At 54.0% G+C, this 282,074-nt stretch overlaps 5 protein-coding genes and 1 pseudogene across 14 annotated transcripts; 2 read left to right on the forward strand and 4 right to left on the reverse strand.

Annotated features, from left to right (window-relative positions):
• The first annotated feature begins 12,852 nt into the window (after positions 1–12,852).
• Positions 12,853–149,655, forward strand: DLGAP3 (DLG associated protein 3). 2 transcript variants are annotated; one of them, XM_037881956.2, is made up of 11 exons: positions 12,853–13,499; positions 121,845–122,913; positions 134,700–134,905; positions 136,864–136,978; positions 138,945–139,179; positions 140,396–140,736; positions 141,324–141,409; positions 143,378–143,805; positions 144,083–144,174; positions 144,718–144,861; positions 147,734–149,655. In XM_037881956.2, exons 2-11 carry the CDS (start codon positions 121,903–121,905, stop codon positions 147,950–147,952), a joined length of 2,877 nt encoding a protein of 958 aa, XP_037737884.1. In that variant the 5' UTR covers positions 12,853–13,499; positions 121,845–121,902; the 3' UTR covers positions 147,953–149,655. The 2 variants fall into 2 exon arrangements, with proteins under 2 accessions (XP_037737884.1, XP_037737885.1); XM_037881957.2 differs by having other exon boundaries at positions 13,171–13,499; positions 136,912–136,978.
• Positions 149,656–154,345: 4,690 nt separating this feature from the next.
• Positions 154,346–157,633, forward strand: SMIM12 (small integral membrane protein 12). 3 transcript variants are annotated; one of them, XM_037881961.2, is made up of 2 exons: positions 154,346–154,501; positions 156,388–157,633. In XM_037881961.2, exon 2 carries the CDS (start codon positions 156,419–156,421, stop codon positions 156,695–156,697), a length of 279 nt encoding a protein of 92 aa, XP_037737889.1. In that variant the 5' UTR covers positions 154,346–154,501; positions 156,388–156,418; the 3' UTR covers positions 156,698–157,633. The 3 variants fall into 3 exon arrangements, with proteins under 3 accessions (XP_037737889.1, XP_043388216.1, XP_027678934.1); XM_043532281.1 differs by lacking the exon at positions 154,346–154,501 and adding an exon at positions 155,339–155,359; XM_027823133.3 differs by lacking the exon at positions 154,346–154,501 and adding an exon at positions 155,525–156,058.
• Positions 157,634–176,931: 19,298 nt separating this feature from the next.
• GJA4 (gap junction protein alpha 4) lies at positions 176,932–190,718 on the reverse strand. Of its 5 annotated transcripts, XM_043532209.1 has the most exons (3): positions 190,708–190,718; positions 182,370–182,488; positions 176,932–180,240 (listed from the first exon to the last, which is right to left on the reverse strand). In XM_043532209.1, exon 3 carries the CDS (start codon positions 180,220–180,222, stop codon positions 179,218–179,220), a length of 1,005 nt encoding a protein of 334 aa, XP_043388144.1. In that variant the 5' UTR covers positions 180,223–180,240; positions 182,370–182,488; positions 190,708–190,718; the 3' UTR covers positions 176,932–179,217. The 5 variants fall into 5 exon arrangements, with proteins under 5 accessions (XP_043388144.1, XP_027678985.2, XP_043388143.1 ...); XM_027823184.3 differs by lacking the exons at positions 182,370–182,488; positions 190,708–190,718 and adding an exon at positions 182,996–183,205; XM_043532208.1 differs by lacking the exons at positions 182,370–182,488; positions 190,708–190,718 and adding an exon at positions 182,513–182,659.
• On the reverse strand, positions 190,168–220,620 carry GJB3 (gap junction protein beta 3). Of its 2 annotated transcripts, XM_043532214.1 has the most exons (3): positions 220,036–220,620; positions 201,991–202,093; positions 190,168–194,614 (listed from the first exon to the last, which is right to left on the reverse strand). In XM_043532214.1, the coding sequence occupies exon 3, from the start codon at positions 194,581–194,583 to the stop codon at positions 193,777–193,779; it is 807 nt and encodes a 268-aa protein (XP_043388149.1). In that variant the 5' UTR covers positions 194,584–194,614; positions 201,991–202,093; positions 220,036–220,620; the 3' UTR covers positions 190,168–193,776. The 2 variants fall into 2 exon arrangements, with proteins under 2 accessions (XP_043388149.1, XP_007060766.1); XM_007060704.4 differs by lacking the exon at positions 220,036–220,620 and having other exon boundaries at positions 201,991–202,220.
• Positions 220,621–220,640: 20 nt separating this feature from the next.
• On the reverse strand, positions 220,641–222,143 carry LOC102941209 (annotated as a pseudogene).
• Positions 222,144–226,251: 4,108 nt separating this feature from the next.
• LOC102935533 (gap junction beta-5 protein) lies at positions 226,252–235,721 on the reverse strand. Of its 2 annotated transcripts, none has more exons than XM_043532213.1 (2): positions 235,365–235,721; positions 226,252–228,831 (listed from the first exon to the last, which is right to left on the reverse strand). In XM_043532213.1, exon 2 carries the CDS (start codon positions 228,804–228,806, stop codon positions 227,961–227,963), a length of 846 nt encoding a protein of 281 aa, XP_043388148.1. In that variant the 5' UTR covers positions 228,807–228,831; positions 235,365–235,721; the 3' UTR covers positions 226,252–227,960. The 2 variants fall into 2 exon arrangements, with proteins under 2 accessions (XP_043388148.1, XP_007060819.2); XM_007060757.4 differs by lacking the exon at positions 235,365–235,721 and adding an exon at positions 231,304–231,615.
• Between the last annotated feature and the right edge of the window lie 46,353 nt (positions 235,722–282,074).

Raw genomic sequence — 282,074 nt, forward strand, 5'->3', positions numbered from 1 at the left:
GGATGAATTACTCTCACTCCTCCCTGGATCTAGCTCTGTGCTGGGGGTGGGGAGCCAGGCACTGGGGCCAGGGGGAGGGTCTCTGGGAAAGGCTGAAGCGAGGGCAGTTCCCTTGTCCTATCTGAGTCCCAGGCCCTACCCCATGGCTGAGGGAAGCCCTGTTGTGTCTGGGTTTGGCCCTTAAAGGGATAGGACATTCATTCTCCTGCCGTACAGTGGAGCCCACCAATAGGGATTTCAACCCGCTCAGGCTAGCAGAATCCTCTCCTGCTGTGCTCCCCCAGATCAGGCCCCGGGCTCCCCTCCCCAGCATCCCTCTGGCCTTTCCTGTGGGCCCTGGGTTGCACCCATGAAGGGCTTTTTTTGTGCAAATGATGCACGTTGAGGGGGCCAAGCCACGCGGGCCCCTCTTGGCCAGCACGGCACCCTGCAGGCAGGGACCGGAGAGGGGTGGGGGAGAAGAGACACCGCAGACCAAACCTCCCTCCTTCGCCCCCGTGGGATGGCTAACCTGGGAGATGTAGCTCGAGGGACACAGGGCCAGGGGACGCTCCGTGGGACACAGACACTGACCGGACGCTGCAGCGGCACCTTCCCAGTGTGTGACGGTGAGTGTCCTGGCAATGCCCATAGGGTACGTGACTGTGATTTACCTCCTGTTATGGCTGGAGGTACTGGGGGAAAGTCTGGTTCTCACCCTATTCACGCTGGCTTTAGCCCAGTTTAATTCCATGGGGCGTGAGGCTACGATACTCCAATCCTCAATGTGGGGCTGGGATGGTGTGTGAGGGTTAAGGTGACTTGAAGTCGTCTTTATGTCTCCGGTGCTCTGGGCTATGCCAGGGGGAGGGCCCTGCCTGGCCCAGTGTCAAGCAGCCTCAGAGTTGCTCTAGCTTATGCTCTGCTCCCCATGGGTCCTGGAAAGCAGAGGGTAACTGTAATGCAATGCAATCCAGACCCATCCCTACACCAGGGGCTGGGAGCAGAGCTGACGCACAACCCATCAGCTTGGGAGCCCCTGGGGGTTGCTTCCACCCCACTTTGAGGCCCCTTTATGCAGCCAGGGTAGGTGAAATGGGACTGAGAGTGGTTGACTTCAGCAGTCACCTGGCTCTGTACCAGTGGGAGGGGAGCCGGGCCCAAGGAGCTGGGTGTGTTGCAGGCTGAGGTCTCGGGGCGATCTGGCTCTGGGTGTTGCAGTGGGAGCTGCTGAAAGGCTGAGCCTTAGTTTGGTGCCTAAACGGGAGGTGGGCTCGCTGAAAAATCTGGCCCTAAGAGCCTTGCCCAGAGCTGCCCAGGTCGGTGCCAGAGCTGGGACTAGACCTGCAGGGCTGGCGAGCTGTCAGCTCGAGTGCTGCAAACGTGCAAGAATTCCAGCAAAGTCAGTGGCGTGATCCAGGGTTTACCCCATAGTAACAGGGCTCCGGGTCTGGCCCCTGGGCAGGCTGACCTTTGACCTCCCCGTGCTCCCACCGTTGGATCGCGTCGCCTTCTCTGACAACCCCCGTCCTCCCGATCCCACAGCCGGCTCCGTTCCATGGCTCGCCGAGCATGGAGAGTCCCCACCTGGCACCCTCTCCCTGCCAGCCACGCCCAGGGCTTAATGCCTGTAACACGCCATGGCCCCTAGGATGCACCATCCATTGGTAATGAGGTTTGAACAGAGCTGCCCGGAAGCAGCTCACGTAGCTGACTTGATAGTGTATTAATTTTTAAATGCACACATGAAAATTGAATTCTAATGTATGTAACTTCTCGAGGATGCTCTGGTCCCCTCCTTGGTAACCGGGACTCCTCCAGTGACAGTTGCTATGCTGGGAAGCAGTGGAGATAGGAAAGCAGCTAGGGGGTTGTAATCTGGTTCCTGCCCAAACCTTCATGCAGGCGCACTCCAGCACTGCTCACCTCAAGTACCCAAAAACCACGCGTCCCCCCAACCCCCACCCCGCCCAAATCAGGAGATCAGTTTAAAAATCAGGAGGTTTTACAAACCGAGAGCTTTTCTGGATTATTTTTAAATTCACCTTTAAAAGAAACAAACCAACCAACCAACATTCCAGGACCACATTTTCCTGCTCTTCTCTCCCCCCCTGAGGACTAGAAAATGAAAGCTGAGATTCTCATGAAATCCCATGACTCCAGGAGCTGGGGCTTTTGGGAAAATGCCCAATAACTAGAGAGTCACCAAAAAACCTCCAGAGTTGGCAGTGCTGTGGGTATAATATAAATCATGAGCTAAATAAAGGTGCAGCCCTGCATGGTGGCTCCAGTGTCTGGTGCTCAGTAAAGCAAACCGCTATGTTGCTAAGCTTTGTCTGGGACACACCCGGTTCTCCCTCCTCGCCTTCCATCCCTTCTCTTCAGCAGAAGCAGACCTTCCTAATTCTGAGATGTATGTCAGGCAGGGGTTGAAGCGACACTGGCCTTTTCAGCTCACCCCTTTGTCTCAGAGCTAAGCTCCCCCCCCAACCAAACTGTGCCCACTAATGGTGCTATAACAAAATGCTGCTCGCAGCCATTGGTGCAAATCTCTGCAATGTGATCATCCCTCTTCTTCGTCATGTGCTTGGATTAGCAGAAAAACAGCTCACATTCAAATAGACATCATTAGGTTTCAGAGTTATCATCTGGTTGAGTAAAAAAAGCGGGGGGGAGTTAATCATTGTTTCAGGCTTCCTGCTGTGAGGCAGATGTCACTGTGTTTCAGGCTGCCTGCTGTCTTTACACCAGGGCATAGTTTGAAGGTTCTTGGCCACCGTCATATCATGAGATAGGGAGCAGCTCAGGACTGGCCCTTCAGCTGTGGTGATTCTATGCCCCTGCAAAGTCCCAGGGGGCAACGATACAAGTGAGGGCTGCTCTGGCTGGTGCCAAGATGCTACACTAGCCCCCTGCATCCCACTGTCCCTGCCTCTGCCCCTCCAGCTCTTTCCTGCTTCCCTTGTATAGAGATGATGCAGGGGAGAGGCAGGTGTGGCCCAGGAGGCGTGGCTGGGGGGGTATATTTTTCTGGGTGTCATTCTGGCTGGTTCCCTAGCGGAGAAGCTGGCTGGTGACTCTGCATTTGGCTGTGTGTGGGTTGCCTGTTGGCTGGCTGCACTGCCTCCCCGGGAAAGGAGCCCCCAGCCATGGCCCATGGGCACTCTGCACAGTTGTGCTGAGCCCAATAAACCTCCCTGACCCCTTGGCAGCTCGCCTTCCAATCCGGCACAGGATTCATGCTAGGAGTCTTGCTATCCACCCCAGTGATGTGCCCTTGGTTAAGCAGCTCAGGTGGGCTAGCCAGGGAACCAGTCCTAGGGTGGGAGGGGATACTGAGGCAGGGGGAGGGGAAGTGACTTGCCTGGGTCACAGAGCAGGTTGGCATCAGCGCAGGAAATAAAACCCAGGTCTCCTGAGTCCCAGCCCAGTGCCCTATCCCTGGGGCCACGCTGCCTTGAATAGGAGCTGCAGCTTCTTTCCCTCAGTGCCTGTGAGCTCATCCCCTTGCTCCACCGTATCCGTGACTCTTGCCTCTGGGTAATGAGTTCAGCTCCCAGCCCAAGGCTTTGGCTCTGCTGCGGTGAGCTCAGTGCAGAGCAGGGTGTCGACCCGTCTCTTGGATGTTAGGGGGTGTGTTCTGGGTGCCAGGACTCCTGGGTTCCATTCCTGACTCAGACACTGACTTGCTGGCTAAGCTGGGCAAGGTCACTTAATCTCCGTGCCTCGGTTTCCCTGCCTTTAAAACAGGAAGAAAATGTACCAGCATCTCTGTAATAATCACTGATGTCTGTAAAAGTGCTTTGTGATGGAAACCGGAGGAAGGACAGGGAAGACTATTGTTTAAATGACACATCTGCACCACACACTCCATGGGCCTGATTCCCTGTTGCCCTGACCCTTGTGCCTCATTTAAACCGGTGGTGACGGGACGTGAATGGACTTTGCCCCATTGTAACTGGCTGTGCAGAACACAGGGCAGTGGGGAATCCAGCTCCAGACTGCGTGCATTGTGTTATGGGCAGGGAGGTCTGCGCCCAGGGCCAGGCTCTGGCTGGCACCAGGATGACAAGGTTACCTGGCAGCGTGTGGTCAGAAGGCACACGCCCGCCCTGATGAGCTAGAAGGGTTGGATGCAGCTTTCCAGCCGCCCACACTCCTTTGCCAAGGCAGCCCCAGGTCTCCGCGGGGACCTGGTTCTGCCAGGCGGCTCGTGTGTAAAGATTTATTTAACAGGTTTAAATATTTAGCAGTAAATAAATATTAAAGGCCGAGGCATGTTATCAGAGAGTGCTGCATGCAGGCTGGGAGGAGGGTGAGGGGGAATCTCTTCCTCAGTGAGTCTTTCTCCTGGCAGACTGGGCAAGGTGGGCAGTGGGGGGCACTGAGCCTTTAAAATAACCCAGGGGTGGAGTTGGGGTGTGTGGGAGGGGGAAAGCTTGCATGGGGAGGGGAGGGGAGAGAAGACAGAGCCAGGGAAGGAAGAGGAGGGATGGGGGAGGCAGAGCACCCTTGGGGTTATGAGGCCTGATCGAATGACAAAACTCCCAGTGACTTCATGGGACATGTCGGGCAGCTATTGCTACAGGAGGAGCTGCCAGCTCTGCCTCGATCGGGACAGTGCCCCCCAGCCTCCTCCCTGGGAAGCAACATGGAGAGTGAAAATTAAAGCCCAGTCGCTGAATGGTAGCAAACTTCAGGGTTGGTTGGTCTGTCGGTCCGTCTGTCCTCCCAGAGTCCAGGGGCATCCAGCGCATCACACAGCCAACAGGGGAGAGGGGAGCGAACGCCCCCGGAAATAGACAGGGGATGTGTGGGGTGAGGCCTGGCTTCCCCCACTGACTCACTCGGGCAAGTCCCTGCTCCTTTGTGCCTCGGTTTCCCTGTCTGTCAAGATGGGGATAATGACCCGTTCCCTTTGTGAAGTGCACTGCGGGCTCCGGGCAATGAGTGCTACGCCAAGCTGCCAACACAGAGCAGTCGGTGATTGGTCCCGACTCTGCCATTGTCCGGTCTCTGGGTGAGAAACCACTGGAGACGCTCCCAGCGCTGGCTGGAGTGTCATCTCCCTGCAAAGAATTGCAGCTCGTGGCTTGGCAGGGAGAACAGCCCCGAGCCGGTAAGAAATCACCGCGCTGGTGAGCTGTGTTTGCTTGGAGAGCCGCGTGGGTGTATATCTCCTGGCCTCTTGTGCAGCCATTGCTGTAAATTACCTGCTGCTGTCCTGTGGTTAATAATGCATGAAAACGCAGGGATACGTTTTCTTAAAAACAAGCTCCAGGAAGCCTGTCCAGGCTCTGTGCTCCCCGCTCCTTGCCAGCCAGGGGCCCTTGTGCTGTGCTGCGGGCTCTCTCCCTTCAGCTGGGCTTTGCATGGGATGTCAGGAAACGAACCCCCTGGTGTGGGTAGACTCCTTCCTCACCCCTGCATAGATCAGGCAGCACTCAAGCGGAACTGTCCCTATCGCAGATTAGCAGGAGGGTCTGAACCTGGGACTTTCCGCCCCACAGCACAGACCTCTGCCATTGGAGCTAAAGAAGTAACCCTCTTAGCAGCAGTAGTAGGTTATTATCCTCTAATGGACCAGCTTCTAGATGCGGATGCAACACACATTTTGCCCCTGTATCACACACCCACCCACACACACTTGGGCCGGGGTCACACACTGAGGCATAGAGATGGGAAGTAACTCATACAGCAGGTGGGGATCAGAGCCAGAAATAGAACCCAGGTGTCCTGACTCATAGCCACCCCCGCTCTAACCACTAGACCCCCACTGCTTCTCTCCTGTGAACTTCCTCCACCCTGATGATTCCCTGGGATTACCGGGTAGGGGTACAGCTGGGCACAAAACATGATACAATAGCTGTGGGCTTCTCATTCTCGTTGGGGGAGCCTAGAGGAAGGAGAGACAGGGAGCAGGGCAGCATGGGGGGCTGTCACCTGGACTCTGAAGCACACATTTCCCTGTCATTTATTTGCTTGCTGAGATTAGCAGGTGGTGGTTAGACGCTCGGGGCAGACTCTCATCACAGACCCTGATAGGCTGGCTTTCATCTCTGCTGCTGGAGGGTCCAGCCGGCTCCTTGTCTCTGGCTTCTCTGCCTGTTCCCAAGCAGCCGATATTTCCCTTCACTTCTGAAAGCAAGTCTCCTTTCTGATAAAACCAGGCGGCACGGCCAACAGCCAGGAGACAGGTCACCCTGCTGCACTACGGCAAAGACTCGGCAATTGCCTGCCCTTTCCCCTTCTTGTACAGATGGGGAAACTGAGGCCCCGGGCAGGAAAGCTGCTTGCTCAGCGCTGTGTCAGAACTGGGGTTGTAAGTCAGGAATTCCTGACTCCCAGGCCTTTGCTCAGACTGCATCACCCTCTCTGTCTGTCTCCTTTGTGGCTAGCAGAGGTCAGCATGCCCATGGACCTCCGGCTTCTACCCCATCTTGCTGTAGGGCTGCAAATGAGTCACTTCCCCCTCTGTGCCTCAGTGTCCCCAGCTGTGAAATGGGGACAGGAAAATGTATTTACCTACTCCACCCCCAGGGGGCAGGGGACTGGGGCTGGCTGGTTGGCTGAACTCCCCTTCTTAATGCGCTTTGAGATCCCCAATCAAAGCTGCCCTGGATGTGCCTGGTGCTGGTGAGAGTGTTTTGTTTTGCTTTAGGGGGCAGCGTGAAAGAGATCGGGGTGTGTGTGTGTGTGTGAGATACCGGGCGTGGGGGCTGTTCCCAGCACAGATGGGTGCTCTTGGGCAGGAGGGGGCTGGCTCCAGCCTTTTGCCTGTCTGTAAGGGCGAGAGCCCACGGAGCACACAGCAGCATTGGAAAGGGGCAGTGGGGGGCTCAGCCTTTGGGGGGGGCGTGGAGGTGGCTGGGTCAGAGCAGAGAGGCTGGGCTGAATTTGCTGGCCCTGCTGGGTCATGGCAGGCGTATCGCAGTTGGAATCTGATTTCTCATTTCAAGCTCTGCTGCCCGGGGAAGGTCAGGCAGCCACATGGCAGCGCCAGCCGCTGGGCCCTGCCTGTCTGCTCTGCACTGGGCTTGGCACTTGGCATGTGGGCACACGGAGAGAGAGGGCACTGCCAGGCACCTGCCCTGCCTGCCACTGCTGTGGCTCTGAAGTGGGAGGGATGCCAAGGCAGGTGGGCAAAGGCAAGGGGTTCCACATGCCCTGGGCTTGTGGGCTAGCACAGACTATGCAGGGTATGCCCATGAGCCACGACCCTGCCCTCTGGGCACCATCCCCCCGTGCCTGGCGCGGCTCCCCGAAGAAGTGGATTGGGGGAGATTTCAAAAGGACTTCTGGGAGAAAGTCCTTTTGAAGAGGCCAAGCTCCCATAATTCCTCGGGGAACCCCCATCACGCCTTGGTCCCTGCAGCAGCTCGTGGCAAGGGAGGGGGCGCGGGTGATCCAGGGGCTGTGAAGGTCGGGATGCCCTGTGGAGAGGTAGCTCAGTACGGACCTGCAGGATGATGGTCGCTGGCCCTGGGTGGAGCCTGGGCCAGGATCACCATGTGCTGGGGCTGAGGTATCCCCGAGCCTGGGGACAAGCAGCTGGGGCTCAGCCTGAGGGAGGACACTGCCCGCTACCATGGCCAGAGCTGGCTCTGTGGTGATCAGAGCTGTGAAGGGGCATTTCCCTTTGGAAGCCAGCTACTCTGCTGGTTCCCATCGGGCTGGGGGGCCATGTGGGAGGCTTGGGGGGCAGTTCCACTGGGTGTTGCAGGGGCACATGAGGAAGTTGGCCATGATGCCAAGGGGTCATTGAGGGATTTGAACAGCTGGAGCCGTTGCTGGGTGCTCCAGCCAGGCCCCCTCCCTTCCCTGGTGCTGAGAGCCCCATGGGGGATGAGCTTGGACCCGGTTCTGGCCTGGCTGCTGGATCCGTCTTAGCCCATCTGGCTGTAGCGAGCTGCGGACCAGTCCCAGGAACGGCTCCAGCTGACCCAGCATGGCCTGGGGCTGGGATCCCAGCTGGGACACGGGCTCCCTCCATGGCCTTGCCCAAGTCACCCGTAGGCCAGGCCAGACTTCCCAAATCCCCCAGCGTGTTGGGTGTTGAGCTCTCTGCCCCAGGAAGAGGGGGTGACTCTCCACCCCGGCGGGGAGGGGGATGATCTAATCGCTGGGAGGGCTCTGAAGGCGGAAGTGCCCAGCACAATAAGTCTCCACAGGGCAGTTCTGGGAGCCCCCTTGCTGGATTCATTTGAACCCCACCAGGGCAGGGCCCTGGAGAACCACATGGAGGAGGCAGCCCCGCCCTGCGCTGCTGGGGGAGGTGGACAAGAGGAGGCCTAGCAGGTCTCTTCCGTTGTTAATTTCTGTGAGTGTCTCCGGGGGAGAACATGTCCCAGTGCCAGCCCAGGGGGCCGGGGAATTTATCTTCATCCGACGGGCGACCTCATCAGTCTTCTGGGATAATGGATGAGGAGCCAGGGGGCCCCTGGACTGCACCAGGCTGTAGGTTTCAGTTAGCACAAGAGCTGACGATTCAGGACTATGTCGGTGTAATTTCCACATGCCCAGGCTGTGCGCAGGGTGCAGGAGTGGGCCAGGCAGAACCCCAGGGCGTTTCCGCTCGGCATCCTGCCCATCCCTCTTTGCAGAAAGCATCTGGCAGGAGCTCCATTGCCTTGCCCTCCTACTGACCCACTCAGAGGGTCATGATGGTGGATTCTTGCGGCCCCCCTAGGCCCCAGTGGTCCAGCTCCTTAGCTGCTATGAGCAGGGCTGGAGCGGGGGGGGGAAGGGGCTCAGTCTTCTGGCCTTTCACCTCCGCAGATGTAAATTCCAAGCTTAAATTAGGTAAACGGAGAAGAGGAGTTTTCTGAGCTCAGCCTAATGCGCGCTGAATGTTTCTCCCAACTCCCTCCCCAGTGCACCAGAGACTCCCCAGGCTGGAGCCCGGAGCCCTTGGCGTAGCTTGGAGAGGGGCAGTGCTGGAGAACTACACGGGCTGGCTGAGTGAGCAAGGGGCACCCCCGTGCTGCAGACCAAGCGAGGAGTGCTGGAGTCTGCGCTTCCGGCCCTCCCTCGCTGTCTGCGGCCCCAGCCTCCGCCCAGAGGGGGGCTGCTTCTCTTTCTCTATTACAGCATTGACCTCCGCAGCCAAGAGAAATCATTCCAGGAACTGCAGCCAGCCTCCTTCCTCCCTCGCCCTGGCCTCTGCGTGCACAGGGCTCCTGCAATTAGCCAGGTGCCTCGAGGTGGACCTTTCCCCCTCCCCCCAAGTGCAGGCAGAGGAGAGCCACCCGCCCCTGCTCATCACCTCACCCCAGCACCGGGGATCCAGCCTTCAGCCCAGGAAGTTCTTGTCAGTGCCGGTTACGAGCACCCAGGTGAGATCAGGCCCCGCTGTGCCACACAGCCGCAAGGTGCGGGCGGTCCAAGGATGATCATTGATGGGGAACTGAGGCCCCAGCTTGCACAGGAAGTCTGTGGCAGAGCTGGGATTTGAACCCCGATCTCCTGATCCCAGGCTGGTGACCACAAGGCCACCCCTTGTCTCTACGGGCCTTAGAGCCTTTAAAGCTTCCAGTGGCCAAATACGGGAGAGGAAGCCTGGTCTAGCGGTTAAGGACTCCGGACTCCTGCATTTTAGCTCTGGTGACTGGTTGTGTGACCTGGGGCAAGCCCCCAACCTCCCTGATCTCAGTGGAGCAGCACCAGCCCCGGTGTTTGCCATGGAGGCCCAGCCCAGCAGTGAAAGAGTTAAGACCCAAGAGGCAGTGACCCTGCCCTAGGGCAGTGGATCAGGCCCAAGGCAGCGGGATGTGCCCTGGCTTGGGTATTAGGGAAGGGGCTGTCGCTGCTCGGGGTGCAGTTTGTGCACTGGGCACTGCCGAGTGGTGGGAGGTCTCAGGCCACTCTGTGAATTACAGGAGCAATCCAGATCGATAGAACAGGGGAAATGTGAGAGTGCAGGGCCTCACGTGCCGCTCTCCGGCCTGCTCCACGTCCCTGGGTGACTGCCAGGGCCATGTGCGCTGAGCTGGAAGTGGCAGATGGAGGGAAAACGAATAGGCCAGGACCCAGCCACCTCCCGCCATGGAAGCTAACCGGAGGCTGGAACGGCCCCACGGCGGCCCTGCCTGTTTTTCCTTTTGATCAGTTTGCAAAGTCCGCATCATCTTGTCTCTGTGTTAATGCTTCCTCCAAACCAATGGCAACCCTACAATAACACGCCAGCCTTCACAGCATCCCTACACTAACATACCTGCGCTCTCAGGCAAGCCTACAATAACCAGCTTGCCCAGTATTTATAAGTGGCCCTAAAGTAACAAACCAGTATACACAGCACTCATGCAGTGACCCTACAATAACAGCCTGTGTGCAAAGCAACCTCTACACGAACACACCAACGTATGCAGCCCTCACCAGTGACCCTATGACAACAAACCAACAAAACCCAAGGCAAAGGCAGCCTCTTACAGCATTAATCTTCCACATGGTTTATTCTAAACGCCAGCAAATGAAAGGAGAAATGATGTGAACCGTTCCTGGCCGAGCCCCTGTTAAAGTCATCTGGCCACCACTGCATAGAGAGGGATTTTCTTTGGCTTACCCTGGGGGAACAGAGTCTGCACAATTCGCCCTACTATTATAACAGCAATAGGGCTTCAGTGCTCTGAGAGCAACCCAAGAAGCCAGCAAAAACCCAGGCGAAGGGCAGGCACTGATCCCTGTGCGTTTCCTCCACTGGGCCCACAGGGAGGCGTGAACCAGTTTATTATTTTATTGCACTTCTAACTGGTGCTTGCCGTAATTATGATGATTAGTGAATTAGGCTGCATATGGTGCGGGGCTTTGACGTGTGAAGGGCAGAAAGGAATCTCCTTGCTGTGTCACGGGCTCTGCAATGATCTGGGAGAAGGCAGACTGAGTCGTTATTGCAGAACCCGATGGCAGGGCCAGTTACACTGCTCGCTCCTGGGCTAGTCCCAGATCGTTTTCTCAAACGCTAGGAGAGCCCGGAGTTACAGGTTAGACTCCGAAGGCTGGAGATATGTCCCAGACATGGAGTCGTTATTGCTCCCCTGCTAGCATGAGCCAGGAGCAGAGTGACATAGCGAACCACAGCTGCTTTACCAGGGACAGTGCCTAGAGAACCCGCAGGCTCCATAACGCTTAACACAGCGAGCTCCAGAGGTAACGCTGGCAGGTGGCAGTACGTGGCCTGCTGTTACGGTCGCCTCTTGAGGGAGGTAGGCTCCAGCTCCCCATGCCAGCGTCTCTTGACTCGTTTTAGCCACGCAGGGAAATAATCCATGACGGTGTTGCAGCTAAGGTCACCAACCCTCCAGGATGGTCCAGGAGTTAAAGAGGAACCTTTAATTAAAGATTATGTCATGTGAGGAAACCTCCAGGAATACGTCCAGCCCAAGCTGGCAGCTTTAGTTACAGTTTTACTGTGAAAATGCAGTGAAAGCGCACCATGCAGCATCACCCCGCGCTGACAAGGGGTGGGGGGTGTCAGCAAGGGGAGATAGGAGACCACCTCTCTCCGCTGCCTTGGGGGGATGGCTCCGAAATGCCTGAATGGAGCGGTGACAGTGGGACGGGGTGAGCCAGGAGCAGGGTCCAGGGGAAGGTGGCTCATTGGGGTGAGGGTGAGGTGTCACAGGTACCCATGTGAAATTCCCCTCTCAAATACAGAGACAATTACACACATCCTCATACAAGCACTCACTCATTCACACGTACACGTGCGCACGCACACGCACACACTCAGACACAGTCACGCCTACACGAGCGTGCATTCACACACACTTGCATAAACGGCACCGGCACGTTCCCCCATACACTTGTGCACGCACACACAGCCCGGCACATGTGGATAGTGGTGTGAGCGCTCGCCCCCCGCCCCTGCCCCCTCACACGTGCAAACACTCAGGTACAGCCACACACGTGTGCACACGCATGCTGCTTTCCACGCTGTCCTGTGGGAAGGTCTCCCCCCGCAAAGGGTGCCCGGTGAGCAGAATGCAGCAGACAGCACAGGCCCCAGTGCACCCATCAGCTGGCTCCTGCAGGGCTGGAGGGAATCTCTTTGTGGGGCAGATTCAGCCCTGCTGGGGCCATGCTCCCAAAGGAAGAACCCAGCAACTGGCACCTTGCTGGCTCATGGCTGCTTCATTCCAATGCGGGTAAGGCCAACTCCTCCCTCCCTGCCTCCCCCACTTTAAGCACTGTTGCCTTTGCTGTCCTGGGCCCATAACCACAGCCCCAGAGAGGCCTCCTATGCACCAGACCGTCCCCCTAGAGGCTGCCTGCCACAGCCAGATTTCAGTGATTGGTGAGATGAGTTTGGGAGCCTCAGCCTTGTTCCTGGCAGAACATTTTCCAGCTCACAAAACCCCCCCTCAGCTGGGGATGATGGATGGGTAGCAGGAGTGGGATACGGGGAGGGGAGATCAGAAGAGCTGTGTGTGCCTGTGCAGGGGAAGGGGGCAGGGCTGTGGGTCAGGAGGAAGGGGCACTGGGGGAGAGACACGGATAGCCAGGGGTTGTGGGTCAGGTCTGCGCTAATTAAAAATTGGCAAAACTTTAGAAACCTCCGGGAAGGCCAGGAGCGCATTCCGGCTTCCCTGCAGTGGAAGGAGACCTGGCAAACTCAGGACAGCCGTGAGCTGCGCGGGCCTGGTGACGCCTGGCGCTGCCATCGCTCCTTCGCTGCGGGGGGGAGCCAGCGTCTCCCCCGCGGCGCCCCCCGGCCCCTGGCGCGCTCGGGCAGCTGGCCCTGCCCGGCCGGAGCCGGGGGCGTGGGGCTCGCCGCAGCTCGCCCGGGGCTCGCCCCTCTCTCGCGCTCCGCGCTGGCGTTTCCCCGGCTATTGTGTCACGGCGCGGAAAGGGGCTGGGTCCCCGCACGCCCCGAGCTGGGGTCCCCGGGGCGCGCCTTGGCCTCGCGCATGGGAGGGGGCCCCCCCCTTGCCTGGCCTAGCCGGGCTGGAGGGAGAGCGAGCGAGCCGCCTGGATTGGGGCGGCTGGGGTGGGGGGGGGCACCGAAAAGCCCCATGTGCTGAGACCATCTTGCATCCTCCCTGCAAAGCCCCAAGGAGCCCGGGCTGCCCGGGCGGGGGGCGGGGAGGGGGGAGACTTTTGTGTCTGCGCGAGGCTGCAAACTCCCCCCCCCCCCGCAGGTTCCTGGGGAAATCCACCTCCACATCTTCCCCCGCGCCGCTCCCCGGGTGTCCGTGAGTAAAGGAGACACCGGCGTGTCCGTCTTATCAGCCCCCCTAGATCTGCAGTGCGGGGCTGGGGAGGAAGCCGCTGGCCCTCGGACCCCTCCCGCATCCCCTTCCCCAGCCCAGCCGGGCTCCGGCGCCGGCTCGCTGGGGAGATCGCGGCTGATTTAGTCTCCGGGGCGGGGGTGTGCAGGAGGAGGAGGAGGAGGAGGAGGGGGGGGGGCGGGATCCTCAGCAGGAAGCAAAAAAAATCCGGAGGAGGAGAAGGAGGAGACGCAAAAGCGCTGGAGGAAGCTGGAGCTAAGGATGTAGCCCCGCGAGGAGCGGCTCCCCGGCAAGGTAAGAGGACCGGGGCTATTGCTGGCTGCTGGGGGGGGGCGGCTGGCTGCGTTGCCATCCGCCCGTGCGGTGGAGGGGGGGGGGCACACAAGGCTGCAGCTGGATCCTGGCGAGCGAGCCCAGCCTGGCGGCTAGTGCGCGCCATCGAGCAACAGTTAGTCGCCCGCTTTGCAAGGGCTCGTCCCTGCCTGGGCGTGGGCTGGGGGCGGACTTTGCGCGGCCCCCCCCCCCGCTTTCCCGGGGGGCGTCCGGGCCCCGCCGGGGACCTGGCTCAGCGGCTCGCTCTCGGTTCGCTGCTGCCGGGGCGGAATCTCGCCGGGCTCCTGGCGGAGGTCGCTGGTGGCTCCTTCCCCCCCCCCCCCCCCGGCCCGTGGGGGCTACGGGGGCTGCAAACGGGCCGGCTGGGGGCGAGCGGAGCCCGGGCAGGTTCGAGGTGCAGACGCCCCGCAAGCGGGGGGAGGGGGAAGTTGCTGTAGGGGGGAGCGAGCGACTTGGGGGCGTCCTGTGGGGGGCGTGTGTCTCCCCGAGCCGCAGAAACTTGCTGGGCTCAGTCATCTGCCTGCTGGGGAGGGAAGTGAGAACCCCCCCCCCCCCAGCCCCTGGAGATTTAAACCGAGGGAGCAGGGCAACGCCCCCCCCCCAAGTTTGCAGGGCTTTCTGGTGTGGGAGTGACTCTCCCTCGCAGACACGCCCGGGGAGTTAGCGCTGGGCTGGGGGGGTCCCGGCCCGGTCCGCTGGGAGTTCCCCCCAGGCAGCCACCGGCCGCTCCTGCTGCCCGAGCGATTGTAAATAGTTACATCGGGTCCCGATTCTCCTCATTGCCAGCCAGGGGTTTCTGGATGTTGAGCCACTCAGCATTTCCCCCAGGTGACTGCCCGATCCTGGGGTCGCTGAGCCCCTGTTGGACTGTCTTGGAGCTAGGGGTGCCCTAGCGGGGGTGCCCTGCAGAGTATCTCCAGACTTGGAGCATGCAGAATGAGAGGCCCTTGCGGAAAACGTGGGTCCGTGCCTCGGTTTCCCCACCTGTAAAACGGGGGTGGTGCTACTGCTCTGCCCCGTGGGCGGCGAGGCGAAATGAGTACATCTGTGCAGTGCTAGGAGTCCCTCTGACGGAGGGTGACACAGAAGCACTGAGGAGCCTGAGCTTGGACCCCAGCAATTCCTGGAGGAGGTCCCCAAAGTAAGGCCCAGATCCTGTGAGCTGCTGTGCCCCGCTGTGCAGAGCAACGGGCAGGATCGGGCTCTCCGATTGCTCAGGGCAGGCTGCTGTGACCAGAGGGTGAGGGCAGGAACTCCGAGCTCCTGGGTTTTATGGGCTGGATTTGGTCCTTCATTGGCTTTAATTTTTTGGTGGCTACTTTGATTGATAGTAAATGCTGCTGCTTGGAGAGGCCTTCCCCCTGCTCAGCAATCCGCTTGTGGAGTCACAGAAACAGTGTCCGTCCCAATCCTGAAGAGAACGATGAACCGGATAGGGGTTGCATGGTAAAGAGCGGCCGCTGTGGGTCTGATTTCCTCTCCCTTTGCAGCGGGGTAGCTCTGCTGAGTCACACCAGTGCAATGGAGAGCAGAATCGGGCCCTGGGCTTCCAGCTGTTGTTTGAAAGTAGGGAGGGTTGGGTTTGAGCCTCATTCTCCTCCTGAAATCCAACAGCAATCTCTCCTCCAGGAGCCTGGTGATGGGCAGTAGCATAGCTCGGTCTCCGATCCCAGCCGCGGTGGATGTGGCTTCTTCCTTTGTTGACTTAAATTGGAGCAGGATCAGGCCCTAAATGTAGATTCAGCTAAAGAGGTAGTGTGATGTAATGACCAGCAGCCTGGGCCATCCACTGGGTTTGAATCAGGGACTTCTGGCACTGCAGTGCAGACCTCCTTTAGGTGAGCTCTAGGAGTAACTCCATTAGCTACCAGCAGAAGGAGGGCTATTATCCCAGAGTTGGCAGGCCAGCTGGAAGGGGGATGGGACACAAGTACACACCATAGGCAGGCATGGAGATTTGGCAGAAGGTGAAACCTTCCTCCCTTCAGAATGTGATGATGAGGGTTAGACGTGTTCTCATGGCGGTGTCCTGTGGGCATCCATGCCTCGACAGCTCCCTGGCATCTGTTTGTTGATGGCTCTCTGGTGGGCAGTGCTGTTCCTTGTTGAGAATTCTGTGGGACAGGGGTTGACAGACCTTGCAAAGCGGCTTGGGGCATTTTGCTGGCGCTAATGTGTTTAGCCAATTGTGGGAAGATTTAATTCCCATGTTGGGCTCACTCTTGGAATCAGCTGCAGGCTGTCCGGCATGGAGTGATCTGGAGGGACATCCATTCCCAGCATGCCTGCTTGTGCTGTCACTGGCCCTGTGAAAGTCTGGGTTTGCCGTGTCCCAAGCACTATTCTCACTGGCTGCAAAACCCCAAGGTTGCAGGGGACTGGTCTTTCTTAGCAACAGCATTGGAGACCCCAGCGTGGTGGGGGTGAGGTTGTCACTTATTGTAGGTCCTGGGTCTCTGTACGTTACTAGAGCCTAGTTTCTGTAGTGTATAGGAATTCGGTAGTACACCTTTAAATAGTTTGGGAGTTGTCTAGTGGGCCTCCCTGTCTTCTGTTAGTCTTGCCTGGAATCTCGCATGAAGACTGCAAGGATCGGGGATATGTATAACCTGGGTATGATATGTACCGCACCTGGAGTGGTGGGGGTGAGGAGGGACCCTGCTGGTGACAGACCCACCTGGGGACATCTGCTGCCCCCAATAGGTCCCTCCAGGGTGGGTTTCAGAGCCTGAGTGCAAATGGCTGCAGGCTGTGCTAGGCCTGCGAACCTGAGCCTGTAGACCCGGCTCTGAGACTTGCTCCCTGCAGGTGTTTTTTGCAGTGTAGATGTAGAGTCTCAGGGGTTACATCCATTGGCGGGTTTACGCCTGTCATCTAGTCTCTGAGCATGAGGCTCAGAACTGGTGGGATGAAAACACAGCTGGGCGGATGGTCATTTATAATGCCAAGCCCACATATGATGGTCCTGGAACCCAAAAGAGGGCTGGATTCTGCTGGTGTGAATCTGGAGTGATTCCAGAACAGTTACTATCGTGTAAATGAGAGCAGGAGCTTGCTGGTAAAGTTTAGATTCCCTTAGGAAAGAGATGTCATTTCCTGACTCTCCTGCTCTCCTTTTCATCCCACCCAAATGCTTTTAAGTGCGCTCCTGTAAACATTTCTGTGTGTTCCCCAGCTGCCGGAGTCCTCGAGGACGCTCCTCCGTAGGCGGCTGAGGAATCTTTCCTTTGACTGAGGGAGGGGATCTCGCCGTGAGGAGCAGCACACGATAGCATCACTGATGCACTTAGAGGAGGGGTTGGCAGAGGATCAGCCCTTTCAATGCATTTATCAAAGTGCCCGCGGCTCCCGTTTCAGCAGGAGTGTCAACACGAGAAATAAACAACCACCAACATAGCCACAGAGCCATTTGAGTACCTGGAATGGGAAGCTGGCATGGGGCTGGCACCGTCAGGGCTTGTACCCGTGGCAAGATGGCACAGAGCGGGTCAGCGCATCAGGGTAGAGCTCAGTTGGGTAGACTCTTCGTGAACTGCGTCTTGTAATACTTAATGCCCTTGGTTAGCATCTTCAGGCCTTAGCCCCAGCTTGGAGCTTTCCGTACAGACAAGTTCTGGGCTTTGAGCAGGGCCACAATGAAGCATGACCATCTCATGGCTGCTTGGTGACCTGTGTGTAGCTTAGTCCACACCCTAGAAATATTAGATCATTTAATTGGTCTTCCTGTATATCAAAGGCCGTAAGCTTTCATCCACTAGAGCCCAATAATTTGCATTTGACTAAAGCATTTCAGTCTTTGGGAGGCCAAATGGGGGTGTGCGTCAGGCAGAGAACGGGAGAGACCCAGGTGCCGGGTAGATCGGGGTGGGCAAACTACAGCCCGCGTCTGGCCTGTCAGAGCCTTGCATCTGGCCCGTCAGAGCCTTTAATCTGGCCCTCGAGTTCCATTGCCTTGCTCCGGCCAGGGGCGGGGTTGGGGACTTGCGCTGCTCCGGCGCCCTGACCTTGCTCCCCGGCTGGAGCACCGGGTGGTGGAGTGGGGCAAGTGATGGGGTGGGCCTGCGCTGGAGGATAAGTGAGTGGGCCATGGCCACCCGTGGCTACGCCCCGGCACAGTGTGTCTTGTCTGATTTAAAAAACCACATTGCTGTCACAGCTCTTCACTCATGGCCCGCCATACAATTTCCATACCCAGACGTGGGCCTCAGGCCAAAAAGTTTGCCCACCCTTGATCTAGATCATCCCTAGAGGGCAGCCATCCCTTTGATTCCAGCGTGGCAATAAGGCAGCTGCCATAGGCTGCCCAGCGTCCACAGAAAGAGTGGGTCCCCACTGGGGCGGTGCTGGACTGGAGTTAGGAGGGGAGTTTGCGTTGCCGAAGGTGGTCTCAAGTCTAGCGTTAGTGGGCCGCTGTCCAGCTGGTAAAACCACCACTACAACCCGTTCCCTTGTTGCTGAGAGAGGCCAAGGTCTTGATGGACCATGGGGACCCTACCCCAGCTTTACAGGGAGGCTCTTTCCAGCCAGGGGCTGAGGCTCATTGTTGGGACAGTGGCGTGTGGGAAGCTTGCCCTGCTGCTGCACCGACTCTGCGGATAATCAAAGGACTTAAATCACCACTTACGATCTTTCATCAGCACTAAACTCCTAGATGCACTGCTCTGCAGGTAGATAAGGCATGGCCATTAGCCAGCATGTGGGTCATTGCCAGGGCTGTGAATGCAAGTGATCCAGTGTCCTGGGATGTTAACTGATACTTGCTATTGGGGGTGGGGGGAATATTGGGGCGCGGGAAGGTTGTGCTATAAAAGGAGTGCAAGTTTTGGAACCGTGGTACCCATGCTGGGAACATGAGTCTCATACCACAAGATACATCTGTGATGGAAGGGGGTCATTATGAGTAACGCCCTTCCCCTCCACGCCATGAGTTTTATTATGGTCTAGTCTCATGATCTGAAGGGTAGAAGTGGAGAATCTTAGACCTAAGGCTGAGTCTAAAAGTCCTACTCTTTCTGATGGTATGGCCGTGCTCTCCTGCAGCAGCGAGCCAGAGCCCCCTCCCTCCTCCAAATACAAATTCCTAAAGTTTAACTAATCTGCATTTCGCACAGGTTTTGTCGGGGGCTAAACTTTTCCCAGTGCCTGCGTCCAGAATTTTTATTTGGGCCCATCAAGAGTTTTGTGGGGGGGAGATATGGGATGGAATATCACTGGCACAGAATAACATCCAGTTTCAAGTATTTCGGGTCCAAATATTGCACTTACAGCTAAGATCTGTAATGAGCTGCACTGAACCCTGGATCTGAACAGCCAGGAAGTTTGGATCCAGATCTAAATTTTGCACTTGGCTTTGATTTCCATCATAAGCCTGAGCAGCTGGCCATTTTGGATCCAGATCCAGGTTTTGCACATGGCCCTTAGCTCTCTAATAATAAGCTGAACGAAAAACCTGGATCCAGCCTACCCTGATTTATTTATTTATTTTTGTGTGTGTGGATCTGGAGCCAAATGTTGCTCTTGGCCCTTATTACCGTAATAGGCGGAACCAAAGCCCTGGAGCCAAACAAAGTGAGGAATTTAGACACAGATCCAGATCGGGTGACTTAAGCCCATCACTCTCCACACAACAACAGGATTCCCCCCAAAAGCTCTCAAAGGGCCAAACCAAATAAAGGACTGAATATTAGGCCAGAAAGGTTATTGACTGAACACAGAGAGCATGGAGATTCCCATTGCAGTCCTGGATGCTTGCTCCAGGACTTTGGCAATGAATGAATAAATCAAGTTACGTTGCCTGGAAGGATACAGAGTGCTAAGAATACACTCCTGATTTCTCTTTCAAAATGCTGAGAGGCCAGAGTGAGCTTGCATTAAGGCCCTATGCTGTTTGGGTCAGATCCCCCATTGGTATAAATTGGCATAGCTCCATTGAAATCACGAATAGTCGGCTGGTTTCTCTTCCTCATAACCTGTCTCACCATCATATAGTGGTTTCTTCCTTCCTGCAATGTGCAGCTGGGTTAATCGTCAAATGGTGGGCTGCTGCACTGTGAAAAGGCCATAGAATTGCTCCTTGAAAGGCAGATTAGGGAGCTTGCATACAGGTGGAGCAATTCCCTTCTGCAAGCTGCATGGCAAATAGGAATGAATCTCAAGAGGATCAATCTTATCAGGAGTGGCTGGGGAAGGTTTTCCCAGTTACACCAGGGAGGAGTATAAATAGATCACCTTGCCCCCATCCATCCTGATGGTGGCTCAAGGAGAACTTTCCCTGGGTGGCTCTTGACAAGCCGTGTGGTGCAGTGGGCACCTGTGCAGAGTGGAAAGGATGCAGTGGCCTCTTGGATGCAGGCTTGTCGGTCTGTTTCCAGGGTGAAGTAACTCGGTTTTAAAAATACCTTCACTATTAAAAAGAAAAGGAGTACTTGTGGCACCTTAGAGACTAACCAATTTATTTGAGCATAAGCTTTCGTGAGCTACAGCTCACTTCATCGGATGCATACTGTGGAAAGTATAGAAGATCTTTTTATACACACAAAGCATGAAAAAATTGGTGTTTACCACTACAAAAGGTTTTCTCTCCCCCCACCCCACTCTCCTGCTGGTAATAGCTTATGTAAAGTGATCACTCTCCTTACAATGTGTATGATAATCAAGTTGGGCCATTTCCAGCACAAATCCAGGTTTTCTCCCCCCACCTTGATTATCATACACATTGTAAGGAGAGTGATCACTTTAGATAAGCTATTACCAGCAGGAGAGTGGGGTGGGGGGAGAGAAAACCTTTTGTAGTGGTAAACACCCATTTTTTCATGCTTTGTGTTATAAAAAGATCTTCTATACTTTCCACAGTATGCATCCGATGAAGTGAGCCGTAGCTCACGAAAGCTTATGCTCAAATAAATTGGTTAGTCTCTAAGGTGCCACAAGTCCTCCTTTTCTTTTTGCGAATACAGACTAACACGGCTGTTACTCTGAAACCTTTCACTATTAAAATGGCAAATGCCCCATCCCCCACAAGGGAAAGGACCCCAGAGCCCGGGCTGTTTCATTGAGCAAAATATGAATTAAACGGTAATGAAGCTGGAACCAAAACCCAGCTGAGGGGTGTGAGACTTACACACTCACCTGGATGAGGAATGGCCTTGACCCAGCTGGAGGATTAAGTTGCTGCCCACGTCTGGATGGGCTGCCTTAAAAAGTTTGTATTTCGTGGTGAAGGCAATGGTTGGGTCTCTGTCCCTGGTCTCTCGCTGGGCATGTGCGTAAAGCACTGGATAGCTAGGTTCAGTTCCCAGCTCTGCCAGACTCCCTGGGGGCCCGGGGCCAAGTCGCTTCTCCTCGCTGTGCTCATCTCCTCGCCTGTGAATTGTTTCCCAATGCGTGGCGCTCAGGCCGGGTTTCCTCATCACTTCCTAGCCCCCTGGGAACAACATGACCATCCGAAGCTTGTACGAATGCAACCTTGCTACCACCCTGCCTCATTTGGCCTATTCATAGAATATGCAAAATTCTCTGGCTAGCGAGGGCTTCGTGGCTGTGTCTCTGCTGTTCCCTGTGGGCTCCCGAGGGTGTCACGGAGTGCGGGGGAGTCAGGACCCTCACCCCTCTTCCTGGGATTCACCGTGACTCTCAGCCAGCCAGTAAAATGGAAGGTTTATTGGATGACAGAAATACTTGTAGGTACAACCAGGACCCCTCAGTCAAGTCCTTCTGGGGGGCAGAGAACGTAGACCCCAGCCTTGGGGTTCCCTGCGTTTCACCACACTGCTCCAAACTGAAACCAAAAACCTCTCCAGCAGGCTCTCTCCCCCTTCCCCCAGCTCCTCCTCTAGCCTTTGTCCAGTTTCCCAGGCAAAGGTGTCAGCTTTCCCAACCCCGCTCCTGGCTCATGTTACAGCCTCAGGTATCTTCCTTCAGGGGAAGTCTCCCATCGCCAAGGCAGACCATCCCAGTGAACCTCCCCGGCAACGCTCCCAGGTCAAATCCGCCCCACTCCCTGCTGCGTCACAGAGGGGCACTGGGGTTTGGCTGGACTGGGGCTCAGGAGATCTGAGTGTTCTTCCTGACTCTGCTACTGACCTGGGTGTGACCTTGGGCAAGTCACTTCACCTCTCAGTGCATCAGTTTCCTCTCCCATATTTTTTAGCTCATTGGTAAACTCTTTGAGGCAAGGACTGTCCCACAAGGTGGGTCTGCAGCACCTAGCACAGTGCGGCCCTGATCCCAGTTGGGGCCCTTAGGGCACATCTGTGCTGCACACTAAGTCCGGGCTCTGAGTCAGGTTTGAGCCCAAGTCCCCCTACTATCCACGCACAAATCAGTCTGACGGGGGTCAGCCAGCTCTCCGGAGCCAGGTCCTCAGACCTTGCTAGGGGGTGGGTCAGAGCCCGAGTCCCACTGTGACTCGCATCCAAGCCCTGTCACTTTGCAGTGTGGTTGCAGGTCACGCTGCAGACCCGACTCAGAAGGTCTGTGCAGTGCAGTATGGGCTTGTTAGCAAGGCTGCGAGAGCCAGGTTTACAATGCAGTGTGGACGCTCAAACGTGGGCTTGGCAACAATGAACTGTCAGCAAGCCCAGGCCCCACAGACCCGGGCTTTGCGTGTAATATAGACCTACCCTCAGGCACAACCTTAATACAAACAATAAATAGAGTGAATCTTCCTTCTGCAGAAGCACTTGCCCCTCCCACTTGAACGAATAGAAAATCCCCATTAGCTCTGAGCCGTGTAGGGCCTATGGGACACAGCTGGGTACTAATGCCATCCATCAGAGGGCAGTGGTGTCTGTGTGTCTCTCTCTCTCTCTCTCTTTAACACCAAGGCTGAGAGATTTGACAATACAGATGAGTCACCTTATTTGAAAGGCTACCTGGCTGCTTTGCTTGGCAATCCTAGAGGAATACTTGAGATCCACATTGTAAAATCCGTGTGACTGAAACAGACATAAGTGTCTAGTTCGTGGCCTCCTCCCACGGCTTCCTAGGGATTTCTCTGCTGCCGGGGTCCCTTAGGACAGCTCAGGCTGAGTGCTGGCAGCCAGGACCAGGACCTGAGGCAGGCCTAGGGCCCTGTTGCAGGCCGGTACTGCTGCCATAAAGCATTGGCCATGGCGAGCTTGTAGGTAGTCCTGCTTAAGTAGGGCTGGGCTAGCCTCAGAGGGACAGGTGCAGCCCTGGGGTGACCTGTCCTTTGCAAGGTGGGATGGAATGCTGCACCTCCATGTCACCTCTGTCCTCCCCCTGCTCCTGGCACTCCTCCTTTCCCCCTGCGTTCTCTCCTGCCCCCTCTCGCACGTCACACGGTCTTCCCCCTCCCCTGTTCACCTGCTCTGCAATCTGTCCCATCTGCACCTCCTCCCAGAAGATGAGCTCTCCTCCAGAGTGCAATACAATGGAGAAGAAAGAACTTGCTTGCAGAAGGTGCTGGCTCTGAGCTGAGCTCGTAGCTCGCCTGGATCTAGGCTCCCACTCAGGCTCTGCACACCCCCTTCCACTCAGAGCGAGCCAAGAAGCAACGAGCGAGAGAGCGCACAGGGCAGGAAATCTGTGCTTTCTCCCATCTTCTTTCCCAGCTGCTCCCCTTCTGTCAGGGACACTAGCTCCTGGGGATCTCTGCTTTCACCAGCCTCCTTTGAAGCAGAATGCAACTGATGGATTGTTTCGCTGCATTTTGGTGTATGGATTGCTGTTCCGGTTAGGGTGACCTGGCACTTGGAGGGAGATACTACTGCGAGGGGAAAGAAATGACTTAACCATTCCCAGGCCGGTACTGTCTGTGTGCGTGTGCAGGGTCTGATCAAACTACCTGTTCTGGCAGATATGTCAGCTCAGTGGGGTACATGGAGAGGCATGTGATGGGAGAGCAAATGCACTTGGGCCTAAGGAGAATTAATTGGTACAATTATACATTTTTATAAAGACAGGCAAGATCTGTGTGTCTCTCCCACACCAGGGATAAAGGGCGGAGTATCTGCGGATGAACTTTGACATCTTTCTATTTAAACTCCCCTAAAACCTTCTATAAATCCTAATCAGACTTATCCCATTTTTACTCCCACCCCCCCCAAAGACTGGAATTGGAACAAGTAATGACGTGATTTCTCATCAGCTGCAGAATTCCTATTTCCCTCAGCTCTGGTACAGTTCAGAGAGACGCGTCTCAGGGCCTTTTCGGCTGGTGCTGCCCAAGCAAAGAGCGCTCTCTTTGTAACTCTCCCTTTTCAAACCTTGCTTACCGCACGCGTACACTTCACGGCTCCCTGCACCTCCAGCAATAATCCTGGGGGAGTCCTACAGTAACAAAGCAGTGGGAGGCAGCCGAGCACTCCTGAGCAATGCTACAGTGGGGGGTGGGGGGGGGGAGTCAGACCTTTGGGGGTCTCTTCCTGGCAGTCACTGACTTACTCTGGGACCCTGGTGAGTTTTATAGGAGTGTGATATTAAGAGGCACTGAAGCCAGTGGGAGCTGCCGCTGCTCGGGAGGGCTGGAAATCAGGCCACTTGACCTTCTGAGCCTCCGTTTATCCCTCTTGACAAGGCTTGAAGGATACCAGGGGCGAGGCGAGGTGCAACTGATGCTTGTCAGCCTCTTTGAGTAGCTCCACTGAGGGCTGCCGTAGAGGTACAAAGCTTTGTCGGTAGCGTGTGATTTATGTATCATTCACAGCTGTTGAGTTGCACTTGAAAAAGCATTTACAGGTGGGTGCCCAGGGTCATCCGGCATGCAGGTCGATGCACACGCCCGGACAGATACACTGACAAACGGCCTCAGTGGTGGATGGCCTCTTTTTCCTGACACAACCCCGAAATGTGTGACTTGGCACCAAGGGGACTGGTGCAGCATTTCAGAGGGGTCGCCTGTAATTGCAATCAAGGAAGCCTGTGTTTGAGGTAACATTAATACTGCTGGCACGGCTTTGTGTGGGCAGCCATATGAACTGCCTGAGCTTTGTGAAGGTGCCTGGTTGAGCGTGTTGAGGGAGGGCCGACCTGTCGGGGCTACCGCAGGATAAATGTTAAAGGACAATAATGATAAAAGTCCCACTTAAGCCCTCTGCACAGGAAGGAATTTAACTCTGTCAGTGCAAATCCACTTTAGCTGGGGTGATCCGTGGCGCATTGTCAGCAGTGGGGATTGAGCTTGGGGAGCTCTGGATTGAAAGACACGAGACTTTTCTGCCTGAGCTTAAAGATCTGGCTCCGTCAGCCAAAGACTGTAGAAGCTCATCAGCCTCTATGTTGGCTGTGTCACAGTTCTGGGCAACTGCACCTGTATTTCCCCTCTGTGATCTGGCAAGGGGACCCACCCTAGGCTCCTCGGCCGCCACCTTTCTTGCCCAGACTCCTGTCGCTCTCCCTCCTTACCAGGGTGTTTTTCCAGGCTGCATGGTTCCCTGCCAACACTGGCCACGTGGAATAAGAGACAGTCCCTGTCCCAAACAGCTTGCAAAGCACCTGTGTTTTGCTTTCTCTTTGAAGGCGTAGGAGCAGCATAACTGCCGGCAGTTATGTTACTGCACAACTCTTTCTAAGCAAGCACATTTATTCTCAAGGCAAAAGCATTACAGAGAAAACAATAAAAGAACCTACACCCATGTCAGTTATCTCACCAGGTATTACCTCTAGCAGGGGTTCTGGTAGGAGTCAGTTCTTCAAACCCCACCGAGAGGCTTTCTTGTGATTACACCTTTATAACAGCCTTAGGTCTGAACGTGTAATCAGCTGATAATGTGTCTCTGCTTAGGGCATAGCTTCAAAAGGGTGGGTTTTTGAATAACCAGAGGAGGAATTTGCATTCATCCCTAGAAATTTCCCAAGAAATACTGTCCTAAAAGATGATTTGTGTCTGCTGCATTGTTCAATACAATCCTTTGATCATCCAGACCCACAACAATACAGAACCAGTGCATTTAATACTGTGGACTCCAAAGAGACTTAAACTTCATTCAGTAAGGTTTTTTCAAGGGTATTGCAGGAAATTGCCCTCTGTGTCCCAGACTGCTCACCACTAGCGGGGGACAGTGTGCTAACAGAGTGGGTGTGGCTTACACAAGCGCTTGAACAGTTTGGGCCAATAAGAAAGCAAGTTTTGCTAGCTGTATCTTTGCTCTAAGCAGGCACTTCTGTACATGTCACGGTGACGTTTTATTTTTTCTCTGGGACCGAAACCTCTTCAGGTGGCAGCTGTGGCCAGTGCTGGTGGATGCCAACATTTCTGAATGCTGACCACCTGTGAGTCAGGACATCAGTAGAATAGCAAATGTTTGTGGTGTTGCCCACTCTTGCAATTTTATTGCGAGCCTCTTGATATTTGATGCTTTTTCTTAAAACTCCTGCGGCTTTCTTAAAACTACTGCAGACAGGTGATTACGTGAAAGTCTCCAGTGTCTTTTTTTTTTTAAAAGCAAGTCTCTACTCCTCGTCGTTGTCGAAAGAAGCTTGCAAAGTTGACTGTGTGTCTGGTGTGCAAAGTGTGACTGGTATGCAACTTAATGGTTCGAAAAGCAGGAAGTGAAGAACAGTCCCCGCCATTTTTATTATTTAAATAAATCTCATGGTTTTAAAGCCAGTCTCATTGTTTTTGAGCACTATGCTTTGCAGTCTGTGTTAAGATACATCAACTGACAGTGGAATACCATGTGGGTGCGCGCGCACATAAACGAATTAAAACCCGTGGCAGCATGTTGAGTTTTAGCATACAGCTACGAATTGGCGGCTGTTTTAACACCAGGTTTCAGAGTAGCAGCCGTGTTAGTCTGTATTCGCAAAAAGAAAAGGAGGACTTGTGGCACCTTAGAGACTAACCAATTTATTTGAGCATAAGCTTTCGTGAGCTACAGCTCACTTCATCGGATGCATACTGTGGAAAATACAGAAGATGTTTTTATACACACAGACCATGAAAAAATGGGTGTTTATCACAACAAAAGGTTTTCTCTCCCCCCACCCCACTCTCCTCGCGGGGGACATTTAGATATTTATTTAGATAAGCTATTACCAACAGGAGAGTGGGGTTGGGGGGTGGGGAAAAAACCTGGATTTGTGCTGGAAATGGCCCAACTTGATTATCATACACATTGTAAGGAGAGTGATCACTTTAGATAAGCTATTACCAGCAGGAGAGTGGGGTGGGGGGAGAGAAAACCTTTTGTAGTGATAAACACCCATTTTTTCATGATCTGTGTGTATAAAAACATCTTCTGTATTTTCCACAGTATGCATCCGATGAAGTGAGCTGTAGCTCACGAAAGCTTATGCTCAAATAACTTGGTTAGTCTCTAAGGTGCAACAAATCCTCCTTTTCTTTTTAACACCATGGCTTTAAGAAACTGCTCTTTCCCTACTTCTATCCTCTGGGGTTTTGGCTGACCTTGTCTGACTTTTCTCATGGGAAGGGTCCTGTATTCACTGTGAAGGGAAAGTACTGTTTTTAAATGAGACATAGTTAACCTGTGGAACTTGCTGCAGCAGGAAATCATGGACTGAACCTGCGAGGCAGGCTATTTGAAATTACTGGTAGTATTTGTAGGGCAGTAGCACCCTGTTGTGCTAGGTGCTGCACAAATGTATAACAAAGAGAGAGTCCCTGCCCTGAAGAGCTTACAGTCTAAGTATCCATTCACTTTAGGAGTGTGAATTCAGTTTTACAACAGATCAAGTTCACAAAGACCCAAAGAGGGGGAAAATAAAGCTTATACTTCAGAGTGAGATTGTTGCCTATTGGTTAGAGAAAGGGGCAGGCAGTCATTCAGGACTCCTGTGTTGTATTCCTAGCTCTGCCAATGGGTGATGTGGTGGGGGGAGGGGGGGGCGGCAAGGCCATGCCTCAGTTTCCCCACTTGTACAAAGGGAGTGTTAGGACTGACCTGGCTTGTGAAGGGGTTTTGCAGGGCCTAATTAATAAAGGTGATAACCCATTTTGTGGCCCTTGGGGCCTAAACTCGAAGTGCAGTTTCTGGTCTGGTCTGTACAGGGAGTACCGCTGTTGGGTCAGCGTTCTGCAGGATTTGTCTCATTGCTGTACTGGAAGCATTGGCATAAACCTGAGCTGACCTTCAAGACGTCAATCTGGATCCAACCTCCAGCTCTGTCTAAAAGGCTGCTCCAGTCCCCCAGCTGAGGGTCTGAAATCCAGATCCAAATCCGAACTTCTCGGCACTTCAGAGTGTCTGGCAAACGCACCAGCTGTCACTGACACCCTGCTGCTCTGCTCACGTCCATGGAGGGGCGTAAGGGGGCGCAGAATACAACCTTCATAGACAGAGGACTTGGCACTGGACTCGGGTCAAGACCTGGGGTTTCGATTGGCGTCATTGCTGTTAGCATTATGGTAGCATTTTTTGGGGGGGGAAGGGGCGGCCCTGACTGAGACACCCCTGGAATAAGAGGCAGTCCCTGTGCCAAACAGCTCACAAGCTAAACAGCCAAGGCAGAGTGGAGGGGAAACTGAGACACAGAGAGTGAAATGACTTGCCCAAGATCACACAGAAGCTCAGTGCCAGGGCTAGGAATAGATCTTGGGTCTTCTGAGTCTCAGGCCACAACTCAGTCCACTAGCCTATGCTGCCTCTCCCACCTGGAAGTGGAGGCCAGTTTTTCCCCCCAACCTAAAGCCAGGCTCCTAGAGTGTTGTTTAGGCACCTAAAATAAGTGGCCTTGTGGTCCGTCCCCCCCCCCCGCAACTGCTGAGTGCCTGATTTTCCCACTGGCTCCCGTGGAATCGGTGGCGAGCACGTCCCCTTTTCCAGAGGCGCCAAGGTCGGGAATTGGGGCTCTACTGTCAGGCAGCCAGCTGTGAACAGCGCCGGGTTCCTTTTGCTGCAGCAGAAGTGCTTGTCGCTTAGCAGGTCTGTCTCCCTTGCAGCCAGCCGGCTAAGTGGGCTTCTGTGTACGGTAATCACCAAACACCCGCCACCCACAGCGGTTCAGGGAGATTAGTGTGGATCCCTCTGATGGGGCAGCAGCCAATGCGAGCGCTGCCCGGCTTCTGGCTGTTAACTAATGCCCAGTGCGCCACTGAAGGGAGCGGCTGGGTAAGTGGCAGGGCTGAGGCATTCGGGAAATCAGGGCTATCGTGCTTAATGAATTCGTCTGAGAGCGCTCGCGGGCCCTGCGCATGGAAAGCGGCTGCAGAGTCCGCTTCGTCCTCTGCCTCTGAGCCGCTGTGAACAAAGAAATGGGCAGTTTGGTGGTGGTATCCCTCTGTATATGTGTGTGTGTGTGTGTGTGTGTGGGGCTCTGCAGTCCCCCCCTTGCCCTGCGGTCCCCACCGTTGCCCTGCAGGGATGTGAGCTGTGTCTCTTTCTGATGCTGGGATTTGTGGCTTTGTCAGCTCCAAAGGTTCAGAGATCAGGAGCTGGGCCCCCAGAATCGTGAGCTTTTTAAAGCAAGGCATAATATTGGGGCTCTCTTTGTTTGCCTTCTGGGGTGGTAGCCAGAACCGGGAGAGACAGAAACACACTTAAGCTGGGATTCTCATAGCACCGTGGGACTCCAGCAGCTGGGGCTTTAGGAAACGCATCAAAGATGGCAAGTTTAACAAGAGACGCCTGAGAGCTGGCAGCCCTGGGTTAGTGTACAGCCCTCGCTGTAATTTTTTGACCAGTCACATCCAGGAATGGATGGTATTAACCTTGTTCGCTCAGGACTGTCACCTGCCCATCTTTGTGGTGCCAGACCAGGGGTCTACCTGGTCTGGTGTCCTGCCTCCGATGCAGTTGATGCTTCCAAGCCGTGCAACCCCCCTGTGCTCCCAAAGGTGCAACGCATCCCCACGAGAGCAGGTGGGAATAACGGCTGGCGATCAGTCTGTGCCATGCAGCAGGAGGACGGGGAGCCTGGTTTAATGACAGAGGCTCTGCTTAGCCCCGTGGAAGAGGTGGTTTGTGAGACTGCAGCGTGGAGGAAGTCAGGGGTTGGGAATGGATGGGAACTCTGCCAAGCGCCCCCGCTCCCTTTCCAGCCACCTGGTTTGTTCAGGGAAGGCGGTGGCACCCTGGCAGAGGGGTAAAGCCTATAGCTCCAGCTGCGAGGTTGGACTGTAGGAGAAAACAAAGCTAAGCAAGGAGTTGCTGAGAAGGGGCTCCTGGAGCATCACGTGATAAAGAGGGCAGACATTTGGAGCAAGACCTGTAGGAGATAGAGTGCCGAGAACTCATGTGTGGGCCCATTTGGGCATCACTGCCCTCTGCTGGATGGAATCAGAACTGCTCCACTGTGCATCATGGGCCCTGTACTGCTCAGAGATTCTCCTTCAGCTCAAGAGGCGGGGCGAATGCTTTTGGAGCAGGAGGAGCTGAGTTCTGGTCTCACTGCGCACGGATGCTGGCTGTGCTCTGATTCCAGAGAAGGGTAGAAGCCGGGTAGCAATGGAAGAAGCTGTGTGGCTGAATGGCTCACTGCCTGCTTACGGCGGCTATGAGTGCTGTGGAATAAAGCCTTTAGAATCATGATGCAGACCCCAGTTTGTCAGGGAGTTGCGGGGTGGTGGGAGGTGCCCAGGACTGTGATGCCATAAAGGACTCTGGCTTGGAGTCCCCAGCCCATAAAAAAGAGGGTAGCTTTTAACAAAGTGGCAGCTGGGTCTCCCATCTACAAAGGATCTTAAAATAACTCCCCTCCCCTGGGCTGCTCCCTGCGCGGCGCCGGAGGCGAACCCTTAGCTAGCTAATGAAATTCCAAATGTCAGGAGGGAGCCTGTGGGGCCGGAGCTGATGCATTGCCAGTGAGCCACTGACCTAATTCATGGGCCGGGGGGAAGGGGGGCCCGAGGATCTGCTGTGTTGTAGCACAAATTTCAATGTTCCACTGTCACATATTTAAAATATACAGTCTTGTAAATTACAGCTCCCTGGGAAACTTTTCCAGCTGTGCCATGCTGGGCATGTGTCCGTCCATCTGTCTAACAATACATGTGGGTATAAAATCTGGGCAGTGTGCTGTAGGGAACTCATCCGAACTGGGTGGCAATTGGCTCTGAGTGTCTCCATTTGGAAGTTGCTGTGTATATGTATACTTGTGAATATAGCTGTGAATAGAGATTTCTCCATCTGGGAGCGGCTCTTACTGGCTCTTGACTGAAAGTTCTTGTAAGAGCAGGAGTCTGTGGTATCCTACACTTATGGGGCTCCCAACCCCTGGTGCTTTGAGGTGTTGGGGGTTGGTTCTCTAAGCCCCCTCCCCCCACAAAGGGAGGTTGTTTTGTATCCCCACCCCATGCCATAGAACAGGCTGGGGTATAGCGCTTGAAAACCATGGCTCTTTGGGCATTGATGGAAGGCAGGAGCACTGGCAAGGGAAAGGGTTGTTTTGTGGATAAGGCATTGGACTGGGACCCAGGAGATCTGGGTTCAGTGCCCAGTTCTGCCACAGACACGCTCTATGACCCTGGGCAAGTCATTCAGTCTCTGGGCCTCCTTCCCCACCTATGCAGTGGAGATAATATTCCTTCCCTTGCCTGTCAGGTCTGGGCAGATTATAAACTCTGTCTGCACAGCAACCAGCACACGGGGACCCTGATATCTGCTGGGGCCGGGAAGTGCTTCTGTGATACCAACAATACATAACTAGCCCTGCATGTGCAGCGAGCAGGAGTGAAGTCACAAAGGGGGTCCTTATTTTGTGCTTCCAGATCCAACTTATTTATTTTTTTAAAATGTGAAAGGTGATTGGGCATTTCCAGGTAAGCTGACAAGCAAGTCAAAACCCAGTAGTCTGAAGGTGTTAACGTCGTCTCTCTGTCTTTGTTCTGGGGGAAAATCTGGCATGTCTCGGAGCTAGCAATCCCGAACTCTGTGCTCCAGAGGTGCATGCCAGGACCTCCCTAGTTTGCCTTATTAAAAGGTTTGACAAGTGCCATGGTGACACACAGAAAACGATCGCCTTGAGGCTGTGATCTGGGGTCTGTTTCCAATTAAGTCTCTTCACCCCTGGGGACTGGCAGATGAAGTCCCTGGAACCGCCTCAGAGCCTGCACTTGGAGCGTTTGCCTCCTTGGTGGCACAGCCCTGAATTACTTAAGGAGATTTACGGCTCTCCCTTGTAATGGTGCTTCATTGACTCACCTCCGTGGCGTTATTGAGCTTATGTGAGATCATCAGATTTCTTTGGGACGGGGGCTGTGGATTTCAGTGTGGATGGACGGGGGCATGGGGGTATTCTCCATGCTCTGTGGTGGTCTGGGCACCTGGGTGCCAGGTAGATGCTGATGTATTGTGAATGTCATCAGGAAAGAGCAGCGCGGCATGGTGAAAAGGGGCTGGAGGAGGAGAGATGCAGGGGGCTGAGACTAAGGAGGGCCATGAGAAGCAGTTGCGGCCGCAGTCAAGGAGGGAAAGGATGGGGCGCTGAGGGGCTTGCTAGAGGTAAGTGGGACAGGATCGTGCGGCTCTGGGAAAGGCGGGAGCCCCATCACTACAGTCACTGAGAGCGAGATCCTGGGGAGAGCAGCCCCTGGGGCCCAGCCGTTGTGCAGCCTCCAGCAGCGGGAGCATCCCGTGGGGTTGAGCAAGGTGTGAGGATGTAGACGGATGGGCAGACCCTACCCCTGGGAGGGGAATGGGCTAGCTGTTCCACTAGATCTCTCTCCGCTCTGAGCGTTACGATTGCAGGAGGGGCAGTGGGTTTCTTGGCCCCCAAATTCAAGGCCACCTGCTTTTTGCTGGCTTTGGGCTTGGGGGCCAGAGAAGAATTAGTGTGAAGAGAGCTCCCCACTCAGCCCCCTTCCTCTCCAGGCTGAAGGGGAAGGGGTGCGCTTCTGCAGCCAACCGCTCCGTACGAGCGACATGATGACGGGCCGTTTCTGTGCGGGGATAGAGGCAGGGCGGTAGGCACACCCCATGCGGGGGAGCCACGGCAACCGCCCCAGCAGAGGGCCAACACTTGTCCTGCATCGGTAACTTTAGGGTGGTCCCCCCAGAGCGCCAGCCCCAGCTCAGGTGGCCTGGCCTGCTCCGTGGTGAGGGTGGGGCCAGGTCATTTGCTCTCTAGCAGCCCCTGCTGCTGCCTCTGCGGGAGGCTTCTGACATCTCTGCGTCAGTTGCGTTCAGGGCCCGCCCCCTCTCTGAGCAGCTGTTTCAGGCTCTCAGCCCCTGCAGACTCAGGCAGAGTCCCCTTTTGCTTGGGTCACGCTTTCAGACTTTTCTAACCCTCACCGTCGCAAAGAAACATCTATTTTTAAAAACGATAGTTGAGGTCCTGATACCAGCAGGGGACTCTGGGACCTGGGCCTATTCGTGCGGGCCTGTGCCTTCATTTGACTTTGCTTTTTGGGTGTATAGGTTGGCTTGCGGGGTGGGAGGGTAGGATCCAATCTCTAAAGTTGCCACAGCTGCAGCTCTTCCTTTGCATGCTCTGCGCTGCGAGTGCTTCCCCGCCTCTCCTGTTACACGTTCCTCAGAGCTTCCCTTTTGTTGAATCCTTCTCTGTGCTTGCTGGGAAGGATAGGAGGCGTGTCTGTGCAGCGTGGGGCCAGGACACTGACTCTGATGGCTGCTGAGGGGGAGCTGGCGGGCTCAGTGCTGGGGATGCAGTCTCGCCTGGTAAATCATTAGACTGCTGCCACTCGCCCCTCCCTCTGGAAGGCAAGGTGGCTACGGAGAGAGAGGCTGGCATGGTCACAGCTCAGCGATGGAACTGGGGCTGCCTGCAGCTGTGACTGTCACCCCATGTATTCAGAGGAGGGTGTGGTGTTAGATGGTCTTGTGGTAAAAGTACAGGGCTGGAAGTTTAGGATATCAGGGGTCCATTCCTGGCTCTGCTGCTGTGCTCTGGGGCAAGTCACTTACCTAACCTTTGTGCCTCAGTTTACCCAATGATGATTGCCTACTGGCAACGCTCTTCTGGGGTTTAACTTGGTGTGGCCAAACCATGCTTCTTATCCTGGGCTAAATGGGGACACAATTTGGTCCTAAACGTTTTGTAAATCTCTCTAGAAGTGCCACGTATGTTTAGACCCACACAGATGCACAAGCAAACAAATCTGCAGACGCACATGTGCACGCCTGCCGAGACCTGTCCGACTGTACTGGGACCACTCACTAGTAGACCCAGAGTATGAAGAGCCAAGCGAGATGCAGTCCAGGTGGTGCCGATAAGCCACCAAGGAGTCTTGTGATGTTAATTCCATCCGCCCCTCTGCTGTTCTCCTACTCTCCCTTTGCCTGGGTTAAATTATTTAACAGACCCCGCTCTGGCAGAAAGGGCTGCAGGCAGACCTAGACACAAAAAGAGAATTAAATTAAAAAGAACTCCCGCTCCTTCTCCTCTCTTCTGCACCTCTCTACACCAAGTCCCCTCCAGCCAGGGGACGTGCCAGGTAACCTGGGAATTCGGCACACGAGTGGGTTTAGTTTGGGGTCATTTCCTGTTTCTCAGATTTATTGCAGCTGTTGCACGGGGCCATGTAAATGAGTACATCTTGGGGAGTGGGGACTCTGAAAAAGACTGGGGAGTCCTGATGGATAATCAGCTGAACATGCGCTCCCCGGGTGATGCAGTGGCTCAAGGGTCTGCTGCGATGGTTGGGTGTATAAACCGGACTCTCGAGTCGGGGTGGAGAGGTTCTTTTGACCGCTTCTGGAATGCTGCGAACCGTTTGGTGCCCACAGTTCAAGAAGGACGTAAATAGATTGGAGAGGGGTCAGACGAGTTTCGAGAATGATTGAAGGGTTTGAAAAACCTGCCTTACAGCGATAGACTCAGAGCTCAACAGGGCGGGTTGAGGAGTGGCTTGATTAGTCTTTAAGCACCTAAATGGGGAATAAATACTTAATAACGGGCTCTTCAGTCTGGCAGCGAAAGGTCTAACACCATCCAATGGCCGGAGGTTGAAGCTAGATGAATTCAGACTGGAAATAAGGTGTCAATTTTTAACGCCAAGAGTAATCAACCATTGGAACAATTCACCCAGGGATGGGGTGGAGTCTCCATCACTGCCAGCTGTTAAATCAGAGCCCGGTGTTTTTGTAAAAGCTCGGCTTTTTTGGGCCTGTGCGACGCGGAAGGTCAGACGAGAAGATCTTGGAATCTATGCATTTCCCCCCCTTTAAAGGCCAGGCTGTCAGTGATCAATTTAGGCTCCCAGGATCCTATGGTAGGCTGGGTTTAGGGCCCCGTGACCCGCCAGGGCATAAGCCAGCCTGAAATTGATTTTGGGGGTAGGTGGTGGGGTGTTAGGAAGAAACAGCTCCTCTGTGCAGGCTGTTGTCCATGCAGGGTGTCAAGCACCTTCCTCTGAAGCAGCTGGCACTGGGCTCCCTTCTGGCTCGTCTGCTCCGTAGCCCTGGGAGTCCTTGCTTCTGCAAGGGGATCTGTAGTTCCCAGCAGGATTCATAACAGCCCTACTGGGTCAGACCAAAGGTCCATCTAGCCCAGTATCCTCTCTTCTGACAGTGGCCAATGCCAGGTGCCCCAGAGGGAATGAACAGAACAGGTCATCATCAAGTGATCCATCCCCTGTTGCCCATTCCAAGCTTCTGGCAAACAGAGGCTAGGGACACCATCCCTGCCCATCCTGGCTAATAGCCATTGATGGACCTATTCTCCATGAACTTATCTAGTTCTTTTTTGAATCTAGTTTGGGCCTTCACAACATCCTCTGGCAAGGAGTTCCACAGGTTGACTGTGCATTGTGTGAAGAAATACTTCCTTTTATTTGTTTTAAACCTGCTGCCTATTAATTTCATTTGGTGACCCCTAGTTCGTGTGTTACAAGAAGGAGTAAATAACGCTTCCTTATTCACTTTCTTCACACCAGTCGTGATTTTATATTCTTGTGTTCTTACATTCGTATGTGCTCTTGGTCATGGAAAGCGTGACTGGCAGTTCAGGCTGCCATCACCTCCCCACCTGGCGGGGCTGCACAGGCTTTATTACTGCAGATTAAAAGGAAAGGTCTTGGCATTTCTTAACAAAATACGCTTTTTTTCAGTGCTCCCGGTTCTTCATTTCCCCTGGGCTGGTGAGAATATTAACACGGGCTGGGCTCCCTGGGTTAGGGAAAGCAAGCAACATCTGCCTTGGCATGGCACTGTGATGGGTGTACCTGTGTGATCAGCATGTTTGTGTGTGTGTCTGTGAGCGTGTGTGCCTGTCTCCATTTCTCTCTGTGTGTGCGTGCATGGAATTGTGTGTGGCCGTGAGTGTGTGCACACACACACGTGCCTGCTGTGTTTGTGTTGTATGTGTGTGAGTCTGAGTGGGATTGTGTGTGTGACTGTGTGCACACGTCCATTTGTGTGTGTGTGTGTGTGTGTGTGCGTGCGCTCCTGGGATGGTGTATGTCTGTGTGTGTGTGCGTGTCCCTGTCTGCGTGTGCTCCAGTATACACAGGGCTATGTGTGAATTTCCCTGCAGTGATGGGTGAAGGTTTGATTGTGTGAGTTCTGACTATGTGGGGGTGTGAAGATGTGTGTGATTCCACGTGAGTGTCTGTGCGTGTGCTAGTGTGTAGGTGTGACAGTCCTGAGAGTGGGTGTGATCCAGTGTGTGGGTGTGATTCTGTGTGAAGATCTGTCTGTTTGGGTGGGTGTGTCAGCGAGGTGGTGTGGAGAAGTATCTGGTCGAGCTGGGTGATGAAGATCTCGGACTGGGTATGCGGGAACCGTTCAGGTAGCTTGTTCCCTTTGATCCTGTCTCGTGTTCTGCATTAGGCCCTGCGGGATTCCCCTCCCCCCACGCAGCCCGAGGTCTGTCCTCCCCCTGCCGCTGTCCAGCGGATAAATTGGCGGTGCCTGCCGTTTGCATCGCTCAGCTTCGCTCTCGGCATGGAAAGCCCAGGGGGGTTCCACAGGAAGAAAGCTAATTCTCTCTCCTCGCTGCTTCCGCCCTCCTCCTTCTCCTGCCGAGCGGAGACGATCAACTTTATGGCTCGGTGGCAAATTCAGAGTGAGTTGAGACCCGCCGGCATGCTGGCGTAGGGGGCCTGGAGCTCCGCATGTGGGCCTGGGCGAGCAATCTACCACAGGGCTCTGTGGATGGGAGGGTGTGGCATTGGGTAGCTGCAGAGCACACTCCGTGCCCCTCGCCAGCAGGCCTCAAGCCAGACCCCCCTTCCCAGGGGCATCCTGTCTCCGTGGCGCAGGCAGTCGTCGGCCCCACTGCCCCCTGGATTGTCTTTTATGCGCCGTGGACACCTGGCCGACAGGCCGTTGACTTATTCCAGCGAGTCCACTACATGCAGGGGACCCCCGGTCGCTGCCGACCTGGGCTGGATTTGAACCAGTGACTCGACTGTGCAGGACTTCACTGCCCTGTACGACTCCCCGAGCCAGCCAGCCTCTACGGCAGGATTTGGTCTTAACCCTTTCATGCCCAGCCCCTGAGAGTGAAGAGCACCCTTTCCCAGCAGCTGCTCCGTCTTCTCTTGTAGCCCTGGGGACACCCCGGGCTGCTGCTGCTGGCCAGTGCTCACGTGCACAAGCTCAGATGCTTGCCCCTCGCTGTGCCAGGGCCAGACCCCAGCTGGCCGCTCCAAACGGAAGGGTCCTCCTGTGACCATGTACGTTGTGCCAGGGCACGGATGCAGCCTGGGACCTCTGGCGAAGCGATGCGCCTGGTGAATACCCTGGGTGAGGGGGAGGACGGGGATCCCATTGCTCATTCAACCCACAGCACGTCCCCTTGGTAGGACTTTGACCCAGAGAAGGCTCCAAACCTGAGTCTCGGGCCAGGCTGGCTGATGAGCTGAGCAGGAGGCAAGGGTAAGAGGACAGCGACGAAGCATCAGGGAGGGGCTGATGGGCAGCTGTGAGGTTTCCTTCCAGAATCAACGTCTGACCCCAAAGTAAGCTGCGGGCAGCAGTGTCCAGTTCACGCACTGTGTCTACAAGCGTAATCTTGGGCGTGCGAGAGAAGGAAATGGCTTTGGAGAGAAACACGCCCAAACGGGAGCGGGCACAAGCAAGGGGGTGTGTGTGGGGGGGAAGAAAATGGCTATTTTTAGAAACACAGCCAGTTTTTTGGGTGTGCACAATTGTAAGTGACAGGAAATGTCTATGGTGCGCAGCACCGTCAATGGTGCACGAGTGTGAGCTGGCGTGTGCTTGTGTGTGTGTATGAGGAGGAGGGGAATGGCTCACGCTGGGAACACGTTCTGGGGTGCGTGCGGCCTTCGTGGGTCTGCCTGTTGCCTTGGCCAATGGCTCCTGGTGCAATGCCTCTGTGCAGTGAGCAGATTTTGCTGCTTTGCCCTTGGAGGCCTGGGGCAGATGGGCCGTGCTTCTCTCAGCAGCACGGCGAGCTAACGAGGGGTGCACGGATGCACACCCCGGTCGGGGGAGGGGGGCCTTGTTTTTCAACTCTCTCTCTCGAGGCCTGATGGGGCTCCTGAAACAGCAAAGCAGGGCCCTCATGTGACCTACTGGTCAGCACCTGTCACTGGTCCCCAGTCCAAGTAGGCGATCGGTCTGTTATCACACCAGCTGTGAAGCTTGGATCCTAAGCTCAAAGTGTAGAGACTCATGCTGCCAGCTCTGGAGGTCTCCGGTTTGATCCCCAGTGTTGACCAAGATGGCAGCCATCATGCTTGCAGTCTATAGGGTTTAGTTATAGCCTATTTGGTGCCCCCTGATTCCCATCACTCATATCTGACTGGCTCACCTGCATGAATGGACTTGCCCTCACAACCTCTCCCCTTCATGAGGCAAGTCAGTATCCTCGATTTTGCAGATGGGGACACTGAGGCACAGGGATGGAAGCAACTGCCCAAGGTCACCCTGCTTCTGGCAGTGCTGGGAATTGAACCCAGGTGTCCAGAGAACCAGGCAGTGCCTCAGCCCCAAGGCAGCCCTTCCTATTGTAAAATGAGAGTGACCCACACGTTGTGCCCCACTTCCGCTAAGAAGCATCCGTGTGCCTGCCTCTGAGGAAAGCCATCCTAGGGTAAGGCTAAGCTCCTAGCAGAGGCTTTGAAGCCATGGTTCTTCATCGCACCTTCGCGGGGACTTTCAAGCTGTGCACACCTCCCCCTGGAATAGAATGGGCACCTTTGCGCCTTCACCAGCAAGGGACGTATGGGTTGCATTGCTGTGGGGAGTGGTGTACGGGGCTGGGGCCAGGGGTTGGGGGGTGAGACATGCAGATGAGCATGGGGACTTTGGACTGTGCTTTTAGAGATCAGCCTACCCCCATGACTATGGCCGCTGGGAGCTGTCCAGGGTGCGGAATGGAGGGACCTGCTTGCAGGTCTCTCTTCCTGTTGGAGAGACAAGGTGGGTGAGGCAATATCTCTTACTGGTCAGTTTCTCCTTGGCTGCAGCAAGTGATCCAAAGCCCACTGAAGTCAATTGCAAGACTGCCCCAGGCTTTAGCTCCTGGTGCTCGGCCTTTCTCTGAGCACCTTCCATCTGTGGCTCTCAAAGCACTTTGCAGCCATTCATTAAGCATCTTTCCATGGTGCAGATGATTATTGTCCCCCTTTTACAGCTAGGTAGACTGAGGTACTAAGAGGTTGAGATCTGTCCGAGATCTCACAGGGGAATCATTGGCCAAACCAGGGGAAGAACCCAGGAGTCCTGACTCCCCGTCTCCTGCTCCAGTCCCGTTTCAGATGTTTCCCCAGCAGGCTACACCTGAGAGAGGGCAGCGAGGACCCAAGGAGAGCTAGGGATGCTTAGCCTTACTCCTCCTTGCACACCCTTAGCTGGAGGTCCCTTCGTGGCTGCAGGGGGCAGCACGAGAGTTTCAGTTGCTCAGGGCCCTGCCAGCTGTGTGCAGTGAGCAATGTACCCCACTCCTCCAATTGCCACCTCACGGCAGCTTAAGCCCGTGGATGTGCTGCAGCTCCAGGCCTGGTTGACAGGGAGGGCAGCTAACCTTTAAAACAGGCTAAGATCAAACAGCCTGCCTGCCTGCCTGGCCATATGTATTAGTGTGTCTGGCTCAGGTCTGTGCTGTTAATTACCTGATTCAATGGGTCTGACAGGGAGAAGGAGCAACACAGCGTGACTCACCACAGAGTGTGAGCCGAATAAGTGTGAGAGGCAGCGCAGAGACACGGTCAGCAGGAGACAAAAGTATTGATGGACGGGTGGAGAAGCTGCCGGTCTGCAAGACCCTCAGGAGCCTTCATGGGGGCCCATTACCAGGAAAGCCTTCTCCACTTACGGGATGGTTCAATGCCCAGAGCAGAGGGGCAGCTGAGGAAGAAGACGGGCTCAGGTGCATGCGTGAAGAGGAGCAGAGCAGTGGACAGACAGACTAGGGAGCAGAGGTTCTGTAGGGTGCTGTGGAAGAAGACAGGCTCAGATGCATGGGTGAAGAGTTTGGGGTTGTCCAGAGGTGGGCGAGAGTCTCGGTTCTGCTTTGTGTGTTGGTGCCGCGGTTCCGTCTCTGGTCTGAAGGTGTTGGTCCGTCTACGCTAGGGGTTGGCATTGGTGTAGCCACATCACCGCGACTTCGCCCAGTGCAGAGAGGATTTGAAGAACGTGAGGGATGGCACAGGCCCGAGAAGGGAGACTGGAGAGATGGGTGGGTGGGTGAATCTGCTTCCCAGAGGTGCTAAAAACTTCATGGCCAAGAGGGATCCCAGCTCTTTCCCTCCCCCACCCCATTTTGCTAGTGTTGGTCTTGGACTCTGTGGCAGGCTCAGACAATGTGAACCCCCTGGAAAGTTACCCGCTCACCTACCTCCACTCCCAACACTTGCCCCCTCCCTGGGAGAGCCATGTTGACTTCACATTTTCTTGTTTTATCTTTGCACTTTTGCAGGGTTCCTGGCAATGAAGTGCCAACCATGCAAACGAGGCTGCAGGAGAGTGTCAGATTATAGGGCCACGCTCCTCCTTGGAGTGCAATCAAATATGCAAATGGGATCCTGGGGAGGCTTGCGGGCTATTAATAGTTGTGAACATGGCTGCGTGAACTCAAGTCGCTTTCTTTGAAAGTGGGGCTAAGGTGGGGAGGTGGAAAGTCAGTGAAGAGATATGGACGTTGCTTTGTGCACGCCGTGTGTCTATGGGACACCAGCATGGCATATATGTCGTGTGTCCCATTACTGCTGCCGTGCAGTGACTGCATGCAGACTGTAGACATCCAAGGGCCATCTGTTTGGGGATCAATTGGTCTCTGACCTTTCAACCCCCAGGTTTGTTCTCTAGAGCCAGAGTTGGGGGTCACCCCAGGGTGCTGGAGCCATGATTCTAGCATCCTGAATCTGGAAGTAGTGCTGATGGGTATTTCATTGGCATTGCATCTTCTTTCCTTGGTGAAGCACCAGCTTTATAGCAAGTGTCAGCAGCAGTCACGGGAGCAGAACTTCTCAGCCCCGGGCTGCTGTTTAGCCTGCGCGGGGAGCTAAAACATGTTGTTTGTGTATCCTACAAAAAAGGTGGGTGTAGAAATTGAAAAAACAGAGACCCCACCCCCGTAAGAGCCAGATTTTCCAAAATTTAAGGGCTGAGATTGTAACCTGAGGGATTTGCATTTAAAATGAATAGGGATTAGGGTTCCAAATTGCATTTTACTTACGCAATTGCATGCCTACGCTCTTTGAAAATGTGGCCTTATCATTTGATATTAACTATTCCCCCCCGCCCCAGACTGTAACTATTTAAAATGACGGTTGGTTAGAATCCACGAGCTCTGTTACATCTCTGTTTGAGCCTTTGGGCACGCTGGGCGTCTAAAGTGGGCTCTTGGGCTCCACTGTGGCCTGGAGATGGAAACTGGGCCCCCAGTCACAGCAGAAAGCACAAGCGCCGAGTGGCCCAGCGCTCATCCTTGTGCTTCAGCCTTTTACTCTGCGCTGCGAATGCGTGTGGCACGGGGGAAGGGAGGAACGGAGCCTCGCCGTGCGGCGTTGTGGTGGCCCATGACTGCAGCCCTGCTAATGAAGGTCAAAAGCTTAATGCTCCCATTGCCTTTGTTTTTTAATAGGAATCTGTTAACCAGTTATCACTGCACAAAAATGTGTGTGTGGGGGAACACTGGCTCTTTGCTGGAGAGCGATAACCTGGTGGCACATGGATTGCACAGACTTGCCTTCCCATCGCTCCGCTTTGCCGTGCTGCTTGTAGCCTGCTCTAATCTGACAGACCCCAACAATTCATTTGGAGAAAGGGGCTGAGGGGGGCGTGTGCCTTCCCTCTGATCTCTCCCTCGCGCTCGTGACTGTCTTCTCCTCCCCTCCCTCCTCCTGTCCTGGTTTCCTTCCATCTCTTTCACTGCCTCTCCAATGAGCTTTCCTAGAAACAGGAGGTCGGTTACCAGTGAGAGAATTAAACCCACCCCCGACTTGGCTGGCATTCAGCAGAAGGAGGGAGGCATGGAGCCCATTGGGCTGTTGAGTGGCCCTTTAGCGTTGCCATGTGGGGCCTCTCCAAGCCCTTTATCCCCTTCTACCCCAAGGGCTACAGCCCTGGGAGTTCTCAAACAGCCGTGAACAATGGGCCAAATTCTGCTCACCCTGAGGTCCGGACCCAGCTGTGATTTCACCCCAGAGTCTTTTGCGCTGTTTGTATGTTTTTTTTCTGGACAAGATGTATGAGGAGAGAAGCCAGCTGGGCCCTGACCCTGAGAAACAGGCTGAAGACCTGGACCAAAGCTCATTGAAGTCAGTGGGAAACACGCTCATTGATTGTGGATCAGGCCCCATGGGAAGCTCTGAAAGCGAACTGCACTATGCTCCTGCTATAGAAAGGCTTTCCCTAGGGGTAAGGAGCTAATGTCACCATCCCTCCAAGTTCTTGTATGCGGTGCCCTCCCTGGGCTCCTGGGCTAACAGCTCCCCATGGCTCTGGTTCTCTCTTGCTTACACCAGGGTGTAAATCAGGAGTTGCACTGGTGTCCATAACAGAAGCATCAGGCTCTTGCATTTTCTTTCTGTGGATGTCAAAGGGTAACCTTCCGCCACCCCCCGGTAGCTTGTCTGAGGGTATCCGATCCAGAGGTCTCCAGTTTGAAACAAGAAGTGGTTCTGAAAGACCAGCTGCAGGAGCTCACGCTCTGTGACAGATGCAGAAGCCCCCATGTCTGGTCCTGCTTCAGCCTTTGCAGACTGGCACATTTTGATTTTTCATTTGGAAATGACTTTTCCAAATGAAAGGAATTGTTTTTAGATTCAAAACATCTTTAAAAAGTTTTTTAAAAAGGTCAAAATTGGAACAAAATGTCAATTTTAGTGAAACAGAATGTTCTGAGAAGAGAAATTTCTCAGAGGTTTGTTTTGCAGGAGATTTTTGATTTTCTTTTTGTTCCATTTCAGAACAGAAAATTTTTGAAATCGTGGCATTTTCTCTGAAATGGAATAACTGGTCCACGGCCAGATGTATAAACAGAATCCTTCTGCCTGCAGGTTTCTAGGTCTCGCTTATTTTACAAGCATTAAAATTACTTGACTTTTTTTAAGGTTAGGATAAGGCTGGAGACAACAGTAACTAATTATTCAAACTCTGAAACTGGAATAATTAGCCTAATTACCAGTCTCAGGTGATGTCTTATTCCGTCTGATAACAGACCGAGGAAGGCAAAAATTAATGAACCCATCAGCTTGACTTTTGTAGATTGACCCTGGCTTTACACAAAGTTTGGGATGCTACCACGGTATATTTAGCATGTGTCAGTTCCACTTAAGTTATTCTTTATGGGTGAAATTCACCAAAAGTATTATGCAACATGTGATCACTCAAAATCAGACTTCAGTGAGAGTAAAACGAAGCCTGGATTTTGTGCTGGCTCCTCCGTTTCACCCTATAAAGTATTTTGGGTCCAGATTTTTTAAAGGGCTTCCTGTGCTGATGAGCATGCGTGTGCAAAACAACTGCATCCGTGCGTGAAAACTGTGTAAGTGACGTGCACAGTGGCCGCATGATTGGCTGACTGGCATGTGCCAGCACCTTTTTTGGCTTCTGATGTAGGGATTGACACGATTCAGAGAGACAGGCTTGCACATGCCGAGGGCACAAATTAAGAACTAAGACAAATGCATCCATTAAAACTAAAGGCAAAGGTGCTGTCCAAGGCACAATGGGAATTCAGCGTTCAACTGCCACCCCTTCCAAAGGGCTCCTAACTGTCCTTCGTGCCTGTGAAAATCTTCCCCGAGCCTCCCCCCTCATCCCTAGGGCAGGCGCAGAGATCTGGGCCACGGCTGGAGCGTACGGTAGTGATTTTAAACATGGCTCAGGGTTTCAGTTGTGCTGAGCTGCCCGGGTCAGATGGAAGGGAGAACTGACTAGGGGGAGGAGGGAGGCTGTGAACGGGGCAGGAAGGGGCTTTGCATTAAATAAAACACCGGGGCAGTACGAGCATGTTGCAGTCAAGGTGAGCAGCTGCTCCTTTAAGGTTACTATGGCAATGGTGGCATTCAGCATGCTGAGAAGAACTTTCCAGCTGGCAGGCAGGGTGTCCCCCCCCCCACTATTGTGTGTTTGCTGTTTAGTGATGGGGGCGCCCCACTGAGACCAGAGCAGAGGGGATAGGGCGGTGCCGCTAGGGGCCAATGTGCCACGTGCTGGATGGCCGGGTTCCATGGAGGGCCCGTGCCCTCAGCCCTGGGGAGCAGGATCAGGGCCAGGCAAGGAGCTGGGCCCTTGGAAAGCCCCTGGCTCCAGGAGCTGGCACTTGGCCTGGGTCCAGATGCTGCACCTGTGGGGCCACTCCAGTCCCCTCCACGTGCAAGGTGGGAGGCTGGAGACATTGCGAAGGAGGCTGTAAGAGGGAGCGGAGTTATTCCAGGGTGGTTGGTGTAGGGGGGTAGAAATAGGAGGGACATGTCATGCAGAACAGTTCGGAGAGTGCCAGGCTCCTAAGGGAAGGGCTGGGGTAGTTGGCACTTCATAAGTCTGAACCCTATGCTGGCGGGCCCAGTGAGCTCAAATTGTCACCCTCCTTTCCCCCCCTCCCCAACTGATCCAAATGCGGCTTGATCCACCAGCCCTGCCAAAACCCCTTGTGAGGCTCTCCGTGGATCTCTGCGCTCTCGGGCTGGTGTGTCTCTTGGATCACCAAGCCGGAGCCCCCGCATGGGCCGCAGCGCAGCGTGCTCGGTGTGACGCTGTCTTTGCCAGCGAGCGAGCCCCATTGTTACAGCTGTATGGTCAGGAGGTATAAAACACCGGGTTCAGGCTATACGCTCAGGGCTGACTTTCAGGCAGGCTGTGTGGCCCAGTGGTTAGGGCTCTACACTGGGACTTAGGAGACCTGGCTTCTCTGCTGCTGTGTGACCTTGGGCAAGTTACTTCCCGTCTCTATGCTTCAGCTGTCCTCCTGACCCATATCTATTTAGACTGTAAGCCGTTCAGGGTAGCAGCTGTCTTTTGTGCAGCACCTAACACCATGGGGCCGGGGCGTCCCTTAGAGACTTCAGGTGCTGCAGATAACAAGCTGAGCTCCATGCAGCAGGCTCGTGGACCACGGCTCCTGTATTTTGCCTTCCCATTATCAGTTGCTCCCCAGCCACTGTTTTGAAGTGCTCCAGCTCCTCCGGGCCTTGCAGCAGGGACTCCGAATTTGTCAGGGGCAGAGCCCTGGGGTCAGGGAGGTGCCTTTTGTTCTCTCCAGGAAAATCCATTCAGATTTGGCCTAGCTGTGAGACACTGTAAATCCCCATTTGCAGCCTGCATTTGGCTTGTTTCCATCTTCTCCCGAGAGGCGATGATGCTGGGAGTGAAGTGGGCTGTGTCCCCTCCCCCTTTGGTTTTTCCTCTCCCATCCCTTTCCCTGTGTCGTAGCCGGCTTGTTCCTCCAGGTTCTGTCACTGGTGCACGTGGCCCAGGATATCTGGCACCGGGGGTTGGAGAGCGGATTACAAGCAGCTTGGGTTATTTCAATAGGAAGAATATACAAGAACACACCCACGCTGGCTGCCCCCTGCCCGCGCAGCACTCCGTGTACCCCCACCTTCCCACCCGCTGCAGACATGTGCATGCCACACACTGCACTTGTATTCTCTCGCACACACAGTCTCACACATACCGTATCCTGTGTGCATGGATACTTGGACACTGCACTTATATGCCCATTGCTGCTTTCACTCACATGTGTGCAGCCTGCATTCTTACATAGGCCCTCTGTGTGTGCACACACCATATGTTCGCTGCTCCATGTACACACCACAAGGCTTGACTCCCAGTTATACAAATACACACACGTTGTGCACGATTGCTCTCACTTGTACACGCTCCATATACATGCCACATATACAACACACGTGTGTACATGCCTGCGCACATGCTCCCTGTTTGAGCACATAGATACACCACGCAATTGTACACACGTGCGCACTATCATCTTACGCCCATGCATGTAACAGTCTCACGTGTAAACAGATGTCCACGCACATACACAACCTATGCACAAGCATGTACACGTCATACACACATGCACACCCCCTACAAGCATGCACTTATAACACACACGTTGCACTCCTACCCCCCTACCTGACACCTAGCTACGTGCACTGTAACACACTTACACATATGCTCACTGATGACCTCCCAGGCCGGCTGCGTCGACCGGGCCCCATGTTGCGGGACTCGCAGACACAGTGAAACCTTTATCTGCAGGTAGGCTTGGCGCGGCCTAAATGTTTTAGAGACTTCATCTGAGCTTTTTGAGTTTTAATGAGGTAAATCCTATAAAAAGCCGCGTTTGTCCTAAATGCCTAATGCTGCATGAACACCTTTCCAACAAGGGCAAGTCCCCATCTTTTAGAGGAACAACTCTCGTCTCAATATTGAATGGCCTCGCCCGTTTGCTGGTCCCACCTTGGCTATGTGGCTTCGAAAGCCTGGGAGAAGCAGTTAAGAATTTCATCTCACTGCATGTAGCTGCAGCCACAGGATACATTAGCCTGCCTGGAAGGGGGAGCGTTCAGCAGAGCCAGGATGAAGGCGGGTGGTGGGAAGGAAGGGCAGGAGAAGGCTTTAGATAAATTTTAATGCATTTGCAATCATTTCCCCAATTTTTGCAGCTTACCTCAGCAGCTTATCAACCTCCAATCTCATTAAATCAGGCAAATTGAAGCATCTGTTATTTTATGGAGATTAAGGCGCGCGCACAGACTCTGTAATTATCAGGAAGGCTGTATTTACAGTACCTTGTTGCTAGTAAACAAAAATAACTTCGGATCAGAGCATTTGTACAGGGGAATAAATCTGCCTCCGGAGGTCTGGCGAGATCGGCGAAGGGGATAAGCAGCAGTGTCGATCAAACCTGGGTGCACGGGGGAGCGCTGGATAGAAGTTTGTGTTCCCTGCTGGGCGGATGGGCATTTAGAAAGCAAAGGGACGGGAGATTTCAGGGTGGGGGCAATTCCACGTTGTGCACCAGTTTGCAGAGCCCAGATCCAAGGGGTCAGGGGGGATGCAGGCAGACGGTCTGTGGGCAGCAAATATTTCACTGTGAAGCTGCAGCCTACTGGTCCCATCGTGCCATGCTGCATCTTGGTCCAAGCAGAGGTGAGGCCCATGGAAACTACTGATCTCAGCAGGCAGTGCTCCATCTTGATCCAGCTGTACCGTCTCCTGGCATTTCCATGTTGGTTTACGGACAGAAGGGCCACCCAGCCCACTGCAGGTCAGGGCGCTGGTATGGGTGACATTCCCAGGCTCCCTGTGCCCCGGGTGGGTGCTGAGCTTGCTACAGTTCTGTGTATCCAGGTCGGGAGTACCGCACGTCGGGGAGGAAAATGATGGACGTTAACCTCCTTGGCCAAGTGAGAACTGGCCATTGTGTTTGACCTATGGCCGAGCTTTCCTAGTTGGCGGCACCTGCTTTCAGGATCTCCCCCTCCGTGCATGCCCTCTGGCTCCTGAGGGCCGGATCCTCTGCAGGTGTAATCAGGGTAGTTCCATTGAAGTCATAGAGCTATGCTGATTTACACCAGATGAAGATCAGGCCCCAGTCTCCATTGACAGAAGACTGGTATTTATTCATGCAAACATTTGACAGTTATTTTATTTTCCCTACCTGGGTATTTTCTCCCAAAGTTGAAAGCTCTGCAATTTACAATTAACCTTGTTTTATGGCTGGTTCAAGTTGTTACAGTGAGTTTATGGCAATGATAGGGGCCAAATCCTTACACTGATTTACACCAGCTCTCTCCATTCCAGTTAATGGAGCTCTCATTTACATCAACTGAGGATCAGGCCCTAGGTATTTCATAGACTATAAATTGATATTTGGGGCCAGATCCTGAGCTCGTATAAATCAGCCTAGCTGCTTTGATCTCAGGAGAACGATGTCAGATGAATTTTGGCCCTTCATGTAACTGATGTGTTTGCCATACTGTATAGTTAAAGGAACTTGGTACAATCTTTTTTTGTTCTGAGTTTTTACTGCTGTGAATTTGTGGGTCACAGGTTTGATTTTTTTTCCCCCCAGCAGTTCCTTGCAGTTTTACACCCACAAATTTGCCCCTGGAACGAATTGCGGAGGCAGGTCTTGGTAGTTAGGTGCCCGACCTCCTGGTAATGCCAACAAATCACCTGTCAGTTAGACATCTGAGTCCTGGCTGGGGTCATGAGTTATCGTGGGCACAGAAATGCAAGAAAAATGATTTATAAATGTACAAAATAGCACCTCGAGAAGCAGAGGCTGCACTGGGGAGGGGAGGCAGTGTGGCCCTAGTGGCTGGATCCGGACTGGGCCTCAGGAAATCTGGATTCTATTCCCAGCTCTGCTACTGGTTTCCTGGGTGATGTTGGGCAAATCACGGCCCTGCTCCGTGCCTCAGTTTCCCTATCTGTTCAAAAAATGGGGCTAACGATTCTGACCTCCTTTATAAAGTGCTTTACGATCTATGGGTGAAAACTGCTAAAATAAGAGCTGGGTGTTATCAGTAACTGCAAGTCTGGCCTTTGGTTCATGTAATATAAATAACCAGGAGTAATTACCATTATCATATGTAGCGGTCTTTTCATCCACAGATCTCAGATCAAAGGCATAGCTGTATCATTAGCCTCACTTTACCAATGGGGAGTGACTTGCCCACGGTCACACAATGAGTCGGGGCAGTGCTAGGACTAGGTCTCAAAAGTTCTGGTCACCCTCTGCTATCGGAGTGTCCAGCTGCCACAGCCGTTGGGGTGATGGAAATGACATTGTCTTGCTCGCACTGTGGGTCAGACCCTCAGCTGATGCAAATCAGCGTGGCTGCATTGACTCTAGTGGGGCTATGGCATTTTACACCCGGTGAGGAGCTAGTGCTGTGTCTGTGGGTTCCCAGGCTGGATTTCTGCCACGTACGCTGTATTCCTCTAACGTCGGATATCTGCTGTATTACGGGCAATGCGCTCCGTTTGGGGTGGCATTGTCCTCTGCCCTGTAATGTAATCCGCATGCATGACTCAGCTCACACAATGCATGGCTATTGTCGAGCAGCTGCAGCGTTCAGAATAATGGGCTGCGTGCCTTTCCCCTGCTCATTATTATTGCCTCCTGTATCTACCAAATCCACAAGGTGAAATGCTGGAGGAAACACTCAGTGCAAAGTGTTTTAATCCCATTTGCAGCTTCCCTACCCTGGCAGGCAGCTGCCTAGAACCTAGGGGTGGGAAGGACCCCTTGGGGTAGATGTTGTCCAGTTCCAGTTTACTCAGGGCACCAGTAACCATGAAGCTGGCACTAGCTCCCCCTGCTGGTGTGGGAGTGGGAACGTGGGAGCCTAGACGTGATGGAGAGAGGAATATTTTGCATTTTTGTGGTACTGCGGCATAGCTGCTTGTGTGCACATGGGCCCATGCATACACACATAACAGGACATATATGTATGCCCACAAATGCACATGCTCCTGGTACACATACACACAATGGGGCATTGATGCAGTCTCACCCTTGTGCGTGTGCACACGAGGAATAAGTGTGCACATGCATGCACGCCCACACAGGCATGCTTGTGTGTGCCCACACACAGAACATTGGTGTCATAACAGCACGTGGCCCTTTTCTGTTGCCCTCCGTCTGATAGTGCTTTGCAAACATCCCCACCCTGAGCTGCCCAGCTCTCTACAGAAGCAGGGAAGTAGCAATATCTGCCCTTTACAGGTGAGGAGAGAGATGCACAGATGCAGTATCCCTCACCCCAAATATTCCAGATGAAAGAGTCCGATCCACCCAAAATCACACGATTGGCTTAAGAAAAGCAGGAGATTTTACAAAGTAATAAACCTGGGGCTCATTTTCTTTGCCTTCTGCCTCGTGAACTTTTAGGGCACCCTCGTTTCATGTTTCCAAGCTTTTGTGCACAGCCAGCAGGGCTAGAAGCTTTGGGTGTTCAAAGAAATGAAAGCTGAGATTTTCCTGTAGTCACTTGATGCCCACACACACACACACACACACGTGTGTGTGTGTGTGTAAGAATAACACCCAGTACTGAGAGACTTGTGATACAATTGTGAGAGCCGGCAACGCTACCTGAGCGTGCAACCCCTTGCGTTCCTGCAGGCAGGCTGGCCTAGCTCCCTCTCCATGTGTGTCTTTATTTAACGTGCCGTGCAGGGGTGCTGTGGGTGGCAGTCGTGCCTGCAGGGGGATGTGAGATGGAGTGGGGCAGTTGTGTGCATATGGAGTGGTTGACCTTTGCTCCCTCTCCTCCTTTAATCTGTTGACCCATTATTCCCTGTAATGGCTCAGACGGTGTCAGAGAGGGGAGGGTGGTGAGGTGGCCGGGTAGGAGATGCAATGAAGTAGTACGTGGTTATGGTAGCACTCAGCTGAGGTCAGGGCCCCACTGGGAGGGGGTGGTCTGCACACATGCAGAGTAAAAGACAGACTCTCCAGGCAGACAAGTGGTGTGGGTGGGGGTGTGTGTGTGTAAACTGAGGCACACAAAGGCAAGGTGACTTGCCCAAGTGTCATGCAGGACAGCTGGGAATAGAACATAGATCTTCTGCGTCCCAGTCCTTGGCTCTACCCACTAGACCCCATTGCCTCTCAATTGAAATTGAATCAGCAAGTTTAAAGCTGATGGGCCAAACCCCTCGCTAGTGTAAATCAGCCCCATTGATGTCAGTGGAGCTCGGCTGCTTTACGCCAGCTGAGAAGCTGGCCCACTGTATTATTTGTAACTGGCCACCTTTTCACCAGCTGTGAGGCTGAAATGGCAGCAGCTGCTGCATCTCTCCACTCCCCTCCTTCCCAGGAGCTATTGTTCAGTGCATGGGTTCAGAAAGCCAGTGATGGAGAGCAGGGGTAGGTCTTGATGGGCCTCCCCCTCCTCCTTTTCCTGGAACAAGAAGGCAGCTGGGGGCTCGCTCGTCTGTGGCTATGGCAAAGAGCGATATCTGGGCGGGGGGAAGGAAAAAAATCCATCTCCAGCAAAAATTGGCTCGGGCTGGGTTCGCTGGGCTGATTCCTCAGCTCTTATGAGAAGCAGTAAAATGTAAATGACGGGAACTGGAGCTTGTTCCCGTGAACAGTGCCGGCGCTTGCTTCGAGGAGCCTCCTGCGGCTGCCAGCAAATCGTATGCTGCAGCCCAAGGGCTGTGGGAGTGGCTCTGTGAAGGAGGGGGGTGTCTGCAGGGGGGAAGGCACCAGAGGGACCCCTTTGCCCCTGGGTCTCTCCCCTGCTCTTTCGGCCTGGCTTTGTGGCTCAGGGGATAGGCTATAGATTGGAGGGTTTGGGTCTAAGCAGCTGGGCGTGGCAGGCAGAGAACTGCCACCATGGGCCTATAATGGCAACATCAGGGAGCCAGAATAGGAGAGAAAAGAAACAGCCGAGGTTGGGGTGACAGTCTGGGCCTGGGGTCAGTTACCGGCTCTGCTGCAGCTCCCCTGTGTGACCTTGGACAGATCACTGAGGCCTGGTTGACATTAAACATCTGGGTGGGCTTCGCTCTGCTGCTCGCATCCCGAGGGCGGTGGTTAAAATGACCTAATCCCCTGTGTGGATGCTGGCATAGCTGGAATGCTCCTGCTCCCATTGAAGTCAGGTTTTTTTGTTTTGTTTTGTTTTTGCCTGAGCAGGGTCATTCATGCAAACCCCACTCCCCAAATATTTCCTCCACCTTCTCCTGCCGTCCCCACCCCCCACGTCATCCAGGCCCCCTACGGTTAGACCCGTGAGACTCAAACTGAGGCTCAGGAACCGCAAGTGGCTCTTCACTGTGTCTTCTGCGGCTCTTTGCACAGTACATGGTATTACAACAGCGTGTGATTTAATTATTAACCAATCAGGATCTTTACTAGGTTATGAACCAGTTCTAGAATACTTGGTCAGTCACTTTGCTGTGAGAATATCGATAAGAAACGCAACAATGAATCGGCAGGACCATGGCTCTTTTGGGGACTGTTGATCGCCGCTTGGCTCCAGAACCACTGAGGTCTGAGTATTGCTGAGTTAGATGATGCCCGCGTGGCCCTGGGTCCCCAGGCTGGCTCCTGCCAAAGGCAGTGAAAGAGTTGCAGGCTCAGGGCTCCCAGACTGTGGCCCAAACCAGCTGCCACTTCATTGCTGGGCTCCCCAGTCAAGGGGCCCGGGGCCAGGCTGCGACTGGCTCGGTTCCAGCGGCGTGTGTGTCTGCCATATGGCTCTGTAGGTGTGTGCTGTGATTCCTTTCCAGTGGAGCTTCCTGGGCTGCCGTGGGTGGCCTGCATGTGTGTGTTGGAGGAGAAAAGGCTCCCAGCTGAAGTCACTCAAATGATGGACTTACAAGGAACCATGTTTGAAAAACGCTACATCCAGCTCCACCGAGTCCCTGTGTCTAGGTTAAAGCGCCTGCTTGGAGCGGGCGAGCAATTAGGTTCACATCCAGAGAGCAGTCTGGGTGCACTTCTTTGTCTCTGCCTCTCCGTCCATCTCCTTCTCCTCTCCTTGTCGTGGGCAGCTTCAGAGTAACTCGGTCAATGAGACCACGACGTGCCCCACGGCTCCCCAAGCCCGAGGACTGCTAAGGCCGGCTCCACTGGGCCCAGAGCAGTGCGATGGCAACACAGCTGCCGATGTGGATTAAGATGCAGGGAGGGATGAGGCAGCGTGAGGAAGAGGGTTTCCCCCCCCTCCCTTTGTGCTGCCTCCATGCAGAGCGGTGGGTGGCTGGGGGTCGGGATTGGGGGGATTCAGTGTGGATGTGTGTTGGGAGCCCAGGGTTGGGTGTGGGTTTATGGGGGGAGCCCAGGACTGGAATAACAGGGGAGGAGGGTATGTGGGTCAGGATTTGGGGGCATCAGAGAAACTGTGCACGGGGGGGCTCACAATTGGGATAATGGGGGCTGGGCTGCAGGTTAGGACTGAGGTGCGTTGGCAGAGCTAGGGGGTTCAGGGTCTGAGGCTGCAATAACAGGGATGTGTGCCGAGGGTCCGTATGGAGGTGCCTCAGCAGAACCGTGTCCTGGCGGAGCTTGTGTTTGCATATAATCCCTGCAAGCAACCACTCCACAGCGTAATGACACAAACGCAGATTGCTGGGGAAATAGGAAGGTACAGGAGACTCCATGTCACGTATCTGGGCAGGGACTGAGAGAGACACCACTCGGGGTTGGGAAATATCTCATTGCTGCCTCTCCAGGAGATAGAGGGACACCACTCGAAATGAAAGTGAGAAGAAATAGACCCACATGCCTGAGAAAATGAAACCTGCCAGGGCAGAGCAGGAGCAGACACTGCCAGCAGGGGCTCAGTGGCTGGGAAATAAAGGGGATCTGACCCACTCTGAGGCCAATCCGGGTCTAATCCTGGGGCAAACGGAGCCTGTGTCAGTTTGTCATTGGATCTGCTAAGGCCGGCGGGGGCTGCAGAGATGAAAGGCTGGATGGAGCCAGGCATTTGGCCAGGAGCTGGTACCATCTCATACATTGACCCATGCTCAGGCTATGGTAGGGAGGTGCTCCAGGGTGCCAGCTGAAGGACAGGGGTGGCACTGGGGAGGTGGGCACAGCAGGAGAGGGGGCACATCTGTTTGGCATGTTTATGGCCCAGGGAAGCCAGTGAGTAGCCGATAGTCCAGGATTTCTGGGGGTGGGGGGAGGCATCGGGGGCAGGACAGCATGGGGCAGGGGGTTGTAGCTGGCATCTGTCTGATTTTTTCCCCCTCTCCCTCCCCACCAATGTGATGTGCTCAACTGCTCGCCCTCCCCGCTGTGGGTGGGCTGGTGCAGGGGCGGAGCCGTGGCTGTCCCCCGGAAGTTCCCTGCTAGCTCCAGCAGTGGGGACCCGTTGGCAGGCCCACACTACCCGGTCAGAGCCATTCCTGGGGCTCAAGGCCTGATCTGGGGAGGGCAGAGAGCGGCCGCAGGGCGCTGTCCAGGGTGCTGATCGGAGACACCTGCTTGGAGCGTGACTCTCCCTCGCTCTCTGGAGGGAGTGGGTGATTTCTTGGTACTAAGCTAACCCGAGGATTTCAGAGCCCAGGCATGGGCTAGTTAGGCCTTCAGGCTTTGGCTGGGCAGTGCTGTCTGGGGGCACTAGCCCGGCTCAGCCGCATTCCAGGCTCGGTTTGTTTTAGCGGCCGCATAGGGGGTTCTTTGGAAGCGTGAATCGCCTACCTTGTAGCAAGTCAGGAACTCAGCAAAGGCTAGAACCCGGGAGTCCTGATTCCCAGTGCCTTGCTGTAACTGTTAGACCACGTGCCCTCCCAGAGCTGGGGCCGGGGTCCTCTGCTCTAACCACTAGCCCGCAGAGTCGCCTTTTAAATGACTCAACGCACCCAGGATAGTTTCCCTAACCCCCAACTTTCAACTGTAACATTAAACTCCCAACCACAGCGAGATGCAAAGTGACTCTTCTTGCTTTCAGCCTTTGCACCCGGAGCCTTCGGTTTGAGGGGTGTCATTCCCCTTCAGAGCAAACTGCCTTACACGGGCATCTGGCTACTTCCCCATCAGAGCTGAGGGCTCATCTCCCATCCCCTGCATCGTCAGCCCGCCCATTCATTTTCTCTTTCTTCGCTCCCTCGGGGCTTCCTCAAGTTGAGCCTCGCTGCCCCGTACAGGGGTGCTGAATCCCTGCTCAGCCATGCCTCCATCCAGCCCTGCTCCACTCCCAGAATGCCTCTGGCACCCAGGGCTGCTGCAGAAGTGGTCCAGAGCTGGCTGTGTGCCCAGGCATAGGGATAGTGACCAGAGGGAGCTTGTGCCAGCCCTGTGGCACCTTTGTGCCCACCTCACTGGTACAAAGGGGCTGCAGCAGGTGGTGAATGAGGCCCCATCCCTCTGGAAAGAGGAGAGCCTGGAATCCAAAAGGATCAAGCAACCTGGTGGCTGTGGGGCAGGCCCAGGTTGGTGAGGGTGTCTGCTGGAGTGGAAGAAGGTGTCTTCTCTAGTGCTTGCGCCATACATTGCTCTGAGCCCCTCACCTCCCGCCTCTTGCTTTAGTCATGAGAAAACCATGCATCGGGGAGTGGAGCAGAGTTTCTACCAGGTGAGATCTAGTATTATTTCCTTAGAGCTGGTGGGTTGTGCTACCCCTGCGGGGGCCATGCCAGGGAATATTACCTATTGGCAAAGGTCACGACTCACCACCATCCATCACACGGTCTCCACAAAGCCACTAGCCTCATCAGCAGGAGAGCCAGTGTCGCTCCCCGCTCGGTCACAAGTACCGTGCACGTGTCCTTTCAAACGCAGGGAGGGTGTGCAGCGTGGAGAACCCAAGGGTGCTGCAGACCTGGGCGCTGCAGGCTGGGTGAGTTGAGTTGGTCCAGGGTGGCATTTCTCTGCGTCAACGTAATGCCTGCCCATGTTTTAGTTGACTGGCACTCAGTGCGAAAGAGAGGGCCAGGTCTGGAATGGCAGGACAGGACAACCCTGAGGTGCCCCAGGAGAACTGGGGAAGGGGAGGCTAGCCCAAGGCTGGAACTAGCCAGGGGGGTGGGGAGGGAGGCTAACCCTAGTCTGGTTGCAGGCTGTGACGGAGGGGCACCCGCAGAGCTGTATGTGGGGATCCCAGGACTGGAATAGCAAGGGCGGCTGTGGGTCAGACCTGAGAGGCATCCGCAGCGCTCAGTGCATGGGGAGCCAAGGCCTGGGCTGGTGGGTGCGTGTGCGGGGGACGGGTGTGAAGACCTGGCCTGAGACGTTGGAATGTGCGTTTGGGGTAATAATTCCTGTGTCCTGGCCTGTTCCTGCTAGGGCTGCGGGGGACGAGCCTTGATATAAATATCTCTTTGCTCGGCACACGACCTACTTTCCAGACAAGAACGCGAGCCTCTCCCTCCCCCATTCATCTTGCTCCTTCCTCCCCCGCCCCCTCCCTGTGCAGGGAGCCCTTGTCCTGTGGGATGCAGCAGCCTCGCTGCCCAGCTTTAAACCGCAGCCTCCTCCCTTTCCCCTTCAACCAGCTGTTATGGACCCCTGGCGCTAGCTGCTCCTGGGGTCTCCGGCCTCCTGCTCCTGGGCTGCCGCCCGCAGCAGGGGCCGGCATGGAGTGACCTGGCCCCACGAGCCATCTGCCTCTGCATGGGGACACCTGGCTGAGCGGGAGCCGGGCTGGTGTCTGCACAAGGCACATGCTCTTACTTAGCGCCGGGGGGAGTGTTCCAAACAGGTCCCTAGTTCTAGTCCTGGTGCAGGCAACATCTTCTATGGGTCTGGCTGTGGGGCCCCCTGATTGGTGCTATGGGGCTGCTGGTGACCTTTCCCTACCATCTGGGGATGGACCAATTCCTCCCCTCCGCATCCTCCTGGGGCAGGGAGGGATGAGAGTTCTGGAGGGGATCTGGACCAGCCAGAGCTTGGGACCAGCCAGACCTCAGCTTTGGTGGAGGCCTCGCTAGAGCTTCCCCTGTCCGGGGGCAGGGGATGCGGAGGGCCGTGAAGCTGCCTTTCCCAGAGGGGGATGTATTGGCACCTGCCCTGTGCTGCCCACCAATCCCACTGTAGAGCCTGCGAAGGAGCAGAGCCGGCTGCAGACTCTGTCCGCGTGTCTCCGGGGGCATGGAGTGGGGAACGGGAGACAGTACAGGGTGCAGACGGGGAGGTGTGCAAAGGGAAGGGGGCCACTGGGCGCAGACAAAAGGAAGCAGAGAAGTTTGAACCGGGGGAGCGGGTTCGTCTCTGCAGGGGCCCTGCATGTCTGCTCCCTGAGCCTCCCCCTGGAAGCTGGGCCACTGCCCCTAGCCATGAGGGTGCTCTCCCGCAGTCTGCAATGTGTATGGGTCCCCTCCTCCGATGGAGGCCGGTCAGCTACATGAAGGGACCATGCCCTCCTGCCCGGTCCCGGTGGGCATCCTCACTCCACCTCCCTCTTCAAAGCCCACTCGTGTGGTCGTATCAGGAAGGGCGGCTGGGTCCGCGGGGCCAGGCCATTCGTGGTGCAGCCCAGTGCACTGAAGAGGTTAATTAACAAATAACGGGGAGAAGTTGCTAGTGGAAGAGAAATGGAGCTCCTCCCCCATATCCAGCCCTGGCATCGGTGCCAGCTGGCTGCGTTTCCCACTGGCTCAGCCGTTCAGTCTTTGCTCAGAGCCAGCAACCGATTTGGACAAACGAGCTTCATAAATAAAAACACTCGGAAAGACCTGTCTAGGAACGAAAGTGGCAGGCACCTTCCTCAAGGGCTGGCTGGAAAGTGAGGGCCACGTGGGAGCAGGCAAGGCCTGGCCAAGGGGCGGTGAATGATGGCGGTTGTAATGCTTGTCCAGATGTCAATCAGCAGTGTCTCTGCCGGGCCAATGGGGTGATGCTGGGGTAGGTGAGAGGAGAATCAGGCCTTGTGGGTGCTTAGAAGGGGGTGGGCCCAAGGGGGCTGGGGCAGGGTTTCGGAGCGGAGGGATTGTTAAGAGAAGGGAAGAGGTGGATGGCCCTTGGTGTGGGACATTTCAAACGAGATGGGACAAAGGCCTGTCCTGGCCAGGGGGCTGTACTCTTAGGGGACTGCTTCTTCTCTAAGCTCTGAGGCAATAACTTCCCCACTCAAACAAGCACGCGGCCCTTGGAGAACACAAGCCCCTTGGAGACTGTCCGGTCCAGGAAAGATGCTCTTGCAAGTTTTTTGGCTCAGTCTTTGAGCCGGGAGCTCAGACAAGTCTGGGCTCAGGGTGGCTGACAGCTGATCCTAGCTCAGCCTCCATGCATTGGCACCTCTCCTGGCCAAATTCACCCAGGGGCTGTCTTCTCTGGCTTTCTTGTGTTACACCAGCGGGGGACCTTTGCCTGATGACCTGATCCCAGAAGGACAAAGCCCAAAGGGGGGACAATAAGCCAAGAACTGGAGCGAATGTCCAGGCTTAGGAGCTGCTGGAATCCATCACTCCAGTTCCCAAAACCAGGATGGGTGCAGCTATGGAGAGATGAGGAGCCCCAGGAGCATGAGTCTGGTTGCAAGAGGTCACTTGAGACCTGAGATTTCTTTGTGCCCCACCTCTCAAACGCTGTCCTGCTCACTCAGCACAGAGGAGCAGTTGCCTAGACGCTCAGTGTTTTTCCATCTCCCTGGAAGCTGCTTGCCTTCAGCCCACCCTGAAATCACCCCATCTCTCGCCTATTGTCCACCCACCTCACCGCAGCCTCCCCCTCCCTGGGATCGTGATGGCTCTGGGAAATAAATCCTTTCACGGGGAAGGAGATGAAAACTGAGAAGAGAAGGAAGCAAGATATTTGCTTCCATCTCATTAGGCGGATTCCTGTCCCCGAGACCCAGCCGAGTGTATTCACGAGCCTTCTGATGTGTAATGAACGAGAGATGTGTCAGAGGAGAGTCAGGGAGGGGAACCTCCAGCAATTGTAATTAGCCGGCTCTGCTTAGCCGGGCTCCACTAATGGTGTTCGTGCCCCAAAATAAAAAGGCATTGAGGCTTTGAGTTGTGGGGCTCACGCTTTATATTTAAGTGGGGTGATGACCCCAAGGGAAGCCCTGGGTTGCAATACAGATTGGGGTGATCTGAGGGGTAGGGGGAAGGTGAGTGTCGGAGTTTGTGGGGTGACATCCCCCCATTTTAATTGGAACACACACTTCTCAGCCCACCCTCCCCCAATGCCATGTATTTCAGACAAGATTGATGAATAATGGGGGCGGGGGGAAGGGGAGTGAGGAACAGGGCATAGCCTGCTGCCTTTCATACCCCAATCCTGCCAGGTGCTGAGCACCCCTCTGAGCCCCCGGATTGCTGAGGGCACTCACCTTCTGGCCTGTCATAGTGGAGCTAAAATTAAATATTCAATTTGTATTGTCAGTCTGTAAATCCTATAACCCTCTTTCTCTCTAAGCTGTTGTAGCGGGAATATCACTTGTGTAAACTCTGCCGAGGGCTTCCCCCCTACCCCCGTTCTGTGATTAGTGTTTCCTACCTTGCATCCACACCTCCTCCCGACTCCTCGCTTGCTGGCTTTGCAGCTGCCATCCGACTGGGAAGGGTTGGGAGCATTAGGCACAGGCCTGGGGACAGGAGCTCAGATCCCAGGGTGCAGGATGGGGTATCAGGAGCCCTGCTGCCTCTCCTTAGAAGGGCCCAGCGATGGATCCCGCCTGGCGGTGAGAGGGGTTCTGATGGCTTTTTGGTGGAACGAGTTTGTTGGATCTCAGTGCGCTTTCCTGGAGGACAGGTGTTTGCATTGGAGAAAACCACTGCCCCGCTAGCCTCCTAGCTAGCAATCCCAGCAGACAGGCCTAGGGCCGACTAGATGGCGGGGTGAGGAGGGCAGTATAACACCAGCATAGCAGGAGCCTTCCCTTCCCCCATGCTCTCAGAGGTGGGCTGTCCAGGGCAGAGGTGAGGACAGTGAGAGGAAGGCACCGAACTGGGACTCGGGAGAGCTGGGTTCAAATCCTGCTGCTGCCCAGACTCCCCATGTGACCTTGGGCCAAGCCACTTACCCTCTTCATGCTTCAGTTCCCCACCGGTAAAATAGGGGTAATAACCCTCCCTTTGCCTTGTAAACTCTCTGGGGCAGGGACCGTCTCTCACTATGGGGACGGGCCGAGGTCTCCACTATGGCCTTGCGGTGCTGTTCTGATAATGGTAGTGGCAGAAGCTTGCTCTGGGCTGTGCCCGTTCTGTGGATCTGCAGGGCTCAGTCCAGCACCTTTCCAGCACTGCCTTCATGAGGATTAAAGGAATAATCCCAGCTGCCTTTAACTGAGATGAGGCGGAGAGCCAGGGCAGCAGCAGAGCGGGTGGCTGGAAAGGCCAGGATCTGTCCCCACCTTTGCTACGTGCTCACTCTAAAGAGGTTCTCTTGAGCAGGTTTCCAAAGGCCAGAGAGGTGGGAGTGGTTCCCTCCCCTGTGGAAAAGTACAAGGCTTCGGTCTCCTTCCTGTTTCAAAGCACCTGAAAACAGGACTGAGTCATCTGCCTTCAAACTCACGGGTAAATGCTGTGTTCTTGCTAGCCCACCCCACTGTACCCAGCCGGGCTATTGCAACGTGCGATACTGTCCTGCAGCAGAGGCTTCGGGAACTGGATTCAATCCTCCAGAACATATGGGCTGCGATACCTAGAGACAAGAGGGTGAGCGACAACCAGGCTTCCAGTGCTGGCTCTGAGCTATCTGGTGCTGGAGGGCAACTCTGAGCCTTAAAGAAACAGCCTCCCCTCCTGTTATTGGCTGGCCTTCGGTGCAATGGTAACATCAGAACCTTGCAAACCCTCCCTTGCTCCATGCCCGCTGATGGCGAGGGCTACATTAACAGATCTAGACAGGTGCTGGACCTGCGCTTTGGAAGCACTAGATACGATGAGCCAGATCCTCAGCTGGTGTCAATTGGCTTCAACATACACACGCATGGAGCAACTGAGGAATCGCCAGGCTGGATCTGTCTAGTGCAGTCTCCTGTCCCTGGGGCGCAGTGGCCAGTATCATCGGCTTCAGACGAAGGTCCAAGCCCCAGGTAATGGACAGTTGCACAATAACGTGTACGGAGGAAATTTCTTCCTGACCACAAGTAGTTAGTGGTTGGCTGGTGCCTTGAAGCATGAGAGTTTATCGCCTTTAGAAAATGTATAGTCCTTCTAAAGCTTGCCTGCCTTCTGGCCCTGCAGGTCCCCTGATCCTCAGATGTCACCATGACCTCAAACCCATTGCGAGCCCCAAACTGGAAATGGCAGGTGTGGGGGTAGAGGCTGGGAGACTTACAGCAGGGATTGTTCGTTGGCTGTGACTCATTCCGCTCATGGTGCTTTTCAGAGCCACTTGGGAAAGTGGCAAATTAGAGAGCAAAAGCCGAGGGACATTTAATGACTCTTATCAGTGAAACTATTGAGACTGGCTCGCAGGGCGAATGCGCGTTGGCCTGCGATGGCGCAGGAAGGGAAAGGAGAGGTGGTGCTGCAGGGCCAGTAGGTGAGTGAAAATGGACGTTTGCGGTGCTTGTTTAAGCCTCAGTCGGCAAGCGGACCCCTCTGACGGGCTGCTTGGGAAGAGGGCTCATGGAACACGTGCGAGGGCATTTCTCACTTGTCTGCCTGCTCCCCGCTCGCTCGCTGAACATGCCACATCACTAATATGGCCTCGGCTCCACATCTGGCAAGCTCTTTAATGCCTTCCTCTCTAAAGACGACTCTGTGTGCTGGTAGTGACATTACTTCGCATTCCTCGAAGGACTTTGCAAACTTCTTCTCTGGCCCCCCAGGATGGAGGCAAGTGTTTTAATATGGGCATCCGATGAAGTGAGCTGTAGCTCACGAAAGCTCATGCTCAAATAAACTGGTTAGTCTCTAAGGTGCCACAAGTACTCCTTTTCTTAATATGGGTAGAAATCCCAAGTGAGTCAGGGGTAGAACTGGGACTAGAACCCAGGCGTCCTGACTCCCCCTTGGCTTTAATAACTAGACTCTTCTCTGACCTGACTGGTAGGAAAAAGCTGCAAAAATCACAAGTTATTTTCTTCTGACACAATAAAGTTAGCACTGGCTGAAAGACCAGGGTTTTTTTTGTTTTTGTTTTTCTCTCTCTCTCTCCTATTCTGTTCTTATCTAATCTTAATTATATACTCAATTGAAGCTCAGATTAGATTATTTGAGATAATCATAAAGTTGGGCTCCTGAATTAGGGAACTCAGTTGCCTTAAGCAGGTGTTTAGGGGCTCAAGTGTCAATTGCCGAGATCAAATCTGGAAGGGAGAGTGGTGATTTAGGGAACTATAAGACAGAAAATGGAGCCTTGAGGGCGTTTGTGTGTCTGAGCGAGAAGAGAGAAATCCATAGGACCAGCTCCTTAGTTGGTGTAAATTAGCACAGCTTCACTAGCTTCAATGGGGGTTACACTGCTTTACACCACTGCTGAGGATCTGGACCCTATATTGAATTAGTCTCATAGACTTTAGGCCAGAAGGGCCCTTCATGATCAATTAGTGTAACCGACTACACATGGCAAGCCACAGAACCTCGCCCTCCCACTGCTGCAATAGGCCCGGAACCTCTGGCTGAGCTACTGAAGGCCTCAGATATTGATTTAAAGATTTCAAATTACAGAGCATCCACCATTTACTCTAGTTCAAACCAGCAAGTGACCCATGCCCCACGCCCAGGGCCTTTGCCAATCTGATTGGGGGAAAATTCCTTCTTAACCTCAAATATGGCAATCAGTTAGACTCTGACCATGTGGGCAAGGCCCAGAGCCAGACACCAAGGAAAGAATTCAGTCTAATTACTCAAACCCCTCCCCATCTAGTGTCCGGTCTCTGGCCCTTGGAGATATTTGCAAATAGCAGTTGCAGATGCACTGTATGCCATTGTAGGCAATCTCGTTGTATCATTTCCTCCATACATTTCTCAGACTCGGTCTTGAAAGGAAGATAGGTTTTTTTCCCCCCTCCGCTCCCCTTGGAAGGCTGTTCCAGGACTTCACCCCTCTGATGGGTAGAAACCTTCCTTGAATTTCAAGCCTAAATTTGTTGATGGCCAGTTTACATAATTGGTTCCTGTGCCAACGTTGGCCCTTCATTTCAATAACTTCTCTCTCTGCCTGGTGGTTATCCCTCTGGTGTATTTATAGAGAGCGATCATATCTCCCCTTGCTCTTTGTTTGGTTAGGCTGAACAAGCCAATCTCCATAAGTGTCCTCTGATCATCCTAGTAGCCTTTCTCGGCACCTGTTGAATTTGAATTCATCTGGATCAGAACCGCACACAGGATTCCAGATGAGGTCTCACCAGTGCCTTGTTCAATGGTAAAACCACTTCCCTATCTCTACTGGAAATACCTCCCCTCATTTCTCTTGGTTCCCAGGTGCTGCTTGTCTGATTATTGTATCCATGATGCAGAAACTGCTTTTTATGTAATATTTTAAACCCCGCCCCACCTGAGCACAACTTTTGAGCCACAAAATGGCCTAGAATCAAATGAATTCAGAGCCAGATTTTCAGAAATACTGAGCTCTGACTGCTCCCATGGACCTTAGCTGGAGCTGGGAGCGCTAGGGATTTCTGAACGTCAGGCCCTTCCAAATGAGATTGCTGTGATAAGAAGTAACATCACAAGCCAGAAGGGACCGCTCTGATCCTCCAGACCGACCTGCTTCCGAAGACAGGCTGGAGAATTTCCAGCCTCACATCCAACAACTGGAGGGAGGCAGTGTGTATCTTTTAGCAAAATAGCCCAGTTTTCGTCTAAATCCTCCATGGGATGGAGAATCCACCCTGCCCCTCGGCCGGTGGTTCCAGTGGTTAATTACCCTTGCCGGTAAAAACCACCATGAGCTGCCCCCTGTGATGGGGTGGGGAAGGGGTTGAGGGGAAGTCACCTGCTCTGCTCACGGCCTTGGGGGTCTTTTGGGAGGTTCCCTCCCCCTATTGGCACGGCTCAGTTTTGTTCCAGTTATTGGCGTTTAGTTGGTGCCATGTTGCCATGCTGATTAGAGACACTAAGGGAAATCCCTGTGGGCAGATGCTCCAGCTCTCAGCCCTCCTGTAAAACCTCCACTCGCTGAGCCAGTAATGCAGCTCTGGTGGTATTTAGGTGGCCAGTGAATGAAGAGAGGAGGATGACAGCCACTCTTGGTACCCTAAGCCCTGCCAGGAGCTTGGTGGCTCTGCCTACAGCAGCTCAGAAAATGCATGAAAACAGATGGGCCAAGAGTCTTCCCAGCTGAGGTTCTTTTGGGCCAAGGACTCCTTGACACTGGCAGAGTCCCTGGTGGGCATGACCACCTCCTTCTCTCTGCTGGCTGCAGATGAAAAGCAAAGGGCCAGCATGGGTGCAAGGCAGCTGGGGAGCAGTCCGGAGGGGAAGGGGAGAAACTGTCGGATTGGAGGAGAGCTCATCCAGAGGGCAAGGGCGGGGGGGTTGGGGATAGGGGAGCCATTTAGAAGGTAACAGGTTATTTGTAGGTGGGGAAATAAGCAGGAGGACTGTGCAGAGAATGGGAGTTTGGGAGGGGCATGCTCCGGGGCACCTGTGATCTAGTGGCCGGAGTGAAGGGCTGGGAGTCTGGACACTTGAGTTCTATTCCTGCCACTGAGTCATGGCATGATCTTGTGTGACCTGCTGTCCGGTGTGTGTTACTCTTCTCCCTGTAGTGAGTGGTCCCTGGAGGATGCGAGTCAACCACCTTAACTGCCAGCTGTGGTAACCCCTCTAGTTCAAATGGCTGATGTTCATGCATTTAGTGCTGGAAGTCCTGGGTGCACCGTCTAGTAACAACCCACGAGGTCTCAGATCTGAGCCAGTCACTTCCCCTCTCTTTGCCACACATGACTGGTGTGGAGAAAGTGACTAGGGAGTGTTATTTACCCCACCACATAACGCAAGAACAAGGGGTCACCTGGTGAAAGTAACAGGCAGTGGGTTTAACACAACGTACGTCTTCACTGTTAGCCTGTGGAACTCCTTGCCAGGGGATGTTATGAAGGCCAAAACTATAACAGGGTTCAAAAAGGAATTAGATAAGTTCCTGGAGCATAGGTCCATCAATGGCTATTAGCCAAGCTGGTCAGGGACGCAACCTCATGCTCAGATGTCTCTAAGCCTCTGTCTGCCAGAAGCTGGAATTGGACAATAAGGGATGGATCACACAATAATTGCCCTGTTCTGTTCATTCCCTCCCAAGTACCTGACATCAGCCACTGTCAGAAGACCAGATACTGGTCTAGATGAGCCATTGGTCTGACCCAGTAGGGCCGCGCGTATGTTCTTGTCCCTCAGTTTCCCCATTGCTAAAAATGGGAACTGATGTACTGACCTCCTTTGCAGGCTTCCTGGGTGTCTATGGCTGGAGAGCCCTGGACAATTGCAAAGCCTTGCTATTCTGCAGAGGAGGGAGCACGCTCGCCTATTGCCCATTCTATTCGATGCAGCCTTCCTCCTCCCCAAAGCAAGAGGCCAAGATCTTCCTCAGAGGCAGGGCTAGCTCTCCACTTCCCTGAAGTCCTCCTGCAGGGCGCCCCAGCTGGGCGGTGGTCAGTGGGGTAGTTTCACTGGCCCAGGCAGCGGGTGAGCCGGCGCGGCTGCTGGATTCCAGAAGGGACTTGTGGAGTTAACCGCTCAGCAAAGTGAAGCCAATGTGAAAAGGCAATCACACCTCTTGTGTAACTGACGGGGAGGGAGGGGCCGCATGAGAGCCTGCAGGGAAGCTGCTGCTGCTGCTCTGTCTGTGGTCATTTACTTAGAGAAGACAGAACCTGGAGGGAAGTGGGTCCCGCATCCTGAGATGGCTTCATGAAAGCCAGGCTGTCCTGTAACATCCTTCAGAGCTCAGAGAAGGGAGGTGGGGTGGCAGGAAGGGAGGGGCTGCCCCTCCTTTTTTGCTTAATGCATTTTTGGAAATGATTTTCAGTTCTGATCCTCTGGAGCCCTGATCCCCAGTGCACCCTAGATCCCATCTCTGAAGTTCCTCTTTACGCATACGTGTGTGTGAGACACACCCACACCTGAGTATGCCGGGCTTCCAGCGTGCACACACAGCGGAGGTGATCGGAAAATGGATTTTCCATCCTCTGGAAAATTGCCGAGATTTGGAAAATAAAAACTGGTCCCAAATTGGGATGAAAATTTCAAACATTTTTGCAAAAAAATGGAAAAAATGGTAATGTCAGGTCAGTTGAAATGTTTTGATAAATTCAAAAGGTTTGACTGTGACCGTTTTAAATTTTGTTTATATAAAACATTTTGAAACAAAAAGTTAAAACTTCCCCTCTGAAAATGTTTCCGCGTTTTTGACTTTTTTTTTTAAACAAAATTTTGTCGAAATCGATACAAGTTTGCATAAATTTCAGTTTGGTCGAAGTGGCTTTTTTTTTTTCCTGACAGAAAAACTGTTTTGGTGCAAATTTGCCAGCCAGCGCCGGCGTCCGTGCGTGCGCACGCCCAGAGCCCTGTGAAATCTCCTGGTGACTGTCGTTTAGAGAAGGGTTTGTTGGTGAGGAAGCGATAAAAGCACCAGCTATTACTGGCCACTCAAGCTGTGATTTATTTGACGAATTATCTCCTTTTCCACCCTGACCATGTCTTGCTCTCAAACCCACCATGACCCTACCAGCTTTGTTTGGTGGTTGAAATGTTTTGCCAGTGTTTTTTCCCCAAACACGTCTGAGCCAGTGGCTGCTTCTCAGTCTGTGACTCGTCAATTGGCTGGCACTTGGGATTTGCCTATTGAGCTTTGTAACTGGTTAGCTAAAGTCACACGGCTTTCCTGCTATTCTCTGATTGGGTGGCCTAAACTTTATAAACTGCTTCCTTGTGGATTCTTTGTATTTTACTTCCTTGATTTAGATGAGTCTTAGTGGCAGGGTTGAAATTGGCCATTCACAGTCATGCAGACAAAATAAACATGAATAAAATTAGGCTGGAAATGTGAAGAAGGTTTCTAAATATGGGAGGAGGGAGGTTCTGGAATGCCCTCCCTGTAGGAGGAGTAGGCAACACCCAGCTAGCTTTGAGGAGGAGCTTGGTAAGTTTACGGATAAGTTTATGAATGGAATTGTATGACAGAGTTGTCTCCAAGAGCAGGGGACTGGACTCAGTGACCCAAGAGGTCCCTATGTCCCGTGTTCCCGGCATTGGGTCGTACGAAGGCTCTTGAAGAGTGAATGATAATGAGGTGGGCACCGGTTGAATCCGTCACCAGCTTCTGAGCAGGTTTTGATGCTGTTCGACCAGCTGTGCTCAGCATATGGGGTGAAATCCTGGCCCAGCTCCCATTGGCTGCAGTGAAGCTGGCATTTCACCTTTGGAGCTCGGCAAAGTGACAACTAATGCAGAGGGAATTGAGGGACAGGAGTAGGGTCTTTGGGGAACCCCAAGGAGGGAGAGGAATTTGAGGGGTACAATGTGATGTGATGGGATGCAATGAAGGAAAGGCATGAAGTCCATTTGGCTGTGGAAGAGGCCCCAGCCGTGAAGGCCTTTCAAGGCAGTCTTGGCAAGTAGCAGGAGAATTTTCTGTAGGGGGCTGGTCCGGTGTCAGCCAGGAGAGATGGGCTGCTTGGGGCCTACCGGGGTCTTTTCCTTTGTTAAGAGGCCACAAGCTTCTGCCCTTCCCCTTCTATCTTATCTGTAAGTACTAGCTGGCGCCCATTACTGGTAGCATTTGAGTGCCTCACCGTCTTTAACGAACTTCCCCTACAGCAGGGATGTGCTATTGTTCCTCATTCTACAACGGACACCAAAGCCGTAAGGCACGCCTGCACCACAAGTTAAGGTGTCAGGGTCACGCAGGAGGGTGTACCCCAGTAGCTTTAATTGAGTTAGTGCAGGTAACTGAAGACCCAGCGGCAGGGACCCCAGCATGGGCCAGCCACCCGTGTACACGCCCAGGGTCCCCTGCAGGCTTGTGCTGGGGTGACTCGCCCATGCGGCCACATCACCACCTCCGAGCTAGGACTCACGTGTGCTACAGTCAAGCCTGCGTGTGTGGCATAGACATACCCTAAGCAAGTGGCCCAAGATCAGACAGGGAGCAGGGACTTGAGCCCAGGTCTCCCAAGCCCTGCTGAGTAAGTGTCCGAACCACTGGACCATCCTCTCTTCATGGTTGACTCTCAGGACAGACATTAACTGAGGCTCAGCTAATGCACCAGACAGGCCTGTTCTCTGGAGCCGGCGGGAAGAACCAAGGTGAGAGAATCCTGTGCGGCAAACGGGGCCGTAACAGCAAAGCCCCGGCTCAAACCATCTCTTCCCTTTTCCCGCAGTCAGTGAGTTCCTCAATGGGATCGCAGCTCCGCCTTCCCCGCTGCAGTGTGTGCTGCTCCGGGCATCCCCACGTGTGCCCAGCTGCTCCTGAGCTCAGGGTTTCCGCCTTCTCGTGCTGCCCCTCTGGGGAAGAGAATCTGAGCTCACTCCCGAGCAGCCAGGGGTCGAATTCCTGACGGCTCCTTGCTCCTTCGCTGCAGGAGATGTTGAAAAGCAGCGGAGCAGGCTTCGTGCTATCGTAATTCTGCCGATCTTCTTCTCCAGGCGTAATTCTTTCCCTCTTCCGTGCCCTCCTTTCCCTTTACTGGACTCGTGCTAAGAGCCGTCGGGCATTGACATATTTAGATTTTCACCAGCATTGCAAATTAAACCTAACTTTTTTTTTTTAAAGTCCCGCTCTTTGCATTGTGCTTATCTTTTGCAAGCTCAGTTGAAATGCAATCTTCTGTGCCCCCCCAGCACTGCCAGTGCCCCTCCCCCATCTCACAAAGAAACCCCGCCTCCCACCCACATTGTGTAGCCTCTTGGAACCGATACAGTCGGGTTTGTCGCTGAGCGTCTCTGCCACGGGTGGGAAGAGCCTTGATGGACTAAAGGATAAGTGCTGTTTGTATCCACCCCTTATCCCAGTTCATGCTCGTTGGGAAGCCACGCCCCCTTCCAGTAACATCCTACGATTCTCCTTCAGGCTTGTAGTTTAGACCCAAACTTTCGTGATTAGCCATTCAATAGAAAAGCCACTGGTACTGGCGGAGATGGGATACTGCTCCAGTCTGGCAATTCCTGTGCAGTGCTGACATCTGACCTCCATGGTAAAGCCCTTCAGCATGTGGAAGTATATCAAGGGTCTTAGCGAAGGGCACACGCCCCTGAAAATGCAGCGTCAAGGGAACCTGACATCAAGTATTTCTTTAAGCAATGAGTTGGTTCAGGTTCCCCAGCCGCTGGGGTGCTGGAAAATGCTGAAGGAGCTGGCGGGTGGAACGCCAGGGATCCCCACAACCACTTGGCATTGCGGCTTACGCTCAGTGTCAGTGGGTAGCACACAATAGGAGCTTTAAAGTGACATGAGTCTGAAGTCATTACACCGTGTGGCTGGGGAGATATCTGGCTTCTTAAGCCTTTTTTTATTGTACGAAGTGGGAAGTTGAGCTGCAGACCCGGAGGGCGAGATCTAAAAGCCGGCATGAGGGAGCAGGGGCAGAGATACCGAGTCTAACACCCTGCTTCTGCTGAAATCAAGGGATGCTTTACCCTGGAGTCCAGCACCAGTGGGCTCAGGTCCACGGGCTGGAAACAGCCGTCCTTGTGCCGGGCATTTACCAAGCAAAGGCTCTATCAGCCAGAGAGGTAAGTGCTTGGATTTTTGTTTTTGTTTTTCCTATAAACTGATAAAAATGGAGTGGATGTTTTTATGGATACTGAGAAGATTGAGTTAGAATCGTAAGGATGAAAAACCCTCCAGAGTTTTGGATGGGCTATAAACTTTGCTGCTCCAGGATATAAACCAACCTCCAGCACGTGGGGGTCAGGAAGAAGCTCTCCCTAGGAGCTGATTATTCCATAACTGCAGCATTTCTTACATCTTCCCCTGAGGCAGCTGGTGCTGGCCACAGTCAAAGGCAGGGCACTGGGCTGGATGGACCTCAGGTCTGATCCCTGTGTTCCTAAAGTTCATCTGTAAATATAGTCCTTTAACAGTAATGGAGGGGTAGTCGACAGGCGGACTATGAGCCAAATCCGGGCTGCCGGATGCTTTTGAATGGACCGTGAAATCTTTTTATTTACTTATAATTCTCATTATTGTTGTTGGTTTTGTATTATTTTCTCTGGAGTCTGGCCCTTGACTATACCTTGACCAAGAAATCTGGCCCTTGACAAAAAATAATTTATTGCCCCGCAAGCAACTAGGTCTTAGCTTTTCTGGAGCAGTTTGCATTGCAGGATCTCAAAGTGCTTTGCAAAGGATGGAAAACTCCAGGCAAAACCCCACAGGGCACAAACCCTCCAGGAACCAAAAGCAAAGGCAGGTTGGTGTGAACCCGTGCAAACCATACCCAGGAGGGGCTGAGGAAACAGTCCTGTCCCTCGCTTCGCTTCTGTCTAACCTGCTGTGCTGTGAAATTACGAAATGGCTGATAGGACTGATTGTCAGGTATCGGGGCCTGTGCTTCACACCTGAGCTATCTAGGTAGTAAGCAGGGTCAGCAAAGAGAATGGGCCAGATCCCATGGCTCGGGGGTGTGCCCGCTGGGCCCCATTCTCCAGTGACGGACCCCTGGTGCAGTCATCGGCACCAGGGCAAAGAGGGCGTGAAATGCTACCGAGTTAGAACAGCTTTCGTGCAGCGTGGATGAAGCCCATTGGTGTCCAGAGCGGAGCTGGTTTCAGCAGCCGTGGGGCATGCTGAGTAATGTCTGTTGATCCTGGCAGCTGCACAAGGCCAGGGTGAGAGACCTCAGAGCTGTAGGTTTCTCTCTGCCCTGCTCCACCCTCCTCCCCAGCGAGATCAGGGAGCAATGCCTCATCCCCGCCTGTCATGCTCCCAGCTTTGCTAGCGGCCAGGATGATGGATGCGTCCCTGTGGGGCTGGCCGGAGAGGAGATGTTTGTCAGCCCTGCCGGTGGAGCTGACATCGGTGAAGATCTATTAAAAAGGAAGCTGCAGGGGGTGTCTCCAGAGAGATGGGAATGCACCCTTTTCTCATGGCCGCCCCAGGCCAGATGGCGGCGTGGCTCACAGGGGCTGGGGTGTGTGTGTGTCTGTGTGTGTGTGTGTGTGTGTCTGAGAGTGGACCGTTGTCTCCAAGCCCTGGGGCAGATGGGGGCTGCAGCCAGGGCAGAGGATGTGCTGAGTTTAAGGAAGCATCGGGCCTCAGCCCAGAGGTTGGGAGGCCCAGGGGTCAAATGGACCATAGGAGCCACTGTACGGGACAATCCTGAGTCAGCCAGATGCTGGAGTGGGCTGGATGGAGCCCGACCGGCTTGTGCTTTTCCACCTCTGACTGTTTCTATTGCTGTTGTGCCTTGGAACCCAGTCAGTGCCCCAGAGTGCTAGGTGCTGTACAGACACATAACATGGCTGCCAGTCCCTGCCCCAGAGCTAATGATGCGAGGCAGGGCACATTAAATTTGGTCACCCAGGCCTGCTCAGAGAGGGGACCTGCAGCTCCATGACGGTCTCGTTTCCCATCTCCGCCGGTGTCCAGTGCTGGAGGCTGCAGGGGAAGGTGCAACCCCCCCGCCCTTGTTGTTAATGCATCTAACTAGGCAATACTCCATCTCTTCTTGATCCTCGGGGCTGGGGCCAGCTTGTGCCCAGAAGCATGAGGCTGTAGCTGTTAGCCCGGCCAGATGCCGTTCCTGCCCAGAGAAACGGCTGATCGCTCCCCAAGTGAGCGGCCTACAGCTCATGAGTTCTTCACAGCAAAAACCCAACCCTGCCTCGATTTCCTGCCAGCCCCTGTAGCTTCTGCCTGGTCCCCCCGCAGATGGGCAGGGGTGAGGACTGACCCTGCATGGGCTGCGTCCTGACCTGAATCACACCCATCTCAGCTCCCCCCAGGGTGTGTGTGTAAATGAGGGCAGGACACAACCTTATCTCCTCTGCTACCGCGTCTCGCTTAGCCCCTGCTGCTTTCCCTCCCCTCATCCTCCCTCTCCAGTCTTGCCAGGGCTTTGCTTGCTAAATCAATCTCCATCCCGCTCCCCACACCTCCAGCGGCTCTGAACGGCCATTTCCTCTCTTGCCCTGGGCAGGCGTGAGATGCTCCCAAGGAGAATGGTCTTTCTCTCCGGCATTAGCTGCTGGCCCCGAGTCCTCAGATGCTGTGGGGGGGTCACTGCAGCAGAGCTGAAAGCAGCTGGGGAGGGTCTGAGTTGCTGCTTCTGACAGGGGCGCTGAGTCTCCCCAAGCTTTAACCATCATAATGAGCATTTGGAGGAGGCCTGGCTGGTGCACAAGGCATGTGCCTCGAGGTTCCCTGCTTGACTTCCCAGCTGAGAACGAAACTTCAGTGACTCTACTAGTCTCAGCAGTAAAACTCAGGCAGACCTTGGTGCAATGGAAGATAGCAAGGGGGAGCTGTGGATGAGGAGGGGGGGCTGTTGGCAGAGCTTCATAGCGACCCAGGATTGGACTAGTGCGGGGAGTTGGGAGGGACCTGTGCAAGGAGCCTCGGGGTAGGGTAGCAGGGGTCTGTGGGTTGGGAGTGGGGGGAGTTGGTTGGGCCGTGTGTGAGGAGCCCGGGGGTAGGGTAGCAGGGGTCTGTGGGTCGGGAGTGCGGGGGGGAACAGCAGAGCTGTGAGCCCGGTCGCCAGAGGGCTCCATCTCTCCTGTTCTTTACAGTGGTTCAGGCTCTTACCATTTAAAAGGCCGTTGTGAAACTGTGTGTGGGTGTGTGTGTGTAGCTGGGTCTTAGTGAGCTGGAAGTCAGCACTGGGGGAGGTTCTCTTTTTGACACTGCTCCTGCTTCACCTGGGGGATGATGGGCGAGTCAAGTCCCTGCTCCGTGCCTCAGTTTCCCATTTGTACAATGGAGATGATGCTGTCAAACTGTCTCTGTCATGTGCTTTGGGATCCTCAGGGCTGGCCAGAATTATTTCCACCCTATCTATGATGCCACGGGGCATGGCGTCTTCCCCCCCCCCTTTCAGATTTTCTGTCTCTTGTATCCTGTTCATTGTCTTTCATCCTTGTCTCGTTCTCTCGGATTTCCCCTGACCTAGTCTGGAGTTGGCAGATGCTTGGCTGAGAACTCTGAGCTCCATTATCGCAGAGGAACGAAGGAGAGGCTAAAACGCAGAGGAATTTGAATTTGGCTCCTCCACTCCGGCTGGCTGTCAGCAGGATCCTCGTCGTCTTGGCCTGAGCTAAACAGCAGGCAGTGAAAGAGGTGGGGGCACAGGAGAGCTTGCTTTGGCTGGGGAGGGGGGGATGCACGTCTGGGGGCTGCTGGCACAATATGCACGAGGCTAATAGCAATAAGGCCGGGTCCTGCCATTGTGCAGCCCGTCTCTGCCCGAGTGCTTGGCCCAAATTTCTGGCTTGGCCAATCCCTGCTCGGATCTCTGGGATGCTGACTGACCCCCCCTTCCCCGGAGGAAAGGAAAGGAGTTGTCTGTTGCTCTGCAGCTAAACCTGGATTAAGGATCTTGCCCAGTAGCCAGGCCGCTCCAGGAAGAGCATGCTTTAAAGTGCCCCCCAAATCTCAAATCTATGTGTGAGAGAGCACAGACCTTTAGATCAGGTTTTTATTCCTGACTCTTCCACTGACCTTCTGTGAGACCTTGGGCAAGTCACTTAGGTCCATAGAAATTAAAAGTCTTTGAGGATCTGGACCTTACTCTTTGTATGCCTCAGTTTCCCATCTGTACAATGGGGACAGCGGCACTGCCTTAGAGCGGTGTTGTGAGGCTCACCACATTAAGCCTGGGAGGTGCTCAGGCAGCACGGTGAGGTGGGTCAGGGGAGCACCTAGATGGATAGGTTGGGGCACTTGTTGCATTTGGGTAGCGTCAGGTGCTGAAGAATGTAATTTACGCGTCATGTCAGAATGTTCAATGTGCGTTGACACGTGGGCGTTTGTGTTGCTCTGTGTGGGTCTCTGTATGCCTGTGTCCGTGCCAGCGTGTGTCTGTGCCCGTGTGGTGTGCGTGGCTTAGCCCAACCACCTTGCTGTCGGGGGCTGCATTGCCTGAGCGCACGTTTCAAACCAGCCTGGCGGGCCGCTTGGCCCATGGGGGCTCCTGTCTCTCTCCCGTCTCCCCCTCTCTCTGCAGCTGGGCATGTGTTGGCAGAGGGTCCGGCGAGAGGACCTGGCATGACCCACGCCAGGGGTGATTTGGGGAGGAGCTCGCTGCCCTGCAGCTCCCGTGGAGATTGGTGGGTGGAGGGGAAGGGGTTCAGCCCCTTGTGAGGTCAGGATGCAATAAACCCCGGCCTGGTCAGTCTCTAGTGAGAAAGGCCAGGGGGCAACAGGGCATGGGAGCTTCCTGGAGATCTGCTGACCTGGGGCTGGGGTCTGCCGCCCCTGCACCCTCCATGTCTCTCTGCGAGGAACCCTAGCCTTGGGGCTCCATCCTGGCTCATATCCCTGGGGTTCTCTGGGGCCGGCCAATGGGACCCAGTTCTGGGAGTGGCACAGGGGCAGGGAAGGGGATTCTGGACCCGGAGTGATGCCGAATGCTCCCAGCTCCCGTCAAAGCCAATATGATGGACGGGGGCCTGGATCTGAGTCTGGATTCAGGGGTTGGCCCAATAAGTTTTGGGAACTTCAGTCTGGAGCAGAGGCCCCTGCCACAAGAGCAGAAGGAGAGGGAATCTCCATGGGATGTGAGCACTGTAGAGCCTATGACCCACAGCAGAGCAATTCAGGTTCCGTCCAGCAGTGGCTCACTCGCTCAGTATGCAGAGAGTTTGTGACTGCAATGTGTTGCGTCTCTGCGAGGGGTGTGTGGGTGGTGTGAAGTGGATCTTTGTCTCTCTGTGCTGTGTCTTCCCGTCACCATGGGGGCGGTACCTACCAGGAGTGGGGTAAGTGACCGCTTGGCTGCTGGCTGTGTGTGGAGTATAACAACTAGTGTCCGTTTCACACACAGGCTGGGCACCCTAACGAGGCTGCACTGCAGTTCTTGAGCCATGTGCATTTTGGTTTAACGGCCACCCGTGCTGCTCAGAGGGGCTCTCCGGCAGATCTGTGCGCACCCCAGGCTGGGGCCCCGGCTGGTGTGGAGGAAGTCAGCAGCCCTACGCGCTGCTCTGGGGTGCCCAGGGGATTGCGCTTCCCAGCCACTAACACAGAACCCTGGGAATCCAGTTCAGGAACCTGAACTCTGGGTCACCCCCCTGCTTGGCAGTGCAGTCGCTAGCCCTGGGCTGGCCCAGAATCTGGCTCTGGGCTTTCCTGAGCGCTGGCTGTTTCAATGCTTTGGTATGACTTAGTCTCCCCACAGCTGACTCTGCTCCCCGAGTCAGTTAGTTCCTCATGGGGCTGGAATCTCCTGTTCAGACAAATTCAGACTCCCCCGATGCACCCTCTGCTCTGTGTTGGACCCAACCTGTTAGCAGAGGGGTGTCAGGAGCTGAGAAAGCTTTTATTAAAGATGGGATGAAACCCCTTGACAAACCCGGATGAGACGATCTCCTGCTGACCTTGCTGCTAAACAAATGCCACCAGGAAATGGCCGCAAACTCAGGAGAGGTGGGAGCCGGACACACGGCAGCTGTGCCAGGCATTGGGCTCAGAGGTGTGGCTGGGAGAACCAGTGGGTACCAGCTGAGCCCCATTTGTAACGAGCAAATAGTTCCCGTGTTTCCCGTGGGCCTGTTCACTATTTGGCCATAGCGTTTGGAGGAATAATTTTCAGATGGCGGGGCCCGATTCTCTTCTGTTACACCGGTATGTAAATCAGGAGCGACTCCATGATGTCAGTGAGCCTGATTCACCTTTCATTTACACTGACGTGGAAATCGGGAGTAACGCCACGGAAGCCCTATCGCTACCCGGGTGTGTAACGAGGGTGTGAGGAGGATCAGGCCTATGGGTTGGCCAGGAATTGTTTCCTTTGAGTTTTCATCCCTTTGCTGTTGAACTCTTTGTGTTGTGTGTTAATGTGGGATGTCGGTGATTCCTCAGACTTGTTATACCCCCCTGCCCCACCCCTGGGTGTGTGTGTGAATATTGCCCATAGCGGATTATGGCCCCGCTGGTCAGACCGACCTGAATGAGGCACTTGCGTTCACAGAACGTTTAGTGAACCATGGGCAGGGTCCTCGACTGTTGGACCGATTCACACCAGTCAGGCATGTCAATGGAGTTACACCACTTTACGCCAGCTAAGGATCTGGCCTCCAGTATTTATTTTGAGCTGTAGGAATAACTCTGCCTAGGAGTCCTATATCCATGTCCCCTACATCCCTTCCTGCTCATTAGCCTGTGGGACATGATTGCTGTTCTCCGGTACAGTGAGCAGGTGGAACAGATGTTTAGAGCATCCATCGGAAGGAATCCGTCCATGGAAATAACCTGCGACGTGATGCTCGTAATTCGTCCTGGTACGTGCAATTCGCTTTGCTCCAGCTGGCACCCAGGGTCAAGGTGGAGAGATGTGTTTGGCTGAAGGCTGAGTACACATGGGCAGGGCATCTGGCTAACTCTCCTGCATCTCCTGCGTGAGCCAGGAAACCTCGGAGAGGTTTGCATACCACCCCAGGGCTTCAGCGGCTGCAGATGGGTGTCACGTGCTGGCTATAACGGACCCGCTTCCATTTGCACCAGCTGAGGGTTGGGGCCCAAGTCCGCAGAGCAGATGTCAAGGCTCTGTAGGAAACCTCCATCCTTTGCAACCCTGCCAGCCAGCCAGCCCGGGGGTGGAGTCCCCAGAATTTGTCCCCTAGTAGCCAGTGATGGCAAAGGCCTGTAACATCCTGTCTCCGGCCAGCGGCGGGTGTTTTATTGCAGGGTGCGCCGTCCCCTGAGGGACAGTTCAGCTCGGGCTGGAGCTCAGACTCTCAAGTCTAGGGGGTTGGGTGGGCCTGAGCCCCAGCCCGAGCCGCACTGTCCACACGGAGAGAGCTTTATATTGGGCCAGATCCCCCGCTAGTGTAAATGGGCATCACTCCATTGGAACGAAGGGGGCTACACTGATTTACGCTAGCTGAGGACCTGGCCCGTGGGTACCTATCCTGGCCGTCACCGGGATGCGTCGCCGGCACTCGGTGTCAGTCGCACAAGACGTCGGCTCAGGCTCTTGACTCGGTGTAATTGTGGCGTCGATAGCACAATTTGCAAGTGGCTTTAATGGGGCTGCTAATTAGACCCTCGCCTCCCTCCCTCCTCTTGCTAGGCCGCGTCTCCGAGCTGTGATGAGTCCTGATTAATCCGTGCCTCTCTGGGTAATCAGACCGCGGCGCTCCGACTCAGCCGCACCTGGCTGGCATTTCTTCTCGCTCCCATGGCACTGTTTTCACGGGGGTGCAGAGAATCCCTCCCCAGCAGCAGCCATTGGACCAGTTTTATCCTGGCTGGGGCGGTTTGGACCTCACCCTGTTTGAGGCTGATATCACTCACACTAGCTCCGTGAGGGGCTTTGATGCCCCTTAGTGGCTAGTCCATGGCACAGATTGATGGGGCTGCCACAGACCCATCACCTAATGAGCTACGTCCTTTAGGTCCAGTGGTGGAAGCTCATGCCTTTGGTGCTGAGGGGCCAGGGTTCAAATCCTCCCGTTGGGCCAAGGAGGAAGAGGGTTGCTTTGGGCAAATTCTGCATGGTGCTGAGAGGCCCATTGAAGTCAGAGGGTGCTCAGCACCCTGCAGCATTGGGCTTTTGGTGCTGGTTTTACTGCCTTGACAGAGACCTGCAAAGAATATTCCCCGCCTGTCAGCCTCCCTGGGAAAACCCTATGCCACCCACGTCTCCCCAGGCTCCAGCCACAATTGCAAACAGGCTCCAGCCCTCGTTCATCAGAAAAGATGCTGAACGCCCACGGGCCTCTCCTGGGAGCTCAGACCCCATCCCAGCTACACTCTGGGGCAGGGGTGCTGGGCCACGTTTTATAGTGGGGGGTGCTGAAAGCCAGCTAAGGAAACTGCAAAGCAGTGTTCCCCAAACTTTTTACCTCGCGCCTTACCCCTGTCCGGGGCCAGCAGCCAGGGCCTGGAGCAGAGCCCTGGGTGTGGGCTGGGGGTTCTGCTGCCCCCCTAGTTCCTGTGCCTATGCACTGGGGCTAGCCAATGAGTTTGCATGGCAAGCATGAAGGGTTCCTGGGTTTTGATCCAAACCCGGGCACCGGGCAGGACGTGTTTGGAACTGAGTTGGGTCTATTTGAACCTGAAGTTAAAGTGACATTTTGGGGGGGAGGAAATAGAAACAAGCCACAGGAGTGTCAGGACAAAACGAAAAGACCAAGGCTGCAAATCAGATCCACCTAGTTATTTATTATATTACCGTGGAGGCATTGTGCCAGCTTCTGCATGGGCACACAGCGAGAGACCGCTCCTGTCCCAAAGAGCTTCCAGTCTGCATAGACCAAACAGGCAGAGGGGGGAACAGAGCAATTCAGAGACTTGCCCCCTGGGTGGGGTGGGGTCTGTGCCAGAGAGCGGAACTGAGCCCCAAGTCGTGACCACACGACCCTCCTCCTTCTCGGTGGCGTTGCCCAGCTGATTGTGCGGATCTCTAGTGCCCAGGGAGAGGGGCAGCCGCTGCAGGTCTCTGCTCCTGTTTGTGGTCAGTCGGTGGCACGTTGTGGCTCTTTTCCCGGGACCTTGGCAGCTGCTTTGGAACCGTTCCTAAAACTCTACCTCTGTATTCACTCTCGGTTCTTTCCCCGTTAGAAGCTTTAATATTCCATTTGTTTCCTGACCAATGTTTGTCCTTTTCTGCCTGGCAAATGTTAATTCTCTCTTTTCCCCTCCTGTGTGTTTAATGGAGCTGAAAGTGAGGGCGAAAAGCAGACCTCCTCTGTGTCTTGCTCTCTGCTGACCACAGTTTGCCGGGGGCTCAGCTCCCAGTGCTCCTATTGTTCTCAAGGGGGGTAAAGTTGCGGGGAGGGGGAGAGGTGTTTCTCCATTGTTCTTAAGGGGCGGGATTGGGGGGAATCGCCATTGTTCTTAGTGGGAACTGAGCTCTTTGGAAAATCTGGCCCTGTGTGTGTCCGGATCAGATTCGATCTCTGTTACATGGGTGTGAATCTGGAGTAACCATCTGGAAGTTCCTGGTGTCACTCTGGATTTATGCTGGTGTGACTGGGATTGAAATGAGGCTGTTTGCCTCTCTGTGTCTCTTCATATCTCTGTCTCCACCTCTCTGTTTGTGGGCCAGGTTCTCTCTTCACTAGCGTGTTTCACACTGTAACGCCTTTGCCTTGCATGGGGTGACTCCTGATTTACACCAGTGTGAGTGCAGCGTCATGCCGACCGTCTTTCCCTTCCCTCCCCAGCAGCAGAATCGCCCCTGTTGTCACACACATCTCTCCACCCTACCCTTTACGTCCTATATGCCGTACCCGGTCCCAGACAGGAACTCCAACAGCTCTGCCTAGATTGTTCCCAGCCTCCGCCCTGGCTTTGTGTGGTGACTTGACAATGCTGCTCACTCCCCCCTCCCTCCTCCCCCTCGCATTGGTGTTTGGTTTTGTGGTTCTCCTGGATCTCCCGGTATGGGCTGCCCTCAGCCCAGCCCCCCCGCTGCCTGGAAGCAGCAGGGCCTGATCCTGCTTTCTCTTGCGCCCATGGCGTTTCTCCCGATTTGCACCAAGAGGAGACTCGCATGCAGAGACTGGGAGGATCTGAACACACTGAAGGGGATGAGGGTATAATTTACAGTGTAGCTTGGCGAGCTGCTTCTCCCCAATGCGACAGCCCTGTTTTATTGCAGTCATGAATTCTCCGCACCGTAATGACTGTCCAGCATGATAGGGGCCCATCGATTTCCTCTTCTTTGCACCCACTTCTTTTTGTTACCTAAGCAATAATGGTGATGATATTAGATGGTCCTTCACTGATAAAAGCTTCAATCAGAGGGAAGGCAGGGTACAGAACATAACTCTGAGTTTTGCATCCGAGAGGGACTCGGGCTCATCTTACATTGAAAGGCAAAACTCCCTTTGATTTCAATGGAAGCAGCACCAAGCCCCAGATAAGGACCCGATTGTGCAGGAAGGGGTTCAGTACAGTTTGGATAACGTTTTTTTGCAGCTCTGCGTCTGCACGTCCTAGATCTGTCCAGGAGGAGAACTGCTGGGATAGAAGACAGCCCATCCTTGCTGTATTTCCAGCCCAGCTCAAGTGAGACCTCCACCAGCCAGGCTCTGTTCTCCAGCAGTTCCTGACTCAATTCTGCAGCCCCAAGAAGCTGTGATAACGGGGAGGAGCAGCCCAGACCCAGGTGTACTGACTCTCTGAAGTTTCCAAAGTTCCTCCATTGCTCAGGGCGGGTGGGACAGGACGCAGGGCTGTCACTGTAACTAACCGTGGCTCATCAGGGAGAGGCGTGTGGGTCTCTGATTTGTTGTCTCGCTGCGTCCGGCCCACTGCCCCTCATCTTGAGCCCAGTGCTGCATGCGTGCAATGGAAGCCCAGCGCCAGGAATGTCCGCAGCACTTCCAGTGGCATGAACACACTGAGGCTGCTCTCCTGTCAGTAATGGAAACGCTCCTGCCCCTGGCAGCTGAGAGCCCCAGAAGCACCTGTTGCTTTGGCAACTCGCAGGGTTGCTAGTTAAATGTTTGCTGGTGATTTGGACGCTTGCAAGCGGGAGGAGGGAGGATTGATGGGCTGTGATGGGAGCTGTAGGGAATGTTTACAAGGAAACAGGACAGCATGACACTCTCCTGATTTCACATTTCTTGATGAACTGGGACTTTAAAGCAGCCTCCGGTTTGTTTGCACTTCCCAGCTTTGGAAAACGTTCAGAGTCCGATCAGGAGCCACACCAGACTTTGCAGCTTGGCCCATTTTTACTGGTGATCAAACATGGTGTCAAGAAACCCTGGGGTTGAGATTGCATCAAAACCATACAAACCTCCTGCTGACTTGCATCAGACCCCTGAACAATTCGTGCAAACCTTGCTCTGAGGCCACGCAAATCTAACACCAAAACCAGGCAAAACTTGTACAAACTTTGCAACAAACCCACGTGCAACGTTGTGTCGACATTGTGCAAAACGTGAGCAGACCTTGCGTCAGACGCATGCAAAACTCGTGCAACCTTTGCAGCAAAACTCGGGCAAACCCTGTGTCAAAACTGTGCAAACTTTGAATCAAAGGCGTGTAAACGAGGCTCCTCAGTGGATGCTCCGAGCTTCCCTTTGAGTTTTTAGTTAGAAACAGAGAGAAGGGGAATGTCAGGTTTGGCCAACACGGACTTGAAGGGACGAAAATGGGTCTGATCTGCAGCAGGTATAGCTGAAGTCACTGTTGCTGTGCGGGTTTGCACCAGCTGGGGGGTCTGGCCCCATTCAGTCCAGTGGAGCTGTGGCAGATTTGCCCCAGCTGGGGAGCAGAGCAGAAAGAAAGAGTGAGCGAGAATCAGAGCAAATAGCAGCCCCCTCTGTCTTGCTGAGATGTGCCAGGTGCTGGATGAATTGTGTGGTCCCAAACCCCACTGCCTTTTCCTGGGTCGTTCCCAGGCCAGAGGGGATGGGTGGGTTAATTAGCCTGGGCTGGAGTCTGCATTCTGCCTGACAGGCCAGCAATGACTTGGAGGCTCTTTGGTCTCCATCCAGCACTGAGCAATGACACAGGGTGTGTGCTTCTCTCCTCTCTCTCGCGCGTGCGCTCCTGGCAGGGGGTAAGGCCGGGACACTTCCCTGCAGCTCTGGGCTCCTCTCCCTTCTGCACTGTGTGTCTTCTGAACCCTCTTCTTTTAAAGGCCTCCCCAGGACTGACCGTGCGAGGCCCCTTTCCAAAAGCCCAGCCCTTGGGGTGGGTGATGGGCCAGGCAGTTTGGTGCAGAGTTGTCTGTGGGTCAGGGAGGAGGGTGGTGTTAGCGGAGGGGGATTTGTGTGCAAGAGGCACGGGGTTGAAGGGGGAGAATGTGGTTCTGTGGGTGATGGAGGAAAAGGGTGTCCTGGGCTAGGCATAGGTAGGGGAGCGGCTGAGGGTGGCCTGGCTTGGAGGGACACCCAAAGGTCTCAGAGTCAGGTGGTCTGAGTTCTGATCTCGGTTCGGCCACATGCCTTGGGCAAGTTACTTCACCTTCTGCCTCAGTTTCCCCATCTGTAACCTGGGGCTGATAATGCTGCCTCCCTTACTTGACAGACGTGTTGTCGGGCCTTGTCTACAGCAGAAAATGATCCTGATTTATCTAAAGGCTGGGAACTTCACAGAGCTGCAGTGGCTTAATTTAAGGATATGATTTTAAGCCAATTTAGTTAAATCAGCCCAATTTCCTCCTGTAGACAAGGGCTCAGCTGATGATTGTGGGGCGTATTGGTCTCGTAACCTATGTAGCACTGCGAAGGGAGGGAGTGTGTGTGGGGGCTGGAGGGGTGTTGCTGAGGGAGAGGAGGGTGGGATAGAAGGTGGGTGGGTTGCTAAGGAGAGGGCTGTGAAAACGTTACATCTGCGTACAGACACATTTACTCCCTGCAAGCTAATGTGCCCTAATTGGTCACTCGTCTTGATACCCGAAGGACACCTGTGCTGTTGAACCATCCCACTGAGGTTCCAATCCTTGAGATTTCTGAACCGTATCCTACCTCACCTGCCCTGGGGGTGGGGTGACAATGGAACCAGGAGCCAGCCCCAAGGCCCAGTCCACCCCTTAACAGCCCTAGGGATTCCCCAGCATCAAACGAAGATGCCCCTGCTTGGCTGTTGTGTGCTTGGCACCGGATACTAGCACAAAGAGTTAACTAGCAGAAGTGCAGCAGGATGTCCGTTTGCAAGCTGCAGGGGCACTATGGGCTGCAGCCACAACCCCTCGGGCTGTGCCCGGGCCAGATCTTATAGCCTAAGCAGGACAGGGGCGTGGGGTTGGTTTGGGATTGGGAGACCTCCAAGAAGGGTCCAGGTGGATGGATGGACAGATTGAAGGGCGTGTCTGGGGATGGGTGGATGGACGGAGGGATAGAGGGGCGTGTCTGGGGATGGACGGAGGGATAGAGGGGCGTGTCTGGGGATGGACGGACGGATGGATAGAAGGGCGTGTCTGGGGATGGACGGACGGATGGATAGAAGGGCGTGTCTGGGGACGGACGGGCGGACGGACGGATAGAAGGGCGTGTCTGGGGATGGACGGACGGACGGATAGAAGGGCGTGTCTGGGGATGGACGGACGGATGGATAGAAGGGCGTGTCTGGGGACGGACGGGCGGACGGACGGATAGAAGGGCGTGTCTGGGGATGAGTGGATGGACGGGCGGACGGACGGATAGAAGGGCGTGTCTGGGGATGGGTGGACGGACGGGCGGACGGACGGATAGAAGGGCGTGTCTGGGGATGGACGGACGGACGGATTGAAGGGCATGTCTGCGGATCGGTGGATGGATGGACGGATTGAACGGCGTGTCTGGGGACGGACGGATTGAACGGCGTGTCTGGGGACGGACGGATTGAATGGCGTGTCTGGGGAGGGTGGATGGATGGACGAATTGAAGGGCATGTCTGGGGATGGGTGGATGGATGGACGGATTGAAGGGCGTGTCTGGGGATGGACGGATTGAAGGGCGTGTCTGGGGATGGGTGGATGGATGGACGGATTGAAGGGCATGTCTGGGGATGGACGGAGGGATAGAGGGGCGTGTCTGGGGATGGACGGACGGATAGAAGGGCGTGTCTGGGGATGGACGGACGGATAGAAGGGCGTGTCTGGGGATGGACGGACGGATAGAGGGGCGTGTCTGGGGATGGACGGACGGACGGATAGAGGGGCGTGTCTGGGGATGGACGGACGGACGGGCGGGCGGACGGACGGATAGAAGGGCGTGTCTGGGGATGGATGGATGGACGGGCGGACGGACGGATAGAAGGGCGTGTCTGGGGAAGGGGGGAAGGATGCTGTTGATAACACTGAGCTCAGCATGAGGCCTGTAAGATGCCTGCTCTGTCTAGACACTGGCATTTTTATGCATTTCTTCTCTGGGTGTTACAGACCTTCTCTAGCGAAACACCTCCCTATAGAAGAGCCCAAGAAGGGTTTGATCCCTCTCATGTTAGGAATGAACTGTCTACTGTCCCCTCAGGCAAAGTGGTGTCCTTTTCTCCTTATTGTGGGGTTACAGCTTTGAGCAAAGGGGTCAGGTGGCCATCGCTGTGGGGTATAAAAGGCAGCTGCTCCCTGATCTTTGGGCTCAGCTGTCGACTGGGGAGTGCTGAATGAGGAGAGCTGGAGCCAGGGCTGTGGGAATGTGCTGCCCTCTCCTTAGGGCAGGGAAGCTGGCTGTGTCTCTGTTGCTCTGGTATGTTTGCGGGGTGAGCTGGTATCGCCCTGGTGAGGAATGGGGTGAGGCTGCCCCTGGCTGGAGTGGGGTGGGGTGCAAAGCAACGAGCCTGCTTGTGTCTTGCCGTCACCAGCGTGTCTCTTGCAGGCTTCACAAGTGCTGTGGCCTGGCCTCCGGCTTCAGACCCTTGCAATCCCTGCGATCCGCTCCGCCTTGCTGAGAGAAGGGGTGTCCTTGCCACTGGAGCGACTCTGGCTCTTGTGGCCGGGAGTGCTGGAGTTCAGGCTGTATCCCCAGAGCGTGGCATGTGAGTGCCTGTCGTCGGGCAGGCGCCCCGGGTGCCGTCTCGCCCCCCCGGTGTCTCCAGCTCCATTCGGGAGGCGTGATCGGGGAGTTTGGGCTCCAGGCCCACGGGCTTCACAACGATCCCACGATTAAAGACGCGGCTGGACGGCAGCCTTTGTCCCTCTCCTGTCTGCTGAGGTGGCCACCGTGGGAGTTCGCGGTGGTGGCAGAGGCACTAGGGACTTAAACTGTGAGCGCTCTGGGCAGGGGACTCTACAGCTCCTAGCGCGCTGGGGTCCCGGTCCATGACTGGAGATCCATGGGGGCTACCATAGTACCAATAGGAACTGGAGTGGGACCCGGCAGGTGGCAGCAACAGCTTTTGAACTGGGCTGGATTTACCAGCCTAGAGGCGAGGGGCTCCCTCTGCCAGAGCTAGTTCCTAGATCATCCTGCCGTACTTCTTTCCCCCCTTCTACGTCTCTGGCTTCTGGCTCTCCCCTGCTGCCTCCTGCTTGAATTTCATGGGGCATGCAGATCCGTGTGCGTACGAGCTAAAGACACTTCAAAGCCCATAATGAGCTCTTCTTTATCTTCCTGAGCCTGTTAGGCTGAGCTCAGCCGCCTTCCCGTTGCCTGCGAGGCTGTACGTGATCAGTGTGTGTGCACGCGCCTTGATCTCTCTGTTCGTCCTTATGACGAAGCATTTCCCCTTTACTGCTCCCTGTCCCTTTGTCTGCCTGCCTTTTGCTTCCAAGCCCACTTCTTTGTGGACTCCCGAACTGGCAGCTCGGTCCTTTTTTCCCTTGTGAAGAACGGGGCTATTGAGACGCTCTCCAGGCTGGCAGCTGAGCCAAGTGAAAGCCTGTCCGAGCCTTGTTAAAATGAGGAATATTCAACCACTTCATCAGTCCCAGCCCGGATTCCTCATTGAACTCGAACCCCGAGCCATAGATCTGGGTCAGATCCCCTCTCCCGGGCTGCTCTGTGATTTCCAGGGGGGAGAAAAATTCCTCTTCTGGGGGAGGTTGCAGTGGCTGGGTGTAGGGTGGGTTTGGCCACAGGGCACCCCCTTCCCACGTGGTACTGTTGTTTTTCCTCCCTGTCACTGCAGCTTTCCCTCCACCTGGGACGGGATGGACGTGTCGTGGCCCTGTCTGGAGCCCGTCGCACGAGCTGCAGGAGGCGCGGAGTGGAAGAAGACGGACTTTCTTCCCTCACGGCCTCTGAGCAGGACTCTGCCTGCGCCGGGGTCTCTGGCCCATGGAGCTGAGCGCCCCGTCTTGACTCCTCCCCTCCCCTCCCCGCTTTGTCTCTAGATGGCTGGGCTTTCCTCCACTGTTGGAAGGGGGTGACGAAGGGCCTGTGTTGGATCTGACCCCCGTTGTGGCAGGGGGGATTAAAGGCCTCTCCAAACCAAGCCCCAAAGAGGGGCTGCATGGCTCTTCCAGGCAGACAGCTGAGGGAATGGGTACAGGGCAGGCCGCTGGGCGCCTGCTAGCCGGAGCTGTGCACTCCTCTTTCAAAGCGGCTGGGGAAGGCCCATTCCCGATGGCGCTCCCCGGCTTGGAGGACAGGCTGACTGTTCAGAATCAGGCTGGGAGAAGCAGCCTCCGGGCTGGCTTCCCCAGCCCCAAGCCTGGCTTCACAGTGAGGGGCCGTGAGCGGCAGCTGCTTCCCCTCCCCTTGCCGGGAGGATTCTCTTTGGGGCACCTCTGCAAGCAGCAGACCTGCTCGCTGAGCCATGCGGGGACAGGAAGGGGATGCTGCCTGTCATCCCGTCCCTTACTGCCGGGCTGGCTCGTCTCCTCCATGCTACGGCCCAGCATCTGGCTGTCATTGGGGCTGCCAAGAGACGACTTCTTCCACGGGCCACCGAGCCGCAGGCCCCGTCCAGCCAATCATGCTAATTGACACGGACAGTGGCTCCTGGCTGGACAATTAAGATAATCCTAACATGGCCCATGTAAGCCTGCTGTTCCTTGTGCACTGGGACGCCCTGGAGGGGGTTGGGAAATTTCTTACCCTGCCTGCATGAGGGCTTCCCTGCCAACTGGCTGGGGGATTCTGCTTCATGGCGCTGGGGAAACCTGGGTCCCCCGTGTTCCCATGCATGTGGCACACAGGCCATTGCCAGGCCACCCATGTGGGACCTGGGGCGGGGGTGAAGCTGCGGCCGCCCACTGGGTGTCAGAACCTCGAGCAGCTCCGATAACCAATCACCCAGCACTCTGCCTACAGTCGGAGGAATGCAAGGGCCCATCCGGCCCATTTTCTGGGTGGCCTGCAGAAGTCTCAATGCCCAGCTGCTTCGAAGGATCTGCTCCCCTTGATGTTCCCACCCTTCAGGAGAATAAAGTCTCCTGGTTCCTGAAGCCCCTGGCTGCTTTCTCTGGAGTAGCACATGGCAGTGCCCGCACTAGCATCCCATGGCCACACCAGGAGGAGACTAGCTTTGGGGTTGCATCAGTCTCTCTCCATCCTCTGTCAGAGAATGGCTCCTCTCTTATCTGATTGCTTGATGCCTGCCAGACCCTCGCCCCACAATGTCCCTTCCCCTCCCGCGTCACCATGCGGCCGTCTCTCTTCTCTCTCTCTCTGGAGTCTTCTCTGTTCTGAACTGGCTGCATGATCACACTGGTCAGGCTGCATCTTTCTCGAAGGGGCAACAATCCCACCTCTGTCACTTCTCAAGCCGGCTTCAGAACCTCCGTTTTGTGTTCTCCCTTCCTTTTCATTTTTGCTCCTGCCGTTTTCTTTTTTCTTAGCACGTTAATTGGAAAAGCAAAAAAAAAACCCAACCCCTGCCTGGCTGTTGCGGCAGCCCTGGCTCTTGTGGGCCAGATGCTCAGCCGGTGTAATTCAGCCTTGCGCCCTTGACTTCAGCGGAGGTATGCCGCTTTATGCAAGCTGCGGAACTGGCCCTGTGGCTGTAATCGCTGTGAAATCCTCGGCAGAATCTCTTCCTCGCCGCGTTCCTGAGCTGACGTCTTCAAACGGAGCCTGGCAATCTTTGAGAGCTGAGCTCCCCGTTGAGTGGCACCTGTCAGTTGGCTAGACGGGGTGCTGCAGGTGTCCGGGGACAGCTTGCTGTCTCTGAGCTTCCAATTCTGCATCATGGGATCTGATGCCTTTCAAGATCCACCCTCTTCTATCTCCTTAATTCATGATCCATAGTAATAAAGCCATGATCTGATGCTGGCTCCTCTGCCTGGCTCTTGGGGTGACTGACCTTCTTGGACGCTCTAGTGACTGGGCGTTCTGTTCATGGGGGACATGCTGCTTTGAGATCTTGTACAGGAAGCTGTTCACAAATGCTGATGCTAGTGGGGGCTTTGGCTCCCAGGGGCTGCTTCAGGAGTTGATCGTGCTCTGTCCTGGTGAAAATGAAGCCCTAAACGTACGCCATGGAAGGTAAAGAAGTGTCGTCTCTGTGGGGCGGGCTGAGACTCAGCAAGCAACATGCCCAAGGTCACACAGTGAATCAGTTGCAGAGCTGGGAATAGAGCTCAGTGCGGTGTCTTAACCAAAAGTCTCGTTGCTTGGGGATTTTGCTTGTATTTTCTGCACCTTGGGGTGCTGCCAGTTAGCGCCGTTGCCTAACTTAAAGCGGGAGCTCTGAATTCCATCCTTCAGGGTAAGATGGGGTCCTGCAGAGTCTCTGGAGTGGTCCCAAAGCACTTTACAGCCTCCGGAAGGGCTGGATTCTGATTTTGTTTAGGTGATGTCAAAGAGACAAGATGGGACCTAACCAGTATTGTGCGTGTGTGTGTGCGCGCACGCACCAGGAGTTACTGAGGATTTGCACTGGTATGTCCAGGATTAGACTCAATTCTTTATCTAGAGGAATCGCTGGAGCTTTAGGGCCTGATTCTGTTGCTCTGCACTTCATATTGTTGCTTACACCAGTGCGGAGTGCTGCCCTTCTGGTGAATGCTCCGTGCCTGCTTTGCACTAGTGTAAATGGTGCAGGGGGGATGGTGAATGCAGCTGGGCCTGTTGCACGGCTCTAGCATAGTGCAGCGCAAGGCCTGAGAGTAGCAAGGTGACGGAGGAGTAGTATCCCATTTACAGGCGCACGGCTCTAAGGTGGAGGGTCCCGCCTGATTCTCCATGACGCCCAGGGATTCCTAGAGGCTCGAGTGTGTGTCACTGTCACGCCAGTATTTCCTCGCTCTGCTCTAGGAATAGTTGCTCAGATGGGCACGTGGGGCAACTCCCATCCCTCCCCTGGAATGTTAATGAGTCAAGAAGACTCAGACAAATGGCTCGTTAAGAAGCAGTGCTGCATTGCAGGATTTTTCATCCCACCGACCGACCGCTGCATCAGCAGAGATCGCACCTCTCTCCCCCCAATCCCTGGCGAAGGATCTGTCAGGGAGCCCAGGGTCTGTGCCAGAATTAACCATGTGCTTAATTAACTACCCCTCATGCCCAACAGCCCATCCGCAGAGTCCTCTGGGGGAGAAGTGAGCGAGGTGCAGTGGGCGTCATAGAGCAACCCTCAGATCTCGTCTCCTCCCCAGAATTAGGTCCTTCACTTTCCCTGGCCCAATAGGATAGAATTGGAGATGGGGTTCTGACTCCCTCCGTCCCCCCACTTGCTGACGGGAGGCTCCGGAGCCAAACTCCACAGCCTGGGTCCAATCCAACGCAAACGTCTGATCCTTTCGGGGGCGGACGCCTGGCTAAGAATTTACGAGCCAGAAAGGCCAATTCTCGAGTAGCGGAGCTGGATCGTGGCTCTTGGAACGAAGGGCACAATGCAAATACGAACGATTCAGATGCTGCAGCCCTACACTGTAGCTGTGCCTGTCTAGGGATGGAACCTCCCGAATCCATCAAGTCTGGCACCTGGGCCTGGCTGCCTGCAGCCTGTGCAGTCACTTACCCCAGAATTATTGGGCTCAGTCCAGGGGTGATGGGGTGCAATTCTCTGGTGTGTGTCATGCAGGAGGCCAGGCTAGATGATGGAATGGTCCCTTCTGGCATTAACGCCTAGGAATCAATGTAAAGGAAGCTGCCGTTCTGCTCTGCACCCTGGGTGACTAGCTGCACAGGGGCAGGGGGATGGAGGGCGAGTCGTGCCCAATGCTTCAGGCTGGGTCTCCCTTCTGGGTAGGAGAGACCTGCTAGCCACATCTCTTGTGAGCATGTGGGAACTTTTCCAGGGTGCACGGGGCGGTTAGGAGCCCAGCTCTTCTTGAAGGTGGAAGGGACTTGGGGGTGCAGCCTCCCCCCTGTTTGCGCCTTTGAAGAATGTCCTGCTGTAGGCTGTTGAGTTTCAGAAGTGGCTGCTGAGTTGGGGTCTCTGGATGCCCACTCTGGCCTTCATGTTCTTTTCCAGAGGGGCTGGCCACGTGTAGCGCTCACTGCATTCAGTGGGACCGGAGAGCAGCAGGCACCTCTTGAGGCCTGATTTTCAGGTGCCTCAAATTGGACACCCAGCAAGGGAGACTCCTGGAACTAGAGGCTGATGTCTGAACGGGTTGGCCTCGTCGTTCCCTACAGCGTCGGGGCTGGGCGGGCTGAGAAATTGTCCATCAAACCCTCCCTCCTCAATGGCGGTCCCCGGCAGCTGACGGGAGCTGGGTGGCAGTGCTCGGGAAGGAGTGTTTAATACTAACCAGGGCAGCTATTGCTGTCAGGCTGTTCCAATTGCTGTGGAACGACCTCGTCAGTTTGGGGGCGTTTGGGCAGTGTGGACCCAGCCCGCAGGCCGTACGGAGCCAGAGATGGCTCTGGGGAAGGAGGCACAAAGAGTGGGGCTGAACGCTGGGTTACTCCAAAGTTGGGGGCATTCCTGGGTGGCTGCAAGTCCCCTACATCTGTGGAGACCTTGCATGTTCCAACCCCGCAACTCCAGGGCTGGAAGTAGAAATGGTATGAGTGCTCTCCGAGGCCGTTCTTGCGGCACCCCCGGGGAGCAGGGTGTGGTCTGAGCAGGGCTGTTGCTTGGGAGACCTCCCGCCTGGGTTTGCCGACTTGGGAAAGCTGGAGAGTTGAACTCCGCCCTCCTCCCGCAGGGTTGCTCAGGCTAAGGGAAGGCTGTGTGACTTAGATCCAAATCCAAGGCCGGCAAGCCACTGACGTGCCCCTGCGTGGACTGGATGGGCTGAGGTTACAACTGGCCCGTCTCTTGATTGGAGTTTGGGGATGGTACAATAGTCATGTCTGAAACTTTTTTTTTTTAATCCAAACCCTTCCTCAGCGGGTGGCAGGGGAGAGCGGGACCTGCACCTGTCAATTTTGAATGGATTCCAAATGCTTCCTTCTATTCTGACAAAATCAGAATTGTGCATGCGGAAGACTTCAGGGTGGTTGTTTTGTTTTTTTAAAGCAAACTTGATTCTTTTAAATTTTTTTTCATGGCAAATAGTTTATCTTCTTTTAGTCAGCCCTGGCTGAAGCCTCTCCCAGCCACTGGGATCCTAACATCCTGCAAACTGTCCTGGAAAGACTGCAGGTCAGAGGGTAGCATGGGAAGTCACCACCTAAGTGCCCTTGCTTGTGGGTACAGAAGTTTCCACTCCCATCCCTGAGAGAACCTCTTCTAATCCAAAGTCTCCCATCGCTGTTGTTCTCTGTGCACCAGTCACTCGTGGGCTATGCTGGTTTGATACTTCTCCCTCCACATGGCTGCCCCGTGGAGCTGTGAGTACATCACCCTGTGCTGTGGCATGATAGATCAGTGTTTTATGCGCCAACTGCAGAGCGGGGGACAGGGCAGGCGGAATGATAAATAGCCAGGCTCAGACATTTGTGAAAACAGATTGAATTAGCTGCCTTGATGGACGATATGGCACCTTTAGGGTGAGACTCAGCCAGTGAATTGCAATGAACTCCTCAGCCTGTCTGGGCAGGGTGGGTGCCCTGGGAAGTGGCTTTAGGCTCAAGGGAGAGGGACTCATGAGGGGGAGGGGGAAGCGATGTCATTGCTGATCCAACAGAAGTGCGACCTCCAGCCAGGTAATAGAGGCGAGAACGCCCTTAATTAGTGGTGGAGAATCTCTCCTGTGCTCTCATGCATCGGGAACCCAGTGAGGCTGCACGCGTGTGGCTGTCCTGGCTCGTTAGAAGGCAGATCTCAGTCACTTCCAAGAGGCTTCCTGACGGGGCATGAATAACCGGCCCAGCCTGGGGGTCGTGCCGGTGTCTGAGTGCTGCGGGCAGCAAGCCTGGGGGTAGGCGGGTGGGAGAGCCTCGCGTGGCCTTGCCACTGGAAATGATTGGCTGGCTCAGAAGGCGCGGTGCTGCGTCCGGCAGCCCTGCTGTGGGCAGCGTGGTCCTGGAGGGGCCGGTGCGGGGCTGAGCCTCGGGGATTCCATTCCTGGCTCTGTCACTGGCCTGCGGGGTGTCCCTGGGCACGTCACCTCTCTTTGTGCCTCTGTTTCCCTTCTCCCCTTTGTCTCTTGTCCATTCAGCCTGTAAGCCCTTCCTGGCAGAGACTGTCTCGCTGTGTGTCCTTGCAACACCTAGCGCAATAGGGCCCTGATCTCCTGATCTTGTTCGCTCCTCTAATACAAATATACCCCCCCCGCCCCCCCCGCAACTGATGGCCTCTGTCTTTTAGCATGTCCTCGCTCTCACTCCCTATTCGAGCACCTGCCTCCCTGTCTCACTTTCGAGCCCTTTTCCTTTTCACCTCTCTCTCGTCGCCAGGCTCTTGGAGGGCCCCTTTGCCAGCACAGCCCCCTCTCCTCACTATAAATTACTACTGGTTTAGCTTGCATTTGCAATTCCTTGGTTGATATTTGTCCTTCATGACTTTCAAAATCTTGCCTCATCCTTTATTTATAGCTGCCTTGTGGTTTGTTTCTGCCCCTCTCCCGAGCAGTGGCCTGTCTGAAGTCCTGTCATTTTTGTTTAGTGAATGGTAGCTGGTTCTGATTTCCTGGTTACATCAAAGGTGTTTGCAGTGATCTTTGTGCCCTGCTAACTTAGTGTGGCCCCAGTTTTCTTTCTCTCTAGATTTTTATCTGCTTTGGGTCAGAGTTAACCCTTGACACCCAGCTGGGTTGCCTGGGGCTAAATCAATGGGGATTTGGCCGTTGACTTCAGAGGACCCCAGGGGAGTTGCCATCAGTCCGTTCAGCAGCGACTGCTTCAGAGGAAGGTGTAAGGAGCAGGCATAGGCAGATGCAGGAGAATCTGCCCACCTATTAGATCTCATCCTAGTGGCATCTACATAGAGGTTGGCTTTAACTCAGGAGCGTGAAGCATAGAATCATATCATAGAATATCAGGGTGAGAAGAGACCTCAGGAGGTCATCTAGTCCAACCCCCTGCTCAAAGCAGGACCAATCCCCAATTTTTGGCCCAGATCCCTAAGTGGCCCCCTCAAGGATTGAACTCACAATCCTGGGTTTAGCAGGCCAATGCTCAAACCACTGAGCTATCCCTTCCCCCCCAAACCCAGCACACAGGACTGGAAGGGACCACCTAGGTCATAGAGTCCAGGCCCCTGCTATTGCAGGCAACTCCGTCCCATAACCCTGTCCCAAATTCGTTAATATCCCTTCCAAATGTTTGTTAGTAACTCTCATAACTCTGATCTTATCTGTGTAAAATTTAGATTTTTATTCAGAATCTCGCTGATTTCTTGGTCTTAATGACATCCTGTGACCAAGAGTTCCACAGTCTAATGATATGTTATCCTTCAATCAGTTCTGAATTTGCCACCTTTTTAGTTGCATTGAATGTCCTCTTGCTCTTTTGAGACAGGGAGAACAGAAGCTCCTGATCTCCCTCCTCTAGACCATTAATCACATCGTCTCAGTCCATTATTACTACATATGTGCTACCAGATTATAAATATTTAACAAAAATAAGATCTCGGAACATTCCCACCCATGTATGTGCATGTTACTGCTGCACAGCTCCATCTGCCTTCTTAATAAAACTTGGCACTTTACACATTCGAAACCCTGTGCAAACTTTAACTAACTAAGCCTCACAGCATCCCTTTGAGGTATTTGGTATCCTCCCCCACTTTACAGATGGGAGAAACTCAGGCACAGAGCGGGGAAGTGAATGTTTAGGTTGTTTCTTTCATCCGAATGGAAATTCCAGTGAAACGGCCCTGCTTTGGGAATGTAACTCCACAAGAGCTGCAGAGAATACCAGCGGTGAAGGAGTTAATTTGTACAGCTTGAAACCCAGCTGGGTTTCTATAGAGGGAGAAGATGGTCTTGTGGTTAGGACTCCTGGGTTCTAGTCCTGACTCTGCCACTGTCTTGCAATGCGATACTGCGAATAAGCCACTTCAGGCCTTGTGCCTCAGTTTCCCCATCTTTAAAAAGGGGATAATTCATTGCCCACCTCTTAGGCATGATGTGGGGGTTTCTGCATTGTTTGTAGGGGGTTTGGGACCATCTGAGGGAAGGAGGCTGTGACGAAGTGGGACTGTTCTTAATGTTTCCTCTGAATATTGTGGGGGTGCCTCAGTTTCCCCTATGCAGTTCTTAAGTCTCTAGGTGGTGGGTAAGGGTGTATAATCACTGCAGAGCCCTAGAGGGCATGTGTGTGCAGGAGTCTGGACACAGAGGATGGCCGACACCCTGTTTCCTGGCAACTGATGGCCTGGGCCCTTCCCCCCTGCAAGGTGAGAGCTATAGGATTGGAGAACAAAGGAATCAAGTGACCTCCTGGCCCGGGAAAGGAACAAAGCCCGGAGGAGGAGGGGCTGGAGGGAGTTTCAGTTTGGGGCTGGCTGGGACATGGAGTGAAGGGCAGACGTGGTTGTCTGGCTCACTGCCCCCCAAAATGGACCCAGCTGTGGGGTCCCGTTCTCTGCACCTACAAGCTCTGTTTTAGACCATGTTCCTGTCGTCTAATAAACCTCTGTTTTACTGGCTGGCTGAGAGTCACGTCTGACTGCGACGTTGCGGGGCAGGACCCTCTGGCTTCCCCAGGACCCCGCCTGGGCAGACTGGCTGTGGGAAGCACACGGAGGGGCAGAGGATGCTGAATGCTCCGAGATCAGGCCCAGGAAGGTGGAAGCTGTGTGAGCTGTGTGTCCTGAAGACAGGCTGCTCACAGAAAGGCGACTGCCCCAGAGTCCTGCCTGGCTTCATGGGGAGCAGTTCCAGAGCATCGCCCAGGGACTCCGTGACAGAGGCTAACTGGCCGTTGATTTAACAGCTTTATTCCTGATCTATAGCAGTGTGAGAGGGAAATCAGGCCAGATGTGCATCGAGGACCAGTATAAAATGCTCAGTCAGTAGCTAAAGAAGATGTAGGCAGCACAGCTGTGCAGGTCATTTTGCCCTGGAGTTTTGATACAGCACCTCTGGCTTCAGAGAGGCTGCAGACCTGCAGGATATCCGCCTGTCTGCTTCACTTGGAGGCTTGGAGATAGACATGTCTCTTGTTCTATCAGTGATAGGTTCTGAGTTGGCTCTGGGCCTCTGTGACATTTTATGTGATTCAGTAATACCAGCCGCAGCAAAACATCTGTCAGGGAAACAGGGAGGGAAAAAGAAATCAGCAAACAGGAATGAGCCATTATGTAGGTCAATGTACCAAGCAATAAGATAACAGTGGGTGTGTGTTTAAAACCTTCAAGGAGCAATGCTAAGCAAATTTCCAGGCCACTTTATCCTACTGAAGGGAGATTTAGAGGAAAGTGCTTTATATTAAAGTACCCAAGAATCCCTCCTGCTTCGCGCTCTGAGGAGCTGAGGGCGAGGCCAGGGAAATGCAGTGCAGAGAGGGCTCGTTGCTTAACTCGACCCCACCCCCTGCTGTTGGCTTCTTGGAGCTCCATACTGCATGGGGGGCCTTTTGGAACAATGAGCCGTGTTCCACGGTGAGGGCCAGATCCTCAGCTGGGCTAAATCGGTGTTGCCCCCTCGCTGATTTACACCATCTGAAGATCTGAGCACAGCACAGGCGTTGGGAAATCCCAGATTCTCATCCTGGCTCTGCTGACTCGCTGGGCGACCTTGGGCAAGGCCCTTCACCGCCACGTGCCTCGGTTTCCCCATCTCTAAAACTGGGATAATGCTACTTGATGGAGGTGAGATTTAAAATCTGGCAGCAGCTTCTGCATTGATCACATACTGGATAGAAAACAGACCAGTGGGGAAAACCCTGCTTGGGAGCCAATGGCAAAACTCCCCCTGGTCTAGCTAGGTGTTAACCATCCCAGGAATGGCCAGGCAGACTGGGGATGATCCTTCAGTGGCAAAGGGCCCATGCAGGGCTCTTACATCCCACTGCTGGTGCTGCAGGGGGAAGGGGTGCAGTCAGGATGCCCCCTTGTCATGCCAGTCCTCAGCTGGCTTTTCAGCCCTTCGTGGCCTTTGCAGTTCTCCGTCCATTGGAGCTGCCCTAGCCCAGCACAGGCCTGTGGGCCATGCACCAAGCATCAGCCCTGGGGTCAGAAGGGGCTTGAAGCCAGCTTAGCAAATGCCCCCACCTCAGCCACTGACTTTTGGCTACAGCTGAGGATCTTGCCCATTGTTCCCTTGCAGGCTCTTCCCAGCCACTTCTGTACTCCCCCTTCCCCCGCTCACTCTGGGCTGTCCCGGCCTGCTTGGTGGGCGATTTGAAAGCACAATCCCAGCCTGTTCGGCCTGGCAAATCTCGACCACGCTGCAATGGGCAGCAGCAGCAGCGATGGGCAATTCTCCGTGCAGAGGACGTGCCGCCCGCACGAGGGCTGGCCCAGGGGTGCGACTTCGCTCTGCAAGAGCGTTGAGGTGGCAGCACCGAGGGGCTAATCCCCCGTGCGGGGCTCTGCCTCCGCCAGTGGAAAAACGACACAGCAGCTACGGCGGGCACCCAAGGGGCCCTGACCTCACCTGTTCCTTGGCGTGACCCTTCTCTGTCACACCAGAGCCGGCCCCAGGTTTTATGGACCCTGCATGATGCAAGACCCATGTGAGATGCACAGGGCAGGTGGCGCTGCGAGGCTGGGGGGGAACCAAATATGATTTGGATAAATGACTTTTTTGGTCAAACAAAACATTCAGTTTCTTCTCTGACCAGCTCTAATGGGAAGTCTCTCCCCTCAGGTGGAGGATGGGAGGGTCTGTCCCAGCATGGAGGGGGATCAGAGCCCATCAGTGGGGCGGGAGCAGGGAGGGCTACAGCCACTGTTGGGGCCTGGATTAAGCTGTTGACCATACCCACCCCCACCCCACCCCCATGTCATATTCAGGGGCCTGATCCACTGGGCAGTGTGGGGTGCTCTAGCCTGGGAAACGCTGAGGGGTGGGGGCAGATGGGGAACCAAAAACTGCTTTATCTAGGTCAAGCCCTCCCCACCTTGTCGCTGTACTGTGGCTTCTAGCTGGCTGCAGGCCCCACTGGAGGGCTGTGCCCGCGGGGAGATGCTGGCAGCATGTGGGCTCAAACAAGCCTAAGACTTAGCCAGAGGGGCAGAGATTCATCCCCCCCCGCCCCGGTGTGTGCCCCATCCCATTGCCTTAGGCCACTTGCAGTCCCACTGCTCACCCCGCTTCTCCATCCCTCCCCAGACCCTGTTCCAACCGCCCCTCACTGTCCCTTTCCACTAGATGCTTTCTTGGTGTGCATTGAGGCACCTGCTGGGGCACCAGTGCTCTTGGGAGAGGAGGGGGCCGAGCCCTACTGGAGACGCCAGGATCGAGGGAGGAAATTGTCTCACGGCAGGAGTGGCTCCAAGGGCCGGGGTAGCCATTCCCTGAGCCTTGCTGGGAGACCTGTGCCATGGGGGACACTGCTGGCTAATCTCCATGTTTCCATCGAGGCTTTAGGGCAGGCTGGGCTTTCCTCCCCCAGCAGCCTGAGGCCAGGATGGTTCAGCGTGCAATGTCCCTGAATAACTCACCCTAGCAGCATCCCTCAGCCAGCCGGGTCTGGCCCGGGCCTCCTGGTGCTCAGACACAAGCAGCTTCCACAGGCTCCTTCTCCAGAAGCAACGCGGTCCTTGTGCCAGATAAAGCTAACCCCTGCCTGGGCTGGTTGTAGCTTTGAGGCGGGGCAGGGGGACTCGCAGTACTGGAGATGGAGGTTAAAATATGGTGTTTGGAAGGGACCCAAGGGCAAACTGCTGGGCTTTCCAAAGAGGCAGCACTTGAATTAGGGAGCAGTCCTCCTCCGTAAGGTTTTTCTGCCACTGTGGCCTAGTGGTTAGAGTAGGAGACCCGGGTTCTTATTCTAGCTGTCATACTCTGCTGTCAAAGGTTCCGGGTTCAAGTCCCAGTGGAGTCGCCAAATTGTCGAGGACTCGAACCCCAGACGGCACGGTTCGTTGTCTGACTGGAGAGAGACAGGCAACACCAGCAAGGTCCGAACTCAAAGCTCTTTATTGAAGAGTGCACACAACAACAGAGAACAGCCCGTCTCCAAAGAGAACCAGCCAGCCTCTAAGTAAAACTCATAGATTTTTATAGACAGTCCTGTCGCGTCACAGAGTTATTCATAAAGCAGCCCACCCCTCCCCTATCTTAGTTAAAATCCTCTTACTCTATATGCATGCACATCTACCCCCCTTATTGTAGATAACTTTTAGCAAATCGTAGTGCTTCACTAACTTTCTTATCGGTATGGGTGTCAACCAGGAAACGAGGAGTTAAAACAGACATAACACAAGAGCAGGGAGGGGAAAACGGCGCCTCTGTATCTCAAGGACTGTTCCCAGCACATCTGGTACAAAAATGCAGGAATGCAGGCCTCCCCTTTTTTCTCACTCTCTGTTACTTAAACAAATATTCCTTCATTCTACTTTCAGAGACTTTCCCAGCAGCCTCTCTTAGCCTGACTTTGGTTCAGTTGGCATAACTGCGTCCTATTTAGCTTTTCTCACCTAACAAAGTCAGGGGCTCATGTGCCTCAGTTTCCCCATCTGTCGCATGGTGATGATACTTCTCTAGTCCTCTGGAGTGCAGTAGGGAGAGTGTTACTGCTTTGGGAGCTCCAGATGGAAGGCAGCATGGCAATCCAAGTACCATCAGCCACAGTGGAAAATCAGTTCACAGACTGTCCTGAATATGGGCACAAGGGAAAACCCCATGGCATTGAACTTCTACTCTCCCCCCCTCTTTCTGTGTTCCGTTTTCTTCACCTTCTCCAGTGTAAGCGTCCTTTGTGAAGCCCTAAGGCCTCTCTCAGAGCTGGGGCCATACAGCACCCCCATTGTTCTCAGGAATCGTGGTGACCCTTCTCTCTCGTCTCAAGGGAACTGGCGTTTCAAGGTCTTCTGAGGCTAGGCCAGCCTTCCCTGTGTTCTCACAGAGGAGCGAGAGGCAGCCCCTGGCTCTCTTGGGGTGTCCTTGGACGGCTTCCTTCACCCATGTTAAAGGGCTCCATTCATCTGAGGAGAAACAAGGTTTAGGATCATTTCCTTGCAGTGCAGTAAGCGCACAAATAATCTTCTTCAATGAGCTAGAAAATGTTCATCTGTCAGAGGAGCTGCAACTGAATGCCGTGGTGCCAGTCCTTGCATCACTTAGTGTGTCAGCGGGCATGCAGCGGGGGGCTCCGCTTGCCACGGGCCACGTTCCCCAAGCCTGGGGGCTGGGCAGCGGAGCCAGTCATGCACCCCCTCAGGCTCGCCCACCCTAGAGGAGCCAGTGGATGTGAAAGACGCTTGGCGGGGGTTTAAATGGGAGCGTTTGATAGCCGTGGACAAACCTTGGACCCAGTTTTCCAAAGTGCATGTGACACTTGTTCTGCAAGATGCACCCGGCCGCAGATCTGAGTGTGCAAAACGGTCACTTACATGTACAGAGGGGGTTAGTTGCACGCCCTTGTGTGGCGTGTGGTGCATGCTGTGCAACGGGGGCAGTCATGCATTTTTGTGTGCAGAGGGGGTTGGGTGGGCACTCCTCCATTTATGGTTGGATCTCCTAGTTCATCCTCAAGGCCCCCGACCCTGAGCACTTTGCAGTTCTGAAGTCTCTTGTTCTTCCACTTCTCAGGGCTCTCTTAGACTGAGAGCACCTCTGAGGCAAATCTTCCCTGGGCAGTGGAGAGGAAGGATGGCCCAGTGGTTGGGGGACCTCCATTGGTACTTGGGAGACCTGTGTTCAATGCCTTGTTCTGCCAGAGGCTTTCTGTGCAACCTTGGGCAAGTCACTTAAGCTCTCTGGGGCTTGGTACCACCCCTGTAAGATGGGGGTAATAGAACTTCCATCTCCCACAGGGGTGAGGAGGATAAACCCATTAAAGGTTGGGAGATGCTCAGTTACTACACTAATAGAGGGCTAGATATGAAATCTACTCTGTATTGAGAAGGTGCCCGTCACATCCTGGGCATGTCTAGCACCAGGATGGGGGTGCGGTGGGTGGTGCTGCTCTATTTTGTGAGTGCAACATTTATTTCCCTGCTCTGAAAACTTGGCCTTAAAAGAAAAAAAATATCTTCCTCCTCCACCCCGGTGTCCTTAGGGTTTCCGCAGTCAGGAGAAAAAAAGGAAGCCAAGAGACTCACATGCAAACCAGGGCTGAGGCTTGATTGGCCAAAGGACCCAGGCGCTTGCTGGCCGTTCTCCTAGCCAGAGTGAAATGCAACATGCCCCTGACTGTGAAGTGAATCACTCAGTCTGCATGTAGACAAAATCTCCCCCTGTGTATGTTATATAATGTCAGTGGTGCCTTTCACAGGGATCTCTGACCCTGAATGAACAGAACATCGTTCACTGCCCCCCGCACCGGATGCTAGTGCCTGCCCAAATACGCCTGTCTTTCCTGAGGAGTAAAATGAAGGAGAGCAGAAGGGGCCATGAGGTAAACTGAAGGGCAGCGAGTTACCCGCGGTGGCAGAGGAACCCTGGCACCTGCCTCCTAACCCTGTTCTCGGAGGTTGACTGGCACGTGCCTTATTCAAACGTCCGACTATAAAGAAGTGATGCACCATATCAGCGATTTGCAGGAATAGCTGGGGAAGAGGAGGATTCTGGCCCTTTCCTTCCACTGCAAGCAAATTTATTTGGGGGGGAAATCCCCTACATGAGAGCCTGATCCACAGCCCACTGAAACCAGTGGGGCTGTTTCCATTGACTTCAGTGGGCTTTGAATCAGGCCCTTTGTTTCTCTTGTAATTACCCCTCCTCCACAGTAATACATTGGTGCAGTATTTTACACATTTGTTTGTAAAGTAATTACTTACAGGAATGACAGATTTCTAACTAATTACACGATCACTTTCCTGTGCGAAAGGACTAATGAAATATCCATGACCTTCTTTCAGCTAATTCAAGTTTTAAGAAAATAATTACACTATATAAAATTATGTGCTAAATTAGGTGATTCTTTACTAAACTCAGGGTTTTTTTTAGATTGAGTAAATTTTACCAATACACAGTCTAATAACATACTACTGTAACTGGTTATAATTTAAAATATTTGCTTCCTATAATTCTTTTCACTTATGACTCATTATATATATAAAAAAAAGTAAATAGATTAAAAGTGCAGTGAGAATGACCTGGTGGGATTCCATATTTATTTTCTTCTGATGATTGTAGATCAAATTTGCTCAGTTCATGAGTGGAAAGACCATTTTTCTACCTGCTGCTGCTATAGCGTTAACCCAGTATTGGGAATTGAAGCTGTGAGCTTGTTCTGTCTCTTTCATCGCCAGCCATAAAGATCCCACAATGGGAACTCCTTTGGCGTTCGCAAGACAGAATGGACCCTGGCATGGTCTCCCATAGCTGTGTATTGTCTCTTCAGGGCCCAGGGCTGTGAAAGCTCACTTTTGTTGCTATGGTAAGCAGAGATGACTTGAAGAATGGGCAGGGAGCATAGGGCCCGATCCAAAGCAAGTTGCAGTAGCTAGAAAGATTTGCACGGGTCTTGATCCAACATCCATTGAAGGCACATTGAGTGAGATGGGGCCTTTCTCACATCCATGTCACTTGGATCCTGATCCAGCAAAGCACTGAAGCACGTGCTGAGGTTGAACCATGTGAATAGTTCCATGGACTCAACTAGGAGCTTGCGTGCTTACCATCAACTGCCTGGAGGATCAGGGCCAATGTGCTTGGCACTGTTAGACTCCAGAAGTCTGCTGCCCCTTGAAGTCAATGGAAAGCCTCACCTTGCCATCAGTGGGTTTTGGAATATAGCCCACTACCGCTTTGAGCATAACGCGTCTCACACTGCACTGGCACCCTTCCGCCTGCCATCAGCATCCGTTCCTTTATAAAAAATCCGGCCATAACCGCCCCAGGTCCTGAAATCACTCCCTTGTTAGGTGATGTGTGCTCTTGGTGAGGCGGGCTTGTCTAATGGTTATAGCACTAGACTAAGACTTGGGAGAGCCAGGGCCAATTGCCTGCTCTACCACGGGCTTCCTCTGTGACCTTGAGACAGTCTCTTAGCCTCTCCATGCCTCAGTTTCCCCATGTGTAAAATGGGAATAACGCTGTTTCCCTCCCTCACAGGGATGTGCAGAAGGAAAAACATTGAAGATTGTGAAGCACTTTGAGAGCTACAGATGAAAAGTGCTCTATAACAGCTGGGTATTATTTTTAATAGAATTTTTTTCAAAAACTCTCTCCCCTCACAAGTAAAGTTTGATCTGTGTTTAAAACGGCTTTTTAAAAACCCTGTTAGGCACTGCCTTAAAATATACAAAAGCAAGCATAGCCAACTTCCCTGGGCCTGTTCTCAGCTGCTGGAAGTCAGGGTAGCTGCACTCCAGCTGAAAATCTGGTCCCTCTGACTCTGAAATTAATTTTCTATCCAGCTGCAACAGATCGTTCCTTCTGTAATGGGCAGAAATGTATCCGTCCAATAAACTTCAACTTGTTTATACATTGCAGAAGTGCTAGGGGGAAAAGAGCCACAGCAGCAAACAGCATCAGCTGTTAAATTATAATGGGTTAAAAATAATCCCCCAGGCTGCATCCTCCACTAGTGTCAATCAGTGTAGCCCCTTGGAAATCAATGGAACGGGGCGGATTTCCGCCAGCTTAGAATGAGGCTCCAAATGTTGGAATTCTTCACACTAATACTTAGTTTTTTTAATCCCAGAGCACCTCATTAAAAACTGGCTACTCTCCATAACAGGCCCTTCGAGCCAAATCAGCCGCATTAGCCATGTCTTGCAGGTGAGGAAGTCAAGGCACAGTTACTTGTCCAAGGAACATGTGGTAGACCCAGGACTGGAACCCAGAGGTTTCTGGTGCCTAGCTGGGCCTGCAGACAACGAGGCCACGCTGCCTTCTACCTGTTAAAGGGGACAGAGGAGATCTGAGCCGATGGCCTCACGGATAATGTCTGTGGCGTGGCTGGAGTATCGTGCTAGGTTCAGCACCAAGGACAGATCCTCAGGGAAGCCAGGCCCCTTAGGGGAGACCAAGAAGGAAAGCCAGGATGCTGTAGAGAAGGCCGCTCTGCTAAGGTTTCGGGTCGCTGTTGATTGGCAGGTCAGCCTGGCGCAGCGCGATTACCGAGTGGGAGAGGGGCAGGTGAGCAGAGCGGCAGGGCTGCAGCCAGGGGAGGCTGAGGGCAGCTCAGGTTAGCGCTGAGGAGAAGGGCGTCTGCGGCTCAGCAACTGAGGGGCTGATTTGCCGTTTGGGGTGTGTAAAGTCCCCGCGAGCTCTGTGTTGGCATTCGAGGGTGGTACGTGCCTGCAGGGTGGGGTGGCGGGATCCCGAGGGGGGAAATGGCGGTGCGTGCCCATGGAAGGAAACCTCTGCCTGTCATGATCCGCTAGGCCCCAGCACCAATAGGCCGTATACGTATAGAAAAACCCCATGAGGCTCTATAGGGGCTTCCCACCGTGCGACCTTTTGGATAGGGCTCTGTATGACTTGGATTCAGACAGCTGGGGCAGAGGGCCCCCCACCCTCCAGGGTTTCAAAATAGCCTGTCGCCCCCCGCAAGCTCAGCACGGGGGCAGTTCTCTCCCCCAGCAAACTCAGCAGGACGCGCCGTGGCCTTGTCCCTCCTTCCCCATGAGGACGCCTGCCTAGGTTCCAAGCCCAGCTGTCAGCCCCGGCCAGCTAACTCTGCGTCGCTTGCCTGCCGGGGAGGAGGGGTGGCTTTCCCCCTTCCTCTCATGTGTGTCGGCGCACGTGGGCTTGCACCTGTCTTTGCTACGTGGAGCCCGGTTGCTTTGGGCTCTGTGACAAGACCTTCCTGAGGAGAGCGTCCCCACTCCATTCCCTGCAGTTCTCATGCTCTCTCTGCCCTCCGTCCCTCCAGAACGGTGGCACCTTGTCGCCCGAGGGAGGAAACTCCCTGGAAGTGAGTGATCGAGACGCCTGGGACCATGAGGCTACGAGCAGTCTAAGAGCTGGGAGCCGTTTTCCTTCTCTGCAACTCTTCTCCTTGGGCCCGCTTGGGGCCTCACCCGCTGGAGAGGGGCCCGGAGCCGACAGTTCGGGCGAGTTCATTGAAAACGATCCGGCCAAATGACAGGGCTGAGAAGTGGCTCATGCGAGATTATTGTGGAGCGCCAAGTGTGGTAATGAGCCCTGAGGTCAGAAATGCTCTCGGATAGAAGTGCCAACGCATAGCAGAGAACAGACAGCAGGATACGTTTTAGGGGCTGCGTGGGCATGTGTGTGAGTGGAGATCACCAGCAGGGGATTTTGCTGATAAAGGTTGGGGAGGGGAGGGAATGAAAAGGCAACTGAGAACACAGATGTGGCATAAATCAGTAAAAGCACTTGTATTGATCCTCTGTACATGCCTATCTCCCCTGGCACCCTAGGGCTCTGCACTTTGCCAGCATTAGCTCACAAAGCCTCACTGCTCTCTGAGGTAGGTCAGGTGTTTGTATAAGGGACTCTCTTCCCCATCTCTGAAATGCATCTGTCTCTGGGGTGGAACTTGGCAGATGTTTAACGGTGCATTTCAGCACAACTGGCTTCCTGCGTAACTTGTAACAACGAAGCGTCTCCTAGTGGGTTAGGATGGGAAGTGAAGGAGGGTACTCTATTCCTAGGGAACGGAGGAGGAAGTTGCTGATCAGCTGAGTTGCAGTCTGTCCAGGACACGGGGTGGACACTCAACTCTTGCTAATGCTGCTTTGGGACCTTTAGTGGGGCCAGAACCTGAATGGTGTCATCTGGGTTTACAGCGCTCCCATCCGGCCACTGAGCGGTGATTTTATGCCGTGCTGGCCTATGGGCAGGGGGTTAGTGCAGCGACGCCAAAGGTGAAGCAGAGTGGCAATCCCCTGAACTCCGGGGTGTGACAGGCTGGGATCGGCCGATGAAAAGCGCTATGTAAGAGCTAGGTGTCATTACCCTGCCCTCATCCGCAGTGAACTCAGCCCTCGGCCTCTGCGGCCAAGGAGACTGTGGCAGGAAACCAGCAAGGTTGGAGACTGATGGGAAGAGAAACGCGGGCGCTTTGGAAAATCTGGCCTCTGGCTTTGGTGCCGGGTTGGGGAAGTTCTGGGGGGACCAGGGCTGCAATGGTAAAAAGTCCCCACAGACCTGATCAAAAGGCCAGCGACGCTGCCGCGTTCTCACAGATGGGCCAGCTTTTCGCTCGTCTCCACCACTGGCCATTGCTGGAGGCTCTGCGAAAGGGACCCAGATCCTTTCCAGCTCAGGGAGCCATCGAGACGAGAGGCCAAGGGGAAGAAGATGGCAGTGCAAGCTCCCCACGCTCACAATGTACGTGGCCCCCCCCTTCCACGACGAGTCTCTAATGGAGTTTGACACTGTTTTTTCTCTCACCTCACCGAGCCCTGCTGGCGTTTCATGGCTGTATTGGTTACTCGGGGGTAGGAGAGGATGGGTGTGCCAGGGGAGGGATGGAGCTTCACGGGCCGGGCACGAAGTGGAAGCATTTCCTGGGCGTTTGCTGAAGATGGGCTGGTGGAGATGGGAAGAATCTTGTGCTGCCGCTGGTGAGGGAAACCCCTGCAGGCCCTGGGGCCAGTTTTCCCTGCCCTTGTTTCTCCTCGACATGGTGAAACTGAGGCACAGAGCAGGGATGTGGCTCGCCCAGGGAGACAGTGGCAGAGCCAGGAACCGAACCCAGGAGTCCTGCCTTCCCAGCACCCCCTCTCAGCAGCAAATTCTCTTAGAGCTTCCTTGTTGATTCGCTCTGATACTTAAGGCCTGGGTCATAAATCCTCCACTGAGCTCTCTGTTAGTTGATTTGGCTGCTGAGTCCGAGATAGCAGTGCGGTGACTGGGTCCCCTGTGTTTGGGAAGGACAGCTGGGAGCGAAGGGGCTATGGACAACTGAGGGTCGGGCTAGGGCCATGTGGAAACCTTCCCTGGAAGATACGAGGAGGCAGCCCTGCATTGCCCATCTCTGAGATGGGGGCCTGTGATGATGAGACGCCAGCCACTCAGGCTGGGGTGGCTTAGGGTCAGCTTGGCCTAGACTCTGAGTTTCTGGGTCACACAGACCGTGTCAGAGCTGGGAAGAAATCCAGGAGTCTTGGCTCCTAGCACTGTGTTCTCATTTCTGGACCAAACCCCTGCCACAGCTGAAAATAGAACCCAGATGTCCTGGCTAGGCTGTGTTTAAACACTTTAATCAAAGGCGAATCACAGCTGTGTTGCAATTTAAGGCCTCTCAAACTGGTTCAGATAAAATAACCCCGGGGTCGGGTTTGAAACTGAACCCATGACGGCTGTCTGCTCGTGGGGGAATCCGGTCCTCTTTGGGCTGGACAGGGGTCTGCACCACACAACCACCCCTGGGCCCGGCACTAGCTGGGAACCTCGGTAGAGGGGCCTAGGACTGAATGGGCTGTGGAAACAGAGCTGGGCAGGGCTGAGTCCCATTGCCGAGGCTTTGCGGGGAAGTTTGCACCTGTCCTGTCTCCAAAGAGAGGCGCTGAATTCCCCTAGCAACCTGGACGGACCGACTGCAATAAACCTGCCTCTGCAGCAGCTTGGCCTTAGCCGCACCTGCATGCTTTGGTGCCTGCTGCGTGCATGGAATTATTAGCCACCTCATTTGAGGTGCCGCAGCCAATGCACAGACAATGCAGCGAGGAGCCACGGGCCAGCAGCTAGGCTGTAGCTCTCGAGAGACAGCCCAGGAAGCTGTCTTTGTGCCTCGCAGCTGCTGATCTGCTCCAGGGCTGGAGGGGCGTAAATCAGGGCAGTCTGGGAGACTGCTATCATTTACCAGACTTACCAGAGTGCTCCAGACCCACCACCTCGTCCTGGCATGCTCCTGCACTGAGGGCTGCGCAGAAGGGGGGATAGGGCTACGTATGCTGACCCCAGCTCATGTGCCAAGGGAACCCTCCCAGGACCATTGCACCCATGACTGGAATCTAGCGCTCAGAAGACATGGCCTGGGAGGGGGATAAGGCCATTGTGTGTCTGCCCTGCAGCTGGGATTGACAAATCATCTTGCGCTGTCCTTTCCCCCCAGTCAGACAACGGAGTATATTTCTATTCAAAGGGATGGACTGGCGTCTAGTGGTTAGAGCAGGAAACTGGGAGCCAGGACTCCTGGGTGGTTTTGCCAGCTCTGCCACTGACTCGGTGTCTGTCGCTGGGCCAGTCACACCGCCCCCGGGTCTCCGTTTCTCCCATCTGTAGAAATGGGGGACAATGATCCTGCTTGTCTCTGAAGTATGTTCTGCAGAGCCACTGGAGTTAGTCAGGGCCCCCCTCTGCTCCCAGAGCAACCGCTTCTCCAGCCCTCCTGCTCGGAGGGCAGTAAATCTATGGGAAGCTTCTGCAGGTGAAAGCTGGAAGCAGCTCGTCCCCATTACTCACCCAACTGACCACTCTACGCTTCCTGCTAACGGTAGTAACGGGACATGCAAAAAAGCCGTGTATGGTTCTTCGGAGGCTGGGCCTTGCTGCCTCTTGCACTGGCTTCTCAGACCCCTGCTGCCCGTGTAATAAGGGTAAGCAGGTGCGATTGAGCCTGGAGCCTCCAGCTCTTGAGTTAAAGGAGTAATGTCACTAGCTGGTAGCAGTAGTCGGTTGCTACCCTCCAATGGAACAGCTACTGTCAGTGAGACACAGCACATGCTTTGCCAACACGTTACCCCAGTGCAGAGCTGTGCATCCTTTTGCGCTGTTCCCCGGAGCTGATGCCTCTGCTGCTTTGATCTCCAACCCACATAGACTCTATGGGGAAGCAGGAGCGTGGCAACCAAGCACTGCTGAGACAAACCCTGATCCCAGCTGTAACCAGGGAGGGAATTTAGCCATGTACCAAACTTTCCAGAGTGTGAATCTGGGCTGGAAATTTGATTTTTCTGATAGTTCTGGGTGGACCAGAACTCCACCCTCAAAGGCGTCGGGAGCTCTGCCCCAGTGTCTGGCTCGTCCGGTCCCAGAGAGAGATGGTGTAAATGAAAAGCAGTGGAGGAAAACAAGTTAACCAAACTTTTCCGTGAGTCCTGATTCCAAGTCCGTTATCCACTTGAAATCTGTGCTGTTGCTCATTGCTTTGTTTCCCTGTCCTTGCCCCACTGCATCCCGTGGTAGACGCCCCATTGAACACCAGGCGGTCGCTGTCACGGGGCACAGCGCTAGACAGAGCAATTTAGCCAAGTCACTCGTAAAGAACAGAATCCCCCTCTGCATAGCGCCATAAGGTCTGTGGCCCCCCAGGGAAATTAAAGTTGTCCGCTCTTGGCATATGGGCCATATATTTGCCTGCCCAAGTCCCAGTGCCCTGTGGTTACGAATCCCAGTTTGCATTCTGCCTTACCCTCTCCAATGGGGAAAGATGCAGCAGAAGCAAAAGTATGCAACTAACTTGGTGGTGGGGGAATTGCTGATGGGAGCTTCTCCTGGCGTAAGATGCAATAAAGGCAAGAAGTGAGTTATTTGTAATGGTAATTACGCTCTTCCAGTTTATCCTAGCACATAATTGTGTGGGCGTCAGGTTCCCACTGGTGGTAATTACCCTGGTGCGAAATGGCACAATATTAAGACGTATTTTTTTCTTTCTTCTTCTTTGTAACAAATTCCATCCTTATCAACAGCTGACAAGCCAAGATCCTGCTTTAGTAACCCCCATTTCCAGTCTGTTGGGGGGAACCATTTACTGAGGAGTGAATTTCAGCCTGGTCCCCACTCCTCCTTTCCATTCTGCCTTGGGAATCTTTGTACTATCCTTCTGCAGCCTCTGCTTCCCTCCGCCCCCATCTGCTCTCCTTAGTTTTGAGATTTGGACCTTTTCCTCAGCTAGGAAGGTTAGAATCGCTTGACCAACCCAGCCCATTGCTTCTTCTAATCCACTCGCCTGTCTCTGACAATGGCCAGACATTTACATCCTCCTATAACGTCTAGAGAAATGAGCATTAAGCAGGCCTAACCCAGCAGCCCTTCACCTCATACTCCTGGGGCCAACCCTCCTCCCTTCTGCTTGATTCCCTTTCAGGTGGGCTGAGCAGGGTTGTAATTTGCCCGCAACCCACTGCACTTTCCTGGAGGCTGTCGGCAAAGGCGTCGTCCTTGCTGTCTTCCACCCCTCTGGATTCATGGATTCTGAGGCAAGAAGGATCATTGTGGTCATCCAGTCTGATCTGTATAGCACAGGCCCGAGACCTGCCCTGAACTGATTCCTGCTTGAACCAGAGAATTTCTTTTAGAAAAACTTCCCATCTTGAGTTAATAGGTGCCAGTGAGGGAGAGCCCACCCCAGCCCATGAGGAGCTGTTCCACTGGCTGTTTACCCTCACTGCACCGTATTTCCACTCTGAAATTGTCAAGCTTCAACTTCCAGCCGTTGGCTCTTGTTAGACCGTGGGCTCTTCAGGCTAGCAGACAATTATCAAATTGTTGTTCCCTGTGGTAGCTACTTATAACCTGTGATCAAGTCACCCCTTACCCTTATCTTTCCGTTAAATAGATTGAGCTCCTTGAGTCGATCACTCTCAGGCAGGGTTTCTAATCCTTGAATCATTCTCCTGGCTCTTCTCTGAACCTGCTCCAGTTTATCAACATCCTTCCTGAGTGGTGGGCGCCAGAACTGGATGCAGGATTCCTGCCGCAGTCGAGATACAGAGGTAAAATAACCTCCCGACTCCTACTCAGTATTCCCCTGTTTATGAATCCCAGGATCGTGTTAGCCCATTTGGCCACTGGCAACTCATGTTCAGCTGATTGTACGCCACGACCCCCACGTCCTTTCAGAGTCACTGCTTCCCAGGATAGAGTCCCCTGTCCTGTAGATCGGGCCTGCATTCTCTGACCCTAGGCGTACACGTTTTACATTCAGCCACCGCGAAATGCATGTTGTTTGCTTGCGCCCAGCTTACCCAGCAATCTGGGTCAGTGGGGCTGGCTTGTGTGTGGATGTCCTTCCCTCATGATCTCTGTGCGGAGGCAGCCCTTCTCGCTACCTTTTCAAAACCTTTCAAGTGAACTGACCTAGATCTGCTCCGTGATGAGTTGGAGGACAAGGTTACAAGACCTGACAGCTGGAGTTGTGCTCACACCTAGTTCCCCCCGGCATGGCACGGGGAAACAAACCCAGATGCTGCCTGTCAAGCAAGTTCTCAGCTGGTGACCTGAGCGGGGGCCTCTTCAGAATCAAGAAAATGCCGATTGAGCATGTCATCAGCACTTAGCCAGAGTGAGTCAGCGCGGTGTAAGGCACAGGTGAGAGGAGACCTAGTTTGCTCAGTGAACCATAGGCAGGCACTGGCAATGTTTCTGGGTTCCCGAGGGTGAAGCAATTGGCCGGGACCTTTCTCCAACCTTTTGAGCTTCAGAAAATCTTGTTTAGCTTCCTCATTTCTTCCCCTTGCCTCTGGAACAAATCTGGTTAGCACTCAATAGCCAAGCCTCATAACAGCCCTCGTGTGGGTGGGGATGGGGAGGGGGAAGAAACAAGGGGTCCCCCTCTTTTAGACATCACAAAACTAGGGTACGTAAGTGATCTACCTAACAATGGGGGCTAGCGGCAGAGCTGGGATTAGAACCGACGCCCTCCTGGGTCATGGGCTGTGCTGCTCTGGAAATGCCACATGCAGAATAATCAGGTGTCTGTGATGAGCTGACCTCGTGGGGCCTCTCGGCCTGCATTGCATATGTGAAGGGGTTCAGAAAAGCATTTCAGTTTGCAGGGCTGATCCCAGACTCTTGAGGTTCCTTCCAGCCCTACGTTTCTAGGACTCAGGTGAAGTACCCAACTTCCAGTTACTAGCCCAGGAGGGCTGGTTGTGTCACTGGGGTCCACTCCTCACTTCTTTTTTTAGCTCTGCCTTCATGGATCTCCCAGCCACTCTCATATCATCCATCAAAGTTGCTCCTCTGTCCCAGAGAAGCTCAATGAGACATCCCCGCGCCCCTGGCAGATTTGGATGCAGCTCTCCACGGCGCTCAGCTCAGGGTGGGTCTCTCCTTGGCTTATGCACCGCCACCGTCCTGCTTGGAGCTGGGTTTCTTATTCCCTGCTAGGCTGCATGAATGCAGCTGCTCTCCATCCCCACCAGCGGCAGGCTCCATGTGGCACCCGTGCCTGGGAGGGATGTGTGTGGTGTTGAGAGGCAGGGCTGGGCTTGACATGCCTGGCTGGGGAGCGGGGGCAGGAAAGCTTGTCACTGAAGGCCGTGGCTGCACTGCCGGGGGGGCACCCGATCCTCACCTTACCAGCGCCTGCGTGCGCTCCTCAGCGACTTCCCATGTGCAGGGCCGGGCTCTGCTCAAAGCCCTAGTGACCCTCATCTCCCCCTCCCAGGAAGGTGCAGCACAGGGGGGCTGATTCTCTAGCTTCACCCTGGCACGGCCCCGCTCGCTCCGCTCTGGATACCCAGGCAGGCAGGCGGGAGGGAAACGGCTTGTTATCTGGGCCCTGTGACTGTCCCTGAGCAGGGCCTGTCTGAAAACAGGGGTTGGATCAAAGTTTGTATCCAAACCCCAAACTCGCCCAGTGTGCACACGCCGGGGCCCGCCAGGCTCTGCTGGCATCGGACCCTGCCCGCTGCAGCTGCGCCCCTTTCCCCATCCCCAGCAGGGCTCCAGCCTGAAAAGGGGCACAGTAAAGTAACCCAGCCAGTTCCGAAACAACCAGCTCACACTCAAATGCTCAAACATCCCCCCGTTGACCACTGAACGCACCAGCCGTTTCCGCACTCCCTCGGAGGTGCGGGCGTCGGGGGTTAAAAAGGGATTCTGCCCCATGGGTGGGGGGTGCGGCCCTGGGGCCTGTGGCAGGGCTGTAAGGGGGCGAGTTCAGGGTTAACCCCCACGCTGCTCCGGTGAACCATGGGGTCCGGATCTGAGCTGGTTGGGGGTCGGAGGCAGCGTTTCAAGCTGCGGGGCGAAGAGCAGGAGCCCGGAGTGGAATCCACACAGGAGCAGTACTGGCCTCCCACTGGGGACGCAGCCACCTGAGCTCCCTACCCGCTTCCACCGGTTTTCCGGGGGTGGTGCAAGGCGCAGGCGCCCGTCTGAGCCCCCTGCCGCGACCTGGGGGGGCTCAGAGCATGTCTCCGGCCGGTGGGAATTGGGGCATCTCGGGGCAGTGCATCAGGGTGCTCCGCTCCCAGCAATCCAGCTGAGGGCACTGGGCAAAGGGACACACGGGAGACCCAGGGCGTGGGAGCTGGAAGCCTGGCGCACGAGATGCCAGGAGGGTGGGCCGGGAGCAGGATTACATGGAGGGTGATTCTGGTCTCCCTCCCCAGGGAGTGGGTTCCCCTGGCTTTGCGCTGGAGCGAGGGAGATTCGATGGGGGGCTGGGGTGTGTAGGGAGCTGCAAGGGGGCATAGCGAGCTATAATCGGCCTTGCAAAGCCTCCCCAGCCTGCCTCATTTCTGGGGGAATGAAAGACCGTGGCCATCAGGGTCAGGGCACTGAGGAATCGGCCCCATCCTGCCAAGCCCCTGCCTTTGGCCAGTCTGCTCTCCAGGCCTTTGTCCCCTCAAGTCCCAAAGCTGCCCTGTCCACTGGAGCAGTCGAACACCATGGCCCCTTCCAACTGTGGCAGAGTCGGGGGGGGACGGGGGGACCTCTCCTCCCGCAGTCCCCATGAGGGTGAAGGTGCAGGACGCCCCCCGCAACCTGGATTCATTACAGGCTGGGGCGAATGTTCTTGCTCAGGGCTCCTCTTCCCTGCTGCCGGCAGCTCTTTACGAGAAAATTACAGAGCTGTCTCACAAAGGCCAGGCCTTGCTTTGCTTCATTCAGCTAATTCCCCGGCATGAAAGCCCGCACGGCGCATAATAACTGGGGCTCCTCTGCTATTTTGACTCCGATTTAAATATTGCAAACATGTCGGTAAGACAATTTGCTCGCTTCCTTTAGCGGTAGGAGATGATGCTTCTGCTCCCCCCTGCCTCGGCTTCCTCCTGCCCCAGCCCCCCAGCTCAGCCAGGGCACTGCAGGAGATCACAATAAATCCTTGGCCTGATTCTTCAGTGGGCATGAGGGGAGCACAGCTTTCTATTCTCAGTCATCATCCGGATTGCAAGAGCACCTAGGAAGCCCAGCTATGGAGCAGGGCCCCACTGTGCAAGGCCCTGTACAAACACGGAACAGAATGACGGTGCCTTTGCTAAAAGCAGAGAGGAGCTCCCCTTCCTTGCTCTGGTTTGGAGGACCCCCTGCACCCCACCAGCTCTCCTCCTCCTCCGTGAGCGCTCCCCCTCCTGTCTCAATCGCCTTTTCACCTCCAAGTTGATCAGTGCCCCGAAGACCTAACCACTGCCCCTGTGCGGCACACATTGGCTATCTACTCTGCTCCAGACCCTGACTACTTGAACTCACAGAGAATCTCCATTAGTTGTCGGCAGTGCAGGGCTTATGATGCACGCGGGAACAGCTGTGATTCCATCCAGAAGAGGGCAGCAGTTTGTTTTAATGGAAACCTCATGTTTTGTGATAAACTTTGGCTATAGGAGTCTCCCCTGCTGACGGACCCTTAAATTCCAACATTTCCCACCTGAGTTCAGTACTCGGGAAAGGCGCTGGGTTGGCTGATTGATATTGTCCTCATTCTACAAGTCACCAAACTGGAGTGAGTCCGTGGCTTTCCTCGTACAGAGAAAGAACTAGAAGAACGCAGGTATCCTGGCTTCCAGTTTCCTGCTCTAACTACTAGGCTGGGATGCTTCACTGCCCCTCTTCCCTAACTCTGGACAGCGTCGTCGATCCGTACGGAAGGGACATAAGTGGTCCGAGAGGACAGCCCCAGCGATCGGAGGCTTCTTCCTGTTTACAGAACAGGCCCAGCCCCGGCCTGGAGGAGTGCGAGGAATTCCATCTGCAGAGCCCATCTGGTTCTTCTGGGCTGAAAGCCCCGAGGTGGAGGAGGTCAGACTGGGGCAGTCAGGAAACCATGGCCCCAGAGCCCTGGTGGCCTTTGGACGCTGTGGCTCATGTTTCCGCTGACTGGGCTGTTCAACATGCAGCTCTGAAGCTAGCGCCGCTGGGGAGGGGGCTCCGGTGCTCGGAGCAGAGTCCCCATCTGGAAGCTGCGTTGGAGGCCCTTATTCCAGGGGCTGCATCCGGGAGTCCCTCTGAGCCCCATCCAGGCAGGAGCCGTTCATTCTCTGGGTGCGTCTTCCTGCCAGTGGGGAGTGGGCATTCCAGGGGGGCGAGCTGGGAGGCTTAGACGTCCCCTCTGAGGGTCTCACGGCAGCAGCAGTGAAATCCATCCTGTGCTCTCCTGTCGGCTAGCCACTCGGCTCAGCTGTCCCTAATGAAGACACCACGCCCTCCCCTGCCTAGGCCAGGGACCCTTGTGCCCCTCCACACTCACTGCGGCTCTCCAAATGGGAGAACTTGGATTTTCATCTCAGTCTTTTTCCCCATTGGTTTTTAGCCTGGGTTCAGAGACACTGGAGTCCCCTGGGCTGGGATAACCATATGCCATAGCCAGCTGGACTACTGGTCCCTCATCCTGCCTTTGGCTGATGCCTTTGAGGTGGGCACAGTCCTCTGTGCTGTGGCGGGTTCCTTCCTGACCCTTGCAGGGATCAGCCTATGCCCTGGAGCATGAGATTTCACTGCCCCTATTGGCCACCTATAATTGCCGGTGCTGTTAAGTAGTCAGAGAATGACCACGCTATGGAATCTCCTCTGGGTTTTTTGCTTTGAAGTGGAGATGAAGCTGAGCCTCGAAATCTGGACCCAAATGTCCTAGGAGTCTGGGGAATGAACCACAGCTCCATGCAAACCATGCTAGTTAGTGAGGATCTTTGGAGGCCCCAGTGTGCTAGGTGCTGTACAGAAGCACGATGGGAGACAAACCCTGCCCTGAACCAGGTTACCCAGCAGGTCACTGGCAGAGTCTCCGGAGCCCTAACCGCGCTGCGTCCCTGCGGGCCGAGCTAACGGAGTAACCCCTGTGTCTCTGAGTAGCCGGCTCCTGGCACTGCTGGGAGCTGCTGCTAGGGGAGACACGGATCACATGCACTAAGCCGCTCTATTACACTTGCACCCAGGCGATCGAGGCCAGCTGCTGCAGCTGAGGGCAGATCTGAGCTCCCCCCAGATCTGGGGGCGGTTCTGGGCCGGAGCCTCTCCTGTAAACGTAGCCGAGCAGGGCAGCCGCGTCGGCCTGCGGCTCGAAGCCTTGCTGCGTAGCGCTCTGCTTCTCACGGCATGCTCCTTCCCTGCGGCACGGCACGCCCTCGCTGCTCGCTCACGCCGGGTGGGGGGTGTTGGAAGCAGCAGCCGTTTTAATAAATAAAGAACGAGGATTCATTAAGGCAAGAGGATGGGCCTGATCCTCCTCTCGCTTTACACCACGCTCACGTCTGTGGGAGTCCTCCAGGCCCGATCCTCCTCTCGGAACCCCTGGCGACCTCCGTGGGGCAACTTGGGAATGGATGTGCCAGGAGGCCTGCCATGCGACATCTCCCTGGGAGGACAGCTGCCTTTTCTTTTAACAGGCTGCAGCTAGGGAGCTTCAGATGGAGCAATTAGGGAGCCTCATTAGTGCAGGAGTCGGACTGGGAGGGAGGGAAGCGGGACCGAGTGATCCAGCCGTGAGGATGGCGGAAAGGCAAGTGGAAAAGCTTATTAGAGGAGCTGTGTTCCAAGGCGGTTTCATTCTCAGCCCCCTGTGCTTCTTGTGGTCCTGTCCCTCTGGAGGCCTGTTCCATCACCCTCTGTCATCAAGAGACCTCACTCCCAGGGGCCAGGAGTCAGAGAGATCCCAGGGGAGCCTGGAGCCATGAGCGTCCCTCTCCTGGCATTGCACCCGCAGCCCTCCCGTTGTTCTGCCAGCCCCCCTCGTGGCAAGTGGCAGTTTCTCCCAGAGCCCGAAGGCGGAGCTGAGTCCCTGTAGTGAATCCCTGGCCTGAGAAGTCGTGTGAACTGGGAAGTCGTTCAAAGAGAAAGTTCAGCACTTGGGAAAGTGAGAGAAGTAGCTTTGGCTAGAGCTTGGCATAGCCTGGGCACATGGGCACACAGCTCTGCCAAGGCACCTCGCTCCTGATCTGCAGCTCTCCCTGCAAACCCAGCCCGGGGCCGCCTAGGTGCAGCTCTGCTGATGCACCTCAGTCCCACCCCGTGTTGGGCCAGCCCCTCAGCGGGTGTAAATAGCAGTGGAGGTAGTGGACCTGGGCCGATTTGCATCAGCTGAGGATCCCTCCTCCTGGATTTTGCCTGAAGATTAGGAATCAATTTTCTGATCCCATTTGCCCACCCCTAGTGTCAAGCCATGCTTGGCTCAGAAGCCACAGTGTGGCTCTGTGATGAAGTGGGACTGTTCTTAACGTTTCCTCTGAATACTGTAGGGGTGCCTCAGTTTCCCCTGTGCATTTCTTAAGTCTCTAGGGGGTGGGATAAGGGGGTGTAATTGTTGCAGAGCAAAGGGCCAGTGTACATAAGTGGCCGACACTGTGTCTCCTGGCAGCTGATGGCCTGGGCCCTTCCCCCGTGCAAGGTGAGAGCTAAAGGGTTGGAGAACAAAGGAATCTGGTGACTTCCTGGCCCGGGAAAGGGACTAAGCCTAGAGGAGGAGGGGGTGGAGAGTGAGTCAGTTGGGGGCTGGCTGGGGACGTGGAGTGAAGTGCAGACGTGGTTGTCTGGCTCACTGCCCCCCAAAATGGACCCGGCTGAGGGGTTCTGTTCTCTGTACCTACAAACTCTGTTTTAGACCATGTTCCTGTCATCTAATAAACCTGTTTTACTGGCTGGCTAAGAGTCACGTCTGACTGTGAAGTTGGGGGGCAGGACCCTCTGGCTTCCCCAAGACCCCGCCTGTGCGGACTCGCTGTGGGAAGCGCACGGAGGGGCAGAGGATGCTGAATGCTCCAAGGTCAGACTCAGGAAGGTGGAAGCTGTGTGAGCTTCTTGCCCTGAAGACAGTCTGCTCACAAAGAGGAGACTTCACCAGAGTCCTGATTGGCTTCGTAGGGAGCAGTTCCAGAGCATCGCCCGGGGACTTCGTGACAGGCTCTGAATCTCTGTAAACAACTGCAGTGTGAACGGGCTCCTCCCTTCGTGTTACGCCCTTGATCTGCATCAGACTCAAGTCCCTCCACAAGTTACCGCAAATGAGATCTAAGCGGCTGAGGAAGGTGGCTGCAGCTAACAAGGGAAGACGCCGGCTTCCAATCCTCCCCTTCGCTCTCTAGGAAAAGCCACCTCTTTTGCAATTACCTTTGTCTCAAGTACAGTCTACCTTTCCTAACGTATGATTTGAAGACAGGTTGCCCTAGGCGCCCTCGCTAAATATGCTAACAAGAGCGCTAATGACGCCTGTTAATTAGCCAAGCTACGCTGGAGAATAAGTAATTTCCTCATTTATAGTCATAACAAAGCCAGCCCTCTGACGGGTTCTAATGAGGTAAAAAATACACACGCAATCCCCCATGCAGACCCCATTGTGCGTTCTCAGTGTCTGGGATGCAGGCTGTTGCCTTGTGATCGAAGGAGGCCACGTGAATCTCACGCTCTCCAATGCAGAGCTGCTCTCTCAGCACCTTCAAGGGGAGAAGCTGGACCCAAAACAGTGGGGCTGGCAGATATTCTGGGTTCGCCTCGCTCCCCCATCATCGCTGCTTAGTTTTGAAACGCCTCCTTCTGCATTTTCCTTGTTGTTAGCTGTTTTAAGCGTCTTCCCTGTGCTGTCTCCCGGCAGCTCCAGTTCGTGGAGGTACAGATTTTCAAGCCAGAAGGGATCGTTATGAGCACTTAGGCTTATCTCCTCTCTGACCCAAGCCATGGACCCTCCCCCAGTAATTCCTGCATCGAGTCTGCAGCGTTGGCGGAGCTACAGCATATCGCTGGATTTGAAGACTTCAAGTGACGGAGGCTCCACCGCATCCCTCAGGAAGTTGGCCCAATGGCTAATTAGCCCTCACCGTTAGAAAACTCGGTCTTATTTCTCTGGCTTCTGCTTTTGGCCACGGGGTGTCATTCTGCCTTTTGCTGCTAAATTAAAGAGCCAGCTGCTATCCGAGATCGAGGAACTTGTAGGCTGTGATCAAGTCACCTCTTAACCCTTCTCTTGGACACGCTAAAGAGAGGGCGCTTCTCACGTCTCTCACAGGGAGGCAGGGTTTCTCTTAGCTCTTTTCTGAACCCTCTCTGATTTGTCAGTATCCTTTCAGAAGCGTGAATGTCTGGCCTCCGAGCCAGCCGAGCTGGTGATGGTCCCAGGGTCCGGGTTTCAACCTTGGATGCCCCGAGACCTCTTTGGCTCCTCAGCTCAGCAACTAGGCTCATAGGCGGAGCTCGTCCCCTTTGGAATTAATGGCTTTTAAAATCTCACTCAGAAACTCTTCATATTAACAAGTCAGCTGAGTGGCCAGGTGTACTGGTCAGACGGGGCCTGTCCTGCTTGCTCCCTGTAGCTTTCAGTCTCTGGTTAGCTGCTGTTAGGACAGGGAGCGGATCGAGCCGATAGAGAGCGGGACTTTGCAGGATTGAAGGGTATTGGCAGAGCTGTATGGGGAGGCCAAGGCTGGAATAGCAAGAGGAGTTGCAGGGCAGGTGAAGGGGCATTGGCAGAGAGTGTGTGGGAGAGTGTGTGGGAGTCCATGGCTGAAACGGCAGGGGCTGAAGTGGGTCAGGAGGGAGGGGCATTGGCACAGCTGTGTGTGGGGAGCGCTGGACTGGAACAACAGGTGGGGTTGTGGGTCAGCGCTGAAGGCCATCAGCAGACCTGGGTATGGGGCACTTTGCATTTGACTTTTATAGCCACGCAAAACAGCTGAGTCAAGACACTTCCGGCAGCTTTCAAAAGCCATTGTAAAAAAAATGTTCTTTTGGCATCTGAATGGATTCGTCCAACTCGTGCTTTATGGCGCTCCTAGCTGTCGAGAGGCGTATCCGTAAGCTATTGCCGCTGCAGTCCAGCTGTCCAGCCCATTCCGGGTGAGGCTGGTGTCCGTCTGTCTGTCTGCCGAGAAGATGTGTTGCCATGTGGCTTTTCTTCTCCTTTAATATGGGTGGCTTAATATTTATTAATAATTAATATTAATTATTATGATTTGTGTTCTGTAGGCTCCCACCCGAACCAAGCCCTGAAAGATCTGCTAGGGGAATAAGGTGACCTTGTTTCTTCTGGAGATGGTGCTTTTATTTTTTCATGAGCGGCTCGAACTAATCATTAAAAAAGGGTGAAGGGGAGAAAAGAAGCAATGAGGTTGACAAGATTTACTAAGCCAGTTCCCCTCCCTCAATTGCTACTGGGAAATATTTCAGGGTGAGGAAAAATACCCCTCCCCATGGGTGAAATTCACAAGACCCATGAGCGCAGAGAGATGATGTGACTTGTCCAAGGAGCCTGTAGCAGAGCTGAGGACTGAAGCCCAGTTCAGGGACTGAGCCATAAGACCATATTTCCTCACTGTTTTCCTGCTTTGGGAAATTTCTGCCTTCCCTTCTACTTTGCTGGCAGTACCTAGCCCCACTACTCGATCTTGCACCGTGCTTCCCTTCTGATCTGGTTGAGTAACTACTGGCTGAGTGGTTTCAGGCTGGGTTGGTGTTTGGATAGGAGGCCTCCAAGCCCTGCTGGATCAGCAGGATCCATTTGAGCACATTAGTTTGGTATAAGAAGGGAATGGGACGCAAAAGCAAACTCTCCCTGCTTGTGGTCATTAAAGAGCCCATGCAGTGATAGGGTTAACGTAATCTTATGCCCTGCCCAGATTCCAATGGGGGTAATTGCATTCTGCTTCCTTAAATGCCCTTTGTAAGGGGTATTCTCCACCTGTACTCCTAATGATACTTAGCATATAGAGCACTGTCTACTTCAAAGCATTAGACCTCCATTAACTCCTGCGAAGGAGCATCACTGTTCTCAAGATGAGATGGGGGAAACTGAGGCAGAAAGGTGGTGAGTCTTGCCCAAGACCAGCATTAGAACAGAGGGCCTGTGGATTTCTAACCCTCCAGACCACACTGGCTCTCAAGAAACTGCACATGCCTAAACTCCTGTGTACTATAGGGAGGCGGTATTGCCTAGTGACTAGAGCGCTGCCTTGGCATTCAGGCCTGAGTTGTATCCCTGTCTCTGCCACTGGCCTGCTGGGTCACTTTGCATAAATTACTCCCCCCTCCCCCATGCCTCAGTTTCCTCATTTGCACAATGGGGATCATGATACTTTGGGGATCAACTGCTTTGAGATCTATTGATGAAAATTGCTATATGAAAGCTGGGTATTATTATTATTATTAAGCAGATGCTGTGTCCTGTTTAACAAACTGTTGTGAGTGATTTGAAAAGTGCTTTGGGATCCTTCAGGTCGAGAGGCAGGGTATAAAAATACAGACACACAACACCTTTCATCCCAAACGCTTTACAAGATATCCCTAGGGGTCCTGCCTTTCACCCCATGGAAATGCAGCCACCTCTAGGATGGAGCGTGGTGGCTGTTTAACAGCACTCTGCAACATTACTCATCGGTTTAGGACAGGAAGTGAAGAAAGATCCCAAATCCACTTGGAACTGCAAGGAGAATGGCAGGAATTAGACTATAGTGATTCCGTTTGTCCAGGACATTGGGGTCAACGCCCTCTGCTGCTGGGAAAAGTGCCCTGGGATCCTTAGTGGCAACATGGGGTCAAGAGCTTGGTTTTACATCTCAGCCAAAACCCAACCCGAATGAAAGAGTTACCCAAAGCACCACTACGTCTTCCAGGAGTGCTACTGCAGGAGGGCAGTGGTTTGGGCAGTATGCTGGAGTATTATTGTTAGCAGGACTGCTGGGGCATGGGAATCAATATGGATTCAAGAGGGTACAGCGTCCCCTAGTGACTCATCATCATGCCCTATAACACCATGGCTTTTCCATCAGGGTCTCCCATACACGTACTGGTCTGGCCCACCCCGGGTAAGCGTGGGAGAGATGGAAACATCACAGCTTAAAGCCGCATCGCTGTAGGCTGCATAGATTGCTGTTAGGACTCCCATTGCTTCTGAGCGTTCGCATTGGTAACCACTGGGTGTGGCATGGAGCAGCTGTTCCCTGCAGCCGTGGGTGTGTCTGAGAACTGGACGCAATGCTGGGGTAACAGCTTTGAGTCAGGTGAGCACGTTGCCTGCCCCAGCCAGTGCCGACTCATGCCCGTCCCTCACCAATGTCTAAGGAAATAATAATAATAAAAGCAATGTGAGAGAAATGCCAGGGCCTCCTCAATCCCCGGGAGACTGTTCAGTTCATGGCTCAGAGCCCATGAGACAGCCTGTTAGAGGAGCCAGGCCGTTTGGTTTGAGCCTCGTGTTGAATAAAATGCCCTGGGTACAGTTTAACTTTCTTTGCTCAGTTTCTTTCTTCTTATTGTTTGCCTGCTTTGAATGGGGAACTGCAGGCACTTTGATAAATGGACTGATAGGTTCCTGAGGTTTCAAGGTAGCTTCTATAAATACCTCTGTAACCTCCACTGGAACACGGCAGAAGTGCCATTTGGACGGCTTGATTGAAGATCTGCAGGTAGAATGAGGATGGATTGAGATTTCATATCACAGTGGGCCCTCTCTCTCTGACTCCTTATTTCAGCACATTATATGCCACGTGAGTAGAGCTGGTTGGAAAAATGCAGAACCATTTTCCACCGGCCAGTGCAGTTGTGATTACATCAAAACGCTTAGGATTAAAATTTCATCTCGGAGGAAAACCAGGGAGGGAGGGAGGGTGTGGGGGTGTGTGTGTGTGTGTGTGTGTGGAAAATGTTCTGACAATGTTGAAATGTCCCGTTTTGACATGTTGAACTGAAATCTTTAGATTTTTCATTTTGAAATGACTTTTCATTTTGATCGTTTTTTATTCTGTGTTCTAGTATGTATTATAGTAGAACACTGACCAAAATCACAATGAAATGTTTCAATTGATCCAAAACACATTTGTTTTTTAAAAACAATTTCTTTTGTGGAGATCTTTGAAATTTTGGGGGTTTGTTCTGATTGGGAGTGAAGCTAGATTTTGAAATCTCAAAATCCTTTCGATTATAAGAACCGCCATACTGGGTCAGACCTATTCCATCTAGACCAGTGTCCTGTCTTCCAGTGCTTCAGTGGGAATGAACAGAACAGGACAATTTATCGAGTGATCCATCCCACTGTTGTCCCGTCCCAGCTTCTAGCAGTCAGAGGCATAGGGACACCCAGGGTTGTGTCTCTGACTATCTTGACCTGTCCTCTGTGAATTTATCTAATTCTTCTTTGAGCCCGGTTAGACTTTTGGCCTCCACAACGTCACCTGGCAAGGAGTTCCACAGGTTGACTGTGCGTTGTGTGAAGAAATACTTCCTTTTGTTTGTTTTCAACCTGCTGCCTGTTAATTTCATTGGGTGACCTCTGGTTCGTGTGTTACGGGAAGGAGTAAATAGCTCTTTTTCTGCACACCATTCCTGATTTTATAGGCCTCTCTCATATCCCCCTCGGTCGTCCCTTTCAAGCTGAGCAGTCCCTGTCTTTTTAATCTCTCCTCATATCGAAGCTGTTCCATCCCTTCTCTGCACCTTTTCCAATTCTAATATCTCTTTTCTGTGTGAAATGGAACGTCTGTCCTGTGCTGGCTCTGCACGGGAGCACAACTTTGGGCTGGGCTCACAGACCTGCCTTACTTGGAGCTCACTTTTCAGCACCCATAACTTCGCCGTCCTTTCAGATGTGACTGGCGGGTGCGGTCGGGTTTTTAGACTCGGTGGGCCAGGCCTTTGGCTGGTGTAGCTGGGTGCAGCTCCATAAAGTCAGAGGAGCCGTGCTGACTTACACCAGCTGACGGGCGGGCTCATACATTCTGCCCACATAGAAAGGTGGGTACAGAGACGCCACCGACCCTTCTCCACGTGGGCAGGGTGAAGGTGGAAAGAGACGCGGGGCTCGGAAAGCTGCCCAGGTGCCAGAGGGATGGGAGATGGCTAATGTGTCTGTCCTCTCTCCGCAGGGGACCCCGCAGGGATCATCCGGCAGAATGAGGACGTTCCACGCAAGGTTCTGACACCATGAAGGGCTACCATGGGGAGCGCAGCCAATCACAGAGCTCCACAGGGCGCCCGTGTCCCTGCATCCCAGAGGACTGTGACCAGCCCATGGACTACATCCGCCGCGGCCAGGAATCCAGGCAGTCGTACCTCTTCAGCCCCAGTGAGCCTTGTTCTTTGGATCACCGCTACTGCCCCTCTCGGAGCCCGGGGATCCCCGCCGAGTGCCCAGCCGGGCCCATGAGCCTGGCCGAGCCGCTTTCTGCCAGCAGCAGCACCTTCCCCAGGATGCACCATACCCAGCAGCAGTACGACTCCTGCGACGAGTGCATGGCGGCCACCCACCCCTCCAGCAAGATCAACCGCCTGCCCCCCACCCTGCTGGACCAGTTCGAGAAGCAGCTGCCGCTGCACCATGACGGCTTCCACACGCTGCAGTACCAGCGGGCCAGCACCACGGAGCAGCGCAGCGAGAGCCCCAGCCGCATTCGCCACCTGGTCCACTCCGTCCAGAAGCTCTTCGCCAAGTCCCACTCCCTGGAGGCCCCGGCCAAGCGGGAGTACAACGGCACCAAGATGGAGGGCCGGGGGGATGGGTACCACCATCACCACCAGCACCACCAGTCCCGGCACGGTAAGCGGAGCAAGAGCAAAGACCGCAAGCTGGACTCCCGGCACCGGCCCAAGATGATGGGCTGGTGGAGCTCTGACGACAACCTGGACAGCGACAGCAGCTACCTGGTGTCCGGCCGGCACGCCGTGGACCAGGGCACCCAGTACTGCGTGGATGCTCCCGAAAGTGCCTTCAGAGACTTGACCTTGAAGAGTCTAAAGAGTGGGGGGGAGGGCAAGTGCCTGGCCTGCGCCGGCATGTCCATGTCACTGGACGGCCAGACACTGAAGAGGAGCGCCTGGCACACCATGACAGTCAGCCAAGCCCGGGAGGCATATCCCAGCTCGGGAGGCAGCCAGGAGAAAGCTTTGGTACTGCAGGAGGCAAAAGCCAAAGACAGAGGCTACCATTACCTTCAGGTGAGGTGTGCGCTGGGGGGAAGGGCTGGCTTGGTTGGCGGGGCGGGGCGGGAGGGGAGGGCGGTCAAGCCTGCAGGAGTCGATTGCTGGTTCCCATCCAGCCTGGTTGCAGTGTCTGGAAGTCACTCAGCCCTAGCGCAGAGGGCGGTCATCGTCAGCGCTGCGTCTCCCAGCCCTGCAGAGAGCTAGCCAGACGCAGCGCTGAGAGCAGGTGTCCCTTCTACACTAGGGCTTGCAGCAATGGGAACGCCTGGTAAAAACACCCCAGCGCAGACAAGTCGCTGGATGCTCCTTGACCTTCGTCAGGGGCCTTCCCTGCTCTGCTGGGCCAACCAATGGGCTCTTCTTTTTGGGCTGGAGATCTGGGGATGAACTTCTTACGAATCCAGTTCCTTTGGCCTGGATGCCCCTCCGCACACGTCTCTCCCCTCCAGGCACACGACCCCCCATGCACACAGGCAGCTTTCGGCAATGGTGAATTGCAACCTCCGCTAGGAGCCTGCAGCCATGGGCTGGGCTGCCGGCTGGGCAGGCTGCTGTGGCCCTAACCCAGGAGTTGTCTCTGAAGCGCCGTGCGCTGTTGCACAGAAGCACGATGCCCCCGGGCCGTGGTCAGTGGCTGCTGTGCCAGCCTGTGATGCTCTGATGGGATGCCCAGGGGCAAGCTCCCTGCCCTGCATTGTGGCAGCAGGGGAGCTGTGTGGCAGGGCGTGCGGACAGGGCTGGACTCACTGCGCTAGGCTGCGGTGAACCGTGGAAAGCTGGAGAATGTCCCTGTGTGGCTGACACCCAGGACTCAGGGCTCCCGGAGCTGCAGGTCCAGTGGGCTGCTGCCACCTATGGGCTAGAGTCCGTGGTAGCACGTAGAGCCCGGGAGTGAACGGGGCGGGAGGCCGGGATGGGATGCAGAGAAGCTTGGGGTTGTGGGTCCAAACGGGATGGTCCTGGCCTCCAGCTCCCTCCTGGGCTGGAACAAGGAAGCCCCAGCTGAGGGTCACCCGCTTCCCAGCGACATAACCGGTGAGACTGGAGCCAGGTCCTGAGCCAAACTCCAAACAATGGCCTGAACTATCCGTCCCCCATCCCTATGCAGGGCTGGACCCAACCCCACTCCCACTGCCTTCCACACCCCCATATCCCACCCTTGCCAACCCCCTGCCCCGCATACACCCAGTGCCCCACACACACACTTTGGAAGACTTTGCTCTGGGTGCCAGTCCCGCTGCTCAGTCTTGGTTTTGGTGTGGCCCCACTTACAGCCATGTGGGCAGCGGGCAGTCTCTTTCCTGCCTGCTCTCCAGAATCCAACACCCCCCCCCCCACGCCCTGCTTTGACCCACTTGGCTGGGGCTTTGGTTTGCCTGGGGGTGGGGTGCTTCTGTCAGGGAAAGGACCACACCCAGCCAGTGCCAGCCTTCTCTGCTTCTCCTCCCCCAGCCTCAGGGCCTGCAGGGCTCTCAGTGGTGGGGTGATGCCTCCCCCGCATTTCCTCTGCATTGGGCCTGTGGATTGTTCCACACGTGACCATGTGGTGCAAAGGGCAAACAGTCTGGACCTAGCACTGACTTAGGGTCATCAGTCTTGGCTCCTCCCAGTTTCAGTGGGGGGATCTCCCTGTTCTAGACTGTAGGGTATTTAAGGGGCCTGAGATGACTGGGTCCCTCCAGGTATCATGTGGTGATGAGATTAGTGTGAGGGCACTGCAAGGTGATACCATGTGCAAATCCTGGCATTGTTTCATCCCAGGATGCCAGGGCACCATGCGACTCCTCACACCTGGTATGCTTTGGTAGGTGCTGCTGGACCCTGGGAAACTGAGGCACAGAGCGGGAAAGGGACTTTTCCAAGGTCACTCAGAGAGACCTGAGGAAGAGCTGTGTGTAGCTCAAAAGCTTCTCTCTCTCACCCACAGAAGCTGGTCCAAGGAAAGACATTACCTCACCCACCTTCTCTCTCTCATATCTGTGACCAACCCGGCTACAACAGTACGGCCTACAGAGAGCCAGCGGCAGGAATAGAACCCAGGAGTCCTGACTCCTGTTCTCCTGGTCTGAAGACCAGGCTTCACTGCTCCCGCTGCAAAGCACGCGTTTGTCCAGCGCCGTTCCCCGGTGAAACGGGTCTGACTTTGGGAAGGTCACTGCCAAGCAGGCACGTCCCACCACCGCTCCCGTGGCTTATCACACTTCCAGAGGTGTCTTGCCTGCCTCTCCCGCTAACCGCAAGCGCAGCTCGCTTCTGTCCCCCGCCCCCCTGCTGAATTATTGTTATTTATTGATCTGGACTGGGCCTGTGGTGAGCTCCAGAGCGCTTAGCAGATTCCCAGCCTCTTGCCAGTCTGGTGTCCGTGTCCCCGGCTCCCTCCCGGGCTGTCCCTGCAGCTGCAGTTCTCGGGGTAGCAGGTGGCTGGGGGAAGTGGGGGGTGGGCTTGTGCTTCAGGGCTTGAGCTGGGGTCAGAAAATGGGAGTTCAACTCCCTCCTCTGCCCTAGGCATCCAGAGTGACCGTGGTCATGTCGCTTAGCCTCTCTGTGCCTCCGTTCCCCTGGTGTGAAAGGGGGGTGATACTGCCTCCACTCTCCCACCCCTGGTCTATTCAGATTGTAGGGCAGGGACTGTCTCTCTCTATGGGTCTGTACAGCACCTGGCACGCTGGGGCCCTGAGCTTGGTTGCAGCCTCTAAGTACAAAATTGAACATCCTACCCCACCCCTTCCCTGAGGCCCCGCCCCCTGCTCAGTACATTCCCCCTCCGTTGGTGACTCGCTCTCCCCCACCCTCACTCACTTTCACAGGGCTGGGGTAGGGGGTTGGGGTGTGGGAGGGGGTGAGGGCTCTAACTGGGGGTTCAGGCTCTGGTGTGGGTCCAGAAATGAGGGGTTCAGGGTGCGGGAGGGGGCTCCGGCTGGGGGTGCGGACTCTGGGGTGGGGCTGGGGATGAGGGATTTGGGGTGCAGGAGGGTGCTCTGGGTTTGTGGGGCTCAGAGCTGGGGCAGGGGGTTGGGGCTCGGGGTTGGGGCTCAGGCTTGGGGTGTGGGCTTACCTCGAGCTACTCCTGGTCAGCGGTGCAGCGTGGGGGGGCTAAGGCAGGCTGCCTGCCTGCCTTCCTGGCACTGCGCTGCGTATGCCCTGGAAGCAGCCAGCAGGTCCGGGTCCTAGGCAGGGGTGTGGGGGGCAGGAGGCTCCATGCGCTGCTCTTGCCCGCAGGCATCGCCCCCCCAGCTCCCATTGGCCGGTTCCCAGCCAATGGGAGTGCGGAGCTGATGCTCGGGGCGGGGCAGCGCACGGAGCCCCATGGCTCCCCCGCCTAGGAGCCAGACCCGCTGGCCGCTTCCGAAGCGCAGTGCGGTGCCAGGGCAGGTGGGGACTAGCCTGCCTTAGTATCGCAGCACCGCTGACTGGACTTCTAACAGCCCAATTGGCGGTGCTGACCGGAGTCGCCAGGGTCCCTTTTCAACTGGGTGTTCTGGCCCAAAACGAGACACCCGGTCACCCTCCCTCTAAGCAGTACTGCCATACTGATAGCACGTAGCAATGTCACTGCCGTTGGAGGGTAGGGCAGGAAGCGAGGAATATGGCATCCCACTAACGCCAGCAGGGGAGATTTTAGGACTGTGAAAGGGGATTGCACGGGACGGCCCAGTGCTGGGGGAAAAAGGGTGATGGGGCCGACCCTCAGTGACCACAAGTGGCCAGCGGCACAGCGCCCCCTAGTGCCGGGGGGCTTGCAGAGACCAGGTGGGAGGCGGAGAGGGTGGGGACAGGGGGTGATTGAATGAGCTGGCTGAGAAGGGCACAGAGGTTTTCCGCCCTTCTTCTTAGTGGTGGGATCAACGCTCATCATCACCCACGCACCCTGACAGCTGGCCGGCGTTGGCTGCTTTTAATGAGCGCTCGCCTTTCCAAAGAAAGCTCCCCTCCTCCTAACGTGTCTTCCCGAGAGCTTGTCTCTGCCAAACCACCTCTCCCTCCGGCTCTGGCAGTGGAGCGGGAGGTCCGGATCAGGTCGTGCTGCTTTCAAAGGACGCCTTTGCTATGGCTGGTTCAGAGAGTCACCCCCCCCGGCTTCCTTTAAATGTGAGTCTAGAACCAGGGCAGAGCAAGGGCAGATACAGCATGTGGATAGGCATGTGTCTGCCCACAGAAGGGCAGTCGGTCGGTCTGTCTGTCTAGCTAGATATAGCTCTATGGGAGGGGGCGGGGGCATAGATAGCTTGGTGATGGGCCAGGGCTAGCCCTCACCCCGCCTGTGTGATGGGTGGTGAGAACTGGGCATGTAGCTCCATGGCTGTCTACCATCCCCTGGGACTGAGCTCCTCTCCCCGGGGTTTGGGTTGAGTGGGATGGGATCCAGGACCTGGCTTGGTTCCCAGCTACCTGCTCCTCCTAGCCTGCCCCCCGTTTCCCTCTCCATGGTGGCAGAATCGGGTCCAGTGTGTTACAAATGTGCATAGGGTCCTGTCCCAGCTCCCTTACGGAAGCTCCGCTCTTCAGTGCTTCTGCCTCATGCTCCTCTGAGTGATCCCCCAGCCCGCCCCAGTTCCTGAGAGCTGCTCAGCAGCAAGGCACAGAGGGGCAGGGTGGAGCTGCTTGCTCTGCTCTGTGCTATGGGGGCCCCAAGACCAGGGTGATGGGCTGGCAACTCGGCGTTTGGGACCTTTCAGCGGCTACAAGGAGTTACTAGTGGCAGCTTGGTGACAGGGCCACGCCTCGTGCCATGTGTTTAAAAGGTTGAGGTGGCTGGTCTGGTAAAGCCCTGGGAGGATCACAGGTTCAGTTCCTGCACATGGCCTTGCGCTCCCGTGGACCTCCCCGGAGCAGGATCTGGGTGTGCACCTTTCAGCCCCTGCTGGGGGGAGGAGATGCTCAGCATTGCGTCCCCTCCCCTCGTTGCTTGTAGGAGGGGGGCATAGAGAAGGGGACTTGAGGACATCGCCAGACGATGCCCTTGGGGATGGGAGTTAAATACTGAGGACAGAAGTTGAAGCCCTGGGTTTCCCATGACCTGCTGATGGCGCGAAGGCTGGTGGCATAGCGCCCCCTAGTGCCACGCTGGGGAGCTGGCTCCGTGCAGCGACAGAGGGAAGCCCCTCCTCTTGCTGAACCCCCAGCAACTCTTTCTGCATCTGCCTGAGTCTTCCCTGCAGCAGGGGCTCGGAGCAGCGCTATCAGTCGCTGGCTGGGTGCTGGGAATCACCCAGCCTGCTCTCCTGCTTCAGCCGGGGCTCTGGTCGGCACCATCCACCCATGGGTTAACTCATGGGAGGTGTGGCGCTGGGGGTCGCTGTGCTTCTGGGAACAGGACTGGCTCTTTGATGGCAGCTCCCCTGTGGCTGGGGAAGGGCAAGCAGTGAGCTTTGTAGGCCCCTGAGGGTATGTCTGCCCTGCACACTGAGCCCGGGCTCTGACTCAGGTTTGAGCCACAGCCCCCCTTCCGTCCACACACAAATCAGTCTGACCTGGGTTAGCCAGCACTCGGGACCTGGGTCCTAGGATCCTGCTAGGGGGTGAGTCTGAGTCTAAAGCTTGCTGAGACTGGTCCAACTGTCGTTTTGCAGTATGGACGCAGCTCAAGCCACAGCCGAGTCAGAAGGTCTGGGCAGTGCAGTATGGACGCGTCAGCAGGTCTGAGACCCAGGTCCTGCAATTGTAAAACCAGGTTCACAATGCAGTGTGGACGCTCCGAGTCCCCAGGCCGGGTCCCACAGACCCAGGTTCACAATGCAGTGTGGATGCTCTGAGTCCCCAGGCTGGGACCCACAGACCCAGGTTCACAATGCAGTGTGGACGCTCTGAGTCCCCAGGCTGGGACCCACAGACCCAGGTTCACAATGCAGTGTGGACGCTCTGAGTCCCCAGGCTGGGACCCACGGACCCAGGTTCACAATGCAGTGTGGATGCACCCTCAGAGGGGGCCATTGTCAGGCACGAGGACTCAGCCGAGAGCAAGGCCAGCTGGAAGCTACATGTTACTCTTCTCTGGGCCAGCGCAAGGCTGAAGTGGCTCTTTCCTGCAGCTTTGTTTCCCGTTGGCTTTGCTCTCCCCAGTGTTCCCACAGTGCCTGGCGGTCCAGCACCTTGATGTTTGTGATTAGAGGAGAGTCGGGCTGTAATAGCCTTGTCCTCCAAAGGCACAAAGCAAAAGGCTTTTATTTAAAAAGGGGACAGGATTATGCCAGCTCATGCAGCCGGCTCCCGCGGCGCCGGGGCCCCCAGCTCTGCACATCCCAGCCCTGGTGCTCCTGCTAATCACAGCCTAACAAACAATGAGAAGAAGCCGTGGTCCTTAGCTCTCCGAGGCAGACAAAGCCCCAAAGTCCCGATCAATGAGCTCCCAGCTCTAACGAGGAGAAAACAGAGCAACGGGGGTGGCCAGGAGAGAGGCGGTTTGTGAAAATGCATCTTAATCCTTCTTCACAGCGTCCTTTGCTGGACCTCTCTGTCTCCGTACAGGGCCCAGCACCTCACCCACGTTCATGGGCCCCTTTGGGGGAGGGTCGGGTCACCATTCTCTCCCTATGGAACAGGGGTGCAGAGAGACTCACCCAAGGGCATACACACAGCTTGTGGCGTCCCAATCACCTGCTTCCCAGTTTGGTGCCTTGGCCACAGAGCCATGCTTCTTCTGAGAGCCCTGGAGCATGTGCTCGCGCTCAGCGGGACCTATACATCTAAGGCATAGGGAGCAGCAGCTCAAGATTTCCACCTGACACCCCACCTCTCCCTGCTAATGTCCTGCAGCCCCTGACTAGAGAGTGCCCAAACTGGGGACAGATTCTGTTCTCCTACTGGTGTAAATCTGGAGTAACTACAATGGAGTGGCACCGGGGCAAGGGGGGGATTGGGTCCACATGGACCATTGAAACCCTGCTGCTGTTGGCACCATGATCCATCTAACCTGCTTTGCAGATACACAGGTTCTGAAGAGGCTCCCGATCTGGTTCCCTGCAGGCCTATGTGGGACTCAGTGGCGTTGCCTGGCATGAGACCGGGATGACTCTGTACAGAATCAGGCCCTGGGTTTCTTTATTTAGAAATAGGTGTTTACCACGTGTATGTACAGCGCCTAGCACAATGGAGCTCCGATCTCCCTTGGGCTCTATGACAGTGGTTCTCAAACTTATTCGATCAGGCTCCTCTTCTTTGTGTCTGTAGTCATTTAGGCCCCCACCTATAAGTCCATATATCGCCACCCAGCTCTGAGGGCAGAGCGGAGAGCAGCGGCTGCTGGCCAGGGCAACCAGCTCTGAAGGCAGCACCATACCAGCAGCTGCACAGAAGTAAGGGTGGCAAAGTGAAAAGTGACATTTGTCAATATCACGTTTCACAGCCGACTTAGTGCCCCATTGCCACCCTTACTTCTGTGCCATAGCTGCCACCCTGGGGCTGACGGCTGGAGCCCCGCCGCATCCGGATGAGGGATTGGGGGAGGCCGAAGGATAGTCCGAGCCTGGGTGGCGGGGCTCTGGCTGTCAGCCCTGGAGCGGTGGGGTTCCAGCTGTCCCCTTAATCCCCGCCTCCTGGGTGTGCACAGCCCTTCTGCACGAGCCCCAGCCACCCGGAGCTCTTCAAAAAAAAGCACACGGCTTGGGCCTCCTTTGACACATTCACCCGCCCCCCTGGGGAGGCCTGCCCCATAGTTTGAGAACTGCTGCTCTACGGTAATGCCAGGAATAATCAGAGCCACTGAAAACCATCCACTCAGTAACTAAACCTTGCTCCCGTCTGAGGGCAGCTGGGCGAAGGGAGGTTTGTGGCCTCACTCCAGTGACCCTGTTCTGTGGGTGACTAGGACCCCATGCTGCCTGGCAGCTGAGAAATAGCAGGGAGAGCGCAGAGTGGAGTGGAGATGGAGTCATCTCTACCATTGAAACCTTACTGCTGTAGCTGCAGGACCACAAAGGAGGCCCGTGGGAGCATTTACACTGGTAACCGCTTCCTCCCCAGGGTCTCGGAGTGGCTGGGCATGGAGGGGATTTGCCAGTCAGGGTTCTCCATGGAATAGGCTGGATTTCGCTGCGTGGTTTTCCCATGCCGTGATCCACGGGGAGCTGGCAGGGCAGGCAGACCCCCTCCCTTCCACTCCAGGTGGGCTCAGTCTCTGTTTTCTTCCTCACCATGCTTATGTTTCTGGGTGGGTTGGGCAGGCGGCAGAGGGAACTGACTAGGAGCCTGGCATGCCACGGGCAGGGATTGAGTGTTGGCTTCCTGCAGGCAGCCTTGACCCTCAATCCTGGCCTGCCGCGTGTCCTGCCTCTCCAGCGCCAGGACCCCACCCCACATCTTTCATTGTCCAGCTGTGCCAAGGACCGGGATAGAGAGGAGGTGGCGGGTAAGGATTGAGGGGCATCGGCAGAGCTGGGTGGGAGATGGGCTGTGGGTCAGGATTGAGATGCAGCGGCAGAGCTGAAGGGAAACTTGCCTAGCGCCGGCCCGTGCTCTCCCTGGCTCTATCAATCGCTCACCGTCAGATGGCCAGGCAGGTCTTTGAGGCCATGGCTCCTGTCCCATCCCGTGTGCAGAGAGCACATGGGGAGTGAGCTGGCTCTGCTCCCAGGCCCCAGTGGCGTGCTGCAGGCATGCAGCTTAACAGGGCAGGGGCTCTCCGAACCCCAAAGCACCCACCTCACCCGTGCGCCCCACCTTGCCTGGGCCTGCAGCATTTGACATGACCTGGCCAGGGCTTACAGCTCCGTCCAGGCCCTGGGCTACCTCCAGCCTTGGAGTCCCAGTGCAGCCCGTCAGGAGTCCTCCCCAGGCCTGCGCTGTAGCGTGTACCTCACAGGCCCTCACAGAGCTCCCTGGCTCCCAAAGTGCAACCCCCAGGGCCTGCGTTCCCCAGCTCCAGCCCTGCCACCGCACCCCCTCCGCCGTCTCCTGCCCTGCCCACATGTGCCTGTTGGACAGCCAGCGTTGCCGTCCCAGAGGCAGAGCAGAAGTTGCCCTGGTCTGAGGCCTCCCAGTCTGAAGGGGAAACTGAGGCTCTGCCCTCAGCTCACACATGGCTCCTGGGCCAGATCCAGGAGTCTTCACCTGCTGCGGCCTGAGGAACTGTGATTGAAAAATCAGGCCTACGGGTGTGCGTGTCCCGCACCCCTCGCGGGGCCTGGCTTCCCGGCTCTTAGCTGAGCAACGCTGCTGTTTGTTCCGCACCACTTAGCACAGATTGGAAAAATGTAAATGATCTGCCTTCCTAACCAGCCCATCAGCGCCGGGCCTCTGCTCCTGCCGTGGGCCCAGCTCCAGCCTCTCCATGGTAGAGGCGCCTGGCCCACGCTGCCAGGGGGGTAGGGAGGGGGGAGAGGGTGGGAGTGGGCCTGTGCACGTTGGCACCTGTGCGTGTGAGATCTCTGGGGCCAGACCCTGTCCGCGTGCTGGTCCCTTTCTGCTGTTCTGAGTCTGAGAGGAAGCCGGTCAGGAGCCTGCCCTGCGCTCTGGGGAATCCCAGCAGGGTTGCCCCACCCTAGTGTCATTCCAAGGGACAGGAGATACTTCGGGCCAAATCTTGCCCCCAGTTATGCTGGCGTAAATCCGTAGCAACTCCACTGGCTTTAGCTGAGCTACACTGGATTTACACCCATGAGTTAGCCTGTGCGCACCACTCCATGCTGCGGTGTGGGAAACGGACGCCCTGGCTGATCTGTGGGGCCGGGAAGGGCCACGTTCGGCTCTCGTGCTGCTGTAAATCCGGGGCGTCTCCACTGGGCTTCAGTGGGGCCACTCCAGTTTCAGGCTGGTGTAGGAGGGTGCAGAGCTGCTCTCCCACGATGCAATGGGGCAGTGGGTCTCACTCTTCCAGGCCCCAGCCCCAGTGGCTGCATTTCAGCAGCGCCTGGCAGCCTTGGGGATGAGGGGTGCTATAGCCGCCTCCGAGGTTGTGCTCAGCTCGGGTTCGTTGACGGTGCGTTTTGCTCGCGGGCACATATGTGACCGGGGTGGTCCGGGCATGCCGGGCACGAAAGTTCCCGCCTTCCTGTTGGGGCATGGCTCTGTCACAATCAGTATCGAAGGCTTCTGGCGGCTGGAGCTGCCCCCTCTTCCTGTGGTGGTGGCCAGCTGGGTTCCAGGCAGGGGAGGCAGCAGAGAGGACTGTGGGAAAATGAAATTCCCAGCGCCTCCTTGGCCCTGCCTCAGGTTCGATCTCATTGGGCTGAGCCGCTCTGGCCGGGGATTCCCCTGGCTCTGCCGTGGCCCCCAGGAACGGGGAGTCACATGGCTGGTGCTGGAGCCTATGCAGGGCTGCTGGCCGGTTTCCATGCTGGTTAGCTCAGCTGTCACTCCCTGTCTCCGGCCCATCTGCATGACCCGCAGCTCACTCGATGGCTGGACCAAGAGGAACGAAGGGATTCTCCAACATTGACTCATCAGCTCTTCCCTGGCCCAGCCTTGAGCAATTGATTGCGGCCTGTCTCAGCTGGCTGACGCACCCCTTGGGCTGTCTGCTTCCCGAACGCTGTCTGGGCACCTGTCCCTACGGCTCTGACCGGAGGAGCCCTCTCCTGGACTGCTCTGCTCTGCAGAAGAAGCCCCCTCCCCAGGAGCACTGGAGGCTCTGAGGTTTCGGCTAAGAAGCCCCAGCAGCATGAGGCAGAATTGTGCTTCTTGGAAACAAACAAAGCCAACAGTAGGGCCAGTCGCCCCAGGACAGCCCCAGAGCCGCCCTCTGCTCATCCCCTGCCAGAAGGTCTCCGTGGATGCATTGACACGCCTCCCCCCCCAAATGTCCATATTCCCACATATCTCCAGAACCCAGACTGGCCCAGCACAAAGAAATCTCCAGCGCCGGAAACAGCCCCACAATGGAACTGCTCCTGTGCAATGGGACATCCCAAACTGCTCCACACTTGCACACAGATACACTCACGCTCAGATACATGCACACTCAGATACACCTACATTCGTGCTCAGGTACACACACATTCAAGTACACACACACTCGCACGCAGATACACTCATGCTCAGATACATGCGCACTCAGGTACACCTACATTCGTGCTCAGGTACACTTGCACGCAGACACACACAAACATGCATGCTTAGGTACATACACACTCAGGTACACACACTCGGGTGCACTCACACTCACTTGCCTATGCACAGTCTCACCCACCCACCGAAGAATTAACTAAGCAGAGATGGGCTAAACCCAGCCCCATTTATCCAAAGCCCTCCCGGCGCCAATCGTTGGGCTCTGGTCATCACGGCACCTGGCTCCAGGCCAGCCCAGTCTAGAAGTTTTGCACCACTCCCAGCCTCACCCATCTCCCATCATCCCCCCTGGATTTTGGGTCAAACCCGCTGCCAGCCCCGATTCTAGTTCCTTGACGTGTGCGCAATACAAGATTGCGCCAGGCTCCCACCCCCTCTGGCTGGGAGGGTGCAAACACCCCTCTCTCCCCGACCCACAGGCTTTTGCCAGCTCCCTTCCCAAGTGGCGGCCATGGGTGTTTAACCGTTTAATGCCTGGATTAGCACCGGCAGCCAGCCCCACTGCCTGGGTTCGGGCTCTCTAGCGTCTCTGTCCTAGTGTCACGTCTCCCCAGTGTCCCCATGGGGTGGATGGCTGAGTCTGCTCCACCACCACGGAGAGACGACGCGTGGGTGGGTTACGTGGGGTCACCCCCCCACACCAGATTTCTACCAGGAACCCCCACTGCACACCACCAGAACCTTTAAATTGTGCCCCCCCACCGCTATCAGCCGTTACGTCTTGTCTCTGCCCCCATGCACGCTCCACGGCCCTGGGCTCCCTGACCTGACCCCTCTCCATGGGGCTGTCCTCGCTGCAGGTGCCGCAGGACGAGTGGAGCAGCTACCCAGCGGTGGGGAAGGATGGCGAGATCCCCTGCCGGCGGATGCGGAGCGGCAGCTACATCAAGGCCATGGGGGACGATGACAGCGGTGACTCGGAGGCCAGCGCCAAGGTGTCTCCCAAGGGCTTGTCCCGGCGAGATGGCTACCGCCGCTCCTCCAGTGTAGACCAGGCCAGGACCAAGTAAGAGAGGGCCTGAGGGGCCAGGCCTGCTATGAACCTCCTTTGGGGATGCAGGCTTGGAGAGGGGCAGGGGGCAGGGAGGTGGGTGGGGCTTGGGGAGAGGATGCTGGGGCGGTGGATGCAGGGTTGGGGAGGGACGGTCGGAGAAGGATGTTGGGACGGTGGGTGCAGGGACTTGGGGGTTGCTTTACTTAGGCTTTAGTGAGAGAAGGGTTCTCTGGCAGGGAATCCAGGCTAAAATACAGAGCTTATTTTTTAAAAAGTGAAACTCCATAGAACCGTGGATTTCAGCAACCTTCCCACGCATCCCACCCCCCTGCAGATTGGCAACTTCAACATCCTAGGCTCAGGTTAGTGCTGGGACATTTGAGTATGAAACTGAAAAATTCGACTCGCCCGCTGTATTTATTCTTTATTATGTGTACTAAGGTAGTGCCCAAAGACCCTGATCGTGATTGCACGCCATTGTGCTAGGCGCTGCACATACACATCAAAGGAGAAAGTCCCTGCCCCGTAGATCTTTCGGTCTGGGAGAGCGGGGCGTGGGGGAGAATTTCCAGGCAATTAAAATCTTTCAATTTTCTTTGTCCTCCATGAGTGCTGGTGAGTAGATTTTGCACTGAGAAATGGTCAGTTTTGCAGGGCTGCCATAAACAAGAAATGCAGATGTTCAGTCTATATTCAGAGGATCCAGATGTTCAGAAACGCTTGTTCAAAACGCCTGTGGGTTTGATTGGGTGGCTCTGCTAAATATGCGCGCAGATGATACCCAGCTTACGTGGACATTTGCATGTGCAATACCTGCAGCTGCATTTGCATATAAGGGCCCGATCCTGTGCTTGGAGCAGTGGGCACAGACTGAGTTCAGGAAGGTTCTGTGTGGGTGCAGGGTGCACATGAGGGGATCTGATTGCAGGATCGGGGCTTGGGTGCACAAGTGTCTGGGCATTTTTGTGCATGCAGATCTGTGAAACCAGGACAATGAGTGAAACCCCAAAGTTAAAATAAACTGTATTGGGGTTCAGAGAAAGTTTGAACTGTTTGACTCTCTCAGGGTTGGGTCTTGTCTATGCTGGGATTTTAGCCACAGCTGAAAATCCCTGGCTAAGAGGGATGCAAACACCGTTTGCACCAGCACAGGGGGATTTCACATTGGTGCAGTTTATCTCTGTTGCGGGAATGGGGCAGGGAAAAGAGGAGGGTTACTGGGGTCAACTGCAATAGTGCAGATTACGCTGCAGTGTTTAGACTAGGGGTTTGCACTGGCGTAAATCGTAGTGCACTGGTGAAAACAGTGTTTGTATTAAGAGTTTGCACTAGTGTCAATTATGCTGGACTGGTGTCAATTATGTCCACATTGGGTGTCAATTATGCTGGACTGGTGCAAATTGTGTTTAAATTAGAGGTTTGCACCATTGCACTAGAGTGGTGTAAATCAGGCCTGCAGTAGGAGTTTGCACTGTTGCAGAGTGCACCGGGCTGGTGTACATTGTGCTGTGTTAGGGGGTCACACCAGTCCCTGTGTCGACAAGGCTGTAGTGCTTTCAGGTGTTGGTGGCCCAGGTAAGGACACACCTGCTGGTTAACCTGCTCTGTCTCTCTCAGTGGCCTTGCCTCTTTGCCAGCCCCACACTGCCACCATGGGTCTGCCTCCTGCCCTGCTTATCGACACCTTCCTGTGCTGTGGGTGTGGGTGATGTTCTGTGAGCCCAGCCTAACCAGAAGTGGAGGGCTCTGGGAATCCCCTCCTTGCTCCGGGGCTGCCTGGGGAGATTGTAGAGGTGGTGGGGCGCTCGCATTGGGATGGCGGGCGGGTAGGGGGCAGGACAATGATCTGCCAGGTTCAGGGGGCAGCAGCAGCTGCAGACAGGAGCCCAGTCACTGGGCTGCTTCCAAACGCTCTGCTTGAACGTGTTGCTTTTGGTCCGAATCCTTTTTCCCCCACTGTCTCTCATTAGGTTTGCAAGTAGGCACTATTCTGATTCATATATCTGTAACTGTCCCAGCTGCTGCACCCCGCCCAGAATGCACCCTCGGGGACAGGGCTACGGACGCTCCTTCACCACCGGCCAGGTAAGGTGGGCCGTGCCCGTTGCTGTGCCTGGCTCTCATGCCATGACTGTCCTGTGCCCTCAGTTGCTGGAGTTCATATGCTCGGTGCGGGGGCGGTTGGTGTTTGGGTGGACTCAGCACCCACCATGGGGCTGGATTTTCTGAATGAGTGGCTGGAGCTGAGGAGAGCTCTGCATGCGAGGAGCCAAGTGGAGCCATCCGGAGCTGGGCATGGGACTCAAGGTTCCCAAGTGGCAGCAGTGTCTGAGAGGCGGGACAGGCCTGGCCGCACTCCACTGACCCTTCTGTGCCACATGGGGACCTGACCCCCCCATCCCGGGGGGCTAGTCCCCCCCACCCCTGCATTGCATGTGCTAACCTGCAGCATGGGGACTCTGATTCTTGGGGAGGCGGCAGGCTTCCCTGCATGCACCAGTGAGGCTCTGCCCCTTCCCCGCAATGGCTCGGCTTCTGCTCCCCCCCAGACATGCTGCCTGTGTGTCCTCCCTGTCCGGCCAGCGCTGTCCTTTCTCCGCTCATACGGTAATGCAGAGCGCTGTCTGCATGCTACCGGCCTTTCCTCCGCAGCCCTGCCTGGGCCGGCCGGGACCCTCCCACTTGTGGCGATGCAGAGTGTCTTCCCAGGAACTTGACTAGCCGCAAGAGGCCCCTGTGTTCAGGCGGCTCTCGTTCTCGGCCCCTCCTCTCTGCTCCCAGCTTAGGCTGTTTATCTGCCCCTCCTTCTGCATGCATGTTAGCCCCAGGGACCAGTACCCAACTGATGCGTCTGTAGGAAGGGTGCAGCCCTGACAGTGGCCAGGTAAGCTGCCCCAGGCTGCCCTTCCAAAGCGCTACAGTCTTGAGTCCCTGCAGAAGAGGTGAGGGGATATCAGCCTCCTTCACCTGTTGGCCTCTCTGCCAAGCTGAGCTCCACATTTTTCGCCAGCCGAGGTTTTCTCTCCCACTGATACATCTCATAGAAGGCATCAAAGAGCACCAGGTGCTAATGACTTTGGAGGACACTCGTGACTTGAACTGGATTCAAACCAACGACCTAGTAGCGCAAGGCTCCCGTGGCCCCTATTACCATCTCCCTGAGCCATCCAGCACCAAAGAGTAACTGTAGTGTAGTGCTGTGATAATTCGGAGTTGGTTTGGATAAGCTTCCCCAAAGGTTTGGAAGCTTCTCTGAACCTCTTGGTTGTGCCAGGCCTGGCTGGTAACATCTAGGGAAGAGCTTGTCTCTCCCATAATCCCGGTGCTGCTTCTCTCAGTGCTGCCCGGACAGACTTCGCCTCCCCTCAAAAATGGGTTTGAATTTGGGTGACTGTCTCAGTGCTGCGTTTCCCCAGCAAACCCCAGGGCCCCCTGCCGTCACCGTGCTAACTCCTGGGCCCGGCACCAGGAATTGGGCAGTGATGTCTGCCTGCTCTCTGTCAAGAGCAGAGGTAGAGAGAGACCTTCTAGGTGCGCCAGGGACGTGCTGCAATGGATGGAAACCTTGACTGGGAGTCGCCTCCCCCTCAGTGGGTCACGGCTGGGCTCCAGGCAGCACCTGCACTGAAATAAAGCCCGGCACGATCAGTCGGGCCTTTCCCTCATGGCAGATTCTCGTGCACCAGAGGAAGTAGCTGCCTGGCACCAGGGCTCAAGAGCTGCAGCAGAGGGGAGAGGCCCTGGCAGTTGGCGGGAGCCTGACAATGGGACTGGCAGACTTTCCTCTCTAGGTTGCTGGGTCGAATCCAGCCAGGGGGAGGGGAACTGGCTGGCTGGAGTCGAAGGGCCTGGTGACTAGGGAGGGGTGGATGCAGGGCCCTCGCTGTGCCGGCCGATATATCAGTATCATCTCTAGCCCTGGAGCCACCAGCGGGGGCCAGGGCGAGTCGTTCCCTGTAGCCCCTCTGGTATCTCCATGGAGGATGGAGCGGGGGACGCGGGACCCTGTCAGAGCTGCCCAGGCCCCTCATCTGCCCCACTCTCCCCTCAGATCAACGAGGAGCTGAACCACCAGTTTGAGGCGGTCTGCGAGTCCGTCTTTGGCGAGGTGGAGTCCCAGGCCGTGGAGGCGCTGGACCTGCCGGGCTGCTTCCGCATGCGGAGCCACAGCTACCTGCGGGCCATCCAGGCGGGCTGCTCGCAGGACGACGACTGCCTCTCGCTCTTCTCCATGTCCGTCCCGCCCAGGCCAGCCATCACCAGCAGCATCCTGAAGCCCAGCACCTGTGAGTCCCAGCCCCTGCCCCATGGCGCTGCTCCCAGGGGCCCTTCGCTCATGTAGGGGCGGGCGGGGTGGGCAATCCTGCCGGGACCCAGAGGGACCTCACACCCATCCCAGCCCCTTCCCACAGAGGGACCCCCCCGGAGCGCCTCTCCCCTTCCCACACCTCCTGCCAGCCCCTCCCCCTTTCCACAGAGACCCCCCACCAGCCCCTCCCCCTTCCCATGAGGGACCCCCTTCATACCCTCTCCCGTCCCACATTGGGACCCCCCACACCAACCCCTCCCCTTCCCACAGAAGGACCCCCATCAACTCCTGCCTCTTCCCACATAGGGACCCCCCTGCCAACCCCTTCCCACAGAGGGACTTCCCCCACCTCCCCGTAGAGGGACCTGCCCACCTACCTCCCCCTTCCCATAGATGGCACCCAGTGGGCTCACCACTCCAGCTTCCCACTGCCGCACTTTGCTGCCATCTTGAACGGCTTTCTGGGATGCCCTCCAAGGGCCGGGCTCAGCTGCCCGTGGGCTCAGCCGCCATGAGGCTGTGGGTGCTGCCAGCCCCAGGGCATTTCTCTGGCCGGCTGGAAACATTGGCCTCACTGAGGTGGCAGCTCGTGTGGCTGGCCCTGGGGGAGGCTAAGTGTGTGCGACTGGGCATCGCTCCAGCCAGCCAACAGACCTATCTGTCTGTCTGTCCATCAATCCTCCTGCCTAGTCTCCACCTTCCTCTCTGCATTTATTTCGGGTTTCCCCTCCTCTCTTCCTGTCTTTCTGTTTTCCTCCTTCTCTCATTTCTCTCTCCCTTTTTCTGCCTGCTGCCTCATGACTTGTGCCGCACAAGAGCACACTGATCTTCCCTCTCATTTGAGGGTCGTCTGGTCCCTTCGGGTTTGGTGGATGAATTGGCCAAGCAGCCGGTCCAAAAGCAAATGAAGCTTTTATGGCCCTTTGCCACAAGCTCACAGTTAACCGGCAGGGCATGTGGGGTGGTGCAACCTTTGGTGGTGTGGCAGTGTAGGGCCAATTCCTTGGCTGGTGTAAACGGGCCTGACTTCAGTAGGGTCGCTCAGCTTCACAGCAGCCAAGGATCTGACCACTAGGCCTGGCACCCCATGGGGATGCAGGAGGAAGAGGCGGGACTGGCCGGTGTTCGTGTTAGGAAATGAGAACGTGTCTCTTTCTCATGTGACTTTTTATCATGTGTCTCTCCCACAACAGCCTTCAGTTACCGAAAAGCGCCACCGCCCCTCCCTCCAGGAATCAAAGCCAAGCCCCTCATCTCAGTCACGGCACAGAGCAGCACTGAGTCCACCCACGAGAGCTACCTCCCCAGCGAGGTCGCCCGGAGCCCCTCATGGTCCAAAGACGCCGTGGCTCGCTGCAACTCCACAGAGAGCTTGGAGAACTCCAAGGTGACAGCCATCTCCTTGGATCTGCCTCCTGTCCAGCCCCGGGGCTCTCCCAAGCCGTCCACACTCATCATCAAGGCCATCCCAGGCCGGGAAGAGCTGAGGAGCTTGGCACGGCAGAGGAAATGGCGCCCGTCCATCGGAGTTCAGGTAGGTGTCACTCTCCCCGGAGCCTCCCAGGGTTGAACCGGGGCCTAAGCCCATGTGAATCCAGCCACCAATGCTATGACTCCGGGCTTCCTAGGGGCCCCAGCACTGGCACTTGTAGGCTTGGCCACTGGGGCCCTGTGCAGGGTCCCAATGCATGGTGACTCGCCTCCAATTCAGCCCTCCCTTCTCTTACCCGCAGTGAATCTTGGGCTGCTCCAGACCAAGGTCTCACCACCACGACCTGGCTTTGCAGCCGTTGCCAAGGCCTGTTGCAAGCGGCATCATGTTGGCATGAAATGGTCTTGCCAACAGGCAGTGGCAGCCCAAGGGTCCTTCCTGCCATAGCCCCCCGCCATACCTCATCCTTGACCAACAAGGCGAGAGGGGACTCCAGTCTCCATGGCCCTTCATCTCTGTGCTGGATGCTCCTGGAGCTGCCTGGCCATGGCTTTCGTCAGCCCTTTGTTTCTCTGACTTTCCCACTGCCGCTGCACCTGCTGGGGGAAATTAAAAAACATGAGTCTTTTGCGCCCGAGGCTGTGCAGCGATTCTTCCCCGACATGCTCTCCCTCTGATCACCACTGCAGGTTGAGACTATATCTGATTCCGACACAGAAAGCAGGAGCCAGAGGGAATTCCACTCCATCGGGGTGCAAGTGGAAGAAGACAAAAGGTACGGCTGGTTAAATGCAGCTTTTATCGCTCCATCCCTCCAGGAGCAGGGCTTAGCTCAGCCGCCGTGCCGGCTTGATTGTTTTCACACAATGCCTCCCCCAAACTAAACATTCATAACGTGCGCGTCTTCTCCTGAGCGTCCCAAGAGCTCGGCAGCTTTTTATGCTGCTAAGTACAGCTGTGTTTCCTCGCTAGCTCATAAATCAATGGGCAATGCAGGCAGCAGCTGGGCAAGCTTCCCTGTGCAACATGCTTCATCCCTGACCTGATTTCATCCTAGGGGTGGGTAGGTAGGTCAGTCTCTGGACCATTAAGCTGCTTGGTTGGTCAGCTGTCAAAGAAGCTGCTGATTGTGATGAGCAGGAAGGTTGCACTCGTCCGCTGCAAAATGGATTGAGGCCCAGCAAACTCGCGTCACACAGGTCAGCAGGTGTCTCTCAAGTCATCACAACTTTTGCTCACTGCTAATAGATTCAGATCTGCACCCAAGAGGCCAGAGGCTCTGGTACCCTGTTACGGCCCCTTCCTGTTTTATCAGCACGTTTGTTACCCTGCGGCCCTGATTGATATGCCAGAACACCAGCCGTCACAAAGCACGTGTTAACCTACGCACTGGGCGGGTACTGAGGGATTTGCAGCTGTCTGGATTTCCTCTTGCTGCAGGTGTGAGCAGTGATTCTGTGATTGATCCCTATGGGATGTGTTTGTGCCTGGAGATCAGCAGCTTCTATCTGCCCGTGGTTCTGATCCAGATCTGGGGTTCGGTTCTGATCCAGATCTGGGGTTCGGTTCTGGGGGTTTGGATCTGCCCCTCATAGAGGCCCCTGGTTCTGATCCAGAACTGGAAGCACGGTTCTGTAGGGTCTGTCTGAGACCATCAGTACCTGGACCTGCGGCTGAGCAAGGCTGGGTACGAGGCATGGCTATGACTCAGCTGCTCAGACAAAGAAGCTGAGATGCCAAGTGGAATCCGGCTGAAACCCCTAGAGATGGCCATCAAAGGGGCCCTTCACGTGGGCCACTGGGGCTTGTCCAGCTCTGACCCAAGCCCCTCAGAGGCTGGGCTGTTCTGGACCTGCTTGTTCACCCTCCCTGCCTCCCCCACTCCTTCCCGCCCATAGCCGAGTCACTGAGGACGAGGCATCTATGGGGAACTCTACAATGTTCCTTCTCTTTGCTTAACAAGGGGCCTGAGCGCGTGTTCCCGTCCCCGTGCTTCGGCATCCATCCAGGGCCCGTTACCATAGAAACAGGCTAGCATGCGCAAGCAGGAGAGAAGGCATTGAAATGAGGGAACACGGGGAAGCGGCTGTTAGCGGGCTGTCCCCACGGACAGCCAGGAGCTCAACAGCTTGTGAGCCTCCCAGCGCAGCTTCCCCGTCCTGGGAGCCAGCCGGCCCCTTGCTCTGCTCCTGCAAGGGGAGAGGTGTCCCGGCTGGGCAGGGTGGGGAGAGGGAGGGTCACACTGCAGAGGGGCAGCGCAGCCCCAGTGCATGGGGTTTACAGTCAGTGAGCTCTGAACTAGGGATTACACTCCAACTGGGCAGGTTTCCTTAGACCCCCCACCGCACACACACACTACTCCAGCTCCAGGTCCCACACACAGCTCTGCCGATGCCCTTCGATCCTGACCCGCAGCCCCCTGTTATCCCAGTCCCGGAGCCCCTGCTGCTGTCCCTCAATCCCTCCGCCTCACAACCTCCCCGCCACCATTATTCCAGTCCTGGAGCTCCTGCAGCTCTACCGATGCCCTCCAATCCTGACCCACAGCTCCCCGTTATTCCAGCCCTCCAGCTCTGCTGCTGCCCCTCAGTCCCAACCCACAGCTCCCCGTTATTCCAGTCCGGGAGCTCCTGCAGCTGTGCCGATGCCCCCGTTGTGGTTTGAATGCTTTGCAATGCGGTTGCTGCCCCTGCTGTGGGAACGGGAGTCCGTCCCCATAACCCCTTTATCTCCCTGTCCCCAGGCGGGCCCGGTTCAAGCGCTCAAACAGCGTGACGGCTGGCGTGCAGGCCGACCTGGAGCTGGAAGGCTTCACGGGCCTGTCGGTGGCCACAGAGGACAAGGCCCTGCAGTTCGGGCGGCCCTTCCAGCGGCACTCCTCGGAGCCAGACGCGTCCAGCCGGCAGTACTCGGTGTTCAAGACGGTGCACACGCAGGGCCAGTGGGCCTACCGGGAGGACTACCAGACGCAGTATGACACTGTGGAGGTGCCCCGGCGGGACTCCTGGATTGAAAGGGGATCCCGCAGCCTCCCCGACTCCGGCAGGGCCTCTCCCTGCCACCGGGACGGGGAGTGGTTCATTAAGCTATTGCAGGCTGAGGTGGAGAAGATGGAAGGCTGGTGCCAGCAGATGGAGCGGGAGGCTGAGGACTACGACCTGCCGGAGGAGAGTGAGTCAGCCAGGGCTGTGAGACTGGAAGGGGGGTGCAGGGCACCCCAGGATTCACGTAGGGCTTGGGGGGGACTGGAGTTGTGCAGCCCTGAGTAACGGATATGGGGTATATCCCCTCTGGAACCCGAGCCAGTGGTTGCCCTGCACATTAGTGGCAAGAAATACTCTCCAGGGCTCGTGATCTCTGGAGCTGGGAGGGCACGGGGGGAGGTAATCAAGCCTGCATGTCGTTAGCAAATTCCTCACGCATTGGTTTTTCCTGTGTGCCTTGCCAGTTCTGGAGAAGATCCGGAGCGCCGTGGGCAGCACCCAGCTCCTGATGTCCCAGAAAGTGCAACAGTTTTTCCGACTCTGCCAGCAGAACATGGTGAGCGCCTCCTCCTTCCTTATGGGTTTCCCAGGGATGTGTTCTGCGTGACGGGCAATTGGGCGGAGGCGGCAGCAGGTCCCCCGGAGTCTGAAGCGGGTGCATGGCACTCTGCACAGCTGGCGATGGTTCCGTTTGGAGGTGCTACCTGAAGGGTTGGAGGCTCACCCCGACCCTCTTAAGGCTGGGTCCAAGGTACTGTAGAGAATAAATGGCACCTTCTTCTGGCGATTTGGTTATTTCATCTCTGGCTGGAAGCAACAGCTGCACCAGCCTTTTAGTTAAACAATTATAACAATTCCCAGCCTTCTCCCACGTTGGGAGCTGATTCGGGCTCTGGGCTGAAAGCCCAGCCTGGTTCTTATTTCCCTGCAGCATTTTGTCCCAGCCCTGCTAAGGGACACATTTTTAATCCAATAAGGCCCAGACAGCCCAGCTCTGCTCCTCATTAGCTTGAGCAGGGAAGTGATGGAAGACCTGGAGCCCTCTGCACCCCATGGTATGTAAGGAGCTAACCAGCCTCGTCTTCTCCCTCTTTGGAAGGACCCTAATGCATTCCCCATGCCCACCTTCCAAGACCTGGCTGGATTCTGGGACCTCCTGCAGCTGTCCATCGAGGACGTCAGCTTGAAGTTTGCAGAGCTTCAGCAGCTCAAGGCCAACGGATGGAAACTCATCGAGCCCAAGGTAGGGGGATAAGACCGTCTCTGCCAATTGGCTGAGAAGGGTGGGGGGTGCAGCTCGGGTGTGGGGGTGGGGTAGCTCTCACTTCACAGTGCACAAAGTCAGCTTTAGTTGGCCTCCAGCTGGAGAACGAAGACCGCATATGTCATAATGCTACTATGTGAATCCATGGTGCACTCATACCTTGAATATGGTGTTCAGTTCTGTTTGCCCCATTGCAAAAAGCATATAGTGGAACTGGAAATGGTCAGAGAAGGGCAACAAAGATGATCAAGGATGTGAAATGGCTTCCTTATGAGGAGAGACCAAAAAGATTAGGGTCCTTCAGTTTAGAAAAGAGATGACTAAGGTGGGATATGCTAGAGGTCTCTAAAATCATGAATGGCATGTAAAAAGTGAGTACAGAAGTGTTTGATCCTTTCACACAATACAAAAATCCGGGGTTACTCAATGAAATTAAGAGGCAGCAGGTTTAAAACAAACGTAAGGAAGTACTTTTTCACAAAATGCACAACTAACCTGTGGAACTCATTGCCAGGGGATGTTGTGAAGGCCAAAAATATAACTAGATTAAAAAAAGAACTGGAAAAGTTCATGGAGGATGAGTCCATCAATGGCTATTAGCCAAGATGGTCAGGGATGCAACCCCATATTTTGGATGACCCTAGACTTCTGACTGCCTGAAGCCGGGGGTGGAAGACAGGAGTGGATCACTCCATAATTGCCCTGTTTTGTACACTCCTCCTGAAGCTTTAGTGTGGGCCACTGTTGGAGGCAGGATACTGGGCAAGGTGGAGCATGGTCTGACTCAGAATGGCAGCTCTTATGTTGTTACATGTGGGGCATTGTTAGCAAGTGTATTCATGGCTTCGCAGAAGAGCAGAGGGTTTGTTGGGGGAGAGTGGGAGGGGACATAATCGGATCTATTGTGTATGTCAGGTGTGTTCCCCATAGCATTTGAGCACCATCACGCAAAAAGAATGGAGAAAAAGAGGAGTTGGGTCCCAGCCGCGATGGGTAGAAATGGGTCTGGCTGGAACCAGGGAAGCGCTGAGAAGGAGCACTCTGTCTTGCGGCACTCCAGCTGTTTCCCAGCTCCAGGCGAAAGCTGTGGTCCTTGGCGTCTCCAGTGTGTGTGTGGATTATGGAGCGTCTCCTTGCGTTGCATCCCTGATACTGTCCTCAGCCCCCTTATGCGGGGAGAAGGGGCAGGCCAGGAAACAGATGAACCTTGGGCTCCATCGCACGTCTTAGTAGAGATTAACTTTCTCTTCCCCTTTCATTGGTTCGTGGGGCTGGGGTGGGGGATGACCAGGACTGGGCTACTGCAGCAGTGGGACAGAGAGGGGCGAGCTGGTGGGAGCCCTGCCAGATTGTGAGCGTGGCCAGGACCAGTTAGCAAAGCCCTAGCCCGTCTGTCTCAGACCCTGCCTGCAGATGGAGCCTTTGTGAGTCACGGGGAGTGACTCCGGTCAGGGTAGGTGGAGAGTGAAGATACTGCATGCCCAGCTAGCGTGGGTGTAAACAGCAGTGTAGACAGTGAGGGACAGCTTAGGTGGGTAGAGCAGAGTGCCCCACGCACCTGAACCCCCGGGGTCTATACCCTGTCCGGCTCTCTACGTGCCCAAGCAGAGCCTTGCGCGTCTACACGGCTATTTTTACCACTTAGTGTCCCGCTGCCTCCCTGCTGCTGGTGCTATTCCCTGTACTCTGCACACCGCCGAAAGTGTAGACTCCCCCTTGGCAGAGCTCGGCTGAGCTCAGCTCGAAGTCACTGCTATGCAGATCCCGTCCTGGCTTGTGTCTCAGGGACTTCCTGGGGGAAACGTCGGGGACGCGAGAGATCTATGATCACAGCTACCTTCTTCCTTTTCCATGCACACTTCTGCTCCTGAGCTGGCACTGCTGAGCTGTGCCAGGCAAAATCAACAGGCATCTTTAGTTAACACTTAAAAAAAAAAAAAAAAGAACCCGAACAAACAGAGCCCTTTTCTCTCCTGTGTTTTTCACGTACAGCTACGGCGTGTCCTCTGTTTGATGTTATCTTCAAAGGTACAGATATCCTCTGTGCACACACACACCGCGTAGGACAAACCAAAGCAATTCCAGTCCTCTCACCCCCTGGCAGCCCTGCCATCCATCACACTGATTCAAACCCTGGTGGAATGCTCCCAAGGTCAAGCACAATCACCAGCCCGTGTCGCAGGCAGAAAATGCAGCCCTCGTTTGCCTTGTGTGAACACAGCACACAAGAAGCATGTGTGCAGGCACTGGGCTAGATCCTGTGCTGACTTTCAACCCCAGGGACTGCGCTCAGCCCCAGGGACTGGTGGAATTGAACAGAGTGTCAGTCAGCACAGAATTTGACCATTTATTCTGTATAGAGATAGGTACACACCTGGGGGTATCCGCTCGCTGACACATGCACTCCGATATGGATGCAGACGTACGCACAAACACTGGGATGCATGCACATACGCAGATGCATACAGATGTGCAAGCACACATCTGTTCATAGCTGCACATACACGTATGGATTCTTACAGACATCAGAGTGTATAGACAGGCACCCACTCAAATGTGCGTTCTCTTGCATGGTCTCGCACACAGACAGATGGACACACATACTAATATGCACACACGGATACACACACACATTTGGATGTGCATATACGCCCACTGTGTGCACCCTTGCATGGTCTCACACACAATCATGCAGCTGTGCGTACACACACCCAGATGAACACAGACACTCACACACAGGTGCGCACCCCTGGCACATGCAGCCACAGGCACATGCTGTCTAACACGGCACGTCCAGCGCCTCCCGGAACCCCCTCTAAGCCCTGCTCTGTCTGTCTCTCTGTCTGCACAGGAAGAGAAGAAGGTCCCTCCCCCGATACCAAAGAAGCCGCCGCGCTCCAAGGTGCACCCGGTGAAGGAGCGCTCCCTGGACTCCGTTGACCGGCAGCGGCAGGAAGCCAGGAAAAGGCTCCTGGCGGCCAAGAGAGCTGCCTCCTTCCGCCAGAACTCAGCCACCGAGAGCGCAGACAGTATCGAGATCTACATCCCCGAGGCCCAGACCAGGCTGTGAACGGAGCCCTGGCTTTTCTACCCACACCGTACAGAGAGAGTACATAGCTCACTGTGATGGCCAGGGCCCGAGCCGCAGGGACCCCCGGGGGCAGCTCTCGGCCCACTCACAGCTTCTCGACTTTTTATCGTCTACGATTCATGGATCCAACGGCAAATGAACACGAGCCTGGTTCTGTCCTGCCCTCATGCTCCTCCCCGTGGGGCAGCGCTCTCCCCGACCCTGCCTGCCCACAAGCCCCTTCCTGGCCTTTCCCCATTGCCCTCTCCCTGAGCCCCCTGTCTGCCCTGAAGCCTTTTCTGCCCTCCATCTCCCCTCCTTCTTGCAGCCCTGTCCCCTTCCAAGCCCATCTCCCCTTCCCTGTACCCTCCTTTCACATCTCTTTGTACCTTGCTCCTTGCAGCCCTCCTCCCCTTTGTGTCCCCCTCTCCTCATGTCCCCCCTCTTCTCCTGCTTTCCCCCTTATACGGGAGAGGGAGGAGCCCCCCCAGCTCAGCTGATTGGGGGGCAGGCAGGGCCACCCCCGCACCTCCGTGTGTCCTCCCCCACACGGTCGCGCCACCTTTAACTTCTCCCATTTCCTCAATTCAATGCAAACAAAGCGTCTTGTGGGGGGAAACGCCGCCGAGCTCCATGCTGCACCAGAGGGGGAACCTGTGCCAAAGTCACCATTGCTGGCAGCCCGGCGGGCCAGCTTCCCTTGCTGGCATGAGGCTTCGGGCCGTGGTAGGCATGAGGGGCAGTCCCTCCCCGGACCCCCACCATGGTTCAGTCCCATCCCTGCCTCTCGCTTGGGCAACTCGGGGAATCCATGGTCATAGACCTCTATACATATATACATATAACCGAAGGAATAAAACAAAAACTACACATGACCACAGCTGTGTTCCTGCTGGTGAGACTGGGATCAGATCATCAGGAAATCCGTGGCAGCCGCAAAACCAGCCCCTGCTTTCCCTACACTTACATCGTCAGTAAGAATATGCTATGATTTCTCTTCTTTCTTCCTTTCTCTCTTTCTTTCCCTTCCTGCAAGCGTGAATCCTGGGCCTGCGCTGGCGTGCGTCCGCTCGCCACGGAAGGCTAGGAGACGGTCAAAACTTGGATGGTCACTTTATTTTCCATCCCTCTTTGATTTCCCCACCAGCTGCTGGTCTGACTAGTTTATCCTGGGAGTGAAATTCGAGGGTGAGGCTGGGCGGGGGGAGGAGCAGGTGTCTTTGGAGCAGCGTTTGGTTTCTGTCTAGCAATGGCAAGGGCTGGCAGAAACTAAGGTCTTTGGGGTTGGTTTCGGGTTTCCCTTGCTGCTGTCCCCTCTCCCATTAGACAGGGCATAGAAAGAAGCCTGGCCTTTCAAGTGACCAATCCACCATGCAGGGTATTGGTCCTGAGCCAAGTGCAGGGCACTGGTTCTGACCCATCTGCATCTGGTTTAAAGACACGGCTGTCCCCAGGGGCCAGCCGGAGCAGACGGCAGGGAATGGCAAACGTGCCATTGACAACCCATCTTGCCTTAGGAGGAAGAGGAACCTGCTGTTGCGTCCCCAGGGTGTTGCTGGGCCGGCTCCTTGCGTTGTATTTACCAGTGTTAAGGAAGGTGAGAAAACCCTTGGAGCTGTTAACTGCACAGACGGAGCTCCAGCAGGCGAGGGTACTTGGGAACGACGTTTCTGTGGACAGAGCTGGCCTGTCTGAATGTTGGGGGGGGAAGTGGGGGGCTCGGGGGCCGCCTGTGGGGTGAAATGCGGGTTCGTTGTTACTTGCCACGTCTGTTCTATAGGATGATTCCAGAGCCTCTGTTTCATGGCTTCTCAACCCAAGGGTCACAAACCCCTGGTACTGAATGGGGTGGGGGTCTCAGCCAGGTGGGAGTGGATTCTGGTACGGAAAAGCTTGAGAACGCCTGTGCAATAGCAGCCCTGGCAAAGGTGACGCTCCATTCACCATGTGGACCCTTGAGCATTGGAGCGGGAGGTTTTATTCCCGCCGGGCTGCGATGGGGCTTGCCATGCCGGCCCTGGCTGCCCAGCCCATAGAGAAGCCCTTCCCCTACAGTGCAAACCAACGGGAGCGGTAGGCACTCAGGAGCGAGCCATGCCAATGCCAGCCAGGCCCACTGCCTCTTGGCCCTTCTCCCTCCATCACAAACGCTCCCCAGCCCCTCTCCCTGCCCTGCAGCTGCCCTGCGGGGGGCTACCCAAGCCCTCTGGCTTTGCCAAAGCCTCCATTTGGCTCCTGCCGCCCAGTGGTGCAGCCTACGTTCTCCTCTGCTGAGGAGCAGTTTTCGGTGTCACCTGCTGCTCCCGTCCCGGGGACCCATCTGGGCTCACAGACGCCAGGACAGGGCCCCTCCTTCGCAGCATGGTGCCCTACCGAGCAAGGCAGCAGCCTTCGCTGCTGGCAGCCGGGTTAGGCCATGAAGAGAGTCCGGCAGGGCCAAGGCCTGGAGGTTCAGCCTGAGTAAGGACTGGGGCAGGCCAGCAGGCATTAGCTTTCAGTCTCTATCTGGCCAATAGTGCCCAGGGACAGCAGCTCCTGGTTGTTGCGTTCCAGGAACCGCCCTCCCCGGTCAGTCACTGTCACTAACGCCAGCTGGGAAAGTGACTTGGAAAAGCAAAGCCCTGGCAGGGAAGGGCAAGTGGAACTGGAGGTTGCCATGGTGGCGGGGCTCTGGCTCGTGGCCTGTGGGTCATCATCCTGCGCCTCATGCAGTCCTTTACCTCGCAGCAAAGCGAGTATGAAATGCGGCCGTTCTGTTCGGTGGTGCCTACCTCCGCTTTGCACTGGTGTAAAAGATGGGCCCTGGGGGGCGATGGAGGATTGGGACCCTGCTCTCTTCAGACCACCTCAGTGACGATAACCTCCAGCAGCTGCACTGGCTCCCTAGCCGCCAGCCCCCCTGGGAGGCAGGGTAAGTGCTGCTCTCCTTAGTAGATGGGGAAATGGAGGCACAGGGAGCCCAGAGGCATGACTCCAAAGCTCCAGTCTGTCACTGGAGACCGACCCAAGACATGAATGTGGGTCTGCCCTTCCCCAAGCTGAGTTCCTGCTTGTGAGAGTGGCAGATAGGATATTGCATTACAAGAACCCCCTCCTCCATGGGTATCCCATCCTCCATGGTATGGCATTAGCAGTGCCCTGTCCTCCCGGGTATCATGAGGAATGCCCTCACACTCATGCTACACTAGAGGAGGTGCCCTCTCTTTTGTGAAGCCGTAAAGGGGATGCCCTCCTCTCCCTGGCATGGCTGCCACGGTAGCTTTCTTCAGGGCTCATGGGGTGACCCCCCTATAGCAGGAAGCCATCACTCCTAACAGCATATAGATGAAATGCCTGGGGAGCCTGTTGTCCACCGCCCCCTCTGCGCATCATTACCCGTATACAAGCCAAAGGTTGGGCTCCACACTCCTCATATTACCCATCATGGGCACCTTCTCCACCAGGCTGTAGTCCTGAGCGTGCCGAATGGAGGGGGTGATTTCAGACCAGGCTAGGCCCTCTCAGGTGAGGCGGTAGGGGATAGGGCATAAACAGAGGGGCCCTGTAGGGTGGGTACCCGCCAGGATCTTGGAGATCAGATGGTCCAAGTTCTCCCCTGCTGGTTGTCCTGGGTTGTCTTTCCTCTCCTTTTCACTCATTCTGCTCCCCAGCCGTGCAGACCCCTCCTTCCCCCCCCAGAGTACAGTCTGTTCCACCTGCCCTGATGTCTGTAAGGCTGGGGAGCAGAGAGTTCACCCACTGAGCCAGGTGTCCTGCCCTGGGAAAATGGGGTTGCCAAGCCACCCACTCTGAAAGGTCAAGGAAAAAACTCAGTGCTGCCTTCTCACATTGTCCCTCCTTCCAACTGGGGAGCCCCCTGCACTGTGAAACCCTTCAAGGGGGACCCCCCCGTCTTCTCGCCACCCTATGATTGTACCAGCTCCTGCTCCCTGCCCACTCAGCTATCTTGGAGACGCCCTGCTTCAGACACGAAGAGGGGAGGAAAGATCCCAAGAAGAGTGGCTAAAGGAGCAGCAAGGCAAGGAGCAGTGACACCAGCCACAGCCTAGGCGGCCAGATCTCTAGGGCAGGGACTGTCTTTTTCATGAGCATACAGCACCTAGCACTATGGAGGCCCCGATCCCTGACTGGGTCCCTCAGGTGCCAATAGTAAATTTCAGCCCAAGGGGACATCCTGCCTGGTGCATGCTGGGATTCCTCCCTGTAGCACCTGGGACAGGTAGGATGTACTGAGAGATGGGAGATTCCGCAACCATACTGGCTTGGGCAGGTGGAGGGAGGAGAGCTTAATTCTACCAAGAGCAATGCACCACTAACCCCTGGGGCCTTTACATCCCCACCTTGGATGGGATCCATACCATGACCTGGTGCTAAACCCTCCCCCGGCCTCTGTTATGTGCCTGTCCAGTTGGGAGGGTTTGAAAGAATCATATCATGGCCTCGGGTTACTACATTAAAATAACAGGTTTCAGAGTAGCAGCCGTGTTAGTCTGTATTCGCAAAAAGAAAAGGAGGACTTGTGGCACCTTAGAGACTAATAAATTTATTTGAGCATAAGCTTTCGTGAGCTACAGCTCACTTCATTGGATGCATCCGGTGAAGTGAGCTGTAGCTCACGAAAGCTTATGCTCAGATAAATTTGTTAGTCTCTAAGGTGCCACAAGTCCTCCTTTTCTTTTTACATTAAAATAGATGTTTAAAGGGAAGGAGGGGGGAATCCAACCAGCATATCCTGGAACAGAGAATCATGAAAAAAATTCCCAGCAGCGTGAGATCTGGCCCAGCTGGAGGAGGGGAAAGGCAGGAGACTCCTTGCTCAGCATCCAATACTCTCCAATACGCTGCTGTTACCGTCCCGGCCAGGAAAGCAACCATCAGCTCGATTCACCTGTTCTCTGCCTCCGTCCACACTTTAGTTCTTAGCAATGTGCCTGGAAGAGGAAGCCCTTCCACTTGTAAGTTCTGTAAGACAAACAATACTGTACAGTGACTGTGACATGTGGTTTCATTTTTATTGTAACAAACTTAGCCGTACTGTAATAAAGACGACTCTTTGATTACTCTGGGCCTGGCACCATTCTCCCAGCCGGTGCTAGTCTCACCTTTGACCCTTCGTGTCCTATGTCTCACTTTCTTGTCTGGTTTAAGGGAAGGGGAGGGCTGAGTCTGGAGTCAGCTCACCACGGTGGGGACTTGCTGCTCTTCTCTGGGAGCAGGAGGTAGGTGGCTTGTCACGATGCTGGGGAAGATGCAGAGCTGACCGCATCTCTCCTGCACAACTCACTACGCTGCCCGGTGGCTTGCCGAGTCTGCTGCAAGGGGCCACGGGAACAGACTTTATTAGCAGAGGGCTCCCTGCAGCAGCTGGGCTGGGCCCTGCATGTTACCACGGCTGAGACTGGAAGGGGGCTCCTAACAGCGTCTGCAGGGAGCAGCTTTACCAGTTGAGGTACAGCGAGTGCCTCCTGCCTGAGCCCCCAGGAGCTGTGCAGAGCTCTGTATTGAGAGGGGGCAGCAGAGCTGTGAATCGGGGAACCCAGGGCTGGAACCACTGCGGGGAGGGAGGCTCTGGGTCTGGACTGAGAGGCTTGGCCCAGCCTGCTCTTCACTCCCAAGCTGTTCGGGTGGTTTTGACGGACTGTCTCCAACCCGAGGGCTACATCCTGGGGCAAACCGGGTGTTTGTGTAGCCCCGAGGTTCACCCCGTGTCAGCAAACCCCGCTCCCGAGCGGGTGAGGGAGAGGCTCCACGATTAGACCCACCCGAAGTGACTGGAGACGGCCTTGGCTGGCGTCTAAGAACCGGCCCTGGCAACGAAGGCGGAGGAGAAGCCTCAAGCCAGCTGGCCAGGGCGTCCCACCTCATCCCAGCTTCCTGCAGGAACCGTCCCCGCCGGCCACCTCCCCGGTGCCCCGGGCCTGGGCGGACAGATACCCTCCCGCCCCGGTCCCAAGCGGTGCTGCCGGTTTGGACCCAGGCAGAGCCTGGGTGAAATGTCCACAGGCAGCGCCTGGCTCTGCTGCCTGGCAGGAGGGGTCCCAGCGAGGCTTGGCCCCCCGGGCTCCAGCCGCATCCAGGGGCCTGGCCACCCCGGGCCGGGGCCACCGCGGGCCCCTTGGCAGCCTGGCTCCCAGGCAAAGGCCCCGGGGCTGAATCCCAGCCCGGGGGGGGCCAGGGCTCTGCCGGCCTTGGAGAGGGACGAGTTTGACGGAGCGGGGCTCTTCTGCCCCTGAGCCCCGAAGTCCAGCCGGGTCGGGGCGAACGGGCCCCGCGGAGCCCCCGCGCCGAGCCCACAAGGGCCCCAGGGGGCGGCCCACGGGGGGGGGGGCTCCCCGGGGGGGCCCTGCTGGAAATCAAGCCCCAGGCCGGACGCTGCCCGGGGGAGGGACGTTTGGGGCCCGGCCCGTCCCCGCGCTCTCCAGCAGGGGCCGGCCCGGGCTCCGGCCCTGCCTCCGCGGCCGCCCATCGAGGGCGGGAGGCGGAGGCGGAGGCGGCGCGGCCTGGCCCGGAAGCCGGCGGCGGGGAGAGGGGCCGGGCCGGGCGGCAGAGGTGAGAGGGGGCCGGGCCCGCTGCGGGGGTCCGGCCTGGGGCCGCCCCGTCCCCGCCGCGCTCTGGCCGGGGCGGCCTGGACCCCCCTGGGCTGGGCTGGGGGCTGGACCCCCCCCGTCTGCGGGGCCGGGGGAGGGGAGGTGGGGGGGCGGCAGGCCGAGGCCTCCGCCTGGGTCACTGCGGGAAGGAGCCTCCGCCCTCGTGTTCCTGCCCCCGGGATTCAGCGGGACTCGCGGGCCCGGCGCGGCAAAGGCCGAGTAGCCTGGGAGAGGGACCCTGCCCGGGGGGCCAGGGCTGAGCTGTGTGCATGGGGAGCCCGGGGCTGGGATGGGGGGGGTTGGATCAGGACTGGGGGGCCTGGGCTGAGCTGGGGGGGGAGCCCGGGGCTGGGATAGTGGGGGGGGGGTTGGATCAGGATCGGGGGGCCAGGGCTGAGCTGTGTGCGTGGGGAGCCCGGGGCTGGGATGGGGGGGGGATTGGATCAGGATCGGGGGGCCAGGGCTGAGCTGTGTGCGTGGGGAGCCCGGGGCTGGGATGGGGGGGGCCTATGGATCAGGATCGGGGGGCCAGGGCTGAACTGTGTGCGTGGGGAGCCCGGGGCTGGGATGGGGGGGGTTGGATCAGGATCGGGGGGCCAGGGCTGAGCTGTGTGCGTGGGGAGCCCGGGGCTGGGATGGGGGGGCCCATGGATCAGGATCGGGGGGCCAGGGCTGAGCTGTGTGCGTGGGGAGCCCGGGGCTGGGATGGGGGGGGCCCATGGATCAGGATCGGGGGGCCAGGGCTGAGCTGTGTGCGTGGGGAGCCCGAGGCTGGGATGGGGGGGGTTGGATCAGGATCGGGGGGCCTGGGCTGAGCTGTGTGCATGGGGAGCCCAGGGCTGGGATGGGGGGGTTGGATCAGGATCGGGGGGGCCTGGGCTGAGCTGTGTGCGTGGGGAGCCCAGGGCTGGGATGGGGGGGGGCCCATGGATCAGGACTGGGGGGCCTGCGCTGAGCTGTGTGCGTGGGGAGCCCGAGGCTGGGATAGCGGGGGGCCCATGGATCAAAGATTGGGGTGTGTCCCTCGTCGCCAGAGCTGTGTATACACTGTGCAGCCGCTGTTACTGTCCAGAGTCCACCAGAACTAAATTCCTTTCCTCTCCCTGCCCCAGACTAACCAGCCGCTGCCTTGATTATCCCCTCGGGTGGAGGGATCAGGAGTGGGCTCCTGTTTATACCTTGCTTTCCAAGCATAACACAAAGCACGGGGCAGGCTCCCAGCAGCTGTGTCCTGGGCGCTGGGAGATGAATGGGGTGTGTGGGGGGGGTGCTGTTCTGCCCTTTCTCTTAGGGATTGAGCTCTGCTGGAGCAGGAGACTCTGGAGACGCTCACTGTCCCTTGCCTTCCCCTAGGCACCCCAGAAGCTGTCAGGATTGGGGGGAGGTGGCTGGCATAGCGGGTTCAGCCCCCTAACTGCCCTGAAACCCTGCAGCCTGGTTGCCGAGCTACCCCAGGTGGGAGTTTGACCAGTGCCACCCGTGTAACACCCACGCGCTGAGGCGGGTCATGGCCACGTAGGTGGGTGTTTGGGGGGGACACGTGTAGCTAAGATATCTAGCCATCTGGAGGGTGCCAGCATGGGGGTGACTTGCCTGGAGTTCCGGGTTGGGCCTTTGGAGCTGGGTGTATCTGGGCCAAGGGGCAGGGTTAAGTGTGAGTGGTGATTTTGGGGCCCCCCTGGGGTGGAGGGAGATGCAGGGTGGGTCATGTGGGGGATGACGATGGTTTGGGATCTTGGAGGTTTGTCTGGGGAGCGGGGAAGGAAGGGGGCGACTCTCCCTTGGGTGGGGGGCTAGGAGGGAGGTGGGTCCATGCAGCTGTGACACTGACTCTGCCCCCCTCTCCAGAACACATCTGGTGCTGTCTCCTGGCATCGCCATGTGGCCCTTGCTGTGGATGACTGTGCGGACGTATGCCCCTTATGTCACCTTCCCTGTGGCCTTTGTGGTGGGGGCAGTGGGCTACCACCTGGAGTGGTTCATCCGTGGTGACTCCCCGCAGCCAGCTGAGGAGGAGAAGAGCATCTCGGAGCGGCGGGAGGACAGGAAGCTGCAGGAGATTGCGGGCAAGGACCTGACCGAGGTGGTGAGCCTCAAGGAGAAGCTGGAGTTCACCCCCAGGGCTGTGCTGAACAGGAACCGTCCAGAGAAGAGTTAACCAGGCTGCCCGGTTCCCCCTTTCCTTTGGGTTGGAGCTGAGCACCCAGTCCATCTGGCTGCAGGTCAGGACCCTGGGTCCCTTAGCTGGGCTCTTGGAGTCTGTCCTATCTCACCCATGTGTTTTCAACCCTAATCCACCAATATCTGGCTCGTGCTGGGCGTCCACCCCCGTCGCTCACAATGACTATCTTGTGAGGTGGCTGCTTGTTGGAGTTTCCCACCCATGGATGGAGGTGGAGGAGGCGGCATGGCCAAGGAAGCAGAGCTGGGCAGCCTTGGCCATTGCTGCCCGAGTCCCTGGCACACCCAGTCACTCAGCTAGGGAGAGGGATGACGCTCCAGAGGCTGCGCAGTTCCTGGAGGAGACAGCTCCACTCTCAGGGTGAACCAGGCCCTTGACGCTCGGCCCGCCCAGTCCTGGATCCCTCTGGATCTCCCTGGATTCTGCAGGCTTCCTTTGCATGGAAACAGCCAAGACTTGCATCCTGCCCAGGTGGTGGAGCGTGGCTGCCTCTGCCCAGATGCTGCGGTGTGTGTGTCCTGGGAGCTGAATGGCATGGGGTCAGAGTGGGGCAAGGAGGCTTGCACACTGCTCGCCTCCCTGTTCCTGGCTGGGATTCCCCTTCGCTTCTCAGGAACGCCAGATTCACCCTCGCTAGCAAGCACAGCCCCTCCCCAGCCTGAGGGCTCCAGCCCCCTTCGCTGTGGTGGATGCCCCTGGCGTCGGACTGGCAGCTGGCACAGAGTGTGAGGGAAGCTGTAATTGCCTGGCAGGCCAGAGACTAATGGAGGGAGCTGGAAGCCATTTCACCCTCCTGCCCCGGGAGCCCTGGCAGGGAGCTCTGGGTGCATTGCTGTGGGGCCGAGGTTTGGGAAATGAAATGACCTTGCAGTTGTGTAGAACGAAGCCAGATTAAACCAGCTTGAGAACTCAGAGCCTCCATTTTCTTCTTTCCCTCTTGAGTGTTTTGGCTCCCGGTTGGTACCATCCCATCCCCCTGCCTGACACCCAGCAGCCGAGCGGGATGTTCTAGGGAAAGATCCTGCCTCAGCGGCGTGAAGCTCGTGGGTCCTGCTTGGCTCTGGCGCAGCGGGAGGGGTGGCTGCGTCTCTTCCCCAGCAGCCCGGGTGGGGTGGGGAGTGCTGCCAGCAAGGCCCTCTGTGCACAAGCCGAGGCTGGGTTTCCTCGGGGAGGCAGCCTGCCTGGAGCTGACGTGAGACTCTCCTCTTCTAGAGGGGCTTGGAAATGCAGAGCTCCCATCCTCCAGTCTCCACCCTGTCCTGCTGGGTCCTAGCCACACCTCTCCTACATGGGACCTGGGCCTGACACTCCCCACTAATCCAGAGCAAAGCCCCTGTTACAAATTCTCTGGTAAACCTCCCCCCACCCCTGAATATTCCAGACATGACAGTGACAAGCCTTTGTGTTTGCTAGTGGCCACGGGAGGGGGAGGGGACGACTGGTGACCCCCTTAAAGGGGCCCAGTTCTAAGGGGTTGCAAAAGGAACAATGCAGGAGGTGCTGTGGGTACTTGGTACTTTCTAAGAAACCGGTGCCTTTAAGGGGTCTTGAGGAAGGTTCGTCCAATGGTCGGAGCACTAGCCTGGGCTGTGGAGGAAGACCTGGATTCAATTCCTGCTCGGCCACCGTGGGTGGGCCCTGGGAAGTCACTTAGTCCTCTTGTGCCTCGGTTCCCCATCTGTAAAATGGGGCTAAGAGCACTGTTGTGAGAGTAAACACTAAAGATTGGGAGGGGCTTAGACCCCCGGGCCAGATCAGTGTGATAGAGAGAAACTGGGCACCCACAATGAGTTGCCACTTGGAGGGTGAACACCCACAAAGCTTTATCCAGGTCCAAATCTGCCCCCTTTTAAAGGGAGAGGGACTTATTTTGAGCAGCGCGCTGCTGTTCCTTCATCGTAACAAGGGTAGCTGGGAAGAGCCGGTGTGTGCCAAGGGCTGAAATGTGCATTAGCAGGAGAAGGCATTAGACCTTCGTGACTGATCGCTGCCCGCCCACCCCTTTCCGGGATGGGGGGGCAAGGGTTGGGTTTGTTTTGTTTTGCTTTAAAGGGGCTTTTTCAAGATGAGTACAAATGCTTTCACAAGAGCCTGACCCTTCCTGCAAGCTGGCCTGTCAGCCTGGTTCGTAGCCATCTGCGTGGCTGTCTTCGGGAGAGGGCCAGAAACCTGCCCTGCACAGCGCTCTGCCTGTCAATCATTGCTACTAAACGATGGGGGTGGGGATGGAAAGTCGCCTTCCCCTTCACCTGCCCACCAATCCCGACTAACGTTTTCTTGACCCCTCAGGCCCTGACCCTGCTGCCCGCTTGCTGCTGGGAGCGCTGCCATTGACTTCAGCATGTATCCATGTCGTGATCCCTCGTGCACTGGCAGGGGGTGGGCTCAGCACCTCCCCGGGGCCGCAGGGCGGGGAGCTGGCTGGAGGGCGGGTGCCCCCGGAGAGTAGCCATGCTAGTGACGAGGAGACAGGACGAGGGGGTTGGACGGGAGGCCAGTGGCTGGCATGTGCAGCGAGGGGGAGGAGTGGGGATCTGGCACAGGTCTGGCTGCTGCAGTGAGGGCCTCCCCCTGCAGTGGCTGTGGTTGCTCTCAAAGCCACTGGACGCGCAGTTTGAATTGAATCCAGGTAGGGCGCTGGCCCCTCTGGCATGCTCTGTTGCAGGGGCTGGCCCTGTGTCTTGCTGCGTGCCTTGGATGGGGTGAGTTCAGGAGATAATTGGCTGCGGGTGGCGATGAATTGGCTGGTGTGATCCAAGCAGCCCCCTGGGCTTCGGCTGGGCGATCCTGGTTCTTGGCTGTCAGGGCTGAGCAGGGAGCTGCATGAGGCCAGGAGGAGCATTCAATGAAATCTGGCACCTCGGCATTTCCATCGTCCAGGGCCTTGTTTGACTAGCACCTGGGCCTGGAAAAAAACTCTGGTGGTCTCCAGCTGGTGCAGCCCCTGCAGTGCTGGGAGCAGAGAAGCTCTGCCGGCCGGTAGAGCTGACTCTCCATGGTGGTAGGGGAGCGTGGCCCAAATAAACCCAAATCTGAGCAGCGCAAATGCCTGAAATCCCCTGGCACTTTCCCTGCTCTCTGGGGGCCTGGCTGTACCACGAGGCGGTGCGCCCCCAAGTGGCAGTGAGGTGCATTGGCACTCGTGCTGCTTCAACGTGGCTTTGCTCCTAAAGAGGTAGAAAAAAGCACAAAACGGGGGGGGGGGGGGGTTAGGGAGGAGCGAGTGTGGGGTGCCGCCCTCCTTCAGTGTGACCCTGGAACTGCCAACTGACCCAGCTCCTTCTGAGGTCCCTACTGAGCCACTCAGTCCTCCCCAAACCCGCTAGGCAGCTGGGTGAGGGGCGCCGGCCCCTGCTCTGCACACCAAGGGCACGTGCATAGCAGGAGAGAGGTGACACTTTTCAGCCAAGGACACTGTAGTGAACCTCCCGGTCTTCCCTGGGCTCTGCAATGTCTGCGCAGAATAGATACAACTGTCTTCCTTAAGGTCTCAGCTGAAAGGGCCCGGCACCGCCCAAGGCACAGAGCTCGGCTAATGTCACCTGAGAAGGGACCTCACCTCATTCCAAGGGAGCTGAGAACCTGCAGCTCCCTCTGAAGTCGGGGGGGGGGGGGGGGGGGGGGGGGGGGGGCGGGTTCAGGGCTGAGCATCTCTGGACACTGGGTGGGTGGGTGCTGAGTGTTTGCTTGCGGCTCAGGTGTGCGTGTGTTACGTGTGTGTGTGTGTGTGTGTGTACGTTTGCGGTGTGTGTGTACAGGTGCAGTTTGCAGTGATCTCAGCTCTGCCAGGAGAGGGGAAGCAGAGCGAAGCTGACCCTTTGGGAGAGCACCCAGCAAAGGATTCTAGGGAATACTGTCAATCATAACGAGCCTCCTCCAGTCCCACTGTAACCCCCTGGACGTCAGCGGCTTTCACCAGGTGTGAGTTTGGCCCAAATATCCCAGGAGGAACACAATGGACCTCAGAGCGGGAATAGCCTCTACACTGGGCTCTCATCTGACTCTGCCACAGACTCACCCTGGCCATGGTCCTTGCCCTTTCTGTGCCTCGGTTTCCCCATCTACAAAATGAGAGCAGCGGTATAGTATTTCCATCCCTGCCAGGCACATGCCGGCCCATAGCTAGTTCATGTTGCTTGAGGCCCTGAATGCCAGCGGCTAGGACCTAAGTAAACTACAATTATTCATTAATTCCACTGTCACTAACAATGCCAGGGCCTGAAATGCCTGAACTACCCCGACTTATTCCGGTGCCCTCAGTCGAATGACGCTGCGGTGTAGAGTCCCCCGCTGGCCCGCTCAGCATTCGGCGGCAGGATCTGGCTGTGACGGGGCTGCTAAAACATTCCTGATTCTTGCGGTTCCCCCCCCTTTCTTTCTCAGAGCCTTCGCTCCCTGCACCAGCCTGTCCTTCCACTGCCAAAGGCGATCAATCCGCTGATGAATCCCTGATGTCAGCAGTCTGTTAGCACTTTGTATCGCTATGGCCCCGTTTCCTCGAGCGCTCTGGGGTTAAAGGTCTCCCTATTTCCCACAGATGTTATGGGTGGTAATCGCTGAATTAGCAGCCAGCTTTGCGCTGGCTCCTTGATCCCCTAGCTGACAGCTTTATTAGCACCACTTGCCGTCTGTGTTTATCTCCTGCACTTGCTCCCAAGTCGGGCTGTAATAATAACCCTCTTTCCTGCTGTCCTTGCAGCCAGGAATCCCTGACTCCTCACCAGCAGGCACTGAGGAGCCCTCCAGAGTTTATTATCCCCATGGGAACCAAGGGGGAAGGTGAGGGGCCGGGAGTTGGCCCAGATCACCCAGCAGGCCAGCGACAGGTCAGAAGCCTGCACTTTTTCCTTGCCTGGCCCTACCAGCTTTCTGTGGAGCTGGGAAGGTTCTCATGGAGCTGCCCAAGCTGCCTCGACCATCCCGTTGGGTCCCTGCTGTGCTAAGGACCTGAGTCCTTGTGCCACAGGATCCCTGCCACCTGGAATCCAGCACCTCAGCAAGGGAGCCTCACCCCTCGCTGCCGGCCTTGTCTCACCCAGGGGGCCATCTGCTGCCACCCAGCGGTCACTGCCCACTAATGCAGAACATTGGCAGGGAAACCCATTTTTGCATTTTCAAAGGTGAGCCTTTTGCATCAGGAACCTCACTGACGCAAGCAGGGAGCAGGAGCCCAGCACAGCTAGTGGCCAGCTCCTTAGCTGGTGTAAATCAGTGTAACTCCAGCACAGTGGATGAAGCGATGCTGATTTACACCAGGTGAGGATCAGGTCCCATATTCAGATTAAGTAGCTAATTTACCTGGCCCTTTGCAGCATTATATCTGAGCACCCTCTTATAGTTCCTGGCCATAGTTTACCAGGTATCTAACCATCTTCAACAGCAGGATCCTGGTAGGTCTGTGATTCCTACAGCCCCCCTGAAAGTGCTGGGGAGGGCTGTGGGTGGCGAAATCCATTTCCCTAACTCCCAAACCACACTTGCCCCCCTGCTGCAGGGAGTGACTTCTGTAAAAGCTGCTCAGTTCTTTTGATCACTCTGCTACCCAGAGACCAAGTCACTTTTTTAGCTCTGAGCTGTCATTTCCCAGCATTGGCGAAAGGATCTAGGAGCCTGGAAGCTAATAGTTTCCTCCATTGTCTTTTAATTGCCCCCCAAGTGTTTGTTTGGAAGTTGCTTAGCTGGTTCCATTGTGTTGCTTCCAGTAGCCTCCTGTTAAACTAGAACAATACATTCATCCAGGAAAGCCTTCAGACCCAATATTCAATCACTTCACCTCACTGCCTGGGTCCCATCCAGTGTTCATAAAGTTCTCACATCTCAGGATTCTTAGATTATTCCACGTTCAGCACACACCCAACACCCATCAATTGTGTTATTCTCTTCCCCCTCACCAGCAGCTAGGGACTGTTAGCCTCATTTTACAGATGGGTAAACTGAGGCGCAGAGCTATGAAGTGACTTTCCCAAGGTTACACAAGCAGCCTGTGGCAGAGCTGGGCATTGACCCCAAAGCTCCCGAGTCCCGGTTCAAAGAGTCCCAATAAATCCCAGCAATGTGCTGCTTGTGAACAATCCACCAGGCAAGGATTATTCCCTGAAATATGCAGCAAATAAAGTCACTGGGGGCAGGACTATTCATGGTGATTTGTGTTGAATAATCAGGCTTGCTACACACTACTTCCCAGCTCTTACACAGGACCATTCAAGGAACAAATCAGCTCCCAGGCTGCTATCATGAGGCTGCGTCAACCCAGCTGGGATGTAGCTGACGTGCTGCGAGGGCCTTGTGGAAGGGGATCAGTAAACATTTCCATGAGCAACAGCTTAGACGTCTAAGGCCCAAAGCATCGTCTGTGCAAAACGGCAGCAAAGCAATGGCAGGAAATTCCGTCTCCCCACACGCTGCCTGAGTGATTCCCTTCCAGATTCTGGGGGCTGGACTTCCAAGGGGGTGAGGAGGAGACGGGGCTCCCCTGCAGCCGATGCAGAACCTCCAGCTTGGTCCATTCCGCATGTGCATGCACCAGGGAAGCCGTTGATTAGGAAGGCCAGAAGGATAAGTGCCTGGCGTTCAGTGAGCAGAGATGACTTTGTTCCTGCTCAAAGCTGCTGGGCTGGATCAAAATCTTGTAGCTGCAGAGGGGGATATGCCATGGGGACCTATGAACCAAGCCCCGATTACCAACCAATGCATGGTGTAGTCCCCAGCGGGTGCACGTGAGAGGCCTTCACTAAAGCCTTATCAGCAAGGGGGATTTGACCTGATTACAAACCCCAGCTCCAGGCAGGCAACGGCGCCGTTAGCTGCTGTTCGCAATTGTGCCGCTAACCCCAGGTGTGTAAGGGAGCTAAGCGCCCCCAGTGCAAGCCAGCTCGTAGAAAGGCTTTGCCTGTCTATCTTTGGGGTTTGCACCAGTACGGCCAAAGCCTAAGCACTCGTCTCCCGGCACGCTGGACACGTTGCCGAGGTGCATGTGGACAGTAAGGGAGGAGGTGTGTAACGGCGCCGGCGTGTGTAATTCACTGCCCCCATGTGGCACTAGCCGTGCTGTGGATGCGCTGATGTCTTTACCATTAAAGCCCCCATAGGCTTGTCTCCCAAGGCGAGGGGGTGTCAGTCCCATTGGAGCCTGGCTGAAATCCATCTCAGGCACGCTGGATCCCTAATCTGCCCCCCGCAGCATCAGTACCACGGGGAGGGGGCTCTTCATCACCGCCTGCCCTCCTGGGTTGTTCTGAGCTGGTTAAACGGTTGCTGCGTTCCAGCCCAGAGGTGGCCCATATGGAAGGCCCCTTCGCAACTGCCCCATGCCCTGCAGCAGGGCCAGGGTGAGCTGGGCTTCTAGGAGGGGCTTAAACAGGCTGCAGGGTTGTTTAATAGGGAGCTTGCTTGCTTTGTGCTATGGCCCCCTCCTGCCTGCCCCTGTCCCCGCAGCGCCTGCTTGGCCTGCGTGCGCCCTTGTTTGCTGATCTGAATTTGGCGCCGGCTCGGCTGGGACATGGGCAGCTTGTCAGCGGGGGCATTACTGACACCAGCTCATTCAAGGAGCTGGGGGAGGGGAAGGGGGCTGCTTCCGGGGTCAGGCTGGAGGGGCGCAAAAGGCTAGGCTAATGGCACTAGTGTGGGGGAGTATCCAGCGGCGTCAGCTGCTCAGGGCTGCGGACTCAGGCCACCCCCCCCTTCCCTTACTGGAGAGGCCAGCGTCCACGAAGCCCCCTTGCTGTCCACTCTGCACAGCCCAGGACTCCCAGCTCCTCATCACGCACATCTGGGCGGCTCTGGCCTGCATCACCACCAGGCTGGTCTAGGATCACAGCACGCAGCTTGGGGGAAGTCCTATTAGCTCATTGCAAGGATATTGGCCTCCTGCAAGACTAGAGTGCCCCCCCCCCCCCCCCCCCGGCAACCTTCCATCCTGGATACAGCTGAGCTTCACCTGACCTTGCGCAAAGGCTGGGTAGACCAGTGGGTGGCTTGGTAGCGATGCAGCATTGTTCATGCAAACAGCGGCCCAAATCTCTTTGCAGAGTGAACATGCAAATAACAGTTGCGGGGAGCGGGGGGCCGGGGGGGGGGGGGGGCTGACATGGCAGTAACTCAGCAAGGACAGGAGGAAAGATGCAGTGTGAAATGAAAAGGAGAGTGGAAGAGGTACAGCGATAAGGGCCAGGGGCCATATGACCCTTCCCTTCCATCCAGGCCTAGCTAGCGACCCCCGTCAGGGTTGCGGGGTGTTTTGGTGGGGCTCTGCTATGCAGCTGGCTGGGCATATGTTGTATGGGGCGAGAACTCCAGGGTTCTATTCTCAGGCTTCATTACTGCCCAATGGCAGCATGAAGAGCCCTGCGGGGGGGCTCCCTGAGAGTCCCCCCCTGCACAGGGGACTGCCCCCCTGAGTGTGGTGCTGGTGTAAGAGCTCTGCACTAGCCTCTGGCATTTGGGGAGGGGGAGGAGTGTGGTTGGAGTGCATCATACTATGGTTAGGCTCTGCTACCCAGGGCCCATGGGACGCTGCATTAGAGCAGCCCCGAAACTGCTCTAACTTACACTGGGAGCTAGACAGGGCCCTGGATGGCCCAGGCTACCAGGAACACAGAGGTGTGAAGCCATCTTCATGCCCCTTCCATCCCTGCCCCAGGCATGGGATTGGGGTAACTGCACCCGCTCACCCTGACACTGAAGCCACACCCAACGAGCTGCTGGTGTCGGATTGGGCAGTGTCTGAGCAATGCTGCACACCCAGCTGTGGCCCAATGCATGGGAACCTAGGCTGGAAAACTGACGAGCACCTAAGCCCCCGGAGCCGAGCCAGGGCCAGGCAATGAAAACAAAGCAGACGATCCCGTGGCAATCCCCAGGGGAACTGTCTGCTGCTTGCCCCACCCCTTCAATGGCTGCTCTGGCCTGTTTCCCAGGCTCCCTTTCTGCCCTTTTTCCATGAGCTTGTGGGAATCTTGTCTCAGCCTCTCGCGGGGTGACCCACTTCCTGGCGTGGTCTCCACGGCCCTGGAGCTGCCGACTCCAGCTGTACCTTCTTCGCCAGCAACCAGGCACAGCCAAAGCGCTTGGTTGCTCAGAGGAGCCGGTCTGTGTTTACACTGTAATGTGGGCCGAGAGCTGGAGAGGCCAAGTGGGGTGATGCCCTGATACACCCCCCCCCGCCCCGCCCCCAATGCCCTGCACTGCCCTGCTCATTTTTCTGGCCACTGAAACCCAATGCCCAGAGCTCTTGTTGCAGCCTGGCGTAGTTAGAGCAGGTGCCGACAGCAAAGGGGGCTGAAACATCACTGGGTGAAATGGTATCAGAGGCTGAACGAGGGGCTTTGTGTGCGGGGGGGGTGGGGGTGGGGGCTTTTAAACCCGTTCAGTTAAACTGGTGCCACAAGCTGTGTGGTTGCGCCGCGTGCCATTTAAGCTGGGTTTATTTTGGGTTAGCGTACGGGAACTGGGCTAAACGTGTGTGTGCGTGTGAGTGAGAGAGAGAGCGAACAACAAGCCCAGGGACTCGGGATGGGGAGTGCGGTGGGTATGGCAGTGGGGTTTGCAGAACCCAGTAACTCAGCAATCATGACATTTGGGGTGCGGGGGGCGGGGTAGATCTGGGGTGGGGGTCCCATAGACTTTGTTGTCCTCTCCCAGAAATCTTTGGGCTGGTGCATTATTTCCTGCCTGTTTATTTAGCCAGGTAAGGGGACGATTCCCTCGTGTCTCAGGGGGTACAACGGCTAGCTCAGCATGGGTTTAGCTTGGCCATGGTGAAGTGTCAGTAGCCCGGGGGGGTGGGGTGGTGGTGGTGGGGGCTCGTTTGCATTCTTGCCCATGCACACAGCCTAGCACACCAAGGACCAGGCTCCTTGCCTGGCTGAGTCCCTGGTCGGGCACCCAGAAGGCCTGGCGTCCAGTCCCTTGCTCTACCCACTAGCCCACACACGTTCCTGAGCTAGGAATTGAACCCAGGCATGCCCCCCCCCCGCCCCCATGCTCAGAGCAAAGAGCAGTATGTGTGAGGCCTACTTCACAGGCCCCATGGCCCTCCCAGTGCCAGGAAGAGAACCCAGGTGTCCTGTCTCCCAGTCACACCCTGCCACTCAGCTGTAGCCACCAGCCAAGCCTTCAATGCGCTGCCCCAGCATTCTGTGGGTGCCATGGCATGCTGGGGTGGGGGATGGTTTCAAGGGTGCACTGGGGGGTGTGTGTGTGTGCATGTGAGCCATGGCCCCCCCCCAAAGAGAAGCCAGCACCCCCGTCTGGGAAGACGCTTGCGGAAGTGCGGTTGGAGGGGACTGACAATGTCAGGATACAGGAAGTCGTGGACGCTATTGAGAGCCGCTTCCTCCAGCATCGTGGTTCTCACACATCCGTCAGGCAGGCCGGGTTCTGCCGGGGCTCAGCATTGTCTGGCACAGCCCCTGTGAGAGGCGCACTATATATAACCCCGCTCCCATGGCTGGGACGGGGTGGGGTGGGGGGGAATTGTTTGGGGCTTGTGGTCCCTTATTGTGAATTGTTGGCACCAGGCGCGGGTGACTGGGGTTTGTTATTGCTTGCAGCACAATGGGAGGCCCAGGGACTTGGGTGCAGTGTTTGTGTCCGCAGGGGCAGGTGCTGGCGTCTCGCTGGAGGCTCCCATTGTAACTGGGACGGGAAAAGGCAGGCTAAGACACCGCCACCTTAAGGGTGTAACTTAGCCGGGAGTTCAGTCGCATGTCAATGGCACAGTGCCCTGGCTGGTTACAGGCGCTCTGCAAGGACAGTGTGGCCTGGTGGTTAGAGCAGGGGAATTGGGAGCCAGGCTTCCTGGATTTCATTCCTAGCTCTAAGGGGAGAGTGAGGTCTAGTGGGTAGAGCAGGGCTTGGTTGCCAGGATGCCTGGGTTTTATTTCTGAGTCGCTTGGTGGCCGTAAGCAAGTCACTGAAACCCTCTTGTGCCGCGGGTTAGCTCCCTGTTAAAATGGGCGCTGACCCACCGGCTGGGCGGCTTCGTTAAGTCGTGCGTGCGGCTGGGCTAGCCGGCGGTAGAGACGCGTGCTGTGTGCTGGGTCTCTGGGCCATGCTGGCCAGGGCTCCATAGTAAAGACAGCCCGGGGGGGAGGGTCACAAGGGCTTTAATGGTTGTAGGGCACCCAGGCGGCCTGGCGTCCAGTCAGCGCAGCGAGTGAGCTGCAGCCGGTGGACTGCCCCAGCCTGGGGACACGACATGCAGGCCTGGGTATGCCCAGCCCCCAGCTCTCCCGTGGGGACGCACCACCTGCCCCAGCACGGCAGGGATTTCAGCAATAGAGGAAGAGGAAATGAGCCACTCGGCTTGTTCCAAAGCCCAGTGGAGCCGGAGCCGGAGTGAAAGGAAGCCTCAGCTGACCTGCTGCACCGCCTCTCAGGACAGCAGCGGCTGGTCTTGGCGGGGACCCGTTTGCAAGTGTCCCTCCAGGGGGCGCTGTCTGTGTGTCCCGAGGCCCCTGGGCTGCTTGCCACCCAGTGCCCAGCAGGGTCACCGAGTGCCAAGCAGAGCTGGCCACCCTTTGCTCCAGCAGCAGCCAGTTCTCAGGGTACCTCCCAACAATACACCCCTCTCCCGGGGCACTGGCCTGGCACAGCCCCTGGCACAGACTGGCATGCGGGGGGGGGGGCGATAGCTCCAGAGGGGCCTGTGGAAGAGGCACCCAGTCTCCTCCCAGCCAGTGAGATTGTTTCCCAGGGGGGCAATTCAAGTCCCCCCCCCTCCCCGCAGCAGCTCTTGGCTTGCTGCTTCTGTCCTTGGTTTCCGGTGAGGGAATCTGCTCTGGGAGCGTTTTCTTTTTCTTATACTGGGAAAGTTTAAAAATAGACACACACCCCTCCCCCCCCCCACACGCACACCCTCCCTGGCGCTGCTCAGCACTGCCTTCCAGAGCGGGTGGGGATGCCGCTCACCTGCCGTGCCGCGAGGCGCCCTCTTGGGTGTGGTCCATTTGCCCTCGGCTTCCCCTCCCCTGCAGCTCTGGCTCCTGAGCTCCGGGAGATGCGCTCAGATGACATGGCGCAAAGCCCCCCTTCACTCCCTGGGTCACAGGCCTCCCCTCGGGCCCCCTTGCTGGGACCTAGAGGGGCCAGGCTCCGAGGTTCTGCTGGGGGCGGGGGATTGGGGTGGTGATAATGGAGTGGGGCCTGCAAAGGACCCCCGCAGGGGGCATTTATAGCCACTTTGCGCCAGTGGGCTGCTGGTCTATAGGTGCCCTGGGGCAGTTGGGAATTGGCCCTGTGGCCTCTCTTCCCTGCAGAGCACATACAGCCTGGGCAGGACCAGGGCCATCCCACCCACCCTCCCCCGGGCCATCCTTCAGGGAACCCATCCCCCCCAACACCAGTGCCCTGTGGCCTGGTGCAGGCCCAGGCACGAGGATTTGCACGGCCCTTCGTCTGAGAAGGTGCAGGCTGGGGGTGTCCCTAGGGCTGCGGAGGAAGTGCGGCGTCTGCTATCGGCTCCATCCGGCAAGGCCCGCGGGGGGATGGGGGTGGTGACAGTTGAAATGACAGTGCGCCCTCCCACCTCCCCTTTCCCTATTAAGACAGGTCATTAATCAAGCAACAAATTCATCCCTGCTGCAACTTCATCGACTTCAACTGACTACGGAGGAACTGGACTGGGCGAAACAGAGAGAAAGAGGGACTCGCAGAGTGACACACACACAGACACAGACACAGACACAGAAGTACAATCACACACACACGGAGCCGTACAGTCACACACCTACAGACAGAGAGAATCTCACACACACACAGAGGAGGAGGTACAGTTAGTCAGTCGGTCTGTCGCTCTCTCTCAGACACCCCCTCCCCCCCGCTGGAGAGACAATCACACACATACAGAGGAAAAGGTACAGTCTCTCTCACACACAATCACATGCACACACACACACACACACAAAGGGAGCGGTACAGTCACATATACAGATGGAGGGACACTCTCTCACTCCCCTCCATCCTCCCCCACACACAGAGAGGGAGAGAAAACCTACACACACACGGAGACACAATCACACACACAGAAGGAGACGTACAGTCTCACACAAAGACACACACACACAGACAATCACACACACGGAGAGACACACATACAGAGGGAGACGTACAGTCACACACAATCACACACACACAGAAGGAGACCTACAGTCACACATACACACACACAGGGAGATGTACAGTCTCACACACACTCACACACACAGAAGGAGACACACAGTCCACACACAAATATACACACACACACACAGCCAATCACACACACACACACACACACGTACAGACACAGAACTCTTGACCACGTCCCAACTTAGGTTATTTTTCAAATTCCTTCTGACAACTCCCCCTTGGCTGCTGCTCCCTCCTCCCTGTCAATGGAGCCCTGCACGTTCCCAGCAGCCTTTGCTAGCCCCCGGTCCCCTTTAACTTGCTAGGACTACCAGCTGCTTGCTGGGGCTAGGCCCCCCACCAGGTCCTCTGCTGCCCCTTGCTTCTGTTCCCATGAGGCTGGCTCTCTCTCTCTCTCTCTCTCTCTCCCCCTCGGGTAAGGGCTCCCACCCCCTAGGTACAAAATTTGCATGGAGATTTTCTTTCTGCGACTCAGCCCTTTTGAATCCCCTGGTGACCACATGTCCTGGGGCCTGGGAGTCGCTGTGCGTTCCAGGAACTGCAACCGCTGAAATAGCCCTTCTTATCTGTCTATGTAGCATCAGAAAATAGTCTCCCGCTAGCACGGCTGGGAGCGATAGGGTGGGCATAGGAAATCGCGAACGCCCCCGAGCGGGTCACACCAGCCTTTATAGCAACGAGGGGGGACAGGGGAAGAGACCTGGCAGGACGGGAGGGGTGGGGAGGCACTTTTACACACTGTACCTATAGTTAGACATGAGCCCGGGGGCTGGTTGCTGAGGAATGGAAGGTTTCCCTATGGAAAGCCCCGATAGAGTTTCCTAGGGATGGAGCCGAGGGTGCGAGAGACGTGCCGCTAGACCCGAATGGAGCGCGAGCCCCTTTCTAAAGCCTAGTGCAATTGTCTCTAGGCCGGGTCGCAACAGCGCTAGGAAAATGATCGGTCAATGGGACTCTGCCGTAAAGGCACGGAGCAGGAGGAGATTATGACGTGGCTCTGGCAAGAGGTGCTGCGTATCCGTAAGAGCCAGGCCTGCCCCGAAATGCTAACAGCCTGGGCCAGACCAACACGGGCTGGGAGAAGGGCAGTACTGTAGCCTTAGCTCCTTTTTGCAGCCGGGGCCCTGAGGAACAGCCAGACTAAACGAGGTGCCTATGGCAGAGCGGGGCATTCCCAGTTCAGTGATTTAACCGCATGCCCATATGTGTGTGTGTGTGTGCGGGGGGGGGGGGGGGTTCACATGTATTTACATACATGATGCATGTGTGTTTGGCATGGGAGCACTGAGTGCAAGGTGGCCTGTATTAGGCCGTGGGGACAGCAGCCCTGCCCATCGAGAGAACCAATGAGACGTGGGGTGTTTCGAGATAGCCCCCGGCCGGGGGTGGGGGGGTGGGGTCTTGTTTCCCGCTCTCACTAAAACCCTCCTGCACGGTGACTGTTCAGTAGCTGTATTACGGTCGTGCCTAGTGGCCACAGCCCCATTGTGCCAGGTGCTGTACAAACCGGACAAAAAGAGAGTCCCTGCCCAGAGAACTTACACACGAACAGGAGAGACCACAGGAGGCTACAGCAGAAAGAACTCCCCTGTTCCAGCCCTTTTATGCTAGGTGAAAGGGCTGGCGTGGTGTAAAAGGGGCCCTCAAACCCCAGGTCCAGCCTGGTGAGGTGGGCCCTGGCACTGGCCCTGTGCCAGGCATCCATAAGGTGCCCTCCCAGGAGTCCCTTGCAATGACTAGCACAGGGTGTGTTCAGTGGCAGGCTAGTGGAGATTCCAGGCTGCTCTGTAACCAGGGAGGCTGCCGTAAGTTAGACAGGCCCCAGGGCTGGCTGCGTTACCTCGGGGATCACACCAGGCTCTGGAGCAGCTGAGGCTGGGGATGGCGTAACGCCACCTTAGCCCCCCCCACTTCCCATGGGCTGCAAGTTTGGGACAGCACAGACTGTTACCTACAGCGCTTTACAGGCCTTGGGATGTAGGTAGCTCAGGATCATTCGTCTGACTTTACAGATGGGGAAACTGAGGCACAGAGAAGCGATATTCTTTGCCCAAGGCCACACAAGAGGCTAGTACAGAGCTAGAAATAGATCCTAGCCCTCCTGGGTCCCAGCCACACGATTGTAAACACTTAGCTAGGCAGGAGCATGGTTAAGTGCCTGGGCTTTTTTTTAGGCTACAGCATCTGAGCTGACGTGTCTGCACATCCCCAGGTCCAGGCTGTGCTTTGTTTGGTGTTGCTCTGTGGGTGTTATCAAGAAGCTGTTTCCTGAGCTCTGAAAAGAACGGGCGGGATCGACTGGCTGGACCCACCCCACGCTATCACACAAAGGCAGCCGCAGCCCTGCCGCCAACTTTGTATGGCAGGAAAAGTGGGACCATCCAGTTTGCAAACTCCAAGGACAAAAACATAACTTGGCAACAGGATCTGTTACCAGGAGACAACACGAGCGTGTCAGCCAATCCTGGGCTGGACTTCTCTCATCAGCGCCCCGTGCATCCCCGAATTACGGATGTGCTGGGATCCAATCACATCGCTCCTCTTCTGCACAGAACACTCCCTCTGATGCTTAGTTGCCCTTTGACTCCGTCCTAGAAAGATGATTCACTTAAGCACGTTAAGTATCATTATCCCCGTTTTACAGATGGGGAAACAGCAGCACAGCTTGGGGCAGGCTGTCATTGAACTGTTCTATGGCCATTTGGAAGAGGCAAGAAAGGCTCCCACAGAGCCAAGCTGGCTCCTTCGGGAATCCCGCCGAAAAAGCACCTACTGCCCCTCACCGGCAGACATTTCTGCCCAGCCTGGTGCAGTTGTGTGTGCCACACGGCCGTGGAAACCATGAAAGGTGCACCGGAACGGAGTTCAGACGTCCCCCCAGCCAGGACGCTGGCACGGCAGAGGTGGAGGAATAACGTGGCTTTCCAGCCAACGCAGAGCCCTCAGGGTGAAAGGGATGTTCCGCTCATTGCATTGCCTATGGGTCTCAGCCTGAAAGCACTTACCACTGAGCGGCATGCTTACACCCCACAGGAGGCGGTATGGGGCTGGGCTGGGGGTCAGGTGGTGTTACTGAGCTGCCGTGTGATGTTCGGCGTCCTCCCTCCTGTTTCCCAATTTCCATTGCAATCTCTGTGGGGCAGGGACTGTTTCTGAGGATGTGTCCATACAGCACCTAGCATACTGAGGCCCCGAGCACGGCACCATGCTCCTCTGGGGTTTAAATCACAACGCGGCATCTAGCTCATCAACCCAGACCCAGTGGTGCCACAGTGCCAACCAGCCCTGCTCACGGTCCAGTTCATCGGTACCACGGGCCAGCTCACTGCCCTGCGGCCCCGCTCTCCCCTTGGCTGCTGCACAGAGGGAGCAGAGGCCTCGGTGCTGAAGTGTATTATCTCCCCGCCAGGCCTGTGCAGAGGGGAGAGCAAGTGGTTCATTTCCATTCACCACCCTTATCAGCTGCAACCTTTTATTTGCACAAGGGCCGACTGCCCTCCTTCTAGGGAAACAGGCCGTGTTGGTGTCACTCCAGGCACATGGACAGAAGCAGGGCCTGGTTGTCTCCTCGGCTCCCAAGCCTGCCCTGGCTGGCCCCTGGAAATGGCTCGCTGTGAAAATTAACTCCTCTCTGTTGTTCTTGGAGTGCAATGAAGGCAGCTTCCCACAGCTGTGCGAGCCCCTGGCCAGCACTTCGGGTCACTAGGGCAACCAGGGCCAGCCTCATCATAACACAAAACAATAGCATGCCCGACAGCATTATTATTCTAGCTCACCTCACAGCCAGAGCTGGCACTGGGAGCTCAGAGGCTAGGGCAGGGGTGGCTGCAGGTTTCAGACAAGGGGGCTCGCGGCTGTCTTGTTTTTCACCTTGCTGGAGCAGTGGGAAAAGCCTGAAGCCCCGGCTGTGCCAATGAAAATATTCACTCCAGGCCAGGAGAGGGAGCAAAAACAGAGAGCAATACAAATAAACAGCAGACTAAGCACTCGGGCTGTTGTTGACCAGGGGTGTCAGAGGCGTCTGTACAGTTACCTTTCACACAGGCATTTCCTCTCCCTTCGCACGCTCAGGGCTCCTCTCTTTGGAGAGCCAAGTGTGTGTGTGTGTGTGTGGAGGGGGTTATCATCAGTATTACGATAGCACCTAGTATTATACATGGGGAAACTGAGGCAGAGCATGGGGACGTTTTCAAAATGTTTACAAAATAGTTCACTGACAGGATAGAAATTCTCCCCCAACCCAGGACTGGCTCCAGTGGGAATCCCTCCGGAAAAGCATCTACTTCTCCTCCCTGACAGACATTTCTGCATATCCGTGTGTGTCATGCATGATGGTACCTCACAGTAGCACCCTGCGAAGGATGCAGGGCCTAACTGGTGTCTCACTCGCACTCGTGTAACTCTAGGGATTCCTAGTGAGCTTAGTGATAGTGTAGTAGGCTATTATTCATTTTACAGGTAGGGAACTGAGGCCCAGAGAGACTAAGCGACTCAGCCAAGATCAAACAGGGAGTTTGTGGCAGAGCTGGGGATTGAACCCAGCTCTCCCAAGTCACAGACTAGCATCTGAAACTCACGACTAGCCCACCTCTCTTTGGAAGGGCAAAACCACCAGCACCTCCCCACACACTCTTCTGCCATCCCTACTAATAGCCAATATCTTGTACTCAGGCTGCATGTAGCCTCACGCCTGAAGCGCACAAGGTAGATAAGCGTTAGCCTTATCTAGCAGATGGGGAAACCAAGGCACGAAGACTTGTTCCAGGTCAGGTGGTGCATCTGTGGCAGAACTAGAAAGATGGCCCAGACAAACCAGGTCTTCTGCAGCCCAGCCCCAGGCCCTGATCACTAGAGTCACCTGCCACAGCTGTGAGATTTATAGAGGAGAGAGCATCACCGGCACCTGAACAAACTAGGAATCCTAGCAGGAGAGAGCTAGGGTGGGAATGAAAAAGGCAACCTTCCTAGTAGAGGAAGGGGTCTGCTCCCTGTTGCTAAGCCTGGGTTCTTCAATCTAGCAGTCTATTCGCTCCCCCCACATCAAGAGAGTTTGTTTACTACAGTTTCCGAGTAAGCAACAAGGCTGCACCAGTGCCACTGAGGGCATCAGCGTCTGTGTTAGTCGCAATAATGCACAAGAAAGGACCCAGAGCTCGACTCTCAGATGCCCCAGTGCAGCAGGCAGGGCTGGCAGGCAGTCTGAGAGAAAAGAGAGCCTTCTGCCTGTACCCTGAGCACATTCAATGTGAAACCAAGCGGATAAACACAGGAGCTCAGTGCCATTTTTACAGGCATAGGGCATCGATGGCCTCACTCTATTTCCTTCCACAGCTGACTGCGGTGCTACTGTTCCCATTTGCTCATCCAGCATATGAATTCAGTTCACAGCTGGAGGGGGGTGGGGGGGGGAGGAAAGTGCGTGGTTCAGAGTTATTTTTGAAACCCTTTTTACACAGCAGTTTGCCAGAGAGAATGGCCTGTTCTGGTGTATTTTAAGCCCTGTGGTTATAGAAGCAGAAAACAATATAGGAGTTTTAGCTTATCTAGAGCCCATTTCCACCTATTATGTGAGAACGGGTGAGTCCACGGCCTGAATTCCACTTCACCACTGTACCTTGGAGAGCACACGAACAATACAAGAGAGGCAAGGATGGTAAGGCTGGCCTACCCCGCAGGCCAGTCCCCTGCAAAACAGCCCTAGGACAGTCTCCACTCAAGAGTCTGAACTATTAGTCAGAGTTCCTCCCCAGCACAGGCTGTGTGAAGCCAGGAATAGAGTCACACTAAGATTCATAGACCCCAAAGCCAGAAGGGACTATTGTGATCATCTCGTCTGACGCCCTGTATCGCAGATGCCCGAGAACACCCCCCCAATAACTCCCAGAGCAGACCTCTTAGAAAAACATCCAGCCTTGATTTTAAAACGGTCAGGGTCAGGGTCAGGGACAGGGAATCCCCCCCCACCCTGGGTGAGTTGGGCCCATGGTTAATTACTCTCAGTGTTAAAAACGTACACCTTGTCAGTCTGAATGTGTCTAGCTCTTGTTTCACACAATGGAGAACGGGTTCTTCAATCTAGCAGAGAAAAGCATACCATGATCCAATTTTTTTCTCCCCATGTAGGTACTGTAACCAAGTCATCCCTTAACCTTCTCTTGGTTAAGCGAAACAGACTCAAAGAATTCAGTCACTAAGGCGGGGTTTCGAATCCTTTAATCATTCCCATGGCACTTCTCTGAACCCTCTCCAATCCATCAACATCCTTCTTGAATGGTGGGGACCAGTTCTCCACACAGAACTCCAGCAGGGGCCACACCGCTGCCAAAAATAGAGAGGAAATAACCTCTCTACTACTCCTTGAGATACCCCTGCTTATAGGTCCCAGGATTGCCTTAGGCCACAGAGTCACACTGGGAGCTCACGTTCAGCTGATTGTCCACCACAACCCCCCCAAATCTTTTTCAGTTCCCTGCTTCCCAGGCTAGAGATCCCCACACTAGGAGTAGGGCCTCCTTTGTTCTTAGATGTATACATTTAGCCCTATTAACACAGCTAGCACTGAATCAGTGATCTGTCCTCTTCATTAGTTACCACTCCCTCAGTTTTTGGGGCATGTGAAACCCCCCTCCCCCCCCCCCTTAACTTTATCACTGTAGCCCTTAGTCACACTGAAATCAATCTACCATAGTGAGGCTGCTTGTGAGGAAGGGCTGAAGAAAGGCTGCTGAGCCATGATACGGGGGGTTAAGGCAGTGAGCTATAGCTGGGGTACACCCGTATGGAGGGAATTGAGGTCATTCCCATTCTTCATATGTCTGGTCAGCGCCTGGAGTTGAAGTTCAAACAAGACCATTTCAGCCCAAGTCGTGCATGGTGAGATCGCCACATTTACTAGACCCCAGGTTAATTTATAGTGTCAGGCGAAAACTTCATTCGAAGTGCGCCGCTGATAGTGACAAAGAAGGCAAGGCAAGTAACCCAGCTTTTTACTGTGAAATGCTGGGAGCATTAGACGGAGAACCACCGGACTAGACGCGTTACACTAGATCTGTGAGAAAGCGCCACACAGACACGGCAGGAGGTAGTTTATGTCAAAGTTTTATTTGACAAAAATGTAACATTAAGTCTGCCAGAAAGAGCTGAAGAGCAACTTCCATCTGCTCCTCTCTCAGCCTGGAGCATGTGCAGTTTGGTGAGATAAGAATACAGACTGAGCAGGCATCTGTGGTGGTTTGGCTTACATTAAAAATGGAACAAACAATCAGAAGGACATAAGGCTAGACCCTTTTGGTTTCACAGCTTTGGGATTATTCAGGCACAATTCATTGGAGCCTGCTCTCTTGAGGAGGGACAGCAGGTTTCCCTGAGCCCACCACCCTCCCAGCACGTCACACCCCAGCAGGAAAGGACATTGGTGCAAACAAACAAAGTTACTGGATTTTTTTTCCTACCCCTTTTTAAAATTAAGATGTTTTGGGGGTGACTTGGGTGCTCATTAAAGTGAAATAATCAACAGCCTAAACAGTGCGCATGAGCACTCTGCCAGGCAGCTCCACACCTCAACCCCCGCCACCCCCCCAGCTACTCCAGTATCAGATCTCTGCCGGCCAGGAGTTGCTCATTTTGTTGACTGGTGCAATCAGTCCCTATCGGAGAGCCCGAGGAAAGGGAACCTAGGAAGAGCGTGATCAGCCTTAAACCCCCGCCCCCCCATCAGTGGTTCTAGATCTCTGAATGGGGCAATTCACTCACAACATCCCCGCTCCCCTCCACCCTGGCTGAATCTGTGGGCAGCCCCATTCCGGCAGAGGCCCTGTGCTCGCACTCCACACGTGAAGGCCCCTCATTCCCAGGAGAATTGAGCACACAGTGGGATCCCTGTAAAGCAGCCGGGAAGTGAACACTCGCACGTAGCGCGAGCCAACCGACAGCTTAACAGAGCCAGTGGCAAATACTGGGCTTTGAAGCTGCAGTCGTTTTAAAGTCAGAGCAGCAGGTTAAAAATACAAATAAAAATTAACCAATGGAAATCTGTGCCTCAGAAATGAGGCCACCTGGGGCAGAGGACCAGGGCTGTTACTGGAGCTACCCATGGGGATCCCTTACACCTATAAATACATGGACAGCAAGTTACTCTGAACATACATGGGGAACAGTGCTTATAACTTTGCTCTGGGGTGACTGAACTCAGAGGAGTAGGCGTTAAGTCCTGTGATACGTCCTTTCCTTAGTGCATCAGAGTTTCCTCACCCTGGGCAGGCACCTCAGCTTGGACGGATAAGCTACTGAGTCATTCAACTTGGTGTGGCAAGATCTAGATGTTGGGATTATTTTGTCAGGTGACCCAGAAGAAGAGGAGATGTTTGGTTTATGAGCAGGACCAGCTGCTTTGATTGGCACTCCAGTGACCCCAACCCCACATTAATTCTTACAGCAAGCTGCCCAATGGAATTTCTAGGCTGGTGCCAAACGATTGCAGCTGCTAAGATCTCAGAGGCAAATAGGCTTCCCCCACTGCCTCCTTTAGAAGGACAATTGTTGACCTAGGCTGGGCCAGATTAACTCCACCGGTTAGGAATTAAAGATCTTGACTAGAGAGATTTAGAGTTTAGGTTACAAAGCACAGCTCTGATCAGAGCTGATGGAAACCATTGACCAGGAAAGGGAAATCTCCCCTAGTTATAGTAAGGATATTTCCCCACATATTGCCCCAAAGACGCAGTCGCTGGTCTACCCCAAGGCAAAGCACCTTGGATTTGAACGCAAGCTGCATAATATCCCAGGCAGCTTTCCACTGAAGATGCTTCTGTAGCTGAAGAAGGGATTTTGTTTGGTTTCCATGTCTACACAGTTTAAAAAAAGAAAGCAACAGCTCTCCTGGGACTGCAGCTGGAGAAAGGCGAATGTATTGGTATCACGTGACATCGGTTACTTAGGGTCTTTTGTACAGACAAAGGCACCAGAGAATAACCCTCCCCAAGGGAGCCTGAGGTACATTTTGCCAGCAGAATGGTAGGAAGGGTCCTCGCACCCTGTAAACTTCAGCCAGCTGGCTACAATGCAACATTCAATTGAGCCACGTGCACGTCCTATGGCAAGACCAGTCTGCAGAGAGGTGCACATACCTGAAAGCACATCTACGGCACCCACACTTTAAATACACAGACACACAATGAACAGTGGAGAGCAGGAGGTGCCCGCTAGTTAACCAAAGTGGGTCGCCAACAGGAGCTTTTGGGTTTGGTTTTGTTTTTAAAGCCTCTATAGCAAACAGGTCCTATGGCCAAGATGCCCAAGAACCAGAGTGTCCCCTCGTTCAAGGGCCAAAGGATACCCCCGAGACACAGCAGCTTGGTTTCAGTGCTCTCCTAGACGTACTGTTTCTTGGAAGCAGAGCTGCCAGGCCGGCTGGCCTGCCTCTCCTGCAGGGGCTGGGCTCCTGCGGCGTAGGACTCAGGGGAGGGCTTGTGGCCACTGCGCAGAGCCAGGTTCTCCTCGGTGTTGAAGTTGGCCCAGTTCTGCTCGCTCGACAGCTTGTTGTAGGCCAGGTAGGGAGGGGAGTGGCTCTCGCTCAGGGGGAGGTAATGGCACTGCTTGCTGTCTGGGAAGGAGTCTATGTCCACAGCTGGGCTGGGAGAGGAGGAGGCCTTCCTCACGCTGCTGAGCAGGTTCTTGCAGCAGAGGTGGAAGAGTTCCAGGAGGTTGAGGCCCAGGGAGATCATGCCCACCACCATCATGAAGATGATGAAGATAGTCTTCTCAGTGGGGCGGGAGACAAAGCAGTCCACCTTGTGGGGGCAGGGGGCCCTCTCACACACGAAGATGGGTGGCATGAAGAAACCGTACAGGTACCACTGGCCTAAGAGGAAGCCGGCCTCGAAGATGCTCTTGCAGATCACGCTGATGACGTAGGTCCACATCAGGGAGCCACGGATCTTGATGTGACCGTCCTCCGCCACGCAGATCTTGGACATCTTCTTCTGCACCACCACCAGAGCCTGCTCCACCTTCAAGTCTTTGATCTGCGCCGCCCGGAGCTCGCTCTCCCGCTGCTTCAGCTTCTCCTCCCGCCCTGAGAGGTAGATGACGTGGCCCAGGTAGACCAGGGTGGGGGTGCTGACGAAGAGGAACTGCAGCACCCAGTAGCGGATGTGGGAGATGGGGAAGGCCTTGTCGTAGCACACGTTGACGCAGCCCGGCTGCTTGGTGTTGCACAGGAAATCCGACTGCTCGTCCCCCCACACCGATTCCCCGGCCAGGCCCAGGATAAGGATCCTGAAGATGAACAGCACGGTCAGCCAGATCTTCCCAATCACTGTTGAGTGCTCCTGGACCTGGTCCAGCAGCTTCTCCAGGAAGCCCCAGTCCCCCATCTTCTAAGGGGTCTTGTGCTATTGATGGCAGAGAGAGAACAAGAGTTAAGTCAACCTGACAGTTTGACCTTTCAGCCCTTGTTTCCGTGAAAGCCAGAGGTAGGAGACACACGGGGCTTCCCAGATTGCCACACGGCCTGGCAGCACTCCCCACCACTCTGCTCCATGGCTAGTGCTCCGTTTGACTAGGAGCCCAGACAAGAGCCAGAGGGACACCACAGCCTGCCCACCCCCATCCTGAGCCGAGACGCTGGGTTTTAGCCAGCTCCGCATGCAGTTCTTGGGTTCTACAGAGCTAGGTTTAACGCTGTGTGTGCTATCGCTTTGAGGACCAGGTAGCTCTGCAGGAGAGGAAGGACTCAGATGGGCAGCTCCTGTTAGGTGCTAACTGGCTGGTGAGGTCGGGCTTAGGGTTGCCAGCTTTCTAATCGCACGAAACCAAACACCCCTTCCCCGAGGCCCTACCCCTTCTTGCTCTATCCTCCCTCCCTCCATTCACCAGGCTGGGGCAGGGAGTTGGGGTGCAGGAGGGGGGTGCGGGCTCCAGCTGGGGGTGCAGGCTCTAGGGTGGGGCCGGGGATGAAGGGTTTGGGGTGCAGGACGGGGCTCTGGGCTGGGATTGGGGGCATGCAGGCTCTGGGAGGGAGTTTGGATGCAGGAGAGGACTCTGGGTGGGGCAGGGGTGCAGGACGGGGGTCGGGGTCCCAGCTGTGCTTACTGCAGCTCCCAGAAGCCACGTCGTGGCAGCCCCTAGGCGCATGGGCAGCCAGGGAAGCTCCATGCGCTGCCCTCAAACCGCAGCTCCCACTGGTTGAGGTTCCTGGCCAAAGGGAGCTGCGGGGCCAGCACTCGGGGTGGGGGCAGCGCGTGGAGCCTCCCTGGCCGCCCATGCGTCTCGGGGTGGGGGCACGAGGTGCTGGCGGCCGCTTCTGGGCACCGCACAGAGCTGGGGCAGGCAGGGAGCCTGCCTTAGCCCCGCCAACCGGAGCCACCAGGGTCCCTTTTCGACCAGGCATTCCGGTCACAAACCGGACGCCTGGCAACTCTAGTCAGGCCTCGGTGGAGCACAAGACATTTGTTCCCAGCTGAAGCCCGGGCAGGAGTTTGCTATGCTGGCTTAGCCATGCCATCAGAGCATAGGGAGAGCTACTCCCTCCTGGGAGCCCTGGGCTAGTTATGGGACCTTAAAGCTGACCACTGGGGATTTAAGCCGGCTACCATCTCTGCCAAAATACTAGGGCTGCGGCAAGATGTCAGCCTTCCAGAGACTCAAGCCCCCACGCTGGGAGACCACAAATATCCAGCAGAGAAAGCTACACTAGCTAGACAGCATTAGCCACTGAAGGAAGGGGCGGGGGGGATGGGACACCCCCTCTCACCTGGTGATTGCAGGGTGCTGATAAGCCTGGTTAGATGAATAGACAAGTGCAGCTGTAACAAGGGTCCATCAGAAAGCAGCCACCTTACAGCTGGGGGCAGGCTCTTTTTAGTAAAAGGTGCAGGGCCAGTTAAGGGCAGCCCTCACCTTCCTGGCCAGCCACCAGCCCTGCCCCCTTAGCACTGCGAAGCATGGGTGCCCCTGGAATTTAGGGGCTTAGCACAGCCTCTCTCCCACCAGCCCTTGGCAACAGCTCCAGCCAAAGGGTGTCCAGCCGAGAAGCCACTGAGGCAGGACGTAGACTTTAGCAGTCCCTTGGCTTCTTGTAAGAGCTGGGTTAGTGCCACAGGGCAGGTTCGTGCCAAGGCATCCAGGTGCCCGGTGGGTCATCTGTCCCTGAGCAAGGGCATAGGGCAGCAGCCCACACCTGGGGTGTAAGAGGTTAGAGACAGACCAGTCCCCCCTCTCTTTAGAAGCCTCCCCTGCAGATGAGCTGGAGGCTGGGCATAGACAGCTGTGTCATTGCTGTGTGCCCCCCTTTTGACAGCCTTACTGAGGAGCTTGTTAGAGACACAAAAGCACTGGGGCTTAAGCAGCCCTCTTGGACAGGAGCCCAGCCTTCCAGGCAGCACCCCTGCCTGGGCGAGAAAGTGGGGGGCGGGGGGGGGAAGAAGAGCAGGATTTGAAAGCTCCAGGTGCGCTATCCTTCTCCCCAGGGTCACAGCAGCAGACAAAGCAGAGACCCCCCCCCACTTTACCACTTTCTTACCCTTTGAGGTGCAGAGTTTAGTTACTCAGAGCCCAACTCAGCAGAAACAGACTCTGATGTTAATCACCCAGGAAAGTCAAGGCAGCAATGGAGAGACAAGGCATTTCAACCCCAATTAACTGCCCGAAGGGGGATTCACTCACTCAATTCCTTCCCAGGGTCTCACTCACTTTCCAAGGGCACTTCAGAGCTAAGCACAGTGGCCACCCGCTCGGGACAGGGGCTCCTGCAGCACCATGCCCCTAGCCTAGAAAGCTCATTTGTAAGGAACACCTATCAATTAACCAATTAAGGGGTCTGTTGGCTCTTTAAAGCAAGGACTCACAATGGAGACGGGTTGATGGGGCCAGATGCAGTCATAAAAGGGTTAAACTGAGGCAGCCTGGTGCGAAGCCAAGGGCTAAGGCATGCATCACCTGAGCTCCAAGGTGCATGCAGGGGGCTAGGACACAGACCCCCTTTGCATTCCCCCATCCCCTTCCCTGCAGCAACCCTCTGGTTTGCAGCATCTGGGCTGAGCCCCTGTCCCCAGTCCCAGCACCTTGGCCAGCCCAGCCATGCCCCAGAGCAGAGGGGCTGCTTGGCAGAGGGACCCAGCAGCCAGCTGGAGTCTGGTGTTTACTCACCGAAGCCAGGCACAACTGGGTGACTTCAGGCCCAGGCTCCCTGCTGGCCCACAGGCTGGGAATCAAATGCTCTGCCCCAGGTGGGGCAAGGGGGTTACAACCTGTGGCTCTTTACGCAGGAGGCTGTTGCTCCCACCGAATCCCTGAGACTGTTAGAGAGAAGGAGGAAACTGACCCTGGATAGAGTTACACAGGGGGGCGGGGGGAGGAGCCGCAGGAAACTGGGGGTTGGTAAAATTAATAGTTTGGCTGCAGAGCCCTCCTTTAAAGGGGCAGCTGCTTTGGCAGGTGTGCAGGGGGACTTTATTCTTTTCCTGGCCGCGGATTGAATGTGAAATCACCGCAATATTGGGGGAAGAGCAGAACGGCGGGCGGGGGGAAGTGGCCGCGGGGACAGGGGGGAGAGTGGCCCTGCTGGGCTCCCTCCTCTTTCACAGGGAGTCGCAGACGGGGCCAGGGCAGCCTGGAAATAGGAAATGGAGGAAAACAAGCCAGACAGGGCTGAAATAATACTCCTATCAGGCCAGGGCAGGGCCTCCCCCGTGGAGCCAAAACTAACACGGTGAAGGGCTGCTGGGAAGATGCCGGGCCAGGGACCTGAGCTGTGAGAGTCTGGTGACAACCAGGCCTCTGTGGGGGCATCGCCCCCGATAAAGCTCTGTTTTTGGGGCCGTCTTCCCCTGAAGCCAGGGAAGACCTCTGGCATTTGAACCAATGCGCCGGTGCACAAGTGACTTAGGCTGGGGGCTACGGGAGCTGGGAGCCTAGGAAGTGCCCCTCTCAGATGCTTTGCCAAGGGTCCGTCGCCCCTCGTCTAGCTCCCCCTTGTCCTAAGGGGTAAGGCCCTGGCCCAGAGTTCACATGGGGCTCTGCTTAGGGGGTTGAGCTTGCAGGATAAGTGCCTAGCAGGGGGGTGAAGTTGAACAGCTCTCTCTGGGCTGTTGCTGGGGCTGGTGACATACGCAAGGGTTTGGGACGCTCTGAGTTCAGGAGCAGGTCAGACTGCTCCCAGCTGGGCCTGATCCACCATAAAGAGCCTGATCCTTCCACCCTCGCTCGCACTGAGCAGCACTTACCTGGGAAGCCCCATGGATTTCGGCAGGGACTAGTCACCTGGCTGAGGGCTGTGCGACGGCAGTGAGGGGTGCAGACTCAATCACACGCTCAGGGAGGTGAGGGAGGAGGTGACTGGCTCCCAGGGAAGGGCCGAGCGAGTTGAGAGCTGCAGGCAGAGGGGATGGAGGGTTGGCGGCAGCCGAAAGGGAGGGGGGCACTTGCAGGTTCCATGGCAAGGGGGCACGAGGTTGATTTTTGCAGGGGAACTGGCCCAGAGGTGGCTAGTAAAGGAAGACGGGGCTGAGGACCAGGGTTAGAGGGTTCTGACTCTCAGGGTTAGAGGCTGACCATGACCACAGGTGGTAAAGCCCTGACCACAGTAGGAGCCCTGGGGTTTAAAAACAGGTTAATTAAATCTGGGTTGATAACTCCTTTTAGAACGAGCTGTAGGATTTCCCTAATCTAGACAGGGCTGTTCTCTCTGCTGCACTCCGAATCTCTCTCACGCACACACATGTACACACACACACGTGCACCCCTCGTAGGGCAGCATTCCACACCCACGTTACACTCTCTTTGCACGAGGGTACATGACAGCACCCAGCACACGCTGTGAGGCGAGGCACAGCCAAACCCATGATCTCGCTCTCTGGCTATAACCTGCCCTGTACACACATTTTGTACCAGAGCAACGTGTTGGTTTAGGGGGGTGATTCCCCCCCCCCGCATACAATTGTATTGGCACAAGCCCTAATTCTGGGGACAGCTGTACCAGTATAAAGGTGCTTCTACCAGTATATTCCCCGTCCCCTCTGGTCTGTTGCATTCCTAACTGCCCAGGTACTTGGATGTTAGCGAGTAGCACCACCCTTTGGACAGAACGAGAAAGGCACGAGCAAGAGGAATTCGGATCATACAGGGTTTTAAAAGAATGAAAAGACTTTCCCCCCCTCCAGTTTATTCTCATCCACCCAAATAAGCCACCATCCCTCCCCCTCTCCTCGCTCTCTGCCCTCCCCTAAACAGAGGTGATACTTTAGGGCTGCTATTTTCCAACCTGGGTCCCTAAAGTTCAGCTCCTAAATCCATATTTAGGCTACTAGATGAAAGTGGCTTTATTCCCAGAGGTGCCGAGAGGCCACAGGTCCCCGGCTCAGCAGTGGTGCTGGTGACTCCTTCAGGCTATGTGGCTACTCTCAGCAATTTTTGCTAGCCAGGTGCCTCCACTTTCCTGCACTGCTTCTTGAACTCCCTCTTGGGCAAACTGGTTGGATTCTGAGAGGAAAGACACTGAATTCTCAGGCCTGTCTGAAATGTGGGTGATTTCCAGCGGATCAGGTTCTAAGCCTCTCTCCATATAAGGTACTTATCCAGCCCCACTCACCGTAGTCTCTGAGCACCTCATGGTCTGTAATGTGTTTATCCTCACAACACCCTGTGAGGTAAGGAAGTGCTGTTATCCCCATTGTATAGATGGGGAAACTGAGGCACAAAGTGACCCAAGATTATGCAGGGGGTCTGTGGCAGTGAAGGGAAATGCACCCAGGCCAACACCCTAATGACTGGGCCATGCTCCCCCGCCTCCCCCAAGATTTAGGTTTAGTTCCATTTCCAAAAGCGCCTGTGTCCCAGTGTGTCTTAGGCTCCTTGGACACTTTTGAAAATGTCCCCCAGGATCTCTCTGGGCCTCAGTTCCCATCTGTACAATGGACGTGACAGCCCTGGCCTGCCTCACTGGGGTGGTTTGGGAGAATAAATACCTTCAAAGATTAGGAGGTGCTCAGATACCGTGGCCACGGGGGCCACATAGCTTCGTTAGCCAGATGTGGCAATTCGGCAGGCTATTGGTCCGGTTTTAGGCCAGACGATCCTGCTTTTCTAAAGTTTCTCCCCCGTCTGGTACTGAGACAAACCCGGACGTGGTTTTGTCCCGTATCGGACGGGGAGGGAGGGGGCACCATTTTGAAGAGCGTGCAAGGTTATGCCAGCGGGGCAGGGTGGTGTGCGCCTCAAAATGGCATCCCCCTGAGCGTGATCTTGCCTGGTAGCAGCGGAGTATCCGCCATTCTGGGGATGAGGGGCGTGGCCAGCCTCGCGGCAGTAAAAGCAGCAGGACTGATGTCCCCACCCAAACCTGCAGGGGGAGCCGGCGTGTCTGGTGGCAGCGCAAGGAGCTGACGTCCGCTGTGGAACGGCCAGCACCCACTGGGTGCAGCGGAGTCCGCCAAGGACTTGCTTACAGGACCGGGCTTTTAGCAGCAGGCAGACTCACCCACCAGCCTTTCCTGCTCCGCCTGGCACACGGCACTCAGTGGGCGGGGAGGGTGCTGAGATGGTGCAGAATCAGAGCCCTTGGACAGGGGTTGTGTTTTCCTCAGTGGGGGATTCTTCACCAGATTGGTCCCTGGGTGGCACTGGACCGACGGTGGATTCCCACAAAACCACTGGAACTTCTGAAGTTCAAAAGAGGAACCTCAGAGTTACAAACACCTGAGTTATGAACTGGCCAGTCATCCACACACCTCATTTGGGACCAGAAGGAGGCAATCAGGTGGCAGCAGAGACAAACAAAAGCAAATACAGCACAGTGCTGTGATAAACGTGAACGACCAACGAAAAGGGAAAGTTGAAAAAAAAAGATTTGACGAGATCAGGAAACGGTTTCCGTGCTTGTTTCATTTAAATTACGCTGCATGAAAGCAGCATTTTCCCTTCTGCATTGTGAAGTTTCAAAGCTGTATTAAGTCAGTGTTCAGCTGTAAATGTTTGAAAGAACAACCATGATGTTTTGTTCAGAGTCCTGAACGTTTCAGAGTTACAAACCACCTCCATTCCCGAGGTGTTCGGAACTCTGCGGTTCTACTGTCCTTAAAAACAGCATCATCTCTCTCATAAATAAACCTTTCCCTCGGTTAAAGGCACACGCTGATCTAATGGGATGAGCTTAATTAAACAATCAGGGGCCATAACATGCCATCAGATTTTAAGCAGAACTCCTGCACTGGCATAACCAGGGATTTCTGCTGAAATGCCCATGGGGTATATGGCCCTGTGTCTTTAGAAAGGCATGATTCTAGATGTTCTGAACAAGGAAACAAGCTCTCAGAGAGGAGCTTCTCACGAGTAGGACAACAGACAGGGTTTGGTTCCAAGGATCTGATCAGGTGGGGCTCAATTTCACCTTCCTAAGTCCTTTTGAACGGCGTTGATGGAGGTTACGCATGGCATGGGATGTAACTCAGCGTGAGCCAGGGGATCAGAATGTGGCCCTTAGAATATAGGCCCTGATTAAGCAAAGCAGTGAAGCATGTGCTTAATTCTTTTCACATGCTTAAGTCCCATTGGCTTCCAGGGGAGCCGAGTTAGGCCGGTGCTGAGCGCTTGTGACAGCCCCACCCATACTGCCGCTGACGTGTTTAATGTGCAGGGGGTTGAGCTGCAGGGCAGGGAGCTGCTCATTGGGTTACAAATAATCTTGTTGCACTCAGCTCAGGCTCTTTAGCAGGGGGTCTCTTTCAGGAGGCCCTGCTGTGTCATGAAATAGACACCAAGGGCCGGATGACCCACACACTAATCTCTTTATCCTCAGCCACCGCTCATTCCTATCAGCCGGGTGCATGTGGGCCACAGACTCCCAATGCCCTCTGCCTGGGCTGGGCCAATAGGGGTCAGGATCTGTGGCCATGCAACCACAGACAATCCTAGGGCAAGTCATGTCAACCAAAGGGAACAGGTTAGTTTCAAATAGCAACTAGTGGGATTCGCCCCTGGGAAGAGGCACATTAACTAGGGTGGAGGGGCAATGTGAAGGGTGGGGCAGGAACCTCAGCATTGCTGCTAATAATAATAGGCCTCAATAATAAATAATACTGTTTCTGGTAGCACCCCTGATGTGCTAGGCCCTGTACAAACACAAAGCAAGGGATGGTGTGGTTCCTTTATCTGATGTATGGTCATGCCCTAGCACAGTTTCCCCCATATTCAAACAACTCTGATTAGTAGCCTTTGGGCCAGATTCTCCTCTCCTTTTTTACATCAGTCCTACGCCATTGGGGTGTACAACAATGCAGTTCCATTGGGTTTAAAGTGGTTACTGCTGTCACTGGAGAAGTGGTGCTCGGCTGACTTACATCAGAGCTGATGATCGGGACCATTGACTTCAAAGCAGTTACTCCTGATTTGCGCTGGTGTAAGTGCAGAATCAGGCCCACCACTACTCTTTGCAGCCTTAGCTGCTCCTAGCAAAGTTTTCTGATTGAGAATATAAAATTCCTCCGTTCCAGCTGGATTGAAGCTCGTCTCTGGCCTGTTTTCTTCCCCGGATGTTTGGTCTTTCTGTGAGTTTCTGTTTTTCCAGCGACTGACGTTCCCTTCACTATATTTCACTCTGTGCTTTGAGCGGGTGCAGGGAACGTGGACACATGCTCTTCTCTGCACAGGCCTGGCTGTTTCCTGGGACTCATTGGCAAGGGGATCTAGGAAATGCTTCGTCTTTGCAGATGCGCCCCAGAAGCGTCGTCACGTGTCAGCAGTGAAAGCGCGGGACAAAATCACCAAAGCAAAGAGGATTCTGATGCTCGTTGGTGACAAGGTCGCTGTCTACCTTTCCCCCAGGGCTGGAGGTCTCTGGATGGCCTCTCTAGTACATCTGCCAGAATGACTGAGCCATGACAGTGCTGGCAAGGTCAAAGCTGGGTTTTCTAGGAGTGCTGGCGTCTCCCAGAGGCCAGGGGGAAAGAATGACAGAGACCAGTGCTGCTCGAAGCAGGGAATTTGTATGCAGCTAAAGTCCAAGGAGTCTGGGATTTCTCTCCCTCCTTGTCTTAGAACCTGAGCCAAAGTCCAGGGGGAGTTTTCCCATTGACTTCAGTGGGCGATGGATCAGCAGGGATAGGTGTACAGGTGCAGCCCGGTAGAAAGGAATTTCTGAACCGCCGGTACATTTGGGAGTCACATCCCACTGACCTCTGCGGAGCGCTAGTGCCTGGAATGGTGCCACGAAAGGGTTAATAGGAAAGCCTAAAGGGAGGTGGGGCCCAGCAAGGCGAGTCGGTTTTTGAAGCCCCAGCTGGAGTGAGTGTTGACAGGCCCTTTGCATAGAGCCGGGGCTGTTTAAGAATAGATTAAATGGAAATCATCCCTATTTACTGTAATATTTATCAAGGGTTAGTGAATAATTGGGGCTGATCCCTTCTTGATTTCCCGGGGGGATGGAGCCTGCTTATATTGAATTAAAGTTTAATGACATGCAGCGAAGTGGCAGGCTGCAAAGTGGGCAACGCACGTCCCGGCGATGGGCCTGGGCTGATGGAACGCCAGGGCTGATCATCAGTGGGCCGGGGCAAGGCCACGCCTACAGCCCCCCTTCCTGGTTCGGGCCCAACTCTGCTAACCCTAACCCTAACCCTTGAAGCCAAACAGGTGAACTTGTTGGCTTGGGCTCATGCATCCATCCATCCTCAGCTGCGCCTCCTTCTATCTCTGCACTTACCCTTCTCCCCTCCTCTCTCTGTCCCATCCCTACCGTATCTCAGCCATCCATTGCTTCACTAACCAGAGGCAGAAGAGAGTTTTCCTTTCAACATATCAGAGACAATCCCCTCTTTTCTCCAGATTTGGCAGCAATTGTCCATGGAAATGCTTCTAACCACACCTGACTGCAGTTGCACTGATCCTCTTCAAGCTGCAAGGGGGTAAAGCGATACTGAGCTGCTGACTCCCTTTGGTCTCCATTTCAATCCTGGGGCACTTTGTGTTTAGCAAACTTAAATCCAGCTCAATGTCCGTGGGCAATCTCGAGCAGGGACAGCGTGGTCCAGTGGTCAGGACCTCAGGAGACCTGGGTTCTATTCCTGACTCTGCCACTGACCTGTTGGGTGATCTTGGGCAAGTCACTTCCCCGCTCCGTACCTCAGTTTCCCATTTCACCCTGTTCATTTAGACTGTAAGCTCTATGGGACAAGTGTGTACATACAGCACCTACCACAATAAGTCCCTAATAATGGGAGCAACATTCCTAAATGAGATACAGTGGTCCCGTGCTAAAATAGGCAAATGGTCCCCAGCAGAGGCCATGCCCCATCGTATACATCCCTCAGAGAAAACAGGCATGTAGCTGTAGATAAACAATGTAGCATTTATTTGGCCATTCCATTACCTGGTCGATTACACAAATCAAATGTTTGTTTGGCCTCCGGGGGTGGGACATGCATCCCCCAGTCCAGCAGGAAAGCTGTAAAATACAAAATACTAGTCGCGTTGCTGTGAAGCGTTTTTCGGAGCGCCCCAGACAGGAGGAGTGTGGGAGGGGCACATTTACAAAAAAGAAAACGAACAAAGTTGACTGGGTTTGACAAATCAAAACCCAACGGGATGGATCCTCAGCTGGTGGAAACAGGCTATGCCGGTTCTACCAGCTTAGGAGCTCGTCCCAACTTGACTTCGACCCAGCAAACATGTTTGACAAGTAGCTGCTAAATGTTTCTCGTCTATAACGTTTTCTGAGCTGTGCATTGCCTGAGAGAGAACTCCCTGGACGCTGCAGCCACTCAGCAAAATGGAGCGAGGGCTGGCCTGCTCTGCGCTTAAAACTTATACAGGTCTAGCGATGTCGGGCAGGGGTGTGAAAAAAGCCCTCACTCATAGGGTATTTCCACACAACAGCTGCCCAGCTATGGTGCTACAGAGACAGAAGGGGTTTTTCTGTCCATGTCGTTAATCCACCCTCTGGGCGGTGGTAGCTTTGTGGATGGAAGAATTCGTCTGTCGACTTTGCCACGCCTACACCGGGGGTTAGGCCGTGGTTTCACAGCCCTGAGCAACACAGCGAGGGCAATTTGAGTGGAGCCCAGACACTAGAGACAAAGCCATGCTGACAAACCCCCCAGTGCAGATGCAGCTGTGCTGACAGAAGAAGACCTCTGTCGGCATAGGGAGGTGGTGCTTTTACACAGGCAGAAAAACTCCTTCTGTTAGAGTACACTGTGTCTACACTAGAGGGCAATGCCAGCATAGCTACGCAGGCTCTGGAGTGTAGATATAGCCCGTGAGTGGCGACCTGGCATTCATTTTCAGGGGAGGAGGATGGGGGAGTTATTAATATCAGAAGCTTGAATCACCATTACCCTGCGCCTGCTGCAGTCTGCTGCACAGTGAGTGCAAAGTGCTGGCAGATCAGAAGTAGCTGCCCTTTTTACACAGCTGTAAACAGCTGGCCCAAAAGGCTGTGTTCTCCTGCATTCACACTGGTGCCAAGTGGGTACAGAATGTTACCAGGGCAACAGAGAATTGGGCCCAACATGCAGGGCAGCAGAAGCCGGGTTTAGAGGCCTGGCTGGTTGTTAACCAAAACACGGCGCATCAGAGTGGGCCTGCTTCTCATTTACATGCAGGCCATTTTACACCGCTCTGGGCGTATAAAGGGAGACAGGTGGAGCGGTGTGTGTGAATAAGGATCTGGGACTTTTGTTTCACAGTCCAGGCCGGTCAGCTGCTGAGCTAATGAGAAATAAAACAGCACTTCTAAACAGGTTGCACCTCTGAATCTCTTTTAATCTCGTCCTCTCGCAGCAGGGAAATGTTTTCCTGGGATTTCTAAAGGAGCTGTGTGGCCATTAGGGCACAATAGTACGAGCAAACAGACTGACCTTCTCCATGCAGATCCTTCAAGGATGACATTGGTCCTTATGGCCTGATATTGACCAATCAGTAAATATCAGCCTGGCAATCGACAGAGCTTAAGGTCCCAACAGAAGCCAATGTTTGCCTTTAGGACAGCCTGAATTCGTGCCAGCAGAATCCGAGACACTTGTTACTTACCTGCTCCTAAACAAAAAAGTGCTGGTTTTGGGGTCAAAATGACTTTTTGTTTCAAAATTTAAGTTAAATTATGTAAAAATAATTTAAGTATAAAAAAGGTCAACATCAAAACAAAAGGTTTGGAAATTACCAAAAGGAAGTCTCTCATTCGACCAGATCAGAAATTCCTTTTGGATTCTCGGTTCATGAAAATTTTCATGGTTTTGACTTTTTGTCCTGATTCAGGACGGGAATTTTTTTTGAAGTCTCAAAAATTCTTGTGGGATGGGCCAACGTTTCCCAATATACACAAGCATGTGCACCATCAGCTACTCAGGACTCTATTTTAGTCAGAAACATCTTGGTGAAGTACTAAAAAAAATCCAAAGAACAAGAACTTCCTGCAAATACATATACACTCAGATTCCTCAGATCTTATGGACTTATGTCCTGACCTAGCCAACCATGCAACATCAGTTACCGGGGTGCATGGGTATGGATTTCCAACCATTGTTAATAATAAACTCACTGGAACAGAGTCATGTCTGGTGTATTTGGACTGACACCTCAACTGGATTTGACTGGCGTTATCCCAGGGATGAATTTGACACGTTTAATTTGAATTTTGCATCCCGATCCCATTTTCAACCAGGAATGGGAGAACTCATTGGGTTTCAGCCAGAAGCTACTTGGTAACGGGGGTTTACAGAGTTAGGGAAAATGTTGAACATTACAACAGAAAACAACTTAAACCAAAAATTGTAAGGCCAGAGTCTCAGCTGGTGGAAACTGGCCTCGCTCCGTTTATGTCACCTGAGATCTGGCCCAGAACAGGTCACAAACCCCCAAACTCCACTGGGCTGTTCCGCTGCTTCTTGAAAATATACAAAACTCTTTCCCCCGCAGAGTCACTGTTACTCCTGCCACTCAGTTCAGAACGGAGAAGCTGGGCTGTGGAATCACTGTTATAGCTCTTGCATTAACTCAAGGTTTTGATCTAGGATGTTTTACTGACTAAACTCTTCCAGGCAAAGTTTAATGCCCTCCCTAGGCACCCGAAGGCACAGTGCGGGGGCTTCTTTGCTCTCTGATCTGAGTGCTTTTGGAGAGAGGTTGAAGTTTCTGAGATAGATGCAAACTACAGAGACTCTCCCAAGAGAGACACCCACAATCCCACTCTGTGCCTATGACTTTATTCCCACAGAATTGCTAGACCCCATGGACTTGGTTCTTTGGTAAGGTCACGGTTCACGGGAAAGGCCAGGATTTGCTCACTGCTTCTGTATCTGAATAAAGCCCCTTCCATCAACATCCTAGTTAATGAACCATCCGCTGAGGTACTGAGCCCAAGCACCTCTCTACGCAACGTGATGGAGTCTGCGAAGGGAGCTGGCGCTTGGGGCCTGGCAGCTGTGAGTCTAGCAGAGGGGGGAGAGAACAGCAGACAAATATTGTCCTTGGCAACTTTACATTAGTCATTTCTCCGAAGATTTAAAAGCCAGCCGTCTCCTCCCTTCCCTTGTGGCCTGTCTGAGCACGTAGGAGGGAAGCTCCAACCTGCAGGATTGCATGGAGTGGCTTGATACCATGTAAATAATGAAAAGCATAGACTTTTGGATTCACACATCCTCCTTGGCTAGGCAAACCACCCACCTGTGCCCTGCATGTTAAGAGCAGCTGCAGCATATAAACTTACTGCCAGGGCCTTGTTCTTTCCGCCCGGCCCCAACAAAATGCAAAACTCAGTCAGCCACGCCAAACGGGGAGAGCTCCTGCCTTGGCGATGCGCCTCCTCTCCCTTGATTTGTCATAGCCATTGAGGTCCCATTGAAATACTCCAGTAATACTTGAGGCATGGCAGGCAGCCATCTTGGAAGTCAGTTGTCCCTGGCCAACATCAGGGCTTTTCCCTCCCCCGACACGCCCTGTCAGATCACAGTCAAGTTGGGAGAGGAGGCCTGGAGGGCATCCAAAGGCTTGTTCTTGGCCTTGCCGTCCTGCTGCTCCAGCTTCAGGTGGCACTGGCAGGTGGAAGCCTGGTTGTAGTTGACCAAGCGCTTGGAGTTCTTCTTCCACTTGTGTAGGCTCCGGACAGCCCGCTTGAAGATGAGGTAGAAGATCTCGCAGACGGTGAGGACAATGCAGAGGGCGGAGGCCCCCACCATGAAGTAGGTGAAGACCTTTTTCTCAGTGGGCCGGGCAATGTAGCAGTCCACGATGTTGGGGCAGGGGTCCAGGTTGGCGCACTTGACCAGGCGAGGCAGGTCAAAGCTATCCCACATCTTGTGGAGGAGGTAGAGGAAGCTGATCTCGATGGTCAGCTTGAAGAAGAGGGTCAGCAGGTAGGTCCACCACAGCCCGCCGTGTTTCTTGCCCGGGTTGTGATAGAGCTTGGGGCAGTCCTCACCATTCTTCTCCCGGTTTTTCTTCTCCCGGTCCTCCCGGTAGGCCACGTGCATGATCACCAGCAGGGAGGGGCAGGTGACGAAGATGAGCTGCAGGGCCCAGAGGCGGATGTGGGAGATGGGGAAGTAGTGGTCGTAGCAGACGTTGGTGCAGCCGGGCTGCTTGGTGTTGCAGTCAAAGTCCTTCTGCTCGTCCCCCCACACGCGCTCCGCCGCCACCACGTAGACCAGCACCCGGAAGACGAAGACCACGGAGAGCCAGATGCGCCCAAAGGCCGTGGAGTACTTGTTCACCCCGCTCAGCAGGCCCTGCAGCATCTTCCAATCCATGGTGACGGGCCTCGGGGGAAGCCAGACTCACCTAAGGCAGAGAAAAGCAAGAGAAATTTGCAGATGAAGGGAACTCAATGGGAAATATCAAATGGCCAGATCCCCAGCTGGTATAAATCAACGCAGCTCAGCTGAAGTAAGCAGAGCTTCACTGATGCACCCCAGCTGGGAGCTGGTCCAAGCAGTTTTGCTCAGTGATTCTCTTGGTTTTGAAAGAACTCACATTTCAATACCTTGATCCTCACACCAGGCTGCCCCTGTCCTTGGAGCAAACACACCAGGGGGCACCCCTTTAAGAAGGGATCTGTAACTTCAACCCCTCGAAACGGAAAAGTGCCCAGCAAGAGGGCAAAGACTATGGGGAGCAGAGCTCTGGCTGGGGAAATTCATCCATCTGCAGAAGGCCCCCTCCCCGGGATTCGGAGCCCAGGCTCCAGCCCGAGCGGGAACGTCTGCATTGCTATTTTTAGTCCCATAGCTTGAGCCCCCCACCATGACCATCGACTCAGGCTCTGCGACTTGCTGTCATGGGTTTGGCTGGTTTTTTATTGCAGTGTGTAGACGTACCCCGAAGCCCTCGGGGCAGAGCTCTGGCTGGGAGTGGGATTTAGCCGGCAGAGTCGTTGTGATAGCCCTCTGCACGGGGTTAATTGCAGCCACTGTGAGTGTAGTCTCTCCCGCATGACCGATGTGGCTGCAGGGGCTCTGGTGACTGGAGAACCGGTGGCTCGGAGTCCAGGAGCTCCAGAATGGCCCCGTGTGACTGCCCCGCTCCAGAACTGTTTCCAGAGCGTCTCTTTGGGGAATCTGGAAACCAGTCGGCATGCTCCCTCCCACAGCTGGGAGCAGGAATGAGGCTGAGGCTTTGCTGAGAGCCATTAGGGCCTTGCACCTGGGCTCAGGAGGGAGCAGCTCCTGTTGGCTTATGGGTTTTACCAGGCCAGAGCTGAAGTAGATCCTAGATCTGGCACCCGATACATTCTTCCTCCCTCCCTTCCTCCCTCTTGGTACAGACAGATCATCAGTCCAATCCAGACCCCGTTCCCTAGTGACAAAGGCTGGGATTGCCAAAGGGATTTAGGCCTCCAACTCTCACTGCAATTCAATGGGATTTAGGCGTCTAATTCCTTAGGCCACTCAGCCACCAAAGTCAGCCTGGGGATGAGGCTAACACAGCCCACGTCAGAGCCAAGGGGAGCCGTCCCACCTGAATCCAGGCTACATCTAGGTCAGCTGGCATCATTAACCCATGCAGTGCTGAATGTTTTCATTTAGCCTGCTGAGTCACAGCTGAATTGCGGAGTGACTCATCTGTATTGCTCATCGCATTGACAAAGGCTTATTAGTAAGAGATGACGAATTGGGCAAGGTACCTACCTGCAAACCAAAGCACTGGACAATTAGCTGCCTGATTCTTCGCTCATTTACACTGGTGTAAATCAGGGATGACTTTACTGAAGTCAGCTGGTAAAAGTGAGTGGAAGATCAGGCCCTGAGATTCAGACATAGGGTAGGACTTCTGTGTTTCAATGCACTGAACACTGTGGAGGTAGATTTCAGCAAAAGAAATGCAAAGCCCCAAAGACAAGCTGTCAGGGGCGTTTGGGGCATATTCCCCAATATACAAGCTATGCAGGGTCAGCCTTCACCTTACCCCAGTAAGAGAACAAAGCAGGAGCCACATGAAACTGATTGCCGGAAACCAAAAACTTGGTGGAATATTTTGCAGGTTGGATATAAAACAACTAAATTATATGATAGGCTTTTACTCCTCTCGATTAACAACTGGAAACAAGAGGAGGGGATCGTAGTCTAGAGGGTCAGAAATGTATTAACCCTTTGCTGATATTGGGGTGTGGATCTTGCAACATGTGCTAATGTGTGACCGTTCCCAGAAGAGCCAGATCCAAGGTCTTTTCATTCTGTTTGTACAGCCCCCAGCACAATGAAGTCTTGGTCCTTGACTAGGTGCTATGGTAACACACATAAATCGTAATAATGCTCATAAAGGTGATTGATCACTACAGAGCAGGTGTGAGAATCAAAATACCACCCAACCTGGAAGCAGAGCTGGTGGAAAAACTTCCACTCTGCACTTTCCCATTCCTAAATGATTGCCTCATATCTCCTAATGGCCTGGGTTAGCCCCTCTGCACAGGGACGTAGCATGCAAAGCACCCCTAGATACATAATAATCATCACTAATTGTATCTGCTGCAGCCCACACTTTGTAGGATGATGCATAAAGCACAGCAACATGCTGGCTCCTGGCCCAAGCGAAGAGGGTGAGTAATGGTGCTAGGTCGATCCCCATTATTGCCGTGGTCGGGGTGGGAGGCCCATGGACAATGCTGAGGAGAAGGTCTCTGAAACATCCTGTGGAAAAGTTAGTAGGTCCAAATTCTAATCCAATGTGATTTTCTTAATTTAATAACTAGAGCTATTCAGCGTATGGGTTTCCCCCCCTCAAAGTGTCATTTTCAGCAAAAAATAAAAAATAAAAAATTGAAACCCCAAATATTTTGGCCAAATCCTGAGATATTTCAATTCTGAAATGCTTCTGTGGTGCCTCATGGGAATTGTAGTTTAGCTGCCTCATGTCCATGTTCACCTCTATAGACCAGGCTCCCTGGTTGGACTACATCTGCCATAATGCTAGGGGGCCATGTAGCATGGCAATTGCTTGGTTGCAGTGCACCATGGGAGATGAAGTCCAGCTGGGGAGCCCAGCCTGTAGAGGAGAATGGGAGCAGGAGGCACTGGAACTATAACTCCCAAGAGGCACTGCAGCAGTCTTTCAAAATTGAAATATTGTAGTTTTCTGGCCATTCAGTGTTTTGAGTACACCAAAAAAAAAAAAAAAAAAAAAAAAAAAAGTCTACAGAAAGCAGACATTTTTCATCAAAAACTGGTTTAATCAAACCCCCAATTTTCCATCAAAAAATAATTTAGATGGAAAATTTATGACCCGCCTTACGAAGAACGCGTTGGCTGCTCCTCCTGGGATTGTCCGCTACAATCAGTCTGCAAATCTCTGACTCAGAAAGCGCCACACTATTTGTCAGCTCCTGCCCATATCCCACCACCTTGCCTTTAAAGCCCCTCCCAAAATTCCAAAGCCCTGACTGCTCTGCCTGGCCATAAAAGACCTCATGGCAATCTTCTTACAAGTGGGGCTGTGGAGGGGGTTTTCCCCAGGACTCTTTGCTGCAGCAGCCCCTTCTCCCAGTGTTGTGTGCTCTGTCTGCTGCCCTCTACCCCAGCGGCAGCTGGATGCAGTTTGTGATTCTGTGGGACGAAGGAGGGATACTCTTCCCAGAAGACAATACACTGCCCAGGCAGGGAGTGAGCTGAGACCCCCAGGAGACAGCACCGGTAGAGTCCTCAGTGGACTCATTTGCAGTTCTGCTGGGGCTCACTCCTGGGACTTCCGGGCCATGGCCCAGTTGACTGCATAGCTCACACTGTGTAGCATGAACTCCCAGAACTAGGCCTCCTCTGTGCCGCCTCCCCCCACCCCAACTTTGGAACAACCTGCTCCCTGGCAGACCAGCTTGGGTTTTACCTGCACGCCGCCTCAGGATGCTTTATTAACCAGTCTAGTTAGTTTCAGATAGCTGGCCAGCCCGGGAGCTAAATGCCTTCCTAACTAGAACAATGAATCTCCCTGTCATCTGGGCCACACAAAACAGACAGGGTGGGTTCCCTTGCAGCCTTAACCCTGCACGCCCTGCCTGCTGTAGGCGCAAGTCGGAGGTCTAGGAAAGATCATTCTGTGGGTGGTTTAATTCCAGTCGAGTTTTTAATATTGTTCTCTCTATAATATCAAAGAAAAGACGCACTTGATTTAGGTGCCTATAGAGAAGTTTTCAGGTATAAGGGCCAAATTGTGGCTAGGGCACTGGACTGGAACTCAGGAGAGCTGGGTTCAATTCCTGGCTCTGCCTTTGGTTGGCTGGGTGAGCTCGGGCAAGTCACTTCCCCTCTCTGTGCCCCAGTTTCCCCATCTGTAAAATGTGGATAATGACACTGACCTCCGTTGTGAAGTGCTTTGAGATCCGCTGATGAAACTGCTATACCAGAGCTAGGTGTTGTTATATTCTCAGCTACACCACCTGGCTATCTAGACAGCTCAGCCAATTTCGGTAGCACCCTAAGTTACACTAGTATAACTGAAAGCAGAATTTGATCCTTAAGGGGTAGCTATAGCAAAAGTGACTACAGAGTGTCCCTTTCTTAGTGCCCAATAGCTGTTCCCTACATTTTCACAATGGACTAGTAATTTGGGGGTGCCTCACTGATAGGGTGCTCAACACAAGACACCCTAAAGGGGCTGATTGTCAGGCAGTGGGTGCTCAGTAGAGCTGGTTAGGAAATGGTGAAGGAACCATTTTTGTCCTGGAAAATGCTAAGTCAGCAAAACCCACACTTTCTACAGGCAAGGGGCAGTTCTGACAACTTTTCTTTACTTGAAAGATTGGGGTGGGGGGAAGCTTTGAAATTGTCAAAACACTTCATTTCCATGTTTTCAAAATGAAAAATTCTGGTGTAGTTCAAAGCAACTTTTCATTTCAAAATTTAAGCTACTTATCGTAAAGAAATTAGTAAAAACAGGTCAAAATCGAAATGACACCTGTAGAAATTCTCCAAGTGAAATGTTTCTGTTGACCCGATCTGAGATTTTTTCCTCCTGGTTTGTGATCATTTTTGCAATTTTGATTTTCCATCCTAATTTGCGACAGGAAAATGTTTCAATGTTGTGAAAACGTTCATCAGACACAAAAACCGTTTCCCACCCAGCGGTGTGCTCAGCACTTTCTGAATATCGCAACCCTTTAACGCGTCTCAAGTTGAGCACGCAAAAGCAGTCCCGACTTTTGAGCATGCAGGCCCATGTCACTGAATCAGAGCTGTTCACTGTACTGACAAAAGGCAAGTGGTCTTCTGCTGTGATTATAGCCTGGGAGGTGGGGGTGGGGAGAAATGCGCCTATAGGGAGCGTGAGCTGGAGTCCATTGTGCTTCTTATTTCATCAAGACAATTGTCAGCTAGATTTTGATCTCAGAGCCTATTTCTGGTGGCAGCGCTGTTAGAGGTAGAAAGGATACAACTGCATTTTCAAAACCCTCCCTTGACTTTACGTAATGGGAAGTTAGCAAAATGACCTTTACAGGTGTAAATGTGTCTCTTTGGAGATGGGATTCTTTGAGAAAGCACCAAGAGGGTAGCCCCCCGATAATTTTTATGCAGTCACTGTGCAGTTGGTCAGCAAAAAGCCCATGCATCACTGAAGCAGGCTAGCGAGGGAGTTAAGTGGCACAGAGGCCTTTTACTGGCCTTCTGGACAGGGGTGAATTTCACCCTTTGAAAATAGCAGCGGGCAAAAAATCACAGAGAGGGCCGTGCATGCAATACAGCATGACACTGGAAACCCTCAGCAGAGATCTTCTGCATTTCATTCTGAATTTCCGAGGAGGGTTTTGTGACGTTTGCCTTGCTTGGTTCAAATTGCAGGACTGTTTTTGAGTCAACATGCTTCCAGTTGTCTTGAAAAATTGTACAGATTTTGAGCACACACCTCTATATTTTGCAAATTTTCATTTGGATAATTATTTTTTTAATATTGAAACCTGCAAAAGGGCAAATGCTCAAAATCTTTCCCGGCAAAATTGGCCTTTTTACAAAAATGATGATGTTGCCCGGCTGTGGAATGTGCTGGAATAAAACTTCAAAGCCACTATTGCCCAAAATTCATGGGCAAATGCTCCGTCTTTTTCAGAGGCTGCTAACCAGAACAGAGACAACCAACAGCTTCTGCGCTTCAATCCCTTTCCTGAGGTAGCAGCAAGTTCCGTAACCAAAAGCCCTGATTGCTCTTTAGACGTCGGATCACTGGGTGTTTGCACTATTCATGCGGAAAGAATGTGCCCATGGTCATGAAATGAATCGTGGGAAGGAATAAAGGTTCCCTGGACTGGACGAGCTGGTTCTGGACGATATCAGGTGTATTTTATAGAAGACACAAAGGCCTTGACTGAAAGCCCATTGGAATGACTCCCATTGACTTCAATGGGCTTTGGATCAGAGCCAAGAAAGAACATTCAGTTTAAGCCACTGTAAAGGAAGTTAGTGAATGTGAGAGCTGGCTGAATGGTAGAAGGACTGATTCACAGATATGTTAGATTCTGGTGGCTTCTGCAACAGAAGACAGAAAGGCCCGCTAGAAGGCCCCCAAGCTATTCAGTGGGACACGGCTCCTGGGCATGGGACCTTATCCATGTCCTCCAGGATTTAGAACATTTCAGGGACGTGATTGAAGCCCCATCTCCATGGCACAGTGCGGTCTTGCTGTAAGCGTGTTGGGGGACAAGACTGCTTTGCCTGGATCCCCTGACTCACATCACTGTAATGCACATGGATGTAGTCTTCCTTAGTGGATTGATACCATGAGGCTGAAGGCTCTTCTGCTTTCTACTGATAGCAAGGAGACCCACCCATCCCTCCGGTAGAGAAACTGCCCATGCGAACGGAGGCCCGAGGGTTGTTTGCTTCTGTGCAGTGTTCCGATGACGGTTACAGGTGGAGTGAGAGGCGAGGACAGGCATGTATGCAAAGAGAGACGGGGCTGGGTAGGGAACATAGCCCAGTGGGGGGATGCTGGGGCATTATAGGGAATTAGAGGCAGGTCTGAGCAAGTTGGTACCCTCCAGTGGCAAAGACATTTTGGTTTCCAGGAGAATCTTTATGAGCCAGGGGTAGGAACCATCAGTTCCTGGGCTTGGATAATTTAGCAGCATCCAAAGAGGGGCATGAACCCCACCAGATGGAGGACAATGCCCCCCACGCCTTCTAACATTGAGACACATAGGTTTTCAGAAAATAACAGCCTGATCGGAAGCCAACTGACTTTGGATTGGGCCCTAAGTGTGGTTTTCTTTCTATATCCTAGCAACATTTCTGAGAGACTTTCTCATGTGCCCTTCTTTCTCTCTGATTATTGGACAGTTCACCACTTCGCTCTGGAGATAGGAACCTTTCAGACACGTTATGTTGGACCTTCTAGTGATCCGGGACAGGTTATTTATTTTTTTATAGCCCACACAATATAAATCTTGCATGAAACAATGTGAAAAAATCCAGCCGCATTTCCCCTTCCACTTCCCCCAGACCCTTCTCTTCTCTTCTGTTCTCCAAATCTAAAACCCAGCAGCCTGGCTGATCAAAATGACTTAAAGGAAAATGTGAAATAAATACAGAGTTCCTTCACAGATGTGTATAACTCTACTTTGAAAGGGAGGGGGAAATTGTCTACTCAGGTCAGAACCATTTCCTAGTGCTATTCTTTGGCACCCAGCTTAGAGTCCTGTATTCGATACTCCAGAGAAACTGAAGGTAAATTGCACTCACCTGCACAGCTCTCTGTCTGTCCCGATATTTCCTGCTTAATGCAAAAGCAGTCAGCTCCCCCAAAGCAGCCCTGTTTAAAGGCTATGCCGTTGAACCGCCTTCCCTGCAGAAGGAAGACAGGGAGAGAAAGGCAGCATGAGGTCTCCAGCTCATCTCCACGCAACAACCTCCCTTATTTTCTGCCCAGCACGGAAGGTGTGGGCCTGCAGGAAGTGTGCAAAGAGAAAAGAATTCGTCTCAGGCTGGTGAACCAGTATAAGAAGCCAGGGGGAGCAAGGGCAGGGCCTCACTTTCCCGGAGCTTCACCAGGAGCCAGGACGGCTGTGCAGCTAGGAGCAGGGAGCTAGCTTCCACCAAGCAAAAGGCTGTAACACCTCCGGACCAGGGGCCAGCACCCTCACTGATGCCAACGTGCCAAATCGGCAGCGTGTTCTCGGCCCTGTGTCCCGGATTCTGCCCGGGCAGGCCCGGACTGCTGTGCCTAGCCACACAACATCCAGCGGGACAAGTAGGATGGAGGGCTTGATCTGGCACCGAGGCAGCCAGGTTGCTCCGGCTCCAGAGCAGAGGGCCCTAGGAAGGGAGCCCAGAGCTCAGCCCCCTCAACTGCCAGATGAGGATTGCCCTTCAACCTGTGTCTCCTTGGACCCACCCCTCTGCCCCTGTGCACTGGAGAGGGGGGAAGCAGGGGATGGGCCAAGAAGCTGGGGACTTGCCGCTGCTCAGCGCGGCGGGGGGCTGTGCCCAGCAATTCACTTCAGTTGCACTAGCCCCCAACTATTCTATGCGCTGGGCTGCATGCGGCCCACAGACGGGCAAGGGACAAAGCCTGCATGGGAGGCGAACGTAACACGCTGCCCTAGGTCATATCTCCCCTTAGCATCAGGCCCCAGCAGCTACAGAGCCTGTCTCTTACTGCCAGCCAAGGGAATTCCTCTGCGTGCAATTGGCAGGCGTCCTGTTTTCGACACGGGAGATTTGATCCCCACTGATGATTGCAACACCTGCCCGTGGCTCCGTCTACACTACTAATTGCCCTGGCCCAGATTTGAGCCAGCCAGAGTATAAAGAGCTGTGGCCGCAGCAACAGAGCCGCGACTGGGCCATGCAGAGTACAAACCCATGGGTGCGTACTTGGCCCCGCTCAGCCGTATCTCGGCTGCGGCTCCCTGCTATTGACACGGGCATGAGCGTGCTGAGGGCGAGCGTACGCACGTGTGCGTGAGCAGGGGAATCACACCCCGAGCTTGTAGCACGGCTGTATCCTGTGTGCAGCTACAGTTCATCGCAAATCCAGTGGAGGCCTCAGCTGGGAGGGAAGCTGCCACTCCTGGCAGAGTTATCGCATGCAGCTTGTCAAGGCCCCAGAGCGATCATGCCCAAAGCAACCGGCCACGTGTCTGCCACTCAGCGTCACCCTGCGGAGCACCTGAAAGCAGCTGGTGCACAAGGAGGCAGCTTGATTGCACAGCGGGCTTGGCCATGCCCCACCAGTATTAAATCTCTACAGCCCAATATGGTTCCAGTCCATGCTACCGGAGCAATACCTCTCCCCATTAGCCGATGCATTGCAGGTAACTGCCCCTAGTGTTCAGCATCAGGAAGCCTGTTCAGCGGAGAGCCCTTGGCTCTGGAAATCTCTGCTTCCTTGGGCCTGGGTTTGTTGCCCCGTAGGTATCGTGTCCTCTCTGTGACCAGGCTTTTGCTAGAGGCGTGGAGCGGTGGTTTGCTTATGCTCTTATTTACTGGGTGAGTCTACCTAGCACATCGTTTTCATTATGGGCTGTGTCTTGTTTGTATGCCCAGATCTTGCGGTGGGTGTGTTTTAAATGCTGAAGAATAAAGGCAGGTAGAACTCTTGTAGCTGGATTGGCTGGGGCAGATTCTGATCCCAGGGATGCCTGGGTATCCCTCTTGGGGAGGCTGGATTTCTGAGGATACTCAGTCCCAGGAGTAAGAGTCTCTCTGTGAACAACCTCAACTTGGGAGCCACAAATTCCATGCATTAATATCTTATAAGTAGAGATGGTCCAGAACCAACACTCTGGCCCTAAACATGCCTGCACATTGGCTCCTGACCCAGATTCAAATAAGCCTGTTGACTGGGGAGGTTTAAAGCTGGATCCAGATCCCATCTCTAATGATAACTAGTTATTCTGGCAGGGGAACTAATTTTATAAGGCCTCTTTTATTTAACAAGAGCCAGTGAGCAGCCTTGAGGAAATGACTGGAAGGGAATGGAATGGCCCATGTTAGTGGACAGTTGTAGCTAATCAGCATCTCTCTCCACACCCATGAGCTTCTAAACGCATCCTGGGAGAAGGGTCTTGAGGAAACAAAAGTAACAGCTAAAGGAAGATGTTGGTACCATTAGTTTCAACAGGAGCTGATGATACTCCGTACTATGAAGGGTTGGGCCTCTTGTTAATGACTTTTTTCCTACGGAGATCTGAGGTCGTAACCACAACAATGAATGGGAATGCCCTGCTTTTGTTTTTGCACAGCCCATCCAGCACTGCGCAATTATTGTCGGTAGTGTGGCTGCTGTTTAGGAAACCCTAACATTGAAACATTGTCAGCTAGGAAACCCTCCAAGGCCCTCAGGCAACCCATGTGTCTCTGCAGCCATACCACCAGGAGCTGTGATCCTATCGGTTCTGACACGTTCGGCTGGGATGGTGAACGCAGGTGCTCTAGGAAACAATGGTGGTGACTCACTACTGACTGGTTTCGTCATTCGCCTTGGACTTGCGCTGTTCAGAATGCCCTGGGGGGCAAAGCAGTGAAGAACTCTTTGCCACTGCAAGGGGTGGGTTGGCTGTGTAGCCACTGCCCACTCCAGCCTGATTCAGAGAGAGATTTTCCTGCAGGGAATCTGATGCCTTCACTGGTTTCCTCACTAGAGCTGGGCACGGAGCTGATTTTTTGGTTCAGAAAAAAACTGAAACAAAAATTCCATGAGGGTCAAAACTAAGCTGAAGCTTTCCAGAATTTTCAGTGAATTGAAAGAGTCTGGTTTGGGTCTTCTCTAGGGCGGGGATTCAAATGTGGGTCTCCCACATCCCCGATGAATGCACCAACGCCTGGGCTAAAGGGGTGCAGCCGCACACCACCAGCACCAAATACATTCAGCCTGCTCTAGCCATCACTGGTAACTTTGTCCTGAAATGACGTTCCCACGCCCAATCACAATGCAGTGTCTGCTTTTCCTCAAATTAAACAAAACAACCTCCTCCCCCAAACCCACAACAGGCTGAGCACATGTGCGCGAGATGGGGGAAACACTGTTCCCTCCACCAAATCTTTGCCATTTCATTTCAGGCACCTTTCCATGAATGCTGGAAAATGGCCATTGGGGTGTGTGGGGGGGGTGGCTAAAAATATGATCAAGTGGAAGTGGCCCCTCTATCATTTAAACAGGGTCCATTTCTGAGCAGAACCAATTCCTTCCTCCACCTCCTTGGACCGCCATGTAGGCAGCCTGGGGTCATGCACACCCAATGGCAGTGCTCAGCAGTGCACAGGGAAGCAAACGGCACACACATATTTTAGAAATCTGGATTCAGACCAGGATTCAGCAGAGACAATGGATGAGGGTCGTCCTGGAACTGCAGGACTTTCAATAGCAACTTCCGTCCTTGCTGTTTGCAGCTAGATGAGCAGAGGTCTGGTCCAGTTCTCAGTGAAGTCAATGAAAAGGCTCCCCTTTGTTTCAATGGGAGTTGGACCTGGTCCCAGATGAGCCTTAAGAAAGTGACCCAGTTCTAACGAGCATCTGTTATGCCGGGGCCTAGATACCCTCCATCACATTATGACATTGCATCCGAGGGCATGTTTCTCAGCAGCTTGCTTTGTGCGCGTGGACAGCATGGCTTTGCGTGCCCATGGGACGGTTGTGAGTGCATGTGTGTGTGGTGGCAAGGGTGTGCGTGGTGTGGTTGTGTGCGTGTGGTAGTGGCAGTATATGTGTACGCGTGCGTGCCGGGCTGTTGTCCAACACCCCACCCGCCATTTCTTTGCGGGAAGAATTTTTATTCACAGACAGACGAGGTCTCCATCCTGCCACCCCTTTAAAAAAAACAGCTCTCATGAAGAATCTTGAGTTCCTCTCCAGGAAGAAACAACTTCCCCCGCATGGGGCTGATTCATTTCTGAGTGGGGCGGCTCTCAGCCTGGAGCTTCTCAAGCGTGCGAAACCGGCTCCTCCCTTTGCACTGGAGCAGCGAGTGACGTGCATATCTGAACAGACACAGGTTGGGGGTGGGGATCCCTCACAGTTTACCTGCGTGTTTACCTTGACACTCAGAAATACCCCTCAAAGAAGCAGGAGCGGGGCCTCCCACACGCGCCCAGGATTCCTTGTTCTAACATGCAGTGGGGGTGAGCCTCTCCTTAGAAATGCAGGGTGTTTTCCCTGGCTGCAGGCCACCTCTTGCTGCACTTCGATGGCCAGTCTTCTCAGTTCAGCTCGGCTTTTTTTGTCATGCTGCAGAAATTGACCAAACTAGGGATATTTTGTGTGTGCGTGCCATGGGCGTAGTTTGGGGGGGCGGCAGGAGGGGCAAACTGCAAGCCTGGGGCAGGCACAGAATTTGCCCCCTCCCACACATGCGTGACAGGTTCTTCAGAAAGTTTTTTGTGGCAGGAATTCGCAGTGGGGGAGGGGAGGAAAGGAGCTACCTGAATGGGTGCCAAGCGTTATAAAGAGTTCTGCGGGGACTCGTGCTTAAGGCTCAGGTAAAGGGGAACGTGCAGAAAAGAGAGAAGAAGGGAGACACAATGGCAGATTCCTGAGAGCCAAGGAGTAGAATCATTGAGTAGAGACGGGCAAAGGGACCCAACCTCGAACTTAGCATCTGGCCATGCTCAGACACAAACACGACACCCAGGTCTCATCCATTGCCCCCAAATTGCAAGAAAACATTCGGGGCCCTGTTCTCCCAATGCCTCAGACAGAAACATCTGGCCCTATGAAACCTTCTATGGTACCTTTCATGCAGGGCCTCAAAGCACTTTGCAAGTACATAGAGGGATCAGTCCTTTGCCACCTCTAACATGCAGCCAGCAGTGGGGTGGGGCACCGCCATCATTCTGAGCCATCAGCCCTACACTAGGAAAGAAAGTGACGAAGAAAACTGTGTCCACTTGAAAATGCATGGGGAAACAGGTCAGCCAAACATGCCTGCCTAGGTTAAAATTGGGCCAGGAACCTGGCATGACCACCACTGGTCTTAACAAAACCAGCATGGGATCTTTGATGTCCACAACTGGTCAGGAGCTAGATTTTATCCCTGCTGTAAACCCCACAGTGCCCCGGCCTGGTCAGAAGGAAGAATTTGGCTTTATGATTTACCCAGTGTGGGCTCAATGCTTTTGGTCTCCCAGTGGTGTGGAAACCGAGATCTCGCAGACCCCTGAAACACCTTCAAAGACGTGAGTGATGCCAGCTCCCAAGGGAATCTCACTGACCATCGCTACTGATGCACCTTCCTTTCCTCGGTGGAACATGGGCTTCTCCCCCCTTTGGTTTATATGCTTGGATCTCGCCCTCGCTTTGCAGCTCACAAAAACATTTGGAGCCATGGAAGAAAAGCTCTTGGAGCCAATCAGCCTGCAAAGGGGGAACAACAGCCTCAGTGCTGGTGTGTCTGGGGAGGAGAAGGTCACTGGTGCAGGCACAGAGCAGGGGCACACACAGCAGAGCTTACTCTCCTAACCAGCTGAGCCTCAGCTCTCCTGGCTTTGGAGTGGGGCTAGCCAGTGGGGGAGAACTTCATTTCCCATGTAGAGCAGGAGAAGTGGTTTTGAGGTCTAAGGGCCTGACCCTCTGCTGGGGTAGATCATCTGTTGCCTTCAGCTGATGCAAACTGAGGTTGCTGCACTGAAGACCTGGCCCCAAGAGTTTCAATACAAGAGTCCTGATTCTGCTTTCAGTTAACAGTGGTGTGAACCAGGAGGAACTATGCTGAGGTCTGAGGCACAGTGCATTCCTGTCCTTTCAATCACAGCTTTGCACACACTCAAGCTGTAAACCATTAAACTTTAAAGTACCGGGTGGCAGGGCAGAGCGAGGAGGGAGTGAGGAGTAGCATTGAGCAAGCAGCCCAAGGAGTGGGCGAAGGAGGGGAAGAGTGCAGAGATGGAGAAAAGCTTCATTGCAGAAGAAATGCGATGAAATGAGAGAAATGGAAATATTGCAGGACTCACGTGAGGTGCAAGATGGCACCAGCAAAGGAGCTGGTGTGTGTCCATATGAGGCAGATCAGAAGTACGCCTTACCTCTGGGGCTGGTACCTCTGGGTCCTGCAGGTTGTTTTCCCATCATAGGAAAACTCAGTAATGTGGCGTCTGAATATATTCTTAGCACACCTTTTTTTATCTATAGTGTATTGCACCAGTCCTGGAACATGGTGGTCATAACCAGCATGCAGAAAGTCTGCTCTTTCAGAAACCTTTGCCCAACACCTGTGACTGGTTCCCAGGGAGCAATTCTGCCCCAAGAATTGACTCCAGTTAGAGTGATTAAAGGCAGAAAGTAAACTCCCTCACTCTTTGCAACAGCTCCCCTCAAAAGGAACATCCCATCAAATCTAACAACAATACAGCATGTTCTCCAAGACGGACCAGTGTTCAGATGCTCAGGAAAAGTGCTGGTAAACTACATGCCACAGCACCATCTGGTTCCTGGATTAGTCAAAGGAACTACAACCCGATTCAGCCCGGAACGTTTTTACATTCCCTTGTCACTAACCCAACCACACAGTAAAGAAGCCAGAGCAGCAAATGTGTATTGGCAGGAAATTGTCAATACCTTGGTGTGGGGGATCCTAACTGTACCCTTCACACTGCAACCAATTGCCTGTAAGGTGGTCTGGCAGTTTGGGCGCGCCAGGTGACTCACGGTGAGTGATCAAGAATTAACAAAGCTGCTCTGGCAAAAGAGAATGCTTGAAAGGAAAGTGGATTTCTAAAATCTGTTATCCAGAGCAAAGCTGGGGCCCAGTCCAAACGCTGCATCTCCTCTCCCCTCTAACCCCCCATGAACTGGGGGTGCTGATTGGACCTGGGCCTGTCACCGAGGTATAAAAGCCCACGTTTCTGCTTCCAGCTTGAGAGCTGTGATCCTGAGAAAGCTGTCAGAAAAAGGAAATTCGGTGCCCCTCCTCCTCCCTCTCCCCTCATCTGAAGCGATGACGGCTCTGTCCAATGCTACCGGAGAGGTAGTACCGTGCAGTGGCTACAGCATTACACCTCAACTTAGGAGACCGAGGTTTGATCCTCACTTCTGCTGCTAACCTGCAGTGCAATACTGGGCAACTCAAGTCCCAGTTAGATTGTCAGCTTTTTGGGGCAGGCGCTGTCCCTCACCCTGTGAATACACAGTGCCCGGCAGAAGCACAATCTCTGGTGAGAGCTCTACATGCTACTGTGTCAATAATGAAGTGAAGTCTGCATGGACGCTGGCGTGAAGATGTGCAAGAGGGAAGGAAAAGCTGAGTGCCATTTCCCCAGTAAAGCAATGCTCTGACCAGGGTAGTTATTTCTGACCAAACTGACTCCTGTGGACTGGGCTCCATAGCCGACTGTTGCATTCCACAGGGAAAGGCCTTTGGGCCAGTTTCTATCCAGTGTGACTCCAGAGTAACGCAGTTAGCGTCTCCAGAGCTGCTCCAGATTTACACTGGTGTAATTAAAGTTTGACTTTAAAAATGGTTTCATGCGTATTTAAATACATCGTTCCTGTAACAGACAACCACGTGTTCAGTTTAATGAACTCCTGCAAATTCAGGGGCTAGAGCCTCAGCTGGTGTAAACTGAACTCAGAGTTACACTGATTTACACCAGCTGAGGATCTGGCCCCAGATATTTATTCATTGTTCCTGTATCCGATCGTTACTTGTTTTGGACGTTCAGATCTGCGTTTGAAACAGGCAACAGAATTCTCGGAGCCAGAGGACTCTGCTTGGAGAAAGACGACACAGGTAACATCGGAAATCACAGAAGTTGCTCCCTGACCTTCTAATCCCACTTCTTGAGAAAACAAGGGGAAAATATTGCATCTTATTGAGTCTAACTGGTGGCCAGATACAGGAACAGATATAACCACTTGTCAGAGTTCGCTTTCATCTGGATGGACACACACTTTGTACTGGTGGAGAATGATATAAAACGACACAGACCAGATTCTGATCTCATTTCCACTGGTGGAAGCTGAGAGGTAACTTCGCAGATTTCCACTGAAACAGAAGTCTCTGTAAATCTCACACATCCCCTCTGGGGAAACACGTTCTCCCTACTGCCCCGACCCATCTGCTGTTTGTGAGAATGAATGAGATGGCTTGATAGAAATTACCTGTGCTCTTTTCACTGTCACAACAGAATCTGGATTGTATCCCACCAGAAACGGTGTCTTGCAATGGTCAACTTTTTACCTGGCGGGGCGGGGCGGTGTGTGTGTGTGTGTGTGTGTGTCTTGCACATACTATTTATAGTTGGAGAGCAAACTTCCCCCGGCTGTGGAGGAGTTGTTTTTGTACATTCCTTCTGACTATAGCAGAGAAACCAGGAATTTCAGTGATTTTTGAGAGAGGCAGGACAACATTTTTACACAAGAACAAGAGCTAAGTGCTGAGATGAGTTTAAACTAGGGCTGTGACCTTAGATGTGAAAGACAGATGTGTGGTGCTGGACCGAGAAATACCCAGCTGAAATAACAGGTTTTATTCCTTATTGGAGCAGTAATTACCTCCATCGCTTTCCCCCTCCAGTAATAAAACTCTCGAGTCTCATTCTGCTTTGATCCAGGCTACCTGGAGAGAGAACACGAGGAGCGGGAAAAGCCAGTCAGCAGAGCGGGTGGCAATGGTCACTGCTGTGACAGCTCAGCACTTGCAAAGACCCAGCTGCAGATTCAGAACGGAGACAGGAAAGGGAAAGAGACCAGAGCGCTTCCCTGTTCCTTACCAGCAGAGAGTTCTCAATGACTCAGTTCAGCAGCATTGCTCCTGGGAGAAAGATGGTGCCTTTGGGGAACCAGAATCTCTGGCAGTGTCACTCCAGGGGTCACCTCTACGTCTTTCAGTGCTGAGTCAAGTTGTTACTTCATCAGATCCCTGCCCTCGTCTCAGGGGTGCTGGGACAATTTGTATAGCGGGGGTGCTGAGAGTCATTGAATCAAACTGTAAACCCTGTATGTAATGGAAAGCACTTCAAGCCAAGGGGTACGACAGCACCTCCGCACCCCTCGTTCCAGCCCCTATGCGCCTTCTGGAACCGAGCAGCGAAAGGGAAAGACCTAGGATTTCATTCTTGAACACATTCCCCCACAGCCAAGCCGGCCAACAAGAGCAGGCCAGGTTCTCCACTGGGGTACCGCAGTGTAGCTACACTCATGTTCAGTGGATCTGTGCCGATTGACAGCAGCTGAGGATCTGGCCCAGCTGATTGTTCCTGTTTCCTACGTGAACTGGGGACGGGTCTAAGCTGTGAAATTTGGCCCGGAACATTCCCAAAGATGGTGGGTTCAATTTGGGTCTGGGGTTCCTGCTCAGGCCCCTCGCTAATGACAGCACCAAAAACCTCAGGCATCCCATACAGACCCTTCATAGAATCATAGAATATCAGGGTTGGAAGGGACCTCAGGAGGTCATCTCGTCCAACCCCCTGCTCAAAGCAGGACCAATCCCCAATTTTTGCCCCAGATCCCTAAATGGTCCCCTCAAGGATTGGACTCACAACCCTGGGTTTAGCAAGGGCAATGCTCAAACCACTGAGCTATCCCTCCCCCTTCCTTGAAGCGTCCCTCCTCGTTCTTCCTCACTTACCCCCTAGGCAGAGTCCCTCCACTATAGACTCCTAGGCCTCCCAATCACTGCCCCGCTTCGGGAGAACGTGGATTCCCTCACTGAGTCCCTGCCAAGGGTTCAGACACCCACTCAGGCTTCAGCTGTTTATATCCCCACTCAGCCTCTGAGGTTTGCCCATCACTAGCTTTTACTGTCCATGTCTTTGGGCATAAAGAAAGAAATCTGGTAAAAGAACATATGGAATTACCTTTATCAGGGAACTGGAACCTGTGGAGAGGAAGCACGGGCCTAAATTCACACAGTGAATTGGTGGCAGAGCCAGGAATAGAACCCAGGCATCCTGACTCCCAGCGCCCCCCCCCCCATGCTCTAACCACTCAACTCATGCTGCCTTCCCCTTGTAAATCCAGTGGGGCACTCTGCAAAAGTTTCCCGGCATTGGCAGTGCCTGGGTCACTGGTGTATGTGCACCACCCCAGCTGTTAATGTTGGTTCGTTACAGATAACCCCCATTAGCCCGTGGTGGACTGGGGTTGGGTTCTTCCCCTCCACCCCCAAAAGGTGAATGGCTGGGCATGTTTGTGTGTCTGAGGGAATGAGAGCAGGCAGATTCCCTAATTTAATCAGCTTTTTAAATGGCTCAACCAAGCCCTATCTGACTTTTTGCACCCTCTTGAAGGTAGGAACTGGTGAAACTCTGCATTTAATCCCCCAAACAGGTTAGGTCAGGGCAGTTGAGCAGAGCGTTAGCTCTTTGTACAACGTCAACAGGCCGGAACAAATCAATGTTTCTGAACAGGAGTTAAATACACTCCAGTGATGAAAGGACATTTTTAAAAAACACACATTCAGTGCAATGGTTTATACCACGTTCACGTAACTGCATGATACCACATCCATCTAACCTCCGCATGTCATCTTAAATTCATTCACAGAAAGTACAAGGAGAGTGGAGACTTCCAGGAAGGAAGGGTGGTAATAGGAACACAAGAACTGCCATAAAGAACCAGACCAGGGTCCGTCTTATCCAGTCTCCTTTCTAAGACAGTGACCAGCCCCAGCTGCTTCAGAGAAAGGTGCAAGAAACCCTCCAGTTATGGGACAACCTGCCCTCAGGGGAAGTTTCTGCTTGACCCCTCGTGCATTAGAGGCTAGTTTATGAAGTAAGAGGGTTTAGATCTGGTCCAAACCTCTTGGCTGTTTGATTCATCGTCACCGTTCTAACTCTGCATGTTCTCATAATCCATACAAATGTCCAGTCTCTTTTCTGAAGCCTGCTAAGCACTTAGGGTCCCTGCTATCTTGTGGCAATGAGTTCCAAGGGATGTTTCCTTTTTTTCTGTGTTGAATTTACTGCTTTTTAGTTTGCGGGGCTATGCAGTAACCCTCCTCCCCAGATCTCACAGGAAAGGGCCCAAGTCCCGCCACTGCTTTGGACTCACCTGGTGCTTATGAGCCAGACCCAGCTCTCATTACAGCCAGTGGAATGACTCACGGTTTGCAAGTGAACCCTCAGTTTTCATGGGGGTGCGGGGGGTGGGGGAGGCGCGGGGAGCTCATCTTACAATGCCTTACAGGGGCCTGGTCTTCAGACGTGGGGGGGCTCAGTCACTTTTAGGAAGCCATGTCCCTTTAAGGATTGGGCTCCCTCATCACTGTAGGATCTAAGCACCTCAGAGTCTTTAATGCATTCGTCCTCAGTGCACTTCTGAGGCAGGGCAGTGCTGCTGTTACAGAGGGGCAAACCCACTAGGCCATCCTTCCTCCCTAATCCCTTTGGAAAACCTGGTTCCCACTGAGCACAAATGGACTTGGCTCAGGCCCTGGGTGGGCCATCTCCTGGAAGACAGGGGGACTGTTTGCAGGTAGAAAGCTCAGGCAAGGGGTAGGGTGTGGAATCAAAATGCAGGAGATCTGGGTTCAGTTATCATGTCTGCCACAGACTCCCTACATATCCTTGGGCAAGCCACTTGATCTGCCCTGTGCATCAGTTCCCCAGCTGTAAAACAAGGATAGCACGATGCAGGGATTCTGTGAAGCTCAACTCCTTCGGCAATTGGGAGCTGCTCAGATAACATAAGAAAATCTAGGTCCCATTTAGCGCTTTTCAGCAGTAGATCTACAAGTGCTTTACAAAAGAGGTCCCTATAGTTATCCCCATTTTAGAGATGGGGAAACTGAGGCACAGAGACCTGCTCAAGGTCAACCAACAGGCCAGTGGCAGAGCCAGAAAAAGCACCCAGGTCTCCTAAGAGCCAGCCCACCGCTCTGTCCACTAAGCAGCGAGAGCCAGAGAAGTAGATAAAGGAAGGGCTCCTTGCATGAGCCAGTACTGCACATTCCCTTTGCACTTCAGCAGTCCCATCCCTCTGTCCCGGCTGCTAGGCCAGCGATTGTGATTCTAACGTCCTCCCCGAGGCTCATTATTCACCCTAAATGTCACACTCAGAGAAATTCACTCGCTCTCTTTAATGCATAAAACATGAGTGCTGGAGACAGCAGAGGGGCCTTGCACTGCCCCCGTCTTACATCCAAACAGCTCCTGGGACATGGCGAGAACATTTCTTTTAATGACATTAAAAATAAATTTAACACATCGCGGGGGCTGTGATTCCATGCGATGCCCATATTAATGCCCTGGGAATAATAAATACCAACTGGGGCCTGCATCTCCATGACTTTTGGCTCCGTCCCACCGGCTTTCTCATCCCCTCGTGAAATTTACAAATCTCTCTGCCCAAGGGAAGAGGGTGCCCATCCTGCTAACTGGACATGAAAGAACAAGGGTGCAGTGCTTGCATGCAAGAGCTGTTACTTGTTTCAGCTTGTTGCTAGGATATAATATACATAAATAACATGAGAATATATTATGAGCTTCCTCCATTCTTGAAAACCCTTTTGGTCTCCCTCCCTGGGCAACCTGAGTGAATCACTGTGAACAGAAAAAACTTTGTCCTAGTTAGCCCAGTGGAACTCCTTGTCACAAGATATCACTGAGGCCAAGAGCTTGGGAGGATTCAAAAAGGGATTGGAGCATGTCTGTGGATAACGAGATCCAGAGTTCTAACAGTGAGGGTTCAAAGATACTGAGAGTTTTAGACTGGGTCTAAACTGTCCTGCTTCAAAGCATAGGCCAACCTCTATCTACTGCAGTGGTGCCCAAGCTTGTCAGGATCATGCCCCGCCCCTCCTTACCCCATCTTCAGCCCCGCCCCGGGAGAGGGGCTGCGGCTCAGGGGGAGATGTGGACAGGAGTAAGGGGGCCGAGACTGGGGCCACAGCGGGGGCAGGTCTGGTCTGGGGCCAGGAACGGAGCCACAGCCAGGGGCCAAGGCTGGGCAAGGGCTGGGAGCTGGGGCCGTAGCTGGGTCAGAACAGGGGCGGGGCTGCAGCTGGGTGTTGCTCCCTTCCTGCCCACCGTGGGGGCTGGCCTGGGCCCACTGCATCCCCAAATGTTCCTCTATGCGCCCCTGAGGGGGCGCACCCCACAATTTGGGGATGAGTGATCTACTGAGATTTAGAGAAAAAAAATCTTTGGGGGGCAAGTTATCCCATAACTATGGACTCCAGGGATTCTTGCACTTTCCTCTGGAGCAGCTGGTGCTGACCGCTCTCAGAGGCAGGATACTGGCCTAGACTGACCTGATCTATTATTATCATTTGTATTACGATAGCGTCTAGATGCTGCAGCAGAGACCAGGGTCCCATCATGCTGGGCACTGTATATACTCAAAGTGAGAGACAGTCCCTGCCCCAAAGAGCTTCCAATCTCAATAGACCAGACAGACAAAGCATGAGAGGGGAAACAGAGGCACAGAGAGGGGAAGAGGATTGTCCATGATCACACAGCAGGTTGCCGACACAGCTCAGAAATGTAGCTTCTATTCCTGACTCCTAGGGCACGTCTTCACTGGCAACCTTAAAGTGCTGCCCTGGTGGCACCACCTCCACGAGGGGTGCAGCTCCCAGCACTGGGGCGCTGTCCACACTGGCGCTTTACAGCGCCGGAACTTGCAGCGCTCAGGGGGGTGTTGTTTCGCACTCCTGAGCGAGAAAGTGGCAGCGCTGTAAAGGGCCAGGGTAGACAAGCCCCTAGCTTACCCACTAGGCAGCACTGCCTCTCAGTTAAGGCACTTCCAATGTTCCTATTCATCTCTGGATTTCAGTGGACTGCTGAGGGGCTCCACAACTGTTCCTCCCATCCCCCTCCTTTTCTTTTACCAAATTGCTGGAGTCCCATTACCCACCGCATGGCCTTCGCTTTCCCCCCCCCCCGCCAGCTGAAACCAGAAGAGATTAAATTACAGGCACATTGTTTCCCATTAAGGATGCAGCCAAGCTTTCCCTCTTCTGAGGTGTGCCCAGCACAGATACTTTATCTGAACATAATGGTGTAGAACTTCGATCTAAACTATGCAGCAGATATGCGTTCATTCCTAGCGCTGGAATAACATTGATTACAATAGACTCAGGGGTATTAATGCAGCTGTGACAGTAAACTGGAAAAATGCCATGATCACTTTTAATTTGCAACTAAGTCCCCATGGTCTTGGAACTGGGCTGAAGGCCAAGTATCTTGTTACCAACCCTCCCTCACTGACTCAACTATAGTCATAACAACAATGAGTTCTTAGCCACATCAGCATGCTGTAATCAAGTACTAGGGCTTTTAATATTGGTTGATTTCCACCCAGGAGGGACAGAGGGACTGGAGCACTGGTTTATGAAGCTTTGCTTGGGGTAGCCAAGTTGAGCCCGGGAGATCAGCACGCTTTCGAAGGGGACATTCTTGGCAAGATTTAAGAAGTGAAGGAGAACAGTATGAGCACTGGTCCGAAGCCAGCAAACAAAGAATTACAAAACGACTACCGGAGAAGACAAACAAAAGGGAGACAAATAACAAGCCATGACACCTGGGAGCAAACTAAGAACAATACCCGTGCGGAAAAGGCATGTGAAAGAGGACAGAACGTTCTATAGTCAGAACGCAGGATTCTCCTCTCTGATCTGCATGGTGCGCCCTTTAGCTGAGCACGGCCTCCTCTGCAAGGGACACGGGATTCTTGTTCCACCAGCAAAACGTCTACTGATCTCAATGGACGTTCTAAGGACCCGAGCCGGCCCCACGACAGAGCTGTGTCTCTGGGGGACAGGGTGGGCGAGCGAAGAGAACGTTGCCCTTAGTTTGTTGCAGAGCTGCAGTGGTGAAACTAGGACGAGCCCAAAGCGGACCCCATTCAATGGGCTATAGGGAACAACCCTGCTGGGATTGGGGTAGGGAGCTGCTCTGAGTGTCCTAATGAGACTTTTCCACCTCTCAGTTCTAGGAGTCTCTGTTGGTTGAGAGCTAGCCAGTGCACTCCAACCTCCCCACCCTCAGCTTTTTCAGCCGACGGGATCTTATAGCCCATAGTGGAAAAGCCCTGTTAGATCACGGAATCATCCCCTCACAAATCCCCGGACAGAAGATGTACCAGTATCAGATATTAAACTGCTACAAAGCTGGATGTTAGCCAAGAAGGAGAGAGCGAATGTTTCATGGGGGCACTCTGAAAAACAACAACCCCAGACATTCCATCTGTAAGCCTTGCTACAGTGCAAACAATGCAACAGCCTGACTTCCCATACTTCAGTGGAGATCAACAAAGCACTTGAAACGGAGCCCACAAGGGAACGTGGTAGCCTGTGGTAGCCAGATTAACTTTGGAATTTGCTCTTGGCCGGAAGTAGCTCAAGCCAAAGTAACTAACCATCAGAACGGCTTACCAAGGGATGTGCTAAATTCTCTACCCTTTAGAGTCTTTTAGAAAGATGCCCAACCTTGCTCTAAACTAAAAGATACACTGCTGTGCTACCTTGCCCTCCCACAGCAGAAACACGCTGGTCCTGCCTGCTGATCAGCAGATCAATAAGCGATGGCAGCAGAGGGATTCCTGATCTAATGTTGATGCTAATTGGCCTTTTCCACTGGGAACAAGGGGGTAAGAAACACAGGAAAGAAATGCTGCATAAACAGCATGAAGCCAAACCGGACTTTTTCCAAGGAGACATTGGCAGATCTGTATTCTTTAGTTTGCTCTCAGCTTCCTCCTGAACTTCTCCTTATTGCCTGGTACGAAGAAACAGGGAGAGTTGTCTAATGGTTATAAGAGCAAAAGTGGTGTCAGGGTTCCTGGTTTCTATTCCCACCCCCGTGGGAACCATGAGCAAATCACTAAACACAACTACTGTTAACTTCCATGGGAAAGAAATGACTCAGGAGTCAAGTGATTCACCATGTGCAGAGGGTCTGCACCACTTTAACCCTCAGGGAAAAAGAGTCACACCTGGTTTGCATCATCATCATCATCTTTAAAATACTGTATGGGCTTTCCATAGGCAGTGCAATGGTTGCCTCTTTATACGGGGATGAGTTGCAACTCTAAGATTTGGATCTATATGGATGCAGGCACATTATATTAACATGCTTCCTCTTCCCAGCATCTCCATAATTGTGATTTGGAAACAGGAGAGAGAAGGAAATGCACTGTATAGTATTACAGAGCTCAGAATAATTCAGAACTGGTGTGATAATTCATGGGTTTGTTATTTCTGGCTTTGTAGATTTTGTGCATTTTAATATCATCCATCCTTTGTGAACTACTTCCCTGCATCCGGTGAAGTGAGCTGTAGCTGTAGCTGTAGTTACAATAAAGCTGATTTAGAGAGTGACTTGTGTCAGCTGATATTTAAAGGAGTTGCCTTTAAGGAGACCACATTTCCAGATGATGCTCAGCTGGACTGTATATACTGAGCATCTATTAGATGTGGGCTAGCACATTAGCAATGTTTCCATGCTAGTTGCTTGAATAGGAACACTTGAGATTTTAAAAGCTGCCTAAGGGATTTGGAGACCCAGTTTCCAAGAGAGGAAGGATGGTCCAATGGTTAGGGAAGTAGCCTAGAACCTGACAAACCAGGATTCAAGTCTCTTCTCTGCTACCGCTTTCGCTGTGGGACCTTGGGCAAGTCCCTTAGGGCCAGATCCTCAAAGGGTCTTAGTCTCAGTTGCCCATCTGTACAATGGGGATAACAGAACCACCCTGCCTCCCAGGAGTATTCTGAGGATAAGTACACTAAAAAGATTGTGAGAAGCTGAGATGCTAAGAACCAGATAAGTACCTGAGGTAGCAAATCCCACTCTGCTAATTCCCCTTCCATGACTGTTCTAGCAAACGAGCTGTACTAGCAGGAACGCCCATGGAAAGAACGTATTAGTGCTTATGGGCCCGATTCTCGACTGGTTTCAATTGTCCCTTGAAGCCAATGGCGCTACGCTGATTATCACCAGCTGAGGATTTGGCTACTTGGAGAAAGCAAATTTCAGACTCAGAAACGTGAATATGGCTCCCTGGAAAACTGATCACACCCTCCACCCAGGGGACGAGCTGAGCAAGGCGACCTGACCCACTTAAAACTGATCTTGCCATCCAATCACCTTCATGCCGTATTGCTGGGGTATCAGTCTCATGGTCTTTGTGCAATTAACGTCCTACCCTTGTTCCACTAGGTCCTATCTCCACCTACCAGCTCTCCCTGTTCCCCTCTCCCTCCGCATCTTTGCACCATTGTCAGTGCACGAAGTAACTTCCAATCCCATGGCTAGGCCACGGCATACAGAGAATCTCACACAACCTATGAGTGGCAGATGCACAGAGATTTATTAGCAAGCTCTGATCCATTACAACCATCTGGCAGGTGCTGTGTTGAAAGTTGCATAAAACAGATTAGGTCTCTGGGCCCAACCCAGTGCCCCATTGAAGACAGTGTCACAGACCTGGTTGAGCTCCCTTCGCTGCACACTCCCCAGACTGCTGTGAGGGGGATCCAAACGCTGAATCCCATATGCCCTTAGCTTGCTGGGGATGGCAGAGGTTACACACCGTTCCTGGCTTTGGATCTTTAGGCCCACACTCCAGGTGCTGATCTCATACCTGACACCCCTTTGAGCACTGAGGCCCCTGCAGTCCAAGTGCCTGGGCCCTGAGACTAATGCCATCTACACCATGCCTCCCCAGCAGCTCTTGCATGTTCCCAGAGCCCCCTGCAGGGTTGCATGACAGCAGAAGCAAATGGACACAGGTGTAGCAAAAGGTTTGTAACTCAGTGCCTCTTAAGTAAAGAGCAAAAGCACAAGAGAGCCCATATCATTGAGAAAACAACCCCCCTCCTGAATGCAATGCTCCTCACTCCGGCTCACCCTTCCCTTGGGGGTCCATCTGTGTTCAGGTGGGCAGGGCTCTCCACTACTTCATCAAGTTCTGGCAGCCACTCCCCTCGTCTTCAGCTGTTGGAAATGGCTGAAGAGCCAGACTAGCGCAGCTCCTGCCCTTTTATAACCTCTGTCAGGTGACCTCCTGATCAGCCTCAACAGGTGAGCACAGACCCCTACCAGGTGACTTTGTAACCAGGTGACCTCTCCCTGGATAGCCCAGTTCTCCTGGGTAGGAGTCAGCCTTTTGTTTAAGGTGCTTCTATGTGAATATAGTATCATCAAGGTTTAACAACCCTCTATTGTTAGCTTTGTGCCACTACCCCTTGGAATCCCAGGCCATCTTGGAGGTAAAAGGACAACAGAGAAGGCAACCAAACCCCATATTCAAAATGGTGTTTTCAGTCCAAAGAATGTTCCTGGTTTCAAATAGAGTTCATAAACTGTACATTGAAAGAGCTCCCAAATCATCACAGAAGGACTTTATATTCCAGGTATATTTATAAATCGTTTATGATACTTGAGGCACCATTTATTGAAATGTCTACGGACTGTTATTGAGACCAACAGCTGCTTATAGACATGGCTTCAAACCTCCCGCGACACTTTCCACTAGTATGTTTATGCCCATTTAAAAAACACATGACTCTGTCTATAACATGCCTAGAACATCTACAAATCATTTATCAACCCTTTGTAACGTACTGAAGATGACCAAGAAACCGGCAAATTTTCTCACAAATTTCATCCCTTTTTATTTTGTTGTTGTTGTTGTTGAAAAAAAAAAAATAGAAATTTGGAAAGTGCTGACTGGCTCTGCTATTCGTCAATGTACTTTTCATACACAGCGCGACCCTGCCTTCAATGGGCACTGGATTGAAAACCCTTAGAGAAATGATTCTAATAAGCCTTTGATTACTTTGTTGGTGAGTCTGCAGGGAATGACGCTGGTGAGAAGTTTGCATTGGTTGATGGAGTCTGTGCAAGGGATTGTGAATGCCAGGAGATGATATAGGACCCTCTTCTCCCTTCACTAGCAGCACCCTCCCTGCTATATAAAGGGACAGACCCGAATGGAGCCTGCTCTGAGGATGATGTACTAAGACTCTGGTTCTGCTGTGCACAGTGATGGCAGCCTATGGGCTTGCTCAGCAGCTCCCTGTCCTGGCGCCGGGTGGCGAGCTCCCAGCACCGCTTGGCGACCAGGTAGGTCATCTCGCGGAGATTGAGAAGGGTGCACAGGGTGGCGGTGGCCACCATGAAGTAGATGAAGAGTTTCTTCTCAGTGGGCCTGGCAATGAAGCAGTCGACCGTGTTGGGGCAGGGGGCCTCGGTGCACCGCCCCACGCGGGGCAGGTTAAAATTGGCATAGAGCCGGTGGAAGATGCAAAGGAAAGTCACGTCCACAGCAACTCTGAAGATGAGACTGATCAGGTAGGTCCACCACAGTCCTCCCTGCTTCTTGCCGCGGTCAGGGTAGAGCTGGCGGCAGTTCTCTCCCTCCGCCTCCCTCCGCCTCCTCGACTTGGCCTCCTGGTAGGCCACAAGCATGACCACCAGCAGGGAGGGGCAGACGACCAAGATGAGATGCAGGGCCCAGAGGCGGATGTGGGAGACGGGGAAGAAGTGGTCATAGCAGACGTTGGAGCAGCCTGGCTGGCGCGTGTTGCACTCGAAGTCCCTCTGGTCGTCGCTCCGCAGCCACCACGTAGACCAGGAAGTGGAAGATGACGACCACGGAGAGCCAGACGCGCCCGAAGGCCGTGGAGTCCTTGTTCACCCCGCTCAGGAGCTCCTGGAGCCAGGACCAATTCATCCTCTCGTTTGGGGTTAGTAGAGCAGGAGCTGGAGCGGAGACAACCAAGCTGCAGTGAGTGGAACGGGTTACAGGAGGGCTAGGCTGCAGCAAGCACTGCGTTCCTGCACAAGGGAGTCAGAACCACCCTGTGGGGGCTACAAATCCCTGGGGTCTCCTGGGGCCTTGGCGCCAGCCCTACGCCCTTGGCCAGCAGTGGAGACAGTCCGGGGTGCAGGCCATCAGTAAATTCCTGCCCCTCACCCTGAGCAAGGGGGAGGCAGGGGTGAACTGTGCCTCACGGTTGGGTCTCTGAGTTAGGATTCCCTCCCCGGCTCTTCTTGGGGTGGTGCCGCTAATACACACGCCTTGCTCAGGGCTGTGTCTGAAGGAACAATGTACCTCTGGATTCGACATAAGCCCCATTACCACTGCTCTCGTCTCCCCGCCAGCGAAGAGTACCACCAGCGTTCTCATGTGGCCTGCACTGATCGGAGCCACGCACGTTGCTGGAGATCAGGCCCATGACCTCAGGAAAGCAAGTGAGTCTGTAATGGGATCAGCATGCAGACCACAGCCCGCTTGGACTCTAGGATGAAATTCAGTCCCATGCAGCACCAAGCTCAGGCCCCCTTTAAATCCAATTTAAGCCCTCATGTGCGCTGACCTCTGCCTATAACCTCTGCCCAAGACAACAGAGTCCTGCAAGTGGTGGCTAGTCCTTTTGCTGGCTCGTTGTACAGGGCTGGATTTCACCCTTGGCCCACACACCTGTGCTTGTTTTCCCCAGCATGCATTTCACACCATCTGCTATTACCCATTGCCCCCTCCCAACCCGCAGTGTCTTCCACAAGGCCATGCTGAGCAAAATGGGTGCAGTTGTCTGAAGAAAAGAACAGAAACCACCAGGAGCATTGCCTCGGGTGTGACAGCATGCTGCATACCAGGGACTTAATTGGAGTTGACAGTTTCACAGCAGGAGGCCACAGGGAAGAAATTCCCTCCCCTCCAAATTCTCTTAAAGAGATGCAAAGTTTTCAGAAAGTACCTTTCTCTCCGTGTGTGTTTTTCAAAGGCCCAGAGTTTCCAAAGGGACTAGTGATTTCAGGTGATCCAACTTCAGACACCTTAAAGAGACTCGCCTTTCAGAAAGAAAACTGAACATCTGGCCTTTTTAAGGCACCTAAAGTCAGAACCCCCCCACCCCCCTAAAATGGAAGTTCCTTAAATGACTAGTGGTTTAGGAAAATCTCGGCCCAAGATAACAATGAAAACCCAATAATAAAAACTGAACGTCACATTCAACGTTAATGTTACCGATGAGCACGCTTCCAGTGGAATTATTGTTCGTTATTCATTCCAGAAAACGGTCAGTTATGGATTGAGGTCCTCGCAGTGCAGCCCGAGTCACTGCAGAACACAACATGTTACTGCAGTAAACCAGATCAGGCTTTGCCATTTAGTGCTGTTGTTTTATCCATTTTTGTTTATTAATGAGATGGGGATGTTGTGTTAATGTGTTTCCATGGGGCTCTGTTCATAGATTCTTCAGTCCACTGGGTCACTTACTTCTCCAGTTGTTGGCCTGACCCTGTCCACCTTTACTTACCTGAGCAGGCCTTGCCCAGGTGGGTAGTGCCACTGATTAGTCCAGAGAATCCACAGGGAAGGAAGGGTTTGCATGAAGAGTCTTAAAGTATACACTGTTGTGTAGTGCCTTGCTCTGAGCAGGCCACTGAAGTCAAGGTGCTGTTCCAGCTAAGGGTGGGGAGAAGGTGGGGGTGGGGAGCGCAGAATCTGGCCTTCTGTGTATTCAGTGTGAAAGAAAAGGCAAAATTATGAGATAACAATCGGGGGGAGGGGAAGCATGACGTAGGGGCTAGGGCACAGGGCTAGGAGACCTGCATTCCATTCTCCCCTCTGCCACTGATGGGCTGTGTGACCTCTGGCAAGTCACTTGACGTCACTGTACTTGGTTCTCCTAGCACCCTTAGGCTGTCTTATCTTCTTAGACTATAAACTCTTTGGAGCATGTATTATGCTTAGCACAACGGGGACCAGAGTTTTGTTGTGGCCCCTACACACTCCAGTAATGCAATAAGATTACTCTGCAAGGTGTTTCCCTTGGGTTTGGGTCCGCGCTTTGCATTGGACATACCCTTCCATCCAGTTCCAAACATCTGCAGCGCTAGTGAAAAAGCAGGTGCCGTTACTTGCGGAGACTGGCAGTTTGCACCCAGATTTTTCAGAAAATTTGAAAATACCCCCTTCGTGATAATGTCGAGCATTCTTAGCTTCTGAGCTCTTCAGGGCAGGGACTGTGTCCTCGTGCGTGTTGGTGCAGCCCCTAGCACATGGGGCACTGATCCCAATTGGGGCTGGGGGCCTTCTACAATATCAATATTAAATACTGCCAGTAATTTGATTATAGCTTTCCATAGCAAATAAACAACAAAGCTCACCTCCATGAAATCACCGGACTATACAGTGTACCCTCTAGCAAGTCGACGATGCTATCTATCATATTCACAACATCTGCAGCTACTGATCTATCAGCATTGGTGCTTATGCCATGCACTTCGCTTTGATACCTGAATGTGACACATACATAAATTCATGAACCGATCAGAACCTCAGTGACAATAAATTACGACTGGAATGTAACTTTGCACTGTCAAAATGCTTTAGCAACGTGAAACATGGTAAGCAGTAAAACCGTGTGTCTTATCGCGTAAATGTCTCTGTTATATATTCACACCCCATGCACACAGCACTTGCCTCCTGAGAGGAGACGCTATGCCAGCTTGCAGAACTGTGAAATGTATCATCCTGCATGTAGGCTCCTTTAAATCATACTGCATCCTCCCATCCAGGGTATTTCCCCTAGCCCAAGCGAGCACCCTCCATGCCTCTTACCTGACAGTAGAGAAGCCCATAAACTCTCTCTAGCTATTCCATTGCAGCGCAGTCTGAAAGGTCTCGCTGTCTTTGCTGATGCACCGGGGATGCGTACACCTGCTGGGCGTGCCTCCCTTTCGCCAACAAGCTCACCAGCCCTTCTTCAGAGAGGTGTTTTTTTTTAAAAAAAGCCTAGAGTCACAGAAATATAAAATGGACCTGACATGTTAGCTCAGAATTACAGCCAGTGCCCATTGAGCTCCGTGGGAGTTTTGCCATGGACTTCATAGAGACAAGGGCTTGGCCTTATCTGGGCTTTGATACATTGCACAATGTGTGAGAGCAGAAGGATAATGCTTTGCCTGACTTAGCAAAATTGCTTTGGAAGCAGGAATCCACTAAGGTGCCAACCCCACTCCTGCTATCCACTAAGGTGCTACCCCCATTTTGCAGACAACAAGACCACGGCTTTGAGAGGTGAAATGACTCAGCCAAGGTCCTGGAGCAGAGTCTGGGCCGGGCACAACACCAGCACTCGGCACGTAATAATCAATTCACAAGACATTACACGAGTGAAGCTGGAAACTGAACCAAAAGAGATTCCTGGTCCCCTGTTCTCAGCTCCAACCCCTCTCAGCTCCCACCCTGCTAATCAAAGATGATTAGCTATGAGGATGCTGGCTTCCAGAGGCTATTCTCTTTCTGATTCAGTGGTTGTTTGTAGGTGAATCTTGGCTCTTTATAAAAGTAAAGGTTTTAAAATTTTTAATAGTGTTTAGAAAATTGCTTTCCATGCATTATATTACAAGAAGGCTTCTCCCAAGCCACACACATGAATAGAGGCACTGCCAGACCACAGGTTGTCCAGGTTCCGATACCCAACAGCGGCCAGGAGCAGCTGCTTCAAAGGAAGATGAAAGAGGGCCATATTTCCAAGGGTGAGAAGCTCTTTCGGAGAACTAGGGAGTTTATTCCACCTGTCTCCGCAAGCAAATCTTCAACGCTGTAAAAATGGTTTATTTGGGGTGTTCATAGTCACAAATATTTATGCTGCAGTGTTATATTGGTTTTAAGCTAAAACAAAGAACAAGAAACAGAAATAAAGCCCATTTCTTACAAAGAGACATTTTTATTCGTTGCAAGGGTACACGAGAAATACATACGGGGGTCAGATCTGCAGCGGGTGTAAATGGGCACAACTCTGATCTCTACAGCGCAGCTGAGCGGATTCATAGCAGCTGAGGGGCTGGTCTATGGACTGCGCAGTGCAGTGGCTAAACAAATTGTTCACGTTGAGCTTTTAAATAATATATATCATGTCCACACCGCATGGTTTTGCAGAAGGTCATCAGTGCTACATATGCTACCTTAGCTCTGTGAACATGGAATGAGTATAGAATTCCACCCTCTGGGAGTGGATCACCCCCGAAATGCCACCACCTCTGGGGTGGAACACAGCAGCCATCCAGTGCCAGTGCCCTCAAATCATCATTTTCTTTTTAGGACGGGGAGTGAGGTATCTGAGAATTTACGGCAGCAGGATGCAGTTTCCTGCTTTGGCTGTCTCATCACTAGCTACTCCCTGAAGGATGCTATGGGATGTTGAATGACAAATGATTCCGCAGGAAGAGGGTCACCTACACAGCTGCCTTTGCACCACCAATCAACATTACCCAATGGAACAACTTCCTATCAAGGGATGTGGTGGATGCTCCACCGTGTGGAGTCTTTAAATCAAGACTGGATGCCTTTCGAAAAGATGAGGTCTAGCTCAACTGGAAGTTATGGGCTTGACGCCGAAATAGCTGGGTGGAATTCTCTGGCCTGTATGATGCAGGAGGTCACACGGGATGATCAAAATGGCCTTGAAAACCAGTGAATCTAGGAGATTTTTTTTCTTTCCCCTTGGCTGCCGCCTTACCCCTTTCCCCCGTCAGCAAAACTCTTTAATTCCCTAAGGGTGAACGGATTCCCCATCACCAACATTAGCATGTGTTTAGTTTCCATGACTTGAATCTCTGGCAGGATGGATTATTGGTCATTTCCCGTAGACGGGAAAATGCTGCAATATTTTCATTGGGAAGCCTTCTGTTCTTTGTAGTGTCTTCTGCTACCCCCAGTTGGTCCTGTTGGGTTAAGCAAAGCCGAAGAACTGTTCATGAAATGAGGCACTTTGGAGACCTCATGCCCCTTTCCCCAGCAGGCTTGGAGAGAAAATACCCACTTGGTTTAGCATCCCCACCCAAGGAACATTCACGGCCAGGCCGGATTTCTCCAACCTTCCCCTACCATTTGGCATGTCAGCTCAGGGACAGACAGAAGGGCCTGGGTCTGTTTCCACAGTGGCACTAGCTCTGTTGGCTGAGAAATTCTCACTGCCAGCTGAGAAGTCTGGCTTGTTCCTTACATCCCACTCCTCTCTCTGAGGCTTGACCTTCCAATTGACTCCTTTAAAGTTAGTCTGGGCATGCCACTGAAAAACACAGGGGGGCACAATCCTGCATGCTATCTCACCACAGGAATTGCCAGGCCGGGTCACAGCATGGGTCCTTTGAGCCCAGTGTCCTGTCTCCAGTAGTGGCCAGCAGCAGACCCATCAAATCTCCTAAGTCTAAATCCTACAACTCTCGGCTTTGCATTAAGAACATAGGAACGGCCATACTGGGTCAGACCAAAGGTCCATCTAGCCCAGTATCCTGTCTACTGACAGTGACCAATGCCAGGTGCCCCAGAGGGAATGAACAGAACAGGGAATCATCAAGTGATCCATCCCCTGTCGCCCATTGCCAGCTTCTGGCGAACAGAGGCTAGGGACCCCATCCCTGCCCATCGTGGCTAATAGCCATTGATGGACCAATCCTCCATGAACTTATCTAGTCCTTTTTTGAACCCTGTTATAGTCTTGCCCTTCACAACATCCTCTGAACATTCCCTTTCTCCCTGCTTCTCTCCAGCCGGTGGTTCCTATAGAGCTTCCCTCTGACTAGAGAGACCATTCTTCTCTACAGTGCCTGAGTCCACTTATTTCCACCAGACCAATGCAATGCAGGGGGAGCACCCAATGTCGTTAACACCTGGGCGTGTGATGGGAGCAGAGCTGCCAGCAGAGGCCGGGTCTGATCTTGGCTTGCGATGTCTTCAGGCTCGGCCAACAAGGAGGGTTGGTCTCGAACGAGGGCCGTTCTGCATGGAGACAGCCTCCCTATGTCTTTCCCTCTGCTTAGGAGATAACATCTTCTCCTATCGGGGAACTGGCTGTGTTTGGAGCCGCGACTAGCTTGCAATCTGCAGCATGGAAAACCCGCCCTCCCGGCTCAAGGCTGTCCTGCTCGCCATGGGAGAGGGAACAGTCCTTGCTATGAACGACGCTCCTGAACTGCCTGGTTTCCCTCTGGCTGCTCTCGCGTCTGGACAGCAGGGACTCTCGGCACCGTTTCCCTACCAGATAGCAGGCCTCCATCAAGCTGAGCAGGATGCAGAGGCAGGCTGTGATCACCATGGAGAGGGTGAAGATGTTCTTCTCCGTGGGCCGGGAGATGAAGCAGTCCACGATGTTGGGGCACGGGGGGATCTCGCACTCCACCACGCCGGGGAGGATGTAGTTCTTGTAGAACTGGTGGAAGATGTAGAGGAAAACCATGTCCACAGCAGCCTTAAAGACGAGGCTGAGCAGATAGGTCCACCACAGCCCTCCCCGCTTCTTGCCGGGGTTGGGGTAGAGCCGGCGGCAGTTCTCGCCCGCTACCTCCCAGTGCTTCTGCTCCCTGGCTTCCCGGTAGGCCACGTGCATGACCACCAGCAGGGAGGGGCAGGTGACCAGGATGAGCTGCAGGGCCCAGAGGCGGATGTGGGAGACGGGGAAGAAGTGGTCGAAGCAGACGTTGGAGCAGCCGGGCTGGCACGTGTTGCAGTCGAAGTCCTTGTGGTCGTCGCTCCACACCCGCTCCGCCGCCACCACGTAGACCAGCACCCGGAAGATGAAGACCAGGGAGAGCCAGATGCGGCCGAAGGCCGTGGAGTACTTGTTCACCCCGCTCAGGAGCCCTTCAAAGACACCCCAATTCATGGTCCGTGGCGCCCATTCATTGGGTCTGCAAGGGGAAGAAATAAAGAAACACAAATCAATATTCCAGGCTCCGGCTCTAAGCACGCTCCCCTTCCAGAGCTGGGAAGAGAACCCAGGAGTCCTGCTTCCTAGTGCCACCCCTACTGCTCTAACCACTTGTCCCCGCTCCCTCTCAGAGACGGGAATGCTACCCAGGTGTCCTGACTTCCAGTTCCACTCCTCCCCAGCTCTAGCCACTAGACCCCACTCCCCTCTAATAGCTGGGAATATAACCCAGGAGTCCTGCCTCTTGCTTCTCCCCACTGCCCGAACACCCCCCCTCCCAGAGCCAGGAACAGAACCCATGTGCTCATGCTGCAGTGGGCATAGACAAAGCATCCTGTGACAGGCTGGCCACAGCCATGGCCCAGACTGCGATGCTGAGAGTGTCTACGGGGGACAGGGCAATCTTGGAGGGGTTTTATGACCGCCACTCAGCCCTGACAGCATTTTTTTGTTAACACATAGGCTGAAACTCACCCCTAGCGCAGGCCTATTCAGCACACGAGTTCTCAAACCAGGGCTAGCTGCGGGAGAGGTTTAAGTGGTGTCTAGGCCATGTACTGGCTCTCTGCACAGGGGTGAAGTTACCCCTCAGGCGCTGCCGCATTTTGGAAGTCCAGGCAAAGTTTGTTGGTGTCTGAAGTGACCGAGGAACCTAACCAGTCCCTACCATCTGACGCTCACAACCCCGTGAAGGTACAAATAGCAGAAGGAAGCACCACGTTTAAAGCAGGGCAGGGTGATGCAAATCAGAGCCCGCCGCCCCACCAGATGTGTCTGAGCTTGCAAGGGAAGTCTAGACCTCGTGTAAGCACACGAATTGGAGCTTAGCGATGCTCAATCCCTTCCTAAATGCCGCTTCCTGAAAGGCAAAGGCAGGGCAAGTGAGGAAAGAAAGTCCATTCCCCCAAGGGCCCCAAGGAACCGGGGTGGACTCATGGCTGAGGCCAGCGTAGAAGAGGGTAATATCTAAATAGACTCTGTCACTGAGCTGCCCAGGCCAATGCTGACCCCCTTCCCAGTCTGAACCGGGGCTGCTAATTCGAAGTCCCCTTCTATGCCCCTTCCTCTCTTGGTCACATCTCTAGCCACTGAGCAAAGCTGGGCGAGTCTTGTATTGGAATAAAAGATGGCCTGTACGGTGGGGTTAGACCTCCAGCCAGCAAGAAACCAAAACTCCAGATTTTCTCTGGAGACCATTCCCAGGTGCAGGTTTCGGAGCAAGGTGGCTCCCCCCAACCCATCTCTCTCTTAGGCCGGCCCCTCTTTACCGAGCTATTTGTTATTCACTTGCCTTGAGTTGCCAGGCAGGGCCTCAGAAAACAACCCAGAAAACAAGAAAAGGGATTAATCACATAATAAATCTGCAGCTCAGATGCCAAGGTCCTCTCCCATGGCAGGAATCTGACCTCTGCTACCACGGCAGAGCTATGAACCAGATCTCCCATGCTGCCATCCCTCCACCCCCCAGGCCAGGGCGCTGTGCGTTTGGAGCGAAGGCTCATTCCTCAGGCCTGACAAACAACTGGAGCTGGCACCTTGTGTAGGCAAGGCAACCGACATCCCAACTTGGCACCAAAACAAAGTCTGGGCAGAAGGATGTTGATAAACCTGGCTGCTGCATCCCGCACAAGGTGGATGGTTGGATAGTGTGCAACAGCCTGGATAAATACCAGGAGGCAGAGGAGGAGGAGTGCGAGAGGACTGGGAAATCTTGAGTCACTCTCAGTACAGACACAAATCAAAAACCAGGAAAATTAGGAAAAGCTACCCTAGGTTATAGAGGGAGGGGAAATGGACCAGTGGTTAGCCCTGGTGGCCAGGAGACTTGACTTCTACTCCTGGCTTTGACCCAGAATCACTGTGTGTCTTGGACAAGTCACCGGACCTCTGTGCCTCAGTTTCCCCATCAGTAAATAAGGATGATATTCACCGTCCTTTGCAAAGCTCTTTGAGAGCAGCACATGTACAGTGCTACATGAATGCAAACTACTCTTATTAATCAGATACTCTGCCATAGAGGCATACTGACACACACAACACAGCCCCAGTATGCACCCGCAGCAAATAACACAGCACGCACGACACACAAACTCAGGCATATACAGGACACACGTTCAGAGCCCAGGGGGCTGACTCTGCCCTTATTCAGGTATAAACCTAGAGTAACTTTCTCTCACTCCCCGTCTAGCTAGCTACAGAGCCAGACACAAGACAAGACACATACAAAACACACACTGACATGCTTCATTGCAAATGCCTAGGACCAGCCGGGGATGCTTTGCTTCTCTCCGCTGTACTGCGGGCCTAATTCCAAGACAAACCGACAGCCAAAGTTCCTTTTTGTGCCCATGTGTCTGAGACACATGCCCTGGCTCCCAGACCTTCTCCAGCCCTGCAGCCTCCCTAGGTCCAGCTCCAAGCAGCTCCTCCTCCCATGGCGAATGCCCCTTACCTGGTGGGAGGTCCTCTGCAGAGTTCTTCTCTTCCTTAAAGAAAAGGAGTACTTGTGGCACCTTAGAGACTAACCAATTTATTTGAGCATGAGCTTTCGTGAGCTACAGCTCACTTCATCACTGTAGCTCACGAAAGCTCATGCTCAAATAAATTGGTTAGTCTCTAAGGTGCCACAAGTCCTCCTTTTCTTTTTGCGAATACAGACTAACACGGCTGTTACTCTGAAACCTCTCTTCCTTAAGGGACTTCGGAGCACAAGGCAGAGCCTGAAGTGCAATGCATCCCTGCATTTTCAGGAGCCAGGAGGAGGAATTTTCAGAGGGAAGCCCTCTCGGGGGCGGGACTAGGAGTTAAGGTGGATTTCCAAGATGCCTGTTGGCTGCCAGCTTGCAGGATTGCTGGAAGGAGAGGCTCGTCCCAATGGCATTTTTAGGCCCTGATCCTGCAAACTCTTAAGGTACGTGCTTAACTTTACTTGCCTGAGCAGCCCTGTTGGCGTCAATAGGATTGCTCAGGGCTGATCTTGACGGGGGCCCTCCAGCCGGTAGTGTAAATAAGGTAGGGCCCGGTGCCAGCAATTGGGGCATGCTGTACCCTCGGTGCCAACAAAGAGGATGCCGGCCACAGAGAACGATACATTTCCTCCCATCCTCACGGGTCACAGGTGTAGCCTGTAGCAGATCCCTCAGCTGCTGCCATGCCTGCAGTTGACACTAAACCACCCCTTCCCAAGCCTGGATGGCCAGGGTATTCTGCCTATGCAGTCCCCCCTAGCCCTACACACCTCCCCACCCGGAGCTCAGCAATGCCTCCTGCGGCTCTTTGCAAACAGCCATGGAGGCTGCAGTCTTGCACAATACAAGCCAGCCCTGGAGTTATTCAGCTGACACCCGGGTGCTTGCAAAACGAGGAGGCAAAGAAAATGATCGCTGCAGCCATGCCAGCAACGGCCCCGTGGGGGCCAGGTCTGGCTGCACTCTAGTCCTTGCCAGCTGGCTGGGGGAGACTCTTTCAGCCCAGTTGTGCAGGGGCCATGACGGCTGCCCCCTGCCCAACGCGCGCACTCAGCCCCAGACATGGGGGCCGGGGTGGGGGCAGGAGGAAGAGAGACTATCACATAGAGCCATAGAGATTCCCTGCTGCTCCCCGCTGCAGCGTAGGCCCCGGGGCAGCCTAATGCTGCCAAACGTTAGAGCCAGAATCCGGGCCACTTTTATGGGGTTTCTTTAAAGCCACCTTTGTGCCCCTAGTCCCCTGTCCTCTGGGTTGTGCCTCCTGCGAGATGCACCACAGAATCTGTCCCTCTGATTTCATCCGGATTTGGCTTAGCGTGGCCGTGTGCCGCTACCATGCACACCATTAACAGCCTAATCCAAGTGCCCTTCCCCCACAGGGCCTGCTCCTTGTGCAGGAGGCGTCCGGCGCTGTACATTGGCACAGAGAAAGCAGCGGCAGCCTTCCCCTGCTGCCTCTAGTGGTGCACTTTGCGAGGTGAAATGCTACGGAGCAAGGGGGGCAAGACACACCAAATGCAGGAAAACCTTCCTCGTGGGATGAGCTATCAGACCGGCTCAGCAGATCACTCCGTGGAGGGGACGACATGGCCCGGGGGACTGGTAATGGGAGAAGGAGCCTTTCACCTGAGTCCAGCCCAGGTCACTCACCGTGCAATGGCTGCTTGGTGGTGCAGATGACACGAACTCGGTGGGTCTCCAGCCTATCCCCAACACTGCTGCCGTAACTTTGGCACCATGCGGCTTCTTTATCGGTCATCTCTGCCGAGAAGCCAAGGAAGGACTCAACAGGCCACGGCTGAGGCTCTCCCCTCCCATTCCTAGGGCTGGCCTTTCCAGGTCTGGGCTGAGCACGATGTAGGGGACGCTTGCCCTGTGGCTGCCTCCTGGTACCGATAGGACTCTGGGCCCCGGGATGCTCAGGCTGGCACCAAATTCACAGGAACATATTTCGTCTAAAGCCGATGAAGGCCAAGGAGTGGGGACTATCATCAAGCCCCCGGCCATAGGACCAGCTCTGGAGCCCTCCGTTGCAGCATGGGCCTGATTCTCAATCACTCCAGTCCTGAGCTTGGAGGACCAGGCAAAGGAGATCACCTAGGGCCCTGCCTATCTATCAAAGGTACTTGTTTCCTCCCCAACCCCCATTACCTCACCAGCATCACATCTGCACACCCTGGGAGATAGGTCAGTGCTATTATCCCCATTTTAGAGGTGGGGAACTGAGGCACAAAGGGGCTCAGTGATTTCCCCAAGATCCCACAGAAAGCTTGTGGGGGCAGAGGAAACTGAACCCCCGTCTCTGCGACCCCAGGCTCACGTCCTAATCACTGGCCTGGCCTTCGTCTCTAACAGGCCGGGTTGTGTGCACACCACACGTCTCCCCGGGGCTGCTCAAACACACTACTTCCCATGGGCCCTAGGAGGCAGAGAACAGCTACCATGCCCTCTGGCCACGCCCCTCATCTGCTCCCTATACCAGGGGCTGGAGCAGGGCTAGGGGAAGGACTTCAGGCAAGGGATATTCTCAAGTGGCCATTTCCATCCCTTTAGGTTGCCACCATGGCATCAAGGAGCCTGAAGTGTAGCTGAGAATGAGTTTCAATCAGCCGGTCTCCTAGATCTCTCCAGATCAGGTTAGCTTCACCTCCCGAACAGGTGCCTTTTAGATGACATCTTCTAGCGTGCCAGCAGCTGGAGGAGATTTTTCATCTTCCCCTTTTAACGAGTGATGATGATTAATTATTCCTCAGGGAATTAATTAACAGCCGTCTCAGCAATGTCTGACTCCCCTCGCTACAACCGGGCATTAGCATCTTTCCCAGTGCGCCGTGTTTTACCCCTTGCAGAGAAATATAATGACCAAGGCAGGACCCCCAGGGGTTCAACCCTGTGGATGCACCGCTGCTCGCCACTAGGTGGTGGCCCAGCACCGCACTGGAGCAACGCAGGCGATTGGCCCTGCAAGCCCGTTGCATGAGTTTTTTGGTTCTTCTTTTTATCCAGTTGTCTCCGGGGGGGTGTGTGGGGGGGGGTGTGTGATTGTGGAAATCACTTTAAGAGTCTTCTGTGCTTCCTCCCTCCCTTTTCTGACTCACCAAGTTAGGAAGTTTCCCCGAAGCATTTTTAAAACCAAGAGATGCGGCAAGATTAGCAGATTCTTGTTATACGATTAGTCAAACTAGCACTGCAAATGCAAGTCATCAGGCCCACAGGCTTTCTTTGCTCCTGTGAGGACGGTGCTAACTGGGCCGTTCTCTGCTGCGATGTTATAATCGTGCTCTGCCATTCTTATAGAACATCTGTCACTTCGCGAGAGCTCCCGGAACGCATACAGATTTACAAACCGCAGGCCTGATTTTCCACCAAAGCTCAGCACCCAAAACTGGGGCTGGATTTTAGCTTTTTGGAAACTCTGGCCATCGGAGTCACAGCGGGAACCGGGTAGGTGCTGAGCACTTCTGCAGTTCTGGCCCTTGCTTTGGTGCCTATCTAGCAGCCGAGTTCTTTGGAAAATCTGGTGTGCCTAAGAATTACTTCTCCCATCACTGAAATGCAGCCACTTCTGGTGTGGAACGCAGTGGCTGTTTAACAGCTACACACACAGCAACATCACATGGGATGTAAAAACAGACGAATATACACAAGCAACTCGTGGGAGGGGAGTTGGCTCAGGCACAGGGACACACCAAAGTCATTTTTACTTTTGACCTAAATCCCATTGAACTAGTGACATGCCAAATTAGGACCCTATTTTCTGAATCCCCCGAGACTTTGCTAGTTCTGATAAAAATCGAATTCACCCCCTTGCAAAGCCCAAACCTGAGTTTTGTGGCCCATATCTGGTGGGCTCTGAAAGTGTCAGAGGCGAAAGGTCATTGCAATACCCCACTGCAGCATGCTTAGCCGTCTGCAACTCTGTCCCTCATTAATTCAATGTATATCCCTGGGCAGCAGTGCAAATCCGAAGGGGAGAAGCAGCTGGTAACCCCAACAAAATCATTTCATTCCTACGAATATATTAATACTCATCTGAACAACTCACCCATGAAAGCGGCTTGTTGGGCTAAGGATATGATTCTCCCTTGGGTGCAAGAAGGTCCTGGTTCAAATTGTGGATGAGTTCTCGCAAAGGCCTGGATTGATGCTATGCCTTTGCATTAGTGGTTTGGTGGGACGCTTCTCATCTGCCGTCCAGGAAGTTTGGGGTTCATTCCCGCCCAACACAGCAGTCTTAGTTGATCACAGTGGTCCTTTCCGGCTTTAGAGTCTGTGATACGTGAAGGAACCCCAAGAGCTTTTTATACCAGGGGGCTGCAACCTTTCCTTGGGCATTTCAAAAGAAAGATTTAAAAGTATGATCTCCAGGCACTTGCCTCACTGCAGAGCCAACCAGTGCAAACCAGCTGATGATGGAAGAGCGCAGGGAGAGGGAAGAACTGGCGGCGATAAGGAGTCATTACGCTGCCAGATTGTCTCACTAATCAGGTGCACTGCTAGGGGGAATGCAGGTAGGGCTTGGAATCATTTGAGTAGCGACTGCTGGTTTTCTCTGCAGTTCCACTGGGCTTTAAAAAATGTGGAGAAACATCTAAACAGCTGTAAAGTAAATTACTTTTGTTTGGTGATGGCTCCGAGGAAGAGCTCTGCAATTTTAAATCAAAGGAGCTCATTTTTTCATATTACCCCGTTCAACAGCCATGACGGGATGCAGGGGTGTGGCCTGATTTACAAACTCCAGCGCCCCCTGAAATGAAGAGCAGACACAGATCCAAGCTCTGATCCGGATCTGAATTTCCACCGATTCCCAGCAGAGGGCTCGCCGATCCAGGTTTCCTTCCAGGAGCACCTCTCACTGACAGGCTGTTCTGGGGTCTGACTTGAACAGAGTAAATAACTGGCTCTGTTTGCAGCTCTCTGCGTTTAACTTGCCTCTTTTGGGCAACCCCTGGCCAGCACAGAGAGCCGACCCACTCCTGCTCCCTTCTGCGCTGGCATCAAACTGAGGCGGAAGTGAGCCCGGTTTTCCATAAGGGACCAGGCGGATACAGGGATGGGGCTGATGTGATCCGATTCCCCCAGGTTTACTCCAGTGTAACTCATTTATACCAGCCCTGGTGGACTTTAGAGCAGCCTCAGGGTTGCTGTAATCCACACCAGAGGGCTGTGGCCCATCTGCCAGCCAGGGAGAGCACAGTAATGCTTCAGCCGCACTCCCTTTGCTGGGGGAACTTCCAGCGGGGGTGATCTAGCGGCTTTCTAGCCCCTTTGTGCCACCAGACCAGTGCAAAGTGGGCCAGACTGCAGCAGAGAACCCTGCCCTGGAGCTGAAGGAATCTCCTCACAAGTGCAGCCACCTCTGGCTGTGAGCACAGAAGCTCTCTACCAGCACAACACAACAGCTGAAAGGAGAATGAAAATGGCATCCAGCTGAGGCACAAAGGGGAATATAGAGAGGTAAGGCATAACGATTGTTTGGAATTGGCCAGGACAGTGTGGTTGATGCCCCAAAAATCTTGGGGGGGTAAAAAAGTTTGGGCTTGTCAGCCACCCTGAGGAGTCTGTATCTTGGTTTTATGTCTCACCCAAAAACCAGCCCAGCCCCTGCTCTCTGGCACCGGTGGCTCAGTGTTAACTCAGCGGGAAGAGCGCCCCCTATGGACTCTCCAACACCGCCGCCCATTGCACCAGGCCGGTCTCCCCATCCAACCACGAACCAGTCTGCTTAGTTTGTGAACTCTGACAAGACGCCCCCACCCAGGGGTATTTCTGTAAGTGCAAGTGGTTTCCCCGGATCCCACGTTCACACCTTGCCGGCTTCCAAGCTGCTTCGTTTTACCTGCCTCTTGGCGTTGCTGACTAAGACGAAGAAACCTGAGTAGGCAAGTTAAACAGTGATCTAACACAGCAGGCAATGGAAGCAGACTCTGTGCTTGGCCGCCGCCGGAAGAACGGGGCTCCCCAGGGTAACTTCCCAGCACCTCTGGTTAATATGGCCTGTCAAGACGATCTGAGGCCTGATGCTGCCTTCCTAGCTAGTTAATTTGGCAAGCGCTCCTAGCAGCACAAAAAAAAGCTAAGGATCTTGATCTGGTAGGGACAGGGCACTGCGGAGTATAGGGGTGGGAAATGAGTGAACAAAAATCCCAGGATTATTTCAAACAGACCCTGAACACACAGACTGGGATACGGCCAGTAAGATGCCTGCCCACAAAGCCTCCTCTCCCAGAGGCCAGCCCGGGTGTCCTTAGATGATCCCGCTGCTTCCTTCCTGTCTTCTCCCTCCGTCCTTTTCAGCCCCCGTCTTGACGCTCCCTGACAGCTGGCCCAATGGAAGGGAGCTGAGCTGTCAGGGATGATGGACTTTTTTTTTATCATCAGCAAATGACTCCAGGTGGAATACACCTTCCACCTCTCAGCAGACGCGCCTGACAGCAAGGTATGTGCTTGGTGTTCCAAGACGGGTTCCCCGGGGGGGGGATAGAGGCTGTAAGTGGGGGTGGGGGGGCTTCTGAGCCTCCCACCAGTGCACGCACACACACAGACACACAGCTGCTTCGAAGACATGAAGAGCACAAGCGGATGACCACGCTGCTCCCCTTTCGCATCCCGCTGTTTGAGATTGTCATGAGTGAACCCAGAGTGGAGGTCAGCCCCGGGCTGTCTGTTAAATGCTCTGCGGAGAAGACTGGATATCTCTTATATCTATCTACCCAGGTGCTGCTCTGCCATCCTTTCTCCCTTCTGAGCCACAGGCAGGGTTGAAAACCAACCAGCAAGAGCCACAGCAGATGGTGCTGCATGCGCGCGGCGGACGGAAGCTCCCTGCTGTCCGCTCTACAGACAGCACTTACCCAGGCTTGCTGGCCACAGTCGAGCACCTGCTCCCCATCTTCTCTGTGCACATCACTGGCAGGATCCAACGGTGAGAGCCGCACAGGCTGTGGCTAAAGGTCTGTCCTTGGGTATCAGCCTTTTCTTACCTGATAGCGTGTGAATGAACTGCACGGCTGTTCCTGATCTCAGCTGGACGGGGGACTTGGTCATTCTAAGAGGTCATACTTCTGTTTACCCCCATCCCCACCCATCCATCCCGATCCCCACCTATCCATCCCCATAAACACCCTTCCATCCACTGATCCATCCATCCCCATACACACCCCTCCCTCCATCCACCCCTATACATACTCATCCATCCACATACACACCCATCCATCCATAGATCCACCCATCCATCCCCATACCCACCCATCCATCCATCTCCATCCACACCCACCCACCCATCCATCCCCATACACACCCATCCACCCATAGATCCACCCATCCATCCATAGATCCACCCATCCATCCATCTCCATCCACACGCACCCACCCATCCATCCATCCCCATCCACACTCACCCACCCATCCATCCATCCCCATCCACACTCACCCATCCATCCCCATATACACCCATCCCCATACACAACCTTCTTCTATCCATCCCCCACACCCCACTCATTTACTTGCTTATCCCTCATCACTAGCATTTTAGTGTATTGCAGCCTCTTAAAAAGGCAAGGCTCTGTAGTTTAGCTCATCGTGTAGAGGTTTCACTCCAGTGCTACACTGTTAACATCAATGCACTGCACTATGTCTTTGCTTAGGGGAGTGGTAGCTCGTGATGGTGACCTGTGCAAACATCACGCCTGTGGTGAGATCTGGGCTGCATCGCTCCACGTCGCTGCAGGAGTGGGGACAACCAGAAATTAAACAGGAGCCTCGTAATTTCTGTCCACACTCATGAGCCATTCCATCAGTCGCTACAACCGCTCCCTTCATTGCTGTCACCGGAACCCAGCGGGAGGTGTATTAATGGCATCACTTTATCTTCCCGTAACAAGCCCCATTAACACATTTGCACTGCAACATGAAATATTAATAACACTTTGCATTTATGTAGCGTCGTTCATCCAAGAATCTCAGGCTGAAGTCCCAACAGGAACCAAGTAAGGCTCCTGAATCCCCTAGGAGGCGGGTGAACATTATTATCCCCAAGTTTCTGATGGGTACGTTGAGGCACAGAGCGAGTGAGTTATCCCACCAAGATAACACGCAGAAGAAGCCATGAGCAGCTCTAGAAAGAATGGGCCCAGTTGTTACACCTACGCAGAATGGGTGTAAAATGCTACCAGATCAGGATGGGAAGGTCCAATCCTCAGCTGATGTAAATCAGAGTAGCTCCATTGGTTACAACCAGCCAGTCAAAAGAGAGCCGGGTAGCACTGACCTGTGCAACTAAGCACTCTGGCCAAGAGCAACATTATGATCCAAGGACATAACACCAATTTACACCAGCTATGGAACTGACCCACGGTGTTTTGCACTGACATCGAACTGACATAAATGATAATACAGCGCGCAAGGCAGAGCTGTTCCCTTTCCTTGCAGACGTAGCAAGGACCTGGAGGCTGGTCCAGTGGTTTGGGTATTAGCCAGAGACTCCAGTTCTATACCCTCAGAGCCCAGGTCAGGCTCTGACTCAGGCTCGTGCTGCGGGGCTCAAAACAGCCAGGTAGACTCTTGATCTGGAGCCCAAGCTTGGAAAATTGGGGAAGAGTCTCAGAGCCCAGGCTCCAGCCTGAGCGCAGACGTCTACACTGCTTTATTCAGCCCTGCAGCGCAAGTCCTCCGTGCCCTTGTCAGCTGCCCTGGGCTCAGAGACTTTTATTTTGCTGCATGGACGTGCCCTTAGTCTCACTACCTGAGCTCCCCATTGGAAAAGGAGGGTAACCCCCCTGCCCTGCCCCACGTGGGGATAAAGACAGGACCGACTGTGAAGTGCTGACGTACCGTGCTAAGCACAGGACCGGAGTAACTGAGAATTCGGCCTGGTTGTTTTACATTCTGCAAAGAACGGATCGGAAGCCACTTCTGTTGCTGGGACTCTGACAATATTCCCGTCTCTGTCGTGAGGCACTGAGATAGACATGATGGTAATGTGGGGACAGGGGGGAAGGACCCTTCACTGGACTGGTTTTTCAGGGATTGCTGACAGAGAAAGCACCGATGCTCCCAGGGACCATGGCTAGCAGTCTGGGATGGGATCAGGTTGCATCCAGTCTGTATCCAAGGCACCGAAGCAGGTACGTCCCCTACCAGCCCTTCCCTTAATTCCCTTCTCTGGGCCTGTCTCTCACTGGGACCCTCTTCGATGCCAAAGTAGCCAGCTGCCCAGGAACCTTCTCCTCAGGCAGCTCATGCCACTCTCGAGCCTGCCTGGGCACTGGGCTGGAGCCAAGTGGCACGTCGATGAAGTGGCAGTTGCCAATGAGTAAAACACAACAGGCCTGCGCCTGCCGCATCCAGGGCAGTTTGGGAAGAGCCAGAGGATGCTGCCAAGAGAGAAGCTGGTCTGGCTTTGGCCCTGGCCAGACTTCGACAGGCTGGCAGTTAATTACAACCGCCAACGGGAGCTGTTAGCACTGAGAACCTCTGACAATCAAGCCCAGGGTGTCTCACCTTACATTAGCAAGGTTTCTATAGCCCCCATCACCACAGACTATGGATTTAACTTCCCAACACCAGTGCTATGACAGATGGGAGACAGACTGTGGAAGCTTCCCACAGTGGCAATGACAGACCGGGAATAGAATCCAGATCTCCTGATTCCCAGTCCAGGCCCTTCACAACAAGCCCGACCCTCCTCCCCAAGCCAGGTGCTCACAAACGGAGGCACCCCAAAAATCAGTGACCACTTTTCAAGTTGTTAGCCTTGACATCTGAGCCTCAGTTTACCCATCTGTAAAGCATAGGCAATGACAATCCCAAACCTCATCAAGGAGGTAGAGGGTGTGAGGATTACTTCAGGCCCGACTGTGAGCCTCTTTCTCCCACTGTAGTGACGCCTCTGACCCGAGCAGCCGCACTGACTTCAACGGAATCGAGCAACTGCTCTCTGCTGGGGGAAAAAAAAATCACAATCCTGTTTGCAAAGAGCTGTGAGATCCTCAGATGGAAGTTGCCATGGAAATGCCAAAATGATGATGCCAGAGCAGCTTGTGTTCAGCTGCAAAGTTTTTCAAGTTGCACCGAAACTTCTTTCATTTTGAAAAAATGCAAAGTGTTTTTCACCGCAAGCCTGTCACTGGGTTCCAACCAGCTCGAGTGATTATTACTTCACTGATGGAGTGCAAATGGAAACTGCCCGTTTCTCAGCGAGGAGAAGCCAGAGGCATTGCCAGGTGATATTTCAAGGCTTCTAAATCCCTGTGCCAACTGACCCTGCTATTTTGGCTGCCCAGCGCAAATCAAGACCAAATGTGTTGCCTGTCTGTGTCCTTTATAATTGATCCAGAAGCATTTCCACTTGGGGATACAATGTTCGCACCCACAGAGCTGAGAAAGTGACCTTGACTGCTACACAATGCTTCAAGGGTTGTGGCTAATTAAACTGTGGCAGCTGCAAAGTTACAACCTCGTTGTGCTGATCTATGCATCCAGCTGCTGTTCTTTATGAGCTGTGCCCTCCACTAGACAGAAAGAGGACCAGATCCTCAGCTGGAGTAAATCGGCGTAGCTCCAGCGACTTCACATTGTGTGTGTGTGTGTCTATCAGTCTGTTTGTCCCCCCAAAGTGCCTGACTTCGGTGGGCCTACAGATCTGGTCCCTAGTGTACCTGAAATACAGAATCCCACAGTTCAGAGACTTTCTGTGGAGCCGACGTTCAGGGCCAGATCCTGAGGTCCTTTCGTTTCCATACGAGTTTGCCTAGCAACTGAAGACCTGATCCAACAAAGTCAGAGGGTTGGAATCAGACCCCATTGGCCTAACTCTGCAGCACTGCGCTCAGTATCTACCCCTTTCACACTCCAGGCAGGGCCTTCTGGACCTCAGCACAGCCGCCTACCTGGGTGACGTCCAGGCTGCATTTGGATTTCCTTTCATCCCACCCCTAGTAGCACCAATGGGACCCCCCCCCCCCCCGACAGCAAAGCCCCACCGCAGTTGGGACCTACATACAGAGAGTCAGAGACAGACAGGCCGTGCCCTAAAGAGCTTATAATCTAAACAGGCAAAGGGGAAACAGAGGCACAGAATGGAAAGTGACTTGCCCAGTGTCCTCTGGCAGAGCCAGGAATAGTAGGGTTTGCACCAGTTTTTCTAGGATTCAGAATTGGTAGGGTTGCCACTGCCTAATCACACAAACTCAAACACCCTTGTCCCTCCCCCTGTCCCGCCCCTTCCCCAAGGCCACGCCCCTTGCTCACTCCAGCCCCCCTCCCTCCGTCGCTCGCTCTCCCCCACCCTCACTCACTTTCAGCGGGCTGGGGAGGGGGTTGGGGTGTGGGAGGGGACTCCAGTCTGAGCCTAGGGCAGAGGAGCAGGAGGGGGTTCAGGGTGTGGGCTCTGGGAGGGAGTTTGGTGCAGGAGGGGGCTGGGGCAGGGAGTTTGGGTATGGGAGGGGGCTCAGGGCATGGGGTTGGGGTGTGGGAGAGGGTACGCGGTGCAGGCTCCGGATGGGTAGCTCTTACCTTGAATGGCTCACGGAAGTGGTGACATGTCCAGCAGCGGCTCCTAGGCTCATGGGCAGCCAGGCGGCTCTGCGCGCTGCCCTTGTCTGCAGGCACCACCCCCACAGCTCCCATTGGCTGCAGTTTCCTGTTCCAGGCCAGTGGGAGCTGCGAAGTTGGTGCTCGGGGCGGGAGCAGCGTGTGGAGACCCCCTGGCCACACTTCTGCCTAGGAGCCACTGCCAGACATGCCGGCTGCTTCCGGGAGTGGTGCACAGCCAGGACAGGCAGGGAGCCTGCCTCAGACCCACTGCGCCACTGGACTTTTAGTGGCCTAAAATCTCCTGGTTTGATTTCAGTAACCTCCGGGAGATGGAGCTCGATTCTGGGAGACTCCCGGCCAAACCGGGAGGGTTGGCAACCCTAGGAATTGGCTCAGGTAAGCTAGTGTGGCTTTCCCAGCATAGCCAAGGCCTCAGTGCAGAGAGCCAGGCCCGGTGCGTCACCTTGCTGGTGCCAACATGCAGTTTGTGCTCTCGCTGGCAAGGCGTGGCGGAATCCAGGCTCTAATGGGGCACACTGAGATGCTAATGAAAAAAGGGTCCCGGGGGTGACTTTGGGGTCTTGTGCATACAGAAGAGAGCAAATCCCTGGTCCCCTCCATCCCAAAATATAGGGCTAACTTGACTCCTGGGTGCAAGGGAAGGGAAAGCCTCCTGCAGGGGCGGTTTTGACAGTAGAAAGGGAAAAGCCCTGCAAACTAGTATTACCCCAAAAGATATGCAGCAAAGGGAGTGAGTCCCCTGTCAGACATATAGAACATTTTCCCCTGCCGGTGCAGGTAGGGATCTGGCCCCGAGCCTATAATTATCCCTCTCCCCTTATTGGAGCTGTGATCCATTCAAGCGCCCCATGGTTATCTGCAAATCTCCGTTTAGTAGCTAAGCATCTCGGCGAAGGGCAGCGCCAGGGATTTAGTGAGCTGTTGAGTGTGGCTGGCTAGGCACCCTGGGAAATCGCTGGCTGCTTTGCATGGCTGTGTAATCTCTTGCTTCAAGTAAGGGGGCTAATTACTTCCTCTTTTGCATCTTTACTCCCCCTCTCCCCTCAACACTTATGAATTTCCACCACTGCAGATGGAGTGAGAGCAAACCACGAGCTGGGAGATAAAGGCCGTTTTATTTCCCAACCTCGCTGCTCTTTAAGGTGGCCCTCTTGTAAAAGCTGTGCGTGGAGTGGTAAGTGCAACGCAGGCTGGGATCCCTTTGCAGAGGGCTAGCGGGAAAGAGGAAGAGACGAGCCGGAACCAGAGTGCCTAAGGGAAGAGCTGAAAGGCACAGACGGGTAGTCTAATCCGCCATTTCCTGCACCTCTTGTAGCTATTGACACCGGTGCAAAGTGGGCGTGAGGTGCCACCATTCCGGTTTGCGTCAAAAATGTTCTGAGCATCTCTACTTCCTGAAGACCCTTCCCCACTCTTGCCAGGGGGCCGTAGGTCCCTGGGCACTGCCGGCCACACACTGGAGGATGTTTCACCTTTGAGAAAAGAATCCAGCTTTTAAACAGTCCCCCTTCAGTGTGCTGGTACCACTGTCCCTTAGGCCACGGAGCCCCAACACCTCTGAGACTGAGCCTCCACCATGAGCTGAGCCAGTGAGTCCAACTGAGGCAGACTCCTGGCCAGACGTTTACACTCCCCAGGGGCCAGTGCAGCTCCGCAAATATCTGCTGTGACACCAGGCAGCCTTTTCCGAACGGAGTAGGGCTCCTTGGAACTCAGCACTGGGAGGTCCCTGGGTTAGCACAGAGAAACAAAGTGGATGTAGTCCACCTGGCCAAGCCAGTGCTCCACCCAGCCAAGCTGTTGTGGGATCCATTTGTGGCTCCTTCCCGCTGTCTCTTTGTCTGTCCCCGGTGAGAACAGCTAAGTCCATCCAAAAGCCAGCTCTTATCCCAACCACTTGGCCCCTTTCCACCCACAGTCTTCCTCCGGCAGAGCCCCTGAGTTCTCATGTTCCACCTGCCCGAGTCCTGAGGGCTCCCACTTGTCTTTTCAGATCCTCCATTAGTGTGGGTCGGTTTCAGGCAGTCCTTTAATGACCTGTTCACTCCAGCCCAGACAGTTCTGTGACCCCCTGCCTGTCTCCTGCTCTGGTCCAGGCACTCACTCTTTTGCACTCACTGGGCAGCAATCCCTAGTCATGCAAGTCACTGCCATGCAGATCATTCAGAAAAATGTTACAGAAAATTCCCACGTCGTCACACCAAGTGAATGAAAGACAGAGAAAGCCCGGGGGGGGGGGGGGAGCTGATCGCGTCCAGAATCAAAGCCGAAGGGACAGATCTGGAGTAATGCAGCTACCTATGTGGTCTATTGTATTTTCCCCTTTTGCGCTATCCATCAGCAACGTTCTTTACGAAAGGAGATGGCTGGGATTACTGGCCTGCCAGGTCAGAGACGCTTTTAGTACTGCGTTCTTTCCATAGCTTTCCCACAGGTGGGTGCTAGGGGGCTTGGATTGGGGTTTCTTCCCTGGCCACTCCGGCAGAAGGAAGGAAATCATGGAGGGGGTGTAGATTTATTATTAGTTATTATTGCAGGCGAGATGGCAGGCAATCTGAGAGTGATGAAAAGGGCATCTTTCATCTCCACTATAGCACCGAGAGTTTGGCTTAAATCATAGTGCTGACCTCTGGAACAAAGCGCTGGTCTCACCGTCAGACAAACGAATCACTTCATACGCTTTTGTTAGCCCATCAGTTTGCCCCAATACACTGGGCAAACGCGCTGCAGTTCAGCTTCGGAGAGCCCCTGCAGGAACCTTTACAGCTATCCATTGTTTCAGCGACCAGTGAGCCCTGCTAGAGTATTCTCTACCATGCAGGATAAGAAATGGGAAGGGAGATGAGGCTGTCATTCACTGCAAGGGGAGGGCGGGGTGCTGATGTATTTCTGAAGGGCTGCGTTACAAGAGTGCTATACGAGAGAGAGGTCTGTATAAGTGTAATTGGTTAATCAATACAGTGCCGACAGATGGGGCTTGAGAAGATGCAGCGTTGCTCCTGGGTTTTGCAGGACCAGGACAACTTCCCGTCGTTGTGTATTGCAAATGGCTTCTTCTGTGCATCTAACTGGCAACAGCATTCCATGAGAACGAGTCCAGCTGTACGTTCATCTGGCATCCCTCATCAGCACGAAGACGATATGGTAAAGGATGCTAGCTCCATAAGTTGCTGAGCAGTTTGAGTCCACCCAGGAGAGGGCCCTGATCCACACACACGCTACAAGATTCTACCCTAAAATATGATGTCACTTGCCCCTAAAATATTAAGTCACTTGCCCTTTAAGGTCCTGGTCCAGCTCCTCTCACGCACAAACGATCAAAATGCCAGTTCAGATTTCCAGGGAGTTCAACATATTGAACCAGGTCCCCCCTGGGTGTAAGTCAGCATCGCTCCACTGGAATCAATGGGCCAGATCCTTACATTGTCACAGAGCCGCTGAAATTGATGGAGCGCTGATGATTTACACTATCTGAAGAATTGTCCCATGCGTTGGAAAATGCAAATGAGCAGTTTTGGGGGCAGGGAATGGGATGTTTTGGAGACAGGTCTAGGAAGCAAGTGTTGATGGACTCCCTATCTCTAAAGATCACGACGCAGCATCCTCTGGACAGCCGCAGCCTTGTCATTGGAGTGACCTCTCTTGCGGCATGTGAAGAAGAAGAGCAGGAAACACCACGGCCAGGTATGGCTGATGGTCTCCTTAAGAGTTACCCTGGGCTCCCAAGGTCGCCTGTAAATTCTCATCCCAAGCCAACTCACAGGCAAGGGAACGCGGAGAGCTCTAAAATGAAAGGAAAGGTAGGATGGAGAATACACGAAAGTGCTAACGAGCGGGACAGCAATCACACCAGCTCTGCAGCAACAGCAGGATGAAGGGAGCGTGCTAATTAGGAAGGGACTCACCGCTCCACCAGCAGAGAGCCGCCATGTCACGTTGGCCGAGGATGCTGCTGAAAGCCTGCAAGGTGGTTGGGAGAGAACCTGACTCAGTTCCAAGAAGAGTGTCAAGGAGGTTTGTAAGCCTGGTGTCCACTCTTATTCATGTTACAGTAGGACCGACAGAATGAGCAGGGCCCCATCATGCTAGGCACTGCACATACGTATGATGCATCCGGTGAAGTGAGCTGTAGCTCACGAAAGCTTATGCTCAAATAAATTGGTTAGTCTCTAAGGTGCCACAAGTCCTCCTGTTCTTTTTGCACATACATATTGTAAGAGACAATCCCTGCCGAATGTAAAGAGCCTGCAATCTAAACAGATAAAGGGTAGGGGGGAAACTGAGGCACAGAGCAGCGCAGTGACTTGCCCAAGGCCACACAGTGAGTCAGTGGCCATGCCAGGAAGAGAACGCAAGTGTCCTGGCACCTGCCCTCCTGCACCATAGTCCCTCAAGGAAATGCATGCTGGTGGGCCAACACTGGCCTGCCTTGGCATGCCTCTGGATCAAACTGCTCCAGTTCCTGTTGCACTCACGCAACCTCTTCACATAAGTGGTTTGCACCGATGCAAATTTCCTTGATGCAGACAAGGCCATAGTTTGCAGCTGAAACAATCTGCGCCAGTTCAGCAGCTTTTTTAGCACAAGCTCCCCTTCAAGGACTCTTTGGGTTACAGCTGAGACGAACTATCGCGGGTGCAGGCTGGTAGCGACCATCTAATATACCCAGGACCCATTAATCTGCTAATATTTATAATTGTGGCTGCAGGGAGCAACCTCATTTCTGCTGAGAGCTTAATTAATCATGGAATCAAAGCAACTCTACGAAAGGTTTTGCTACTGAGGAAATAAATTTGTGCAGCGAGTGGGATGCGGACGGGTCAGAGGGATCCTAAATCAGGCCGGCCGGTGCCTGTGAATGCGCCGAGGGACTCCTCATGCCGGGAGCGCATGGCAAAATAAAATGATAGATCAAAAAGCGAGACCGCCAGGGCAGGGCTGCCCTGGGAAACTCTCATCTGCATTCAGGCAGCAGAGGGAGGAGGGCACGGGGGTGTCACTTGAATATCTTAGGGTATGTCTACACTTAACAGCGGCGTGTAGAGTGCAGACACCGCGCGCCCAGCTAGCATGGGTGTAAATACCAGTGTAGAGAGTTAGGCCTGGCCTAGGTGAGTTGAGTAGAGTGCCCTACATGCTTGAAACCCCAGGGTATATACACTACATGGCTTTCTACAGGCCCGAGCAGCGCTCCCATGTCTACACTGCTAAAAGTGTAGTGTAGCGTCCTGCTGCCAGAGTAGGGGTGGGCAAACTTTTTGGCCCAAGGGCCACATCTGGGTATGGAAATTGTATGGCGGGCCATGAATGCTCACCAAATTGGGGTTGGGGTGCAGGAGGGGGTGAGGGCTCTGACTGAGGGTGTGGGCTCTGCAGTGAAGCTGGGGATGATGGGTTTGGGACGCAGGAGGATGCTCCGGGCTGGGGCCAAGGGGTTCGGAGCGGGGAAGGGGATCAGGGTGGGGGCACAGTGGGTTGGGGCCTGGGAGGGGGTCGGGGTGCAGGTTCCAGGTGGTGCTTACCTCAAGCAGCTCCCAGAAGCAGTGGCATGTCCCCCCTCCAGCTCCTACATGGAGGTGCGGCCAGATGGCTCTGCGCGCTGCCCTGTCTGCGGAGCCACCCCTGCAGCTCCCATTGGCTGCAGTTCCTGGCCAATGGGAGCTGCGGGGGTGGTGCTTGGGGCAGGGGCAGCGTGCGGAGCCCCCTGGCTGCCCCTACGCATAGGAGCCGGAGAGGGGACATGCCGCTGCTTCCAGGAACTGCGCAGAACCGCGGCATGTGTGTGTGGAGCGGCCCCCGAGCCCGCTCCCCAGCAGGAGCTCAAGGGCCAGATTAAATCGGCGGGCGGGCCGGATGTGGCCCGTGGGCCGTAGTTTGCCCACCCCTGTGCCAGAGCCTTTCCCCATCACAGTGAAAGGCTCTGGCAGCAGGAAAAGGCTCCAGCGGTGGTGGCGGTGGTGGGGAAGCAGAGAAAGGACCTGGCAGTGACAAGGGTGGATGCAGCCTTTCTTTGCAGGGTGTAGGTACATGCGTAGTGCCTGCCCTCTACAGCTGGAAGTGCAGCCGTAGCCGTTCTTATGTATAGACTCAGTGGTGCTTGGCGGCTCTGACCACAGAGACGCTGGCCCCAGCAGAAACAAGAGTGGGGATCTGCATTCTGGAGGCTCACAGACTGCTGGGACACAGGGAAGAAAACTGGCAGGTGCAGAAGGGGCAGTGGCCTGGGTCAGTTTCAGAAAGCGGGGAAGCAAATCCTCCTTTCTCGCTCCAGCATCAGGGCCAGCCGTAAGACAAACAAAGCAAGCAGCTTTCCTGGCGCCTTGCTCTCCCTGCCAGCCGTGCAAGTCCCTGGCTGGCTCTGGGACCAGAGGGCAAAGAACACAAGGATTGGAGGGGGAGGACCACAGCTCTCCCCCCCTCACTGCCCAAGCACTGGGAATTTGCTCAATCATGGACCAAATTCAACAGTGACCTAAACTGCTGCATCAGTTAAAAAAAAAGCGGGGGGGGGGGGTATTTAGTCTGTGAAACTAGTGTAAGGGCAGTGCAGTGTAACTTGCACCCATCTGGCACTCGGTGAGTGTGCAACGTAAGTGTCACTTGCACATGCAGGGCTGATTCTTCTCTCACTCGCACTGGTTTTACACTGGTGTCACTCCATAGATTCCTCCTGATTTACGCCCCAGTGTACAGAAAGAAGAATCGGGCCCCCACGGAAAGGAACAAGGGGTGGGGCCATGCAGAGCCGCTAACTGGATGGGATAAGGGGATGGAAGATGAAACAGCCCCACTCCCCACACCAGCAAGCAGGCCCTGAATATTCAAGTCAGTTTGGCCCAAAAGTTTCCATAGGAGTTGCACGTGTTTATACGTGTTTGCATTTGGCTCAAAGCTAGAGATCAGTAAACCATACAGATCAGCTAATCTGGGTCTCGTTTTGCTGAAAATGTCCTGGAAACAATCAGCCCCAAATGAACAACAAGGCCCCTGTTTTGATAGCAGATGCCCTGCCGCCAGCAGCACGTAAGATTTGGGAAGCACTCTGCCCCGCTGAGCCCCCAGGGGCAGGGTGGAGCAGAGGCTAAGAGCAAGGCCAAGGACGTCTGGGGAGAGGTGGGTGTTACCCAGAGAGCTAGGAGCATGTGTGGATAAAGGAGAGAGCCAAGGGAAAGGAGTTCTTCTTGGCGATAACTAAACTAAACAAGCAACAGGCTGGGCATCATTACCAGGACATGGACGCCGGGCTGCCCAAATAATGCAAACATGGCCAGCGGATGGCAGGTGAAGCCTTGAACCTTTGGAGAGGCTTCCTGGTCAGACTTGGCAATACCAAAGGAAGTGCCTTGTCTCAAAGGAATCGGAGCAATCCCGCTATGAGAGGATCGTTGCCGTGTTACCGTATCCAAAGCAGGGGATGGGGAGCCACTGCAGATCTTGCTAATTGGCGGCTCAGCTGGGTCGGTGCGCGAGGCAGCTCCTGCATGGATGGGGATCAAAAGGGCTGGATTTGTAGCCCTTAAAAACCCCAGGAGGAGATTTCCAAAGGCTCAAAGAGCAATGAAGGCTCCCAATTCCCATTGACAGTCACAGGGAGTCGGGTGCCTAACTCCCTGTAGCTCCCTTGGCGATCCTGGGCACAGTATAGTCTAGTGGAGATAACCTGGCCTGGGACTCGGGAGACCTGGGGTCTAGTCTGGGCTCTGCAACATGGGCAAGCTGGTGCCCCTCTCTGTCCCTCAGTTTACCCTTCTGTAAAATGGGGATAACAACACTGACCTCCTTTGAGCTGTATACGAGCTATGTATTGTTACTACTCACAGAAGAGGCAGCTGCATTGCAGGCATCTCCTCTACCACCCTGAAAGGTCTGCCTTGTAGGGGGTGAGGTACGGCCACACCCCAGCTGCTCAGCCCTTGGCCTCTGTGTGAAGATCACTTTGAAGGGGATCAGCTGGTGCCAGCGGGAAGTGCACCAATTATGGTTCCGTCACTGAATAGCCCCTTTGCCAGCAACATCTTCAGCTCACTCCTGACCTTGGCTACATTCGAACGGGTGACCTGCGGGTCAGTGTCTTTATATCCCATTACCAGCTCGAGTCATCTCAGGCCCCTGGCAAGTTATGTTATTTTGAAATAGCAGCTAAATGGGAGAGAGGTTGTGCTCCCAATCCACCGGCAATAGGACAGGGCAATGCATTTCTGAGTGATTTCGCCTCAGGTGATGTTGGAGTTATGAGACATGGGGCTGAATGACTTTAATCACCCCGGACATGCCATTGTTTCCTTGCTGTCCATCCCACCCCAGGGGCTGAATTTTATTGCAGAATGGAAATTATATAGCACATAATCAAGGCAAACCTGTGCACCTGCCAGGTATTACTCTCACTGGTACTATTGTTCATAACGGGCCAGAAAGCACCATTGGGCCTCTAAAACCATCTTATAATAAACAAGAACTGGTGCCCAAATGGAAAGAAAAGAAAAGAATAGCAGGACAGTGTCTGTCCTGGAGCTAACCAATGGGGGGGAAGGCCTTGGACTGTCCTTTCTCTCCCCAAAACAGTCTGGTAAAGGAAGGCAGGAAAGTCAGGATGGCAGAGCAGAAAATGCCTTTGCTGGGGGAAGGGTCACAATGCCCATAAACCACCTTCGCTCTGTAAGTACCACGTGGCAACGCCCCGTCTCCTGTATTCCAGTGGCCTGGGTGTCGGCTTTTCCCAGATCTGCATGGAGATCTGGCGTGGGAACTTCAGGAAAACAATTCAACTTGCCGTAGTTGGACGCTTTGATTAGCCAATAGAATAGGGGCTTTAGGTGCCACATTTTTCAAAGGAGGTGGCACCTGGAACCTGCAACGCCCAGCAGAATGGGTCATTAATTGCATGTGTGGGTGCCCAGGTGGGCACACGGTGCCTTTTGGGAAGCTCAACAGGTACGCGTGCGGAGCATTCATTTGACTCTCCCTGGGGAACTAGTGCTGAATGTCACAGGCCCATAGGCTAAGCATCGAAAGGCTTTATGGCTACACAGGAGGGACGGCTCCAAAATGCTGCATTTCTGCTTGCAGCCGTCACCGTCACCGTCACTTGGTGTGTTCTAGACTCTTTGGCGTTGTCCATCACCGTTCACCTTCATCACGTGGACGGGCTGGGCATAATGCAGGCTGGGCTGGTAAAGTCAGAGCACTGTTAACTACACCTCCTGACCTTAGCAACCATCACAGAACCCTAGAAACGGAGGGCTGGAAGGACCTCAAGAGGTCATCCTGTCCCACCCCATGCCCTGAGACAGCACCACGTAAACCTAGCCCAGCCCTGACAGGTGTTTCGTCAAGCCCTGTTCTTAAAAATGGCCAGGGATGGGGATTCCACCACCTCCCTTGGAAGCCTGTCCCAGAGCAAAACTACCCTTAGAGTTAGAAAGGTTTTTTTTGACATCTAACCTAAATCTCCCTTGCTGCAGATTAAACCCCTTGCTGCTTGTCCTACCTCCAGTGGACGTGGGAACAATGGATTCCCGTCTCCTTTATACCCGCCGTTACTAGATTTGAAGACTGTTATCAGCTCCCCCCTCCTCAGTCTTCTTTTCTCAAGACTGAACATGCCCTGTTTTCTCCACCTTCTAATCATCCTTCAAGGAAATTGCTCGGATGATCCCAAACACACAGTGCACATGGGCGGCGGGTGAACCACCGGCTGGGGGAGGCTAGGGAGCACAGGGCGGGTGAGCGGGCAGCACGCAGCCCTCCCCGGCCCCCGCGTGCAGGGCGGGCGGGTGGCCCTCCCAGCCCCAGTGTCCCCAGCCTCCCCCCAAGCACAGGGTGGGCAGCCCCAGCCCCCCCACCAAGTCACAGCCGCCCTATCCCCAGCAGCACTGAGGAGGAGCAGCCTGCCCAGGCAGGGGCCAAGGGGAATACAAGCAGGAGGGGGCTTCGGGGAGGAGCGGGGGCGGGGCTGTTTAGGGGTGCGCCATCCATGACAGTGGGATTTAAACCCCTGCTTCAGCACAGCGAGGTGACCCCCTTGCAGACCAGCGGCCACTAGAGTCAGCATTCCAGTGCTGCTCATGGGGAGCGTATTCAAATCAAGGAGGGCGTTTTACCTTACAGGTCCCCAGGGTGCCGCAGCATCAGCATGGCTCATTCAAATGTCCCTAGGGACAGATAACGTGTGGCTCCTTGGCTACGTCCACACACAGCAATAGAAGACCCGTGGCCCAGCTGTGGGCTGGCCCAGCTCAGCTGACTTGGGCTTGCAGGGCTCGGGCAGCGGGCTAAACATTGCAGTGTAAACATTCAGGCTTGGGCTGGAGCCCAGGCTCTGAAACCCCTCAAGGGGGGTGGGTCTCACAGTCCAGGCGCCAGCCCAAACCTGAATGTCTACCCTGCAATTTTATAGCCCCGCAGCTGGAGCCCTTCGAGTCCGAGTCGGCTGACCCAGGCTCTGACACTTGGTGCAGTGGGTTTTTATTGCCATGTAGATGGACCCATAAAGGCATGAAGGAAGCTGTGAGACACTATAATGAGCTGAGGTTTCCCTTTAATCATCATGTCTCATGTACAATGATTCCTCAGTATTCATGATTCCTTCCTCGGTGTGTCGACCAATTATTTCTTCACGCTCCCCAACCAGTCCTTCCAACCACTGCGTTTTCTACCGCTACCTCAGCAAAGCCTTTATTCCCTTGATATGAAATACGCATGCATTCCACTACATGAAACAGCATAATTTTATTTCTTTGTGTTTCCCCCGCTTATGCCCTCAGCACAGAACCCACACGTCAGCGGGCCCGTCTCCAAAGAACCGCCCCATCCTGTACCTATTCTCTGTATTATAGTGTCGCCTAGAGGCCCCGCCTGAGATAGTTATCATAGTGCTAGGTGCTGTACAAACACTGTTAGAGACCATGCCGCCTCTACACCAACTGAGAATTCTGAGGCTGTGGGAATTCTCACAGGCAGTGCAAAGGGTCTGGAACTGGGGCTAATACTGGTCCAACGTCCATATCTGTCAAGCACCATTCACTGTGGAATCTAGATGCTGGAAGCTCCTATGAGCTTGAAGATGGCTTGACCATTCCTCAGAAGTTAGAGATGAAGTAAGTCACTAAATCCTTTCCTGCTGCAAAGGCAAAGCCTAGGACCTTGTCCTCCGGCCAGAAGATGCAACAGATTCTAGACTGATTCTACACTTGGTCCTGACCTCACCAGCCTTCTGCCTGTACAATTTGCACTGAAGTCAAAAGGGCCCCTGAGCTGACCCAAAAGGACAAGGAGAAGTGGAGAAACAAACCCCTTTGCATTTACCGAGGTGCAAGTATTGTCGCGCACAGAACAGCTGCTGCATTTGCCGACGCGCAGTCACGGACGGTTGCTTTGTAAAATGCTTTGATTGAGACACCCTCAGAACGAAAGGCACTGCCTAAAAGCCCGTCCCATTGTGTTCAGTCTGGGTTTCCCTAGAGATGCAAGTTAATGTTTGCTTCTGCTAGTTAACAGGGATAATCAGAATTCCTTTCAGAAGCAACGGCTCTCCCAGCTTTGGCTCACTTCTAGTAAAATCTATCGTGCATTGCTAGTTAATGGTTAGACAGAACAGGCCTCTGAAGTGGAGTTCAAAGCCAAAGGCTCCATTTGACCCTTTACCTTCCATACTGCCCCCAGAAAAATTCAAACTTCCAACGTATGAAGAGGCAGGTTTTCCCCTCCCAAACTATATGCTATTTCTTAACTGTTAGCAAAGGGCGGTGCTGGCTGGATACCAGGGAGACTATCCTAATGGTGAGCTCCATGAGACTAAGGGAACTGGGGGAAGTTCCATCATTTGAGTCGTTTAAAGCTGGATTGCGACTACGTTAAGGACCGAGGCTGAACCGTCAAAGGGGGGGAGAATTACATGCCACCCAAGAGATCTTTTCTATCTTTCATTTCTTTTTAAAACTATTTTCAAATTATGTTAATGGATTCAACAATATATGTAAGATGCTGGGAGTGGGAAATAATCACACAAATCCTAGTTACAAAAAGGGAGGCAGTGTGGTCTAGTGGCTAGCTCACTCAACTGGGCCTTGAGACCTGGCTTCTATTCCTGGCTCGGCCACTGGCCTGATGGGTGACCTTGGCTAAGTCACATCCCCTGCTTTATGCCTCAGTTTCCCCCTCTGTGAAATGGGGACAATGATGCCTGACCTCCTTTGTACAATGCTTTAAGATGGAGTGATGAAAAGCACTGTGTATTATTAAGAGAGACACAGACATGACTTTGAGCAGTTAAAGCGCGTTTTATGAGCTTTGCTACATCTAAATCCATGAATACTAGGGGCCCCAATTCAGTAAAGCATGTGCTTAACATTAAACATTGGCTTATGTCCATCTCATGCAACACAGCGCTTGAAGTTAAGCATGCACTTCAGTGGTTTGCTGAATTGGAGCCCGAGTTTCTAAGGGAAAAGCTGACAGGCCTATAGCTACATTGTAGTTACTAGATGCCCCTATAAAATGTGCTGAGAGCCAATTATTATTATTGAAAAATATGGGGGGGATCATTTTTTTAGCATTTACCAACAACCATTGCCATTAATTATTATTTATTTGTACTGTGACATCGCTCAGGGGCTTCAGTCTGGATCGGGATCCCATAGTGCCAGGCACGGCCCAAACACATAGGCAAACCCTGGCCGGTCCTAGCAGCCTTGTCTTCACGAATCTTTTGGGGGCATTTCCCATGACTGCACTAGCACTAGGCGCCTAGGAAGGATCTGACATCCTCCATGCTCTCAATGGTACATTCCCCTCCCTCTCCCCCCGCACCACCCCATTCCCGTCTCGATGGTTTTGTTTAATTCTCCCCTGCCCTGAATGCTTCGCTAATGGAATTTCACCGCTTATTCCTTAACAAAATAGAGAACAGCAGCTTCTTTTTAAGGAGCAAATTGGAGCTTTCACAGAGCAAATGAGTTTGCTAGCAAAGGTTTCAGAGGGCACAGCATTAAAGGCGCTTCGGCTAGGAACATGGGCAGCGGTGTTCATGCTTTAAACGAGTGCCCACGGAGAACGAACGGAAAGGATAGGTATTAAAGGCCACTGAATTCCTGCCTGCCAGGTTCACACAGATATGTTGTACAGACATGCACTCTTCTGCACACACACCTTCATAGGCCCATGTACAACTGCTTCCGTGCGTGCTCACACTTGCTCAAAAACACTGCCATCCGCACATGTGCACACCCCCACTCACGGGCTCTTGTAACACGCTGTTCAGTGTGTGTTGTCATGTGTCTGTCCCACAGAGACTGTGACTCTGCCTCAGCGGTCAGCTGGGGGAGTTCATCCTTCAGCATGAACTCTAGAAGGTCCCTGGTTCGATCCCGGATGATGGCTGCTCCTGTCTTACACAAGCATGCTCACCGTGCCCACACGGTACCTATCTACAGTACCTACATGGCTCCCACCGTAGTGAGTATTTTACACTCTAATATGCTAATCGTCTCAGCGTCTCCGTGGGACAGGGCAGTGCTATTATCCCCATTGCACAGACGGGGAACTGAGGCACAAAGAGAGTAAAAGATTTGCACTCAGGAAAGCTGTGGCAGAGCGGAGTGGTATCCTGAGTTCCAGACTAGCACTCTAGCCACTGGTCCATCCTCCTGCACCCGCATCTGCTCACAAATATCCTCGTATTTCATCACTCAGCTCCCCCCGGCCTGTGCAGACAGCCCACACAAGCACTCCGTCAGGGTTCTCTGCTGGAAAATGTTACCTCCCCTGAAAACCTGAGGCCAGCTGCTTACAAGACCTGTTCTGTAGCTTATCACCGCCCATGTTTACTGCCTAGATCATGTCCTAATCAATCCTTGCTTTTACTGTTCCAATCCCGCGGTCATGGAGAGGATTGAATCAATGGCCTTGGACACAAAGGAACACCGCAAGTGGATTCACTCTTGGAGGGTTTGCTTTGTTCCAGCGATCTTTCTTAGCGCAGCCCACGGGCTGTACAAATCCAGGGAGGAAGACAGCAGGGTCGCAAGAAGCAGGTGCTGCAGGAAGTGAATCTATAGGGGGCGCTCTCTCCCCTGTTCAGCTCTGCAGAACGAGCGCCCTCATAACAGATATGTTAGGGTAGGACACACCATATTAATGTTGTATTATACCCGGCCTGGGGGCAGTTGTGTTCACCAAATTAGACTGTGTCTTCCCCACAGTTCGGTTCACTTTTTGCTCAGTAGTCTGCAAAACTAAACACAGCTTTTGGCATTAGCAAATATAAAATCTGTCAAAGGCAAAATACATTCGTTCTACGTCCTAGTACAGGTTGGGAGGTACCTTCAGAGGCAACCGGCTTGGAATGTGGTATCCAAAACAAAGCTAAAGAAAGATACACCACGGTACCAGAAAAACAAAGTAAAAAAGCTGAGGGTGAATTGCTTTCTAAGTTGTAATCAGGTCTGGTACAAAGAGAGGTCGTTTTGGGGGCATCTTTTTGAAGCACACCTCTTGTGTATAGCGCACATGCTGCCACATAAGATTGGTTTCCCAAAAGGAGGGGTATGCATGTCACCTTTTCATACCGCGCTGCTCTGTCTTTACGCAATACATGGGCTGAGCTTGGTTATCTGGTCTCCTGAACACTTTAAATATTGAACCACAAGTGCAGTCAATCGATCGGCTTCACACTGTAATGAAGCTGGCTGGGCAGCCTTGGCAGCACAAGATTTACTTTAAAACAGAGACACTCAAGAGCATGGGGCACCACATGGGACTGTGGTGGGGTCAGTGTTTCTTCCTCTGCTTGCCCTCGCACAGTCCAGGCAATTCTGAGCAGGAGTGATCAGGGTCAGTTCTCCCCATAAGCCAGGGACGGAAGCAGGTGGCATCACAGGAGAAAACAAGGAGAACCCACCCACTCTCCCAGCAGTCAGGATGGATAAGGAGATGGGCACGGAGATAGCAAGCAACCAGGATGGGTAGACAGAACTACGGAGAGCCATAAAATCTCCCTAGCCCTGTATTCTGCCGATGTGTTGCCATGTCTGAGTTGCTATATGGCATCAATCAAGAGGTGACAATGTGCAATGCCAGGACATCCTCCCACAGTGATTTTGTGGCACAGAACTCCTCCGTTCAATGGCCCACATACCCGCCCTCTGCGAGGCTCCTCCCCACAGCTCCCTCGGCTTCCAAATGCAGTTAACAATAAAAATATAGGGGGAGACTGGCAGAGACCCAACCCACTGGAACGCCCTTCACTAGGCTGAGTGCCATCGATGGCTCTCGAATCCAGCGCCATCCGGAGAGGCGCAAATACCGCCCTCTGCCAGCAGGTGCCAGTCACCCAGGAAAGAGCAAGCCAGCAGGATGAGCCCAGGATCTTTGGTTCTCTGAGCCAAGAGCCCACAACCAACTCAGTGTCTTTCTAACTGGGCAGCAGGTCGGTTCCTAGTCAAAATGCGGCCGTGGCAGTCCCACAAAGGCAGATTGCAACAGAGGAGCTCGGTGGTACAGTCGTCCTGGCGTGGAACGCAGCTTCCCTGGATTGTTTACTTAGCCGGCGCCGGCCAGGGACAAGCTCCGCATCCCAATGTCGGACCTGAGCCAGAAGCAGTGTTTGTAGCACCAGACTCCAAACAGCTCCGTGCTGTGACAATAATACAGCCTTCCAATAGAGCCTAGTGCAGCAGGCGGGGTAGATGGATGGGCCTGTCAAACCCACACGGCCCGCAGGGAACGCGGCAGGCCAGCGGCCCCCCTTTGGCCTGTAATTCCTGCTGTTGGTTTTAATTCACACGCCCCCGCCTCGCTGGGCCAATGGAAACAAACAAGGCTGCTGCCCCCACAACCCCTTGCAGCCTGGTTTCAGCTCAGCGAGTGTTACTGCAGCGTCTCAGGGGTCCTGCCTTCCCAGGGCAGCCCCCGTCTGAGTGCTGGATGCGAATGAAACAAACCAGGTACCTCAGTACCTAGCCTCTGGGTTTAATGATTGCACGTGGCTGGGGATTATGCAAGCACTGGCTGTGGACCTGCATATTGTATCAGCTAACGGGAATGCATCACTTCCTCCTGTCTCCCCGGCTCCAACCCCGCCTGCACCCCCGCCTCCCATTTCACCCAGTAATGCCATTAGAGAGAAGTCTTCCTGTGGGCTGTCAGTGTCTCCTGACAGCTGTGGTTTAGGATCTATCCATCCGTCTGTCCATCCATTCCTCAGGATCACGCTCTCTCTCTTTCTCTCATACGCTCTAGCTCAGTGGTTCTCTACCTTTCCAGACGACTGTACCCCTTTCAGGAGTCTGATTTGTCTTGCATACCCCCAGGTTTCACCTCACTTAAAAAAGACTGGCTTACAAAATCAGACCTAAAAATACAAGTGTCCCAGCCACACTATTACTGACACTCATTTTTTCCCCATAGAAATTATAAAATAAATCAATTGAAAGATAAATAATGTGCTCGCATTTCAGTATATTGACAGGTTTCAGAGTAGCAGCCGTGTTAGTCTGTATTCGCAAAAAGAAAAGGAGGACTTGTGGCACCTTAGAGACTAACCAATTTATTTGAGCATAAGCTACAGCTCACTTCATGCATCCGATGAAGCGAGCTGTAGCTCACGAAAGCTTATGCTCAAATAAATTAATTAGTCTCGAAGGTGCCACAAGTCCTCCTGTTCTATTTCAGTATACGGAGTATTTCCATAAACCAGCCATTGTCTGCATGAAATTTTAGTTTGTACTGACTTCGCTAGTGCTTTTTACTTAGCTTGTTCTAAAACTAGCTAAATATCTAGATGAGTTGATGTACCCTCTGGAAGACCTCTGCGTACCCCCAGGGGTACCCATACCCCTGATTGAGAATCACTGTTCTATTTCTTTCCATCTAGCTCTATCTATCAGGATCAGCCTACCAAGATCTATTTGTGAATCCATCTGTCTACATTGCACTCTCACTGGTTGGGCATTTATACTGCACTCATTATTAATGATTTGCCTTGCTGAGGCATCCAAAGGCCCCAGTGATGATTAGGGCCCATTGTGCTGGGAGCTGTACAAATGCACAGGAAGACACTGTCCCTGCCACAAAAAGCTTACAGTCTAAATGACCAAAAAAAAAACAACCCCCAAAACCCTTACAAAATCCAAAGCTGAGGGGTGCAGGCTGCAGGGTAGCCAAGCAAAGGGACTAGAGTGAGCAGCGACACATCATGGTTTGCTCTCACATCCCCTCTTGATTAATGCACATATTCCAGTGATGTCATGCCTGCCTTCCTGTCTGTCTTGCCTACTGAGGTACACACAGTGATGCCTTTTCCTTCTGTTCAATGGAACATGAACCCGAACAGAACTTGACTGTTATTTTAGCTGCACCGTTTTGCCCATTCCTTGGTGATGGGGAAAGAACAACATCAACAGACACATTTTCATTTCTGCTCTCTCTCTGAGCCTCTCTGCAACAGGACTGTTGGAGCTGAACCGAGGGTGCAAGAGGATGTGGGGGAAGCAGCTTGCTTGTTTCGTTTGGCCCAGCAAGGGGGGGGGCGTTTGTATTAAAACTTAATGCAGGGATTGACAGGTGCATCCATTTGTGCTCCTGTCTCTGTACCTAGACTGCATTCACCCTGGCGCTATCGGAGGGCGGGAGCAGTCCCGCTGGAGCAGACACTGTTGGAGGAGCAGGACTTGTGGAATCTATTCCTAGCTCTGCCCAGGATCCTACTCTGCCCCCTCACGCCCCCCTCGCTGGATACCACTAACTACCAGTGAAATCACGTACGAAGGATTAAAGGGAGCTACCCGTATCCCCGAGGGAGAGGGGGAAATCGGATCGTGGGTTTTCTAGGAGGCTCAATCCATTAGGACGTGTAAAGTGCTTTGAGCTGCTCAGACGAAAGCACCTGGCGAAGGGCAGGGAATTTATTGTGACTACTCCGTCCTCCAGCTCAGACTCTCATCCGGGACTTTGTTTTTCGTTTAGGATCCCACCCCTTGTGTTCCACTCATGTCCCCTTCCACTCTGTCTCCCACGTTCCCCGATGCCTACCATGCCCCAGAACAGCACATGAAGGGCAGCGGGTCCCTGGCGAGCTAAGTCAGCACCCCTCCAAACGGCCCTTGCACAGTGGGCCCAACGAGCTGGGCTTTGCCATTTCACCATACGGTGCTCGCCTGCCACCGCGCGGCAGCTATCTTGTTAGTGACTTCCCTGGTGGCATAAATTCCTGTGGCTTTCCTCTCCTCTCCCGCAGAGGTGAGCCCCTCCATGACCCCATTGCCTCCGACGAGGTGTTAGAGAGAAGGATCTGTGGCTGGTTCAGTGAGGCAACCTCTGTCTGCACAGCACGTGCACTTGAACGAATAACTTCTCCGATCCACGTGCGTGGGGTCCAGGCCCAAGCACGTCTGCAGAGGCTGGGATCAGCAGGGTTTTATTCTCTTTCGACTGCTTCCCATCGCCTGTCATCCCTCTGCCGCACTTAGCTAATCAAAGGGACAGCGTCTCCCCTCCTGCACGTTTCCAAATCAACTCCCGAGTCCCTGCTGAGCTGACTTTTGTGGTTTGTCTCCTAAATTATGTAACACACAGAAAGCCCAACAGCTGCAATATTGCCGTTCCCTTCACTCCAAGCCTGCCCCATTCCCCTAAAACTGCTCTTCCCTCCATAGTGTCAGCAGGGGGATGTCACAGCATCATTTTCAGCCCATCAAATGCCCACAGCTCCTTCACTCCGTAAGCCACCTCAAAGCATCGTTACGCTCCGGAAAAGAGACACGGTGAAGCTTTGTATTTATTTCCCCTCCAGGCATTCCAGGTGAGATCATCAGAGATCAGACCAAGGTTTTCAAACATGGCCTCCTGAGCAACTCAAACTTCGGGTACCCGAATGCGATGCTATAAGGCAGCAGTCTCCCAAGCTGAGCCCACCTGTCAGCAAAACAGTACCAAGGACAATCTCTCTCTTCCTGCAAGTGTACCAAGTGTAGTTAAAGCCCCATGCATCTTCGTTTGTACTACACTACTTCCATACCTGCCTGCATCTCCCAACCAGTCCCCCTGCACCGTGCTAGGGGTGTGGCCCACATTTGGGGAATACTGGTATAAATCTTCATAATCTCATCCTATCTCTTCTTTCTTAGTTATATACTTTTTGAGAATGAAATATTTATCATAGAAATGCAGGGCTGGAAGAAGGCTTAAGAGGTCCCCTGGTCCAGCCCCCTGCACAATGTTCCCTCTAATTTTTGACAGGCTGTGTGCGCAAAGAATTTCTGCTGTGCAAATTATTGTGCTTCTGTGCACATTTTTGTGCGCACGGTGTTTCGCCGTGTGCGTGGGGTTTAGGATCTGTGTGCGCGTGCACAGCTTAGAGGGAACAGTGAAGGACCAAGTAAACCTGGACCAGCCCTGATTTAGACCTAGACCAGCCCCGACAGGGGTTTGTCTAACCTGTTCTTAAAAATTTCCAAGGATGGGGAGTCCACAACCTCCCTAAGTAACTTGTTCCAACGCTTACCTATCCTTAGACAGTTTTTCCTAATATCTAGCCAAAATCCTCCTTGCTGCAAACTGAGCTGTTACTTCTTATCCTGGTGGGCATGGTGAAACATCCTCTGTTAAATCTTTAACTATGTGAAAAATTCTATCATGTTTTCCTTCCACCTTTTTGTCTCAAGACTAAACATGGCCATTTTTTTCAACCTTTCCTGGTAGGTTGGATTTTCTAAACCTCTTATCTTCTTTGTTGCTCTCCTCTGGACTCTCCCATCTGTTCACGTCTCTTGAAGCATGATGCACCATTGGCATCGGTGTTAGCACATGCTGATACAAAGAGGGCATTTCACATCTCTCCAGCAGTGATGCAGTCCTGATATTTTAAGTGCAGGTACTTCACCCCTGCCAGCATGGTCCTTCCCCCGCCGGTGTGGCCCCTGCAAGGTCACACTCTTTGGATACTGTTTTGCTCTATAAAATGGCATCCTTCATGCACCCGCATGGGAGATGCCGTTTTGTTTCTGTATAAAATAGCATCCCCCGTAAGGCGTGACCTCGCACGTACAATGTGTGCATGGTCACACTGTGCAAAGGATGCCATTTTGTCATTGTCCACGCAGCAAAAGTGCCGGGAGGCTATTCTGGTGCGATCTGGCCCCACTCCAGCAGTGTTTTGGGTCCACAGCAAATGCAGGCGGACATCGCTGCATGAGATACATATCAGGTCACGTTCGAAAGGTATTCTTCACAACAGTAAAAGCCAGAGCTTTACTTTAAAAAAAAAAATGAATGTTGAGAGTCTGGAGAAGGATTCAGGGCTCTCTTCTGGACTCCTCTGTGCCTCTCGGACGGGGCTCCCTACATTTTTGGAAACGCTGCCTCACAGTGTCTCAAGCTTGGCACCCAAAATCAGGAGCTGATTTTGACCGGTAGCCTCCTGTCCGAGTCAGGAGAGGATTAGTTTCTCCAGCTTGCCAGCCGCATTGCAAACTCTGCCCGGGAGCTGTCTGGCTCCTCACTGCCTCCGAAATCAACCTGACTAATAAAAGTGTGTAGTCAAGACACAGCTGACAATTATGTGGCTAGCGTGAATCTGGCGGTAGGTTACACTCCGCTGCTAGGTGGGGCTTTACAAGTCACAGCACTATGGTGGCCTTAAAGGGCCACCCCATGAAAAGGCTTATGTTATAGCCATTTTTTAAAAAAATCACGTTTAAATGTAATGAACCAGTTGTTTGCAAAATGTTACCCTTGCCCCAATTCCCGATAGAGTCACAAGCCCCAGTTTAGGGAATCCTTGAAAAAGCAAGAAATTTGCCCCACAGATTTTCCTCTGACCCGGTGGTAACAGCAGCATATCCAAGCATAGGAGAGACCACCTTGTTGGAATAAGGCCTGCATCTTCCCTGGGGGTTTTAAAGGGGACATTTCATTCATCTGTCTGCGTCTTTAGATTATAAACTCTTCAGAGCAGGTATTGTCGGTATTGTCTCTTCTCGAGGCTTGAGCTGCACCGTGCCCAATGGGGACCCAAGCCTGACAGGGGTCTCTGGGCACTTCCATTGCACTGTCACCCCTTCTTCTGACCCCAGTGTTCATCCTCACCCGTCTGTGGAGGGCTGGCAGAATTCTGGGGTCTTGCAGATTGCATCATTGATTTCTCCACTGGCAAGCCAGAGTCTGGGTGTATTCTAAGTGTGACTTGCTTTATTGCCTCACCTACACACATCCTGGAACAGAGGCGGTCACAAACAGCACACAGGCGATCGCCTGTTCCACAAAGATCAGCCCTCACGCCAAACCCTGGTTCCCCAGGAAGCTATTTCGTCCCAAGAATTGCTTCCCGATATAGTGGGCAATTCATGCTACCTACCACAGCTTCTGTCAAAGGACTACCGAGTAACAAAACTAACACATATTTCTTCAAAAGACTAAAACGTGCTCACATGCTAAATGAGACAAAAGTATAACAGCACCAGCTGATGAGTCCTGCCATAACACTGTACGGATTTATTACTATTTCCACAAAGTTTTTTTTGTGTGTGCATCTTTCTAAATCACCTGACACTGTCCCTTTAAACAACAAAATCGCCAAGTACTGCGAACGGGGTTTGAGTCCAACTGTATTAGATGCAGCCTCTCCCCCCCTCGCCCCGCCCGGGACCGGAAGGAAGGTAAGTTAAGTTCTGAGGCCAGAACTAAAACCTTGGCATTTTAAGGAGGAGGGCCATTAATAGTGCAGCTTCTTGTAAACATAAGTCATTTTTATCAAGAATAAAAGGGAGAGGAAACATTGTTTGTGTGGTGAGGTACGGAGGTGGCATTAGCAGAGGGGGACAGATCATTTTTACTTCCCACAGTGCAACTGATCCTCTTGTTTTGCCCCCTGCTCCCGTCACTCCTGTGTTGCTTTTATGCTGCAGGTTGTTCCACCAGGTGATTTTTGCCAGTTTCCCATTCACCGCCTAACTCCTGCTAGCGAATGCCTCTTTGGGACATGGAGCATCTCTTTTGTTCTGCATTTATACAGCACGTAACTCCAAGACGTCATGGTCCGCGACTGGGGCTCCGAAGCACTACCACAATGCACATAATCATAAAACCTCAATTAATTAATTAATAATCAACATCACTGGCAAGTCACTTCTATGGCAGACTTCATTTTGAGGCTCTCAGAGCCCTCTAAACCCACTAATTATGTAAGCCTTGCACCCCTCCTGGCAATATTTATTATGCCCATTTTACAGAAGGGTAAACTGAGGCACAGAGAAGGGAAAGGACTCAGCCAGGGTCAAACAATGAGGCTGTGGTCCTGATTCAGGAAGCTACTTAAGCCCATGCCTAACTTTAAGCAGGTGAGCAGTCCCACTGAAGCTCCTTGGGTGACTTGTACGCTCAGAGTTAGACAGGTGCTTATGTACCTTGCCACACTGGGGCCAAGGTGTGGCATGTTAAGCTTTATAACTGTTAGGCTTTTGTTTTCACCTTTAAGGACTCAGCAGAAGGGCTGGCCTTTTGTGCTCTTTTTGGTACAAGAAGGGTCACACTGACTGAAAGCATCTGTCTGCAGCATGTGTAGATGGAAAAACAGAGCATCAGGAACACTGCATCTTAGGGGAGGTCTACACTGTGCTAAAAGACCCTTGGCATGGCCACAGCTGGCCCGGGTCAGCTGACTCAGGCTTGTGCGCACAGGTGCCAACTTTGTCCTTTCCCGGAGCGTGCTCTACCCCCTGCTCTGCCCCAGGCTCTGCTCCCACTCCACGCCTTCCCCCAAGCCTCCATCCCCGCCCCACCTCTTCCTGCCCCCCCCCCAGCACATCCCACTCTCCCTTCTCCCCCTCCCTCCCAGCACCTCTTGCACGCCTCTAAACAGCTGATCTGCGGCAGGCGGCAGGCGCTGGGGACGGGGAGGTGCTGACTGACAGGGCTGTTGGCAGGCGGGAGGGTTGGGGGGGGGGGACTGAAGGAGCTGATCGGAGGGCTGCCGGTGAGCACCCACCATTTTCCCCCCATGGATGCTCCAGCCCTGGAACACTCACGGCATCGGCGCCTATGGCAGTGGGTCTATAAAACTGCAGGGTAGATGTGCAGGCTTGGGCAGGATCCCAGGGTCTGAGACCCCGTGAGAAGGGAGGGTCTCCAGCCCAAGCCCAAAATGTCTACACTGCTATTTTTAGCCCCTCAGATTGAGCCCCGAGAGTCTGAGTCAGCTGCCCCGGGCTCTGAAGCTTGGTTCTGTGGGTTATTTATGGCCACGCAGACATACCCGTAGTTCCCTGCTCTGAACGCTATCCACTGATCGATCTATCTATTGCGGTATTAATTCTCCCCTTGTCAAAGATTTCCCATTCAGTTTGTGAAAAACGAGCCAGGGAAACAAAGGCCATGTGAATGTCACACACGCAAACTGGAGATCGATTCTTGGAAGAATTAACACAACCGTGGAGAACCAAAACCTTTTAAAGCAAGATACAGTGGGTATCGGCAGAGGCCTCTTTATAACCTAGCTGGGCATCTACAGTTCCCTGTTCTCCTCCTAATTCCTTTATCAGCTTTCTTCAGAAGCTGTGTTGTCCCTCTGCCATTCCTGTCCTGCTGTTTTCTTCACCTTGATGCCATTTATCCCCAGCCAGGAGTGAAAGTTTCCCAAAGTATCTTAGTGCAGAGGGGCCTACAATGTGCTTAATTGGAGAGACTATCAGGCTTTAATCTTCCCCCACCTCCTCCCACACAAAGAAAACAGGATGACTGATGTTTTTATGGTGCCTAGAGACGGAGATCAGGGCCCCTGTAACCATGCCTTAGGATGCCAAAGTCAGGATAAACTGCTGAGAAATAGGGCAGATACACACCAAGACTGGTGACTAATGCCCCATAAGATATACCAAACCTGCAACAAAAAGGTCAACTTCTATTTCACCACACTGGCTAACAAGAAGCCATAAAAAGCAGTTTCTCAGGCATTCCAGTTCTTGTATCACCACCAAAACCACTGGATTTAAAAGGTGAGTGGTTCTTCACAACCAGTCTAATCAAATAAAAGGGTCTTCTGATCCCAAAGGACCAGCCACACACACAGGTCAATATATAGCTTAGACCTTACCCCAAAAATCACACTGATGCCAATCCTTTAGTACCTAAAAATCTAAAGGTTTATTCAGAAAGAGAAAGAAAGAGAGAAAGGTAAGAGCTAGAATTGGTTAAAGGAATCAAATACGTACAGTAATGGCAAAGTTCTTAGATCAGGCTCCTAGCAGTGATGGAATAAACTGCTGGTTTGAGAAGTCTCTGGTTGCTTCCAGATCCTTGGAAGGACCTCAGTCCCTTGGTTAGAATGCTTCCATTAGTATAGGCCAGAGGTTTGGGCAAGAAAGAGGCAAAACAGAGGTGTTTCCAGGGCCTTTTATAGTTTCTGCCATGTGGAGGGAATCCCATTGTTCTTACTGTGAAAACTTACAGCAACAAGATGGAGTCTGGAGTCCCACGGGCAAGTCCCATGTCCATGCATTTCACCTAGTCACAGCAGGAAATTCCAGTAAGTGTAGAAAGGCGCCTCCCATGGTCCACTCAGTTAAATGTTCTTCCGATGGGCCACTCAATTTGAATAGTCCCTCCAAGATGTGCTGCCTAGCTACCTTGTGGGCATTAGCCCAGGAGCAAACATTTGAAATCCAAGTGTAGAGCCAATCATTATAACTTCAAATACAAAAATGATACATGCAGACAGGTAGCAGAATAATAACCAGCAGATACAGGATACAGAGGGACCTAGACAAATTGGAAGATTGGGCCAAAAGAAATCGGATGAGGTTCAACAAGGACAAGTGCAGAGTCCTGCAGTTAGGACGGAAGAATCCCATGCACCGCTACAGACTAGGGACTGAATGGCTCGGCAGCAGTTCTGCAGAGAAGGACCTAGGGGTTACAGTGGACGAGAAGCTGGATATGAGTCAACAGTGTGCCCTTATTGCCAAGAAGGCCAATGGCATTTTGGGATGTATAAGTAGGGGCATTGCCAGCAGATTGAGGGACGTGATCGTTCCCCTCTATTCAACATTGGTGAGGCCTCATCTGGAGTACTGTGTCCAGTTTTGGGCCACACACTACAAGAAGGATGTGGAAAAATTGGAAAGAGTCCAGCGGAGGGCAACAAAAATGATTAGGGGACTGGAACACATGAATTATGAGGAGAGGCTGAGGAAACTGGGATTGTTTAGTCCGCGGAAGAGAAGAATGAGGGGGGATTTGATAGCTGCTTTCAACTACCTGAAAGGGGGTTCCAAAGAAGATGGATCTAGACTGTTCTCAGTGGTAGCAGATGACAGAACGAGGAGTAATGGTCTCAAGTTGCAATGGGGGAGGTTTAGATTGGATATTAGGAAAACTTTTTTCACTAGGAGAGTGGTGAAACACTGGAATGCGTTACCTAGGGAGGTGGTGGAATCTCCTTCCTTAGAAGTTTTTAAGGTCAGGCTTGACAAAGCCCTGGCTGGGATGATTTAGTCGGGGATTGGTCCTGCTTTGAGCAGGGAGTTGGAGTAGATGACCTCCTGAGGTCTCTTCCAACCCTGATATTCTATGATTCTATGAAATCATAACCTTTTCATAGACACCTCACTTGACAACCTTCGTAGAAGATTTGCCGCAAATATATAACAGTGGTTGCAACAATGATCTATAGGGTCATATTTTAATCAGATAACGTCACAGCCTCATTGTACTAAGTGTTGTACATAGCCATAGCAAGAAACAGTCCCTGGCCCAAAGGGTTTACAAGCTCAATAGACAAGATGGATAAAGGGAAAACCAAGGCAGAGACTTGCCCAAGCTTACACTCCAGCTCTCCTGACTCCCAGCCCATTCCCCGTCCACTGGCCCATGTTGATTTTGAAGCACACATACATATCGGAAAAATCCTAAATATAAGCTCGGCCCACATTGCCTCGTCTTTGCTGCCTTCTTGATCATTTGACTCAGGCCCAAGAGGAGGCTAATACCACCTAGCTGCTACCAGGAGATCTCACAAGGAGGTCATTAGCCTCTTACAGATAGGGAAACTGAGGCACAGAGGTGAAGTGACTTGCCCAAGGTCACCCAGTAGCAGAGCTGGCAATGGAACCCAGGTCTCCTGAGTTCTAGTCTAGTGCTCTGGCTACTATGCAATATTGCCTCTTTATACCTTCCACTCCCTATGCCACAGCTCACAGGGGAGGTGAACCTGGGCCCTCCAGCACGGAAAATGAGAGCGGTATTTCTTTGCCACCAAGCCATCTCAGATTACACCCGCACAGGGAAGTGGCAGTTTAGATCACATCAGCTCAGAGGCATTAGCCAGAGGAGCGAAGCTCTGAAAGATTCTTGGGATTGTTTTATTAAAATTCCCTCAAGAAATGGACAGACTTCCAGCCTGCTACACTGGCAACATACACCATTAACCCGCAAGCTCATGGACAAACGGAAGGCAGGGTTAGCACCCCTGTGCCTTGACCCTGATCTGCTTTTCCAAGGGCAGGCCCCTCCCGTTGTTCTATCTGTACCCAACACTTCCTTTGCTATTCCCGTCCTGGCCTTCCCTGCCCCCAGCTCTGCTGATGCGTGCGTGCGCTGCCTTTTGCTGCCCAGCAGCACCTTTTGTTATCTCACAACACAGCTCTGCTGATGTCCCACAATCGCAGCCTGCAGATCCTCTGTTGTTCCATCCCAGCGTGCCCCACGTACAGCATGGCGGATACACCTCATTCCTGACTGGCAGGCTCTGTTCTCCCTGTCCCGGGTTTCAGCTGAGCAGGGATGGTCCGTTCTAGCCAATGGAAATGAGGAGTGCAATAGAAAGAAGTCCCCAAACCATCGTGACAGAGGAGGCCCCTGCTCTAAGCAGGCCCCAAAAATCAGATAAATGCAGTTCCAGTGCCTGCATTGCACCCATTGCTCAGCTCACTCCTGGAAATTGCTCCAGCACTCTGGTGAGGAGTGCAGGGTAAGAACCAGCACAGAACAGAATAAAGGCACAATGCGGGATCACGCAAGGGCACAGAGAAATGCTCCAGCCAAACGAGCCGTGCACACGCACCCGCCCATCCCTCCCACGTGTTGCAACCGGAGCAGTAATGGAGTGGAAGCTAAAGGCAGCATTCTGGATCAGGCGATAAACGCTGGAAGCCTGCAAAGGTGACCAAGCCGCCTATTTGCGGCTGGGGCATCGTGATAAGTTGGGTCATTTCCTATCACAGCCCCACAAAAGCCATTAAGAGCCCCGCTGATGCTAATGTAAATACCATGCTGTCAATGAGCTTTTGGCCCATCTGGAATCCTGGGTGCACAGAACATCTCATCAGCACCACCCCTCTTCCCTTCCTGCCTGGCTAGACACAAGGGGAAGACTTTCAGCAAATCAGTAGAGCTCCATTGACTTCAGTGGAACGACACCAGTTGATATTGGCTGAAGATGTGGACAACTGGATCTGTGCCCACCCTGGGGAAACTTTGGACCAGGCCTAATTAATTGGTTTACTGGGAATTTTCTAAGATCATTGGTTTGTACCTGTGGCTACCTGGCAGGGGCAGGTCTCCATCATGCGGCATTGGTCTGCTCATGCATAGCCATCAAGTAGGTGTGAAGTGGCCAAGAGCACTGGCCACTAGGTCAGACTGTCATTGCCACCTGGTGGAACTGGGATACACACTGAGATCCCACCTGGTCGTGAGAAAGGTAGAGATCCCATCCTGGAAATAAAGGTGCACATTGTTAACAGTGAGGGTAATTCACCTTTGAAACAACTTAACCAAAGGCTGTGGTGAATTCTCTATCACTGGCCAATTTTACATAAGGATCGGACATCTTTCTACAAGAGCCGATCTAGTTCAAACAGGAATGAATTCAAGGAAGCCCTATGGCCCGTGTTATCCAGGAGGTCAGACTAGATGATCCCAATGGTCCCCTCTGGCCTTGGAATCTGTGACTCCCGAGGGTTAGAAGGAAGAGAAGGTCCCTACCAGTGGGGTGAAGAATAGAGCTTCTCTGGTTATAAACAACGAGGTGCAAGGGGGTATGAAGACTGGGGTGTGCGATTCCCATTCAAGATGTGGCCCTGCTGTCCTCCCAAACCTGCAATGACTGCCAGCTTCCACCCCCCATTGTCAGAGCCTCCCACGTCTGCAAACACCTGAACCTCAGAGTGTGTGCGTGTTGCTTTATCTATTCCCTTTGCCCCACATCCTGGTCTCACTCAGCCATGCGGAACATTCACACCCAACAGTGCTTCTTTCCTTAGGTTTCTATGGGGCTAGAGCAACGTCTCAGTGCGGCTCTATTAACCTAACAGCATTCATTAAGCACTGGTGTGGGGATGTGCGGTAAACACAGTAGGACAAGTGACGGTTAATGAACTGGAGATTCGTTCAATCCATCATCCACCAGCCCGGCTGAAAGGAACAGCCGATCTCGCCTTGTTTGGAGGAAGACGAGTTCATCATCCCCGCTGTTTCTGCTGCTGCTTCAGGTTGAGATGCTAAGATCCCTCCCCATGCTGCAGCCTCCGGGGTGTCGTTTCTCCAGCAGGTGTGGGTAGGAGTGCCGGGGGGAGCAGGCAGCCATGAGAGGATGGCAAGCAATGAAGGAACAGATGAAGGATTCACGGGGTCAATGGGAGATGGGGTGAGCTCTCAGCGGCATGTTTCACCTCTCCTGGAAGCAGGCGAAATAAAAACAGAGGAAAAACAGAAACCTCCTGTGATCAAAGGTTCTGCTGACGCAGTCCTGCTGAGACCACGGAGGCAGCCCCGCTTCTCTCTGCCCCCTGGCATCTTCCCTTACCCCCCCGCACTGTCTTGGTCTCCTCTGAAGCCATCCACATGCCCCTCGGGAGAGGATCTCCTCTTGGCTTTTCAGCAATAACAATGGGCACTTCTACTGCCCCCTCTCCCTTGAGGATCTCAAAGCACCTTACCTCCATTCCTCTATTCAGCCTACCCATGGTCCTTGGAAGCAGGTCCAGTGTAATTATCCCCATGTTTCAGATAGGCCAATGGAGGTGCGGGGACTTGCTCAAAGCCACAGAGCTCGCCAGGCCAGAAATAGAACCCAGGAGTCCTGTCTCTCAGTCTCCTGCTCTACCCTTAGATCACTCTCCCTTCCAAAGCAGGAACCCTGACTCCCACCCCTCTGTTCTAAGCAGCTGACCCCAGAGCTGGACACAGAACCCAGGGGTTCCGCCTCAAAGTGCCCTCGGATCTAACCACTAGACAGACACTGCTTCCGCTAACTCTAAGGTGGGGGAAGATTCCTCTAGTGCCAGACAAGTCTGTTTCAAAGCAGTCAGAGGCCTCACCGACAACTCAGTGCTCCCGAGCGTCTTCCTTGGAAAAGGCCCAGTAACACATGCATGGGCCCTTGTCCTCTGGAGCTAATGCAGAAAGACACTTCAGCACCAGCACGGGAGAGGATTTACAGTGTGAAGCAAGAGCACCATTCCCGGGTGACGTACAATGCAGTCATTTTAGCTCTTGGGAACTCTTCGTCTGCTACAGACCTGGGTCTTAGAGACAGTCGTGGTAGCTACTGCACGCAAGGCGCCTATCAGAATATAACTCTGAACATAAAGGTATAAGATTGAACAGGAGGAGAGAGCTGCCGGTGGTGGGGCTAGGTGGGAAATGGTTTTCCCAGCCAGCATGAATTTTTGAAATTTGGAACTTTTTTCCCACCCCGAGTCAGGACAAAAAGAGTCAAAAAAATCTTGACTTTTTTCACAAGGCGACAAACCACAACAATTCAGTTTTGGTCAATCAAAACGTTTCATTTGGATTTCAGCCTCTTCTTTTTAAGTAGAAAGTAAATTTCTCAACAGAAAGTCCTTTAGAGCCGAAAAATGAAACTTTGTTGTAAAAATGTCAAACCAGGACCCTTCAACCATTTCAAAACGTCTTTGTCAACGTTTTTTCGAGTTGTGAAATTCATCAAAATTCCTCCGTTCCCCATGAACAGTTTTGGTTTCAACTAATATGATTTTTTGGGCAAAAACCAAAACACATTTTGCCAACCAATTCCCAGCCACATCTAGGTGGTGGGGGTGTTTTAGGACAAATCTACCTGTTGTCAGTTTTATCCTTCAGGAGAAGCTATGCAATACCGCTGGGGCCAGGCAGTCGGCCCCAGGAGATTGTGAGCCTGCTGGATATGGGCGTATGCTGCAATTTGCTCTCTGCTCTGTTCCATTCTCAGCACAGCTCAGTTCTCATTATACCCCTGGGCCTGCAGCCAACACACTGCAGAACCGGGAAGGCTCCAGAGCATCCCCCAGATGATCCCAAGCAACTCACCACCTCCTAAGGACCTTTCTAGCTAAGAGCAGCAGCCCTGCTGGGGGTCCCCCCCATCTGCTCCATGCTACAAGGCAGTTTGCATTGATAAGAGTGTCTCAGGATGCTCCCCCGTTAGCTGATTGGAATGCTTCCCAGCTGGTCTCATTGACAGGTTGGTCTGCATCGGGGAAGTGGCCAAGGCATCCCCATATGGAGAGGTTTGGATTTCCTCAGCAGCATTTGTCAGGGCACTTTACGAAGAAAGGGATGCAGGTGTGCGGTCTGGCCAGCACACTCTTGGTGTGTGCACCCAGCAGTGCCAGTTTGGGTTGGCAAAGCAACGAAGATTAAGCTCTAGTCAAGCTGTTTGAAGCCAGTTACCCTGATTTCTATAGGAAGATGCTTTAGGTTGAATTTATCCCGCTGACTGCAGCTCTGCATCTGGCTTTCGGTTTGGGTGAAGATCCAGGTCATCTCTCGAAATGTCTTCACCAAACCCTCCTACCCATCCGATTAGAGCGTGTTAGGAACCAGCTTACTAGACTGAGGGAACACACTTCAATACCAGGGGACCCTGAGGGACCACAAGAGGTCCGGACCCACGTTCTTATGGGGTCTCATCGGTCAGATGGCACCTCCAGCAGCAGCGCTGTTGCGTCTCAGTATGGTGGTGCTGACCCTGAAGGCAGAGCGGCCCCCGTTACAGACTCGCCAGCACCACTGCTTGCCCTACTCTCTGAGGTCTCCTGCCCAAGTTCTGGGCTCTGTTTGGTTTGTGGGACCTAAGGAGCTACAGGACAAGGCCCGACAGCTCCGACCCTCCCTACAAACTGGATTCCGTCGAAATCTGCATTTACTTTCTCAGAAATCTTGTGTGCAACCTTTTTTTCCTCCCCCACCTTGGGAGGAGGAAGCTGCGCCACGTGATCTGCTGGAAGATACACTGCGGTGCTTGACCGGGGACCTGAGATCACTCTGGGAGATTTACTGCCTTGCCTGACAGCAAGCGCCACTCGGCAACGAGGCTGCAGAGTCAATAAAATAGTTATGAAGTGCACCGGACGTTTCATAGAGGTCAAGTTATCGCTTTGTCTCGCTTCCTAACGCATGACCTGGGAAGGCTGCTGCTCAGACCTCTGGTCTAGCCAGAAAGATCTCATTCCACAGCCGGTATTTATGAGGACATTTATTCACCAGAAAGTCTCTCACTCACTCCCTTCTTCGCATAGCTCAGAGCTTTTCATTTTTCTTTAAAGAGCTAAGGTGAAGAGGAGAAAAAGGCTCATCAAATTTCCTCCCTGACAATTGCAGAGGACGGGAGAGTTCCCTTTGGGATCCCAGAGAAGGGGATGAGTGGGGTATTTTGAACAACATACAGGGGAAAATACCCTTTGAAAAATCTGCAGGTCTTTCTTCCACCCTCCCTCTGCTTTCTTCTCCAGCTATATCTTCTCCATCTGGCACCTACGCAGGCGTCCGTTCCCTTCTTGCCCCCAGTCTAGGTGTCCTCCCACGCCTGCTCTGCAAATCCCTCTGCAGCTCCTCTTGCTCCATTGCGGTGGCACGCCCCTCCTGCTCCCTTCCCGCCAGCCAGTGCCCCATCCGTCCAATTCCTGTATCACTCCCCTTCCTCCAGGCCTGGCCTTGCTGCTCTCTGACTGGGCCTCTGGTCAGCTGGGTGCAGCACGCCAGAAGTCCCCCGATTCTCTGAACTCTCCAACCCTCGTGAGTCTACAAGACGGGGCTGGGGTCTCTCCAGAGACCTCCCGTCCTGCCAGAAATACTGTAGGGGATACAGTCTCTCTTGATTTTTTAAAGGCATCCTTTCCCACCCCCCACCCCACTAGAAACAAGCAGCTCACTGAAAAGAGGGTCAGTTCAAGATGGGACTGAAGGTTTGGGTCAGGTCAAATACTGAACCCCAGGAACCCAAACACCTCCTGGACAGTGGAGAGGGGTGAGAATGTGGATCTGGCTCCTAATCCAAAGTCTGAGACTGGTTTCTCCCTATGGGCCAAACCCTCAGCTGGTATGAATCACTTTAGTGATGTCAATCCATTGAAGTCAATGGAGCTATACTAATTTACTCTAGCTGATGACTGGGATTGCATTACTGAGAAAGCAACATGGACAACTGGGACACAGGAGACAGAGGTGTCCTTCCTGCCTCTGTGGATGACCTTGCCCAAGTCACTTCCCCTCTCTGTGGCTCAGTTTCCCCTCCCGTCCTTTGTCTCTTTAGATTTATACACTTCAGGGCAGCGGCTGCCTCTTGCTACGTGTCTGTACAGTAGCTAGCAAAATGGGGCCCTGATCTTGGTTGGAGCCTCTGGGTCCTACCTTAATAATCAATAAATGATGAGTTAATTTTCTGGTCCCAAACTGTGCATCTCAGCTGCTTCCCCAGAACTTATCTGACCCGATCCAGTTTGCCTGTCCTTAGCCGGAGCCAGGGGAAGGAGGGTGAGAAGCCGGGGTGGATCCTGAGAACAGCTGGGGGAAAAGATAAGATAACAGAGTGAAGGACAACCGCAATCCCCCAAGGCCCTGCCTTGATGGACATGGGAGGAGTCATGTCACCGTTAAAGCTTCCCTTTCCCTCTTTATTTCATTACTGAAATTAAAGATGAAGAAAAAAAAAAAAAACACAGGCGGAAGAAAAAGGCGATTGCCAGTGGTCCGGCCCCATGGGGATTTCCCCTTGACATGGGGCCTGTCAAAGCTGGCGCTTCTCAGACAAAGCTCCTTTCTGACGAGGGCGGCTTTGGTTCTCCATGAATGCTATCGCCTGTCAAGCCGCCGAGAAAAGAATCTTCCAGGCAATAGCGTCTCCTAAAAAGAAAACGGCAGCAACCTGATGTTTCAGATAGTGGCTGTGGGCAACAAAGCCACCTACTGCGGCTAAGCACAAAGCCCAACCCTACAGCTGACTCTAGCAGCTTGTTAGATCCCACAAGCGAAGCAGGAGCTTGTCTGGGCAGGTTTTGCATGTGGGACCTCTAAGGGCACGTCTACACCACAGCTGGGAGCAAGCCTCCCAGCCCGGGGCCACAGACTCAGGTTAGCGAGGCTTGCGCTGGCATGCGAAAAATAGCCGTGGCGATGTCGCGAGCCCATGCACCAGCATGACTTGCAACGGCCACATCGCTGTTTGTAGCACTCTAGGCCCCGCGAACACAAGTCTGTGGACTTGGGCTGGGAGGCTTGGTCCCAGATGCTGTGCAGACATCTCCCCAGGGTCACAAGGGGAGCAGAGGTGGTTGGGTAAGTACTTCCTGAACCAAAAAGGAGAGGAGTTTTAGCCTTTTATAAATTCAGTTCTTGAATCACTCCCCAGCCGGACTCATTGGCTACAGCTATATTTGTTATCCAAGAGTATTTGCTGAAGATTGTGGATGAACAATTTTCATGAGCTGCTTGCTTTGATGATAGGCCATTTGGGGCAGTCACATGGTCCCTTTTCCCACTTCCCGGTTGGATGGCGGAAATGTGTTTAAAACAGGAGACTAATGAATGACTAAAAGGAGAACTCACCTCGGTGCAGAGTTGCGGCACCAGTCCAGTCCGGCGCGAGAGTGAATTCCACCAACAGGGAATCATAGAATATCAGGGTTGGAAGGGACCTCAGGAGGTATCTAGTCCAACCCCCTGCTCAAAGCAGGACCAATCCCCAACTAAATCATCCCAGCCAGGGCTTTGTCAAGCCTGACCTTAAAAATATCTAAGGAAGGAGATTCTACCACCTCCCTAGGTAACCCATTCCAGTGCTTCACCATCCTCCTAGTGAAAAAGTTTTTCCTACTATCCAACCTAAACCTCCCCCACTGCAACTTGAGACCATTACTTCTCTTTCCGTCATCTGCTACCACTCAGAACAGTCTAGAGCCATCCTCTTTGGCACCCCCTTTCAGGTAGTTGAAAGCAGCTATCAAATCCCCCCTCATTCTTCTCTTCCGCAGACTAAACAATCCCAGTTCCCTCAGCCTCTCCTCATAAGTCATGTGTTCCAGTTCCCTAATCATTTTGAAGAAGAATGAATAGCAAGCATAGCCTCTCTGGTCCTAAACAATGGTTCCTCAGCCATCGTCACAAATACTCTGCGACCATCAGAAGACTCAGGTATAATGAAGAGCAGGATCCCACAAAGGGCAGGACCTCTCATTTAAATTGTTTCGGCACAAATATAGGCCAGACAGTGGGTGTAAATGGAGCCACCCCAGTTTTCAGCAGCTGAGGTTCTGGCCACTCCTCTCTAGTCTAGATTTCCTCTACTATCTGATAAGCCATGCCAGGTAGAGATGCTGAACACACAGTAGACTTCCTTTCCGACATTGCTCCCGAGCCAAATGCCGTAGCGCACTGTAAGGAAGTGGCTGGGGGTGGCACTGGGCTGCTCAAGGTGCCATCCTTCCTAGGAGAGGTCAAATTGAGATCCTGATTCCTTGTTTTCAATAAAACTCCCGTGTCACTTTGCATGAGAGAGTGGAGGCACGGACAGTAACCTGCCTCCCAAAACTTCCCGTGGAGCACCAAATCTGGTATAGTATTGGGCCAGATTCCCCCTCTCTCTCTCACCCACCCATGACTTAACCTACAAATAACCAGGGAGCTTTTGGCTGATGCAAGAGCTGAGAATCAGACCTGGCATTCTTCTCCACGTACAGCCTCAACTGCTGAGCGCACGCACCAACCAGCAACCGCTCCGTTTCACCCGGACACTGCCGCCAGCCGTGGGGAAGAGGTTGATCCTGTGTTGTTGTCTATAAACTTGCCTGTAAAGTACTTTGGGAACCTTCAAAGTTAACACAGGCACAAAACGATACCAAAAAACCCTCATTCTTCTACCCAGCTCAAACGGAAATGTAGCTCCATGGTCCACAGCCACAGATAGTGCACGGCAGGTTAGCATGGGGTAGATTTAAACTCTAGCTTGCCACAAACCAAGTATCCTTGTGGACCCTGCTGCTGCGCATTAACAGGTCCTTAAGTGTTCGTGAAGACAAGCTCTGAGTCTGTTTTTCCTTTCTAGCATCTCTGTACCAACACAGATGGCTCCAGTGCCTCTGACTTTTTCCATACATTTTACGATGACCTGCTGGTGTTTGTTTTGCTTTCATTTCCATTGCTGCTCTCCTGTCAAGTCATGTTCATCTGAAAATAAAAACTTGGGTTATTGTTATCTCGGATCTAGATGTCACCCACTCAAGGTTTTTTCCTACATCAATTAAGTCTCCAATCTTATCCTATTTATTTGATTGCTTTTTTTACCCCTACGCTGGAGTCATAACTCAGAGCTTTAAAGTTCTGGGATAATCTCTCTCTGTGCCTCACGAAGTGACAGTGATTTCTTTACAATCTGCTTACTAGACGTGAACACTGCACCAAATGAGTCACACTGGAGGACTGGATAATTACTGAATTTCAACTGCTGGAGACTGGTGTTAATTTAGTGAAAACAAAGTCTGAGGAACCATTGCACACACAAACACACATACACACTCAAGAGTCACTAGTGATTTTGGAAGCCTCAGTTTTTGTGTACTCCCATTGCGACATGTCAAAAGGGGCTTTATTTCAAAGAAAGTGCCGAGCACGCTCCCCTCTGAAAATAATCTTAAGTGTGAGAAGGGACCATTGTGATCTAGTCTGACCTCAGAATTTGAAGGTCTAGTCATTTTCACATCCACCACTAGGCTTGTGAAGCCAGGACCTCTGGCATCCTAGTGCGAGAACACCACCATCACGAGAAACCTCCGACAGCACTTACTCATGTGATTGACCTGAACTAAACCTCAAGTTCTGAACCACCTCAAACTCCAGGGAAGTTTTTGATCCAGTTGCAAAGCCAGGGGCTGAGGACCACTCTTAATTGCTAATATAATCCTTGCACGCCCCAGAGTTGGGTGCTAGGGAAAAGTTCAGGAAGGCTCAGAACTGCCCTTGGGTGCCACATGAAATGCCCATGGTTAGCGATGCCTCAGGTCTCCCCAGCTGCTCAGGTACCAGGCTGGTAGATATTTGATGTTAAACACTGTTAGCCACCAGAGGTTCTGGTCCATTGGGTCAGTCATTCCCTTGTGAAGCTTAAGTGGCTACAAAGGAGGCCAAAAGTTTAGAGAAGGTCAGGGTGCTGCCTTTGCTCCTCGGGACCCTGGATTCAAACTCTGACTCAGGTCCCAAATGCCGATCAGTCTGGCAGGCTCAACCTAGGACGTGTTTGGGTCCCTCAAAAGAATGCCACATGGTTGGACAGAATTGCTGTTGAGACCTAGGGGCTGCTGCAGGTCAGGACACAGCCTGAGCTGGGAGTGGGGACCCCAGGAGCAGAAAGCAGAGGGTGCCTTAAGTTAGGATTGAGGTGCAGCTGCAGAGCTGGGTGTGGGAAGTTTACACGCCCTCATCTTGCATCGCACCAGATTCTAGTAGGCTGTGCTTAAGAGCCCTTCACTTTTGCAGGCACTAAACTCAGCAATTGAAAGGAAGGGCATTTAAAATACCGCCCCGCCCCCAACTTTCCAGCAAGTTTCCCATCAGGCCCTTGATGACTCTACTCTTCTTAGGCATCAGCCATTTGGATTTTCCCTTCAGCCCAGCCCTGGGCAGGAGACGCTACATCAGTGGCTGGATCCTCAAGCAGCTAGGCAGCCTCAAAGAAAGAGCAAATCTGCTGATCTGGTTACAGTGGCACATGGCATCTTGGGGCGGCGCAGGGGGTTGGCCTCCGAGCCCTCGTGAAACGGCGCCACAGCACTCGGTCTCCTTTGCTGAGAGAGGGAAAGCTCAAGCCAGAGAAATACATTCAACAGAGGCTAGTTATCCTCCAGCACACGGAAAGAAGAAGAAGAAGAAGAGCGGGATCAAAAGCATCCTCCTTGCCCTCGAACTCATTGACGTGGAGTCTGGAGTCTTGGCCTCAGGATGCTCCTGGCTTTGGTGAAGTGCGACAGTCAACTGCGGCGTGGTGTGCCAATTACGGCTCACCCGCCCTGTGCGGGGAAAGAATTAGAGCCAGCTGCCTTTCATCCAGATCCCGCAGTTAGCCGCCTGCCGTTCTCTATTCTTATCCCTTCTGATAAAGGCGAAACACTTTCCTCTCCTATAATTGAGACCTAGAGTTCTGGGAACACGTGGCCGCCAGATCCCAGCGACTGACTCCAAGAGAACGGCCGGCTGGAGACAAATGGAGCGGGAGGAGCTACCCGCCCAGCTCCTTGACACTTGCTGGAAGGCAGCGTCCCATAAAAGAACCTTTCATGCTCAGAGAACGTGTACATGTGTCTATAGCTAAGCCGCCTCGGACTTCGCGCCAGCTAAGGAGGGTCTTGTTCAGTTTGTACGTGGATGGGGGGGGAAGTGCCAAAACGCAGATGCTATGACACGAGGTGGTATGGGGAGTTTGCTCCTGTGAGTTTGTGCAGAGTCAGCACTCCAGCAAAGTGCTAGGTGGAGGGGGAGATAAGGGACTGTCAGGGTAAAGTAATGGTGACTTGTCATTAAAAAAATCCCATCGTATTTTCACAAGAGCAGGGCACTAAATGCAGGTGTCCTGGTCAAATCCTCCCGGGAAAATTACTTCCTGTCCTGAACCCCAGGCCCATCCCATGGTAGGTGGACATCTGCCAACTCATCCCCCTTTGCAGTGGGAGAGAAGAAGCAACAGGTGCTGGGTGTTCTCCCATTAGCTTCCAAAGTCTTTCAGGTATCGGACCACACGCAGCCAGGGAGCGGAAGCCCCTTCCGAAGTCTTGTCTGAGAAGGAGGAGCGGGGGCACAAGTTCTTGAGGGACAACATCTGCTGCTGTCCTTGTGAGAGAGGCTGAAACCCAGCCCAGGTAATGGAACAAGCAGCAGGAAATTGGAACCATCTCTGTCCATGCAAAACAGAGCCAGTCGGCAGCCAGGGCTTGAGGACCAGGGACGCAGGAAGCAGCCACCAAGGATTCAGCTAACTGTGCACCTCCTGCTTAATGCGGGGTTCCCAACGGGGGAATCCCCCACTGAGAAAATTCTACCCTGCCTCCATTGCTTTAACTTGGACCCGGCTGCCTCCTGCCCTAAGAAGCCACTCTGGTAGGCAGGGGTGGCCACAGCACATGTTCCCTGCACTGGTGGTGGGATGGAACGGGGACCAATATAAAAGGTGGCTTTGTACAGTGGCTCTGTGCTACCCAAAGATTCACCTTAGGAAAGAGGAATTCTCAGGTAGTTTCTTAAGCTGGTTCCCCAGCTGCTTTTCCATTGCAGGAGTGGGCCAGACGTTGGCCCACAGAGACACAGCAACCTACGCCTTCCTCATACCTACTGGGCCACATCCAGAGCAGATGTGTCAGTCCACCCTTCATTACCTGCTTTATGGCCCTTTGCACCTCACTGGGCTTGGACAGTGAAACGAGGCTGGTCAGCTTCACATTCTGTTCCTTGTCTGCGTCCCCTGTTTCATCTGGGTTTCTGATTGCTCCCATTGACGTGAATGACAAGAGATCCCCTCGTTGGCTTCAATAGAATAAGATCCAGACTCTAATCTCCTTGGTCAAGTCCCTTTAAAGCAGACAGTCCAGCCTGCACTGAACTCGAGCTGGGATTGAAAACAGAAGGCCTGGTTTTATTAACTGGCTAGGAGAGGCATTTTTGCTCCCAAGCCTTTTCTTACCACGTTCTTCATGGTGGTTCGATACAGTGGCAGGAATCTGGCTTCGTTACATTGGAGAACTTGGAGAGGACAGGAGAACAGAAGACCTGCAAGGCTGCAGTGGAGTCTAATAAATAAGAATCCAGAAAGAGTTCACCCTCTTTACTGCCCGTCAACTTTTGAACACCGGCTTTGGAGCTGGTCTGCAAGTCCTGACTTAACAGATAAGAAGTTCTGCCTTTTCGGAGAGGCTGCTCCCAGCTCCTAAATGTGTGGGATCATGCACTCTGC

The sequence above is a fragment of the Chelonia mydas genome, chromosome 19 (genome assembly GCF_015237465.2).
Source record: "Chelonia mydas isolate rCheMyd1 chromosome 19, rCheMyd1.pri.v2, whole genome shotgun sequence".
Classification (NCBI taxonomy): Eukaryota; Metazoa; Chordata; order Testudines; family Cheloniidae; genus Chelonia; species Chelonia mydas.

Excerpts from the sequence above, each read along its gene's own strand:
- DLGAP3 (XM_037881956.2), top strand. The coding sequence starts at position 121,903 with ATGAAGGGCTACCATGGGGAGCGCAGCCAATCACAGAGCTCCACAGGG. Across the intron at positions 144,175-144,717 it reads GACTCTGCCAGCAGAACATG|GACCCTAATGCATTCCCCAT; the intron begins GTGAGCGCCTCC and ends CCTCTTTGGAAG. Across the intron at positions 144,862-147,733 it reads GGAAACTCATCGAGCCCAAG|GAAGAGAAGAAGGTCCCTCC; the intron begins GTAGGGGGATAA and ends CTGTCTGCACAG.
- SMIM12 (XM_037881961.2), top strand. The coding sequence starts at position 156,419 with ATGTGGCCCTTGCTGTGGATGACTGTGCGGACGTATGCCCCTTATGTC.
- GJA4 (XM_043532209.1), bottom strand. The coding sequence starts at position 180,222 with ATGGGGGACTGGGGCTTCCTGGAGAAGCTGCTGGACCAGGTCCAGGAG.
- GJB3 (XM_043532214.1), bottom strand. The coding sequence starts at position 194,583 with ATGGATTGGAAGATGCTGCAGGGCCTGCTGAGCGGGGTGAACAAGTAC.
- LOC102935533 (XM_043532213.1), bottom strand. The coding sequence starts at position 228,806 with ATGAATTGGGGTGTCTTTGAAGGGCTCCTGAGCGGGGTGAACAAGTAC.